The sequence below is a fragment of the Vidua chalybeata genome, chromosome Z (genome assembly GCF_026979565.1).
Source record: "Vidua chalybeata isolate OUT-0048 chromosome Z, bVidCha1 merged haplotype, whole genome shotgun sequence".
Taxonomy (NCBI): Eukaryota; Metazoa; Chordata; class Aves; order Passeriformes; family Viduidae; genus Vidua; species Vidua chalybeata.
Genome location: NC_071570.1, coordinates 41305527 through 41549319, shown reverse-complemented (window position 1 = coordinate 41549319; position 243793 = coordinate 41305527). Strand labels below are relative to the sequence as shown.

Genomic DNA, 243793 nt, shown 5'->3' with positions numbered 1-243793 from the left:
GGAATGCACTGAGACATTCTGTAACTCCTGGATCAAGCTCAGCGTGCCCCTGCATGGGTTTGCATCCCAGGAAGTGTGGTGTTCCCTTGCCAGCCTCACCTCCCAGCTGGGGAGAAGCCTGCATCCAGGGAGCTTAAAACAAACTGTGGCTCTTCGCAAGGTGCTGAAAACAATCCCTTCTGTTTGTTGTGACCAACAGCTCCAAGTTGAACACAAGACACAGAACAGCCAGGTAGGACAAATTCTTTATTTCTTCTCCTAAGAGAAAAATGTAAAAACTTGCACAGAAGCCTAGACTTCAGCTTTTGTTTTTTTTTTTTGTTTTGTTTTGTTTTGTTTTTTTTTGTTTTGTTGTCTTTTCTTTTCTTTTCTTTTCTTTTCTTTTCTTTTCTTTTCTTTTCTTTTCTTTTCTTTTCTTTTCTTTTCTTTTCTTTTCTTTTCTTTTCTTTTCTTTTCTTTTCTTTTCTTTTCTTTTCTTTTCTTTTCTTTTCTTTCTTTTCTTTTCTTTTCTTTTCTTTTCTTTTCTTTTCTTTTCTTTTCTTTTCTTTTCTTTTCTTTTCTTTTCTTTTCTTTTCTTTTCTTTTCCATACTGAATTATTACTCCATCTGTGAATGCTGCTTCTCAATAATGAGACTGGTGTAAAAGTTTTCTGTTTGTAGTGCTAGGCCCAGTGTGTCAGCAACACTCAAAGCTAGAGCAAGCTGGGACCACTGCAGTGTGGCTTTGGTAAAGCTCTCCAAAGTCGGTAGGAAAGCACATGTTCATTTACTGGCTTTGGATCCAGGCCCCTCTTCTCTCTTTTCGTAAATTTCTGAAGGGAGAGGTGGGCTTCACCTTCTCTGTGAAGGGTGCTCTGAGTTGTCCCTATCATCATTATTGGCAATTGCATTTTAATTTAACAATAAAGACATGAAACACAGGCCTCCATCATGAAGTGGTTTGCATTGGAACTGACTGTCTCTGGAGGGGATGTTCTCTCTCTCTCAAACTGGTAGATGGGCCAATTAGGAAGTTGTTTTCTGGCCTGTGTGTGCTAAGTGATAAATGGTGTCACTGCCTTTAAAACTGGAGGGTATGAGACTGGGATGAAGCATTCACACCACTTGTTTAAGATCCTTATATAGAAATCACAGCATTAGGTTTCTCCTGGACAGTCTTTTCTTAGCATAGTTATTTTTGTTTCATTAAGCCAGTATGTGACACATTGCAAAGTCAACTCGTGGATACCCGAAGACTTTGCAAAGTTTTTCCTAGAGGTAACACATCCAGCATATCTTCTGCACTACTGAGAAAAATCACCCCTTTCCCCCAAATCCTTGCTCATCTGATATACTAAGTCCTCCAATGTTTCCTCACATTTTGTGGGGAACTATTTCAAGGGCACTATTTTGACTATCATCCCAGGAGAAAGATACTTTAGCATGTATTGAAGAAGGATTTTCATCACAAAGCACTGCTCTTTTCTCTCTGCCCATAATTATTCAGGTATCCTGGCACTGTCAAGAAAAGTCCCATGTCAGCCAGAAGGAGAGTTTGCTAAATGAGGCCATAGGGGAAGGAATCTTTTTGTTTTAGGTAAAGCAAATTTGCAGTGATACCTAACTCTGCAAATATTAAATTACTTCAAAAACAGTATTGGAAGCAAAGGTGATTATCACAGGCACTCTCGTTATTTCTCAGCATTAACTTGGTTGTAAAGCATCAGAGGAAGGTAGCACTTCAATTCACAGTACTGAAGTAACTGTTTACTTCCTTTTTGGTGGATGGCTTATTTTTCTTAGTGATAAAAGCTCCCTGTGGATCTCTATTTAGTCAAATGTGTGACTTACTGCACTTTAGCTCTGGTTTTAGGTGTTGGTTTATTCATGATATACACACAATTTTGCATTACTGAAAGTTATTATTATAGGCTTAACCAAAACAAAAATCACTGGAAGGAAGGAAACAAAGACCTAGGCTAATTTGCTGGTATCGCAGTAAATCATGCTATAGTGTTTGGTAACACTATAGCTCTCTTCAAATCAGCCAGGAAACCACGCTCACAGCTTCACTGGGAATAGTTCGTCTCTATCAGAGAAGACAGATCCCTGGTTATGACCAGGCTGTCTGTGTCAGAGGGGCACCCTGGACTCCCTTCCACACAGTTAGATTGGCAGTGTTTAGTCTGGGTATCTGCTCTACAGTCTGTAGACCTATACCTAATCTATATGTATATTTAAATATTTAAAGGTGATTTTCAAAATTTAAAGGTGGAATGTTCTGATTTTGCTTCCAATGCCATACTCTAAGCAGGAGCAATGAAAGGGTTGCAGACAGGGCCGTGATCCATAGATAAATAAGACCCCTTTTCCCTTCCCCTGACTCACTCCAGGGGCCTGTGCAGCTCCCTGCCTGCCTCCATAGGTGATGCAGTGTTACTCTTGAATCCATTACTTCCTTCCTGCTCCGTTGTTCCACTGAGTCTGAGTTTATTGGAATGTGCAGCTACTGCAGGTTGCAGTTTCAATGGGAACCTGGTTTACCCATAAGTTTAATATTTTAGACCTCCACTTGCTTTCCCCTGCTCTTCAGTAAGAGCTGCAGTGTGCAATTTATACTCTTGTTGTCTTGTGAAATGCTGCTAATGCATTCCCTACCTGCAATTTCACTTCTTGGACAAACAAGACATTGTTTATTTTCCCATCTTAAAAGTACCGAGTTGCCTTTACAAGAGTACAAAAGGTACAGGTGTGAGGGGAGTCAGAACAATAGTTTTGCTTAATTTATGCATGTTTGCAAGAGAGTGATGTCTTGCATTCCAATTAGGATTGCTCTCCCTTTTCTTCTAGACCCCTCCACCCTTCCAGCCATGTCCTCTGAGTGTTTTTCCCCCGAGGGCTCTGTCTTTGCACTGGCTGGGATGGCTATATCCTAAAGGCTGTTCCCCCAGAGCAAGCTACCCAGATACACCCTGAAGTGCATCTCTTCCTGAGCTGCTGAATTTGTAGGAGCTGTTATGTGAACATAAACTGAGTCTAATGCTGATTTATATTTATTTATTTGTGAGACTGCAAACCATAACTACTCCAATTACCATCCCCTCCAGCTCTACCTGCTGCAAGATCAATTGATGCCTCAATGCCTGTGTCAGACTTCTCAGGTACCTTTCAGGAACCTCCAGGCTCCATTACTTGCAAACACACAGGCATCCCACATTAAATTCACTGGTTTCCAGTGCTTTTCCTTACTACTATATCCATCAAGCAATTGGGTTTGTCTTTAAAGTTATTTCTAATTCTAGGGCTATTTCTCTTCATTCTGGTTCACTCCTAAAGTGAATTCTTTTGCCTCTGCTGCCTGGCCTTCACAGCTCCATAAATGCATTCCTTTGTTCTTTCTTCCCCTTTATGTGATGTAAGAGCCTGCATGGAGCCCTCTTCTTGTTTCATTAACAAGCAAAAGACCTGAAACAAAAACCAAAAACCTGAACAAAGTTGTAGAACACTTGCAAGATCAGCTGCTGAAACAAGTTTCCAAGAAACCAATCATCCCAAAACTTTCTACTACATCAGATATTGATTAATGAATCAATATACACTTTGATCTATTTAAATTTCATGCCTCACTGGCATGATTGTCTCATGTCCCAGGCATTTTTGGGAGTCTCAAGGTATAGCTGTGTGAAGCACAACTTCACCACACGCTAGAGAGATTTTCCAGCTACAGCTGGACACCAGACATTACTTTTGACTTCGTGTGCTTGCCAGAGATTGTCATTCTCTGGATTGTCACCAGTTTCATTTCTGATCAACCTTTGCAGAAAAGTTGTACTGCAGGTCGACTGTCCAGGCAAATGTGCTTTTCTTTATTTGGTTTACAAACAGCATTTTTTCTCAGCATTTTTATTGCTGGACTAGCGTAAATACACTCTTCACAAATATGCTCTGCAAACTCACTTGGGACGCTGCCTTTGACTATTCCCTTTGTATTTAATGCTGGGGTTTTTTTTCTCCTATGGCCAAAACAGCAAATTCTGATTGTAGGAAAAAATTCAAGTCCTTGCCTGGGCAGATACCACCTGTTAAGCAGATGGCATCCAAAGAAACACTCAGACCTGTCTGACCTGTTTACATCTCTGTACCACTCTCATCCCCAGAGCTAATCCAATCGTGCTTTTCTAAGAGAAATTATGACTTTCATTTACTGACACAAAGCATTTATTCTATTCTGATTACACCATCATTACAAAGTCTTTAGGGATTACATGTGTTTTCTAGTACTTGCCTTCATCCAGGGAACTTGGCCAGATACTAAAAGTCCTTAGAAGACATTTCTGCTTAACTCAAGACCTGTGAATATTTGCTGTCAAACCAGCCTAAGCAGTTACATGGGCAGCTGGGCACAGGGTTTACCAGAAGCCTCGTGTGCAACTGGGCCACAGGCAGAGCATTGCAGAGCTCTGCTTTTGAGATGTGACACATCTGGAATGAGGAACATGTTGTCTTTGCCAAGATTCAAGGTTATAATCATAGAATAGTTTAGACTGGAAGGGACGGTAAAATAATTTCTTTGCAGGCCCCCTACCATGGGCAGGCACAACTTCCACCAGACCAGGTTGTTAAAAGCTCCATCCAGCCTGGCTTTGAACACTTCCAGGGATGGGACATCCACAGCTTCGCTGGGCAACCTGTGCTAGTGTCTTACCACTCTCACAGTAATAATTCTTCCTAATATCTAATCTAAACGTACTCTCTTTCAACATAAAGCCATTCCCACTTGTTCTATCACTGCATGATTTTGTCTAAAGTCCCTCTCCAGTGTTCTTGTAGGTTCCCTTTACATGTTAAGAGGCTGCTAAGAAAGTTAAAATGCAGATTTGGAAATAATGGAACACAGCACAAAATGAACCTAAAATAACAAAACACACCCCGGAGATTTTGCTTAAGAGCACAGTTTCTCATTGTCTGCACTAATTCTCATACAGTTTTCACCTCTCTTTCTATTATTTTAAACTGGGATATCCTGTGATTATCTAAAGATTATCTATCTCCTTGTGGGGAGGAGGCACCAAAAATGGTTGAGTTTTTATGCTTCAGTGCCACACCAAGATAAAAGGCCGTGGGTTTTGTGGATTTTTTTACTTCCTTATTAAGAAAACTACTTTCCTTATTTCTCCTGACTAGGCATTTGGTGCTGCACAGTACTGTTGAAACCATATTTCATTCCCTTTAGCCTCAGAGTCTTTTGATAATGTGGGGTTTTTTTTTGTTGTGTATCTTCATTAGCACATTAACAGTTTGAGGCGGTGTGTCATTGCCTTCTGGAGATAGACCACCAAAACCTTGATTACTCTATCAGAAACAGGAAATGTTGTCCCTCCTCATGAGACCCACAACTTATTCAACCCTTAAGCAGCACATGAAAATCAGAAGTGGTATGACAAACAGTAACACTCAGAATAGGGTGTTTAAATACCTACCTCACTCACTCCCTTTTCATGTATCTCCTTGTTTTTAAAGGGACCTTCTGTAATACTGCATCATATCCCAACACAAGAAATGGCAGTGATTAACCTCAAATGAGTTACACACCCAAAATCCTTGTGGCTGTGTGCACTGCACATTTCTCACTGGCTTAGCTGCTGATGTCTTTGGGTTCTCCTGAACTGCTGTGTGAAGAGCATGTCCTCCTTAATGCTGCCATCACATCCTGAAGGCCCCAGGCACCCATCAGGTTGTTCCTCTCCTTCATAAGGCTGCAGAGGGATTCACATGTACAACTTCTATCTCAGTTAACAGGAATTCACTGCCTAAGCACAAACTGCCTATGTGCACGGACATGGGAGTAATACATGTCTTTGCTCTCAGCCAAGCAAGCACAAAGGAACATGCACTTCTGTTAAATACCTGGAGAACAGATGCAGGAACAATATAACATAAATTAAACTTGCACTGAATAAAAGCAAAGGCTTGCAGTGCTGGGATCTGGCATGTGTTGTGGCCATGCTGGCACAGCTGTGGATATATATGGCTTATTTACTGCCAAGGTGGTGCTGCAATTGAAGTGCAAACTATTGATTAAAATGTCATGCAGTTTTGTTGGGGAAATATCCAGGGAAATAAATTGTTTTGTGCTTATTTATGTCATATTGTGTTAGCAGAGATATTTTAGATCTTTGCTTAATTACCAGCAGTTTCATGTTCCAGAGGGGAACCAAGTTCTCTCTTGTCAATATATTAGTTCCCTGGGCCTTTTATATGATGGCTACTTTTATATGATGGCTATTTTTTTTCCAGAGCATCCTCCTTTGCAACCAGGCAGGGGCTCCCTTGTTCTTCTCAAAGTTCACAGAACTTGAGTTCTGACAGGTCAAGAAGCTAACTCAGTCCCAGTCATTAGCACTACAAATTATTGTAGCACTTCAGTATTATACTCCTCTGTGCTCACATCTCCTTTTGGGATCATGGCTCAATGGAATGCTGGTCCTGCTGCACATCCCTAAAATGAACATCAGCTGGTCACCCTCAAGGCCCTCTGATCTCTCTGAAGTAGTCTAGCTTATCAAAATCTAGCCATCAAAAACTATAATAACATAATAAAGACCTAATTATAGAATTGTATAATTATTTGGTTTGAAGGGACCTTAAAGATCATCTTAGCTCCAACCCCCTGTCATGGACAGAGCATGTTCCACCACGTTAATCTAGCCAAGCCTTGAACACGTAACTCAGTAAATAATACTACAAAAAATAAAAAAGATAATTTGATACTAGGAGTAATTTTGTGGGAGGCAGCAAGTCACCTCCATGTTTTTCTTGGTAGGATAGATATAATTGTAACTTGGAAAAGACACAGTAGAAATATACATGCATACAATATGTTCAACTTGGAATAATGGTTAAAATGCTTATGGGCATAATGGATATGACATGCTATTTACAGGAATTCTCTCAGAATATCACTAAGTCTTTCATGGAACAGATAACTGATCTTTAGAGCAAAATGTAATGAAACCATGAAGAACTTAAAGAAATAAATCCAAGATCTCTTAGTTGATATTGTACAGAATGCAGAAGCCATCTATTCCATGCAGATCTAGGGACTTCCCATCCTTTCCACCTATACCTAGTGCAGAAAAGTGTGGAAGATTGTGGGAAGTCTCTGTAAAATGTGAAGGCTTGGCATGGCTTGGATTTCCTCTGTGTATTCAACCAGAGGGTCCCACTGAGGGTTATCCTAATTCCTCAGTGATTTGAGCTGGGTTTTTTGATGAGTATCTGAGGAGTAGGCAAGTGACAGCGTCTGAAGTGCCACCACACATGGCATATGTGTTTGTGGCAGCTGCTGCCTTGCCAATAGCAGCCATGGGCCTTGTGCAACACCCCTGTTACAAAGGGCACTCTCCTCAGGGGCTCTAACGAGCTGGGTTGCCACTTTGCCCTCAGCTATTGATTTTTTTTTCTATTCACATTCCTGTGATTAGATTTAACAAGCTCTCCAAGGCATCCCCCTGGGATTCCCCTAGTGATGATTAGGAAATACGTGTTAAATGCAGTGTGGACACCTCTGGGGTTTGTTACACTAGCTGATTAATCCTCTGCTTTGCCGGTGCAGCTGGGCACATGCAGTGTCATGGGCAAAGGCAGAGACACAGATTTTTATTGTGGGAATGTAATACTGAGAAAGGAGGATCTCCATCATCTCCCACCAATATCTATCTGTGTCCATCAAACCATTCAGCTTCTCACAGGATCACAGAGAATATTTCAGGTACCCAGGAGACATGTCTCCTTGCAGCAGCATCTTCCCTCCCAGAGCAGTGAAATTTTTGGCTGGGAGGGAGTTTGTAAACACAAGATCCCAAATCTGGTGGGGACTGGACTCAGAAATAAAGTAGCCTTGGGCCTTGTTCCCTGCAGAACTGATTTTCTTCTGCACTTTTTTCTGCTCTTCAGTGTAATCTGAGCATCTGAACCCCTGGTTTTTCAACCAAAAGGCTTTGCTTCATCTCCTAAGGGCTGCAAAGGTAACACCTGAGAGACATTATTTCAATTTCTGTTTTAAAACATCACATTTGCAGGGGTTGATGCCAAGAAGATGAGATCAACCGTTGCCAGAACAAGATGTTGCTTTATTTTTAAAGACAAGAGTCTGGGCTTTTTTTTTTTTTTTTTTTTTTTTTCTCATTATTTTCCTTAGCTGGCCATTGTTTGTTAAGGGCTTGGAATACTGGGCAAGGGGTGTTGGAGAAAAGGCATCTCTAGCCACACACTCATCCTTCCCTGCTGAAGGTAAGTGGCACACTACCATATCCTGATCAGTATGACTCAGTTTATTCCATATATACTCACAGAAGCTATTTTCTGACCATTTCCATGTGGTATGTACTGGGACAGCTCACAGCTTCTGGAGTAACTGGTGAAGTATTGGAATACTTCTGTATGAATCTGCAGTGCTAGAGCTGCACCTCAGATTATATCCAGAGAGATGGATGCAGAGGTAGGAATCCAGAGCATCCCTTCAAACTGGGTTAATCTGGAATTCCTTGGAGGAGTAGTAACATGACTTGAGCAGAGGAGCTCCCAAAAAGCAAGGACAGCCCTAGAACAACTGGTCACTTCATGACATTACCTTCCTCTCCTATTTAATTTTCCACTCACAGGCAGGTCATGACAACAAGAACATGTGGGATTTAGTTTTCCCTTCCTCTGCAGAGTTGCAGTGTGCATTCTACCAGTAGGATGCTCCACAGGCATCAAGGACACTGACACTTTACGTGTGATACAGTGTATTTTGGAACACTTGGTCTTTTGTTATTCACCTTATGATTGTGCTAGTGTTTCCTGGACTACAGCAATTTACGACTTGGATGTTCTCCTTACAGTCTATTTTTAAAACATTTCTCTCATAGCCAAGGAGTGGACAATAATGTCCTGGTTTTTTCCTTTCAGTCCTGTATTTCTCATGCATCCTACTCTGACTTTTGACAAGAAGAGGATACAGGAAGTCTTTCGTTGGAAAGCCATCTGACCCCTTGGACCCATTGCAGATGCTCATAATAACAGATGTTTCAGGTGTCCTCACAGTGAAGTGGGCTACTTATCCCTGCCCTACTCAAGGAGCTCCTTACTGGTCAGGACTAGTGGGGAAAGTTGGGACAGGGGAGGCATAGGTTGTGGGAGGTGATTCAGTCATCTAAAGCTAACCCTTGGGGGTTTGTGAGGAAGGCCTCCACAGCCACGTAGAAAGGTTTTTTCTGGAACAGTGACTGGCATGGTTAGGAACTGAGGAATGCACTTGTGCTGTTCTGGGAGATGAAGATGAGGTTGGGTGGGTGGAAGTGATCCCTGGAGATTACATCAGCTCTGGGCTTAGGGGATGAGCCCAGCATGGCTCATCAGAGAGTGGTACCATCACTCATCTGCAGAGTGGTACCAGCCATGGCAGAGCAGGTCAAGCTTCAAACCTTGCAGTTCAGGAGTGGCAGACTGCAGTTATAAGAGAGTAAGGGAAAGCAAAGACCATGAGTGCTCCTTTTGAAATACATTGGATCATTGGGAAAGCATCAAGATGAGCATCAGTAATTTTAAAAATTGCATATCATGGGGAGAGATTCTCTCAAGGACTGGCAATTGGTTTAAATCTACATTGTGGGATGCTACAGGGTGTGCTTCTCTTGTTTCTCTCTTATGCTCTAGTTCGCCCCAGTTACTCAAGGGCATATTAAGACATTCAAAAGGTTACTAGGTCACCAGACATGTTTGGGTTCTGGGTGCTCCTGACATGATCCTCTGCTCTGCTCTGCTCTGTCAGCTTTGCTGTTTGGAAGAAGACCAAATCTAATCTGGAGAGTGGGCTGAGAGCACCCTTTAAAACAGTGTCAGTGAGGTTTCAGATTCGCATCTTGATCACAGCTGAAATGCTGCAGAGGCTGGAGGACTGGAGGTCATTTTCCCAGATAAAGTTAGTGGATAAGGTCTTAATGGCATGAATTTAAATCCATCCCACCCTAGTCAGCCCTCTCTGGCTAGTGGGCATTGGGAAAGTAGAGGATTCAAAGGTGAAGGAGCACGGTATGGAGAAGGCTGCCTGGCCAGGAAGACAGCTTGTTTAGTGGAAAAACTACAGATTTAACTTCATCCCACCACTGTGGATCATGGCAAGTGACTGCTGCCCTGTTGCATCTGTCCAGCTGAATCTCTGCCCAAACCGTGGTGGCTTCAGGGGACAACTCAGACACACAGCATATGTGTACATCCTTTATAGAGGAACTGAAATTTTGACAAGTGCCACTGCAGGCAGCAGTTCTCATTGGCATGTTTGGAAATCTGCAAAGGAGGATGCAAATTGTGTGGCGATGGTGAAGATGCTATCCAGGGAACAAAGTGGACAAGAGAACCCAGAGCTGAGTTCATAACCCTGAGTCACTCCTGCTCTTCTGAGTGCTTCCATGTGTGTTAAGCTTCCCTGCGTGAGCAGGTCCACTGGAGTCCACAAGGAAAGCATAGCTGAGGGAAAAAGTCATATTCAGTGTATGTGAGATGGATTTTCAGTGCCAAGAAAAAACATAAAACGGCCTACTAAACTTTTAAAGTCTAAACAAGACCCAAGGCTGGGTGATTTTATGGTTGGTTCCACTTATGTGTCAAAGGAAGGAAAGAAGAAATTACTGTGGCTGAGGTCAAAGTGCTAACAAGCAAGTATAAAGACAGCAGCAAAGAAAGTAGGAGTAGTGTAGAATAACTCGTAATCGACCAAAATGTCATGAAGAAAAGGAGATGAAAGTTGTAAGAAGGAGGAAAACTCCAGAATGAGGCAAAACCAAGGGGTTCTCCAATATGTAGAAGGATCCAAATTAATCCAGATCCTTGTACTTCTGCTTGCAGGAAAAAAGTGATACTTGGGCTGTTGCTGTTGAAACGAGGTGTAGGTGGCAAGAAAATGAAAAATGGCTAGTGCAAGGGGAATTTCTTCTCCAGTTAGATGCTGTCAAGGTCATAATCATCTGAAAATGACCTGGATCTTCAGGAGATCAGTCCTATGTGCCACTTCCCATGTTAGCTCTTTGTATGTATGTTTGAACTAGGAAGCCAATTCAGTGAGCATTGTCTCAAATTGGTGTAGCTTGGAATATCTCTGAATCATAGCAAAGGGCACAGAGTCTTTTTCTTCTTTCAGAAATTGCTTATGGTGTTAGAGTGTCCTCTTCATTGTCACTCTGCTCCTCAACCTTCATGACCAGCACTGGAGCACTACCACTGCAGCTTCCAGAGTCCTCTGTACCTTTCCTCTAGACTACAGATTTCATTTAGTAGAAAATACTCTTTGGCAAAGCCTTGACTCTTGTGTTACTATAATTAATGAGCTGATTAATGCATTCAAGTGAGTAGGTATGAACTTAAATTTAACAGTGTTCGTGAATTTCCCTGTAGGAAAACTCAGAAGTTGATGGGAAAAAACAGACATGAGTACACATAGAAATGCTAAAGTTTCTTGTGTTGTCACAATACATGGAGATGCTCCTGGCAGGCATTACTGTGAACATGACTATGTAAAGAATATGGTGCTTTAAAAATAATTGCAATTCACAGGTAATAGGGAAGCTAGAAGTGGATTAAAGTTGTAGTTGCCCCAGTTTTGGTCTGGAGATTAGAGCAGCTGGTAGGTAAAATGCCAGCTGACTGACATGTAAAAGGGCACTGTGACGTGAAAAGTCACACAACTTGGGAAAAAAGTTAATATTTTGTTTGTTGAAGGTGGGAAAATGGGGTGGGAAGGTCAGAAGGCTCATGAGAGTGCTGGGGGGTTCTTGTGAGGAGGGTCTCCATGATCACAGTGTGGTCAGGCAGGTGTCCCAGAGGGCAAGGGAACGTCATGCTCTCGGGATGAGCAAGCAGTTCGGCACCGAAGCAATCCTCTGGCTGGCTGGAGGAAGCTCTGTGGTTGAGTTATGCAATTGTGCTCTATGAGGCTTTTCTCTGCAGAGTTTCTGCTACTCACAGCTTTGGAAAGTGGGTGAGGTGGAGCCTTGGGATCAGCTTGTAGGACTGTGTCTCTGGGTTTAAGGAGTCCTGACCAACTCCAGTGTTATGGACACAGAGAGAGGGGCTGCTGCTAAGAAATGGATCCCTTCCCAAGATTATCCTTTTTGAAAGCAATTTTATATGTTGGACTCTTTACTCACTTGCTTTCTTTCTGAAGGCTTCCACGTTGGCAGGAGGTAGGTAAAGCTAGCAGCTGTTGCCTCTGGAATTAATTGGGGTTCCCCAAGCCTAGGTGCTGTGCTTTTCTGCTTTACTCTTTCACAGTTTGTAGCACTGAAGCATTTTATTTTTAAGAGAGCAACTACACTCTCCCTCTCTACAGGAAACTGAATATAAAAAAAGAAAAGGGGAGGGAAAAAAAAAAAACAAAAAAAAAAAAACAACCAAAAAAACCAACACTTGGCAAGGAGCCAGACCCAGTGACTGAAGAAGTAGGGAACTTGGGGTAAATGTAGTTGCCGGGACATTGTATGTCAGAGCGAGTCAGCGGCGGATTTTAAGGGTGTCGGAGAGGACACGCGATGCCCATCTCACAGCGCAGATAAGGTTTGCGTCCTTAGGTGAATGTCCTGGCACTGCGACTGCGAGCGAAGCTGTCGGTCTTGGGAGGGGATAAAGCTGCGTGTAAATGAGAAGAGAGGAGTGTACCGGAGTGCTATGGAGGGCAGCAACTTTGTTGCTGTGACTTTTACAAGCCTTCAAGGGTAAGATTTAACGCTTTCCTTCCGCTCTCTTGTTTTTCCTGCCGGTTTTGTGGTGGTGGGGGGACAGAAACTTGTGGGGTTTGTTTCGGACCCAAGTATTTTGCAAAGTTTAATCATAGCGCACGGGGTTGAGCTTTGCCTACGGGCGAGCTGAGAGACGTCTGGGTGGAGTGAGCTGAGCTGTGCATGATTCCAAGCAGCAGCAGCGACAGCAGCAGACGCCCGGGGAAGCTGCTATTGTTTGTTTCAGAGGGATCAGACTGTGTTTCTCTTTGGGAACCCGCTCCGCCGCAGCTGATGATCCGTAACTTGAGCGTCGTCGCAACTAACTTACCCAGAGGAGCTGAATGCAGTTTTTTGACTGCCATCCTGGTGTCAATTTAAAGAGTGTTTTAATGAAGACAGATGGAGGATGTTGGATCATTACTTTAAGACGTGGCAGATAACAGACTGAGCCTGTTTTCCATCAATTACAGCTAATTGCATTGGCACATTGGAGTGTAGGAGTGGGAAAGCAGAGTTTCATGGGTTTCTGTATATATAGACTGGAACAGCACCAGAAAATAGCTTTAGGGCTGGCTCACCTCATCCACGATACCTCTTCAGGTGTGGAAAAAGCAGGGAGGTTTCAGGGATACTTTCAAACTCTTTGCACCAAGTCAGTAGATTTAAACTAGAGGCTACATTACTGTTGTAAACCCTGATGGCAGGAGTGATCACTTACAGTACTTTAAATTTATTCAGAGCTTTAATTCTGCCAAATCTGATTTCAGTCCTGAAAAAGAGTAGTTTTTTGATTCAAAACACACATTTTGGTTGTCCACTCTGCAGCTCACTTTCTGTGTTTGCAAAGCAGGGAGTGGTACAACACATGCTATTCCCTGTTTTGCTCTTGAGGTATTCAAACACAAGAGGATGTAAGGAGCGGTGGAGAACATGCAAATAGTAACGTAATTCAGTGCTGAAAGATGATTAGTACTAATTACCTCTAATGGCTGAAATTTTTGCGTCTGCTTTTGGTAAGGAAAAGCAAATGCACTGCTTGCTCTCTTTGGAACAAAAATTTGACAACTTCGACTGAAACAGTACAGCTTTAGTTCAAAGGGGCCCCTTGGCAAACACGCCTTTGTGTTTGCCATAGGAAGGTCAGTTTGTGCCAGGTGTGCCAGGCCTTAGTGCTGCTCTTACCAGAGCCTTGGCAAACACTGCACTGTGATGTCCTCCTTTTGCAACACCTGTGAGTGATTGTGGCTGTCCAGCTCCAGCATATGACATATGGCTAATCAGGCATGGATAAAACAGGGAGGTTGAGGACCCGATGTATTTTAAATCCTTAGTATTTTCTCAAATGTGCCTCCAAATCCAGTGTAAAGTGATACATGTTCAAAATTTAGGGACTGAGATCTCATATTTAAACATCATTACTCCACCAAGAGCAATGAGTGGTGAAAAGAAATTTTCAACCTTTTTTGTGATAATGCTTACTGCCTGGGATCTATTTTCTCATATGTTGAGTTATTGGTTGGACCATTTAGTAATTTAGCATGAAAAATAATAGAATTCTAAGATTGGTGGGTATTTGTAATCATTACATCATCTAAAAGAAATTTTAAAGAAACTAAACTTTTGTGCAAAAACTGACCTGACCTGAAAAGGTGAATGGAGGTATGATATGCTTTCTGAATTTGTACCTGCACAGGGTTGTTTGAAGTTTTTTGTTTGTATACATACCAAAGGCTATTTGGTGGAAAAACTGACTGGAGAATCTTGTTCTTCTGACTAATTCTCCTAATTTCTGGGGGCTTGCTTGTCATACTTCAGCACAATTCACTGCCCCCTCAGATCTGATATGACCACTGCTTGGGCAGGAATTTCAGTCTGTACTGAACTACACCCCATGATCTGGATTAAAATAACCCTTCCAAAAATGATTGTATTTAACATGGATCATTTCACAGAGTCTAGGAATGAAGTGATAGGAACAGAGGCACCAAGTATATTCTAATTCATATCTATCATTGAATCTGATGTATCATATAGCTTTGTCCAGAGAAACAGGGCCAAGAAACGAGACGTGTTTTCCATCCACAACATCTGCTCTGCATTCATCCAGCTTGTGCCATCTCTTTTGTCGTTTTGCCACTCAAGGCTGTGGTGGTGGAAAATATCTCCCTCCTTCTCCTCCAGTTTGCAGTACAGCCCTGAGTGAACCTTTGCAAGGCCTACATGTTGTAGCTCATTGCAACTTACCCCTCATGCAGAAGGAGCTTTGCAGTTGTGTTCTTAAGCCAAATCATTGAATTGTGGAATGGTTTGGGTTGGAAGGTCCTTAAATATCATCCTGTTTCAACTCCCCTGCCATGGGCAGGAACACCTTTCACTAGATCAAATTCCTCAGAGCCCCAGCCAGCTTGGCCTTGAGCATTTCCAGGGATGGAGCACCCACAGCTTCTCAGGGTGGCCTGTGCCAGTGTTTCATCACTCTCCCAGTAAAGAATTTCTTCCTAATATCTAATAGAAGCCTACTCTCTTTCACTTTGAAACCATTCACCCTTGCTGAAAATTCCTCTCAACCTCTCTTGTAGCCTAAGTACTGAAATTTGCTCTAAGATCCCACCAAAGCCTTCCCTTTTCCAGGCTGAACAACCCCCACTCTCTCAGCCTGTCTCCACAGCAGAGGTGCTTCAGCCCTCTGATCATCTTGGTGGCCTCCTCTGCACTGGCTCCAGCAGGTCCCTGTCCCTCCCATGCTGGGAGCCCAGAGCTGGATGCAGTGCTCCAGGTGGGTCTCAGCAGAGCAGAGCAGAGGGGCAGAATCCCCTCCCTCTCCTGGGTGCAGGGCTCTGGATGCAGCCCAGACACCTTTGGCTCTCTGACTGAGTGCACACAGCCAGATCATGTTGAGCTTCTTATCCACCAGCTCCCTAAAGCCCTTCTCCTCTGGTCTGCTTTCAAAACCATTCTCTGCTCAGCCTGTACTTGGCATTACCTTGACCCACCTTGCTTCTGTCTCTCTTAAATGAGGCAGAATTTGGTTTGTGAGAAAACATCACTTCCCTATTCAAGAGCTGTCAAAGCAGCTTCTCATTGTGGTTATTGAAATACCCAGAGGCCTTGATCAAACTGTCAGTAGCCATTAAGCAGGTGGATTGTCTTTGCAGATGTGCAAGCGATACAGGACAGCTCATAGAGCCTCATGGGTACAACAGTTTTCTATGTTGAGAAGTGATAATTTATTTGTAGCTTGAACTCCCAATTCCCTGTAAGAATTGGGAATTTGAACTTTAAATAATTTCTGCTATAGGTCCTGAAAACATGGGGTTGTGTTAAGCTGAGGGGTTGGACCTGCATGAGTGCTCAAATACTCTGAGCCCGAGTTGATTACTGACAATGCAGTGTACCTGGGGTAAAAAGAAATGAAGAAAATCCAAAAATAATCAAGTGGAAAATGGAACAACAACAATTAAGAGTCCAGAAGGGCTGACACAGACTGTGGAAAGCAACTAGAGGAGACTGAAGCATCACTTCACTTTGCCTGACCATAGCTGGTACCAGGGAAAATTAACTGGAAACAAACAGGAAATTGTCTTTTTTCTGACTGTAGAATGTTTTTTTTTTGTGTTTGTAGGTTTTTAATTAACTCAGGAAAAAGAGACTATGAAATTGTCCTACCAAAATTTGAGAAGTACTTAATGCCACACAACAAATGAAATATGAGATAACCTTTTTTCCCCGATAATTATTTTTTTTTCTTTGGAAAGCATAAAGAGAAATTAAAACTGTAATTAAAATAGATGTGAGTGATAGGAGGTTGATGACCCATCATTGCAAGTTTGGAACGGAAACAGAAGCTCAGATTTAAAAATAGGAAAATAAAGAAAAATGAACAGGGGCATGAATTTTGATTACACATGAAATCTGTGGGAAAATACCCTGAGGGACATTGTTGATAAATACAAGTGCAAAGATGTTGGACCATGCAGGTAGAATTGAGAGTCTAAAATAACCCAAGAAAAAGGACCTGGGGCTGAAAGGCAGGAAGAGTCAAGGTCAGCCAAGAAGCACATCTGTCTACACAAGCTGTGATAAGTGAGACAAATGGGAGCAGTACCTGTTGCTCCACCAAAGGGGACAACTTCACCATTACTTGCTTGTGTTTCTTTTCACAATGGCAGCCAGTGGTAAACAAACTCTCAGACTGAAAACAGACACTTAGAAATGTGACAGTGTACTGTCACAGAGGGGGTGTGAGCAGACAGCCTTGCACAGAAGCTACAGCCCTTGTAAGAGTCACTTTCCTCTGTAAAGAAGTATGGGGATTAGATGTGTGAGTCATTAACAAAGCAGGAAAGGAAGATATTTGCAATATTATGAAAATAAAGGGTACACCTCAATGCAATAGGGGTGTGTCCAGCCCTTAATGCCATCATCTGTGTGCCCATTGAATACTGACACATTTTCAAATGACATTGTGGTTTGGGCAAGTCAGGAACTGAGTTTTGCCTAGAGGATCAGGTCAGCTTGGGAAGGATTAATACATAACTCCTGGGATTTAACTAAGTGACCAGGTATGCCAAGTCTGCGTGGTGGCAATGACGTAGTGGAGAGGTAATTGCTACAAATGGATGTGGCCAAGTTATCTCCCACATCTGCCCTAAAAGGCAAAGTTTTGGGGGAATTGAAAGCCTATAAGGGTATTTGTGCTGCCATGATGGTTACTTAAATTTATTGCTGAGTGAAGATGGTCAATGCATGCAATGCACTGAGAAGCTGTGGAACCTACATGCTTTCCATATCAAAACACTGTATTGTTTCTTCTTCTTCAGTGATGCTGCAGTCCCACCAGAAACCAGGGTTCAAAGAATCAAAGTAATTAACAAAAGCCATGTGTCAGAGCTGAAGGAAGTTTCAGGTTTTTGTTTGGAAGATGTGAAAGTCTATGTTTGTTTCATGTTTTTACTCATAAAAGAAAGCTTATAACCACCTTTGCTTCTCTGCTCCCCCAAAAATAAAAACATCCTTTTTTCGCCCTCTGCTGAAATTATATGCCTTGTCAATTGAGTAGACAGCTTGGAGAGCTTTGATAGCTGGGGATTGTTTTTCTAAAAAGTTTGGAAAATACATGAAGATCTAGGGTTCATATGGGTCATGTAATCATCAATATGATGATTATAACCAGTTAACCTTTTGCATATTTGTGCTGACAGTAAGGAGTGAATTTTGTTTTTCTGAAATGTTTTGCAAATACAGCAACATCCAGAGTTCATATGGATCATGTAATCATCAATATTTTGATTACAGCCATCCTTTTGCTGCCAGGATTACCAGATCAGTGATTATCAGATCTGTGACTCCTGCTGCTTTAGGAAACCTGAGGTCTCTACCTCTATGTGTATGGGGATTGTCTCACTCTTCCAACCATCTTATGGGGAACTCTCTGTCCTTGTTAGTAGGGTTTTGTAAAACATAATAGTAATTCTAAAACGTGGAAGAAATATGTTGAAAGTGATAGACTGAGGTCAGGGATGGAAAGTAAGTTTGGTCAGCAGGGTCAAGAAAGCTTTAGGTTGTGACATTGCATATTTTAACTTTAAGTAGTTTGTTTTCATAGGCAGAGAAATTCTGGGGAGAGGTGGTACCAAAGCCTTTGTCATGAAGAGCAGAAACAGTTGGATGAGTGAATAGAGAAAGGACATCTTCCAAGTAGAGTGGGTACAGAGAGGTTCCCAAACCCCTCACTGAATTCAGATTCATGCAACTGCAGCTGCTAAATACAGCTTTGCTGGAGCATCTAGAGCATAAGTTTGACGTATGCAAAGATTGTAGAGTTTTCCTTAAAGTTTACCTTTATTTTCTACAAATGCATGATGCCCAAGCTCGCACTGGTGGTGTTGTATCAGGCTTGCATTTGGGCAGTGGCATAGGCTGTTTGCATGTGTGCATTTCCAAAATATGACATACTTGTTATTCCTGTCTCCTTAGGCACCCTTGCTCTGCATGGAAAGCATAGGATAAAGTGCAAAAACTGCCTTCTTCTGTCACCTAGGAAACTTGTTCTAGGTAGACTGTGACTCAAGTGTCTCAGTTTGCCTCACTGACCACTTAAGCAACTGGTACAGTGTTCTTGTTGATTCAGACTCCTGGTCACAGAGCAATGCCAGCTTTTCTCATGTTCACAGATCCTCTAGGTTGTCATCACCAACATTACCTTCAAATCGTTTAAATAAACTTGTCTGATGATTGGGACACTGAAAATTTCACTACCAGCCAGTTTTTATGTGATTTTTTTTTTTTTTAATGCTCAATTCCTCTGCCTATCAGGATATATTCAGGGCCTCAAATGCATTTCTGGTGCCTGTCCTTAGCTTCTGGGCCAGGTAGTTTGCAGCCAGTGGAGGAGAAATTTTATTCTAGTCTGCCCCAATCATGCAGGATGACCAACAATGGACAACAGTGTGAGCCAGCATGTGTTGAGCAGAGGCGGATTTACAGGAAACCAGTGCTTCCCGCTGCTTCTTCCTCTTCAAGGAGGCTGGCACTGGCCTTGCTCTGGGTAGACACGCAGTTCCTCTGTACCTTAAGTACAAGATCTGGGTGTGTATTTCTCATTTTGATATAGCACCAATGTAGTGGAAATGTCCTTTTCAGTCTCTCCTCCACTGACCCTTTCTTTGTGCCATGTCAGGAGATGAATTGCCCAGCATGTCCCAGGTAAGGTAGCCCACTGATGCAGTGCAACCTGAAAACCTAAGATTGTTTTGTATTTTAACGCATTCTAGATGATAAACTGTGGCTGTTGGCCACAGTGCTTAGGAATTTGTTTCCCCCATTTATTTGGCATAGAATGACATGTATGTGCTGCTCTATGTGTTGTGAATTGCCTTCTCTTTTCTCTTTCAGAAGTTCCATGGAGTTGGACTAAAATAAAGTTTTGGGATGTCTCTATTTGGATTAAAATTTGGAAAGAAGAAATTGAAAGGTGAGTGTGGTCTGGTAATGCCATTGTCATGGGAGCAAAGGAATGTAAATACAACAGATGTGCCAGTCCCTGAGCTCCTGTTTGGGAGCATGTATGGCCCAGAGCAGGTGGGGGAAGATACACTTTCTTTCCTTTTCCTGCATTTCATACTGTCTTGGAGGAGTACTGCAGACTGGGTGCCAGTGAATGGGGGCAGTTCTGCAACAGGACCAGCTACAGAGTTTGTGCACTGTCATGACACATGACTGCTTTGGGGAAGTTGGGTTTTGGTGGTTTTTTTTACAGGAATCCTTAGTGGGAGTAGGTGGATGAGCAATGCACAGTGCAAAGGTCCAATGCAGTCTTTGGATGATGAAATGTACTGGTGCATCTCAAATTCTGTGCTCAATTTTGAGCCCCTCACAAGAAAGACTTTGAGGTACTGGAGCGTGTCCAGAGAGTGGAAAAGAAGCTGGTGAAGGGTCTAGAGCACAAGTCTTATAAAGAGCAGCTGAGGGAGCGGGGGAGTGTTTAACCTGGAGAAGAAGAGGCTCAGGGGAAACCTTATTGTTTTCTAAAAGGACCTGAAAGGAAGCTGTAGTTAGGCAGGGGTCAGTGTCTTCTCCCAGGTAACAAGCAACAGGACAAGAAGAAATGGCCTTGATACTCCAGGGGAAGTTTAGATTGGATATTGGGAAAAAATTCTTCACAGAAAGGGCTGTCAAGCATAGGAACAGGCTGCCCATGGCAGTGGTGGAGTCAACATTTCTGGAGGTGTTTAACAGATGTGTAGATGTGGCATTTAGGGACATGATTTAGTGATGGAATTGGCAGTGCTGGGTAAACAGCTGGATTTGCTGATCTTGGAGGTCTTTTCCAATCCAAACAATTGCATGATTCTATTTTATGATGGCAATGGCCCAGATATTCCCTCCAATCAGAAACAGGAAGAAGAGTAAATTAGAGACATGCACCCTGAGAGCACAAACATATGTGCGCCCTGAGAGACCCAGTGTGCAGTCTCTGGTCGGAGATCCAGGTCTGCAGACATGGTGAAGAGGGAAAGTCTCTAACCTTTCCTTTCAGGGTGTTCCTCTCTGTATTTGATGAATGTGGAATTTCTGCCCTACTTGTATTTTGACAAGAAATTCTTTTCCAACCTCTCCGAGCTCAGAGGCCTGAACAGCTTTTTCCCAGGGGTTTATTTTTGCAATTGTGCAGCTATTTCCCCTTCCTGGACCAGGGCAGACTGTGAACCCTGGTGTTAAGACAGGGGCATCCGTTTGCTTCTCTGACAGTCCCAGGAGAGGAGGTTGTGATTGCTCCCAGGGAAGGATCTCTGCCAGCCCCAGATCTTTTTCACCCCATCTTGGCTTTGCAGATGAGGGAGCACAGGTTTGTCTCTCAGCCACTGTCACTCAGGGCACCCCCAGTTGTAAAGCAGTTGCTGTTCAGATTATCAAAAAGATTCTGTTGCTATATTAGGAAAGTGTTGTGTTTTGCCTGGGCCTGGGCCTGGGTTTTAGCAGGGAAGGGTTCAGCCCCCCCTGCCCTCAAACAAATATTTGAGAAACTCAGATCTTCCTAGATATAAACCCTATATTTTATTGGGAAGAATATTTCTTTTCACATCCAATCATCAGTTCAAAACCAATGAAGGCAAACTGGGAAAAGTTCAGAGGATAAAGGAAGCAGAGGTGATCAGAGAATGAGGAGCTTCCATAACAGGAAGCTGATAGTGTTTTCTCCTCCTCTTGTGTTTTTAATTATTTTGCCTTGCAGCCCCAAAGTAATGATTGCTCCTTGCAAACATTTAACTAGGTGTAAATGTCAGTATTGAAGTGCTATTTTAATCTAAGAGTTTATAAGTCTTTGTAGAAGTGTTTGTAGAAGTCCAAAGGACTGTCCTGCCTGAGAGCAGGCAAGGCCCTCCCACAGGGAACATCCCGTGTGCTCATTTTGGAGGGGCAGTACTGCTTATGGGAAGACCAAATTTCTGTTCCAAAAACAAAGTTGGATGACGTTTAACCTTGCCGAAGCACCATGCTCATGAGATGACTTTAATTGGAGGGAATGGATTACCTCAGGCATCAGCTGCTGGACCTGGGATAAGGATTGCTCCCATGAGATCCAGCATTTCTCCCCAGCAAGGCATGGTTTCCACATGAGTTGAGATGCAGGTGAAATATGATAGGTTTCGTTTAAGAGGACAGGTTACATGGTCTTAAGTTTCTTGGAGATAAGGGTAGGCTTTTAATGGTCTCAAGTTCTTTATAGAAGTTTATCAGGAGTGTAACTAAAACGCAGCTCATGTTGACACACAGAGATGCCTGGAGGAGACCAGCTGCTGGATAATGTTGGTGAAGCTGTTCCAGCTGAAGCAGGGAAGTACACCTCTTAGATAAGCAGCAGAGATGTTTCTATGGAAAAGGTGCCTGAGATCTTTTACACCGTGGTTTAAACTACAGTGAACATGGGTGGAAGAAAGAGGAAGGGGGGCACTTCTAGTTCATCGAGTGTGTGGAAGGATGGAATCTGAAATGCAAGGAATTCTTAGAACTTTGGCCCTGTAAGTTAAAGTTTAGAATTAAACACAGGATTTGATTTGAGACCTTGGAAGAGGCTTCTGAACTAGAAGCAAGAATGTGGATTTATAGTTTGAAGCAGAGACACCTTAAGTTAAGAAGAAGAAAGTTTAGAGTTTTAGATGTAGGGGGAAAAAAGTAGTTACAAAGGTTCCAACAAGAAGTTTGGAATGCAGTACTGTAGGCTTGTGTATCATAGCATGATTGACTAAGTACACTGTAGCATGAGTGCATAAGACAAAATATTTAAGGATTGGGTCAAAAACATAAATATCCTTGTTGGTAGTGTTTTATTGGTCAAGAAATCCTTAAAAGGTTTTGTAACTAGGGGTTTTGTGACCTTCTGAACCATGTAGTAAAGCTGTGAGCTGAACTCACCCTTCCTGTCTATGTAGAAGATAAAAAAAAAAATCACATAATCAAAAACAACTCAGAGGTCCCATCTCTAACTCATTCAAGATTCCTTCAAAGATCCTCATAACTGGTGCCCTGTGATAACTGTGGAATATTTCTGTTCACTAGCTTCCTCCCATTGTTCAGCATTGGAGCTTCATACCTCAAGGACAAGGATAGGAAGGTACTGTCCATCAAAAAAATGGGAATAGAGAGCAGGCAGAATTCATCTACACAGATGGAAGAGCAGTCATTACTGCAGTTTTGTCTACATAAGCCCAGCCTCAGGGCACTGTGAGAGGAGGAAGAAGGTTATAAATTGAGCTAGGGCTTTTGGAAAGCTCCCCTGGGTTTTCCTTCTTGCCGCTCACCAAGGCAGCTGGGCTTGGAGCAGTCACGCTCTGGGCAGAGCTTGGCAGCTCCCGAGAAAGGCAGCCCGTGACTGGCACTATGGGACATCTAGCTCAGCTGCTTTCTGGGATCCCCATTCTGATCCGATAGGAAATGTCTCACCACAATAGACATTGAGTAAGAAAAATGTATTTATTTTTACATAATTTCCCATGAGGGAAATAACTGTGAATTGAAAAACTTCTCAAAGTTTGTTTTGGAGATGTATTTATTTTTATGATTTTTTGCATCACTTCCTACCACTGTGCATTGCTGTTATTAACAACATGTGCAGTTATGTTAAGCTGTGGTATTTACCAGCATGTCTAAGAGATACTGTTTTCTAGTAAAGGAAATTATCTGTACCAGCCAGTCACTGTCAGACTAGTTTTCAAAATAAAAACAAAAGACTATTTCAGCTGCTTTTTTTGGTATGCTAATATTAATCAAAATATTGTGAACTATTATCAGAAATAAAACCAGGACACAGAGTGATATAAAATTCTAAACCATCTGTGGAGGGGGAAAAACCAGTTTTTCAAAATTAAGAAAAGACAATTTATACTGCTAATATATTTGAAAAATGTATATTTCATTCTGAAGTGGACTGAAACAAATATGAAAAGACATAGATGCTTCTTGAGAATTAATTTGCTGCCAGGCATTTTTGAGACATGATGAATCCCCATCTCTGCCCAGAGCCAGGGCAGGTGGCTGAGGCATTGCTAGGAGTAGGAAAGGAGGGAAAACCAGAACTGGTGTTTTTGCAGGAAATGGGAAAAGGGAGAGATGAGTCAGCCTATGTCCCTTCCTGGAAAAACCTAAATGAGAATATTTTCAGGTTTAAGGTTATCCAACACTTCTTCCACCTGTATCCCAAGAGTGCTAGAAAAACCTAAATGAGAATTTAGGTTTTCCTAAAAAAAACTAAATGAGAATATTTTCAGGTTTAAGGTTATCCAACAGTTCTTCCACCTGTTTCCCAAGAGTGCTATTTGACCACAAATGTTGTACATGCTGTGCAAATTTGGGGCATCCTTTTGGACCTGTCTTTTCTTCTTTTCTTTTTTCTTATGATGATAATAGAAAATGCTGCTTTTAGACAAGGGCAGGGTCTACTATTGAACTTTATGTTGATATTAAAAATTTACTAGACCTGAGGCAGAAATATTTCCAGTTCACCCTCAAGGTTTTTTATTTCAGACCTTTTATCTGCTGTGTCATAATGGAGGAGGTCAGTACATCTCCTAAGTGGGCCCTCTGTTAGTGATTCCAGTAGCAAAATATTTTGGCTTTCTATACCATGGATATATGGAATGTTTTACCTGTGTGAGAAATGCCACCATTTGTGGTGTTTGTTTGATGCTTAGCAGGAGGCTAACCTCAGTACCAATCAGTAACAACACTGTCCATGACCACAAAAGTGTATTTATTGCATTTTATTTCTTCAAAATGAAGGAGGATTCTTGGTTTTTTGAGGCAAAAAGACATAATAAATATATTTATTTAATAATGGAGGGACAGGAAGAATGAAAGAGGGCTAAACCCGTTGATGGTGGTGTCCCTGTAAGGTCATGATGTATGCTTTTTCTTAATTAAATGCCTCACACTCAGCACAGTCTGCTCCATTTCTGAGATGAAAATGTATGTGACTGCCAGCAGAGCAGCCAGAGAGTCTACACAGAAGAGGGGGCATCTGAACATTAAAAATGTATGGGTTTGTAGCATGGAGTCCAAGAGAGCCCCTCCTATGAGTCAATAAAAAAACACATTTGTTTGCCAGGCAGCTGAACGTGTTCCTGCTCTGAGCCAGGCTTGTCTCTGACCTCCCTCTCCCCATTTCCATCCCACTGGTCTCTTCACTGCTGTTGCTGGTGCTGCCCCAGCCATGCTCACTGAACCCTGCCAGGCTCTGGCTGCAGTTCTGGGCAGGGATGGGCTTTGGTTTCGTGCTGCAGAGCAGCAGGTGCACGGCACCACTCAGGTTACAGCATGAGGGTAGCACTCAGGTAATGAGGGTCCTACAAATGTCTGTGTCCCAGACTAGGTGTGAAATATAGATATTTAACTACTATGACCCTCAGACCTGTCATACGGCTCTTTGCTTCACCCATGCATCCTCTGATCCATATGAGATGATGAACCTTTGGCATAAAGATCCCTGGCTTTGGTTTTAGATGAAGTTCACTTGTTGCAGGTCTGATCCCAGAAAGGCACTGCTGTGTTATGAATGTGAAATTCTGTGGTATCAGTGCTGTAAGAAATAATCCCATTGTCTTTACCCCAGTGACAGAGACTCTATCCAGTTTTGCACCTGCAAATCAAGACATTGTTGCATAGTTATTTCACTTCCAATGATTGCAAAAAGGGGCAATTATTCCTTTAATGTGCAAGGAGATTTTACCTACTAGCCTGTATAATAACCTCCGAGGAGAAGAAGATTTTGGTTGCCTAACACAGTATGACTTGCTCTCTCCCATGGAGTTGCCTTTCAGTGGAGACTGTAATTCTCAGGTTTTTTGAGGGGAGGATAGAGGTACTGACTCACCATGGCAGTTTTCACTCTCTTGTACACATAGAGGAGCAGTCCAGCAAAGACCAGAAAACAGGGCTCAGATTTGTCTGTCTGTTAAGAGGTGGCTGTCTCCTGGGTGCTGGGTGTGAGGTGGCCACAGTTGAGAGGTGATACCAGAAGCTGGGCCACACAGTGATGGTGAGGTGCCCAAAAGTAGGGACAACAGAAGTTAGGAGGGAGATGAGACAAGCAGGAGGTAGCAGGAGACATGTCAAGAGGTGTGTGACTAGAGGGGGTCTTCTGAGACCTCTTACAGCCTATTGCTGTAGAGACCTGAATTACAGTCTCAGTAGAGTCAGTTCCCTTGGAACCAGAACAATATGTTACAGCTTTCACAACTTCATAATAGCTTTGCTAAGAACCACTCTATAAGGGAAGCTGGGGAGATGAGTCCAACTCCTGGATGCCATTCTTTATAGCTGGTCCAGGGCAGAGTTTTTGCTCTTGAGGTCACTTGTTTAAAAGGGTGGAGGAGAGATTATTATTTTTACAGAGTTGATGCTGTCTCTGTTCTGTTGTCAGGGTTAGTTACACAGTATCTAACTGGAGTATGTGGCACTCCCCTAATTGGGCTGTGTTCATTTCGTGCATGAAGAATCAGTGCCTAGTTTGTATAGGACTTGGCAAAACCAGGCAGATCTTAACCTCCCATTTCTTGGAGCCACAAGGCCCAATATCTACAAAACTTTTCCAATGCCCTGTTGAAAGCACTTTTCTTGGCATATGCTCCTTAGCATAAACCAGAAACAAATTTCCAGGCTGTCTGACCAGATATTGAATCTAACCTTTTGCAGGACTTTTCCATGCAGCAGTCCTAAAGTAAGAAGGCTGGTGGGCTGGTCAGTTACATTTATAGCTGATTTTTTGGCATGGGTTTAATTTTATTGAATACAGATGTTATTCTGAGGTTTAGCTTCTAAAACTGTCTGCCTGAGAAAACAGGCACTTTCCCAGTGACTTGGTCTCAGTGGTTAGACCAAGAACTGGGCACTAAGCCATATTTATGTATGCTGAGTTTCCACTGATGAATAATTTAAAATAGTTTTCAGTGGCAGTGAAATGATAACTTGGAGCACAAATACCATTCCTTCTTTCCAGTGAATGCAATTTGCAGAAGCAGAACATTTGATTTACTTAGAAATATATTTAAAAGTTTCATGAAATGAAAAATTTCTCATCTGATATCCGTACAGCTTCACCCTCCCTTTTTTCTCATTGCTTTCAGAATCAACAGGGCATGATAAGACACGCATGCTTGGATCTACAGCCAAAAAACCCTGAGTTATGGTTTCCAGGCAAAGTTGGTGTAATGCTTGGTTTTTCTTATTTTTTTATTTATTGTGGTCATCCAAGAGACTTTATTTCTATCCAGACTGTTCCAGAGACAAATGAGAGTCATGTGGTCTGCAGTGGTTGAGAACTGCTGGATTAGGAGGCCCAGCAGCAGGACCTCACAGTCCTCAGTTGGTAAAAGCCACTGAGGCAGTGTTGCCCTGTTGCATGTGGTCAGAATGGTTCTCCTTTGGTGTAGCCAGAGGACAGGAAGTTCTTGCTGATGCTGTTGGATGAGGCTCTCTGTGAAATTTATTGTGGTTTATCTTGATTTAGCCAAAGATATTGGCTGTTACCAAGTAGGAAAAATTAAATTCTCGCCACTAGAAATTAGCCTCATATTTTGGCCTTTAGGGACACTGCCTCTGAGAGAGAGGGATGCCTATGGCAGCCAAAGGCTCCATTCAGTATTGAACAGGTTCACAGTTACCTGGGGCCTTAAGACCTGGGGCCTTAAGAAAGGGTTATCACAGAAAACCTGCCCTTAGGTGCCACTTAGGACTGCAGTGCCTTGATTCTCATTTCTGTTCTGTTTCATGTCCCACTGCCTCACATTTCTGTGCCATCCCAGAACTGTTTTTCCTGCCATTAATGTTTCTCACATAAAAGCCATTTGGAGAGTGCATCTCTCACTGTTCTGAGAGGCTCCTTTCCTCACTGGGGCACATGCATGTGTCAGCTTTTTTTCTAAGTGATTTGAGACTCTTGAGTTCAAATCCATGTTTCAAGTGCCTCTTCCCTGGCTGCAAAGACCCTGGGGGCAATCTGAGAAAGGGGATGGCTTCTTGCTCCCTCAGTGTGCCCTGGGAAGAGCAAAGGAGCTCAGGGTTTGTTCAACTGTTGCCTGCAGCACTTGGATTTCCGTTTCTGCATACAGAACAGAAAGCCACTAAGGACTTCAGAAGCTGCTGTGTGACACCGAGGCTCTCCAAAGTTTTTGTCATCTATTCCTATTTACATTAACACCATTTATTTTTTCTGTGGCACCTCTTCCAGGACTAGACTTGGAGCCCCTGAGGAGGGGATAAGGGTAGCACTTACTGTATGGCAGGAAACAGGCAAGTGTTGGGAAGTTCTGTTTTTCACAAATAGCTTTGTCTTTCATCGGCTTTGAAAATACCAGTTGTTCTCTGGAAAATTCCTGAAGAAGCACACAACACAATAGCTGAAGCCCAGCAAGTCTGAACCTCTTGAGCTCTGCTTCTGTTTTCCTCTGGGACACCAGATAAGTGACTCTGATCTCTTGGTACATTGTTCTCCCCATTGTGAAGATAAGAAAAAATTGTCTTAGGAAAGCAGTGAAGGATTAAGCACTTTGAGGTTATTAAATGAAGCCACTGTGGTTGATCTGAATCATCCATTTGGGGCAGATGGCAGCTGATTTCAAAATGACTGATACTGTTAGATGTACCTGAAGAAGGAGAAAAGCACATTTGCCTGCTTTACGTTTGTCATTAGAGGACTTGATGAAAATAGCCTACAGACAGACACCAAAAAATGGTGATCTGAAAAAAAGGCTTAAAAATTAGAGATGCTATGTATTTACGAGGTCATTGAAGAAAAAGGAGGAAGGCTAGCATTCAATGCATTGAACAGCTTAGACACTTGCTTATGCAAGAGTGAGCAAACAGGAGGAACTAGATATCTTAACACAACATTTAATAGGTGTAATAGACACATGCTGTGATAAACTCATTAGGCTGGAATATTAATAGAAAAGAATAAAACTTACTCTGTATAGTTAACAGAAGTTTTCCTGTTATGACTACGTGGTCTGAAATGCAGCTTGAAGAAAGAGATGAGCAAATTGCAGATCTCTTAGTAATGCTACAAGGTAATGAACACAAGCATAGAAAATCAAGAAGGGCAGTCTTTTATGAAAAAAAAACAAAACAAAACAAAAGTAGTTTTCTGAGAGGCAGGATATGGTGGTAAATGAAGAATTCCTTCTATGCAGAGGCAGAGCTGGAGAGAAGTGTAGAGGAACACGACCTACTCAGTTGGCACAGTTTTGGTGCAGAGGTGGGTAACTTTTTGGAGAGGAGAGGAGGTTGTTTCAGAAGTTATTCCCTCCAAAAGGGAGGGAATGGGAGGAGCTGGCTGGTCCTCTGAAAGCTGGAGGGAGTATAAACAGGAATAGGTATGAAATGATGTGATGATACTTGGCAAAAAGTGACAATATCAAATTGTTTAACATTGACTTCAAAAAAGAAACCTTCAATAAATATGAAGAACTAATAGCTGAGAACTCATGGGAAGGAATCCTAGGGTGGGGGAAGAATTAGAGCTGTCATTTCCTTAAATAATTTATATTAAGGGGACATATATTATTAATTGATATTAAGGGCACAAGTTATCACCTTTCAGAGAAAGGCTCAGAAGGATGCGTGAAATGGCGAAATCAGAAGCTCTCCATTTGCTTCAGACAAAGGAAGGATGCCTCTAGAGGGTGCAAAACCGTTTGTTTTATCCAGCACAAACAGTGTGGCAAAGGCTCAAAGTGAGAAAAGGCTATCAAGGACATAGAGGGCAATAAAAGTTATTCTGTAAGAGCTGGGGCCTCTGGGGACGCTCAGTAGAAAAAGCCTAGCAAATAAAGCTAAGAAATCAGAGGGGTTTTGTTATGGTGTGTTTGTTCGTTTTTTGTTGGTTTTGTTTTTTTTTTTTTTCCTCTCTAGATATCTAACATAATTCTTGCCAAAAGCAGAGGAGAAATGGATAGGTTTTGGGCTGGAATAGAGGGAGAATGGGTTGACTGGATGAGTAAAGCATGCCCTGGAGCAGTTCTGCCTTTAAGAATCTGGCTCACAGGCAGGCAAAGTTCAGAAGACTGGGAAGAGAGCAAGCACAGGGAAAAAAGAAAAGCTGAGCAATTGTAGATGTATTGGCTTCACTTGAGTAAAGGTTAAAACAATACAGCGAACCACTTCAAAGTAACTAGGAGTGTGTGTGTGGGGAAGAGAGGATTAACAGTCAGCAGTCCTGAAAAACTGCATCAAACCAAAATTAATTCTGTTTTAGTGGTAGCTGGAGGGCTATTGAAAAAGCCTCAGATAGCTGCCATGTATCTTGACTGTCACTTGTGGCATTTTTACAAGTAAGCTGGAGATACATGCTTGAGATAAAATCACAAAACCATGAGTGCCAGATTTTTCAGAAAAAAAAGAAGACATTAATAATAGATATTGATGACTGGTAAGGAAACTTGAAAGATTCATCAGGGGTATATCCCATCCTGAGCCTGGTATTCAATATTTACTTCTACATCTTGGCTGACAGAATAAAGAGCACACTTAGTATATCTGTGAATGGCACCATGCTGGCAATAGCTACAAGCACACTGAAAGATAGGATTGGAATTGACTAGTTTGAGAAATAGTCTGAAATAATTTGTATGCAGTTCAGCAAGGACAAATGAAAGATTTGCATTGCCTGGCAAGGCATCTGGCTTTGCCAGAAAGGATCTGCCAAAATGGAACATAGTCTGGGAAGCCATCCTCTGTGTGCTGATGGTGCATAAGAATGTTACTTTAAATTACTCCTGGGTGAATTCTTATGCAACATGTGCATTGTCTGCAAGGAAAGTTGTATGTCCCTTGTGCCCTGGTCAGCTTTGGTAAGGCCTCAGCTGCAAACCATGACCCATTTTGGGCATCCATTCAGAATGGGCTGAACTAGCTGGGAAACCCACTGGAGAGCACCAAGGGTGATGTTCCTTCTGATGGATTAATGCATAAGAAGTGACTGAAGAAATGGGAGCTGCTTATTCTTAGGAAGGCTAGTGTAAGGCATAAATGCCTTCAGAATGTAGTAAACCTGGAATCACAGAATCACAGAATCCCTGCATAGAACAGCCCCAAGAACCACACCTTATGCCTGAGAACATTGTCCAGTGTTTCTCGTACTCTGTCAGGCTTGCTGCTGTGACCACTTCCTTGGGGAGTTGTTGCAGTGCCCTACCACCCTCTGGGTGAAGAACCTCCTCTGACACAGCTTCAGGCCATTCCCTCTGGTCCTCTCACTAGGCACCCAGAGGGAAGAGCAGTGCCTGCCCTTCCTCTTCCCCTCCCAAGGAAGTTATGGACAGCAATGGGGTCTCCCCTCAGTCTACTCCTCTCCAGGCTGGACAGACCAAGTAACCTCAGATGTTCCTCATATGGCTTCCCCTCAACTCCCTTCACCATCCACATGACCCTCCTTTAGTCTCTTTCAAATAGCTTTTGTACCTTTTGTACACTGTGGTGCCCAAAACTGCACACAGGACTCAAGGTGAGGCTGCACCAGTGCAGAGCAGAGTGGGACAATCCCCTCTCTCAACTGTCTGTACTTTGCATCCTTGGCAAGTAGCACAAGGAACTTAGGGGAAGCAGAAGACCACCTTTGACCCTCCCTCACCTTTGACCCTTCACCCTCCAGGAGAAGACAAAACCTCTTGAAATTGAAGTAATGAGTTTTATGTTAGATAATGCAGGGAAAAACTGCCCCAGGGGAAGGAGACTTCAGTCTTGGAATAGGCAGTTGAAGAACAGGTGTTACTGGAGCTTTCTATGTCATTTCTGGGGAAGAGAGGCAAGACCCTGCTTTGAGGTAAAGGACAAAATTGATGACCTTTTGATATCCTTCCAGTAATTTTTGATTTCATGACAGCTGTGGGGTCATCATCAGTGGGATGATGATCAGAAATGCACCTGTGCTGGAAGAAGGGCACCAACTACAGGCTGATGGCAAAAGCTGCAGAGACTTCAGGGGGAAGAGAGGCAGCAGGGCAGGACGAGTGAGCACCACTAGTTAAGTGGGAACTCCTACCCAGAAGGTGAACAACCTGACCAGGCACTGGCATTGCAGCAAGTGGTGGGTGGAGGAGACTTGCTCTGTGGTGTTAAGAGTGCCATGGTACCAGTCCACAGTGCAGTTCCATCAATGTCACCAGCCACCCCACGTCCCTGACATGGGGCTGTTGGCACAGAGCTCCGATTCACTGTGTCACTCCCTTCTAGCAGCTCTGCTTGCACTTTCTGATGCGCCATTCACATCTGTATTGACTCTGCTTACCCTCCAGAGTGATTGATGTGTTTCCTTTTTTTTTTGCAGAGGAAGAGAGACAACTTCAAGCAAACAACCGGGATTTTAATCTGCAGTTTGAATATGCTGTAAGTAACCAGTGTATGTTGTTTCATGCAGATGTAGTCACAGATGTAGCTGCATCTGTTTCGTGTCTCAAGTGTTTCAAAGGGGTGAACAGAATTGCATGCCAGCTATGGCTCTGCAAACCAGGCAGCACAAGCCAGATGAACCATCAGAGGTGGATTACTGCTAAAGAAGCCTGAAAAATGAACAGTAGAAGGAGATCCGGTTCTAGAAAAGCATGACACACTGACTTTGCAAGCTTACAGAAAATTATTTGTGAGTCAAAGCATTTGCAGGATCAGGCTCCAAGGCCTTTCAATAACAGAACCTGGGGGGAGTTTTCTGTGGAAATTTGTCTCCATTTAAAGTAAAACATGAAAGGAAATGTGTCAGTTCCTCAGCTTTTGCAGTGAAATCATCTCTGTCAGGAAGGTTTTGAATCTGGCCCTTGTGGCTTTCTGCCAGTTTTTCTACCAGATTCTTAACAGCCTACTTAGGTTCACTTTGTGCCATGAAATCTGTAATTCCAAAGTGCATTGTGACACAGGTTGGCTGTGTCCCAGGTCTGCCAGGCTAATTTGCCAGGGAGCCCCTTGGGCAACTTTATTTCCAAAGCTTGTGGACCATTTTCTGATGCTGTGTGCAGAGGAGGGCTAGCTCAGCCTCTAGATCTGTCCTGCCTGCCTGAAGGGACATCCCCTCTGTGAGGCCACCCTGAAGCTGCATTCTTTCAAAGTGTTTGCAGCTGCCAATTAATACCAAAGTGAATTTTGTGAATTTTTGTCCTTTGAATATCTGAATTCCAGTGGTGAAATTAATCATTCAATTACTCGGGAGCTCTTTGAATCGTGTTTTGGTTTAGGAATATCACAAGTATTTTCTTGGCAAGAGGTGAAAAAACTAAGCATTTTAGAACACAATAGTTTCTTGTGATGGGGACAGTATGACTTGCCAGCAGGTTTGACTGATGGCAGCATGGTGGTTTTCAGTGGGTGGTTTTCAGCCTTGAACATGGGTTAGAGAGTCCCAAGGTCCAGAGCTGCTGCATGTGTCCTAAATATTAAATGCATGACAGTTAATATCTGTGAAGTACTATGAAGTATGAATGTCTTATCAAGACTGGTGATTTGAGACTGGGGAAGTGAACTTGATTTGCACACAACCTATCAGTAGTGCGCTGCGATGGACATTGCCACTACATATGGTTTTGTCATCTTCCACTGCATGACTGCAATGTGCAGTACTGCGACAAGTAGGAGGGAGATGGGCAGTTATGTCAGGGTAGAGGGAACGAGCAACTCTTCTGGTTCCCCTGCCTAATTCTGTGAAAAGCCATTCAGAAAACTGACTTTGCATGACACTGCTTCCCAGCTGATTGCTTGATTGTGCCCAAGGATTTGCAAATAGCCATAATTAAGTAGACAACTTTAAGAACACTTCAGAATTTTGGTAAGTCTGTGATTAGGTGATAAAGTGAAGGCAGCCAAAAAGCCAGCTCAGTATAATATATTAAAACTTGGCAGTGAGTTTTTATAATCATGTCCCTCATTTTAGTCAGCTATGGCTCTTGATTTCTGGAGTCCTGTGTAGACTGAGGCTTAGGAAATCCAGGAAACTGCCCAAAAAGAGCCAAGACTTGAAGTGGTGACTGGATGGTGAGGTACTAACAGACTTTAGGTAGTGGTGCAAGAACCGCCCTAACTGTACAGGACTGCACATCATGTCCTGGGCTGCTTATTTCCAATAAGTCCTTACAAAAGTTCAATTTATTAACTCCATATTACTATGGTGTATGAAAAGAACTAACCTTGCTCATAACTTACTTCACATCCTATGCTGTAGATTGCTGATGAATATGGAAATGACAAAAAGAGAGATAGCCTCCTGGCATCCTCCCATAACATATCTATGATGCTCCTGAAAGTTAGCTCTTCCAGGCAAGGGTTAAATTTGAGTACCTTCCTCACATTCAGATTTGTGTCATCGTGGTGGGGTTGCTCTGCTAAGCACTAGGATGTGGTTCAGGGGGAAAGGACCACTAAGACCCAAAGGAAACCCACCAATATGACAAAGTTTTAAAAGTACTTTAGACAGTGAAAGTCACAGGACTGAGTTTCAGATTTCTTAATAACTTAAGGCTACATTAGCAATAAAACCTATGGAACAGGTTCTTACAGCAAAGCTAGTTGAGGTGGTAAATGTTTCTTTAGGGTGAGGCAGTTGCTGAGAAAGGCAAATAAGGAAAAAGAAAGGGAAATGCAAGCCTAGATGTTGTGTATTGACTTACTGCTGCGGCCAGGCTTTCTGTCCCACCTGCTGTGAAGATTTGAGCCTTTCACTAAATGGACAGTTTCTATTATGTAGGCACAGATCAAAGGTACAGAAGTGTTTTGTCCTTCTTTATCACAGCAAGAACAGGGAGGTGGGAAAGTACAACCAGAGGTGGGTGTGTTGTCCCTGAATATTACTATTCCTGGTGGGACTTTGTCCCTTGCCAGTGCAAAGTCTCCAGGATATCTGTGAAAGGAGAAGAGACGAACGGATAAAGACTTGAAAACTCTATTGTGTGTGGAGTCTGACATCAGCTCTGGCAGCTGCTGAAAGGTGGCCCTCCTGGTATGAAGCAAGACTCCCAAATTGCCCAAACCAGCTTCGCAGGAAGCTGGTGCTGCACCGTGGAAAGCCATGTCTGCCAGTGCATGCAAGGGCATGTCCACCTCCATCACTCTACAACTTGCAGGAGATTTCAGAAGGTAAATTCCCTCCCCAAGCTGTCAAAAAATACAGGAGATGCTAAACTGCAGTGTGTCCATGCCTGCCACACTTCTCCAGCCATGAAGCCTCAGTAGTTGAGCAGAAGGCTTAGAAAAATTAAACAAACTTTAAAACAAAGTGCTGTGCAGTTAACTGGAAGGGCTGACTGTGAAGGTGTGTACACTACCCACCAGCTCACAAAATTAGTTAGGAATGACTCAGAAACCAAGTTTGAATGAGTGGCATGAAAAGGCACTTAGAGCAGGAGAGAAAAGGGCTCAATATAGGTCAGTGAAAATGAAAAGTCAAATCCTAATCCTGTGTTTATTCACAATGCAGAGAGAAAGATCCTTCCTGAATTCAGGAAGAGGTTTGTTCTGTATAAAGACTGAAATAAAGTGGAAAGCAGGGTGGCAGATGTAGTATAGCAAGGTTTAAGGCCTTTAATCAACTTAATCTGTCTGCATTCACCCCAACACAGCTACAGAGGGGACAGCCTCTGTGTGTCCACCATGATGGGCTCTCCATCAACACTCTGGAGAGGAAAATCTCTTCTGAAGGCTTTTAGTATTTGCTCTGATCCTAGTTACTTTTTTAATTCTTTGCTTTCACGTTGGAATTTAACTCAGCTGCACTCGGACGTCATGAAGGGCTGCGAAAACAATTTTGAAATTGGCTTTCAGACAATAGGAAAGGAAATGCAAGGCCTGTGAGTCAATGACAAATTTCATCTTGGATCAGGACCCAGGGTCAAACCAGCATTCTTTCATCAGGACCAGCAGCAAGGGGGCTGCTTGGACTCGTGTCACCTGATGAAGTCTCTAGTGAAATAGGAGGGATGTGTATAACTTCCTATAGGCAATACACATTGCCTGGGCTGGATCAGCAGCTGGGTTCTTATCTGTTTGAAATTTAATTGGAGAGCAGGGAGCTCTGGTAGTGGCTCAGACTCTGCTCTACCTCCTGTGCTTGTATTCTTTGATCTCAGAAGGCTGCCTGGTGTGTGATCCTCAAGGACCTTATCGGCATGGTCATGGTTGTGGCACCAGCTGCCCTCTCTTCCTGTCTCAACCTGCAAATGTTTCCCAGTGTCCCTCATGCTCAAGGTGGGAGTGTGGTCTGATGAAGTGAAAAGTGGTCTCAATAGTCCCTGAAGGAATAGGTACAGCAGAAACCTGCACTGCTCTTTAGTAAGGTGTAAGTTGGATCCATCCAAAGAGCACTGAGGCACTGTCAGGGAGCAGCCTGAGTGGGACTGTACTTTGAGAGGAGGCAAGCTGGAAGTGGAGGTGATCCGAATTCAGGCAGAGCTCTCACTGACCAGGGTACAGTCCTGCAGCATCTGCCTGGCAGGGACAGGGCAGGATGCTGGTGATGGGGTCCATCCTGACCATTCCAGACAAGGTGAGGTGATGAACCAGGTCCAGGGCCCTCTTAGGGAGCCCAGGCAGAAGTGGGCTGAATACAAATCTATACCAGAGGTCCAAGGTCCATCAAGGAAGTAGAACTGGATAGATATATCTGGGAAACTAGGACAGATGACAGTCTGGAGATGGGGACTTCTACAACATAGCTCAGGTGAGGATAGAAGGCTCATGGTTGAGCTTAAGTGAACTCCTGAGTTTTGGACAGGGGTTGTGGCTGGACACACCAGGTGAAGTCGAGGTCCTCAAGGCATATCAGGCCCCAACATTGAGTTGTGCCAGATGTGGTCTTCAGTGAAGTCCAGTAGACTCCTTGGGATCAAGTCTTCCACTCTTCATCAGATTAAGTCAAATGGAGAGAATACTCCAACTGCACTGGTTGGGAGTCTTGTTGTGTGAGACCATAACGAAAACAGTGGTTTGGAGTTTGGCTCCTTTGCACCACTCAGTGGTGCTCTGCCCTCTCCTTCTTTCCTGCTTCCTGCCAGGCAGCAGCTTCAGGTACTGAGCCAAACCAGAGGAGAGCACACTGTTGTCGAAGGGGATGACTAAGAGACAAGACTTTTAGGTTATTGTGCTTGGCTTGTCTGTGAGCAATGACATGAGGATGTCAAGCCATGTGTCATCCTTTGCACCACCAGGTGCACCAGGTGAGTGTCCACAAGGACACTCACCACACTGATGATTAACTGCTCATTAATGGGGTGACACCAGACTGAAGGAACAACATAGGAAAACACAACCACTGATCATGCTTTCCTGCAGATTTTCATGGCATACCCAACATGTGATGAGATCCTGGAACTCACTTCATTAGTACTGTCAAGAGATGGTCAAGGGGTTGCATATGTAAGACATTCCTATCCCTTTTCTGTTTAAGGGAAGGAAAAAGGGAGGGGCGGGGGGGCAGGGGAGGGGGAGGAAGGAAAAGGGAAGAAAAGAGAACTGTACTTTGGAAAATTGGCATTTTTATTTCTAGTGTTTGGCCAGTCTGTTACTCCTGGGAGTTTACTTTTTTACAGGGACTTTTACAGGGACCAGATTAACACCACCACATCCTTTTGGCTTTTATCAGTCTTCTCTTGAGCTAGGGCTGCTGCCTACCATCAGGAATAAGTCAGTGGACTTGGGAGTCTTAAAACTGATCTGGTCTGACTGTTCTGTACTCCCTGTGAAAAAAAAAAGTCTTGGTGGTACCATATGTGCTGTTACATGAGTTTATTAAAAATTTTCATGAGAACATTCACAGCCCTATGGTCACATTTCTGCTTATGGCTTCTGTGTTCTTTGCAATGGCACTGCTACAGTTAAACGGAGTGCCATGGAATTGCACATCTGCTATCTCCTTGGTAAGGCTTTACCAAAACACCTGGAAAAGACATTTCTGCTGCTCAGCTGTTCCATTGGTCTGTGCTACATAAGTACCAGCAGAATTGCCAAGTGTTGTGGCATAACACCTCCCTGTGGGGTCACCAAAGTCTTGCTAAAATTTACTTATGGCTAGGTTGTCCAGCTGCTGGGAAGTATTATGTCACTGATCCAGGGGTTTAAATTCAGAGGGTCAACACCTTGCCATACCCTTTAGCGCTTGTAATCTAGCCACAAAAACATCAGTGTCGCTTATTTCTAGTGACTTTTATGGCAAGGAGATGATTTGTTTGCTCAGCGATCTAAGGTAGGAGCCATCTGCTGAGTTTTGCTTGCTGTTGGACGTCACAAGCGGGCTTCTGAAAACACCCCCAAAGTAACAGCTCATCTGCCAGATCTGGACTTGTGTAACTGTGGAGAGATGAGCACTATTCTTAGGGACAGCATCTCGGTGGAGTCACACCTCCAGGAGGTGTGAATCTAGCCCCTGAAAAGAGCAGATGAGAATAATCCCTCACCCACAGACAACATTGCTCTGATGTCAAGCTTCACATCTGGAGAGCTTCAGGCTGACTGTGAGTAACCATGTTCAGACCTGCTCATTTAGGACACAGGTGCATGCAGGGACTGCCCTTGGACAACCAGAGGTCTAGGGCAGATCAGAGAGTAAATGCAAAGCTCCCCATCCCCATCTTTGTGCTTAGCCCATAGAGCTGGTCTTCTTAGCTGTTGGTTTTCATGAATCTATAGGAAAACCAGAAGTTTCAGTAAGGCCTCTCAATACCTAATTGCTATTACAAAGATTATTCTTCTCCATTACTTTTTTTCTATGGGAGTCTCCCCTGCTGAAGGCAGAGTGTGGGGACCATGAGGCAGATGATATGTTAGAAGCATTGCTTGTGAAATGATGGCTGCATGTGGACTATTTAATGCACTGCAGTGATGCAGCCTCCCGTAGGACCCCTCCCACCCCAGAGTCAGGTTCTGGTCCAGCTCTAAAGAGTGACAGGGTTTGATGATGTTAAGCATCACAGAATAGGATAAGATCAAGAGCAGAGGCCAGCTGAGATTTCCTTGCAGCTGGCCAAGAGCCTGAGCTGTCAAAGCACACAGGCCTGTAGTATTGCCTGAAAACATAATCTATACCTGAGAGAATTGGGTTTGTTCAGCCTGGAGAAGAGAAGGCTTCAGGGTGAGCTAGCTGTGGCCTTCTGGTACCTGAAGGGAGCCCATAAGAATGATGGAGAGGGACTTTTTACAAGGGTATGTAGCAGACAGGGCAAAGGAATGGCTTCAAACTTAGGGTGGGTTTAGATTAGATACTGGGAAGAAATTCTTTACTATGAGGGTGTTGAGGCACTGGCACAGGTTGCCAAGAGAAGCTGTGGGTGCCTGATACCTGGAAGTGTTCAAAGCCAGACTGGAGCAACCTGGTCTGGTGGGAGGTGTCCCTGCCCATGGCAGGGATAGTTGGAATGAGATGATCTTTAAGATCCCTTCCAATCCAAACCATTCTATATTGCTATGACTATAAGATACCTTGCACAGTGTTTCATATATATCTGTGACGTGGAAATGCAGAGTTTTGATTTGGAAAGGCTGAAGTTTTCTCTAGTTTGTCATTATAATTTGCTATTGATATGTCTTTAGCCCCTGAGGTCCATGAACAAGTTATGTGTTGAATTAGAAATATTTATAGTAATTACAGGTTCTTTTTTTTTTTCCTGGTAATTAATCTTATTTATAGATTCTAGAATAATGAGAAGATCCATGATAATACTCCCTGTCCTTATCCTCAGGTCTAAAGTTCCCTAGTGTCCCAAAAGACACTGTGTGCCCAACAATATCATGATCCTGAACAACTATGGAGAAAACACTAGTTATCCAGATTCTTGCAGTTAAGCATCTGGAAGCTGTTATGTCTGGGGTTTTTACCATGCCTAATGGCAATAGGAAATAAAATGAATGGCTGTGCTTCATTCAGTGATTTTCCTGACGTAATTAATGGACAGAAATAGAAGGCAGGAATTGAAATAAACCACTCCCAGTCTTTTCTTATTCCCTTCTGAGATTTTTTCAGGCAAAGATCTATAAACTTTATCTGAGTGTTTACTGAGTAGTTTTTCCCATGTTATATGCAACCCTCTGAAATCTGTTGACGCACAAAGGTCAAGTCCCCTGCATTTACTTATTCCTGCAGCAATAATCTTCTGTTTTTTCTTTAAATAATTGGTAATAATGCTTGTCCTCAGAATAGTGGGCAGATTTCTTTATTTAGATCTAGATTTTATAAAAAATCTGCTAGACTGTATGCCTGATGGGCACAGTCTTGTCAAGCAATTTAGTTCCTAGCAGGCTGGGTATGCAGAGGATGCTGTTTTTCCGTTGCTTCTGTTTCAGCAGTGTCCATGGAGCCTGTCCATGACACATACCCCACGGTTAAGGATTTTGAAAAAAACCAAATTTAACTACACGTCATGGCATAGACAGAGTTAGCCACACTTGCAGGTAGCTGCATGATACCAGGAGACAGGCAATATTGTCTGTATGATGATCACTGATAAATATATTTTCTTTCTGGAGTGCAATCAACAGGAGGATTTGGCTAGCTCTTCTATGAAGGCTGTTTTAATTTCTGCCCTTTTAGAGTTTTACTCATTTGACTTATCCAAGGGATAAAACATTATTTTAATGCTGAAAAACATACACTGTACTCTATGTCTGAAGGTAGAGAAATCTAGTAACTGCCTAAAATTGAATAGCTTCCCCCACACATACCTTTCAGTGGTAACCTGAAATAATTGGTTTAGTGCTGGAAACATGCTGATGCATGTCAGTGTAGATGTCGAGATCCCGGATTAATGCATGGATAAGAAGTGGGCTGTGATTCATACTTAGTAGCTTCTGTCCTCCCACCAGCTTAGCAATATCTAAAGGCTATTACAAATACCGCAATCACCATTTTCTCTGCTGTTGAACCAGCATATTTATTATGGAATTCAGGTGTGCTTCATATCTGCCTCCTTGTGTTGTCACACCTTAGGTTCCCTGGAAGGGGGTTAATGGGCATTGTCTGGAGAGCAGAAGCTCTCCAGGGGGAAAAATTTAAGATGTTCTCACAACAAGGGGGATTCATTCTTCCAGAACTAAACCTGGACAAGGGCCTGTTAAACATCATATGAAAAGATGGTCTAGCACACCTGAAAACTAAAGGGACAGCAGCAGCTGGTGGGTCAGTAGGATGCATTGAACTTGTCTGGCTGGTGGCATATATTGGACCAGATTACTCTCATCTTTGGGGAAAGAAAATACCCCATTCTGCAATATCAAGCTTAGGTCTTTCTGTGGTTTGCAAAAGATAGACTGGGGAGCAACCACTTCTTGTGTGTGGAGGGGCCATCCGAAATTAGAAAAGGAAACTGGAAATAGGGAACAGAGCTGCAGCACACTGACTGAAATAGTGAGTTCTTGTATAACTGACTGTTTGCACAACGCCACATCCTAGAGATTTTTGTGGAATAGAAACAAGCCACCTGTTGAAGCTGCTGAGCTGAAAGTTTGCTGAATGAATTGAAAAGGATAATAATAATGTCATATTCTGCTCCTGGGAGGACATATGCCTCCAGTAGGGCTGTCCAGCCAGGGTTTTACAAAGCATCAGACAAGCTACAGATGGTTGACCTGTCATGTGTTTTCCAACCCTGCTTTGTAGATGCTAACAGCAAAATTGTTGTCTTCTGGTTACAAGTCTCAATTTTCTTTGTGCACTGTGTAAGTAAGAAGACTATTAATAAAGGGAAGATGTTGTGAGCAACTACATACAAGTTTATCTACCTGCAACAGCACTGGCATAAGCCGGGCATCATGTTTTCACCCATTCGAAGAAGAAGTCTCTGTTTATCCAGACTTGGCATGATTGTTTGGGGGAAAAGGAAATGCTTTTTGAGCTGCTGTTGAGAACAATGCTATTGCTAAATATAAGCAAGTAAGACACAGTAGAAATGTGTTGTGCTGTAATTTTGTTTCCTGTTTTACCAATCCTACTTATTTTCATTTTTCTCCCTACAGAACAATTCAATTAAAACATCGAAATACAATTTCTTCACTTTCCTGCCTCTCAACCTGTTTGAGCAGTTTCAGCGAATAGCCAATGCTTACTTCCTTTTCTTGCTGATTTTGCAGGTATGAAATCACTGTGCTGTTTCCAGCAGATTGTTCTCTGTTATCAAAGCCAGTCTATGTTTGACAGGTGTAATGAAGTGCAAGCTGGTTCCTGGTGTGAATTAGCATCTTAGTATAATCTTACAGCACATAGAAAGTAGGGCAGAAAAAAGCAATTTTCTCTTTTACCTTTGGATATGAGGGTTTGAACTAAATGAAGGAGAAAAGTTAATTCATTTTCAACAAATTGTGCAACTTTTTCATGCCCTGCCCTACTATCCCTTTGTGTCTACCTTTGAATGCTCCTGGCTGTCCTCAGATTTGCATTACTTATTCATCCTGTAGTATAAAGCTAAGTTGTCTCTTACCCATAGATTTTAAGGTGAATTTCACAAAGGAAAACAGTAAGGACACCATATTTGTAACCTGTGGTGTTTCCCTGGGAAGGAAGGAGTTAACATCAGGAAGGCTTAAGGTTGTGGCTAGTTTGCATAAAGCTGGAGATTGCTGTTCCCTTCTCCAGGGTGAGGAAGGTGTCCAGTATGGAGTGTGCCAGACACTGGCAGCACTGTTGAACCCTGTGGATTGCAATGGCATTGTGTTGCACTTTGCTCATCACTGTTGCTAATGATACCCTGAAAGCTGAACGCACCGGATAAATTGATATCAGGATTTCTGCCCTTTTCCACCTTGCCGAGTACTCTGCCATTGTTGAGTTATATCAGAATACACGTTATCAAAAGAAGGGTATAATTTTGATCATGTGTCAAGCTTAATGTTTTAAAGTTGATCATTTCACTGCACACAAATTTGCAAAATAACCCATTTCAAATGCTTTTTTTTAATAATTTCAGCTCAAAAAAGCATAGGTGAAATGTGAGTAAGCCTTCAGCAAACCACATATGATCTTTTTTGCTTATTTACAGTGCATCTATATTTTTGCTTATTTACAGTGCATCTTAAATTACAGTGCATCTATATTTTTCAAGAGAAGGTGCCTTTTCAGCTGAGTTGAGAGCATAGTTCCTGTGTTGTTGTACTGCACTCTAGCTGTTTGTCTGTCAAATTCATGTAATTTCAAAGTATTTGTCTCATATTATTCCACTGGGTGTTTTGCTAGGCCATCTAGGGTTGACTATACATAAAAGCACACAGCCTTTTCTTTACATCAAGGTAGCCTAAAGAGGGCAGGCATTAGTCTACATATTCCTCACTCCATCCCTGTGGGACTATTCCTGCATCAAGTGTGGATGTGATGGGCAGGCTGTGGGGACTGTGTCTCCCCCTCCTTTGGCACAGACCAGTGGGACATGTGTTTTCCAAGGTAGGTGAGAAGGCAGTAGTTGCAGCCTGTACAGCTGAGCAGGGCTATGGTGCCTGTAGGATCTGGGCTATGACAGTGCATAAATATCAACTTCAGAATGCACGTGGAGTTGACACTACCCAGATCCAAACTGAGGGACACACTAATTCTGGTTTCACATTGCTTCCATCCCTGGTGCTGCACTTCTAGAGGAAGGGGAGAATTGTGTGGGAGTGAGACATGTCCCTCTGCATGACTGACGGCCCAAGAGAATCACCCTCAACTCTTTGGTCCTCTCACTGTTAAAGATGTAGGAAACAAAAGTGGCTGTGCTGCTCTTGGGAGAGCAAGGTCAGCCCTGGCAACAGCTTGCATTGTCCATTGATGCAAAATTTACTTCAGCAAAATGCAAGAAGTTACTGAAACAAAGAACAGAAGCTTTTGAGGGCTCTGCACAGCTAGTTTTGCTCAGATAGCTCTTGAGTCCCTCACAGGGGGCTTGCCCATGTCCGTACTTCCAAAGAAATGCCCTGGGGATTTGGCAATCCTAATTATGCAAACAACAATAAAGAACAACCCACTACACTTTCTGACAGCTTCATTTTTCTAACTTAAATTACAGCTTGATTTGTAAAGAAAACATGGGTTCCCTGGCTCTCCCACCTTTTGAGGGGGTGGAGGGTCACATATCAGGGATGGAGCTACATTTCTGTCTTTATTCTATATTCAGATATCATAGAAAAATGTTGTCTGCAGCTTGATTAGGAAGCAGTGGTTTTCTGAACTGGCAGGAAATGTCAACTCAGGTATTTTCTTCCTACAGCTGATACCTCAGATTTCCTCACTGGCCTGGTTTACAACAGTGGTGCCCCTGGTGCTTGTGCTGGCTGTATCAGGAGTCAAGGATGCCATTGATGATTTTGTAAGTTCTGTATTTCTGACCTGTACTTCAGAATTGGCCTGTGATTCTTCAGCACAGTAACTGAAATAAACCGCTTAAACAAAGTAGTGGCAGGCACTCAGATGGGGTCTGAAATTAAGTCCCTAAAATCTATAGTTTGTTACTGAAACAGGAGCTAGAATTTCCAAGTTTCTGAACAGCTCAGCAGCTCCATCGGCTTTCTGTGAAACTGCTCAGCATGTCTGAAAATGTGATCACTCATAGATATGTCTGGATGCAGGTACAGAAATCTTTTCTTAGGTTTCCACTTTGGAGAACTTATCTTCTGTCATCTAGTACAATTTAGGGGGAAAACAAATTTGGTAGGGAGCAATTGCTTAACCCACTTGTGATTTTTCAAACTTGCTCTGACTTGGCCAAAGGCTGCTGCCATCAGAGCTAATGGTCAAAATCCTAATTGACTTCACAGAGTGATATTAGAGCTGAGTTTGGCATCTGATTTTCTCTCATTATTAAAATGATTTTGATGTTCAATGGAGCAATGCCAAAACATCAGTGGCTACTTTCCATATAAGAGCAGAGGAATGAATTTCTCTGGTGTTTACAGACTGAGGTGGGTGGGAACAATGCCAACTGAGTCAGGGCTAAAGTGACATGTAAGGCTCTACCCTCCTTCTTCTCTCCAAGAGCAAGCCCAGTGTTGCCTGTTGCCCTTTGCAGTCTGGTTATGCTCTGTGTCGCTGCCATAAACATGTGCTGAACACTGACTCAGTTGTGACCCTAATCTGCCTGACCCATTCAGCCAGCTGGGTGGAAACCTAAAATGTTAATGAACTGCCTGTGACTCCTGTGTGTTTGGTTTCCTGGAAATGCCTTTTAATCTTCTGATCTAATTTTCAGAATCGACACAAAAGCGACAAACACGTCAACAACCGCCCAGTCCAGGTCCTGATCAATGGCATGTAAGTCATTTTTGCTGTAGTTCTCAAAGAAAAAGCATTTTATTAGTAAATATTTTTGATTTTTTTTTGTGTGTGTGTGTGATTCTCAAGGATCACTAAACAATTTAAAATTGAATTGTGTTTCATACCACTACTTCATCATGCAGTTTTGGACTATGTGTCTGATTAACAAACCCTAGACACAGTACCAGAATCTGTGCAGACATTATGGCTGTGACCTTGTGCTGACAAAAACTAAACTATTTTTCTGTTCCTGGGTGTTTATGTTTAAGTAAGAATTTCAGAGTCTTGTATTACTTTACTCCTTACCCCACAAGTAACATGCAAAGCTATCTTCTGGATCCATTTATACTCCTAGCATTTATTTTGCATTAAGCAAAACTAGGCATTATCAACAAGATATTTCAAATTAAGAAGCTGGAATAGCTCCTTCATACACTTCATTATACTTTGAGTGTGTTTAGCACTTCTGGCTTAGATGTACCCAAAACATTTCAGCTGTGTGCTTTGGACATTGTATTGCTAGCACTGTTCTTTCCTGCAGAAAAAGTAGCAGAGGCTTTGGCTTTCATGGCAGACAGATGTGATTGCAGCTCTGTGGAGTCCAACTATGCATAGGACACAGCTGGGAAGTATTTTGTGACTTTTTTCCACACTATAGATAGCAGTACATTGCGTAAACTCCAACAGATGATCAAACAGTTAAAAATGTAAGTGGAAACTGAAGACCAGGGACATGTTTTTTTTGTGCTCTCTGCTAAATAAACCAGTTTCTTAGTTTACTGTGTATTAGTTACTGTGTCTAGGAAACAAATTTTGACACAGAAATTTTATAATGTTTTGCCTTTTTCAAAACCCGGAAACCACAGATCCTGTCCTGCTCTAACCAACACTGAATAAGCAAGATTGAACTGAGTTCAAGCTTGAGCTCCCAGTCCTGCTTTGAGACTGATCTTTTCTCACCTCTAGAATTTTCATGTACAACTATCTTGGCTGTGTTGGTGCTTGCAGTTTAGCTAGCTTCCTGTGTGCTCATCTGGCTTAATGCTGTGAAGACCGCTGAAGACATGGCTCAGACAGGCAAATGCACAGCCAAAGCACCTGCGCGGCCCTTCCTGAAAGCTGGTTACTCTTGCCCTTAGCACCACTCTGAAAACCTTACACAATCTGCAGTTTTCCCAGATGAAGTCTCTCACACAAAGCAGAGAGGGTTTTTTGAGGCAATGTGACCCTTTAAGAGAAGGAAGGAAGGGAGTAGTTACTACAGAGACAAAGACAAGGATAGTGCACATGGACTGTACTACTGTTGTGGGGCTTGGTCTCAACCCAGCATGGGTCAGCCCAACCACTGCTTTTATTGATTTTTACTTTTTTTTTTTTTTTTTTTTTTTTACTATGGTGGTCCTCCAGCTTAGTATGGATCAGGACACATCATGGCAGACCCTGCTCCCAAGTCCTGATGGCACCTACGGTCTGGCTCCAGGAGCAGAGCTAAGTTCCCTGCTTTCCCAAGCAGCATTTGCTATATGTGCTTACTTACTAGAGTTTTCCTTGCAGGTTAAAGGAACAAAAATGGATGAATGTCCAAGTGGGGGATATAATAAAACTAGAAAACAACAACTTTGTGACAGTGAGTACCATTTGTCTCTATCTTGATCACAGTTAATCTCTGCCACTCTTATCACAAGAGTGATAAGAGAAAATCAGTCATAGTGATGATGTGGCAGTAGCCACAAGCAGCACTGCTCCGCAATGCCTACTGCCTGTGTGAATTCATGCCAAGTCTGTTTGTCTCTCTGTGCTCAGGCTGATCTCCTGTTGCTGTCGAGCAGTGAGCCACACAGCCTGACATACATCGAGACAGCTGAGCTGGATGGGTGAGTGAGCCTGGCCTTGGCATGCAACCACTGCCACCACTGCAAAGCCACATTCCTGGTGACCCTGGGTGCTGCAGGCATACCTGCAATAGCTTTGGTAGCAAGAGTTTCATAGCATGTAGAATAAACTTTGGGTAGGTATCTTGAAAGTAACGTCTTCTGGTGGATACTTTTGCTTCTAGAGTGCAAATGTCATGTGAGGAGGGGACTTTACTTTTCAGTGACAGCACTTCTAACACTGAGAGTTACTTAGACACATGTCCCTGCAATATCCCCAGAAGAAGCTGCTGCTTTTCTCTCCTCTAGTATTTTCCTTGAGAAAGATTATCTGGGTGAAAAAATCATAATGAATAACTCTGGTAATCTCCTTTGGTCTGCAATAGAATAATATTAATGCAAGCACACAGCAAAGGCTTCCAAATGCTGCTCACTCCAGGGCGCAACTAGCTACAAAACCAGAGGGCTGCAACTTGTATTAATTGGAATAAACTGGAGCTGACTCATCTTTATCACCCAGTTTGCATTACCTTTTCTGCATTGCTCAGAGCTAGCAATAGCCTGAGCAACTAAGCAAGACCAGAGATTTGAAGAAATTGTGTCTCTCCCAAGACCCTGCAGAGAGCCCTCTGGACTTTCCCTATGTGATTTCTGCTGAAAATGGGTTTGTAGTTTTCATACACACAAGTGCCACTTTTAAGAGGCCCTGAACAAATGCAGTATGCTTTTGACATTGCATTTCCAGCTCCCCAGCTAGCTAGTCCCAGGACTGAAGTAATCTTCCAGATCAGAATGCCATGGGAGAAAATATTCAGAGGTCTCATATATGCTTGGGTTTTTTAAACCCATATACATTTAAACCCATATACCTTGGGTTTAAATGTGTCTTGAGTGACATGGTAGAGAGTGCACTGCTCTGTGGAGAAATTAAGAAGACAGAGCCACTTCACCTTTGGTACCATGCTCAGAATTCCTCTGAATGCCTGTCATTGCAACTCAAAGAGACAATCTACACCCTTTGGCCAGGTAAAATAGATGTACAGTATCACAGTCCATCAGATGTCTAAGGAAGAAGACTGTCCTCAAGAGCAGAAGTGATTTTCAAGAAAAGCTTTCAGTTCACATATGACTTTCAGTTCATGTTTTTTTCTTATATTGTTTGTCACAGTGAAACAAACCTGAAGGTGAAGCAGGCACTAACAGTCACTGCAGAGCTTGGAGAAGATCTTCAGAAGCTGACGGACTTCAATGGTGAGTATAAATGGAAAATTCACTTTACGGATGACTTGCCCAAATTAAATAGAGTGGCTGGGATTCTTCCTTCCAAACTGTCCACTGCCCCCTGTTAGGTCTTCTCTGGAAACAGTGATGGCAAAACAGAACAGGCACCCTGCAGTCTGTACAACAGATATCAACACCACATGTAAAGGAAAAGGTCCCTCTTTGCTTGCAGGCCTTGGTGCCATGCATGGCTATGACCTGACACTGCACGGGTGGTAATTCTTCTGGCTGGACACTTTTCTTTTGTGTCTGTCTGCACAAGTCGAGACTACCCACCTTGAAAGCCAGCACAAGAGTTCACATAACTGCACAATGGAAACTGTTTTCCCAAAACCTTATGCTTAGTTCAAAACATTTACACACTGATGTAGCAATGCTGATGCACTGATTACATTTATCTTCTGATCAGTGACACTTCCCAGACATCACACAGACCTGAGGAATAACTGTGCACACAGGACAGGTGAGCCTTCCCAGCCTGAACCCTCACCCTGAAGCTGTTCCTTTCCTCTCTCAGTGCAACAATAAAGACTGAGTTTTAAAATATCTAAAGGCAAGCAGTATAGATGGGCTTAGCACTATTTTCTGTATCAAATACAAGATAGGATAGGATAGGATGAATAGAATAGAATAGAATAGAATAGAATAGAATAGAATAGAATAGAATAGAATGTTTTAATTGGAAGGTATTTACAATGTTCGTCTAGTCCAACTGTCTGACCACTTTAGGGCTGACCAAAAATAAAAGTATGTGTTTAAAGGCACTGTCCAAATGCCTCTTAAACCAGACTTGCTGGGGGCCTGTCAATGACCTCTCTAGGAAGCCTGTTCCAGTGAGTGGTCACCCTCTCAGTAAAGAAATGTTTCCAAAGAGGTCCAGTCTGAACCTCTTCTGGTGCAACTTCAACCATTCCCATGTGTCCTGTCACTGGATGCCAGAGAATACTTAGCAGCATATACAGAGAAAGGAGCTAGACCTATCAAAACCAGAATACTCCATGCTCACACATCATTTGTCTGTGGAGAGAAGATGAGGGAACAGACCAAGTGGTGTTAGTCACGTTCTGCAGTGCCCTGCTGGCTTAGATATGAGGTCAAGATTACAGGAGGAGTTACAGGGTGGAATGAATGCTGCTGTCCTTGCAACGCCTCAAGGATTGCAGGCTCTCAGGAAATACTTTTAGATATAGAGGGAAAATAATTTTAGGAAAAAATGTTTTTAAAATAAGTAGATGATTCCAGGACAAGTGGTGGGGATGTGGCAAAGAGCATAGCTGAGACTGTCTCTGGTAGAGTTTCTTTTGCCTTCTTTGTTGAGGTTTTATGCAATAATATGTGTGGGTTTTACCAAGTGTAAGCTCAGTACATCAGGATTTCTTTTGAAGTGATGGCTGAGGTTCTGAGTGTTTTAGGTTTTGAGAAATATGTTTTTACATGTACAGTTAGATGCTTAATGTTAATAATTGGAGTAGAATGCCTTAATTATTTTCCTGAGCAGGCTGAAGTGTCTATCAATTTGTAAGCAAAGTCTTAATCTTAGATAATTTTTCAAGCATGCTTATCATGATGGTTATCTAAGAGCACTGTGTTCTTGGAAGTGCTCAATTAAAAAAACATTTTAAAATATTTTGGAAAATTGAGAATTTTCTTATTGGATATTTATTTATTTATTCTCTAAATCTCTATTTTACTTATGTTGTAAATAAAAGTGGCCTCTTCACAATACTTAAAATGAATAAAATGTTTCCCAGGATGATTTATATTTGACAGTGTACTGGGAAGAATGCCTGGAATCAGACCCAGCCTTTCATTTCCCTTAGCAAACCTCAGTAGAAATATTTAAATATTTATGTAACTCTTTATCTAATTACTTTTTAAGACAGGAAGAGAAGACAGGGTTGTGCAGCTAATACAGGCACTCAGTGGAATGCTTAATGTGAGTTATGATGTTTGTGTGATGGTTCAGATAAGGAAGATGCTTGCAAAACACTGAATTTCTTTGTTTGATTTAGGGAACTGGGAGATCAGAAAGGCAACAATACTTTTCAGTTACCCTCTACTTATCACAGTTGAGTTGGCAGTATTTAACCCTTTCAGCTGAAATGTATTCCAGATACCTTATTGCTGTTGCTGGGCGAGGGGGACAGGAGGCATGGTGCCTGGCTGTGGTGCCTTCAGTTGCAGAGCTACTGGGCTCAATGCAGCTGCCCTGGAGGGATCTTTAGAGCTTCTCACTCTTTTGTGGTCAGTCTCTTTTGGATGAATCCCTTCTGATCTCAAAATCAGCGTGTCAGAAGCCTAGACACATCCGCTTATGGGAAAGCAGATGTGGACACGTGAGGTGCTCACAGGAGCACTGTCCCACATCAGGCACAGTGTTCCTGGTGGGAGACGATACCCTGGGTTTGCTTTGCATTTTGCTGTTTGAGCTTCCAGTGCAAAGCCCCTGTTTCCTTTGTGCTTTTCAAGGTGTTTGTGAGGGTGGCAGTGAGATGGGCCTGGTTACTAGAGACTTTCAGGAATGATGAGGCACAGGTCTGGTCCTTGTTGGACTAACCAGATGATAAAATAGAAGAGCAACACAGTTGTTAGTATGAATTCTCATGCCACATGCATCACTGAATTTCCTAATTATTCAGTCTTTCATGTCTGATGGTTTGTCTGCCCTAGATTAGAGCTGCTTTTTTGATCATTTGCATAATGTTTGATTTTAAATCTGTAGTGGCGAAGACAATCATGACACTTTAAGCTGTACTTTTCTTTTGGACTTCTCTGGATTTTGTTTCTAGTCTCTTGAGCCTGGTGTGTAAATCTGAAAGCAGCTAGAAGAACTGTACTCTATGCAAATGCTAGTATTTTAGTAGGTATTTATAGTCTGTGGTGAAAATAACTGCTGATTAAGTGAACAGACTGAACTCTTAGATTGCCTCTCAGTAAGGCATATTTGTATTTTCCAGTTCTCAATACATCCACAGGGTTCTGCTTTGTATCTTTAAATGTCAGGTGCAGTGGTTGATTTCAATAGTCATTTTTATACTGAGGTATCTGAACACATTTTATTACAAGCAATAAATATAAAGCATGGCAATAGACACACAAATCACTTACAGTGTCAGCTCAGTGGCCAAAGAAGGTAGCGTTATCTTTTTATGTGCTCCTGGGATGTGAGTTATAAAACAGATGAAATTAAAAATCAGTGAACAAAGACACCTCAGTTAATTACTCTTCTGCAGCCTTTAGGCTATGATTCTACTTGCTTGGGCTCCTGCAGTTTGAAGGAAAATGAAATAGGAAAAAAGGTGATGTCAGCATTTTTAGCTAAAGTTATCCAGTGACACCCCACCACTATGAATTTGCTGTGAATGGATTAAAAGTATGCTGCTGGTTGAACATTTCTTCTCACCCACACAGAAGCTGTGGAAACTTTGTTTTGTACTCTACCAATAAAAAATTGCCATGTCCAAAGAATTGGATAAATCCAAATTCACTGTGGTCCCTTCAATTTTGAGATGAGTATGGGGAAGGAGCAACATCCCAGAACAACAGTAAATATAAGATATAGAATGGGAATGACAGGGTTAGGAATTGGCTGTAACTAATGTGAAATATTGTCTTCACTGAGGAACAGCTGGGAATGCAGTATTGATGACACCTTTCTGGACCAAGATTTCCATTTTTGCTTTTACATTCCCTTTACAGGAGAAGTCAGATGTGAGGCACCAAACAACAAACTGGATAAATTCACAGGAACTCTTACTCTTCGGGGAGAGAAATATGCCCTGGACAACGAGAAGATGTTGCTGAGGGGCTGTACTATCAGGAACACAGAGTGGTGCTTTGGGCTCGTTATTTATGCTGGTAGGTAAAAAGACTGACATGCCGATTGCAGAGCCCAGCAGCACTAGTGTGGGGATACATCACACCCAGCATGCACAAAGGAATCAAGTATTTATGTTTCTACCAGGCATGAGAAGAAAAAAAGTTTCAGAAATCCATGTAGCAAAGTACAGGAGGGGAGTTTTGATCGATGACTAAGAAAGAATGTAACAATTAAATTTGGCTAAGAATTCTCTCAAGTGTATTGAAATAAACACTCTGTATCATTCCTATGTGATTTTCATCTACATTGGAATATCAGGGTCATCAATAATATTATTGATTAGATCTATGCTTTTCATGAGCATAGTCCTTCTATTGTTTCTATACTCCTCTAGACATGTGAAATAATACATAATATGTCACCAATAACATAGCAATACCAAATATACTGTAAAAAATGATTAAACCTGAATGGAAGGGTTGAATGTTGAAAGAAGATAGTTGAGTCAAAATCCAGATTTAGTGGTTTTATGTGACTCTCTCCATATAATCTCAGACAAATGACTTAACCTGTTTCTGCCCAAGTTTCCCACTAGCACTCTTAACTGTGTGTACCTGACTTCATGAGAGCTGTGATGGTTATTTATGCTGAAAAGCACAGTGGGGCCTCAGAGGGAATCAGCTTTAGAACAGATAAGTTTTATTACTAAAATTAACAAGTGTGTTTCATCTCCAGGGCCAGACACAAAACTCATGCAGAACAGCGGAAAAACAACTTTTAAGCGAACAAGCATTGATCGGCTCATGAATGTCCTTGTGTTGGTGGTAAGTCTGATTAATGTGTCTTCCTTTCTTCAGACATGTTCATCATTTCCAGATGCTCCACCTCTCTGTCCACACAAATGGGGGGATATCAGAAGTGACTAATGATAAAAATAAAAAGTACATCATAATTTATCAGCAGCCTGAGTTCTGCAGCGCCTCTGCCAGCCCATCCTGCAAAGCAAGGCCATTCCATTGACAGAATTAAGGACTTTCCTTCTGAACTTGTCATTTACTCTGCTCTCCCTTTTCTCCTTTGCATTTTTTGTAAGAAATATTTTGAAGCCTGCAAAGCCCTTTTTTACTTATAGTAATTTTGTCATTTTCTATTTAAATAAACATTAGCAGTTCTCTCTCTTCTTCCCAATTTCTTTGCATCTCTGGTGATATCTTCATAGGACTTGGTAATTGAGTTTGCTAATTTACATTATGTCAGCTCCTGACTTAACACGTTAGGGTAAATTATTAGACATGCTCTCATTAATACTCAGAAGCTGATGTTTTAAGCAGCTGGGAAATTTGAGAACACTAATCTTACATAGCAGGCACTGTTCTCAGATTGAAAAACAGATTGAATTTGAGGGTTAAGCTCATCAGTGGCTTTAACAAATGGCAAATACTTCGAGGTAGAAATAGTGATTCTTTCACAGACTCTCTCAATATTTTACTGCTTGAGTTCAAAGACACTCAGGGAAGGAAGACATACACTCTGACACTACTTTAATCAATGCTACTTGAAGAAAAGGTCTTTTGTTTCAGATTTTAATTCCCTTTGAGTGCAAATTTGTCATGCTTTCCCATGCATGCTGCACCCCCTTCAGTTTATGACACTGGAAGGTCTGGTGGTCAGTGCTCACTGTTCCTGCTTCTTCCCTACTACTCTTGCTCTCCAGATCCCCCTAGTAGCTGGCTGGGGACAGGATCCATCCCCAGGCACTGGAACAAGCCCTGGGGGAGGCATCCACCAGAAGTCTGTGCATTACAGCAAGGCTGTCCTCAGCTCTCCCTGCCCTCTCTGACTTCATGCCTCCTCAGAAAAGGGGCTTAGAGCACAAACGTCTCCAGGGTGGTACCACCCTCCAACCTCCACATTTCTTCTCAGAAATTGTATTCCTGTTTTTTTTCTTGGGATCTCAAAAGTCCTTTAGGTGAGCCTGGGGATGCCCAGCAGTACCACAGCACAGAGAGCCACTCCAGGGTTAACTTCAATCCCTCTTGAGGTTCTGCTGTGTAAGGACATGCCCTTAATTTTAATAATCATGCACCAATCTCTACCACAGGAAAGTCTTGGTTTATCAAGCTTGGTCATGATCAGCTTGTTTCCCTCAGTGTTTTTCTTCCCTTTCTCCCCTAAAGTGGATAGCAAAACCAAACAAGGTCTGGGCATCTTACATTCAAAATTTTTCAAGCATTTGAAGAATTTCACATTTTCATAGGTGTTCTGCTATGTACTGACTGGAGAGAACAATGAGCTGTGAAGGGATTCACAGGACACAGAAACAGAGCAGAGGAAAACTGAACCGGGAATCTGGAATTTAATGTTCAATTAAGATTTGCTAAATCTCCTTTCACAAGCCAAGGGTCCCACCCAGGACTTTCAATCTGTTTGGCCTTTCTGTATAAAAACAAATGAGATTAATTTACCTCCTGGCTCTGTTTTAAAAAAACAGCAAGTTGCAGCTGACTGCATCAGCTTCTGCCTGGGCTCTTGGGCGCTGGAGGAGCCAAGGGTGTGTTTGTCTCCTTTACACATTTTTAAGGAACCTAAAATTTTGATGTCTAAGTAAAGCTCTGTCATACATTAAACACCAGACTCCTTGCACACCTAAGGGGATGTGGCACTGGGTTTTTCCAGCTCACTGTGTGGTCAAAGGTTACAGAGTGTTGTCATAAAAAACAGGCAGTATATTGTGCTCTTGAGTTGGAGAATACAAAGCAGCCACGACTTACTATAAATAGGTAATTTAAATGTAGTGAAACTTACTCTACGTTAACACTGGCAAAATTATTTTGTCTTTGTTTGCCCATAAAACTTCCAGGCACAAAGCAGTGTTTAAGCAGGTTCGCCAAGGGAGCGCCTGTTAAATGTTGCCTTGGTCTGGTCCAACAAGTGTTAATCAGACTCAAACCTTCCCAGATGGCAGTCATAGCTGTTTTGTCACATTTGGAGCTGCTTCTCATCTATCCGAGAGAGAAATTAATGTTCTTCCACTGGGGATGCACTTTCCAACTCCAGAAATGCTTTTTTCTCCAAAAGCTGCTGTGTAGCAGGCTAGGGGGAGCAAATTTTCAGAGAAAGAGAGCTCTCACATTCCTTCCTTTAACAACTGACTGCTTCAAATCCCAGAGCAGAATTAAGAAACCAATTAAGAACCAATTAAGAAACTGAAACTGTTTTAATTCACAGTCCAACAGTCAATGTTTGTCCTGAAGTCAAAAGTCACTTCCTCTTTACAAAACTCTTACCAAGAGGATCTTTAGCAGTCGATGCATGGGCACAACCCCAGGAGGGATGATGTTCATACTGGGAAGCTCCATGAACATGCACAAGCAATGATTTTTCATGTTGTTCTCTTCAAGGCTGCGGTTACAACTGCAGCACCCTGCACACAGTTGTTTCTGTGCACAGAAATTAATCTCGAGGGCTGCTTTTAACTGCTTGGTCCTTTCCATTTGTTTCAGATCAAACAGCATGTTAGTGAGCTTTCTGCAAGCATGAGGGTTGCACATGAGTGGGGCTGTGACAGCATTGAAATGCCCAGTACACTGAAAACAAAATGTACATAAATCAAGTGCAGCCCGTAGGCAAGAGCTGCTGTGGTATAGAATCAGAGTGGTTTGAATTGGAAGGGACCTTAAAGATCATCTTGTTCCAACAACCCAGCCATGGGCAGGGACACCTTGGGAAAGTTCAGCTCCTGTCTTGCTGCACATATATTTGTTGCTGAATCACACATTGAAATTCCTATAGGGATTGTGATATTCTGCAAATGGATAATTTTTAACCTCTGGGGCAGTGAGGTGGGTCATGCCTCTCAAATACCCTTAAGTCCTTATAATTACAATAGCACAGATTGAAGTATGTTTTAATTTCTGGTTCACAGAGGTTTAAAAACACTGCACCACATTCCTTTACCAGCAAGTAATATTGTCTCCATTTCACAAACTGAGCAATTTATTTGGCTTCACACAATTAAATAGAAAAGCTACTACTCATGTGTGAAATAAATGTGTCCCCTGAAACTCAGTCTGCCACCTTTTCTCACTGCAGTTCCCTTTTGTGGCTTTTTGATATTAAAACTTAAGTTGATCAGGCATGAGTTTTCACCAAGTGATTCATATTACTCCACAAAAGTATCTTTCTTCCTTCCACAGATTACCTCAGCAGTACAAATATTGGCCTTACTATCAACATTTCTATGTTTGTCCCTCAATTACTGTTTTTTAAAAAGGGTGATTACTGTTTTTGTTGCTGTGTGGCCTTTACATAATGGTCCAACTTACTGATATTTCCTCCCTAATGATTATCCTTGCAAAAGATGATTTTTAATTGCTCTTTTGTGCAGCCTATTGACTCCATATCTTCACTCTTTTACTATTATATTGGTTGTTTTATGTCAAATGTTTGGAAAAGACTGTGCCAAAAGAATTTTTTTCTCGTCATTTGTCCAGGAAGGATGACAAGTTAACTGCAGTTTATATTCCCTACCATCACCATTTCTACCTTACAAATATTGTAATTATATTAGCAGGATTCCAAGATGGTGGGTCTTCCCAGTTTTTAAAGGAATGTTAAAAATTAACCTTATTAAAGTTTAAAAACTATGCTCTAAGCTTCCATCTTTGAATTAGATGGACTTGCTGCATTGAAAATTCTTATTAGCAGATAGAGCCACACAGTGCTTTGTGTCAGTGAACATAACCTTCCTTTTTCATCTACCGTAGGGCAGATAAGTCCTTCTTCTTCCTTTCTACTTCCTCTTGGAAAGCTGTCTGTTAACACATTTGCTTTTCACACACCTGTTTATGACTTAATTTTTTTCTATTCTCGATTCTTTATTACTGTTGGAGATCCACAGTTCTGTAATTCCTTGCAGTTTGTATTAATTTCTGTTCAATTTATTTCTTCCTGTTCTTTTTTTCTTCTTTTCCAAATAAATGTATTGCTACAGTCTTGTCTTTTTTTAATCAAAAAATGCTTTATGACCTATATAATGGTTTTATGTCTGTTAAATAGTGTTCCCGAGCAAGCCCCAGTTTTCAGTAAGATTTCCCAATTTGAAATTTACTTCCCAGTTGCTGTTGCCCTGGTTACTTTAGGCTTCAGGAAACAGGCTTCTCTAAAGCCCAAAGATTTGCATCACTAGTTGGTGCTGCTTTTTGTTTGCTCAAAGGAAATGTAATCAATTTGTGAGGGCAAATACCAAGACAACTATTAGCTTTGAGAAAGTAATTAACTCTCCTCTAACAATCAGAATATCCAGTGCTAAATTCCTGGCTGTATGCTGCTGGATATCCTTAGTAGTCTTTCAGAAATTATGAAGAAGACTGTGATAGATCTGGCAAATGGCCAAGTAAAGTCCTTCAGGCAGTTTCTATTCCCAAGTGTGCAGCCAGATGTTTGAGGACCCTCAGCTCAACTCTCCTCTAATGAGATTTGCTGCACAACAGACTGCTGTAAGCACCCTAGTTGAGATATCTGCTTGGGATTTAAATCCCCAGCTGTTTGAGGACTTTTAATTCCGAGTTGTCAGACTCTGCATTGTGTAGCATTGTCCTCGAGGTAAAAGTATCATAATTTTGCTGTTTTTTCCTCTTCATCCCTAGGCACATTTTCCTGTGATTTAGGCTATCCAGCCCTGTCCCATTAGGGTCTTCTGATTAACCTGTGTATAATAAATTCCTTGTTTCTAAAAAGCAATACATTTTGTTTGGTTTTGATTTGTTTGGTTTGTCTTTCGATTTTTTTTTTTTTTTTTTCAGATCTTTGCATTTTTAGCACTGATGTGTCTCATCCTAGCCATTGGCAATGGTATCTGGGAGCATGATAAGGGCTACTACTTCCAGGTCTATCTGCCCTGGGCAGAGGGCGTCAACTCTGCCTCCTACTCCGGCTTCCTCATGTTCTGGTCATACGTGATCATTCTAAACACAGTGGTACCTATTTCACTCTATGTCAGGTATGTGCTGGAAGCTCCTTTCACTTTTGATTTTAGGAGAGATTTAGCTTTTGCCTTAACTGGGAGCAGCATTTTCCTTAAAACCTAACACAGCCCCATCATGGATGCTCCTACACAACCACAGTGATGCTTTTCTTGTTTCTGATGCCTTCAGAAGGCTTTGTCAGGGTTGGAGTGGGGACAGTAGTGAGCCCTGGAAGAGGAGAGGATGATTTTGCAATTAAAGGGGAGGTGTAGGTGTGTAGGATGCTATAGGAGCAGGGCTGGAAGCCTGCCACCATTAGCATCTTTCTAACAGTGAATGAATGGCCTGTTCTTCAAGGTGGCTTCAGGACTGTGTGAGGATTGACAGGTAAGTAGGTGCAACAAGGTTGAAGTACTTGGTGCTATATGAGCAGTTGAAAGTGTTCTCTCTTCCCAGACAATGCAGAGCTGTGTTGGTTATTGGTGATAGATAGGAGTGACAGGTAGGCAGCATGTCTGTGATGCTCTCAGAACTTGGGGCTGGGGTAGACACTGCACAGCCCTGTTCAATTTATCATTATAGCTACCTTCAGTCAGCTTTGCTACTGAGACTCTCTTTTGTGTTGGTAAACATGAGGAATGAATTCCATTCCTTTCCAGTATGTCACCCAGCAAGGTGAAAAATCATGTAATCTGTGAGCTGATGCCACTCTTTGGTGGTACTGAGTGACACAATGGCTCTCTTGTTGTGGAGCTCTCTGTTGTTGGAGACATGGCTGTGCTCATCCCCTGGCAGTGAGCTCAGCTCAGCCCACAGCTCTAGTGGAAACCATCTCCTGAGATGGCACTAACAGAAATCCACTGCTCCTGCCTTGCTTCTCAGTCCGAACACTTCTGCAACTTTCCAAGTACTTTTATAAAGTACTACTTTATGAACAAAGGAAATGAGTTTGCTGTAAATTTAGCAGATCATTTCAGTGGGACTTGCTTCAGCATCCCTTACCACAGGCCACCTATGGGCAGATGAGTTCAACCTGTCATTACCTTCAAAGTTGTCTTCTAATTGCAATTGATAATGGTGGTGCTGAAGATAAAGAGTTTGTCCCTTAAACTAATGAATATTCCATCACCACCTGTTTCTGTTTCATCAGTGTGGAGATTATACGCTTGGGTAACAGTTTCTACATCAACTGGGACCGTAAAATGTATTACCCGCTGAATGACACGCCAGCTCAGGCTCGAACCACTACACTCAACGAAGAGCTGGGGCAGATCAAGTACATCTTCTCAGACAAAACAGGAACTCTCACCCAGAACATCATGTGTTTCATCAAGTGCTCTATCAATGGCAAATCCTATGGTATGCTTGTCTTATTCTCTGGCTTTTCTTCACTATGTGCCTCTTCATCCACAGAGACTAAATCTGATATCCAGAAGACATGTAAGGAGCTGCAGTGATCAAGTGTAAGGCTACCCATCAGGGATGTCTGGACAGCCTAATTGCATCACTTGCCATGTATTGATTGTTTCCCCTTTTTTCTCAGTCTTTTATCTCCCCTTTTCTGCCCCACTACTGTCCCAACACTATTAGTTTCGCCTCATTTGTCCCAGATTTACAACATCTGTACTCAAATTTATTTGTTGGTTTTTTTTTTTTTCTGATATCACTAGTTAGGTAATCACAGCTTTTTATGGTATTACTGGCATGGTTAGCCAGGTATTGCTAACCTTACAAAATATAACATGTAACTCACATAACTCACTCCCTCCTAATAACTTATGAAATCAGCCATCCCTCATGGGGCTCATCTGCAAATTTTGTCAGCTTCCCACACTGTCCTCTCTCAGCAATTTCTCATGTCATGAGCAGTGATTTTCCACATCCTTTTCAGGTAGTTGAGTAGTCAATGACCTGGTCTCTGTCTTTACACCTGACATTCTTCAACTACCAGAAGAGAGAAAAGTTTGTGGGGAGTTAGAAAAAATGGGAAACATAAGTTGTTAGCTCTGTTAGATCCTAGAAGTTATTTATTTAAAAGGCTTGTTCATGCTATGGCCTCAGGCAGTTTTCTTCATACTGCTCAAGAGGTGCTAGCACTTTGTAAGCTGCCTAATTGATTAACATCGTTAGGTGCCCCAGAGAAATTAGTCACTGCTTATTTGTATGTGGATGCTTGCTTTGCCTGTGTCAGACCTCCTGATGCAATAATGTGCCAGAAAGTTTGCATCTTTTCTCAGTGCTATTAGCTGACCTAAAAAAAGAAGATATTTCTTGCTATGAATCTGTGTATATTTGGAGACCACCTTATCTCAAACAGTGTTACTATGATATCTAACATCAGTACCGCTAATGAGGAGTTTGCAATCTCTCCTATCAAGTGTCCTTAGTTGACTTTTCTGAAGTGCATGTCACCACCAACAGGTGATATACAGGGTAAGAGTTCAAGAAATGAATGGGAAACACATGCAAAGAAGGCAAACAATCTATTGCCTATAGTTTTCTAAATGTTTAGCTTCTTCCTAGCACAGTACTTCTCTGCTGCTCAGGAGCATTCTGGAAAGCAATGCCAGAAAGAATGATTTAGTTATGTTGTCTTCTGGAGGCTTCAGGGAAGGAGATGTACAAAAGCCTCTTGGCTATGGTTCCCAGGGAATCAGCTGGTGCATAGGTCCTCAGGAGAGGTGGTTACTGTGTTTCTTTTACAATTCCGAGGCCTTTGTGAAGGCACACCAGCACTACAATTTGGTCACATTTGAGGTTGCTGGTGCAAACACGAGTCAATCATTCCTATAACTCATTGCATTTCGATCTTATTTCAATGAAGTGTTGGGGACTGGCTGGCCTTGGCACAGTCCAGACCTTCCTAAGTGATATTTTTCTCTAGGCAGAAGTTCTAATAATGTTTCTTTGAGATGACATGTCTTCAATTCCTGTGACCAGATCATCCATTCAGGGAGAATCAACAGAGCAGCCTGGCTATCTAGATGTGGGGAAAATGGGCTTTGAAAACTCCTTTTCTGTAGGAGTCCAGGGACTGCTGCAAATAGTAGGATCCGGGAGCTGGATTTTGAAAGAGAAGGCATGAGAGAAGTCAACCCCTGGAAGCACTTTCATTTCCTACCTAGCACTAGAAACACTTTTCTCCCTGTGTTCAGCTCAAGACAAGTATTTTTTATTCAAAAGCCAGTCATTTTTATGGTAACTACTTTGTGTTTCAAGCATCTATCAGTCTCCAGATTTTGTCATGGACAAACATAGAAACTGATTGTTATGTATCATCAGTCATCAGTGCCCATGTCAATGTACTTTTAAAATAGAAACTTAGAAACACTTTACTCAATTTTGTGGCTCAGAGACTGCACTTACCTGCAGTTTGTGGCTATAATTTCATCTTTCTTGCTTGCAGGTGATGTGTATGATATGTCTGGGCAAAGGATAGAAATAAATGAGGTAAGTGCTCAAGTGCTATCAGGATCTGTGCTTTTAGTTGACCTGGATAAGTACCAGTGGACACAACCTTGCACAGCTTATGTTTTTGACCCTGCAAGAGCTGATGCCCTTGATGCTCACAACAGAGATGTGTGTTCTTCTGGATGTCAGAGAATTCCCAGAGTTAAGTTCCTTCCCAGTAAACCTGGGTTAAACCTGCAGGTCAGGAACAGCCCACTGTCTCGTCTGCTTCACCTGACATCCTGGTGCATGCATAATTTCTCTTGGACATTTGGCCACTGGTGTTTGTTGGAGACTTGGACATTGGTGAATTTTATTAACCTTGTCAGTTAATTAAAGCTTTAGCAAGGAATTAGTGAGTGCAGTTCACACCAATAGCGAGGTCACTGTCAAATTCCTCTGGTGTCTGGACTTCAGAAAGTGTGAAAATGTGTCTTTTTTACATTTTTGTTTAGCCTCTGCTTGCAGGCACAAATGCACATCTTCAAAAACATCTGAAAACTGCATGCAGTAATCCAAATAACAAACAGCAAGATGATGATGAAAATCCCACTCCTCATTCCAATGATTCATTTCCAATCCATTTAGATCTTAAACTGCCCACTGTTTGTGCTGTTTGTGCTGAGTACTGTGCTTCCAGCCTGCCCTCTCCCCGTCAGCCTTGTTTGGTGACACACACTGGACTCCTGCCAACTGTCCACCCCACCCTGCTGTTGGTGATACTCTCTGGAGGAGAGTCCTGCTGCCCACAGACCCACAGTGTTGCTGTGCCTGGACCTTGCTGCACAGACGAGTGTGGGAGGAAGGGGTCGGTCTGTGCTCTTGGGCTGAGTGCTAAATGTCAATGTGCAGAGGTCAAAAAGGATGATTCCCATCCTGGAAACTCTGAGCTTATCAGGGATGGGGTGGGAGTCAGAATTGTCCGAGGCAGGCCTGGCAGTCCATTACTCCGTGACGCATCATGTGGTAAGCTCCTGGACATTTCTCCAGTGTATTCCACTCTGCTTGGAGCTCCTTGTTTTTTGACAAAATGGGTAGTGCCTGTGGAGCTTAACCTTTACTTCACCTGTCTGTCCTGTTTTTTCCGTATCAGGATTTTTTTCTGACTTTGGGAGAACATGGTGGATAAGACAGACTTTTGAATTGTTTTAAGCTGGGCTCCTGCATTCCACTATCACAGGCAGCCTTTGACATCATGAGCAAGATGCTTCCAAGCAGGTGTGTGTTGAAGGCAGGCACTTCTTTGCTGTAGGCATCCACTGGTAGGGCTCCTGTTGGAGCATTAGCTGCTGCTCAGAGAGGCAGTTTAGCTAATTGGTTCTTAGCCTGAATGCTGCTCTGAAAGGCACATCTAATGCCTGTCCTGTCCCATGATTAAACACCTTTCACGACCTCCCACTTCCTTAAATCCACCAATCTCTGTCACGAGCAGCCAGCCCAGCAGGATCCTTTGTAAATGTGAGAAGGAGACAGGGGCAGAGTTGGGCAGGAACTGGTGTACAGTCGTGTGAGAGCTCAACAAATAATACCAAGGCTTTTTTTTTTTTCAGAACACCAAGAACGTTGATTTCTCATACAACCCATTAGCCGACCCAAAGTTTGCCTTCTATGACCACAGCCTGGTTGAAGCTGTGAAGCTGAATGATGTCCCGACGCACAGGTTCTTCCGGCTGCTCTCACTTTGCCACACGGTGATGCCAGAGGAGAAGAAGGAAGGTGAGGACTGCTGAGAGCACTGGAATGAGTGATTATGTTCACTCGCACCACAGCACATCTTCTCTCCACAGAAGCTGTTATTGGTCCTTTTGGCTCACTGGTGATTTTCTGTAGTGTATGGCTACACATAAATCAGTGTCTTTGGAGATGCCACATGGGAAGAGAAAGGACCAGGGCCTCCACTCCCTGTGTGTTCCTGTGGTGGAGCTGACACTACTGCAAACACCACATCTCTGGAGTGCGGAAATTGCAGGTGCCACAGCTTCCCTGAGGTGGCAGAGGCTTGCCCTGCTCTCTCTCTACTCTGCTCCTAGCCCCAAAAAGCAAAGAACTTAGAGTACCTATCCACTGGAGACTCATTAACTCCTCTCACCCAGTGTTCCCACAGCTACTAGGTCAGCCTCTTCAAATCCCAGATGGGATGAAAGCTGTGCTTTAAAGGCTAGAATTAATTGACTGGTATAAAGTGAAAATACTGATCAGAAAAAATACATGCAGATCTAACTAGAAGAGGCTAAACCCAAGGAACCTGTCTTCTCAGTGAGATATTAGACTCCAAAGAGAGTGATTAAAATCCCCAAAAGAATCCAGGGGCCCTCTTGCACTGTCCTGGAGGATGGGTTCGTGGGACTTGATGGAGATATGTGGACATAAGGTGCTTTTTAGTGCTGGACCTCTGTGGATAGACAGAAAAGCAAAGGGATAACTGCTATATTATGTCTTAGGCTTTTTTGGGGTTTTTTTTTTGTATGTTTGTTTTGTTTTTTGTTTTTTGTTTTTTAGCTAAGAAATAAGTCAGAAGCCACATTACACTTTTTTCTTGCATGTCAGGTAACTTGGTGTATCAAGCACAATCTCCTGACGAGGGAGCCCTAGTCACTGCTGCCAGAAACTTTGGATTTGTTTTCCGGGCTCGCACACCAGAGACCATCACTGTTGTGGAAATGGGAGAAACAAAAATCTACAAACTACTGGCTATTCTTGATTTCAACAATGTTCGCAAACGAATGTCTGTGATTGGTATGTTCCCTTTGCTGCTTTCTTTCCTTCCTGACTTTAGTTCTCGAGCTGTCTCTCATTCTGCTATGATGCAGAATTTTTCTAGGAGACCTCCTTTGCAATGTGCTCTGAATAACATTTATTTCTGAGGTCTTGAGATGGGCTACCTTGACTTTATAATTACACAGCAACAGTGCCAGAAAAATACTTAAAGGAAGCAGGTGGGATAAATCTCAACATCTGGACCACAGTGATGCAAGCCGGCCTCCTAAAGACACTAAGCTTTTCATATATCTCGCTCCCCTCATTAGAATGCAGGAAAGGTCTTTCTTCTAATCAGCTTTTAAATTTTCAGTGAAATTTGAGGAAGTAGGACAGGAGAAAGCAAGAACAAACTGAGAAAACAGTTTTTTTCCAATAAGCAAATTTCAAATTTCTCCCAAACAGAAAATTGAGAAGTTATTCAAGGAAGTTTTTGCAGCCTTTATTAACACTCCAACTTACTCTAATATTTAGGAATATTGTAATTGTAGTTACAGTTTACTGGTAGGAAAATAGGAGAAGTAGGTCCAGTTCCCTAAAAACAAGTTGTTCTTCACTCATAGCCACTCATAGCCACAAGTTCTGCCTGTAGGGACAACGTAGTGTCTGCTCAGACCAATGCACTCTTTTCTTTTCTAAGCAGAGCTTGTCTTGATTCCTGGGAGTTTGCCAAAACTTGGGGAAATTCAGACACCTGTGGAAACTGTTCTTGGTTTTGATGGAAGAGCTTTGTACCCCAAAAGACTCAGTCTGGGATTTGTAGCATTTCTTTTCCCCTTCCTCACAGTGCGGAGTCCAGAAGGTGACTTGACTTTGTACTGCAAGGGAGCTGATACCATTCTTTATGAACTGCTTCATCCATCCTGCAATTCTCTCAAAGAGGAGACCACAGAACACCTGAATGTAAGAGCTTCCTTCTCAACAACATCTCTGCTTTTGATGTTTTCCTTTTCTCCAGCATACTTTGTCTTCAGGAAAAAAAAACCCCAGATTTTAGAAACAGCATTTAAGCACCAATTTTAAGTTATGGAATAGAGAAACAAATTAATTTCTCTGGCTTTAGATCTCAAATTAGTTGCCTAAGCATGAGAACCAGGTGCCATATGAACTACTTCAGGACAGTCAGCAGATCGAGGGAGGTGATTCTGGAACATGTCCAGCTCTAGGATCCTCAGCATAAGAAGGACATGGACCTGTTGGAGTGAGTCTATGGCTATGAGGACAATCAGAGGGCTGGAGCATCTCTCCTGTAGCTGGGAGATTAGGGGTTGTTCAGCCTGGAGAAGAGAAGGTTCTAGGGAGACCTTATAACACCTTCCAGTACCCGAAGGGGCTAAAAGACTGCTGCAGAGGGACTTTTTACAAGGGCATGTAGTGATAAAACAAGGGTTTGATGGCTTTATACTGAAAGACAGAAGATTTAGATTAATTATTAGGAAAAATTTCTTTACTGTGAGGGTGATGAGACAATCAAACAGGTTGTCCAGAGAAGTTGTGGATACTCTATCCCTGGAAGTGTTCAAGGCTGAGTTAGATGGGGCTCTGAACAACCTGGTCTATTGGAAAGTGTCCCTGTCCAAGGCAGGGGGGTTGGAATGAGATGGTCTTTAAGGTCCCTGCCAACCCAAGACATTCTATCATTCTATGATTCTGTAATGTGGACAAAGATGGCAAATCCAATGCAGGACATTTAGAAGACCCATGACCTGTTTCTGATGCACCTTTACTTCAAGCCTGGGGAAACACCTCCCAGAGATGCATTTCACAAATGCATCTTTGCTGTTCCATCAAACACTGAGGTCCATATTGTCCATCAGAAAGCACAGTTAGGCTTGCTGAGATGCTATGATTAGCTGTGCTCATGCTGTGCATTTCAGCCAAAAATCATACCCTAAAAAAGTTGAACCCACATCCAAAATTTGAGGCTGTGTTCAGTGTTTATTTAGGTCTCACTGTTTTGGACCTCTTGTTGAGAAATACAAGCCTGAGAAACAAATGCCTGATTAGTGAAAAGCTTTAGAGCCAGAAAGTAAAAAACCCTTTTGAGATTTTTCTTTTCCATAAGGATCACATATGGTAATGATAAAGTGGTCTTGAATTGCTATTTAAAAATACCCCAACATTTGTAGCCTAAGGTGTCATTTTTTCACCTTTCCTCTGCAAACTTTACCAAGGTGCTTTTACCAGTCTGATTTCTGAAGGTCCTTTGTAAGCCCAGGTGACCAGACTCTTCTTCTTGGACCTTGGATCATCTGTTTCACCACCGTCTTGCAGGAGTTTGCTGGAGAAGGCCTGAGGACACTCGTGGTGGCCTATAAGAGCCTAGAGGAAGACTACTTTCAGGATTGGATCAGGCGTCACCATGAAGCAAGCACTGCCTTGGAAGGACGGGAAGACAAACTGTCGGAGTTATATGAAGAGATTGAAAAAGACCTAATGGTTGGTAATTCAGGAAATCTGGGCCAGGCTCTGGGGGAGGCAGTGAGGGTGGTGGTTTGTCAATAAACAGCTCAGTGTGACTTTGGTAAACACTGCTCTGCAAACAGCTGAGTGGGCTGTGTGACAGGAGCAGGTCAGAACACGGCAGCCCTGGGTGTTCACTGGCACCTCCGTCAGGAGCCCACAACTGGGGTGTCAGCCACCAGTTCAGGGGAACGGTTTTATTTTAACTCATGTGGGTGTCAGAGTAGCTTTCTCGTGATGAAGTGACATACCAGAGCCTTCAGGAGATGACGTGGACACAAATATTTCATAGCTATCCTTTGTATGTGCAAATGGCTGATCTATTTATTTTCCAGCTTTTGAAATGGCAGGCAGTGAATAATTTCCAGTGCCCATGAGAGTGTCTCCTTTGTTCTTCCAGCCCTGGGCAGAAAGGGTAGATGATACCCATGAACATGTTTGTGTAAATTTGAAATAGAGCTAAACTGTGATCTTTGGGTCATTCTTCTCTCCCTAAGTATTGTTACAGTTTTGAAATGCCCTGGAGAATTTGCCCATGTTTTAGAACCATGAATAATGAATGAAAAGCATGTGTGTGATCTGAAAAGAAGCAATCCAGCTTTTGCGCTCATGGCAATGCTTTCTTGAAACCCCAGAAATCCTGGCAGACAACTTAGCTCCTTCCATTAGCTGCATGCTCAGAATGCCAGCAGTGAAGCAGATGTGAGTTGGGAAAATGCTGGCCTTTGGAAGTTGCATAGTCTCTCTAGCTGGATCAGGAACTACTGTAAAACAGAGATTGTACAGTTTTGAAGACCCTGTAGAGAAGTTCCCTCAGAGCTGTTACCTACATTGATAACACTCATAGCTGATGTATGATGGACATCTCAGGATGCCAAAAGGGATCCCAGGCTTAAAGCCAACCTCTGAATTTAGTCTCCAAGCAGCAGGAGATAGGTGGTAGCAGTGAAACCCAAGGTAGCAGTAAAACCTCCATGTCTCTTTGACTACAGGTTAAAGCCTGTACTTCCTTCTACAGCAGAAAAGGCAGTAACTTAAAAATAATGAAGGTTTGTGTCCTGAGCAGTCTGTGGTATAGCTGTGTGATAATGTGGACCAGGGGTGGAGACAGGTCTGTTAAGGGCTGGAGAAGATGTTTAGCAGCCATGTGACATCTGCAGTACAGCACAGCTGGGATCAAGTTGCACACCAGAGGAGGTTTGGGGACACACATCCAGAGTGTCTTTGTCCCTCTATTAAAGCTCTATCTGCTGTGAAGGGAACACATGGAACAATACAGACCTGTAGCTCTGCAAACATTCTTGCAAATAATTTCATGCATATTCATAATCCATCAGAGCCTGGGGAGATTAGAGCCTAGAACATCTGCAGGATCAGGGCTGTCCTCTACAGTAAATTTGCTGAGGAAGAATGTCAATCAGTACAACCTTATTCCTGGGGATTTCATTTGTGTTTGCTTAAATAATTAGGTTTAATGCTTTCTCCTTTGGTAGCAGTGGGAGGACTTAACCAGCTCCCTGCCGTTTCTGTTAAGCTGCTAGGTGCCACAGGCATAGAGGACAAGCTACAAGATGGTGTCCCACAGACAATTGAGACTCTTGCCAAAGCCAACATCAAGATATGGGTTCTCACTGGAGATAAGCAAGGTAAAAGCACCACAAGCTTTGGATGCTTTTCTTCTACTCCACTGGTGGGGTGGTTCTGCTAAGACCTGTGTTCTCATTCTTTGGAAACTGCACAGAGGACAAACTTATATGGCTTTGCTTCATTGCCAGCTATGCAAAATTTCAGTTAACTGGAATTAGACCAGAAGACTACCTTGTGCCTGTCTTTAATTTCTGTCATGAGAGTGGAACCAGGGTGAAGGCAGCATCCTCTGCCTTTGGAGAGGTGACATGAAGCATCCCATAGTCCCTGACATAAGCTGTGAAAAGGTGTCACCTTCATCCAGTTGATCATTCAGGTGAAGAAGGTGGAAAAAACCTTGTCCTGCTTTCCAGAAACTTTCATGTTAAAGTGGATGTTGAGTGCATTTCAGCTTGTTTCTGGCTCTTATCATCCCAAATAGAAATGGAGGAAACATAGGCTTTTGGAGATGGAAAGAACAGCAAATAGACTCCAGTGAATTCTTTTGGAGACACAGTATTTTCACTGAAACAATGGTGTTTCAGGGAGGTCAAAAGTGTTTGCAAATAATTTCATCCAAGACATGAGCAGAGAATTTTTGAGAAAAATGAAACATTTCATTTTTTCATGTTCCAAATACAATAGTTTTGCTATAAAATACCAAAATGTCTTTTCCAGAATTTTATGGACAAAATGTCATATTCTTTTTCAGAGTTGTGGTTTGGGGCTTTCCTGGAAGCAGGGAGAGGGCAAGATAAAAATCCTGAAAAAAAATTTTGAATCAATATGAAGTGTTTTTTTTTTTTTTTTTTTGTTGCTCCAAATATGTTGATCAAAGGGTATTTTAAGCTTTTTCATTTTGGTAGAGTTATTTTTTTCCTGTGGTCTTGTGAAGTCAAATTGGCTGGTACATCCATCAAAGTGACTCTCCTGGCTCTCTTAGTGTTGACTCTGAAAGGCTCCAATCTCTTTTGAGTTAGAAAGAGAGGTTTTGTCATGTGAACAAAAAGGCCACAGAAATGGGTGAATCTGGGGTTGCTGAGATGGATTATCTTCCTGGTTTATCTTTCCCAGAGACAGCAATGAATATTGGTTACTCATGCAACTTGCTGAATGATGACATGGAAGAAGTTTTCATTATTGAAGGCAGCACATCTGATGACGTACTGAACGAGCTGAGGTAAATGGCTGAAAAACAGTTTCAGTGCTGTGCGCTAGCATTATTTGTGTTTTGTATCATTCCACCTTCTTTTTCCCCATCAGCTTTCCTTGTTGCAGTTCATTTCGGGGACCTTAGATATGGGAGAGCTGCCTCCCTGGAAGATCCAGAAGCTAAACACAATGTAGAAATCTCCTCTCAGAGTAAACGCTAAAGCTTCATGATCCAGGAGCTCAAATTAAATAAAGGTATAAGAAAGCAGAGTCAGATAGGGAGTATCAGCTGAAATTGACCAAAAAGTGATCCTGAGCTACAAAGGCTTTGGCTCTAGGTTTGGGCTATGCTGTTGCTGTACTGCTCTTGCCATCTATTCACATTGCTGTCCTTTGTCTGGGTATGTCTTTTGTCTGGATATTTTTTAGCAGTATCTGAGAACTTACCTTCCTTCCTCACCTCCTCTGTAGATAGAGGTTCTTAGGTAAAGTTGAAAAATGAGAAAGATTTGCAGTCCTTTTTTCTTGGACTAGATGGCTGCCGGACAACATGCACAGAAAATTGGATGTCTTTTGGGATACCATCCTTCAGATGGTTTGTTTGACTTAAAATTAGCAGAAGTTTAGCAACACTTGTTAGAGTTTCAGAAATATGGATGATCTGTGCAGACAGCAGCTAAGCAATGCATATTGTTACAGGGATACAGGAAAAATTGGACTGAACTATTAAAGGGAAGCTTTTTTGTTTTGTTTTGTTTTCATAAAGTTGCTCTTACAAAATATACATGTATTTGCATGATATTCAGATTTCCATCATTATCCTTTTTTTTTTTTTTTTTTTTTTTAAGGAGTGCAAGAAAAAAGATGAAGCCAGACTCCTTTCTGGACAGTGATGAAATTAATATTCAGTTTGAAAAATCTTCGAAAAAACAAATAATTATACCTGATGAGCAAGCAAATGGGGTGTACGGTCTGGTTATCACTGGCCACAGCCTGGTAAGGAAGGTTCAGAGCCTTGGTAGGGATGAATTCCCTGAGGAGCTTACTGTAAGACATACTGGAAGTCCGAAAAATGCTTTAAAAATTTAGCTCTAGAGGACAAGGGGTTTTTTTTCTCTTTATTGAAGATTAGGTTCAGTGGTTATCTGAGACGTCAAAGGTGACAGACAATGTTTCAGAAGATGTTTCAGGAACAGAGAACAGTTGGCATGGATCTTTGGTGAACAAGAGGGATAGAGCAACTGGATCATATTTAATTTCTGGAAATATACTAGAAAAATAACAAGGTTTGTGTTTGCAGCAAGAAGATAACATGAGACATGGGTTTCAATGCCAAAGACATTTTCTGCTAAATATAGCTGAAAACAGATATGCTTAATTTATAGAATATAGATATTATGACTTAACTAATATATTGATACTCTCTCCTACAATGTTCTTCCAAGCAAACTGAAGCAATACACTCTAGATGAAATTGTGACAGATTAAAGACTTCTTGGGAAGCGTGGCTCTGAAGGTCTCGCTGTGGATCTAAAACAACAGTTAGCTGTCATCTGCAGAGGGTTATCCCACATCTATTTGATGCTCAGTGTTTGCATTAACTGCTTAGAAAGAAAGCAGGTAACACCAGACTGGGAGAAAGTACAAAGAAATCTGAGTGAGGCATGATCTGGAAAGCATAGGGGGAAACTGAGTTAGATGGGATTTCTGAGCCTGGAGAATCTGATCAGTCTTGGTAATACTCTTCAAAATTATAACAGGTTAAAAAAGTAATGGAGTTAAACTGAGAGAAGAGAGTTCTGGGTGAAATAGCTTCCTGGTGAGAACAGTGAAACTCTGCAATAAATTATCTATATTTGGAAATTTTTTAGAACCAGTTAGAAGAAAGAAAAAACAACTTAGATCAATTCAACTTAGATAGTCTGTGAGGAACATTTAATTTATGTCAGGTTTATTTATCTTTTGTATTTTACTTTCCCAGATCTCAGTGAAAGCAAACAGACATAGCAAATAGACATATTTAGAAAGTTCCGGGAGGTGCTGCCTCCCAGAAACAGGGTGCTTCTGTTCCCTGTGGTCGCTACCTTTCTTAATGACAGCCCAGAAATTTTCACTTCCAGGTCTACACCAGCCCAGCAAATAAAGAAAATCTCATTTTTCTCTACTTTTGGCTCACGTGCCAAACACTCTCAGATGGTGCCTAGGTTGTTAAGTACCCTTTCTCCCTCTTTTATACTCACTTCCCCTTGAACTCCAGGGCCATAATCCCTGGATTCCTACTGCAAAGCAGAGAAGAGGTCTGTCAGGTTTGGTCCATGTGCATTGCATGGACATCAGCTGGAAGCCCCTTGCCTGTTCCCACTCCATCCCTGCAGCACAGACCGAGTGCTGTGTTAGCAGAACACCTGTGGCAGTGATGTCAAAGCTTTCTTAATATTCCTGGAAAAACACACATTCACCTACACCCTGGCAAGGGGATATGTCCCACACAATCTGGGCTGTGTGGGAGCAGCCAGTCCACACAGCAGACACAATGAGTTTCACCAAGATTATGGCTTTCTCCTTGGTGGGGACCACAAAGACAGTGCAGACAAATCTAGATGTCATTTATATATTTCTATGAGCTTGAACAGTGGTGTGATACTGTCCCCCACACAGCACCTGCTCAGTGCTCTATCCCTGCCTGTAGAGGAGTGGGAGGGCAGTACTGGGCTATGCACACATCTAGTGTTGCCTGAAGAAAGCAGTGAACAGAAAGTTGTCAGTATCCTTAATGGCATCATCATGCCACTTTATTTGTATGCAGTTGCACCAATTAATATACAAAGTGATAACATTTTGCTGGTGCTGTGCAGCGAGGATATTGAGGCAAAAGTCATCTCTGCACTGACCAGCAGTACTCAGGCTGAACCATGAAAATGTCTGTTGTTGAGCAAGCTTGCTGCCTTGACACTGGTGACTTTCAACTCTCTATTTCAAAAAGAAAGAATATGTGACCTAAGGACTGTCTGCCTCACACAGACAAGGCAGTGGGCCTGTTGTAATGGCTCTGAGCAAGACTGAGCCTTGTAGATTTCTTCCATACATGTCTGCTTAAAAGAGACAACAAAGAACAGAGCCATAAAGCATGATGTGAGAGAAATTTGAAAAGCTCACACTGCTCCCTCCTCCTCTTGCAGAGCTGGAGGGGTGACTAGACATCCAATTAACTCAGTGCTTCTCAAATAGCAATAACACAGCTGAATGATTTAAAAGGTCAGCACTCAGAGTAAAGCAGCCTTCTCCCTAGTTTTGTGTTTTGCTTTGCCATGCCCACCTGAGCTTAACTTTTTTCACGTTTTTTTTTAAATTAGGCACTTAATAAATTGAAATATTTCCTATTTATCTCCCAGAGCTTAAATAGTAATCCAAGAAGGATGAGCAAAGACTCTCTCACATGGAGATACACAAGGTTGTCTCAGGCCCTGCAGCAGCTTCCTGCTCTTGGTGTTTGACACTTCTGCCCTCTGTCAGGTGACATCAGTCAGAGTAGGTGCTGTGCATGCCCAGCTGTTTTTCATACCCAGCTGTGGTGCATATCCAGCTGTGGTGCACCCAAAGTACAAGCTTGTTGGTGTAGGGTGCACGGTGTGATGGGCAGTGTGGATGCTCCAGCAACTGGGTGGATGGATTCACCCACATGGGTGTAAGAGCCTGGCTCAGCTGTCGTGGCCTCCTTGTCAGGCCAGGAGTTGCTGCGAGCCTGCCCTGAGCGCTCCCTTTCCTCCTTTCCAGGCTTATGCACTGGAAGGTAACCTGGAGCTGGAGCTGGTGAGAACTGCCTGCATGTGCAAAGTGGTGATCTGCTGCCGGGTGACTCCCCTGCAGAAGGCCCAGGTGGTGGAGCTGGTGAAGAAGTACAAGAAGGCTGTGACCCTGGCGATCGGAGATGGTGCCAACGATGTCAGCATGATCAAAAGTGAGTGATGGCCAACAGCTAGCATGCTGTAGCAGACTGACTCAAAGAGGTATTTGCTCTCTGAGGTAGGCTAACAGCAGGAACACATATCTAAGTGCTTCCTGTACCACCCTCTTTGTAGAAACAAGTGTCTATGTCCTAGATTTTGGCAGATCTCTACAGAGCACTCTCATTACAGGTTAATTGTGTCTCCTGCCTTCTGGGTCACACTGGGCTCCTTCAGGGGCCAGGTTGCACTAAGTGCCTAGTTTTTTGTTTCTGCCTTAGAGCAGACAAAATGGTTGGTCTTGATGATCTTACAGGTCTATTCCAACCTAAATGACTCAGTGATTCTATGAAAAGCCGGCATAGGCTGTGATGTGTCAATCAGTGTGTCTACACAGCCACCATCACAAGGGCAATGTATATAACAAACAATTTAGATCATAGAGGGCCTGACTCAAAGCAGAAATAAAATCTTTGTGCCTGTAAATATTCTGTATAATATTATGTGGGGTGTTTTTTTTCAGCATTTCTTTGTGTCAGGACTGTTTGTTAATTATCTCCTTTGAGTTACAGATGGTGGGCTTCCAGGCCTATCCATCCTTGAGCATCATTTGATGCTGCATTACCTCAGTGAATTTATGAAAAAAGTCCTAACTAGGCATAATTAAATTAAGATTATTCAGACAGACCTATTGCTAATCTTCCTCATGTTAATTGGCAAGAATTGACAACTGGAGTCTCTTAATTAAGAAAGAAAAGGCTAAGTAGAGAGCTTCAAGGGAGATAAGTCAGGCAGTCAGAAAAGAAAGGAGAAGAAAGTTAAAGTGTGCATAATAATTAGAAACTAATCCACTCCCCCCACAAGAGGATTGAGACTTTGGGATTTTATCAATTCAGTTCAGCGGAAACCTCTGAATCTAACCAACCTTCCGCCATTAAGATTTTATTCATTAGTTAAAGCTGTATAATTAGCTGTCACATTAAACTTATGTCCATGTTTAACAAATGCAAGTTACTATTAAAAAAAAAATGTGACTCTTCTATCTAATTATTTGATTGAACTAATAAAGCCCAGGAAATGTAAAAAGGCTACAGTCTGCCTTTTAGCACAGTGTCTGAGAAAGTTTAAAATGGTTTGAAGATTTTGCCTGTCTGGGATGATGTTTTAAGGCTGCTGGAAGGACATGCATGCATGTTAAATAAAAGTCACATGTCAATACATATTGTTTCATAATAGCAGCCATTATAAACAACAGTATTTGTGCTGCTGGAAAGCATTCAGAAAAAAACCTTAAATTGTCACTGAACCTATAACTTCATTCAAATAATAAAATCCCACTTATGGGAAATGTGTCACAGAGCCAAAATCATAATGCTAAAAGAAGTAGTACACAATCTTTTTTTTTTTTTTTAGTAACTTTTCATTCTGACTTTCTATGAAGGCTGTGAGGGAATTAACATATTGTTCAGCGCAGGGTAACTAGTCTTAAAAATGGGGGAGTGAAAACTCTCGGTATAATTATGTGATCAATGACCTTCTTGTTGCAGCTGCCCACATCGGGGTCGGCATCAGTGGCCAGGAGGGGATGCAGGCAGTCCTGTCCAGCGACTTCTCTTTCGCACAGTTCCGCTACCTGCAGCGCCTGCTCCTGGTCCACGGACGGTGGTCCTACATCCGCATGTGCAAGTTCCTCAAGTACTTCTTCTATAAGAATTTTGCCTTCACCTTGGTGCATTTCTGGTATGGCTTCTTCTCTGGCTTCTCAGCGCAGGTAGGTTCGGCTTCGGTTTTGTCAGGGACATGGAGATGCTCAGAGGACAGCACCTCTCCTGTGAAGATAGGCTGAAGGTGGGGGGCTGGTTCAGCTGGCAGATGAAAAAGCTTCAGGGACATCTTAGACCACCTTTCAGTACCTAAAAGTGCTACAAGAAAGCTGTACAGGAACTTCTTAGCAGGGCCTATTGCAATATGACAAAGGGTAATGATTTTAAACTAAGCTGAGATTGATACAACTAAGAAGTTTTGTGCAATGAAGTTTGTAAATCACTGACAGAAGCTGCCCAGAGAAGTGGTTGATGCCCCCTTCCTGGAAACATTCCAGGTCAGGTTGGATGGAGCTCTGACCTGACCTAGTCGAAGATGTCTGTGCTGATTGCAGGGAGGTTGGTTTAGATGAATTGTACAGCACTCCTCCAACCAAAACCATTCTATAAGTCTAGATCTAGCATTTCCAAGCAAGGGAAATCTAGTGTTTTCATTTTACAAGGAAATAAACTAAGCCATTCCTCCCAACTCACTGAACAAATTCCAGTCTGTCTTCTTTAGCCACATGTGTATAAAGCAGATATTGCTGCCTCCATTGCTGCTGCTGGAGGACTGATGCCTGGAGACAGAATATATATATTATATAAGCATATAATTCTATAATCATTAAGGTCAGAAAAGACCTCCAAGATCATCAAGTTCAACCATGAACCCAACACTGCCCTGTTCACTGCTAAACCATGTGACCCAGTGCCACATCCACATGTTTTTTAAACACTGATCACCCTTACAATGAAGATTTTTTTCCTAATATCCAGTATAAACCTTCTCTGGCATTTAGGTGCATTATGAAGCACATACATCACTTGCAGGATTTTCAAAAGTATTCAAAGTGATTGCAACCATCAGCTGATGACACAGATTAGAGTTTGGTGAAGATCTTGTAAGATCTATGCTTGTGCTGCTAGCTTATTTGGAGCAAGCAGTTTAACCTGAGATGCTTGTGGGCATCAGGAGCTTGCCAGAGGAGCACATCCAGAGTGAATAAACTAGTGTTGGTTCATGGCAAACCAGCCTCCAACCAAACACAGACGTGGGGAGTGCAGATATCCAGGGGCTGGGGGTGCAGGGTGGTGCAGAGGGATCTTGTTCTGGCTACAGCCAGCAATGGGTGCTCAGCAGACTGGGCTGGCGTAATGTGATCCTTCCCCTCTTTAGGGATGCGGAGTTTGAGTCATCTCATCCCTTTTGTCTCAGTAACAACTCAAACCAAGGTGTTGCAGCAAGTAATTGCATGTACTTTCAAAGAAATGGAAAGCACGCTTTTTTTGCTAACTTCACTTGCTTTGTTTTTGTTTTTTTTCCCCAGACTGTCTATGATGAGTGGTTCATTACACTTTACAACTTGGTATACACCTCTCTCCCAGTGCTAGGAATGAGTCTCTTTGATCAGGTACTGTTTCTGTCATCACTTTGGGGATTTTATTCATAGGGGTTTTGTCTTCAGGTGTGTTGACCTAGTTCCATGAAGCAAAAGCAGCTGACCTTTTGGCTACATACTGTGGTAACCCCTGAAATAATAGCCTGACAGAGAGAACTTAAACCACAAAAAAAAAAAAAGATGCACCAGAGAGAAGGTGTATTCCCTCCTAGTCATATGATTAGGCTTTAAGTAGTGCTGTGAGGAACAGGGAGTTGAGATAAATATGATTACCCTGATTTGGCCTGTAGGTTTCAGTGTGTGATGAGATTTTCCAGTTAGGCTGCTGCCTACAGCACCAGGTGCCATTGCAACCCTCTCTTGGAGCAGTCATACCCTACTTCCTGTGTTCCTGAAACCTGGCAAGTGACTTACTAATGACCAGACAAAACAATTAATTAACTGGGTCTTTGAAACCAGATTTTGCAAGTTCAGCCTTTCTAGTGAGTTCTTTCTATGGTAATCTCACACAAATTTCAACCTCACTGTTACTGTTTGACAAGAAAAAGGAGAAATAAAGCTGCTCCTATATGTATTTTGCAACTTAAATAAATAGGAATTGGCTACTTTCTAGTGGTTCAGTGCTCCACTCTGGACACTTAAGGGATCCAAGTCAGACAGCCTTGCCTGTGTGGGGAGGTATTTTCTAACCCTTAGCTTCCAGTCAATTCTCTGGAGAACATACCATGCAGTCTATTTTAGATGAAGTGTATATTCTTTCTTTTTTTATCAGCTGTCTTTTTTTTTTTTTTTTAGAACAAGAAAGGTAAAATTCATTATGGAAAATATGCCCAGGCAACCTAGGGATGTGCCAGTAAGCATGGCAACAGAGTGAAAGCCTTTTCTCATGCTTGTCACAGGACATGGCAGCCCAAACTGAGTCTGTGTCTTTGGATGGGTAGCTGCCAGCAAATCTGACTGTCTCATCTCTGCTTTCAGGATGTGGATGATCACTGGAGCATGCTGTTCCCTCAGCTATATGTGCCTGGCCAGCAAAACCTCTACTTTAACAAGGTGGTGTTTGTCAAATGCATGTTGCAAGGGATCTACAGTTCCCTCATCCTCTTCTTCATCCCCTATGGGGCCATGTACAATACAATGCGGAGTGATGGGAAGGCTGTTGCTGACTACCAGTCCTTTGCTCTGATGGCCCAGACCTGCTTACTGATCGTGGTGTCTGTACAGGTAAGGCATCCCAGGTAATATTTTTAGGATTTAGTTGTTGTTTCATGATAGCATCATGTGGAGGGCCATTGACAGCATTGTATTTGCTACTGCATTGTGCATTCCTGCAAAAAAAGTCTCTTGACACCAAATTAGTCTCCTCAGTTCAACGGAACAGGAGATCTGTATGTTATAAAAGATCAGGGTGACAGGAAAGAAGAGTCTTTGCCTCGGGAAGATTGCAGTCATAACAGACAAATTAGTTAAGGCAGGGAATAGAGAAGGACATGCTCTAGTTTTATGGGAAGGGTTTGAAGCACAGGACTGTCTGTCTGCCATCAAGCAGTTATTTATAGGTTCTCCATTATGGAGATGTCTCTGCAGCCTGTCCCAGTGCATGATGTATGTGTGACACAGCCTGAACTTGCTGGAAGGAATAGCTAAGACTTGGTGGTAGAAAATTCAGATGGTACTATCAGGATGAGAGAGAGTTCTTAAAAGAAAACCGATCTATCACACTTCCCTGGATAATAGTTTTTGCTGTCTGAAGTCTTTGCAGGCTTGTTCTCCTAACTTCCAATGCTACATTACAGCTAAGGAGTGGGAAATAAAGCCTCACTAATTTGAACTTACTGTGTTCAGCTCCAGGGCCCTCAGCATAAGAAGGATGAGGGCCTGTTGGAGCAAGTCCAGAGGAGGGCCATGAAGTTGATCAGATGGCTGGAGCACTCTGCTAAGGAGGCTGAGGGCACTGGGGTTGTTTAGTCTGGAGAAGAGGAGGCTCCAAGGAGACCTCATTGCAGCTTTACAGTACTTATCAGGGGCCACAAGAAAGCTGGGGAGGGACTTTTGACAAGGGCATGTAGTAATAGAAGAAGAGTTACTGGCTTTGAAATGAGAGTGGGTTGGGTTAGATACTAGGAACAAATTCTTCTCTGTGAGGGCGTTGAGGCACAGGCACAAGTTGCCCTGAGAAGCTGTGGGTGCCCCATCCCCGGAAGTGAAGTGTTCACGGTCAGGATAGATGGGGCTCTGAGCAACCTGGTCTAGTGGAAGGTGACACTTGTTTATGGCAGTGGGGTTGGAACAGGACGATCTTTAAGGTCCCTTAATATCCTGTCTCCAGGACTGGCCACTAGTGAATGCTTGAGAAGAGGACAACAACAGGATAAATGTAGTAATCTTGCCTTGAATGGTTTCCCAGAATCTTACGATTTGTGATTTGTTATTTCTTGAGACTTGAATGGATACCATTCTCAGGGGGAGATGTACAAAGCACAGGACAAATTGTGTTCAGCACAGATGTGCTGAATCAGGAAGGCACTGACAATAGCTGCATTGCTCTGTTCTTTCAGATTGGCTTGGACACCTCTTACTGGACAGTTGTCAATCAGTTCTTCATCTGGGGAAGCCTTTCTGTTTATTTTGCTATCACCTTCACCATGTACAGTGACGGCATGTACCTGATTTTCACAGCCTCCTTTCCCTTCATTGGTAAGCCTTGGGACAAATCTGGATTGCACTCAGAATGGACATACTGCAGGGCTTAAAGTTTCCAAGTATTTCTATGTATATTTCAGGATATATTGGTTGCGTTTTCTGCAAGAAATGCCAGGATATTTCTGAGGGTAGCTGGGATTTATTTTGAATCCCATCCATCCAGGTGAATGTGTGTCATGTTCCCTTCCTTGTGTAAGAGTGGACATTCCCATGCAGTCATGAGAATGGTCCTTTAAATAAGCCTAATGAGATGGATGGAATGTTTTCTGCTGCTCTTCTATATTTGGGTTCCAGTTATCCAATATTTACAGCTGTCTAAGAGCATCTTATTTGTAGATGTGTGATCTTTGTACATAAGTTAACATTTTGTCATAGGAAGGCGTAGAAGTACAACATCCAGTAAGACATGAGAAAAATGCCATGTGATATGGTGATCCCTCTGCCGGGTTAAATGGCAAATTACCCAACAACAAAACATACCGGTGGTGACCAGGTCTTTGTAGTTATTTTACATAACAGATTTCTGAACACATGCAAAAAATGAAGGATAAAAAAATTAGTCCATCTCCTGAGACTTTGACCAGGAAGAACATGTACTTACATGTAAGCAAAGTAATTCAAAGTAATTTTGATGTTTTTGATAGCTCTGTGCATCCATTGCCAATATAGATACAACATTGTTATGAGTCTCTACTTCTGAAGTCCTAACACTTTTTATTTCAAGTCTCAGATTTTTGTATTAATCAATGCCTTCATTTTTTATGATATTTTCCAGTAAAAACTTCTTTTGCCTATCTTTACTGCAACAGCAAAAGGCTTAGTGAACTTAGAAATATCTGAGATGCAGGTTAGCTGTTGCAACATATTTTTCAAGCAGATGATCACATCCACTTTGAGATGGCTTTTAGAATCAAAAATACTGAGTGAGAGAAGTCAGAATGTCTGTTCAGTTTCCCAGGGCAGGTGGACAGTTGGACTGGATGATCTTGAAGGTCTCTCCCCACCTTGAGGAATCTATGATGATTCTAATTCACTTGACAGTGGTATCTCATCTGCTGCTCTGTTATTACTATACTGGTCAAAGAAGCCATAATGCTGAGGGCTACTTAATAAGGTCCCAGTTTGAAACCATTTTAAAGAAGTGTTTCTAGTCTGGACTAAGACGGCTTGTTTACTTAAATTTCAGTGAAGTTGTATTACAGCAGAATTTGGCCAACTGGAAAGAAAATATTCAGCAAATATACTGCCAACACCAGCATCATTAGGCCCTGTAATGAGGGTTTGCAGACTGTTTGTTCTATCTTACACCCCCTCAGTTTTGTAAAAGCCAGAAGTGAGCACTTTGGTTTCAAAGGAGGTGTCAGTGACATGCCACCACGTGCCAGTGGTGCTGCCAATACTCCCATTAGGTTATGCTGTCTGTGCAGATCCCCAGAGCAACACATGCTCCTCTCACAAAGGGCTGTGATTTCCATCTCCTGCTGGGCAGAGCCAGTACTCCATATGCTTTAGGAAATGGTGCTGGGAAGGAAGAAAGGAGTATTCCTTCTTTTGCACTGGAGTCCGGGGCTGCTGCTTAAGCTCTCCTGAGTGTTTATATCAATCCTTTGCTGTGATTTGACTCTTCACAGGGAGAAAAGACTCATCCTGACACCCTTGTCCACCTGGGTTGTTGCTGCAATCATGTCTGGACATTGCATTTTTCTTTGCTCATCTCAGACAGTGACACTGGCTTTGCAGTTCTCTCTACAGCCAGTTGATTTCACTGCTGGAGACAATGTCTGCCATGTATTTTGATCTGTTTGCCAGGTGCTCTGAAATCACAGAGAGCAATGGGGAATAATGGTGGGAGGTGCTGCTTTTACAGTTTTAATCATGTGTTTGTTTTCCAGGTACGGCTCGTAATACCCTCAGCCAACCAAACGTGTGGCTGGCCATCTTCCTCAGCATCACCCTCTGTGTGCTGCCAGTGGTTGGCTTTCGATTCCTGAAGGCTCAGTTAAAGCCAACTCCCAGCGACAAGGTACGGAGATACCTTATTAAACCAGAAATCCTACTTACCATGACCTAGGCTCACCCTAGAGCCACATTGCACAGGCTTGGCATCACCTGGGGTGTGTGTCCATGTCAGCGCAACTGCTGCCATACATCTGTCCCTTACTCCCCAGAGAAGGAGAATTGAATTTGGGGTTTGGCACGGTTCAAACCATCTGCAGCTGGGACCAAGGCTGAGATTATTTAGATGTGGATTAGGCTGCTCTGAGGCAGGAAAGCTGCACTATTTTTAGGTGCTGGGTTTAAGCACTGTGGCTCAGTGGCAAAGGAGTGGCATGTTCCTCCTGCCCTGATTCTGTGCAGTTTTTAGCCTGGCAGACCACAGACTTTTATTCTCCACCAGGGAATATATGTTTGCTGGGGATTTTTTTATTTATTTGAGAATTTACTTTTTGTAGCCAATGGCTGTATACCCCCTCTGGAACCAGCTTCCCTCCCATCCTCGGGAATATGAAGCTGAGGGCACCAGGGCAGGGAGAGGCAGGGAGAGGCAGGGAGTGATGAAGTGGGCAGGGAGCGCACTGCTCACTGCAGCCAAGGGACCCCTCAAGAACATCAGCGCACACAGAGCTCCTCGGGCTCCCTTCCAAACAGGAGCATTTGCTGAATGCTACTGCCACCTCGTGCTTCTTTCCTCTCCCTGCTCCGAGCTGCTGCGAATCGGGGTCAGAGCACAGCCCCAGGGGAAGGCACCGCAGTTGACGCCCTCCCTGGTCATCCCTGGGATGTCTGTGGAGCTCTACCGGTTCTCTATGACTGTAGAACATGTTAGGGGAAATCTCAGCCCTTACAAAGAGGGTAGGCGGGTGCTAGACAAGACTGCTGGGTCGGGAGGTCCTTGGGAGACAGTTCAAGGCAGTTGGGGGGTGTAAAAATGGGCTGAGTTTACCCCAGCTGAGCAGAAGTCAGAGACAGCTGTCACCCAGAATCCCAGCCTCACTGCCAAGGTTGAGTGCCCCTCTCTCTCTAGCACAAAATTACTTCTCTGGTTCCTCTTGGAAGTGAATGGTCACAGGAGAGGAGACGGTTTCCAGCTCTACGGAGTCCCCCAGCTGGCAGCAGACAGGCCTGATGTTTAGAGAGGCCAAGCACCTGTCATTGTGCCAAGCAAGAAGCACAGGAGTCTGGCGGCTGGGGGTTCTGTTGAGCCACAGGCTGTCAATAGCAGTCTCCTGCATTAGACAGCCCCATTCTGAAAAGGTTCTTGATAGCAGATTAACTCAGTGGCCACCTGGGAGCAGAAAGCCCACTATCTCCAAATAAAGTGCAATATTTATTTCTCATATGCCAAGGAATACAGGAATCTATTATCCCTGTAAGCATTCAAGGCCAGGTTGCATTTAATGTTGATATACCTGATATAGTGGTAGCAGGGCTGGAATGAAATGATCATCAAGCTCCCTTCCAAACCAAGCCACTCTATGAGTCTATAATTCTATAACAATCAACATTATAATCATAAAAAGATGTTATGTATAAGAAACTCCCTTTAGTAGTCTGTTTTCTATATTAAATATGCCAATTCTTAAATGTTTCCTTATTTTCTGGAATTTTGACTTGTTCAGATGACTTTCACATTTTGGCTGATTTGACTGAAAGTCCTACAGCCATACCCCAACTATGGCATTGCAGAGATGTGGGGAATACATGGAAACCATTCCCTCCCATGATTTACAGATGACGCTCCCATTAACACCATAGAATAGAATAGAATAGAATAGAATAGAATAGAATAGAATAGAATAGAATATCCCCTTTCCTCATTTTTGTCTTTGAGTCCCTGCTTTTGTTTCCCTTTCTCTGCTCCTCTTCCACTGTGCTTGTGAATAATGATGCACCTTCCACTTTTTCCACCTTATTTTCTGATTTCCAGGTCCTGCTGAAGATCAAGGAAGCCAAAAAGCAGCCCCCTCCACCCTCACCCAAGCGACGCCTGCGCCGGACCAGCACCCGCCGCTCTGGTTACGCCTTCTCTCACCAGCACGGCTTTGGAGCACTCATCATGTCTGGGAGAAACATGCGGCCAAAATCACCTTTTGCCACAATGGGAACATTTTCACCAAACAGTGACAAAAATAAACACAAAGGATTGTAACAAAAGAAGAAAAAACAAAGGAGATAAAAAAAAAGGAAAATACTTCCCCCCCCTGCCCCGTCCCCCTTAAAAATTAACAAAACAAACCAAAGGGCTGTCAGGAGAGGAGGCTGTGCTGCCTGCAAGGCACCGAGCCAGTGGCTGCCCAGAGCTCTGCCCTCCAGGCTGCCAAATCAAGGACTTGGGGCTTTCCTTTCACCCACACGCACTCTCTGATTCTAGTTTATTTTCCAAAGATGTGTGCTGCTGCTGGGGAAGGTGGGCTGGGTGAGTTGGAGCGTGGAGTTGCACGGTATCCCAGAGGGCCTCCCTGGCACCAGAGAGAACGTATTGGGAGGTATCTCTGCTCCCTGAGATTGTTCATAACGCTAATTTTTTTTTTTTCTCCCTCTAACTACATACCTCAGAGCAAAGAGAATTTCAGTCTGAGGAAAAGGTTGAATTGGCGATGTCTTTCTCAGTTACGTGCCTTCATTTTTCTTCATGAATCCACTCTGGGCCGTATTACTGGGGTGACAATATTGACCCCAGGTGTGCCTTAGGTCCAGCCACACAACCCACAAATCCACAACCTTTGTAAAGTGTGATTTTGTAGCCTTTTGACTGTGATCCACTTTCTCAAGAGATGGCCAGTACCCAAACACCACCCTCTTCCCACATCTGCCATCAGAAGTGCTGCAAGCTCAGGAAACCCTTAGTAGGTCAAGGGACCAGGAGCTGACAGTCATCAACCTGCTCTGATTTCTCTGGGTTGCAAATCTGCTCTTGTAAAGGATTATTGTTCTCAGAACCCTCTCAAGTTTTGTAACTGGGCACCAGCCATTTCATTTAGACTTAAAATAAAAGATCAGAAGGTGCTCAGGCTTCCTTATGGCTCACATCATGAAATCTGGCCCCTGAGAAGCCCATGCCATGGTTAGGGCCCACTTGAACTGCCAGCACAAGGCATCTGCCCCCCTTAACAGAATGAGGTGTATGCACATGTGGCTTGATGGTGATCACACCAGAATTACTGAAGCCAGAAAAGCAATTTCATGGCCAGCAGCTGAAATAACCTTTACTCTACTGCTGCTGGGGTTCAGTGTAAGGGATGAAGCGTGACCTGGTGGCTTCCTCACCCTCCCCAATGAGCAGAGTGGCCACGATTCAGAGGAACTTAATGAGGCCTCAGGAGTCTCTGCAGCGTTTCATGGCTGCAGTGTTTCTCTGTGCTGGCTCAAATTTTACTTGGGAACAGGTTATCTATCAAACACGGGTGGTAGAGAGATGAAAATCCTACCAGTCTGACTGCCAGCAGAGGGACCTAAAATGAACAGATGCAGCTGAAGACATGGTGATCTTGAGGGACTGGGATTTGCTCACTGTTTTCTCACACCAAATCCATAATCAGCAGGGTTGGAAGGCCAGCATGGCAGCATGAAAGTCTGTCCTGCCAGTACTGCTGAGCTGTCTAAATGCAGCTTTTTTTTTGTGCAGAGGACTAAGCCTCTGACTGTTGTTAGGGGTGATTTTTTGTTTGTTTTTGTTTTTTGTTGAGGTTGGGGTTTTTTTCAGTTCCGTCATACAAATTTAGACTCCTTCCTTCATTTGACTTGGATTTTTTTGTGCAGTAACCAGTTGATATTTTTGAGACTCTGCTGTGAGTCTCTGACCTGTTAGAAGGCAGTGTATGATGGCAAGAGGCCAGCCATGTCCCCATTTCATGGAACACCCTGCTGTCTGTGGTCCCAGTTTCAGCAGTTACTGCGTGAGATTGTTTAAGCTTTAATAGAAGGTTTCATCTCCTGTGTTTTAACTCCGCGCAGTAAAGAAAAAAAAAACAACAAAAACCAAACTAGTCTGTTGCACCTGCTGCTTGGGAGGCTTGTTGTAAACTGTGGTATTAAATTTCAGCATGGCCAGTGCAAAACTGGAGCTGGGACTGGATCCAGACTTCAGTGTCTAGGAGCTGCTTGCTAGGGAAAGAGTAAATCACCAGATAATGGTGAGGTCCCCTGGAAGGAGACACCTAAGTGAGAGCCTGCATTCTGGCTGAGGAAACCACTGTGGTAGTTACTGCTTGTCACCTCCCCCTGATTTACCATTCACTTTGCAGAGACAATCATGGCTTTCAGACAAGTCAAACTCCCTGGAGTTAGGGGAAAAAGGAGAATTTCTGCAGATAAGCAGACAACCCCATGATACCTAGAGTGGTCTGCGGACTGAAAGTCCTATCAAAGCTGTTCCTGGCATCTCATGCAGCAGAATATATTGCAGAGCAGCAGAGGCAGACCTTGTGCTGACAGAGCAAGGAAAATCTGACACTGTGCCTCTCTTCTCATATGGTTTACATGCAAAGTACTCACCTCCTGGCTAAAAGGGGATTTGAAAATGTTGGCTACAACATGTAGGGGATAATAAAGCTGTTGGTGAGCTTGCACCAGATACAATTCTTTCAGTGGTTTGACACAATCAGCATTTGAAACACATCAGCTGGCAGTGATGTCTGTCCTACATCACTCCTGAATTTGTAAAATATTTTTTTTAAATAAAAAGAGAATATTGGGATGATAGATTCCTTGGCACTCTGTTAATTGAGGTAACAAGTTTATACGCAGAAGTGCACAGGGGGTGGTTTGTGAGACAATGGATCTGAGACGGCAACCCTTTTCATCCGGTATCCTGACGCGGGAAGCACACAAATTCCCAAAATTTTCCATCCTGGCTAGGATGTTTTAAGAGGAAACTTAGAGGAAACGTCAGACATCCTAAGGCGGAGGACGCGGTGGGGGCGGGCAGCGTTGAGAGCCCGCCCCATGGAGCGGCTGTAAACAGCGGAGCGCTGCGGGCAGTCGGTAAGGGACGGTGGCAGGGCGGGTGGGACAGTGCGGGAATTGTGCGGGGAGGAGCGGGGTTGCTGCTTCTCGTGTGCGCAGTGCTCAGATTGGCTCCCCGGGGGGAGGTCAAACCGTGTGTCATCGTCTGTGTGGTGTCTTAAAATAATAATTTAGTCTTTTATGAAGCTCTGGTGTTTCATAGATATGTCAAAAATTAATCCTTGAAATAGATTTTGGATTTTGTTTTCACCCTCTCCCTTTTTTCCTCTGCATTGTTCCATAGTATAAATATTCACAGTTTGGACATTGTTTTGCTGTTTTGCCTATACTTGCCGCCCAGTTGGGCTGCAGTTTGGGGGTCGAGAATGATAATGCTCTGATGATGATGAGGCACTAGAACAGGAGGCTCAGGGAAGCTGTGGGTGCCCCATCCCTGGGAGTGCACAAGGCCAGGTTGGATGGGGCTCTGAACAAACTGGTCTGGTGCAGGGTGTCCCTGCCCATGGCAGAGGGATGGAACAAGGTGGTCTTTAAGATCCCTTCCAATACAAACCATTCTGTGATTCTTTGATAACCAGTGATGATGTGTTTCCTTGCCTTATACTGCAGCAGGGTGACAGTGAGCAATCTCTGTCCCTAATACCATGGGGCAGCAGGTGCATTTGGGCAGAGGCACCTGAAGGGTGTTCTTCATTGCAAACTGCAACACCTGCATTCCAGGCTGCCTGGTAGCTCTCACTCTGCCCGTGTGTATCCGCACAACTCTCTCACACTGACCCGTAGCCAGGAAGTCCTTTCTCGTGAGCAGCTCTTAGAAAATGGGAGGGCAGAGGAGCACCACATGCTTGCCCTGGGCTCTCCAGTTGGATAGTCAGCAAAGTGTGTTGTATGAATGGAGACATCTCAGTAATGACCTGTGGCAAGCACATTTCTCGCTCTTTCAGGATTTTTCATAAAGGTACACAGAGAGAAATGAAAGAGAAAATAATTTATATTTCTGCTTTTTGTTCTTCTCTTGTGGAATGTGTTTGGAGAATTGTTTACCCAGGGTGATTGCTTGGTTGGATCATGGTGGATTGTTTGGGCCTGATGGCCAATCAGATCCACCTGTGTCTGGACACTCATGAGAGGGTCACAAGTTGTTAGTAGTTAGATATGATAGAGAAAGTAGCATGTAGTTTTTAGTATCTTCTTTTATATAGTATATTAATGTATTATAGCATAATTATAACAAAGAAATCATTCAACCTTCTGAACTAAAGTTAGACATCATCATTCTTCCCATTGGGTTTGCCAGCATTTACAACAATGACCCATGCTAATTACCAGCTGGAACAAAAACAGGAGTATAAAGGCCCTCTTGGATATCTGTGGGCACATGCACTGTATCCTCTAACCCCATCAGACCTCTGATAGAATTCATCTTAAATCCAGCTATTCTAGTTGGAAAGCTTCCTGACCTAAGGATTGATTTTTATCTCTCTCTAATTTTCAACCTAAATGTGTTCACTGCATTTATTCTCTTGCTGTCATGCCAGCTTTATACTTTTGCTTCAGCAGTTTTGTTTGTCTCCTGTGATATATTTAGACAGCAATCCTATCCACCCTCTGCCTACATTTGGCTAGGCTAAACAAGCCAGGCTCTTAAGTTTCTTCTTGTTTGATAGGTTTTTTGTTTCCCTCGGGCCCTTTCTGCACCTGTTCATTTGCGTTTATGATTTTTAAATGTGAGTGACCAGAATTGTTTTTGCACGATGCTTCTTTTATGAGTGCCTATACAATAGCTCTGGTATTTCACTGCCTCGCCTAGGAGTGTGTTTGCTTTTCTTACAGCTTCATCATCTCTGTGTTCTTTAAAACACAGTTTTAGTGGTTGTTTTTCCTAATTTTATTATGGCTATGCACAATTGTTAGCTAAATTAGATTAGCTACATAAATACCTCTCCTCTTACGCCTGACAACATGGGGAGGAGTTGAAGTCATCACAGAATAAGTCTGTGCATGCTGATGCTTTAAACTGGTGCCTTGTCCTCAGGGCCAAGCTTTTTCCATGAGGGCTGGCAAGGACATTCTGCTACATTTGCTGATGTGTTGGCTGATGTAAATGTGCTGGACTGAGGGAGCTGCCATTTCTCCCAGCAATAAGCGTGGGGCTGAGTTCCCAGCCACAGCTTCCAGACAGCCCTGTCCCTGTCCCTGTGATAAAGGTCTGTATTGCTGCGGGGCTGGACGTGATGAAAGGCTCAGAAGAAGGGCGCAGAGCCCTGCAGCCTGGGCTTGACCTCTGAGTGCTTTTGGCCATATCTGCGGCACAACTACTCTTCAGTTTTTCCAAAGCTACTCTTCTGTGCCCTGCTTCTTATAATGCATTTTGAAGTAGAGAGTGTTTTTTCTCTTCCTGGCACTGTAGGGAAGGCACCTCTCTCCCATCACTCCCAGCTTAAAGGAAAGAGGTTTCCATACCCCTGTCTCTTTCCTCAGCCTGCCTCTCCTTTCCAGCTGGGTGGAGCTGACTGTACAGAGCTGTCAGCTCCGGCTTTTCCACACAACGCTGAGCCCTCTGCTAGACTTTTCAGCTATAAATGGATCTCGACTTTTCCAACCCCCGCTCTCAACACCAGGAGATGTGGGATATCGGAGCTGGGCCAGGCTTCCTCTGAATTAGGAAAACATATGACCCAACTGCTCGCTTTTTGTAGGTTCCCTGTATGCATCATGCCTGGCTGTGGGGGAGCTGGGTGTCCTGGTGAGGGCTGTGCTGCTGAATTCCTTGTGTGCACTGCGAGAGCAGCTGTTCTCAGACCTGAGTGCCAGGCCTGCAGGTAGCCATCACAAGCCCCACAGGTTACCCCACAAACACAGCAGCGTCCGATCTGAGCAGTGTGTCTCCAGGGAAGTACAGTATTTTTGTTGTTGACTGCATCCTGCCTCCACATCTGAATCAGGCACTTCATAGAAGAAGCCTGGCTTTTGTACATAATAAGCAATGTTTGCCTCCCTTAACTTTGGAATTTATGGCAGGGATCCTGAGGTCTTTTAAGCTTTACTGCATTCTGGCTTCTCGGAGAGGCAGGGAGCATCAATATCTCCTCGTTCACCAGGGAGCTGGGGCCTGAAGTATGCACACCAAGGTGACTCAGGGAGTCAGTAGCTGCCCTGGATTTTAAACTGAAGGCTTTTGTGTCATCAAGTGCTAACCTCCATCAGCCCTGCGGGCATCCAGGCCATTCATTCCATGAAGAGTACAGGTCTGTATTTAGAAAACTAATTTGTACTCTCATGTTGAAAAATTGCAGTCTGAAAATCCCCTAGTTAGTGTGCTCTGTAGAAGCTGCTGGGCAGGGTTCCAGTCTGGTGACCTTTTGCTGGCAGCAGTGGATTTGCATCGTTTTGTCTTAGACAGCAACACCTAGAGCAGCTGCTTCAGAGGCTTCCTTACCTCCTGGCAGCTGTCCCTCAAAAACCTTTAGGCTGTGGATAAGGGATCATAGAATATTCAGAAGGTGCAAGCCTGGTTTATGGCTGTGCAGTAGTCTCTCCGCAGTTCTGCTTCTGTTTCAGTTTTTGCTATGGCAGCAGTTGCTGTCTAACACATTTTCCTGTGCAGGATGCCTGGTATCCTGCATTTTCCTCACTCAGTGGCTTCATTGTGTTGCCTTTTGGGTGGATCAATGCATTTGTTGACAGGGCAGTGTTCAATGGACAATGTCCAGGAATTTTTTTTTTTTTTTTTTTTTTTTTTAATGTGAGCTGGAGAATGTAATGTCCCAAACCATGATATTGCATAGGCTTATGGTTTATTAAAACCTCATTTATGTCTCCCTTCTGGGAACTGTGAGCAGATTTTTGTACAAAACAGATGAGGGATTGATGAAGTGCTCCTTCACCCTTTTCCACTCTATCCCTGGGCTTTGAGCTCTGGGAATATATGAAATGAAGTTACTGTACATAATTGTAGCTGCCTGATGCTCTTTCCTGTGGTAACCTTTGATGCAGCTGGGCATCAAAGGCATCATCAGAACCTGCTGGTTTGCCAGCTCAACTTGGAGTGCTTCAGGTTAAACTTGGTTGTGAGGAGTTTTTTTTGCTTGTAGTGTCCCTCCCAGATGTACAGGGAGGCTGGCTACCCCCAGTTCTTTTTTTCCTTATGTATTCTGCCTTCCACTGAATACTTAATTCCCAGTTCTTCACCAAAGCCCTGGACTAATAGCAGGGTGTTAAATGAGGTTTGCTGGCTCTAGGTCTCTGTTCTTCTGATTCTGGAACTTGAAGCCTGATTGAGGTTTTGCTACTGATACCTGCTGCTCACCTGAAGCCCCACAATTTCTCCGTCTCCTCATTCTTGTGTGTGTTTGCCTGAACTGGAAATTATGGTTTCCACAGTTCTCATCTCTTGTCCCTGGGGTGAGTGTCTGGTGAACATATTTGTAGTCCTTAAGCATTGATATGGACTCTGCACTTCCACCTGAGTCCTAAGTGGAGCCATGGATATGAGCATGTGTCTCAGCCACCCAACACTGCATGCTCTTTCAGGGATCCTTGAGAGAATGATGATGGCGCTGAATCATATTTTCAGTTTAAGTTTTATTTTCTTAACAGGTTCCTGGTAGCCAGGAAATGTAGAATGGTTTGGGTTGGAAGGGACCTAAAATGTTATGTAGCATTCCTGGTCTCTGTGCTTGGAGCACTCCTTGTCAAATGTGACCTGTGCTTTGCAGGGCATCAAAACTCTGGTACCTGCAGTGTCTGGTCCCACAGGGGTGCCTGTGCAACACATTTAGCTGTGGTTTGAAAAACATAATGAAGACTATAATTTTCTAGTGATTCTAAGTTGGTCAGAGTGGTTGGTTTGAAAACTTCTTGAGGCATTACAGGAGCATCTTGCAGAACTATTAGCATGGTAAAACAGCAAATGGGAGAGCGTGCTGTTAAATGCCACATGTAATGGTGATCTGTATACAGTCTCTCACTGCCCACAACAAGCTGTTTGGAGTCACTGTGGATTGTTGTCTGAGCACATCAGCTAAATGTTCAGCTGTAGCCAAAAAACACTGGAAACAAAATTTGCTGGTATATATTTTTGTATACTAGATAGACATGTTGTGCCTGCATCTGGGCATCACATACCAGCTGGTCACCCTCTTTGGGAAAGAGTAATGTAGACCTGGAAATGATAAGAGAAAAGTGGAATGGGGATGATTAAGGGACTGGGATAGCTTCTTTAGGGAGAGAGATTAAACAAGCAAAAGTAGATGATATTGGGAAAGAGCAAATGTCTGTAATATAGTATTCAGCAGGGAGAAGTTGAGTAAAGACTGACCTTAATAAACTTTGCTATTTCTCACAGCACAGAGGAAGTGCATCCAGCAAAATAATTTATTAGACAGGAGGCTGAGGAAGTCCTTTTTCAACACAGTTGATTTGTAGAACATGTTGCTATGAGATGGCATGAAGACTGAAAATACACACAGACTCCAAAAGGAACCAGACACCTCAATGGCAGAGATGTGTTTCAGTATCTGTGAAATGTGATGGTCAGTGTGTGACCTCCAGCTCTAGGAGTTCCTGATTGTTGCAGGCTGGAAGAATATGTCCATAGGGGAGATCACTCTGATTGCACTCAGTGAAATCACTCTGTGATTTTTATGTGCCAGTGCCACATTGTCAGGGATAGGGCACTAGACCAGAAGAATTTGTGGTGTAACCCACTGAGGTGGTTCTGGTTACCAGAGCATGCTGGGACAGTAGGGTGAAAATGAATTGATTTAGTTTTGAGCACTTCTGCTCTCACGAGTCTCCTGTGGGAGTCATGCACAAGTCACCACAGGTTTTCTTACCACTTTTATTATCAAATCTGGACAGACTTTCAGGAGAAGGGGACCGATGCAGGCATGGTCCATCAGCTGGCTCAAAATGCCAGGCACTGCTGTGGTTGTTGCAGAGTGTGCCAGCCCAGTGAGCACTGCTCTGCCAGACGGGTGACATGCTTAGCATTAGCTGTCCAGTCCTATCTTTTTTCCCTCTTGGCTTATGATTAAGATATGGTTTGTGCCCTGATGGAGCAAATTCTGGATTCTTAAAGCCTCTTATTCACATAACTGTGGGTGGTGTTGTTATCCATCCAAATGTCTTGTCCTATGGAAGGTGAAAGAACAGGCTATTGTGAATTCATTTACCCTTTCCAAGTCTTATGTTGGAATTTCCTTCACAGTCTAAATACCAAAATGTCTCCAGTCTCTCTCCACAGAGAACTGTGAAAGTTTGGAACTGTAAAGCCTTGAAAAGTCTGTTTGCTGATAATGAAGTACTCATTTTTGAAGCATTAACAGCATTACTTGCTGCTCATCCTGTTGAAAACTTACCAAATCAATATTTCTGGCATATTGTGGTTTTTTTTTTGTTGTTGTTTTGTTGTTTGTTTTTTTTGTTTGTTTGTTTTGTTTTGGTTTTGGGGATTTTTTTGGTTTTTTGGGATGAAAGCTGGCTGAGGCTGGAGCAAAAGCAAAAAGCAGTAATGGACATACTATATTTTTGTCTGCCATTCAGTTTGCTGTGAGTGCATTCTTCACTGGTTAATCCTGATCATCATATCACAGTGAGATTTTGGGAACACTGGACTCAGAATCCAGTCATAATTTTACTTCTGTCTTGTTCCTTGAACTCATATACATTAGAATGTTTGTGCCTCTTTCAGTGGGACAGATAGAGTTTTAAAGCCAATTCCCTGCTCCCTACAGAGAAGAAAAAAAGTCTCCTGGCAGCCTCAAGCTGTTTTTAAATGAGACAAATGCCCATGGTGCCTGTCTGCCAGAGCCCCCAGCCCCTACACCAAGTCCCCTTTTAGCACACTGCTCCATGCAGCTATATCTGGCTCCAGTTCTTTGTTCGGGGAACGTGACCTCATCATTGTTTTGGTATTTCCAGTGATTCAGCCTGGTCCAGGGCAGGGAGGAGTCATTCCTGGTGCAGGCTGACAGAGTGTTTGTGCATTTCTGGAATTCCAGAGCAGTGCAGCCTCAGCCCTTCCGCTGCTTTGACAGCTTGGCTGAGGCTGGGCTGGTGCACTGCATTCCTGCCTGCCAAATGGCCTGGGCGCAGCTGGTAGAGGGATTGATGCTTCTGCTTTTGGGGGTAATGGGGATCCCTGTCTTTCAGGGTACCTGCTGTGGTGAGGGTGACGAAAGCTGCAAGCAGTAGCTTGTGTGTTGAGGGAAGCCACAAGGAATCTCTGCTGTATGGGTGGGAAGAGAGTCCCACAGAATGCTCATTCCTGTTTACGGGCTCCAGCATCCCATGACAAAGTTAACTTTGCAACATTCACAGCAGCTTGGTAAGTATTACAGTCCTTGTTTTTCAAGGGGGGAAACTGAGGCATCCAGCAGAAAAGTGGTCATCTTGAGGTTTTACACTGCTGAGCTGGAGATCCCCCACATCCTTACAGACCATGGTTGCTTGAGAGCTACAGGGACTCCTTGTTTTACATTGCCAGTTTCACCCAGAGGTCACTGGTGTGAGCTATATGGGCTCAGGGCTTATAGGCAGTGCCTGCTCGGCTATGAAATGTCCTGAAACAGCTCCTTCCCAGCCTCTCCCTAAGATCTTCCAAGGCTTCTTTAATGGGCAGTGCTTGAAACCTGCAAATCTCTCCTCTGCTGCTGTTTCTAGTTCAAGGCACAGTGGAGAAAAAGACCCTGAGCCCTTTGACACCTTGCTTCTTAGCCATGAGATGAGGTCAGTTGGTTAGAGCATGGTGCTTATAATGCCAAGATTGTGGGTTTGACCCCTGAATGGGACATCCACTTATGGGTTGACTTGATGGTCCTTGTGGGTCCCTTCCAGTTCAGAATAGTCTGTGATGCCAGTCTAGTCCCTATCCCCCATGCTCCATATTTGCTGTAAATCCAGCTGTAGCACAGCTTGTAAATTACTCTGAGATGGCAGGTAATCCTGGCAGGAGTTACCAAAGACATTGAACTGGGGAGAAGGGGGTCAGTCTCAAAGATGTGGAGACCTGGAGCCTGGGGAGAGGGCCTGGGCAACAGGAGTGCGTCTGAGCAGGTGAAGAGAGCAGTGATCCAATCGCCTTTCTCCCTGGCGTGGTGGGCTGCTGTGGCACTCTGCACCAGGGGAAGGCATGAGGCTGGGGATGTCCTAGCTGAGGTGCAGGATGGAAAGTTGGATCCATTTGCATTACTGCTAGCACCTACTGCATATGGAACTTACAATCTGATGGAGAATGTGGAACTGGGGAGGTCTCCTCTCATTAGTGGTCACTTCACCCCATGGCTTCCCCTGGCACGCAGTTGCCCTCCCACCCCCTGTCCGAGCAGGCAGCAGTGGATCCATCCCGCACAGCCCTGCCACGCTCTCCCAGCTTTCTGCACTTGCTGTAAATGGCTCTCTGTAACACGAGCTGCATTTCTGCCATAGCCCTCTGCTGTGCGCATCTGTATTTACACTGGGGCTTTCATTAGCAATCTGGCCCTCGCACTCGCTCCTTTCTCCTGCCCACATGCTCCCAGAGTGAGACCCTGGCACCGCTGTGCCTCATGGGGGGCAGGTGGCTGGCAGCAGCAGGAATTCCTCAGCCAGCTCCTGTCTGGAAGAAGTGCTCTGTCATCTTGTCTGTTGCCCGCCATCCTCCGTCAACAGGGGAGCAGCCGGCAGAGACTCCTCGCAGCATGGCTTGCTGATCCCTGAGCCGGCACTGGGACAAGCTGGTTTTGCTTTGGATTATCGTTGGCTCTGCATGCTGTGCTCCTCCTGTGGCTCTCATGCCGCTGCTGCTGCACTCAGCTTCCAGCTGAGCCCACATCCTGGGGTGGTTGTATCTGGCAAGGTAGGAGCTGATCCCTTCTCTTTGTTCTGCTAAAAGTAATATGACCATTAATGACCAAATAATGTGACCAGTCCTGCCCCTGACTTTACAGCATATGTCAATTTGTGTTCTGTAGCTCTGATAGACAGCCAGTATGCTGCTCAAACTATAGCCTCTCTTGCAGGGAAAGGAGATGTGTATGTACATTTTTTTTTTTTTATCTGCATACTGGAAAAATCAAACTTTTCTGCTTCAAGATGGAGTCTTCTCTGACTTGTCTGTTCTCATGCAGCATCCTATGCATGTTCTTCAGGTCATGTCACCTGCTTCTCCAGGAGATGTGAGAGTAGAGAGCAGTCTGATGTGTCTTGGGAGAAAGGGGGCGGGAGGAATAACTCACCAAAGGCAAAAGTCAAGGAAGTTCAATACGCTCGAGAAGTTACAGAAGTTATTTTTAACCCAGAAAATCAGACATGGGAAGAGTCTCTTTTCCTTGCATAGTCTCAAAAGGGTGATTTGCTTCTGATTTTTTTTTTTTCCCTTTAGTGCTTCAGGGCACACTGTTTTGATATGGAAAGGCCTGAAGCTGCTGCTGTCCCTAGGGATAAAGGGCAATCAGTCTTGTTAGTCTGGTGCCTCCTTTCCAGTGAACCTTGCTGACATGTAGGTCACCTGCTCCCACCACAGCACACCTTTCCTGCTCCCACATTGGGAAAAGAGGTGACAACCAAGAAACCAAATCCCTGCTGGATTTCCCTGCAGCAGCCAAGGAGAGATAAAATAGCAAGGCATCAGCATTTTCTATGTTTAGGCACAACTGTTCCCTTTTTAGTCTACAGCAGCTGGGATGTGCACTCAGCCATCCATCTTCCCCAAGCCTAATGTACCTGGGCTTCCCTCCCATATGGACAAGAGTTTGTCTCCTCAGCAGGATAGACAGGAATACCAGGCCTCCTGCAGGTGATGGCTTACTTCTGAGGACTACCTAAACAGCAAACCATGTTTTAGGGCCCTGCTATATCCCTGTGAGGAGGATAAAGGGGTGCTCTAGCTTATCCTGTGATGCTGACTGTGGGTGTATAAATAGTGCCCACAGCGTACTATTTTGGTAACAAGCTCTTCTCAGGATTCATCCAAAGAGTTATGTGAGCAAGCGTTAAAAATAACACCAAGCCCTGCCCAAGTGCTGGCGTCATTTCAGCCAAAGTGTTGGGAATCTTCCATAGAGAGCAGCATTGGACCCTTGGTGGGGGGCAGCAGGAGGGGGTCCAGAACAACTTTCCGTATTTTGATCCTCTTGTTGTCGTGCTGACTACAAAGGACTGTGACCTCAGCTTCAGCAGATGTACTGGTCACCAAGAAGGTGTGAGACTGTCACTTCTAATTAAGTTATTTGCCACTGGGCTTTCCCTGTGTGTTCTGAGTATTATCGCTGGGTCTAATGAGAGGTACAGAAAATTTAATCTAGCTTTAATCTAGCCTGCTGCCAAGTCCCTGCTGGTGGCCAGAGCTTGCTGCCCCATTAGAAAATCTTGGGCTGTAGAAGGCACTCTGGTTCTGGGTTAGGTTTATCCTGAGGACTGGTAGCTGGAGATTAGTATAACTGTGGAAAGGATATTAAATCTGTGTGTTGCATTATGGCTGTAGCTTTGGATGTTCTTGGCACCCATATAAACACGAATGTTATCCAAAAATTCTGCCCTTTTCCTGGTGTAGTTGGTGTCTATAACTGAGAGCTGGACCACATAACAGAGATATATGGGGAGCCATGTTTCTTGAGCTGTGCAGCCAATGCAGGATGTACCATCCCACTGTGAAGCTGGAGCTGTGGTTTGTTCCCCTCAGGCTGAGTTTTGCTTGTTGTTGGTCAGGTTCTATGCTGGTTATGCAATTCAGATTGCATACTGTCATGCTGCAGCAGCATCATGCTGTGTGCTAGAAAGCAGGAGACCTCACTGGAGAGTAGCAGACCTCCCTGAGTCCTTGTGCTCGGTGTGTGAAGCCCAGAGCTCACAGAAAGACTTCTTGAGGGGTTCACGCTCAAAGAAGCCCTGAAGAAAGAGCTAATGCCTCATGCAGATGGATGATGTGGCTCCACTCTGGCCTGGTCTCATATGGGATGTAGAACCCCCTGTGGGAGTAGAGCAGCCTTTGCTTGATTAGGCAGCTTAATACACAGAGCCTCACACACAGAAGAAGAGAAAGAGGTGAGATGTCTTCTGGGTGCAAACACAGGGGCAAAGCTGAGGCTCACCTGTTTGCTCTGACTTGACAGCAGCAGTATCATGGACAGAGATGCATCTCTTTCAGATGCAGGAATTCAGGATGACAGCATTTATCCCCCTTTATAGCTCCTTGCCCTCCATGTTTGCATCCCCAGATACATCAGTTCCAGTTTCTGGCTTTGTAGAGGAAGGGCTGGGTGGTTACAGCTGGACTTGATGATCTTAGAGATCTTTTCCAACCTAAATGATTCTGTGTTTCTGTAGTCTTTGAGCACTTTCAGAAGGGCTGTATTTATTTTAAGCTGAAAGGGAAGGTAGCTGTGAAAGCACCAGCCATGCAAAAAATTGCTAAAAAGGTTACAAGTGCTGCTGGACAATCTATGCTTCATGTCCTCTGATACGGGATTACTAATTCTGGCAGATGTTCCCAGGGATGGAGAGCAGGTTCTGTTCGAACATCATGACCAAGCATTTTCCCTGGCTGTTGCATTGAGAACAAGTGAGAGAGTAGAGCAGAGGCTTGGCTTCTGGCTTGTACTGTTGTATCTCCAGTGTTCCATAATTCTTGCCCTCTCACCTTTTAGTTTGTCTTCTCTTTTCCATGTTGTGTGTCAAGAGCCACAGTCTGGGTGTGTGCACAGGATGTAGTGCTTTCTTAAGCATGTATTGAAAGCACAGACTTCAGAATTGTCCGGACATGGAAGTACGTCATGGGGATGAAAAGCATGTTTCTGTTTCTCCAGGAACGTGCTCTGAGCAATCAGTCCTTCATCAGGGGCTTCCTGCTCCTCAGTTATTCTGTTCCTTCCTGCTGCTCTCCTGTGTCCAGCCAGCAAAGAGCTCTCTGAGTCACCATGGTGGCTGCTTATTACTAGGCCTCAGCCCAGGCTGTGTGTATCATCATATATTACAGAGTTCCTGAGGGCTCTTTTAGGGCTCTTTCCACCCTGGCATGCTCTTGTTCCTGTGACTGGAATGTGTCTGGAGTGTGTGGGGATGTCTTGTTTGCTGTCCTTAAGCACCTCTTTGCTGGATGTTTCTTGTTTTCTAATGGCTCTTCTATCTAGAATAGACTTCTAGACTATTCTCTGGTAGTCTCTGCGGTGCCAGAGCCACACGCCAGGGATACCAGGAGTTCCTGAGGTGCCATGTCTCCCTGGGGAATGTGTAGAGTGGTCTGGCCCAGCTCTTTCATCTGCCTCACAGGAGGTTGAGCCCTGTTTCAGTCTGCCTGACACAATCCAAGCTTGTCATGTTTGTCAGCCATCTCCTGTGACCTGCTTTGCCTTTGTGGCCTGCCTCACCACCACTGTTGCCTGGCCTTTGCCTCTGCCAGCTTTTATCTTCTATTTTAAAGAACAGGACAGGATTTCCTCCTACACACAGATCCCCTTTATCCCTATAGCATTTCCTTCACTGGGGGTCTTTCTCCAACCTGAGCGAAATCATTGCCCAGAGCCAACAAATTTCCCATTTCTGGCTCTGTGTGCCTGTCTGCATATGGTGTGACTGCCTGTTGTTTGACCATGACTTTTGGGGGAGGTAGACCTTGCACAACTTGCACAGCAGCTGGGAGCTGTGATTTAAGACTCTTTGTGTTAATTAAATGCACACCGATAAGCACATACAGCCACAAGGTTGCTTAATCATGGAGACCGTGAATACAGCTAACTGATGATCCATGACAGCTTGCCCTGGTAGATGGGAAGATGTTAATAATAACCAGAGAGAAATTTAGAAGGGTTCTCAGCTGTGACCTAGGATAGTCTCCAAGAAGACTGAATTCTTGAGGAGAAGGTCTCTTCACTGTGGTGGATGAAAAGGGGTGAATCTACTGGCTGAAAGCTCACACGGAGCATATTCTACTTAGGGAAAAGATACATCTGGAGTATGTTTTCACAGCCAGTGGATTAACAGCCAGATCAGCTGGCACAGGATGCTGTTCTACTCTCAGCTGCACCTGTGCGTTTGCTGTGTCTTTCCAGGAGCGTGTTTGTGTTTCTCCAAGTATTCTGCCTCACAGAATAAATTGCTCTCAGCTTTTAATCCTGCATCAGAGGCTTCCTGTTTTCTGAGTCAAACAAAAGTTACAGGACAGTAAGACCTCCAAAAGCCATGTAATGATCACGTCTCCCTGAGCAGGCACAGTGGACTTGGGCTATGCCATTCCTTGGGTTTCTTTATTTAATCTCTGGAAGCTCCCATTAATTAGGACATTACCTGCTACCTCTTTCATTTTAGCAATTCAATCTCTTCCTTTTATCGATATTTCCTGATGCCGTGAATTGACCAAGATTGTAACATGGGCATTTGTTTTGCAGTAAAGTTGCAAAAATATATTGTTTCCAGTTTTTAACAGGAAGGGCCTGTGAAGATGAACAGGGGTGCATACCTCTAAGTAAGTAAAGCAAAGAGCTTCTGAGATACACAAGACCATGGAAAACTTTAAGAAAACCAATTTACTTCCTGACTGTTATAATTTTTGTTGGAATAGTGAATGGTTAGTTTTATCTCTTATACCTGATGTCTAACCTCAACTCCCCTGTATAGCTCTCAGGAATCCTCTTCTTGTTATTGGGGATGTGAAGAGCAGCTTGTCCACTTGCTCTTGGCAGCAGCCTTTTATACATTTTGGAACTGCTTTAATGTACTCCCTGGTTTCCCCCTGAGAATTAACCCACTTGCTTTGCAGTTTACTCCTTTCTGTCCTTTTTTCCATGTTGTCTTCAAGCTCTCAGCAGTTTGTCCATTTAGGATATGTCCATGAGCTGTGTGCCAGTGTGGGCAGAGGGGAAGGATGACTCCCAAGTCTTGCACGTCCAAGACATGCCTATTCATACAGCCCTGCATACTGTTTGCCTGCTCAAACCAAAATGCCACTCTTGCTCAAGCTCTGCCTGTAATCTGCAGTTACCACAGACCCCTTCTGAATGAGCAAGTCATGCACAGTGATTAAGGGTGAGGATGTGCAGTCTGTGCTGTGTGAAGTGTTATGGTAATGGCTGTAATTTATGTCAATTTGCTGTTTGTGTATAGACCTTATTCTTTCAGCTAGCAGTACTGTAGACAGCACAGGTGAAGAGTAAGAGACAACTGCTCCATCTGAGAGGCAGCAGGTTAACATATAAGTGGCAGACAGAGTCTCAAGAAGTTTTCAGTGGTCCTGTTCCCTCTCCCCTTCACAGCTTTTTTAGGTGCCTGCTGGGATGTGGGTGCTCAAGAGCCCAGGCAGTCAATTGTATAGCATGGGAGCCCTCTGCCTACCAATATTGTGCTGTTCTGTTGCTGCTGATAGGTGGGAATGGAGTGAATCTTCAAGTGTCTTTTAATCACAGAGTGCTTTGCAGCTGCCAAGACACTGCTCTATTTGCCACTAAAACAACTGGGGCAGGTAACAGTGCAGAGCAGCACTGCGTGTCCAGTTTGAGTGGTAACTGGAGAAACTTAGAAGGAAAATCAGTATAAACAACCATAACCGATACCATTTGTCTCTAATAAGTTAGCCAGTGGTTATGTATCCCTGGGCTTCGTTGCAAAGTGGAGCGGGAATGTTTGAGAGCTGGTAAGTTTGTTGGGAACTTTCTGTTCTTTGTGGTGAGTTCACAATGTGTCTGTTTGATTTTTGCTGTTGCTCAGAACGAGGATGGCAGGGAAGGACTTTGGCACGTGCGGAGTGATGTTAATGAGGGTTTTCTGTGTGAATCATATGATCATAGAATGGTTTGGGTTGGAAGGGACCTTACAAAGATCACTTAGTTACAACCTCCCTGGCCTGGGCAGGGAAATCCAGAACAGTTTTCATACTTACTGTTGCCTTGGAAAACTGAAATGTTTATGATTCAGTCTTTGAGCAAGAGGGAAGGATGGTTTTTTTGTGGCCTCTTGTGCGTCCAACAGTGATGTTTTTCTTCTCCTCTGCTTGCCCTTTCTCTGCTTCATCCCTTCCATTGCAGTTGCTGTGAGCTGAGCCTCATGTGCAGTGCAGTCACCCTTGAGTCAGCCCCACCATGCCCCTGGAGTGGGAAGGGAATGTCACTTTGCTGCACATCATGGGAACCATAAGCAGCCACTGTCCTTGAGCAATGTATGCTGTGTACACAGTGAACCATTTCAGGGCTCTAGATTCAGCTCAGCCCTGTAGCTTTTCATCTGCTTAGTTGGAAGTACATAATTTTTATTTGAGGTCAGAATGCAGTAGTGCTGTGGGTGCCAAGTTCACCAGCCCCAGTGTATTATGTTATGTGACAACTTAAGGCTTCCCTCATGGCAGTGGGGAACTATTAAGTTACTGTGAAACTAGTTATTTAGGTAAATGGTGCTTTGGGGGCAGCATTGATCCTGCTTTGAAGAAGAATTTTAACAGGAGTGAAGCCACTAACACCTTAATATCCACTGTTACCATGGCTGCTCAGAGTGATTCGGAGTGACTGTTTGCCAGATTAAAAGGCTTCTTTTTTTCTTTTTTTTTTTTTTTTATAATGCCCTTTCTGCTTCTTTTGCCAAGGTTTTGAGTGCCAAGAGTTTATATTCCCAGTAAGTGTAGCATCAATATCTGAGTGACTGCTTGAAGAAACAGCTTTTCTCTTAGAGCTGAGCTCCTACTTAAAACATCCTGAAACCTCAGTCTGGATGAGTTATGTCCAGGCTTTGCTTTAATTCAAGATTTTCTGTGCAGCTTTATGAGTCTAGTTTATCAGATTGAAGCTGAGCCTTCAGACATTATCCAAGAGCTGCTCTGCTGTTTGTGTTCTGATTTCCCATGTCTAGAAACATTCAGCTACTTTTTTGTGCTCTTGCTTGGGCAGTACTAAGTATTAGGAGTAGAAGATGTGTGTCAAGAGTTGGGTTGTAGGGTCATTTCTCCCTTTCACACAGAATTCCAAGGGGTTCACATCTCCCTGTTACCCCAGCCTCCTTTGGGGTGCAAACATACTGGAATCCTGAGCTGGAAAGGACTGGAGACAGGCAGCTGATTGTGGGTAGGATTTGGTTTTCCCATAGATGCCTCAGTAGTGTGGAGGTACGTGGAACTGAGCCCAGCCCTGTGCGGAGCCATGCCAGCACTAGTCCCATCTAGGAATTGTGACTTTTTATGGAGCTTGTGAGGGCCTCTGTTCCTGGGCAGTGAAGCATCAATTGCCAGCACAAGGAAGGATTTGACCTCAGTACTGGAAGTTGGGAATTCAGATGGTGATTGGGATGGAGGAACACCTTGCCCAGTATAATTTTTCTAGAAGTGGTTGCAGAGGGTCAGCAAAGAGTGGGAGCAGGACACAGAGTACCATATTCTGTCTATTTGTTCCAGGACATTTGCTAGTATTTTGTTTGTTTAATAACCTGAAATGGATCTCTCAAGTGCTTTTCCTGCCTCCCTTTAATCCATGTGTAATTCTTCCATTCATAATACCCTTTGAGAGCTTAGAGGCAGTAAACAGACTAGAGGAAGATAACAGGAATGTTGAAAGAGGAACTACTGCTCTGAAGGGAAGTTGTTAGTGGAGATCACCTTCAAAATGGAAGCTGTTCAATACATGAAATAATGCTCTGTACACCAAAAAGTAAGGCTTCAGTAGTGATATTTCCTAAAGACACAAAGCTAAGGAAGCATCATCAGAGGCTGTTCAGTGTTCAGCAGGAAGAGCTGGGATTATTCCTTGAAGAGCAGTACAAATGGGAACTGGATAGTTCAAAATTGCATGGCTGTGTGCCTGAGAAATGAGCAAAAAGTTAATCTCTGTCTGGAAGCTCAATGGGGAAAGTGACAGTGGGAGAAAACTCAGGGTCTCGGAGTGATGTACAAGGTGACTGTGAGCATCTAACATGATGTAGCCATGGAAAAAATACATGTCATATCACAGCCTGAAGTCCCGGGGGTCCGTCTGGCCCCCAGGCCAGCAGCCACCGTAGGTGTCCCGGATAGCACTGTGCTGATGAGGCACAGCCTGTCTGGGCCCCCCAGCTAGCTCCGAGCCACTGGCTACTTCAGTGAGCACTTGTGGAGTGATTTCAGCTCTAGTGAGTTCAGCTCTCAGTGATTTTAGCCCTGTGCTCACAAAGTGCCTCGGCAGACGCAGGGAAGGAGAGAGGTGAAGGCTGAGTGGAGTTCTGCGGAGATGTCTTTATTGGCAGCTTCTGCAAAGGGTTCCACTGACAGCTCTTCCACTGAGCTGGGCAGAGGTGAGGGTTTAAGTATGGTACTAAGGGAGTGGAAATTGTCCAATAGCTGGGGTCGATGAGAATACGACCTATAGCCTTACAGAGAGATAACAGGGGTCTGAGTGCGGAAGAGGGGCAGCTCTGTTCACTCATCATGACTCTGCATTTCTTATCTTAGGCTAGTGACCGCCATGGAGGCCTTGCAGGGCCTCTGACTGCTACAACGTCATCCAATGTGACACATTGGAGAAAGCATTTCTAGCAGAGATGGAGAAATTTTAGTGTATTAAGGCATGGGGACCTTGCTTGGAAGACTGTGAACATTTCCAGTCACTCTCTGAAGGCTGCGTGTAAACTGGGTCAGGTCCAGAGAAGGAAAATGGGTATGATCAAAGAAATGGAAAGCCTACCTAATGTGAAGTGATTAGAGAACTCAAATTATATGACTTTAAACACAGGCTGGATAAATGCTGATGTTAAAGCTCATTTTTGGAACATGAGTGAATGGGGGTGAGCTGTGCATGGATGAAGATAAGCTGGAAATTCAGAGAATATTCTTAAACATCAGAGGACTGAACTTGGGGAATTAATTATGTTAGAAGACAGCAAGCAACAAGAAACTTTTTTTAAAAAACAGCAACAACTTTCTCCTTTGAAGCCATTTCCTCATTTGGAGCTGTGGCTCCTGCCTTGGGTTGCTAGCCCTGAAGAAATCAGTCCTGCTGTTGTGGGCAGTGGGCAGGGCTCGCTGGGACACAGGGTCATCATGATGGGCTGGTGAATTTGGATGTTGAGAATGTGTCTCTGACCGGCAAAACCTCACAGACTCCTGTGCCTCTGTCCTCAGTTCCCCTTGGAAAGCAGTCTCAGTGTGGATCAGTTGGTGATCCCCCAGGGAAATGTGAGCGCTAAGGGCAGGCATTTCCACTGTGCTAACATATGTTTTTATCAGTCTGCTCGGATTTTTACCCCTCGTTCAAAAGCACCTGTATCTGTTCCCAACAAACAGAAGAGATGCCAAGTGTATGTCGGTAACAATCAGCCTGCACTGATCTCTGTGTGTCAGAAAGATGTTGTTTGGCCATGAAGCACAGGGCTTGAAGGAATAGGGAATTATTTTGGTTTTCCTTTATGAGAATTTTTGTGAAGTTTCATCATCTGCTTTCTGTTGGCTCCTGTTTTCTGGTTCCCCCTTGCTCTAGTTGAGCAGACCCATGCTTTTATAAAAGTTCAACCCTCTCTCTGGCATTTTCCAAACAGCCTGGATGGTTTTGGTGCTGGGTGGAGTTGCCATGGGATTTAGATTTCTGCCACAAACAATGGGTAAACAGCGTGGAAAGACACTGAGGTGCATTCGCCTTGCTCCTGAGTGGTCCAGCACATGGGAAAGAGTGAAGATGTCTCTGTGGGCATGCTACAAATGTGGCCAGAATGTATATCCTAGGCATGGTCCTGCTGTTGGACCTGCAGATAGCCAGGCACAGGTTTTCTGCTGTGATGAAGAGCTTGCTGTTGCTTGTACCACCTTCTGTTTGCTTGAGAGGCATGGACACACTGAAGGTAATGAGGGATTAGTCAAAATGCCCGCCCTTTAAGAGGAGGTGGCAGACAGCACCCTTTGCTGGGGTACAGCTGTAAGCTGGAGGCAGCAGCTGGAGCTGCCTGTCAGTTTCAAGAGTGGGCAAATTGTGCCCCACACCTGATGGTGAGAGATGATTAAAGACCTGTCCTAGCATAGTGCTTGATGTCAGAGCTACAGCCCAGACAGCTGACTGGAATCTGGGGCTGAGCTGCTTCCAGTTCATGCATCACTAGAGCAGCTTTGCACAAATAGATGGGAGGCTGGGTCAGCTGGTGGGTGATTTTACTGCACAATTGTGGCAAAAATGGAATGGGTTCTTCTTGTACATGGGCGTGTGCTGACCTTAGCAGGCAATTCCTCCACAGTATATGAAGGAAGAAGCCCAAGTCCAAGACCGAAATGTATTGGGCTTTCTAACACCCAACTGATCTATTTGTGACCTAGCTGTTGTCACCAAGATCTCCAGGTACATGTACTGCTCATGTCCAGTGTGAGTGCAACACCTGTGGCTCCCCTAAAGTGGTACGCTTTGCTGCAGCCCAGGCCTGGGAGGAGGATGTGCCTCCTTACTGGAATTCACAGATGGGAGATTGTGTTGTGCGTTCAGGGTAAGGAGGTGAGATTGCTAAAATCCTGCCCGACACCTGGGGTGCTTGTGGATAGTGAGACTGATATTGCTTAATAAGGAATTTTCTCCTGCCAAGCTACCTACACCACAGAGTGCTGGAGTCTGTGGGAAGAACCTGACCAGGTGAAGCAAGATGGGAACCCCTTTTACTATAGGGGTACGCATGTCTTGACACCTCCATCTCTTTCGCCTTCCTTCTCCAAGGAATACAGTCACCAGCCTGCAGAATCCCTGCTCCCTCCTTGCATGACACTGTGGAGTCAGCCATGCTCCCCTTCTTACACTGACTCATCTCTGTGATCAAATAGAAGTCATCTCTGAGAAGACAGTCTGCAGGAAAGAGCTTTGTTCTTCTTTATTAATTAGCACCTGAGATCTCCTGCTGCCTGCAAAGCTTTGGGACAGCCCATCAGTTCCTAGCGCTGTTGCTGAGTGAAGCAGATTGGGAAGGGAGATGCTGCAGAGGGTTGTGTGCTGCAGAGAGTCGAGGCCGTGTGAGTTTGAGATCTGGGGAACATGCAGAATGTATTTTGGGGAGGAGGGTACAGACGTTTATGTTGGGAACAGAGATGTAAATAGGAGTGTTTCTTTGGGAACCCCTTGTCTGCTTCACTGCTCTGTCTGATTTTAAAGAAAATACCCCCTGACTCCATCTGCTCTGGTATGTGTGTCTGCTACACCAGAGGGGAATTGCTGTCAGTGAATTGGTTAATGCCAGTGTCCTGTGGCAGGGGCAGGGATGAAGGCAAGCACTCAGCCTGCCAGCATTTATACCTCCTGGCGTCAGCATTGGCAATGCTTGTGGAGGACTAGGGAGGGCACCGAAATAGTTTCCATTCTCCTCTCTGCTGTGGGAACGAGTCTCCTGGGTAACAAATGCTCCTTGTTCTGCACAGAGCTCCACAGCTGAAACTCTTCATCTCTTTCCTCACTGTTGCTCCCTGACTGTCCCAGCTGAAGGGGCTGGAGACATCTGCTTGAGCCTGCCTTAATTAACACTGACAGTACAATGGGACTGGCCCATACAGGGGTCCTGGGGCTGCACATTAATGGGAGCGCAGTAAATGGTCTCATTTACAGCAGCTTGGTTGGAGCAGAGCCTGCCAGGACTGGCTTTCTGCTTGCTGTAATGGCCAGGCATCGAGGTAGGTCCCTCACTCCTGCATCCTCCTGGGGGCTTGTCCCTGCCTCTTGAACAGGACCAGCTAGTGGAGTGGGTCCCCAGCATCCCATGAAAGGCAGGCAGTGGGCTGGGGAGTACAAAGTGCTGCTGAAAGGACCGATACACTGACTTCTTGGGAAGAACCTGGCCTGTAGAGCCTGACCTCTGGGACTGGTGGAGGGATCATTCACTGTGGTTTGGAGGTGAGTAGCAGAGCTGCATCTGTGATGCTGGCTCCAGTGCATTGCAAACAGTCTGCACAGCCTACAGCCCAAGGCCCTTTCTCTTTTCCCAGTGGGATAGTCTCTTTGCACTGGGGGGAGTCCTGGACTCCTGCATCTGAAGCCCTTGGGAATCACCCCCAGTCCCATGGTTTTCTGACAGAAATCTGATTTAAAAGTTACTTGAAGAGACATTTTAAAAGTTTGTAGTGTTCTTGGATCTGAGATAATTGGCAGCCACTTCCAGTAATAAGCCTAACACTTTTCTGTCATAGCTTTTTATGTCATAGCTTTTTTTATTTGACCTCTCCAGAGGCAGAAGCTTCTGTAAAGTTTTGTATTGTCTGTGTTGTTGTATTTGTGTTACTTGTTCGCCGCTTTGGGGACATCACGGTATAAAAAAGTACTCAGCCATGTGGCAGTTCTTAATTTCTTAGCATTTTGTGTCCATGTGACAGTTTTACCCCTTCTTTGCCGTGCTCTGATCGGCTCACTTCCCACAGAACCTCAGTTTAGGAGGTTGTGGCTCAGAGGTTTTGCTTTTTCCAGTGTGGGTACTCCAATTTCTGGGCTGTGCTTGGCTCTTCACAGGGCTGTAGGCACGGGACTGGATGAGAAAGGGCAGTAATGTGAGTGGTCTCCATGATGGATGCTGCTCCAGTGCTAGAAACATCTGCCCTGGCACAGCACAGGCCAGAGCACAGCTGAGTTTCTGGGGTATGTGGTTATGCCCTAGCAGGTAGAAAAGCAAAAGTAGCCACATTTGTCCTGTCAGGAACTGCACTGCTCTGCCTGTGGAGGAAGTTCCATCACCCCTTTTCACCAGCTGCCTCTGGAAAGGCAGATACGGAAAAATCCTTCCTGATAGCAAGAGAGCCTGGGCTCTGCAGGTAATGACCCCCTTTTTCAGGTAGGAAGATCTGCTCTGGGGTTGTGAGAGGCTGGGATCTAGCCCAGGCCATGGGCAGTACTTTAATCACAAATTGCAGCTAAGAGTTGGTGGGATCTTGATTTGAGGTCCCCTGTGAGAGCAGGGACTACAGACATCCTGCCCCTGCCAGGTGGGTTCAGCACTGTGGGAAGTGGTGGTGATTGCATCTTGCTCTGGAGGTGGCTGCATTTCAGAGGTGCTGTATAGATACTGTTGATTAAGCTGTTTAGGGCAAGGAACTACTGAAATTTAAAGAAGTTTCAGGAAGCTTCTTGCAGTCTTCCCATCCTCCTCCTCCTCCTCCTATGCATTGCTTTGCAGACTGCCATTTTATCTCCAAGGGTTCTAGCTGCCATTATCAACCGTAGGAACACTCCAGTCCCTTTTGCTTTCCATTGCAAAGACAGGGTGAAGAGATCAGGCAGCCTGCAGGCACAAAACATCCAAAATCCAGTCTCATCACAAAATAGGATGGTGCAGCTCTATTTTATGGCACAGGCTTCAATCTTTTTATTTCTCCTAATGCTGCGTACCTGATTTCCTTGTTCCTGTAAGAATCAATCCTTCATCATCCCCTCCTTTTCTGCTCCCTCCCATCCCCTGCCTTGCCTGAGGTTCCACAGGGACTGATTGCGTGCTGAAGTGGCAGTGCTGTGGGCATGCTTGCTTCTTCACACGCAGCAACGTCACAGCAGCAGCAGGAGCATCGGATATGTGATTGCGCAGACCCTCTGCATTGCCAGGGATGCAGCTGTGAGAACAAAAAAAAATCAGAAAAAAAAAAAAATTGACTCTGTGTTTCCCACAGCATCCTGGTGAGAGAAAACGGAGTCTTCTGGAATCCGAGCGCTCAGGAGTGCCTTGGAGCTGAGTGTGTTCACTGACAGGGGACGTGGGACGAAGGATCTGTGGAAAGGTGAGATGGACGAATTACCGGGGTGGTGTCAGCTGTGCTGTTGGTTTTCAGGCCGCTTGGTGGCCGGTTTGTTTTTGCGGAGGATGCCAGCTAGACGATGAAGCTTAAGGATTTTAGGGCTGCTTTGTCTCTTCAGAGGCTGCATTGCTTTGGAGCTGGCTGTGGCTGTCATGGATGTGAGCGAGCGAGGAGGCTGTGGTTGCTGCGCAGAATGTGTGTTTGTCCATTGTAGCTGTTTGTCCGGGGCTGGCTGTGCAGAGGCGAGTCGTGCTTCGCCCTGGCAGTGCCTCCGCACAGCTCTCCATTGTGCCTGCCATGACAGCCGAGCCCGCACGGATTGTTGTGGTCCTGCCAGCTGCCATGCTCTCCGTGCATCCCTGGCAGTGATGCTGCTGTGCAGCTCAAAAGCTGTTTCGATGGACAGCGCTTCCATGAAAAGACAGAGACAAAGGGCTCAGACATAAGAAAGGTTGCTGTCGCTGTGGCTTTTGCCTTCTTTTTTCGGCTTTTTTTTTTTTCCCCTTCTTTTTTTCCATCCCCTAAATGCTGGTAAATTATTTGTTCAAAAGGCATTAGGGTAAAAATCACGACGTGTAAAACGCTGTCTTTTTGCTAAGTGATACACAGGCTCTGTGCAGGCTGGAGTCCTTTGTGTTGCCAGGGTGTGTCTCTGTTGGCTGTGTAAATGGATGCATTCTCCCTGCTTCTTTTCACAGGTCAGATGAGAAAGGTTATCTAGGAATGGAGGAATTACTGCTTTTAATTACTGAAATGAGGGGTCCGGGCTGGGTACCAGTTACTGGAGCTTAATTACACGGTCTTGTTATAGCCAAATCCCTCTTTTCCCTCCCTGCCTTCTTTCTTCTTCCTCCCTCCCCCACCCTCTGCACAAATCCTTCCATTAAATTGCCTCTGCAAATAGGAGAAGGGTTTGAACAAAGAGAAGGATGTATGTGGGATAGGGATATAGATGCTGGAGGGGCAATGTTCAGCATGACAGTGAGAACAATAAAGCAAAAGTATAAAAGAATGAGATTTTGGTATATGTGTTAAAGTGATGTGGCTGTAGGGGAATGTGCAAATGGGAATGTCATAACAAAAGGAGATAATAGAATAGCAGATTCAGTCTTTTGGAGTTATAGAAAATGCTGAGCGTGTGGGGTTGCAACTGCAGGATTTTGGGTGAATCTGAAGTAAATGGGAGTCACAGAGTAACATACCATACAAGGTGAGAATTGATGGGCATCATAAAGGTGTACTAGAGTAAAAGGGAAGTAGAGATCTGTATTTTTATCTCCACACACCTGCAGCCTTTTATATCAATGTTGCTAAAGAGTGAGCTTGGCAGATCTTACCTATTTACAGAATTTTTTTCCCATTTGCCAGTGACCTAAGAATAATTCAGACAAAGCTTTTTAGGCCTATAAAGAGCAACAGGATGACAGGAAAAATGTAGATAAAATGGTAGATGTTTAGCAGAGCTGCAGAGAAACTGTGGAAAGAGGAGGCAGATGAGAGGCATTGCAGAGCTGGGGGAGCAGGAGGTTTGGGTCAGAGACCAATGGGAGAACACACAGAGGGGAAATTCAGGGTTGTCATTATCAGGGAATGCAAATGTGTTGTTTCTGTTGTCATTCTCCAGCCTCTCACTGTGTTCCCTGAGACACTCAGTGCTGTGTGCAGCCCTGCAGGGTTTGTGGGGGTGGGGGTGATCCTCAGCACAGCCTTTTCTGCAGTAGTTCTCCGGAGGAACCATTTTGATGCTGCAGGTTCTCATTTGGCTGCTTCCTCTCTGTCCCTATGGAGTGACAAGGCTCCACGGCCTTTATACCCAGTGATGAAGGCAAACCCAGGGTTTCAGTGCAGGGTGCCAGGTGAGGAGGAGAGGGCTTCCAGCAAAATCTCAAAGTGGCATGTTGCCTTCTTGCAGATTGATGACAATGTCCCGGAAGCAACATAAGGCTTCCTGAACTGCAGCTCCTTCTCACCCCTGTCTTGCTCTTGGACCTGGGAAAACCTCTCTGTGTCTCCCAGAATCCATCCCTTTCAGGCTGATGGGAGCAGGGAGTGGGATGTCTTCTGCAGGTGTGCAGGAGACAGCAACCAGCAAACCAGACTGGGTTTGTGGTGCTGCTGCAGAGCAGGTTCCTATGGGAGATTGGTGGTGGGTAACAACAGCATCACTGTGTGCAGCACATCATGGGCTGGAGGACAGGATGTGCAACAGAATGTACAGGACACACATACCTGTATCAGCATGTGGAAGAAAACATATATGTATATATGGTTTGTGTGTACAATGCTTGCCTAAAGGAATAAAAAGAAGGTGATGCAGCCTCCTTCTCTGTGTGGGGTGGGAATGTCCCCAGGGCATACAGGCTGTGCCTGGCTAGTAGGTACCACTCTTACAAGAACATCTGTTAAGCAGTGAGAGTGCACAGATAATCTCTGCCTTGAGATGCTTGAAAGATGGGCAAGAGGTTCTGGTGACTGGACCTGACTGAAATCATCCCCAGGACTGTATCTTCCTCTCTGCACTGATGCAGATGATGGAGATAAAGTGCAGCTGGATCTCTAGATAAGAGGGACGTGGACCTGCATTGCAGAAAGTGCAGGTGGCCCAGGAGAATATGCTGTGAACTCAGGAATGGTCTGCCCACAGCTCCATTACTGCCTGTCAGGTGTCTGAGGCTGTGTGAGCAAACAAAAAACAAATTTTTAGCCCCAGACATCTAAATTTTCTTCCAGTCTGATGTTCTGGTGAGTCAAGATCTCACTCTGGTGTGGTTCCTGCTTACCCAGACAATACTCTTGACTTTTGCAACCCCTTCTTGTGCTTTGCCCTGTTTTTATTTCCCTGTCTTATATTTCTTTTCTAGTGTTTTCTGAAAGACTTATGTAATAGTAAGGGCAGGTTTATAAATCTGACATGGGTCACTTTCCCTGCCTTTGCAGAACAGCTAAAGACACTTACCTTTAATATTTGTCAGCCACATGGTTTCACCTTCTTCCTTTCTTTTCTAATGGGTATTTTTATTAATAGTGTAGTTGCCAGCTGTGATCAACCAGCTATTCCTTCATTGTTCTGGGATCAAGAATATCCTGTCCTTCTGACTTGAGTGCTTTCATCTTTTTGAATTTGATTCCAGTCAAAAGCTCATTTCCTTTTCTGCACCTTCTTCCCCCTGTCACTATCCAACCTGTCATTGCTGCAGTTTCAATATTTGTTTTGCCAAAACAGCACTGAAGGTGTTGGTTTTCTCACCACTAATATTCTTCTTGGTGTGGTTACTCATTCAGGTTGATCAGGAGCCTTTCTCTTCTAATCTTCTCATCTTTTTTAGTCAGTCTAGATTTTTTTTTTTTTTTTCTACTTAAATTCAAAGTATTTTCTGCAGTACTTCTCCAAGCTGCTTGGTCTTGTTGGCATTATAACGGTTTGCTCTGACACGCCAGAGATCTGCTCTTTAAAAATTAAAAAGGTTTCATTACAGCTCTGTTTGCTTTTTACCATTCTGTTTAATATAAACTGGGTCAGCTTGAGATGTTCAATCCAAAGCAACTTCTGTATCATGGGTGCTGGGTGAAAACTCATCTCAGTAGGCACGGTTAGTTCTGATAGTTGGACCCAAAAAAAGAAAATCCAGAGTAAGAGATGTGAAGATCTCTGCTGGTACTTGAGAGGTGGAGGATTGGAGGTGGAGGTACCTTCCTGTCAGCTGTGGGATGAAGGCCCATACTGGACAAGATTTTGTCCTCATGCTTGTGGAAACCATTGGAATCTGACTGGTAGTGGAAAAACCTCACTTGTCTTCTACCTCTGCTGTTTCATGGGTAGTGTTCTGATGTGGATAAAGTGCTTCTGGCTGGTCAGTCCATAAGACCAAAAGAGCCAGAAGCCCACCAACACATTCCAGCTCTGTGAGAGGCTGTAGGATAAGGCTTGAAGAAGCTGAGAGAGCTTGGCTGGCAGAGGGTGAAATCAGTAGCAATGATCAATGACAGCTGTATTGCTAAGGAGCCTTAGCAGGGATTTGTCGTTATTGTCTGCCAAGTAGGTTCCCTGCATGTCCTCACATCTCAAAGTTGGTTACTCTCCAATAAGAAAGAAATGGGCTGTCAAAATACCCCTGGTCTCTGATTCTGCTTCAGTTTTCTCTCTTGATGAAAATGATTTTAATATTCATTTTCTGAAAAAAGTGGATCAAAGCCAGGACATATGTTTTAAGATGAGCACAAAAGCAGGCTGGCCCACAAGTTCTTTGTCTCCTCACCACGGCTGTGTTGTAGCCTCAGGGTGCTGTAGACAGTATTTTTTTCTACCTCTCAGACACATGCGAGTACTTCTTACTGGGCAAGGCTGATGGTTGCTAAACTTACGGGTAGTGGGATAAAACACCCTATCAAAACCCGCTGTGTTTGTTAACTGCTGTAAATGGGATGGAGGGGGAAGGCAGAGCTGTAATGTTGGTGTGTGGCCATAATGTGGGTGATGGCAACTTGTTGCTCAGGCTCAAGTTCTGAGTTTGCACACCAACACGTGTGTTGGTTTTTGGGCAGTGATGAGGCTGTGGGGCTGGCAGTACCTTTGAGTGATAAATAATCAATATTTGAGTCATATTAGCAATGCTTTGTACTGACCCTTGGCAAGTGATAGGAAACTGGCCTTGCCACCAAACTGCCACTCTGTGCTCCAACACAAAATGCTCTCTGGAAGCAGAAAACAATTGTCACTGCCCTGTTATGCTTTTGGAGACAGTATCAGAGATATATCATAGGGTATGAATGCTAGCAGTTCCTCTTGGGAAGAAGGGAGTTTCTGCTCTGGGAGGGAAAAAATATTCAGTTAGAGCCCGTATGGAAAACCCTGGCAAATAGACAGCAGGTTTTCACCTGATATTTTCCTCAGACCCTCTGTTACCTCAGACTAGAGTCTTTGCTCCCTACCCAATTTTACTAATTTCATCAGTCTTACTCCAGAACCTTACCTTATTTTTTACAAACTCACAGTAGCTGCCATTGCTTCTGGAAGAACATGCCCTAAACACTTTCAGTGTGCTCGTTCATCTCTGTTATGGCCTGCCTGCACTGGTGTAGGACCAGCCACAAGCTACTTTGCCTCCTTTTGCCTATAGGCCCAATTCACCTGGGTTGTTGAGCAAGATAACTTCTTTTGGTCCCTCTCTGGGGTTCCCATGGCTAAGACCAGGGATGTGTGCCTCAGGCTTCACTGTCACATGTAAGCCCCTGTGTAAGCTCACATAGCATAGCTGTACTCCGAGATGCCTTTCTTAGCAGGGAGAATGACCTGTCTTGATTATTGTGCTAGTGCAATTTTCTGCTCTTGGCAGGCAGGTTCATTACAGTGTTTGCTTACATGGTGTTTTTCCCTGCAGTCCCACCCTCAAACCTTTTCCAGTAACTCAGGTGGCAAAATGATAATCCCACACAAGGAGAAGATCCAGTGGGAGGAGTAAATATTTCATATCTCTGGTCCCAAGATGCTGTTGGCCCACACAGTGTATCTTCCTTGGCTTCCTAATTAATTCTGATGATTGATACCTGGAGTGACACATCTGCCTGGGGTTAGGCTTATTCTGATCAACTTCTCCTTCACCACTTGGTCTCCTGTGAGTTACGTAGTGGCCTCTAAGGGGTTTCTTGCCCAAGTACGCCTTAGCCTGAGCAGTGATTGTAGCTCCCTTCAGAAAACCAGCAAAAGGATTTCAGCATGAATCTACACTTAGCCTACACCTTTCCTACTGGCAACAAGCTGTTCTCACTTGCCCACAGTCAGTGGCATCTAACTTACCCTACTGCTGGGATTTGTCCTCCAACTGCAGGTTGTAGTGCTTGGAATGTTGTTGAAGAGAGCATTGTCCTTACTCAGATGTCTCCTCCTCCTTCAGCCCCATGTCATATGCCTCATTTTCATTTCTATAGGCCCTTGCTATTTATAATTACTGTCTTTGTAAAGCACTCTGGAGGTGGTGGCTGCTTGTTACAGTGAGCCTGACAGCCTGTTTTTTCCCATGTGCTCCTCAGAGTGGCTGGTTTTGGTGGAGCACTGGGTCAAAGGAGAGGTGAGGCAGTGTGGAGCACAGGGTAACCTCAGGCATCCCTGACCCTGGTCAGGAGGGCTAGCCAGTTCATAGGACAGTGGGAGAGGAGGAGAGGGGGAACTGCAAGAAAACAGGTGTGTCCTGGCACTGACAGGCAGTGGCATGGGGGTGGTTACTGCACAAAGGTGCAGTGCTCCAGCCACAGCCATTCAATTTATGCTTGGCCGTATCCGAGACACCACAAGTCATTTTTGATCCACTGGGCTTTCTGTAATCTCCAGATTTCTTGGTGACTTTGCAAAAGTGTCAGAGACTCCATAGAATAGTTCCATCTCCATAACCCTGACCTCTCTCAGGCTTTGTGCTGGCAACATGATTTGGTTCCCCAAGGTGGAGAAAAAACCCAAACTGAAATGATGCATTTAATTGTCCCAGGAGCACTGAGGAGTGATTCTGTTCTGTACCAGAGCACATTCAATAATCAGGATTTTGGTCCAGTGCTTTGTTTCTGCTTTCCCCTTGGCATGAGTTGAGGTTGAAAAGAAAAACCACAACAACCTCTCGGCCTGCCCATCAAAATGAAAGGGGAACCTTCTTTCAAGGGTGCAGGCCACTAGACCTCACTGCTTTAGTGAGGCAAATTCACTGTGGAGAAATATCCCTCAGCCCAGACCCTAGTAAGACTTTGAGGACCCTTTTATCTCTTGGCGGACCTCAAAGAAAAATTGCATGTTGACCTGCTGAGAATTTATGCAGCCTGAGAGAGCAAGCTCGAAAACCCACATTCCAGAGACAAGGGGAAAGAAACTCCTTTCCTCAGAGAACAGATATGTTAAAAAAAAATCCCCTGATTTCTCCTAGGCTAGTCTTGTTGTAATCTTTGAAATTTTTTAGCTTGATGCTAAGTTACATAAGTGTGTGTAAGAGAAGATAGTCATGAAAGGACACTTTGTCAGATTCCAAATTATTAAACTGATTAAATGCATTCCAACTCATTAAACTGATGTCATTAAACTGCAAAAAGTAACTTGTCACCCTGGTCATAAGGGATGTTACCTGGCAGGCATGTACATATGGATGTTAAGGTACATAAGAAATGGAATGGACAATTATTTTACTGCTTCTAATCCCACTGCCAGTTGGAAAACTGTGTGAAATTAGTCACCGCAGCTCAGAAGCATGAGTGCATAGCTGGAAGGAATTGAGAAACTGCCTAGGAAACTGAACAAGTCCCTGGAAAATGTTCCTTATAGGAGAGATTGAAAAAGTGGAAGTTACTTGTGGTAAATGGGAAACTGTGGGGTTTGTGATATGAAATACTGAACAATCTAGAGAAAGAAAATAATGATTTATGAGGTGCCCTGATTGCAATGTGAAAGTACTCCAGGAAATTAAGGAGGATTATTTGAAACTGATAATATGAATACTTTTCACATACTGTGATTAATTAGTCCGTGAACCTTGCTTTCAAACTTCAAAGCCCAGCAGTATTCCCAAATGGCTTGGCATTCTTGTGAATAAGTGTATTTATAGTATGTGTTCAGAAGTTGCAGAGCTTTAAAACCTTGTGGTTTTGTTAAGGCCCATCTCAGTTCAAGGTCTTAACACAGGCAAACATTTGTTTCAGCTACATGTCTTCTCTGAGACTAATGGTCCAGAAAGGATGCAACAGTTTCAAGAACGAAGATAATGAAATGTGAACATGTCCTATCTGCAAAGATCTGTGAGTCTGCAGTCTTAAAGTGTCTCCTCAGTTCTCTCAAATACCCTTGAAGTGATGAAAAGCAGACTGCTCACAGAATCATAGGATAGTTTGGGTGGGAAAGGACCCTGAAGTTCCCGTCTCATTCCAAGCCCCTTCATGGGCAGGGATGCTTCCCACTAGACCAGGTTGCTCAAAGCCCCATCCAATCTGGCCATCTTTTCAGTAGACTTGGTGGGTCTCCTGGAACTCTGACTGCTCTCCCAGTACAGAGTCAAGGATCATCCCTGTTTGCCCTCTTCTTTTTTTTTTTTTTTTTTCCCCTAGTCAATAGGTCTATGTGGCCCAACATGATCACTAGAAGACCTTGGTTAATCCAGGGCTATCAGATTTAGTTTACCCTTAATGCTCTGTTGAGCCCAGTCATTCCAAGCCTAATTAGCACATGAGCTGTCTTGTGGAGTGATATCCTAAAATAAACTGTGCTGAATAGAGCTTTACAAACTGAGCTTGGTTTGGGTTGTCAGCCCCTACAAGGGATACTTTCCCCTCTCAGAAGGAAAGTATGTGTAATCATTACAAGTGTCTGGTCTGCTTCATAAGTATTTTATTAAGATTCTGGCTTGCCTTTTGTTAGTTCTGCTGCATGGAAAATATTCTGTTATATAAACTGACATTGTGGTTTCATCCAGAACCTCCTGAGATCTCCCTTGCTGCCAGCCATGTGAACATACAAATGCACTCACACATCAGGAGGACACTTGTCGGAGTCCAGGACATCCCTCTGGCTGCCCTGGCTGTCCTGAGACCCTGGCAGGGGTCTCAGAGACCTTGGCAAGAAGTCAAAAACAGCTGTGGCTTTGATTTTAGCCCATGGAAAAAGCTGCCAATTTTGTATGAGGAATTACAAGCCACAAAGGTTTGAGTAGTGTAGTAGTTGAATTAACACAGGGTGAAAAAGTGGAACTTTGGGGCTTTTTTAGAATGGAGTTCAGGGGACATAAAGGAGGGATTTAGGCGTGTCCTGACCTTCTTCTCCTTGCCCTCCATGTCTTGCTGTGATGGTGACACTTTTTTATTGGTTTAAGGTAGAGACACACTGTCAACATAGGTGTTAGATATTGGCACATTGTTGTAAACATAGTACACGTGGCTTTTAGTATAAAATGGTAACACCGCCCTAGAGGACAGACAGAATGCCATGGCTGACCTGTCAGAGAAAGAATGTTATAGGTAAGGAAAAATAAACAACCTTGAAAAGCTGATCTTACGCATCCAGACTCCTTTGGCTGCACGGGCTGGGAGAACAAGGACTTTTACAATCTTGGGGTCATCCTGACACCCAGACCCCGAGAGACACTTGGAGAGAGGTTGGTAATCGGACCAAGGATCTGGGAATACTCTTGTGCTTGAGCAGAAAAGAAATCTTGGCACTGAAGGTTGGCAAATTGAGTATAAAATATGATCCTCTCCCTGCCCTAGCCCAAGGACAAGTAATGACATTAAATATCCCTATGTTCAAAAGTACTGACAGATAACTACTAGTGAGGCATGTCATTTGGAGTGGAAGGCACTGGTTCAGGAAGTTACAAGCTTTAAAAATTTGCAAGAATTCCAAAAAACAAAAGGGACACTGAGGGATGATTGTATACTCTTGTAAATTTCAATGGGCAGGTTATGAAACATGCTCTGCAATGTAAACTACTCCCAAATGAAGGAGGCTGCTAGTGACGGGGTAATCTCACGATGGTCCAAGGATTTGTTACTTCATCAGATACTTCTTGTCTCAACATCCCAGGAATAATTCTGCCTTTTTTATTTTTACCCACACTGAACTGTGCTGAAATGAGATTCAGACATGATTGCAGAGGATCTGTTTGTTCAGCTACCTGGCCAAAAATAGGGTCAATAAATGCATGATCTTAAAAGTAATCAGGCAATTTCCATTTTGAAATATGAGTGCTAAACAATCTTTTCCTCTAGCTGCCTTCAAGGGATTGTAAAATCCAGCCTGTGGTCTAAAAGCATTTGGATATCAGTATTACTATCATATATATCCATGTATTAATAAATTATCTGTATAATGTATTTCTATTATATATATTTCTATTATATAGAATATAATATTATATATATTTCTATTATATATATTCATGTAAATATAATATAACATAATACTGACATCTATATTATATGTGGTCTTAGTGTCCTTCAGAAGGTAGGATGAATTTTATGTATTAACTCCTCAGCTGCTGCTTTTATTGGGCTACTGAGCTTTTTTGCTTTGTACAATGCTATCATCCCCAAATCAGGGAGTTGCCAGCCTCCCGACCATTGTGTATTCCTGCAGAAGAGACACAGGAAATTGTCATCCTGTGTATCCAGGCATTTCTTCTGGTCTTGGTAGAACAGCCTAGGGCTAGGAAGGGTTAGAGTCTCCTGCAGCCTTAGCAGGAGTCAGCTGCTGGTCACAGCTGCTGTTTGAAAAACCATTTAGATTGTGCAGTGTGGAAGAGGAACATTGAGTAAAAGCAGTCTGCTGCTGGGATGTGTTCTGTTTGTGCCTGATTTTGGCATTCCTGATTTGTTTGCACGCAGTGTGCATTAAATTCCATGTAGGATTGCATCATTTAATACAGCTTTGCAGATGCAGACATTCAGGCTGCCTGGAAGATCAAATGTCCATCATTCCTAGGTAATGCCATACCTGCGCTGCTTCTCCTGTTCACTGGGATGTGGCAGCAAACCATTGCAGCACTACAATTATTTTCCAGTCTGAAAATAATCCTACTGGCACTTTTTGACATTTCTAGCTGCTTTATTTACCGTGGCTTGTGGGGTGATACTTTGTTATTTTAAGAGCTTGGCCTGGCTGTGGTTTTACTTGACTTCCCTGTAGCCACTTTGCTGACTGTTCTGTTTCTGCTGTTGTGATTCATGAGGTTGTACATCTGTAACCCACCATCCCAGAAATGTTTGTTTTTCACTTGAGAGTGATTCCTGCATACGTGGCACTCTGGGCTGAAGAGACAGTAAACATAATTTTACAGCCTCTTTTTACTGAGTTGTCTTAAGGCTGAGTTCTTTATTTGTCAGGCTTTTTCAAGTGGTCACTAATGTTTTTGTCTTGCAGGGAGAGTTTTTGTTCTTGCAGGGATTGTTTTGCAGCTGTGATTCCTGCAATGCATAGTCTGGACCGAAGTGTAATGCCGGTTTTAATTGCACAGAAAGAAGGCAATAGGGAAGATATCCAGACACAGAGTGGCTGAAGTCTGTATGGATTGCAGCAAGATCTTGTTCACAGTGAAGACAGACTTTCTTTGTCCATTTTAGGACTTAGCTTGCCTTTTTTTCTCCCAAGTCACTAAGGTGGTAGAAGACACAGGACTACTTGAGGTAGAGCCGGCCTCATGTGCTTTTTTTGTGCAGATGAAGATTACTCCTGAAATTATCCTCCCATAAGCTTTGGATAAGTAGGCCATCTGCTTTGCCATGGTCTGGCTAACACTGTGTTGTTGCCTGAAGCCAGATTCCAGTAAGGGTTAGGGAAGAAAATCCAATGCAAGTGATTTATCACTTCTCTTTGAGAGGTCTTTCCAGAGTGTGGTGCAGGGTTGTGTGAACTGATAGATGCAAGTAACCAAGGTGACCACAATCCACAGCTGAAGTGCAAAGAGTAGATTTATCCCATCATCTTACTGGCTGGAAGGTTTCAAAAACAGTTGGGGACACATACACTGCTAAGCTTATTCCATCTTAGCAGGGACCAAAAGCACATGGGCCTGTTCCCCAGCCTCCACATCTCAAAGGGTCTAGCCCATGTGCAGCACTTCACAATTCTGTGTTTTCTATAACCTCCAAGCTTCTTATCGCTTTTTCTCCCAGCGGTGAGGCCTAAGCCTGTGAAAAACGAGATTTAAATCATTGACAGCATTCTTTTGTCTTCTACAGAAATTCCATTTCTCAAGACAGATAGAAAACAACACAAAGCAAACACAGTACATGCAATTTCCTACACTGAATAGTCTTAGCACCCCCAGCTGCCAGGTCATCTTGAGTGAAAACAACTCTGTTTTTCTTCCTCACTGAATTTTCCACTTTCAGGCCTTTTCTTCCTGCAGTGATGTGATTCTTGGGGTGCTCTATGGAGGGCACCATGGGAGTTGGACTTGATAATCCTGATGGGTCCCTTCTAACTCAGCATATTCTATGATTCAGGGATTCTAATTATAGGGATGCTACAGATCCTCAGCAAGCCCAGAAATCTCCAGTGCTGTTGGGACTGTTGTGTCCTCTCCACTTCTTGATGTCATCTCAGGAGCCTTCACCCCTGCAGTGGACGCCTGAATAAGAATAGCTGCCGATTCACTATTGCATGTAGCTCTAGGGAACACAAAGACTTAGGGAACAGTTTTGCCACCCTGTGCAGGCACAGGTCAGGGTGTTGGCCTTGATTCCTGAATTCAGTGCCTGACTCCTGAATCCTCAGCCAAACACTCCATTCCCTGCCTCCTGTGGCTGTTGGGGTGGGGAGTTTTGAGCTCACAGCTCCCAGGCATAGAAGGTGGTGGGAAAACCGTCAGTCCAGATTTCTGCTGGCTTTGACTTAGATTCACCCACAGTTTATGGCTGTGGTTTTGTCACCACTCAGCTGCAGCTGCTGGTTCGTGGGGTCCTCAGTTGGGCAGGTCAGTAGAAGGAGCATGTTGATGAAGCAACCAGCTGGCAGCCCTGCTTTGCACAAATCATAGAAAAATACCATGGCTTGGGTTGGAAGGGACCCTAAAGGTCATCTAGTTCCAACCCCCTTGCCATGAACAGGGAAGTCATCCATTAGGTCAGGATCACTAAGGCCTGACCAAAGCTGTGCAGTTAGGGAGGTGTAGTCTTGGCATCTCTGAATACTGATTGTGCCCAGAAATTTCATACGCTTATAGGATTTTCTTTCTTTGTGGGTTCTTGAGTGCTCTGGTGACCCTGCAAAACCAGGCTACAGCACCCAGTCAGATCTGTGCTTCAAAATGGATTTGTTTGATTTCTGCTGTTGTAAGATGTTCAGGAAGCTTTCAGAGTGCTCAGGCTAAAAGATGTTATGCAAGCATAGTCCCTCCTGCTGCTACTGCTGCTGCTAGTAGAGAGTCTGTGATAAGAAAGGATTTACTGTGTCTGCGGTTTAACTCATTAGCAATTTCTGTGTGATATGAACAGCTAGAAACATCAGTCTTTTTCTTCTCTGCAGATTTGCATAAAGTAATTAGGAGCATATGTGCTGGGGGCTGGGGCAGGGAGGAGGAGGAAGAGCAGGTTCCATCCCAGAGCACCTCAGTGGATGCTGAGTCACGGCCTGTAAATGGCTCTTGCCGAGTGCCACATGCCAGATGATGAGTCACAGAGCAAGGGAGCACAGAAATGGGAGAAACTGGTTCGGTCACTGTCCTGGCTCCTGTGTTAGCTGGTATAGATCTGCTGCTCAAGCTATTTCTGATGTCTTGTGTAACTCTAAATGCACAGAGCAGTTGGGGCTTCTTGTCTTCTGGCTGGGAGGCAGTACCTGCCTCATGCTGCTTGTGTCATCATCAGCAATACAGACACTACACCCATTGCTTAATTTTGTGTGTGCTGGTAACCCCTGGCCCATGCAGCTCCTTTCTACCAGTAGCACAAGGGCTGTGACTGACCATCATGTGCTGTTGTTTCCATTTGGAACACATCATAATCCTATGTAGTTCTAGGATGTAATGATACATTAATCATGGGCTTAGTCAGGCTGCCCTGGAAATCACTGGAAAAAGCCCTGGCCAAGACAGGGCTTTGTGGAAAGAAAAGGGAAGTGGTCTTTTCAGGAATCACTGCACAGCACCACAAGAGGAATCAGCCTGAGCACAGGCAGAAGTTTAGGAAGTATTTAGTATTTCTATTTTTCTGCAGCTCCCTTTAAACGTAATGTACTGGAATATTCACCCTGGGAGCATGCAGACCACCCTGACAATGCTAGTGGTCCCCTGAGGCAGAGAAGGAGAGCTGGAGGTTTAGGATGAGTCAAACAATTAGCATTTCCTTTTACGCCTTTTTTTTCCATTAAATTCCCTGGATGATTTAATAAAGCATTTAATGAAGGTGTGAATTCAATAGAGATGTATTAGATGGCAAGAAAGAAACAGGTGTCCAAACAAATACTACTAACTAGACTCATCCTGCAACAACTTACAGGCTTCCTCACCTCCTCCCTCTCATTCCCATGGTTCAGACCTATCCCCAGGCCACTCACCCTCAACCACTTACCCTCTTCTCTGATGCTGCTCCCTGAATGCCTTCCAGTTTTCTGGAATTTTGCTAATAAATTTTTGTTTAAAAGCTGCCAGTACTTTCTGGCAGCATTTGGAGTGGCAGAGCTGGGGCAAGGATGAACTGCAGTATTGGTGCTGGATACAGTGAGCCCTGAGATCCCATACTCTCTCTGAAGGGTGGTTTTCAGTTTGGATCAATCTCCCAGCCCTTTTGACTGGAGGTAGACATACAGGGAGTAAACTGAAAATATATCTCCCCGTGGAGCAAAGAGGAGATGTGTGTATTGTGCCTTTGTCTGCAAAATCACACAAACCGTTGCTTTTTGCAGCATTTCTGCTGGTGCTTGTTTTGTAGGGCTGTGAGGTTTCTTCAGGCATATTAATGCAAATGCACTGTAGGAGTCAGGGGTTCACATGGAACGACCCTCAAAGAACAAGCAGCTCTAATACAAAACAGTTTTTTCTGCTTCTTCTGTGAAACTGAACACCTAGCTTTTAACCCTGTTTTTGTATATTTCACCCTTGAATGACATGATGAATTTTGGTCTGTCTGAGGAAGGTAATGATGGCAATGAAACCATAGCCATACAGAAGGAGTCAGCAATAACCCTCACAGTTAAAGGTTTCCTTTGGACACTCAATTTCATGGATGAAGTGATGGAGGTTTGTAGAAACAATAATCTGTTCAGAAAAGCCATCCTCCAAAAACCCAGCATTGCCTCCAGCTGACAGTTCTGATGATGTTGCGCCTGCTTCCTCATCCTCTGTGCTCTATGTGCAGTCTTTTTACATTAAAATCACATATATCTCTCATATCTCTGCCTGCCTCCTCCAATGCATTACATTTTATGAGGAAGCCTGTGTTACTGCGAGCTGAGCCCTGTCGCCCCATGTGTGTGCAGGGGACAGCACTGAGGAAAGCAGGCTATTAAGGATTCAGCTCTAGAACTCCAAAATCGTGTCTGGAGCCATAACAAATATCAGAGTATGCCTGGAGGTGTGCAGCCACCACACATAACTCATCAGCCCTTGGAGGCAATTGCAGCCAGGTCTGGTGGCTTCTGCATCTTCTCAGCAGTGTTGCAGAGGCAGGAGTTGGTACCCGAGGCCAAGGAGCCATGAAGCTCCACCAACCACCTTTGAATTAGCACAGTGTCCTTAGTCTTAGGGGCGTGACAGGAGAGGGATTTGAGGGCCTCTGTGTGGTGGTCAGCAAGGACTTAAAAGGCATGGAGTGCAGAGCCCAAAGGATTCTGCATGCTCCTGTTACCTGCAGCATGCTGCCTCCTCTCTAAAGCTCAGACATGACCTCATGGGTGGCTCTCAGATCAGTGCTGAACCATCCTTTGTTGCTCAGCATTTACCTGCTTTTTACCTAGAGCTTTACTGCAGCTAAGGGGTTTTTGTTGTGTGTATTTATTTCCATGGGGGTACAATCATTCATGAGCAAATGCAGGTGTTTCACAAAAAGCTGTTTTTCCTGCTCTGTATTATCCTGTTTGGAATGAAGCATCCACAATGTGGCTCTCACCTTCTCCGGGGAAACCTTAGCACCTCAAGGAAGAGCTCCCTGAATAAACAATCCATATCTGCCATGCTGCAGCAGATGGTGTCAGTATGGAGAAGGCAAGAATTCTGACATTTGAAAATAAAATGGCTGATGTTCAGATGTGTCTAGAGTCGTCGTGCTCCCTGCACACCTGCCTGCCTTGCAATGCTATTATCCCCTGTTCTAGGCAGGAATCAGTGCTGGATGCTGGATGCTCTTATGTGTGTAGCATTGAGCAGGATACAGGACAACAATAAGAAGAATAAACTGATTTGCCAAAAAATGTTCGGGTATGAACTGCCTATCTACATCTCTAAATTTCCTGTTACAAAAGGGAAGTGAGGGCTTTACGAAGAAGTGATCAAAACCAGCAAAATCTGAAACTGGTCTGCTTGCTGCATTTTATTCCCCAATGTCAATCCCAGCATAGCAGACCCCGAGGAGGAAGAGGAAGGACACTTCTACAGTCTTCCAGAATAAGGATCAGCTAATGGTGCAGCCAGGGAGGATGCTCTGGTGTTAGGAACTGAACAGTCCTTGTGCTGGCAGTGCTGTTGCCAACCTCCCTGCACCCCTAAGTCCAGAGGAAGCCAGGAGAGGTTGCAAGGGAGAGAAAAGGAGTAACTACAGCACAAAATGTCATGCCCATCCTTAGAGAGGCCATCAGAATGTCTGCATGTCACCTGTGATCCTGCACTTCAGAGCCTGATGCTGGGAGTAGGTTGTGGGTGCAGGCATGATGGGCATCTGTCTGCTGCAGGGTCTCTAGTGGCCGGTGAATCACAGCCTACCCGGGAGCCTGTGCTGCTGCTGGAGCCAGAGCCTGGTGTTGCAGACAGAGACTGGAGAGACAGATGGGAAATGGCTGCATGTCAGCTCTGACATTTTGCCGTCAAATGTCAAAGTGTGTCTGTGCAAGCCTGTCCTCCCACAGCAGCTTCTATGCTGACGTGAATTGTGTGCTGCTCAGCAGGGCTTGACAGCAGATGGGTGTTGGTGCTGGGAGCCTGCTCCGAGCAGCCATTCCCCAGAGGCAGCAGAGACCTGGTGCTTCAGCAGTGAAGTGCGCTGCCATCACTGTAGTGAAGTCTGTATCTTCAAAATTATGCTTTTCAAGTGGTTGCATTGTGGAAGCACTAAGCACTTGAAATATAGCAAAGCCTGGTGGAGAGATGTTATCTGAACATTACTATCAGATACAAGAGCAGTAACAAAGGTGGGGTGGGCTACATGAGTAGATAGGCACTGGAAGACCGTTTTTTTACCCAAAATGTTTGTGAGGTGAGAGTGGGAAGAGAGGATAAGCTTCTGCTAAGCTAAATAGAAATAAACTCAGATAAACTCAGAGCTTCTGCTATGCCATCAGTGGTGCACAGGGCTCAAATTGGGCAGGAACACCCCTCCAGCAAGTTTTGTGTGTGTGTGCATGCGCGCGCACATGCTCTCAGGTTTAGGAGCTGCTGTTATCCACAGTGTCTTTTGAGCAATGAAGTTCCTGATGTTTCTGTGTAGCTGTCTCCTTGCTTATACTCTTGTTCTAACTTCATTTAACCCACATTTCTCACTTTGCCTCCTGTGCTCCCATGTGCCTTTGCAGGTCTGCTCCAAATCCATTATCACTCCACAGTAACAAATGCTGAGGTAAGGTAGGCAAAAACCACTGTCAGTACCACTTTCTGGAGTGTGAAGATCAGAGGTGGGGGCCCTGGAGTCCAGAGCAGGATCCCAGGATGTAATTTTCAGGGTGCAGTGATGACTGGGGATGCCTGGATGAGTTATGGGATGTGTAATGCTGACCAAGGGTGCTTGGGGCAAGGTTTTCAGAGCAACTGGTTGATCTGTGAGAGCATTAGATCTTTTTTTAATCTCTCAGACTAATCCTGGATCACTGCTGTCTTTTGTGGTTTTTCCCTTTCCTTGCTGCCTTAGCTGCCTGCCCAAGCACTTGTCTGTGTTGGATTATCTGATCTGTAGAAGGGAAGGCAAAAGGAAAACCCCCTCCAGACCTGTGCTGGAGGTGCTTGTAGGCTGGACCTTGTGGTTAGGTGAGGAGGGAGAACTGAGTTTGTCCTTTGGTCTCCCATATCAAACAAACACTGGTGAACATCTACAAGAAAGATCAAGATCGAGTCTCTCTACAAGAGAGACTTTTGACACAAGCAGAGAGTGGTGGGACAAGAGGGAAAAGCTTTAAACTGAAAGATGGCATGTTTAGATTAGATATTAGGAAGAAATTCTTTACTGTGAGGGTGGAGAGGCACTGGAATGGATTACTCAGAGAAATTGCCCCATCCCTGGGAGCGCTCAAGTCCAGATTGGATGGGGCTTTGAGCAACCTGGTCCTACAGAAAGTGTCCTTGCCTTTGGCAGGAGGGTTGGAACAAGATATTCATTATGGCCCCTTCAGCCCAAACCATTTTGTTATTTCTCTGTCTCTGTAAGAACCTACTGTTTACTGAATACAGGGAGAGTGGGGCTCGCAGTGCCCTGCCTGTGCAGTGCCCTGCCTGTATGGCTCCTGGCACTGTGGCAGTCACACTGTTGTGAAGTGCAGTAGGTAATAAGCAGGTAAATGACACAGATAATGTGGCAGAGAGATATGATCCCCTCCCAGACCACAGTAGGGACCAGTTTGAGCTGAGGTTTCACCATCAGCCAAAGGTCAGCAAAATTCAGTGTGCTGTATGGAACCTATTTGACCAATGCCAGTGGCTCTCCATGGTCCCACTGAAGCCATCCACTCCTTTTCACTGGAGAGACCTTTGTGTACATAAGTATTTGCATACTTTGGCATGGTGCCCTGGCACCATTAAAAGGTCTCAGGACCTCATGGGGTCTCCTGGATTTTGGAGAGGAATGACTGTTGCTGCTTTTATGTTCCAGTCTGCTCTTGCTTTCCAGTCTCTTCCTGGACATGTTTGTGTGTCTGTTGCAGACGTTGCCATGTTTGGTTCTTGAAGGAAAGTTCAATGTATATAAAAGGAGGCAAATACGTTTAATCCAGTGTGTGAAGACAGACTGCTCTCACCAGAGTGCAGTGCTTCACTTCAGACCCAGTGCTGTTTTCCTGTGAGCACACAGTGCCATCTGCAGTGAGGTCTTTGTTTGGCCCAAATCCTGTACAGCCCTTTGGCCTCTTGACTGAAATCAGTTACTCTCTTCAGATAACTTTTAGAGGGGTCAGGTGAAATCACAAGTGTTGTCCCAGGAGCCTGCATGGAGGGTGACATGTTTGTTTTACTTTGTGATGGTTTGTTTCCCAGAAGAAGGACCTCATGCTTAGGGATTTATGCTGACAAGGAACCAGTCTATTTGATCCTTGTCAACACATGAAATCTTCAGTCAAACCAAGGATGCTTTAAATAGTCACTGCCTTTCCTGAGAGGTGACTTCCTTTGTGATTTTGTCTCTCTGTAGGTATCTGAATTTCCTCATGAGAAGTGCCCCTCCTGCCTCTCATGCACAGCCCTACCTGTTTATGGGTGGTACCAGCTTCACTGATGCCCTGAAGAGTATTCCTCACCATGGATAGTCCACCCAAACTGACTGGTGAGACACTGATTGTCCATCACATTCCCCTGGTGCATTGCCAGATCCCTGATAGACAGTGCTGCTCCATGAGCAAAAGGACCAACCCCTTCTGCCAGCCAGATCTCAGCATTTCACGGACCTCTGCCCTTCCAGACAGAGACCTCTCACAGACTGACTCCTTGGTGTACAGCAGCTTTCTCCAGACCTCTGAAACCTCAGCAGAGACCTCGGATCACAAAGAAAGAAAAGCAAGGGATCTGATTGTCCCTAGTGTCAGTAAGCGACACAACCCTTTCCTGCTGAGTGAGGGTGAAGACCTCAATATTTTTGGGGATGACTTGGGTCAAAAATCTTTCCACCTTCACAACTCACTCGTTGATGGCAAGCCTCCCTTCAATCTGCAGGATCTGGCCTTGCCCCCTTTCCACCTCCACGACTCCAAACACATTGTGAAATCCTGGAACATGGCCAGCCGGTCTGGTGTGGTGGACGGGCAAGAGGACAAACTCAGCAGTGACGACATCCAGAAGAGGAACAATGCGAACAGGTGCCATCAGGCCTCGGAACGCATGGAGCTGGATGAATGCAGCTGCCATCGTGGCAGCTCCTCCAACTTCTCCTTTGACAGTGGTGACCAGGAATGGAACCAGAACATGGGTGAATCACTGAGGAATCAGGATGCCCTGCACAGGACATGCAGTTGTTCCAGCTCAGAGATCCAGCACTGTCACTGCTACAGTTCATCAAGTCAGTCTGAAGTGATTGACCAACAGATGGGCTACATCAGTGACTCTTCTTGCAACAGTTCTGATGGGGTCCTGGTGAACTTCAGTGCTCTCTACAACAAAATGAATGGTCAGCCTCAATCCAATCTGAATTCAGCTAACCTGTCCTGTGACTCTTCCTTCTGCAGCCACTCAGACACAGGAGCTTTTTACCTGGATTTACACTCATCACCCACTGAATCCAAGATGTCTTGTGAGTCGCATAACCCAGAAAGTTCAGGGAAGGTGTGTGGGTGTCAACACTCCTCCTCACCTGTCCTTGATGCTAACTGCAACTCCTATCACCTCCACTGTGAGCCTTGCACTTCGGAGAGCTCAGACCTCACTGCCTGCTTCCAGAGCCAAGCACGGCTTGTTGTGGCTACTCAGAATTACTATAAGTTAGTCACGTGTGACTTGTCTTCCCAGTCATCCCCGAGCCCTGTGGGATCTTCCATAACTAGTTGCTCAGAAGACCAGACCAAGGGTAGCCCAGCCCAGCCCACAGAATACTATCTGTTCAGAAGGCCTGACCTGAGACAAGAAGGCAATGTAGAGTGTAGTGAAGAGGAGCCAAAGGGAGAATCCAGTCAGAACATGATTGAGGGTCAGGTCTATGTCAATGTGTCGCCACCGAACCTCAACACAAGCCGGCAGCGCTCCAGGAGCTATGATCAGAACCTGGACAGGAGTCCTGGCAGTAGGCTGGGTTCCTTGGAGCGCATGGTGAGCTGTCCAGTCAAGCTGAGTGAAAGTCCAGCAATACCCATTCAGAGCTCTCCCCCCAAGAGGGTGACATCGTTCGCTGAACTGGCTAAAGGACGGAAAAAGAACAGCACCTCCCCACCACACCGCTCTAGTGGTGATTCTTCCCTGGAGTTCTCTCCTATCCCTGAGACTCAGCAGGATTGCCCAACCTTCCTTGAAGAAAGAGCTCGGCGCAGCCAGAGTCTTCCACCCATGCCCTTCATCCATGGCCTGAACCGGAGCTGCGAGGGCTTTTGTTTGAATCATGCTTTTGGGGACAGCCAGGCTTTGTGTTCCACCAAAGACTCCATCTCCAGTGAGAAGGTCCCCAGTGGGCATGGGGCAGGTGAGCAAGCCTCTCTCTCCCTGCTGATGGAGGCAGATGCCAGCTTCTCGGGTGGCTCTGCCAATGGCCGTGGACAAAAAGATGTTAGAGCCCGAGCAGATGGTAAGGAGCCAAACTAGGCAGAAGGGAGATGTAAAAAGGAAGGCAGCTCGCTGGGATATGAGGGGAGCAGCAGAGAAACCTGCATGGTGATAAGAGACCAGTGTCGGGGCAGTTTGGTTCCTGGTCTGCCAGTCCCTGGGACAAAGCCTTGCTGTGCTCTGTCACAAAAGCCTTTCAGTCTCTTATCAGGGCGAGTGTCTTGTCCTTGTATTTCTAAAGCCTCCTGAGGTTTTTTTCATACCTCTCATGTTGTGTTAGCAAGGACATGGCATTAATACTGAGAGAGTCTGCAGCTTGAAGGGTTGTATCCCTTCCACGGTATTTACTGTGCTTGTCCATGAGAATCACCTGCCCTTAGCTCCTAAGACAGAGATGTTAAAATGCTCAGCAGGGTCATAATCACAGCCTTTCTTTTTTGGAGTTATGTGGGGCAGAGGTGGAAGGGGAAGAAGCATAGCCAGCAGTCTCCTTTCCATGCAGGTACAGGAAGCTCACACAGTTTCTGCTAGGACTTAACAGTGTGAGTCACGCAGAGTCTAATCTCTATGTCTCTGCTGGAATATCCTGGTCATGTCCCCCACAGTGCTGTGCATTGCACCAAAGGTTCCCAGTGGGACCTGTCACATTTACCTCTGTGGGGAAGCCTGTAATATGTCAGTTGTATTCCACCTTGATATTGTTGTCATTTGTTCTCACGAGGAAGCTGTGTAATGTTCCCTTTGGAAGTATGGCCATTTCTCCAGCACTGCAGGAGACCTCTGTCTCTGCACTAGGCAGGTATTATACCTGCTTCACAGGTAAAAGCCCTTCTAAAATGCCTCTAACCAGACCACTGCAGTAAATAGCCCCTACTATGTAAAAAAATTGTTGTACCTTAACAGACTGTTTCCACTTAATGTTCTGAAAATTTCTGGCAGGAGGTAAGAACATGGTTTATTGCCATGGCAGGGGTGGGAGATATTTTGGCCTTTTAGTTCAGGTTTTTAGTTATTGTGCTTGGTGTGGGATGGCAGTGAAGGCAAGTCTCTGCTGGGAGAGGGCAGCATGGCAACAGCCCTCTTAGCTTCAGAGGGAGGGCTTGGAAGGAGCAGGCCCTGCTCAGGGAGGAGGGGGCAGACAGGAGCTTTCAGGGTAATACATCCCAGCAGTTGCTGCCCACCACCCCAGTGGGTTCCTTCCTTCTGCACTGTGACAGCAAGGCAGGCATAAGGGCTGTGCAGGAAGCTCTTGCCTGCAGCTGGAGATGGAGGCATATCTGCTGCTCCAGCCCAGAGCAGCATGCAAGCCTAGAGGCTCTGAGAGGGGCTAGAGGGAAAGCAAGCCCTAATAAAAGCTGGCTACCGGGAGAAAGGTCTGGAATGCCCCACAGGCAGCGGGTACACCAGGGCTGATCAGTCAGCCCCACATATGCACCCAGTTCCTTTTGTGTTTTGCACTGAATGCACAGTGTGTCACACTTCAGATGCGTCCCTCAGGATATTTGTGGATCCATCAGGAGCTGGAGGCATGTAGATCAGCCCACTACACTCCCTCAGGACATTCTAGCACAACATTTGCTGGAGCAGACTGGCACTTTCTAGTGTTGGAGGCGGAATGTTGGGAATGTCCTGTTTAGGTCTGGTAGAGGTATGAAGAATGAAGGAAGCTCTGTGTTCCAAAGTGGGGGCAGTTACAGGGAAAAGAAGAGGGAGGAAGAAAGGGAAACAGGCAGCCTTTGCAACAGCACCAATATATTGTGATCCAGGATGCAGAGCTGTAGTGCTATTGCACGTAATGCTTGTGTTGGGTTATGCAAGTCCACAGGGCATGTGGGAGTGGACAGTCTTTTGGGATGAGAAATCTGACTCTACTACAAAGTATTGGGCCTTGACTTTGTGGTACTGCTTGGGCAGAGGCAGCTCAAAGGCAGGCACCTGACCTCATGGTTTTGTGCTGTCCAGGGGGCAAGAGATTGGGAAAGGATGTGAAGCTGGTGACCCTACCAGGACAGACAAGGTCCTGGTGCAGTGCTGTGCTCTTCCAAACAGCTGGAAACTGCACTTGGGCCACATATCTTTTATCTTGCCATCTCTTGATGTGTGTAACCAGTTCAGACTTGAACACTCTGTAACTGACCTCTAGCTCATCCTCTTCCTCCTGCAACAGAGAGCACATTCCATTTTGCCTGTATCTGCTTGTCTGAGGATGATTGTTGCTCTGCCCATTCCTCACACTTTCTTCCCCTTTCTCTCCCTGAAGGTGGTGGCACAGACAGCAATCCTGTGGTACGCTACAGCAAGGACCAGCGTCCCACAACTCTGCCCATCCAGCCCTTTGTTTTTCAGCACCATTTCAGCAAGCCATCCAAGGCACGTGCCCTGCACAGCCATTTTGCCTCCAGCCTTTCCCAGTTCTACAGCTTGTCCAGCAACCGCTCTGCCAGCCAGCAGATTTCCAGTTCCCAGTCCTCAGCCTTGGCCACCTCGGCAGAGCAGGTGGCGGTGGTGGGGAGCCAGGCCCATGGCATGCTCGTGACCCAGCGCTCAGCAGATGGAGCTGCCTCGCACGGTGATGGGGGCATCAAGAAGCCTGGCCCCGAAACAACCCGTCCATCCCCCCTGGGCAGTTACTCCCCTGTGCGATGCAATGTGCCTTTCTTCCAAAGCGTGGACTCCTCTGCCTCGCCTACTGCAGAGAGAGCTGAAGACAGCCAGCCCCCCAGAAGCAGGTCCTGCCCCATTTCTGCTAACCTCCTTCCCACAAGGTCATCTCCTGCTGTCAGTGCCATGCAGCCCTCCAAAGCCACCAAAGCTGACACCCTGAGGCAAAAGGAGAACCCCAAGATGATTCCCAAGAAGGAGGCCCCCCTGGAACCAAGCCCACCACTCTCTGAATACCAACTCCACAGTGGGTCCCTCCCGCCCCTCTCAGTGGGTGCCATGTCCATAAGCAGAGTAGGAGGCCATGCAGATTCACACTGGAGAAGTGGCAGTGAGACAAGCAGCTCTGGTCCCCTAAGCAACATGGGAATACGGCCTTTCAATGGTAGGTACCCATCCTCCAGGACCTGCTAGTCTGGAGCATCTACAGCTCCCTGTACCTATGTCTGCTCCCTATAGTGCCACCATTTCCTATAGCCACAGATCAGGATAAAATTGCATCTGGATGCTTCAGGAAGACCTGCAATAAGAGCATGTCCCTCCTGTCCCAACTCCTATACTGTGTCTCCAGAGAGGGCAAGGTGGGCTGCTGATCTTACAGCACTCCATGCCAGGTGCTTGCACCCCAAACCTGCTGCCTCTGTGCTTGCAGCCACAAGGGCACCCAAGCTCCTGCCCTGCTTTCCCAGGCAGTGGCATCCACCTGTCTCCATGTGCGTGTGCTAATGTCCTGAAATGCTGCTGGACCGCTGAGTAATGTGCTGTCTCTCTTTCTCTGTCCTCCATCTTTCTCTTACTCTCCCTTCCCGTTTCCCTTCCGCATCCTCCCGTGTGCTCTCATCATCCTGTCTGGTGCTCACTGCCTGCGGCATCCCAGCGAACCACCTCTCCCCCCAAGCGCTGAAGTGGCGGGAGTACAGGCGGAGGAACCCCCTGGGTCTGGACCGCGTTTCAGGGCTGCCCAGCTTAGCGGGCAGCCTGGACAGGAGGCAGCAAGAGCCTCAGCTGAACCGGGGCAACCCCATCTTTGAGCTCCCTGGCACTCTCAGCACCAGCCATTTCCACTGCAAGCTGAACGGTGCGCACCACCTTTCTGCTGGGGGGTCTTGGGAGGTGACCTTGGGACTCAGGCTCAGTTTCCTTGAGGCTCGAGTTAAGCTTGGATTCATCACTGCTTTGCCTGCTCAGAGCAGGAGGGATGATACAACTGTTCACAGTGGGGCTGAAGGGTTCAAAGGAAGGTGAAAATTGCTTCACTGGTTCAAATCTCTTTGTAGCCTTCCTTCTCCTGACTGGTGAGAGCAGTCAGGTCCAGCTCTGAGCTGGGTTGAAGGGCAAAGCGAATGGCCCAAGAGCCTGCTTAGACCTCAGTAAATGCTCCTGGACTGTGGTTAGCTTGTAGTTTGTCTCACACAGGAGTTGGGGCCCTTGGAGATCTCAGATCTGTGCCCCATAGTGCCTGACCATCCTGTGCCCCAGCACTGACAATGTGCTGGGTGCTGAGCTGTAGATTTCATGAGGCAGCTGAAAACACTAAAGACCCTCATAGGACTCCATCTTCTCCAGGCTTTGCCCTTAAGGTCTTCCCTCTCCTCCAAAACCTGTGCAGGAAGGGCTGAGAGGGGCAGGCTGCTTTTGACTGAACCTCTGACACTTCTGTGGGGAGAGCAGTGTGGTCTGTCTGTGGGAGGAAGAGCATTCTACAGGCTAGCCTTAAGCCATGGAGGGAATTCCTCAAAGCCTTATACCTCACTCTGCCAACCGAGACATTTTCTCTATCTTTCTTCAAGAGAAAATGCACAGCACAGAGTCAAACAGATGGAAGTCAAGCACACGGAAGAACTCCTATGTGTCACCCATTGAAAACAGAGGCCATCCCAGAGAACAGGCAGCAAACATGCAGGTTGTTGTCTGTGGATGCCTGTGTGTGACAAGTAATGATTTTCTCTCTGCTGACTTCTGACCCTGCTTGCAGCAGCATGAGGAATCTGGTGCAGCAAGGTTTCCCTTAGCCCTAGCCCATGAGAGTGAACCTCCCACAGCATCTTCCAGAACCTGTGGGCCCCCAGTCAAGCTGGAGGTGGTATTGGATAGGCCATGGGGATCAGTTATGCAGGCACACATTGCAAACCACTCTTAGGGTAGCAACAAGCCTGTAGCCTTGCTGTCCCAGCAGAGGACAGGTGGCATGAAAACTGCTTTGGTGTGTGGGATTGGGGCTGATCCTTGTCCTCTCTGTCTTATCCCTGCAGGACAGTCTATGCGGCAACTTCAGCTTACCTACAATGACTTTTTCCCTGACTACTTCTCCCTAGCGGAGAAACCTCCTGCTGAGTTCTGCCTTTCCCCAGATGGCAACACAGAGTCCATCTCCATCGACTTGCTGCAGAAGAAGGGTGAGTCCATACATCTCTGGTGGACCATGTAATGTGCCATGGAGTGTGCTTGAGCTTCTTCTCCCAGGAAATATGATTAGAAAGGATCTTAGGTGTACAGGAATGGGAAAAGAGAGCAGACAGGCACAGGAGTGTGACCCGAAGGCTCACCCATGCTGCCACCCCAGGCTCTGTGTACAACGGTAGACCTGTGTATATCTGTGTGATGTTGCAGATGTGCCAACATGAGATTTTGTAATTTAGGTTAAAAGTCTGTTCAGTCCTACCTAAGTAGTATAAAATTGTATTAATTGTATAAAAAGATGTGAGAAAAGAATCCAGAGCAAGACAAGATACGGCTGTAGTGGGATCCATGCTAGAGGCAGGGCTGGCAGGACTTGACAGTTGATTTGTTATCATTTTAGAGGCAAGGGATGTGCAGAAAGGTTCCCATGCCTTTACCAACTATGTGGTCATCATTACCAGGTGGCAGCCAGCCTTCCCTTCTGTTTCAGTTCTGTTCTCACATTATCCTGGTGCAGGTAACAGATTAAACACCACTGGCTTGTTACTGAAAGTCATGACAAAATGCAAGGCTTCTGCCCTGCCACCCTGTGGCATCAAGGCAGCAAAAGACACATTGCCTCAGATCCCACCTCTGCTGCCTCAGGGCTTGGAGTGTGGAGGTGATGGTTCCTGTCCCTTGGGAATATTGACAGGTTGTCCTACTGGCAGGCTGATAGGTGAGTACTGAAACCAGCAGGGAGACTTTTGGTGAGGATTTAGGAGAGTCTCTGCATGTTTTTTGGCAGAGAGGGCTTGTGTGTAGTCATGGGCTTGCAGTGCCCCTGGCTGATTACTTCCAGGAGTGTTTTGTCAGAGTCCGTCCCAGCAGCCCCTCAGGCAGCTCTTTGACCTGTTGTTTTCCTCTAGGTCTGGTGAAGGCCATCAACACGGCTGTTGACCTGATTGTGGCTCACTTTGGAACCAGCAGGGATCCAGGGGTGAAGGTATGTCTTGCATCCAACTCCATTCTGAGTGGCACGGAGACTACAGAGCAAGACTGCCTCTCTATTCTCCTCCAGTCAAAAACTACAGGTTATCTAATGAAGGCAGGAGTAGCAAGAACAAATCAAACAAAGGTGAAGGCACACCGTGCAGCAGATAGTAAATCTGTGACAATTCCTTCTGCATGATGCAGTAAGTGCATCATGTATTTAAAGGAAGATCAGAAAAACACAAGGAAATGATGTTTATTAAACATACAGGAATAATGTCTACCTTAGGCTCTGAGTTGGAAGTAGTTGTAGGCTGTGAAAGTATAAAGGGCAAGTATTATGTATGTTTGTTATGGTTTAACTCCTTCTTTATGTACTTATTATAGTTCTTTATAAGAAGAAACACCAGGCCAGCTGCCCTTCTGGTTTGATGCAGCATACCAGCTCTTTTTTCTCACACAGTGGAGAGATGTGTCTCCTTCCTCCACATGTCCCATGACTCTGGTCTGGCACTGGTGCCAGGGTACAGTGCAGTGTTCCCCATCCCTCAACATCTTACATTTTAAAGTGAGATATCATATAATTTTAATGATGATAAAAAAGCGCATCAGACTTCACTCATCTGGGGCAGTTGGTCAGTCACATGGTAGCTCTTACCATGAATACATTAGAGTGTTTAGAGTACATCTAAGGGGCTGGTGGTCTTAGGCCTGTGCTCTCCTCATTTCCCATTTCTGGAATAACACAGAAGTGCATCTAGGTTGCCCTGGGGCTGGCTGTCTTTGGCCTGTGCTCCCTCATCCCCCATTTCTGGAATAACACAGAAGCAGACCAATTTTGCTTGTGTTTGTAGCAGCCATTCTTTGCAATCCTGTGACACCCAGCACGTTTGTGGTGCCTCCTCTCAGTGCTGAATGTTTGGCTTCAGTCAGGTGACTCTGGGCAGCAATGTGACACTATTTGGACATGACAATTCCCCTGGCATGCCATCCCCAAGGAAAAACCTGACTGGGACAGATTCCAAAACCATTCAATCTTATCTCAGAGCCCAGTGTAATTTTGTCCTAATTATGGCTGTTGCTGATGCAGAGATTGCTGTGCAACATAACTGGAGCTGTTGAGATTCCCATGGCTTTTTAGGGCTTCACAGTGAATTTCCAATACTTGCAGTGTAGGTTTAGGGAATTACTGCAACGTTCTCCCATTTCTTTGCTTATCAGACAATGCTGTGGTTTTAACCTCGGGTTTCCTTATACATCAGTGTATAACCAGGGGCTGAGCATTCACCTGTCAAAAGGCAGCATCCATCCCTGCTGCTGCTGTGCTCAGTGCATCTGACAGGATTATTCCTGAGCCAAGTTCAGTTTCAGTTCAGGGCTTTTGTGAACCTGTGCCAACTGGTCAGTATAATTCCAGCTCAGCTGGTAAAATCTGTGCCCTGAACACCATTGCCTGACCTATTTGGATGGACCCCTTGGCAGCTCAAAGACTGTTACCAGCAGAATGTGTCCCTGCTCTGCTGGTGCTGGGCTCTTACATGCTTCCTCTTCACCTCAGTCTGAGCTCTGGCCATCCATTTTGCCCTCATCTGTTTATTTATAGTAATCCCTAGGAGTTAGAGCTTGACATGTCACTGAGTTAAGTATTCCAAAACCCCTCAGTGCTGGTAGTTCTATATGGCATGGTGCTTCCTGCTCCAAAATCAGCTTCAAGAAAATCTACACCAGCAGGAATATCCCCAGCTCTTCTCTTCCTCCAGCAGGAGTGCCTTGTTATCCCTATTGGAAGAACCAGGCATGCTTTCTAACTGGGATATCCTCTTCCCAATCTAGGATATTCTTTTTTCAAGTTATTACATCTTCCCAGCCTGGGGAAGAGCTTGCAGAGAGCAATCCAGAACAGGTGTATGAAGCATGGGGAGAGAAAGCAAAGACCTTGCATCTTCAAGGAGCTGCTGAGCCTGATGTTGCTTGCTAGGTGTCTGTAGTGGGGCTAAACTGTTTCCATCCAGTGTACCTTGAAAATGGTTAGCAGCACTCTCACTGTTGCCTGTTGTCCACTAGGCCAAACTTGGGAACAGCTCTGTGAGCCCCAATGTGGGGCATCTCATCCTGAAATACCTGTGCCCAGCTGTCCGGGACATTCTGAGTGATGGGCTCAAGGCTTACGTCCTGGACATGATCATTGGCCAGAGGAGGAACATCCCCTGGAGCGTGGTGGAGGCATCCACCCAGCTAGGTATGGATGTTGGGCAGTAGTGCCTGTGGTAGTTGAGGCTGGCAGGTGCTGGGGAAGGGTGGCTCTAAGGATGGGAGTGCAAAACATCCATTTTTCTGCATGAAACAGGGTGCACATGTGCCATCTCTTGCAAGAAGGGTGACACACTGCACTAATCTTCCCAAGTACTTATTGTCATTTCCCCTGAAATTTGCAAATTCTCCCATAACAAGCCAAACCAATAAAAAAAGGGAGAAAAAAAACCCCACAAAATTAATTCCACATTGGTTTCTGCATCATACTGGGAAGTCTCAAAGCCTGATTATGGCAAATCTTCAGCTCTGCAGTTATCTCTATGATTGCAGACACCCCAAATTATAAGCACACACCACAATATTCTCTTTACATGCTGATTTTGAGCCAGTGGCTGTGATTGTCACTGAAGTGCAGGAGGCAGGTCCTTGTGGTAATGAAACTCTTCCAGAGTTTTGGAGTGGTGGTCTGGGATGGATCATAGCCCATCTCCCATGTGTAGTCTTAAGTGTTGTTATGGCCTGAGCTTGCACTGCGATGGTGGAGAGACAGTGCACACACAGACATGGACACTCAGACATCTGTCTTGCCTTGATGCTCCATCCTGTGGTACAGTTTTGGCTTTGCTCACCACAGCTAATCTCAGCAATTTGCTTCTCTCCACAGGGCCCTCTACAAAGTTGCTGCACAGCCTCTACAGCAAGATCAGCCAGTACACAGAGCTCACCAACCACACCATGCGGTTCAACGCGTTCATCTTCGGCCTCCTCAAGTAAGCAGGACCCGTGGGGTGGCTGCACATCCCTGTCCAGGGCTCACAGCACCTGTTGGTCCTTGACTTCAGGCAGGCACAGTTGACCATGAAAAGAACTTAAAAAATCTGGGAAGCCGCTTCCCAGAAGCAGGCAAGGGAAGGAAGAAGCTATAAGCCTCAGAGAATTCCTTCCAGGTCAGGAGTGAGGATGAGTGGCTGTAGCCAACTGAAGAACAGGGTCAGTCTGTTTTAACCCCAAAACATTAGGTGAGAAAACTCTGCCCAACTTTATATAAGATTAGACATAATATATGCATGAATTACTCTTGGAAATTCTTCTTTAAAGCACTGTTTCCTGGACCTGCAGTGGATCCAAAAGCATGAGGCTCTGAAGGAGAAATTGATGTAGTCCTGGACTCTAGACTGGCCCTTCTAGTTTGGATAAGGAGTGTGTTTAACAGAGGAAGGCAGTGATAGGTTTTTGTGGGTGAAGGGATAAGCACTGCTGGGATGGTGTTTCCCTGGTTCCTCTCTGGTGGTCAGCAATAGCTCTGGCAGTGGCAACAGAGTTCCCAAGATCTCCAGATGCTGTATAACTCCTTCAGGTAGGAACAAGCTCTGCCCTGCTCTCCCCACACAGGGTGGTGACCCAGCTCTCCCCCACTGGCACAGGATACTGGCATATTTTGGGCTGAGCCACCAGCACTGCTCTTAGTTTTGTAGATCATTTGCCTCTTCCACAGCAGCCTCTTCTCAGCAGAACAAAGCTCTATCAAGGACATAGGAGCAAAATAGTGAAGAATCTTGCTGCAAACATGGTTGTTTGTGGTTACAATTGCACATGTAAAGCTGTGTAGATGTTCAGTGACAGGCTGGGTGTTCGTGATCAGGGCATGCTGATAAGCCACTGTCCTTTCCCTGAGGTTCACAAGTTCATGCATTGATAATGCCCCTTTCCAGCCACACTTCTTGTGGCAGAACAGTGAGGATGAATGGGGTTAATAGATTTTCACTGTTTCTTTTTCACCCTGCTAATTTTCCATTCCTGCAGTATCCAGTCCTTGGAGTTCTGGTTCAACCACCTTTACAACCATGAAGGTAAGAGCCTGAAGGCTGTGGGCTGCAGTGGGAACCAAACTCTGCACACAAATAGAGCATGGGATGGAAATGTGTTTCTCTTGTTGCTCTCTCAGCTTGGGCTGCTCTTCTCTGTCCTGAGGTGAAGGACTAAGCTACATAGAGTCTCAATGTAGCAGGGAAATCCCAGGTGGAAGTCCAAGCATCATGCAGCTCCTTCCACCTGAACCTGGACTTCCATGCTCCTCCCTGCCTGCAGCTAGTATCCAAGGCTTTCAGTGTAGATCCCTCAATCTATCTCCAGGAGATCAGATCTATGCCTCCCCAAATTTCTGTGTTTCAATGTTCCCTGCCCAGAGAGTTTTGTATGACTGGAGAAGTGCACACTTACCTGGAGAGGGCATGGAAAATAGGAAGAAATGGAAAGGAAAACATGACATTAAAAATGCAAGTTTTACTGGATGTATCTGTTTTAGAATAGAATAGAATAGAATAGAATAGAATAGAATAGAATAGAATAGAATAGAATAGAATAGAATAGAATAGAATAGAATAGAATAGAATAGGGTCTGTGCTTATCCTAGCTTTCTGAAGAAGAAGAGAGCCATCTATTAGACCATCATTAATACCTGGAAGCGAAAGCTGGGGCTGTCAGGGCATTCCCATCTTTCTTCCATGGCATTTGGTGGCAGAGGTCATCTGGGCTGATAGTCTGCTAGGCAAGTCCTGGCTGCAGGTACAACTGGAAAGCTCTGTCTGGGCCAGTTTGCTGAGAGGTCACAGAGCATCTGGTGCTCCCTGACCCAGGCCTGAGCCTCACACTGTGACCAAAAACAGGTGTCCATCTCCTTTCGTCATAGCTTCAGCGGCTTCATGGTGGCTTGGCAATGGTGGCAAGAGCATCTCCTCTAATTAATGTCTTTTTTCCCACAGACATCATTCTGGCACACTACCAACCAGTGGGCTTCTTGTGCCTGTCTCACAGTGTGTGCCAACCTCTTTTTGAGGAGCTCCTGCTCCTACTCCAACCTCTCTCCCTGCTGCCCTTCAACCTAGACCTCCTCTTTGAGCACCACCTGATGCAGATGGGCAAAGAGCAGCAGCAGCAAAAGGAGCTGCTGCGTGTGAAGCAGGACCTGCTGCTTTCTGTGCACTCCACCCTGCAGCTGATGCAGACCCGGGGCAGCAGTGAGGATCCTGATGGCTGCAGCACCGCACCTGAAACATGCCAAGGGGGTGCCAGAGATGGTGATATCTCACCAGGGCTCAGCCCACAGCAAGCTGTGAGTGAGAAGAGGGTCAAGGGAGTGGGGGCTTCCTGTGGAGAAGGTGACAGGGAGGAAGAGCAAAGCAAGATGCGAGAGAGCACGTGGGAGGGGAAGAAGGACAAGCAGGCAGGCTGGTGGTACCAGCTCATGCAGACATCTCAGATTTACATCGAGAGCTCAGCCGAAGGCTCAAAGTTCATCCGCTCTGAAAAGAAGAAAGCGGCTTTGAATCCTGCACCCAGGTCAGTGGAGACACGTAAGGCACCACCTCCCCGAGAAGGTGTGGTGGAGGGTGCAGAGGCTTGTCCCATTGCTGAGGGAACCTTGGATGAGAGGCCTAAGGCGGCCAGCAAGCCAAGTCCTGAAGCCATGAAAGAGCCCTTGGAAAAGCCCCAGCAGGTAGTGGTTGGCGAAGAAGTGAAGGAACGGAGCTGGCCCTTCTGGATGGGCAGCCCCCCAGACTCTGTGCTTACAGAGCTAAAGCACAGCAAGGAGAAGGAGGCTCAGCAAAGAGTGGGAGCAGCAGCAGCCCCCCAAGAGGACAGCAGCACCAATGCATCAGAGGGCAGCCAATCCATCAAGTGGGGACACTTGTTTGGGTCCAGGAAGGTACAAAAAGAGCCCAGACAACCAAACAGGTAAGGGCAGGGGTGGTTTGGGGCTTAGAAGGGCTGGTTGACCTGGAGTATGGCAGTACAGGTGGAAATCAGGCCATGAGCTGACCACTGGGCTACACCATGGTGGTACATCAAGGGTCTGTAACCCTGCTCAGTCCTACCATCCTGCCTTAATTCCTCCCAGACCTTTGCTCAATCCATCTCATAGGCTTTCTTCTTCTGCCTGAGCTCTGTCACTGCCTTGGCATCTAAACCCTGCTACATGGCCCCATTATCTCCATCCCTCCCAAAACCACATGTTGAGAACATAGAGCCATCCCTGTTGCTTACAACAGGTGTGGGGGAAAGGTGAAGTTGCCTCCAGTAGCTGAGACCCCTGTGCACTGCCTCTCCCTCTAGACACCCTTACTGCTCCTGAAAATGACCACTGGAAATGTCCTTCCCAGTCCAGGCTGTGGTGTTACATCTGAGCCCTCCCCACCTCGAGACCTGGGGCGCTGCCTAGCAGTGCATTTCATGAGTGAGGCCAAACCTGTAAGGCATGACCTTGCCATGAGCGCACCTGCTCTGTTTCCCCAGGTGCACTTTCCTGCCACTGGCTGCTTCTGTCTCCTCCTTCCAGGTTGCCCTCTGGCTGGCTGAGCTTGGACAAATCCGTGTTCCAGCTGGTGGCCCAGACAGTTGGGGCTAGCATGTGCCGTGAAGCAGCCCCGGAGCCAGACCCTCCCCATCCAGAACCATCTGAGGCATCTGCTGTGGCACGACCAGCCCGGGGAATGTCTCCTCACCCTACCTGGTGAGTGACACCAAGTGGCCAATCCTGCAGGTGCTGGAATGTGTTAGGTTGAGGGTGGCATGGGTCTACCTGTTTCAGTTTGCCTGGCCCCCTTTATAATCATGGACCAGAGAATTATTTGGGGCAGTGATGCAGCTTGTGCATCCATACACCACATCTCTGCAATCTGCAGGTGATGGGGAGCTGGAGGGACAGCTGGGAGTCTGGCTGGGGAGGGAAGCAGGGCGTGTTTTCCTCTCTCCCCTGGGCCTATAGTGGTCCCTGGGTGGGGTGAGTGTCCTGAGGTGAGCTAACCCTCCTTTCTTTCTGCCTGCAGTGAGGTCAAGGCTCTTTGCCATCACATTGCCACTGAGTCAGGACAACTGAGCTTCAACAAAGGGGATATTCTGCATGTCATCTCCAAGGTGGATGGTGACTGGCTGCAGTGCAGCCTTGGCTCCAAGAAGGGTCTGGTGCCCATCATGTACGTCACCCACCCTCAGGACGAGGACTATTGACACATTTAAGAGGCCAAGCACAGTTCCCTGGGCTGCTGAGGCTCCTCTGAGGTAGCCTACCCTGCCAGGGGAACAAACACAGCTTCTTGCTAGTTTCTTACCTTTCCTGCCATTACAGAATACAGTAACCGTAGGTCGTTCCTTCTTGCTCCTCCTTGTGCAGCTGCCAAAGGCCAGCTTAGCCCCCCGGGGTCTTCTGCGAGCTGCACCTTTATTGCCAGGGATCACCTTGCATGCAGCCACACCAGGGACCGCCTGACCCCCCCCTCCATCCCACACTGTCTGCAGCACCCACAGGCCATGCACTTGTACACTACAGGAACCCAGGCAGTCCCTGCCAGGGCAGTGCTGCCCTGCTGCCCAGCTGTTGGATGCTGGAGGGTTCAGGATGCTGGCCGTCCCCTCCCTGGGGGTCGCAGTGCAGTCTGCAGCCTCCAGCATCCCTGGCATCCTCAGCTGAAGGGGTGGGAGCACCCTGCATTGGCAGGGTCTCTGCAAGGCTGGGCTAGTGGGTTGTGTTTATTGGGGCACTGCAAGGTAGGCTCCCTCACACTAGAGCATCCCTGTCCTAGTGTGCTGTAGTGGTTCCTGGTGGGTTGTACCAGGACAAGTGGCCTGGCAGTGCCTCACCACAGGGCTGGGGCTGTGTGTGGTCACAGCCAGGGGAGGGGGACGGGGTATGTGTCTGAGTGTGGAGCAAAGGGGTCTGTGGGGTTGTGAGGAAGGTACGGGGTTGTTCAGTATTATGTAGGTCCAGGATGGGTAGTGCCACCCTGTGAAGAGATGGGTGCTTTGGGGGGAGGCCCTGTGCCCTCCACACTGAGCAGGGAACCAGTGCCTAGGAAGCCCTGGGATGCTCAGTGGAGGGTGCTGGAGGGGAGGGAATGAGGGCAGGGTCCCTGTCTGGGCTAGGGATCTGGGGGCAGTGCTCTCAGCAAGTAGATTGGGGGTGCTCCTAGAGGGAGCTGGGGAGCCTGAAGAGGGAGGGGTGGTGTTCCCTTTGGCACAGGGTTTCTGGTCTTGCTGAGCAGTGCCGTGGGGTGGGGGGGATGAGTGTTGTGCACAAACACAAGGGGATACTGGAGGTCCTGGGGTCCTTGGTAGAGGCAATGCCAGTCAACCCCTTCCTTGCCATGTTCATGCCGCCTGCTGTAGTGGGGATCTTCACCTGCCTGTCAGGTGGGGAACAGTGTTAATGAAAGGCCATGCCAGTATTTGGTGCCATGGCCGGCTTGACGCTGTTCACAGCATCGTGCCTGGGCTGGCTTCACCATGGCAAGGGGCCCTGGTCTTGTTAGGTTACCTCCTGCTTGTACATCGCTTAGCGGATGTTGCACCATATTTAATTTGTATTTCCCTGTTAGAATGAGGTGTCTCGCCTTTATTTATTTCTTTATTTATGATGCATATTAATAAAAAAGGTGCTGATTGAGCTCCCTGCTACCCAGACTTATCATTTCAGCACATCGCTGTGAAGGGTCTGTGGGTTACCAGTGCTGGGACACTGCACCGCAGGCTTCCTCCTGCATTCACCACAGCCTACACCAGACCTTCAGGAGGACATAGGTTGCCCCCAGCAGTCAGACCTGTCAGTTCAGGCCGGAGGGGTGGGAGGGTGGGCACTACAGATGATGATATGTCTTGGGGAGGCAGCACTGTTTGGGGTTCCTTGTGCATTGCTTGCAGCCACCCAAGAAGGTTTCAGACAGGAGGTCACACCATCTCAACCTGGAATCTGCTTCTCCTGGGTCATGGGAAGGTGAAGGTGAAGGAGGGGTTGTGGGCTGGGACCCATAGTCTGGGACAACCTAGCCATGAGTTTCAGTGGCTGTGGGTCACTCACAAGGAAGGACTCCAGAGAGTCTACACTTAGACTCAAGATAAACATTGGGCCTCCAAGTCCACTATGAATTCCAAGAGCCACTTCTTCTCTTTACCACTCAGCAGCTCAAAAGGAGAAGGGAAGAGCTCTGCTTGTGCCTTCAGCCTTCACTGCAAGAACACCACTCTGGAGTTTGTTGCATCCATGTGGACAAATGATGTGCACATGTGCAGTGCATCAAAACTGCTGAAAAAAATCCACATAAAAAAATCCACAGCATAAACCCCTGCTCTGGCTGGGAGCAGCACAGAGCAGGCAGGGCCGGTACATGACCTTCTTTGATTAAGCTCTCAGTGGGGGCAATGGTCAGGGCTGTTTACAAGTTCCATGGAGCGAGGGTGCTGTCCCTGCATGCACTGGCTGGCCCAAAGGAGGAAGGGGACCATCTGCTCGCAAACAGCCCTCCCAGGGTGCTGAGTCAGCGCTGGGGCAGGAAAGGAGATTTCCAGCTGCCTGCATTGTGGGCACCGACACTGAGCAGCTCCCTGGGTACTTGGGGTACGTGGGGTAGCCTTGGATGCAGGGGAGGCACAGAGGGGTGGTTATGGTGTCAGAGGCTGGATTTGGGATTTCTGCTATGGAACTTGCAGCTGCTGAGGTCTTCTTTGGGGTCATTTGGCTAAAGTCAAGCAGATCCAGGTTGGTAGCTCTCAGATAGCCTATGGCAACAAGGAACTGGCCACAGGGCACAAAGCCCATGAATCCTGCAAGGCTGAAAGTACACAGCAATGTGTATGTGACATTGGGACAGTATGGGACAGTACTGGAGCTGTGACCGAGTGGCCCTGCTGGTGGCCTGGTCCTGGAGGGTCAGCTGTAGGATCCTGATGGGAACATGAGCCTATGAGCTCCGTCAGGGTCATGCTAAACAGGAAGAAGAGACACTGAGTGACCATAGATACTCATCATGGGGGCTCCTGCTCTCTGGGGACACTGCTGGTCCAGGCCCCTCCTATGTCTTGAGGTGCAGAGCCAGGCCAGTGGCAGCTCTGGAGCAGCACCAAGATGCAGTCAGTCCCACCTGTCTCAGCGGGCAGCAGCAGCAGTGTTCTCCTCTCCTTCTCCTTGCAGGTATCACTGAGCTGCTGCTCAGCAAAGTTGTTCCTGTCTTCCTTTCAGATCTCAAAAGCAGGTCTTAGCAAAGAACTGCTGGGCTCTGTGGGTGAACCCTGGGAGCAGAGATTCATCATGTAGAGCCCAGAGATTCATCAAAAAGGAGCCCAGTTTCATGGTACAGGAATTTGCTCTGCATGCTACAGAAGCTGGGGGGGATGACCCACATGACTGTGGGACCCAGTGCTGGCAGGGGTAAAGTCATGGGGTAAAGACGCAAGGCTGGGGCAGATTTAGGGTGCAATAGGAGTACAGATGTGCATGACAATCTGAGGGACATGTGCCAGCTGAGAGGGGGGGACACCACCTGCACTGGTGTCAAGTGGTAGGGGGTCCTGGCAGGTCCCTTTGGACCTTCTATACCTAGGTCATCAGGACCTGGCTCATCCTCAGGTCAAAGCCTCTGACCATGGACCCTGGGTGTCAGTGCTGAAGGAACTCTGGAATGCATATATCCAATGGAAAGGCCTGATACATACTGGAAAAGAGAGGGGAATGCCTTTCCTTCTATGCCCCTCCTGGTGGCCAGATCCCATGCTCAGACTGTCAGTGTGCAGTGGGCAGTGACACACACAGTTCATAAAATCAAAGAATGGTTTGGGTTGGAAGGGACATTAAAGATCATCTAGTTCCATCCCTACTACTGTGGGCAGGGATGCCACTCATCAGACCAAGTTGCTCTAAGGCCCATCCAATCCAGCCCCATCCTTGAACAGTTGAAATCCCAAAAATTTCCGTTCAGCAGCTGCACCATGATGGGCAGGGGCTGCCAGGCTGGGGATGAGGATGCAGGTGACTCTGGCATATTTGTGGCCACTAGTTTGGGGTCATAAAACTAAGTACAAGCTTATATTAACCCTCATATTAAAACAGCTGAACATCCAGCTTTTGGGCCAGCCCATCTGCAGCCTAGCCTGGGGAGAGGCCAGCTCCCTGCACTGTCTCTGTCCCAGCCCAAAGTCACCAGAGCCATTTCCAAGGTCCCTGGCCAGTGCAACTGTACTTGCGGCAGCAGGCCAGGAGTGCTGAGGCCTCCTCCAGCTGGAGGAAGGACAGTGCTGCTTTTGCAGCACCATCCTGGGGCTCGGCACTGAAATTGGCTCCTGCCGTATTGACTTTCTCCCCTGGGCCCTTCTCTGACTCCCTCTCTGCCTCAGTGCCTCCAGCTGTACCCATTGAAACCCACAAGGCCTCCTCGGAATGAACTGCAGTGGCGGCATTGCCCATGAGTGACATTCACAGCCCAGGGCCCTTTTCCCCTGGCTGGGACGTTCATGGGGCAAGGGCCAGTCTAGTGCCAGCAGCTGCATGTGTTCATTGTCAGGGGAGGGCTGGCAAGCTAGATGCCACTCCTGGAGAGTGTCATGCAGGGGAGGATCATGTATGGGTGCAAGCACTGACTTCCAGCTGCAGGCCAAGACCTTTCAGAAAGTGGTTTCTTCTCTTTAGTGACCAGTGACAGGACCTGAGGGAATGGGCTGCAGTTGTGTCAGAGGAGGTTTAGGTTGGGTATTAGGAAAAGGTCTTCACCCAGAGAGTAGTTGGGCACTGGAACAGGCTCCCCAGAGAAGTGTACACACCACCTGACAGAGCTCAAGAAGTTTGGACAGTGCCCTCAGGCACATGGTGTGACTCTTGCAGGAGTCCTGTGTGCAGCAAAAATTTGGACCTGATAATCCATGTGGGTCCTTCCCAGCTCAGCTATTCTATGATTCTGTGATTCTCCAAGGTATGGCCTCAGTGATGGGGGCCCTGCTTCAGAGGAGAGATGCAGACCTCTTTGCACCATGAATACACCTTTGGGAACAGAAATCCCAAATGAAAGAAAGGAGCAGGGTGTAGTGCTACTGCTGTTGGCCTTCAAGCATTTTTGTGACTGGTTTGCAATACCAGGCAGGGGCAAGCGTGTGGCTTTCCACATGTACCACAAGCCTGGGAGGAAGATAGAGAACTGCTCTGGGCAGGAAATATGGGTCGAGCATGTTCCCAGGAAAGGGCTGCCTGCTGGTGACAGCCACAACATGCTTTGTTTCTATGACATTGCATAATTACCAAAGACTGAAAAATCCAGGCATATCTTAATCAGCATCAAAAAGGGGAAATATGTGGAAATGAGGGAACAGATAAAGCAGCACGGTCACAGTGTCCAGGAAAGAGTTAAGGCAGCCTTTCAAAGTTCCTGGAATCAAAAGGTAGAGACAAAGTAGCAGGAATAACTACCAGGGCCATAGGTTATTCAAAACAGAGAGGTTCCTTCAAAGAGAAGAAGTCATGTCTAGAGGACAAAAAAAGTATCAGAGAGATAAGATGTAAATTCTTGATAAGGCAAACAAAAAAGTGAGCAAAGAACAGCCTGTAGAAGCAGCCAGCAGCCCTTTTTGCAAACACTTCAACTGCAGATCTGCCACAGTGTCTGTCGGGTAGACAAGAGAACATGTCTTCACAGCAGAGTGACATCCCTGGGGTGATATGATTGCTGCAAAAATGGCTCCAGTGCCAAAGCCCTGGAAGGTTTGTGGTGAAATGGAACACACTGCTGACAGCTTGCCTGGACCCTGGCATTGCAGCAGGATGCAGCTCCTTACCTACATCTGCTGAGATCCAGCCTGCTCATCCTTTCAGCTGAGCCAGCCCTGCTGTGGATGCAGCTGTCTGTGTGGCTTTCAGTTTGCCTGGTGTGACCAGAAGGCATTGGACCCTCCAGAGAAAGCAGAACTGATTTGCAACACCCCTCCATCCTCCCTGCCAGAACCTGGGTTACACCCAAGGCTGAATTTTTGTGATGTGGAGCAAGGGGAAGTGTGAAGAATTAGAAAGTTTCCTGACAACTTGCTTTGCCCATGGCTTTTGAGGTTTCATGTGGGGCTATGAAGGATTTCCAGAGATGCCAGATACTGGTGACATAGGAGCTGAGAGCCATTGTTCTGTTGGGATTAGTGCAGAGTGGGACCAGAGATGTGATTTTTTAGACTTTTTTAATGTATGGAATTCTCCTACTCCTTTTGCAATGAACTTCCAAACTGAAAAACCTATTCCTACTGACACCATTTGCTTTGGCAGCTCTTTAATTTTTTTCTTGAAAGGCCCAGACACACAAAGGGGCAGGGTGAGGTGACCTCTGAGTTGCTGCTGTTGCTGGAGGCAGAGCAGAAGTTGCTTCCCTCCACTCCCCAAACCTCCCAGACACCTGAGACAGAACACACCAACCTCCCAAGGGCCTCCCAAGCTGTGCTCTGCTGCCATGCCAGGGTCCTGTCTGTGTACTTGCAGCCCCAGGACACCTTTTCCAGGGCAAATATGTTTGAGGACAGTGAACTCTCTGTGGGTGAGCTTCATATTTGAGCAAAGGAAATAAAAAAGCAGGTTCATGGAGGTGGGAACTCCTGGCCCTGCCAGCTCTGTTGCAGGAAGAGGTGAAACATAGACAAAGGAGACTGAGTCTAGAAGGGAATGTGGCTGGGCAGTCTCATGTTCTGTCCCTAAGAGGTAAAAGACTGCAGGAGTATCTGCCCTCAGGCAGCTCCTATACTGGCAGAAAAAGAAGAAAACAAGAATTCTACCAGGATTTGCTCATGGTTAGTTTTTGAGCTGGGAGGCATATATTTGGAGACAGCCACACTGCACTGGCCTGCTCAGTGCTGCTGAATAAAGGTGTGCAAATCAGCAGAAAGCAGAGCCTGACCCCAGGAGTGCAAGCACCAGTCCTTGCTGAGGAGCACAACAGAGGAGAACATCACAAGGGAATGCAGCCTGGCTGTGAAGCCTCAGAGAAGACTTGAGGGCTTGTTTTTCTCCTAATTCTGTGTTTCAGTTGGGATGCAGGCCAGGTACATCCAGCAAGATGGCTGGTGTGATAGACTTTATGCTGTTTGTTACTCAAATCATAAGATATTGAGAAACCTATGCTGTCTATTAATCAGATGACAAGACATTAAGCAATTTTGTGAAACTTGCAAATGCTATTTTCAACAATTTTATGCCATTGGGTAACCAAATCACAAGTGCTACTTTTAACCACAAACATTTGCAATATCAGCAAGCCTAATACAGACATACCCAAAAAAGATTGTATAAAATAAGTTGTAATGCACACGAGCCAGAAGAAGGTCACCCACCGGGCATGTTGAGGAAGACCTCTGCCTTCATCCCCTCGACCACCAGGAGGCAGAAAACGACCCCCTAGCAATAGGAGAACACATGTGCAGAGTACAAGAAGAAATGACATGTAACCAGGACAAAGAACTGTATAAAAGACCTGAGTCGAAAAGGGGAAGTTGCGTGCTGTTGGTAGAGCAGGAGACTCCCCGGCCGCCCAGCACTGTTTTATTTACTTGCCGCTTGCTTAATAAATTACTTGATTGATTTATACCTAAATTGGGCTGTTGGTCATTTCAATCTATGGTCATTGAAATGGTCTATGGCTATTGGTCATTTCAAACAGCTGTGAAAACACAATTTCATCAGCTCCTGCCCTGGACCTCCTCTAATGGTTGGGTCTGCTGCTGTGGCCAGTGCCATCAGCCTCCAGATGCACAGACAGCCTCACCAGGCTGCCTGTCCCTTTACTGCCCCACTGCCTGTGCTGGCCTCCCACCCCTTCATGTCCTTCCGGCTCCCATCAAGGCTTGACAACACAATGTGCCACAGAAGCTGAGCTTGAGGCCTCCAGGGTTCTTGTCCCCTTCTGCTGAAACATCTGCTCTCAGGCCAATCCTGAGCACCCAACCACTCCTGCCAAAACCTTGGCTTTCCCATCCATGGCACACACTGCCAGGTAATTAAGATCATCTGTGCCCTTCAGAAGTCCCTTTTATCACAATACTTATCACTGCAGTAAAAAGGTGAGGATTGTCCTGATATAGTCACTGCTTGAATATCTGGGTGGGTATGGAAGGCACATCTTCCTGCTAAAGCCCAGCATGAACCAGAACACCTCACAAGTCCCCTTGAGATCTGTGCCGGGAGAGGAGGCATCCCAGCTGTGGTTAATAGCTGGTCCTGACAGAAGACTTAAAAACTGTGACAAGAAATTAGAGACAGCAAAATTGCAAAAGGGTCATGGAGCTGAAAGAGAAAGAAGGTCCTGACACCGGCGGAGTTTCCTCTCCAGTGAGGAAGTTTCTTGCACCATATGTGATTTCTCTGTTTGCCTGTTTCCTTTCCATGCTCACAACACTCACAATCAGATGGGTGTGCAGTGAGACAGCCAGGGTAGCTGAGACCTCAGTCCTGCCCTGGGAGCATAGGCAAACATGGCCCTGCAATGGATGGTTCTCCTGCTCCTCACACCTCTGCTGGCAGCACAAAATCGTGGTAAGCCCTATCCCAACAATTATGGAAAACCCCAGGGAAGAGGTAAGTAGTGCTCCCTCCTCTGCCCCCAAGACAAGGTTTTACTGTGCTCCTTTTGCAGAGCTGCTGTGCAACTTTATGGCATGCAGGATACAGCAGCTGCATCAGAGAAGTCTGATGTCCAGACTGAGGCCCAAGTCTACCAGCTGGGTTGTGGTTAAGCAGAGCTCTGTTTGGGGATGGAGGGCAAAGCTTGGGGCACTGGGAAAGCCTCTGAAGAGTCTGTAATGTTCCTCCATGGAGCTGCAAATACAAGGTGTCCGTCTGTCTTTGCACAGTGTCAGGGTGCCATGTCCTCACCACAGAGGAGATGGGTGCCAGTGCGTGACAAACACCTGGGGAGCCATGAGCTGAGCCCCTGGTTTTCCAGGCGAGCCTGGGGACAGGTCTTATAATATTCCAGGATTGCTCTTCAGTGCACTTCCTTGGTGCTGGAAGGATCAGGGCACCCCCAGGGTTCTGCTGGGCTCTTCCTTCACTGGCTGCACACTTTGATGTCAGCAGAGTCAGTGGGAATTTGCAGGCTCACGTGTTCTCTGTCCTCCCAGGAGGCTGCACTGTCTGGCAATTGAACAGTGGGTCCAGGAATTGTGACCTTGCATTGTTCTCTAACTGTCTTGGAGCATTTCTCTAAACTAATTTTCTTGGAGCTAGGTGATAAGAATCATTAAACTTGGAGCTAGGTGATAAAAACCATTAAACTACCATCTAATCCTGTCATCTTGGTCCGATCTGGTGTTGTATCTGGGTGGATGCAGGCTAGAGAAAACAGCTGATCTAGTGGCTGTGACAGAGTACAGGGAATGGGATCAGAAACTTTAATTGCTGATGTGAAGTGACATCAGGGTCTGTACCATGTGAGAGGTGTCACGGGAGCCCGTTTCTAGGGAAAATGTGTGTGGTTGCAGAGAGTGTAAGCACAGCACACTGTCACGCAAAAAAAATAAGGGCTAAAACTGCAACAGAGGATATTCTTCTGCCCAGAGTGTCTTCCCATTCCCAGATCCCCGCTGAAGCTGTTCTCCCAGGCCAGCATGTGCAACCATGGCTTTCCTGTTTGTTTTCAAGGTGCACACTAAGACCAGGATCTGTCTGTGTCATGTACAATGGGATGCAACAGGGACCTGCAGGCCTGCAGATTCTTGTCACACTCTGCAGATCTCAGTCACCCAGTCATCCCCAGAGGAGTCTGGCGCTGCCTGTGACACAGATGATAGTGCTGACTTTGCACCTTGGTGCTTGTGAAAAGAGGAACCAAGACAAAAACATGTGGTGGCCACACCCAATAGTGTGAGCAGCCCCGCCTGCATCCTCAGCATGTGGGCTCATCCCATCCTGGCACTTCTGCTGAGCTCCAACCTGAGGGATCAGGGTCCTTCTCTTGCAGAGGGACAGGGCAAGGAAGATGGCCCGAGTGAGGCAGGAGGGTCTCTCCTATCCCTGCTAGGGTGGAATGGGCTGACAGTGGCAGTGGGGCCAGGTAAAGCTGTTGGGCAGAGGGAGGGAACAATAGGCTGGGATCCCTGAGCATATCTCCTGGCAGATACAAAATAGAACCCGTTATGCATAGTGAAACAGAGAACAGTGCAGGGAACAGCAGTGCAGTCACAGGTACACAATGTGGTTTGCACGTGTGGTTGGCTTTGCTGCTCAGCTCACCCCATCATGGGGACCCTGTGCACTGAGCAGGGTGCATTGTGTCGTTGTCCCATTGCCACCTTATTGTCTTGCTGTGCTGCTCTCACAGGGCGTTTTTCCTCCCTGAAATGCCATACCTGTACAAAACTCTCCTCCCCTTAAAGTCCCAGTGCACCTGGAAGGCAGATGGGGAAGCTTCTAGGGCACATATCCTGTGCAAAGGAAGGGTCTGGCATCCAAGCTGGCCCTGACCCCTTTTTCATCAGCCTTGCTGGATACTGTGTAGTGATCTAGTGGCAGCTGACAAGATGTTCTAACAAAGAGCACAGTTGCAATGACCAGGGGTGGGAGAGTGGTGGCTAAAACTAAGCCATAGCCAATCTGAAAGGTTTTGTGTCAGCTGAATTCCAAACAGTGCCTAGAGTAGATCTTATGGGGAACATGAGTGCTAAGAGGTACTGCAGAGGAGTGCCTCGGGCTTGGCACCCAAGGCTGGTGAACTGTGTGTTCCACAATGCTCCCACTTCCCATCACCAGAGCACAGATTCAGGAAACACAAATTTTGCCTTCTGTTCTTAGACATGTCCTTTAGCATCTGATGGACCAGTACAGGTTAAAGTGCCACCATTTCCCAGCTCTTCTCACAATGCCTTGTTCAGTGACTTGCTTTGCCACCCCTTCCCCTGCCATGACTCCCAAGCAGAGCATCCCCAGGGTCTCTCTGCTCCATCACTCTTAAACACCTGCTCAGCAGCTCTGGTGGTTAGTGAGGAGTACAGAGATGGTCTGAGACCCGTGTTTGTGTTCTCAGTGCCTTGCAATACATCTCCCCACTGGTGGAAAGTGTGATTGCTTTTCTTAGCTCCTCTCAGCAAGCACATGGCATCAAACACAGCAAGACTGCAGTGCACTTTGCTGTCACCTCTCTCAGCTGCTGAGCTGCCCTGCCAAAAGGGTTGAACTTTGCCTACTGCTTCTTAGATTCCACCTTGTCCTTTATTCTTTGAGTGTGAGATAATATAGTGTAAAAAAGAACACCCTTTGCTGTTAAGCAAAGGGCTGAACCCAGAAGCCTGACCTGAATTATCAGCATAACTGTTTCTCCTTTCTCCTGACCCTCCCCTTCTGGCCCATGCTAGGGCTTTGTTTACCCTGCCAGGCTCATAACTCCTTGAAGCAGGGACAGGCAGTCCAGACATTTCTGAAAAAGGCTTTCTAAATTCATGAGTAATAAAAAATATCTGAAAGTATTCATTTAATAGCATCAACTAGGAAAAAACTCAAAACAGTAAATATCTGCCTTTGGAGGCAAATAGACCAACCTTTTGTTACCACTCCTGTCTCAGGCATTCAGTATTTCTCATTTCACAGTGAGCACACATTGCACATTACAAAAGGTGCCTATTTGGTCACATCTACTCTATATTTTCATTGCTGAAATTTCACTTGACTCAGCCTCCTTTCTCTAGCTGGGGCAGAGAGCCTGTGGGCGGCTCTCTACATATTACTGTGCAGGTAAAAAACAGTGCCTGAGAACTGTTCCATTACTCTTAGTTGCTGTTAATCCCTACAAGGTTGGAAGCCGAGTGTTTCTTTCCCCTTTCTGTCTGAGTACTCTCCTTTCTCCATCAGTGTGCTAGCCCCACAAATACATCCAACTGCTTTGCACTAGTGGGGGGTTCCATCTCTCCAGTGGAGGTCCCTTGACAGATTCCCATGGACACCTCCAAAGCACACAAGAAGCCACCCTCGGTTAGAGCACAGGCTCCTTTGCTCCAAGGTGCCCTTTTCTCACAGCAATTTTTATTTAATTACTTGGAAAGGAGTGTAAGGAGCATGAAGTCAGAGGTGTCCCTCCCAGACTGTGCATCCTGACTGCACCTAGCAGCCATGGATTAGTTTCTCCCAATGAGCCTCAAGTGATAATCACATGCCTGACAGGCTTGGACTAATTGGAGATGTAAGGCCAAGCTGGATTGTAATCAACAATGTTCTTGAGATGAAAGTAGGCATGGACTGAAAGTGTCTTCTCTTCCCCATTTTGCAGAGAAGCAGAGCTTTCTATGCTTTATCCTCAAACAATCATCAGAAATGCCACAAGGAGGGATTCTGAGCAGCTGTAGATGCCAGGATGCAGATGGTGTCAGTGCTGTGACAGGGGGTTCAGCTCCTCTGCAGCAGTAGGAATGTGGGCAGGAGGCAAGCCCTGGAGGGGCTGTGATGTTTGGACACTGCTGGCAGGGTGCTCTGTGTGCAGGAGGTAAATAGGATTTGGCAGTCCCTCAGGCTGCCCTGCTGGTGTACACTGCCCCTCTGCAAGGCAAGCAAGCTTTTTTTGCTATACCCATCCCTCTGTCAGACACTTAACTCCCAGGATAATTTCTGAGGCTGGTGCATTCCCATGTAGTGGTATTCTCCAGTCACTGGATTCCTTGAGCATGGGAATGATCTGTGGGCTCTGCCTGCCTTTTCTCATCTCTCCCACCCAGCCCCTGGGCTCTACTCAGCATGGTCCATGTCCAGCTTGGATGTGGGTGCTGTATCAGCCTCTGTCTGCCCCTGAGCACAACAGGGGCACATCTGGCAGGTCAAAGGGCACAGGGGAGCCTGTGAGGAATTTAAAAAGTGGGGCCAAATTATCTCCTCCATTCCCAAATTCAGAGAGATGCTGTAAGACCCATGTTTTGTTCTCAGTGGCTTACAGTGCAACTTTCCAATGCAACTAGAAAAACAGTGTTTTTCTCTGTGGAAACAGTGGTTGCTTTTCTCAGCTACTCTCAGCAAGCACATGGCATCAAGCACAGCTCAGATAGCTTGGGAAGGAAAGGATGAGTCGCAGAGGACAAGAATCCCCCTGGTGCTTGCAAGGGACCCTGTGGGCAGAAAAGCAGCAAGGAGGGAGCAAGAGGGTTTGCCTGCAGGACTGCTGTCCTGTGTAGTCTTTGTGTCCGAAGGGCAGACACATTGCTGGCACACGTGTAGTCTTTGCAGAAGCACATTTCACCTGCTTACCCTTGCCTGAGGCTGCACTGGAATCCATGCTGCATCCCAGCAGCATCCCAACATTCCAGCTCAGCACACAATGACAGGAACACTGAGGAAAACCTGGATCAGGTCTGCACATCTCTGGAGGCCTTTTCACCTGAAACAAAGACAACAGAGAAGAGGCCGATGTTCCTGCAAAGGATTAAGTCTGATAAGTGCCTAGGTCTAAGAGAAATTATTGGCTGGAGTCCTGGTGAAGGTGGACACCTCGTCAGAAATGTGTGGCTGTTATGCCCACTCAGTTCATGCAATCCCTTCACACCCGCTTCCAGCCCAGGAGTCGTATGCAGCACCTATTTCCTTGTGCCCATAACCAAGGAAAGGTAACCTGAGTTGCAGGGGACAAAAGAAGGGACTGGCAGAATGAAGACCATCCTGCTGTAGGAAAAGACCAGGTTTCAGACCATCTGAGTCACCTGAAGGTGCACAAATCCATGGGACCTGATCAGATGTATGTGTGGGGCAAGAGGCTGGAGGAAGTGGCAGAGACACTATCCATCATAGCTAAGAAGTTGTAGCTGGCAACTTCCAGTAAAGCTCCCACTGACTGTAAAAGGAGAAGCACAACCCCCCTTTTAAAAAGGGGAAATGAGGGAGACCCAGGGAACTACAGGCCAGTCAGTCTCCCTTTGGTGCCGGGCAAGATAATGGAGCACTTCCTGCTAGAAATTATTCTGAGCCACATGGAAATTATTTGTGATGGCTTCACAAAGAACAAATCATACCTGAGTAACTTGTTGGCCTTCTATGGTGGAGTGACGTTTGTGGATAAGGGAGGAGTGACTGACATCATCCACCTGGACTTGTGCAAGGCATTTGACACTGTCCTGCATGACATCCTTGTCTCCAAACTATGAAGGTGTGGATTTGATGGATGGACCGCTCTGTGGGGGAGGAGTTAGCTGCAACACTCAAAGTGTGGCAGTCAGTACTTTGATATCCACTGGCACGGAATGCCCAGTGAAGCTGTGCATGTCCCATCCCTGAAAGTGTTCAAGGCCAGACTGTGGATGGCTTTGGACAACCTGGTGTAATGGAAGGTGTCCCTGTGCATGACAGGAGGGCTGGAACTAAGTGATCTTCCTTGGGAACCTTCCAGCCCAAGCCCTTCTATGCTTTTATGAAAAACTGAATGAGTCCAAAGTGCCTGTAAAAATAATTAGCATAATGCTGCAGATGCCTGATTTCAGTTGTGCAGAAGTAGCACCTTTTAGTAAAAGGAAAAATGACAAACTTTAAACAAGGACTAGCTCTCATTTTTGCTACAGTAAGTCTGCTTTGTATTGCATCTCTAAAGCAGCAACCATGAGGTGCAGCTTTTTCACACACAGAGTTACCCCTGCCCCTGCAGGGAAGCCTGGCAAGTCTAGAGAGCTTCATTCACAGTTATTTCAGCAGTAAGAGCTTTGCTCTATGAAAAGACTCAGGGAGAGCTGCAAGCAAGGCAGACCTCTGTTGTGCAGCTGCAATCACCCTTGCCAGCACAGCATCCATGTTTGTGGAAAGACGCTGTCCCAGATACCTCTTGAAATCTGCACCTGTGTCAGCAGAGCGCCTGCAAAGGAGAATTTATCTTTTCCTCCTGCTTTCCTGCCCAGCAGCTTGCCATGTGTGGTGCTGCCAGTGGGTTTTGAGTGCTGTGGGAGCTCTCACAGCTACCAGGAGGTGTGGAACAGTTACAAAAGGAAAAATGGTGAGGCCTCCTCACACTGAACTCAAGAATGGGGCCTTGTGGGAGAGGCCAGACATGCTTGTGAGCATTCATAACCCCCTCAGCTCCTAAGGCTGCCTCCACTGCAGAGTTTCCATCCCCTCAAACTGCTTCTTGCTTTAGGCCAGGCCCCACATGACTCTTTTCAAGCAACTGTTGTTCACATTTCTGTGGTACCTCTAGCATCAAAGAATACCCATCAGTGAATAGTCTTCCTATAGGCAAAATTCAGTGGCCTGAAATGCAAATTAAAATATGGGACATGCTTTCATGAGTAACTCTCACCTGCCTGAAATACTTGATGCTCAATTTGCCAGTCTGGGGGTATTTTTTTCCACTAGTTTGTCAGGGGTTCCATCCTATCTGGGCAGGTGCAGCTGTTGTGGTCCACTACTGCATGAGGTATGCAGACCACTCCTGGTTTCCTAGGGAGTCCTGATGCCACTTGGATGGAAGCAGTGCAAACTCTCAGTGTTTGTTCCTGACTGCACCCTGGTAACTTTGGACAAAGTTTGGGCAGCTACAGCTAAATCTGAATGGTGGAGGAACACTCACAGAGAGTTACAATTCTTATGTGAAAAGTGGGATCTGATCAGAGGGTAGAGACCCAAATTAGGGCCATGCAGAAAGCCAGCAGCACTGCTGTCTAGAATTTAATGAAAACAAATATAAATATTTACTTCATGTAGGTTTGGCAATCAATTGCCCAATCTATGTGTTGCAAAAGACAACAAAATGTGCAGCTGGTGTAATACCTATGTGCTGTTAAGCTCCTTCTGCCAACTCAGACGAGGAGATGTCACTCCTCTTGGGTGAGGAGGTAGCTGCTCCTAGGAGCCAGCAGATATTTTGTAAGAGCGTTAGAGCAGAGGAAATTGCCACAATGTCCACCAAGAGTCTTCTTGGTGCTTCCCTGCTAGCTTCGACACAGCAGCTGCAGGGGATGCCCTTCTGTGCTCAGGAATGCAGAAGAGCAGCTAAGGGTTATGAGCCCTTTCCTAGGAAGGCACTGTTGGCGACAGTGAGGGAACTGGGAGAAGACAATCCAGGTTGTATAAAGCCAAGGTTTATTGCTAGCTCCGGGGAGCTCCTGGCCTCAGGGGATACAATGCTGGAAAGCCCCTGAGGAGGCCAGAGCAGCCCCTTTTCTTAGGGGTTGGAAACAAGGGAAGGGTTTGGCTATCCACCAACGGGGGGATAGAGGGGAGTGGGACACGAAGTAATTGACAAGCAGGACAACATATCGGGGAGCTGAGGAGGGGAGACCCCTGACCCTTGGCCAATCACTCGATGCCCTTCATGGAAGCTTCTAGAGAGATGGGCTGGAGAGTCAAGTGACAGACAAGGTGCCAGAGAGGGGATATGGGGATTGAGAAGGAAATTTCTAGGGATTTGGGAGGAGTGGGAATGGGATTGACATTTAGGGAAGGGGAGACAACTTGGGATGAAACCATAAACGAGGGAAAAACAGGGACAAACCAAATAATACAATACAACACAACAGGAGATAACAAGTGTAACATCCTAACCAAAAGCAAAGTGGCAACTTGAGTGGGATTTTGCTGCAAACAAGTGTGCCTGTGGGTGTCAGCAGATCATGTCCAGCAGAATGACAGGAATGCCAATGAGTGGTGCCAGCAGAGAGTCTGGTGCACTGCCCCTTCATTTGTGGGAGAGAGCAACATACCCCAGGCTTCTGGGTCCCTCTGGCTGGGCTGTCTCTGCAGCAGCGGGTGGGCAGGATAACCCTGTGGATAACCCTCCTTCACTGCCCTTGAGGGTGTGAGGAGGGATAAAGCATCTGGGGGATGAGGCTCATCCTGGATGGTGCCACCCCACCGGGTGGAACTCCCTCATCCTCATGGATGCTGCTGGAGCCCAGTGACTCTCAGGCTCTGTCTTCTGGTCATTGCACACAGGAAAATGTAAAGCTCCCTCAGACTGGGACCCCAGACTGCGGTTTTACCCAAGGAAGATCAACTATGCCTTGAACAAAGTGGTGCAGCTCAGCTGTGCTGGGAAGATTCCTGAGAAGTTTGAACCATCTGTCCCACATATCCAATGCATTTCCAGAGGGGACCAGATCCTGTGGAATGAGACTGCCACCTGCAAGGGTAAGCACAGCCCTGCACCACCCTAACCCAAGGTCCTGAGTTGGTGACAGACCCTCTGTGACTTGGTCATGCACATGACATTGCAGGAATGGCAGACCTGATGCCTTGGCTTTCCCCCATGTCCTGGCAGTGACAATGCTCTTTTTGTCTCAGCACCTTGCTGTAGGCACCTGCTGGGCTCTGTGCTCCTGGGAGGGGTTCAAAGGCAGGAACAAGGATCCCTGCACTGGGGGCTACTGCAAGCCCTGTGCCTTCAAACAATGACTGGGTGTATGGCCAAGGTGGTGGGAGGGGATAAAAGTCTGTGTGAAGACTTGGAAGGAATTCAGTCCTTGCCCAGCCTTTTCCAAATGGAGCCTGACTTGGGAAGCCTGCAAGACTGTAGTGGGCATGGATGGAACTGCTCCATGGGTGGTCTGCTGCCACCAATAACTCTGTTCTAGGCTGCAAGAGAGGGATCAGCAGTTGAATGTGGTAACCAAAGGACACGGGCCCTGTCAAAATTAGAGCAAGGGATATCTCAGCAGACCACTTCCCTTCCTGCTTACATGAGCTCCTTCTCCTCTCCTGTGTGCAGAGAGGTGTCAGCAGCCCCAGTGGGACTCACAGCTCCAGTTTAGGCCAAACCAGAGATTTTACTGGGTCAGTGAAGTGGTAACACTGAGCTGCTGGATGAATGACGCTCCTCCCCTTGCAATGATCAGATGTGCAAACTGGAAGGACGCCTGGGAGGTGTTGGACATTTGGGGAACATGGCATAGGTTAGCAGAGAAACTGATCTGCACCACGGGTAAGTTGGGAACCAGTAGGTCTCCCCTGCTACATGCACTTCTCACTCTGCATGGGACCTGGACATCCTGCCATATCTGTGAGACACCTTGGGCACAGCTCAGAGTCAGGTCCCAGTTGGGAGCAGTCTCCAAGGTGGGAGGGTTAGAAGCCTTCAATGTGGGACAGGTTTTCTCTATCCCTGTTGCATCCCTGCATCTCCCAATCTATTTCTGAGTTGTATGTCACTGGGAAGTCGGAGGCGGACAGATCCTGCCCCTCAGTTTTCACCTCTCTCCCAGTGTCCTGTATCACCTCCTTGCCCAGGCACATGCTTTTTTTCTGCTCTTGGGGCTCCATGGGTTTCCTCATTGTGTTGAGGAACATTAACCACAGTTCATCATGGAAAAGCCTTGGTCCCTTCTCCTGCCTGAGCATTCCCTCACTGAGAAGGACTCTCACACTTTCTCCCTGACAGCAAAATGCCCAAAACCTCTATGGGATGCAAGACTTCAGTTTTTGGAGAATGAAACCGAATTCCCACAGAATAGAGAACTGACACTGACCTGTGCCAAAGGTCTTGAGCCCTCCTTCCCTGAGGTCAAATGTACAAAGGAAATTCAGGGAGTGAGTTCTGGAAAACCCGTCTATGTGGATGCCTGGTGGGGCAGGAACAGCACAGGTGCCTGGACACGCATTGAGAGGGATGTCCTGTGTATGGGTAAGTGAGGCTGCAGCAGCTCTCCCGTGTCTCCCCTCTACCCTCACCCTCCTTGGGGCTCTGTTGTCTGTGCAAACTGCTGAAGAGGACAACCCAGCCAGGAGACAACAGACCAGGCAAAACCAGCTGGGCTAGCTGAAATCTCCTGCAGTGATTCCTGAGCAGGCCAAGTCTAGGGCTCCCAGCTGGGTGTCCAGGCCATGGGCAGGATCCAAGGCTACTACCCAGGTGCCAATGGAAGTTCCATTATCTTTGCTGTGGAATCACAGATCTGCTTGTCTCCTGCTGGCTCATGGATAAGGGACCTGGGGAACATCTCCTGCACCTGCAGGAACTGCAGCAGAAGGGAATGAAGGGAGCCCTGATGATGCAGGGCTGGCTTAGCCCTTGGCACTGGGACAGGAGGCTGTATGGGATGGACCTGGGGAAGGAGCAATGCCATCCATCAGGGGATGGAGATGCAAAGCTGTCCCTGGCAGAGACAGACCTGTGCTCAGTGGGGGCATGGCAGTACATGGCAGTGCTCTGGAGAGATGCACAGGGAGACATAAGATGGGAATCTCCCTGCTTTGGGCTGTGGGAGGTGGATAGAAGTGTCCACAGCAAGAAGTGGATAGTTAGAGACAGGTTCATCGATGAGTGATCCTTCACACTTTACAAGTACAAGGAAAGCCCCTTTCCAACAAGGCTTGACCTCAGATCACGTCCCAGCAGATGGATGTGTCATTTTCCCTATCCCTTCATTGCTTGGATGGGTTGCTGGGGATTTCTCTCCCACCACTCAGCCATACCCAAATCATCTCATCTCATCACCTCCAGCCCAAATAACACCCACTTTCACCTCTGACAGCAATGTGCCAAAGGCCCATGTGGGACTCCACACTCCAACTAGTACCCCACAAGGACAGCTATGAGAAGGATGAGAAAGTGAAGCTGAGATGCACTGAAGGTTTCCACCCACCCTTCACTGAAATCCAATGTCAGACTCAACTCCAGTATGATTATGGTACATGTCTGTCCAAAGAATTTTGGCATAGAAGAGACTCCAGAGGTGCCTGGGTCCCCATTCAGTCCAGTCTGGAGTGCATTGGTAAGGGATGGATCAGGAGCAGGATAATCCTTTGAAGGGGGATATCCTGAGAACATCTCTGAGGGAGCATGGCATGGGAAGGTCAGGGTTTTTCCTTGGGCCCAGCGCTGGGAGGGTGGTGGCTGTGAAAGCAGCTCCTGCTTTCAGGCCAGGAGGAAATGTGTCCTGTTGTGCTCTCCCATGGCACCAGAGGATGACTGCACCACACAGCTCAGAGGGTTTGAGGGAGGCAGGATCCCCTTGCTGCTCCCTGTGAGCTGTGATGTAGCCCAGCTGGGGACACACCTTCCTGGCTTCCCTCTGTTCTCCCCAAAATGCCCTGATGTTTGACTGAACAGTAGCAGTTGTGTCACTGGAGAAATTCACCCAAGGCTTCACATTCAGTTTCCTAGTGCTCCATGACCCCAGGCTCCTCCTGCTCCCCTTTCAGAGAGCTGAAGTTTCAGTCTCTCCCTTTCCATCCAATCAACCTGGGTTGGCAGGGGGACAAAGCTGCTGGTTGTGGTGCTCCGCTGAGCATCTCTGGTCTTCTGCCATCAGGGCTGTTTGAGAGCAAAGCCTGAGCACAAGGGGCTTGTCACAGCATTTCCCTTTGTGGCAAAGTTGGTCTGCACCTTGTGAGATCGCTTGTGTGCCCCTTTGGCAGAAGGCAGATTGTATTTTAAACCCCTTCAGGCCTCACAAAGCTTCTTGCAGAGGCTTGAACAGACAAGGGCTCCTTCCCGGAGCCAGCGTCCTTCTCTGTAGGAATCATTGCCACAAAGACTACCCCTGCAGCACTGGACAAACAGCTGGGACCAGCTGCTCAGCTACTGCCTACTGAGCCTGGAGGATGGTGAATTTGGTGGGGAGGTGATGAAAAGAAGGAAGGGTCGTGTCAGGAGAAGGGGCAAGGGCATTGGTAAAGCAGGAGATGTGAATGCAGAAGGCACTGCTCAGCCCCTGTCCCTCTGCCCAGCGGTGTGGGGCAGGAGGAGAGCAGCCAAAGCACTGAGTGAGCGAGAACAGGGAGGACAGGAGTGTAAGAGGGGCGTGGCTGATCCCTGTGGGAGGGATGAGCCATGGCTGAAGGGCCCTGCATGCCAGCAGGAGTGGTGGTGCCATGGCCCAGCAGGTGCCACCCGAGCTGGGCTGGGTGACAGGCCTGGATGAGAGGCTGGAGGGAGTCCCCTGGTGCAGGGCTGATTGTCCTGGGAATGTCCCTGCTCTGGGCTTTGGAGGAGAGAATATGATGCCCATGGACACAATTGTGAATGGGGCAGGATCCTGGATGAGTGACTCTTCAGAATTTCCATGCATCAGGAAAGCCCCTTCCCAACAAGGCTTGACCTCAGGTCCCATCCCAGCAGATGGATGTGTCACCTTCCCTCTCCCTTCATTGCTTGGATGGGTTGCTGGGGATTTCTCTCCCACCACTCCCTCCTATCTCATCTCATCACCTCCAGCCCAAATAACACCCACTTTCACCTCTGACAGCAATGTGCCAAAGGCCCCTGTGGGACTCCACACTCCAACTGGCACCAGACCAGGTGAATTATAAGAAGAATGAAGAAGTGAAGCTGAACTGCCCTGAAGGTTTCCAGCCATCCTTCACCCATGTCAAATGTTCGAGCGAAGTCCAGTCCTTCACTGGTGGGAAACCTGTATACAGAGAAGTCTGGACTGGGAAAAACTCCCGAGGTGCCTGGGTCCACATTCGGTCCAGCGTGGAGTGCAGCGGTAAGGAAGGGATCCGGGGCCCTCTTGGCTGCCTTGCTTTGCCCTTCCTGAGCAGGGAAACCAGGGTGTGGGGCACAGGAGGTTTTGGGGTCCGTGCTGCCCAGGGAAATGGCAGGTGTCAAGTCCAGCCTGCAGGTCACCCCTGAGAGTGTTGATGATAAGGGTCTCCCTGAGGGCTTCTGGCGAGAGCATGTGCACAAAGGGGAAAAGCATGGGAGAGGGATTTGTGGTGAGGCTTGTGGCCAGCACATGGCACCACTGTTGGAGCAGGATGAGAGGGCTTTGCTGCCTGTGTCCTCTCAGATGGTGTGGCAGTGAGTACTACGGCTTGCTCCATGTGAGCTGGGCCCCTCCAGGTTCTGCAGCATGGTGGGTTCAGGCTTAGCACTCTCTTCTCACAGCTTAGGGCATTCAAGTTCCCTCCACGGTGGAACAGAGCTGTACCTGAGGGATTGTAGTGATTCTGGGAGACACATACACCTCAGTTTTGAATCAATGGGGAAAATTTCTTGAGCAGTAATAGTCCACTCATTTGCCCACATTCATTCCTGTTCAACTCCTCCTGCTCCCCTTTGAGAGAGCTGCAGTGACCACCTTCAGATTCTTCCTTTCCCTCCCAGTGGGCTGGGTGATGAGCAAAGTTGTCTGACTGCAGCATCCTTGCATGGCTGGGAGTGGAAAGGGAATAACGTGACCTTCTGGCAATCTTTCCTTCACAGAAGTGCTCCAGGTTGACCCTGAGACCTTTGAGATTTCCAGCACCAGCATCAAACTGAAATGGACCTGCAGGTTCCCTGATGCCTGCCAGGGCATGAGGGCCATGTGCCGGCTGGCAGCGCCTTCCTCCCCTCCCTGTGAGGCTGAGGAGGTGAATGGAGAGCAGATGTTACACGGCCAGGAGGGAACATTCACCTGCTCCCCTTTGCAGCCCTTCACTGAGTACAGTGTCACCATCGATTTGCCCCCCAACACAACCCTGTTCTCATGGTTGTTCACGACAGAGGAAACAGGTTCGTGCACAGAAGTATCAGAGACAAGGAACAGTCCAGGGTTGTGTCACAGGGTGGATAGATGTTCCCCTCACCTGTCAGCTCAGCCTGATCGTTTGCTCCATGCAGGGATGTGCCTGGGATCAGAGCTGCTTGGGTCCTGTGGAGCTCTGGGGAAGGGGCTGGGAGAGCCCTGAGCAGGGCACACCCCGTTCTCGTTGTCCCACTCCACACCACGCTGTTGTGCTTCCCACTGCTGCAGCACACGCAGCCTTTGCAGGGGACAAACCCTTTGTAGGGAGTCCCTTTGCAGCCTGTCCCTTGGCCAGCAGCTGCTGCACCCTCCTCTGGCCTCAGCCCCTGCTCATGGCCCTGTGTGTGACCCCACTGTCTGTGCTTGCAGTGCCGGACAAACCGGAGCAGCTGTGGCTGGATCCCGACAGGGGCTCTCTCAGGTGGAGCTCGCTGCCCTCCTGCAAAGGGGAGATCATCGGATACCAGGTACCAAGGGACCAGGGCAGACCCTCACCTCCCGGCCTGGAGCTCTGTGCAGGCACAGTGGGAAGTGTGGGAAAGGGACAGCTGAGATGAGCCACAGTTCCCAGCCAGTAAATATCTGGCTGTGATGAGCACAAGGATTTTCTGTGTCATTCTCAACATTCTTTATGCTGTGGAGATGCCCAGAGAGGTGTGAGTGCTCCATGTTCTCTGGGCTTACTTCCTAGGTCTTCTTTGCTTTGAGTCTGGCAGGCTTTTGGAGGTTGGTGTGCAACACATGGTGACGTGTCTTCTGGGGTGTCATCCCAGGGTTTCCTGTGCCTCTTGAATACTTATTTCTGGTTCCTGCCACAGAAAAACTTGTGGCTTGAGTAATCTTCTGAAAGTTCCTCCTGAAAGCCCCTTCTCCAGAAAGCTACACCATTCTGTTGAGTTTTCCTCAATGCACGGCTAGAAGCATCTCCTCTGTCTCTGGATTTGGGACATGTTCCACAACAAAACCCTGCTCTCCAGCAGTGGGAGGGGGTGTGACATTGTTCTCAGAATGCTCTAGGTACTCTCTGAGGACAGAGGTCTCCACAGTATGACAAGGACCTTGCAAGCTGTTTCTTAGCTCTGTCCTGGAGAAACTGTCACACAAACTCTTGACAGCACTGTGAGTCTGTTCAGCTGGTTTCCTGCTCCCAGACACCAGTGCTCATTAAAAGAATCCTTTTGTTCCACTTTCAGTTGCCTTCACTTTTGCGTAAGTCCAGAATACATTTCTGTAAAGACAGCAAGGGAGAATGGCCAGGAATCTCATGACAAATTCAGATGATGCATGGGCAAATGAGGACCCTTCATCTCTATTACTCATGGAAACCTTAGCCATTCTCTTTTTCTCTTAGAGAAAGCCTTCAGAGTCCAGCTTTACACAAGAGAAAAGAGAAGCTTTTCTCTGGTGGAGAATGTCACCACAGTGCCTCTGGTGTTGCAATACACCTGGGGTGACCTGTCCTCAGGCTCAGTACATGTATCTACAGCCCTTCAAACGAGCAGCCTCCCTCTTCCCTTCTCAGAGGCTCAGCCCTTTGCTCACAGAGGTTGCTGCTCCCACATCCTGAGTGTTGGCTCCAAATTCCTCCTCTCCTCTGTTTTGAGCTCCCCGCATTGGGCCGAGGCTCCTGCCCGTTCCTGTCCGGAGCCTTCCCCAGGCACAGCAGGCAGGCACAGGGAAGGGCAGGCTGGCAGGGACGTTGCCAGCTGCGGGCACCTTCCCAGCAGGCAGCCGCGAGCTGCTGCGTTCCAGCTGTGTCTCCTGTCCGCAGCTGAGCATCACAGCCAGGAATGTCGGGGACAGCAGCGTGCTGGAGACGGAGCGGCTGCGGCTCAATGGCTCCGTCACCGAGCACCGGCTGCCGGAGCACAGCCCTGGCAGCAGCTACGCCGTGATGATCCAGGGACTGACGGCTGCTGGAGCCGGGGCTGCGCTGATGAGGGAGTTTCACGGCAACAGCAGCTCCGGTGAGCTTTGCTGTGTGGCCGGGCCAGGAGCCTGGGCACGGGCGAGCCGTGCTCGGCAGCCTGCGCTGCCCGGGGCTGCCCCTGCTGCTCGCCCAACCCTGCCGATGCTCATTCCCCGGCTGTTCCCCTGCAGACACCCCGCGCCCCGAGGGCATCAGCTGCCGCAGCGTCCGCGACATCGCCCCATCGCAAGGGACGGCCGTGCTTCCCCTGAGACCCATCGCCCGTGGCTCTGAGGCCGCCAGGTGAGGGCAGCTCCCCACCCCCCGCCCCCTCCCCGCCGCTCTGCAGCCCCGCCATGGCTCTCCCCACGCCAGCGCTGGCCTGCACACGCCTCCCTTCCACTGGCCCCTGGGCCCGCGTCCCACTGCCTTTGGGCCCTGCAGGGAGCACCAGCTGATCGTGGCCGCGACGCACAACGGCTCGCTGATCGAGAGCATCTGCTCGGGGCAGCCACCGCTCTCCAATGCCAGCGTGTACCTGGCCGCTGTTCTCAACCTCACCAACCCCACGGACTTCGTGCTGGGCGACGGCAGCCGCGGCCAGGGCCAGCACAACGCTGCCCTCCGCCTGGGCCGGGACTACACGGTCCTTCTGCGCCTCGTCCGCCCCGGCCCGCAGGTACCGTCGCGGGGCTCCTGCTCTCTGGGGATGCTGCCGGCCGGGGCTGCGCCCCTCGCTGCCTCTGCGCTGGCTGGGAGGCCACGCTCCTGTCCCGTGCCTCGGCACGATGGTGTCCCTGGTCTCCTGGGCCACAGCCGGGTCACTGGGTGGGTGTGGCTAGGCTAGTGCTGCAGGAGTGGGCTGAGCTCTCCCTCCTGTGTCCTCCAACAGGCAGAGAAGTTCACCTGTGTCTGCTACAGCTTCTCTGTTGGTAAGTGTCTCCTTGGGCTCCTGGTGCCCAAGCCTCTCTCCTGCCTCTTCCCTTTTGCCAGCCTGGCAGATTCTCTGGAAATGAGCTGACCCAGGGCAGATGTAGTGGGGTATTGCCGTACTTTTGTCCTCACAGAAGTTGTCTATGTCCTGAGGCTATCTGTGGTTGATGGGCTTTGGACATTCTCAGCACTCTTGGATATGTGGGTCCCAGTGACCACTGGACATTGTACATCACCCCTGCCATCACCACATGTTTAGTCCTAGTGCCAGTAGTCCCCTGCTGTATGTACAACCACTAAATGCAGATACCTCACCTGGCAGACCGCTGGGACCTTCAGGGACACCTGGCCCACAACAGAGGGTATCACACCATGGAAGCACCTGCTGCTTTTGCCCCAGCTTAGCTTTTCTCTAATGCAAAGCCTGGGGTGGAAGACAAGGGAAGTTGCTTTTCTCTCCATGTCCCTGTGGGATGTCCCAATGCTTGGTTCAGGCTGTGCAGGAGCCTGAACCTGGGCTGTGCTTCTTGCAGGGCAGGAGCCACCATCTCTGCTGGACAGCAAGCTGGTGGTTATGGCAATAGCACTGACTGTTGCATTCCTGGCAGCATTCCTGGGGATTTTGCTGCTTTTTGTGATCTTCAGGTCAGTATGTGCCTCACCTCTCCTGCCCTCTGTGACGCATTCAGCAGCTTGCAGTGGCCCGGAGTGTCCAAGTGGAGCCTGAGATGAGGCAGGGTGGTTAGATGGGCAACATCTACTCCTCTGTCTCTCTCTTCTGCTGGTCTGTGCACCTGACTTGCTGTTTTGCAGGCTAAAGCGCAACTGTTCAAAAGGCTCGGAGAACAACAGCACTATACCCCTGAGAAGATGTCAGAAAGGTGAAGTATGAGCAAGGGCCCTGTGTGCCTTGTCTAGACAGGCTGTCTGTTAAAAGCACAGGCAGGATGATTGCAGGTTCCACAAGTCCTTTGCAGGAATAAGGTGATCAGAGCTGGCTGGCACAGGGAAAGGGACTCCTCCCAGGAGAAGGGACCTCTGTGGGAAGGGACAGTCTAAGGTTTGGAGAAGTTCTGGCTGCTGCAATGCCATCTCAGCCCCAGCTGCAGAGTTCCAGGACTGGCCAGTTTAGCACCAGTTGGATGCTGAAGTCCTGTCCTTGTGGTCTCTGCAGATGTAGGCAAGCCAAACACACAGATCCCAGTGGAGGAACTTCTGGAGGCTCTGAAGATGTTTAAGAGAGAAGAAATAGAGGCAGAACAGACAGATGATGAATCAGTCAACAGGCATGGTGCTGGGCTTCTTAGAGAATATCAGGTCTGGTTTAGCTTTACTTTCCCACCTGGCTGCACTGCCCACTCCTCAGCCCTTCCCTGGTATGTGATGCAGCTGGCCTTGGCCAGCCCCAGAATACATCCCAGTGCTAAGTGGGTTTGTTTTCTTCCTCTGCAGCAATTGTCCTCTGCTTTGTTGCACCCCTGCAATGCTGGCAAGGAGCTCTGTAATCAAAACAAGAACCGCTACAAGAGCATCATCCCATGTAAGCAGAGCTCTCCAGGGATTGGCTCAGGCTCTTGGAGCTGGCTGGGGTAGCACAGAATGCTGGGCTGGTGTAGGTGCCCCTCCAGTACTTCAGAAATACTGACTGCTCATCTCATCCTCCATGGCCACTGAAACCCAGAGGCATTTCTGGCCCCACTCTTTTATATCCTGTTGGAGCATCCTTGTTCTGCTCTTCAAATCCTCCTGCAAATTTAACCAAACATCATATTCTAATGTTCCTGATACTAGTCATTGCTGAACATTGCCATGTCCTAACCAGAGGCAGGTATTTTGGAAAAGTGGAAGGAGTGACCAATTTCTTTCAAACTTTAAAGCTCCTCTGGGCCCCACATGGCATGTACATTTGGCCATTTCAAAATCTTCCTTAAAACTCCATTGTACTTCCTGCTGTGCCATGTCACCCTTTGTCTCATCAGCTGTTCTTTAACCCTGAACATGTCCTGAGGCCTGGGGTGCTGCTGAGGAGACAACAGACAATTACAGACTTTAATAAATTATGCCTTCCCCCTTAATTAGTCTCTTTGTTCCTGCCCTAAAGCGTCAGTCCACCTCCCTTCTCTTTCAGATGATCACAGCCGTGTGGTGCTGCAGCCCTCTGACACCGGGAATGGCTACATCAATGCCAGCTATGTGGATGTAGGTAGTGAGGAATTGTTACCCTGGGAAGGGTAGGAAAGGTGCCTGGCTGTGCTGGGTGAGGACAGCCCTGCTCACACCGGGGGGAGGGGAGCTGAGGTCTGGTACTTTTTGCCCTTAAGCTGGCAGATTTTGAGATGTCACTTCCCCTGAATCCTCTCTGAGCTGCCTGGAGTAGTCTGGGTTTGTGTGCAGTTCTCATCTCTAACAAAAAGGGACCCATGTGAGGGGGCAGGGACTGAGATGCAGCCCCTGGGTACCCACTGTCTGTGCTGGCCAGGAGAGGTGCTGTGGGACACACTGTGCTGAGAGTTCCGGGCTTTGGTACCTGGGGGATGGATCCTTTATTTCATTCCCTGTTAAACATCTAACTCATGTGATCAGAGCAGTTTGAATCTCTCTCCTGCAGACCTACCGAAGTCCACACTTCTTCATTGCAGCTCAAGGTAGGTGCTCCCAAACCTCATCCTCAGGAGATGCCATTCACTGCCCTGAGCAATCTGGGAAATGGGGAACTGGGATAGCAGCCAGGGAGCTGTGAATGGCTCACTCCAAGTCCCTGTATCTCCAGGATCTCTATCCTGAACAGTTGTTACAGGTGCTACAGGGTATGGAAGGTCTCAATGGTAGCTTGGCAGCAGCTGGAGCTGGTGTCTGTACTGCCCAGTATGAAGACATGGTCCTTCCACTCTCAAGCCTAGTTTGTTCCCTTTGGCAGCTGGCATGACAGGGACAATCCTACAAATGCCTGGCATGCCTGCACGCAGTGTACTCAGATACAGTCTCCCTGCAGAGCTGCAGAAATGCTCTTTGGAAAATAGGGCCCCAAATGTGGGAGCAGCTGACAGTCATTTCAAGGGTCTGCATGCTAAAGCCCCTAAAACAGCAGTGAATCCCTGACGTGGGCTCATTTTCTCTCCCTTTCTAACATGATGATGAAGCTGATGTGGCCAGCACCCCCATCAGGTGCTATGTCCCCTGGCTGTGCCTTTGTGTCTAGGCAGAGGAAAGCCTGGGAATTTCCAAACTGTGCCTGGGAACACATCTCTATGACTTGGACACTGGCATAGGACTCTCCTCTTCTTTCCCAAGGCCCCTTGGCTGGGACAGTGGTGGATTTCTGGCACATGGTCTGGCAGGAGAAGACCTCAGTCATTGTGATGCTGACGGGCATAGTGGAACAGAACAAGGTAGAGAAAACCTCTCAGCCCATGCTCAGCTTGGGCATTACCAGAGCCCAAGCTTCTTCACCTGCTGTGCTCCCAGTGCAGCTGTCAGTGGGGGCAGGGAGCAGCTCTGCACCCCTGCAATGCTCTCCTTGTGAGTTTTCCTGTGCACAGAGGTTTCACTGCTGTTGACAGACCAAGTGTGAGCAGTATTGGCCGGAGCACGAGCAGGTCTATGGTGACTTCACCGTGACACTCAACAACACCTGGACCACCACAGGCCTTGTAAAACGCATCTTCTGCCTGCAGAAGGTAAGCCTGGCATGGAGCTGAGGTGGGAATGCAGAATGTGTTTGGGTTCCAGCAGCTGGTGGGAGCCTTCAGACATGGACCCAGTGAGGAGCCCAGCCTCCAGCACAAAAAGGAAGGGTGTTAGCATGTTGCTATAAATGGCATCCATGCTAGGGCATCAGTCCCAGGTTTCTGTGGCAGGCAAAGGCAGTCAGTCAGCTCCAGTGGTCACCCCAGACGAATCTGGACTGACGTTGCACATGGGAATATTGTAGATTCTTGAGGGCTTGGGTGAGGTGATTACAAAGGGTATAAAAGCAGATAAAGGGTATGGAATGGAATCTCTGCACATCCAGGATGATGGGACAGGTCAATCACCTGAATCAATCTGCAGAAGGTCCACACTGAAGAGCCTTGGTCACTTACAGCCCAAAACCAGGGCAGGTAGTTGATGGGTTAAGATAACCTACATAAGGTCATTTCCCAGGATGTGTGCTCCTGCTGAAGTTACACCTCACATAAAGGGCAAAAAGTGAAGGAGTTACAAGGAGGGAAAACAGGTACAATATAAAGAAATTGCAGTTATGCATATTCCTGTCCTTTCTTGTCTTGCCCAGAGCAATATGTAGCTGAAATCTAAAGTTCCAAGAGCACCTGATAGCAAGATGTAGCATTAGTTCATGCCAAGTGAATGTGATGTTTAGAGAAAATCAGAATGGGCTTGTAACAAGTGACTACATTCGCATTAGTGTAGTAACAGCCTTAGGATATATCTTTTCTAGGCAAGGCAGGGCTTTTTGATGACTCTGGAAATCAAATCACTCTAAGCTGTGATTTTTATCATTTTCCTCTGGGGTACAAGCTGCTTTCCCTGCTTTGCGTTCACTGTTCATGGTGAAGCAGAGAACAAAATTAATTGTGTGGCTGTGTGATGGATGAATCTGCCCTTTACTGTCTGAGGAGCTGTAGTGGAGCAGTCTTTATGGTGTGGTGCTAGAGGGAGCACTCTGTGCTGGTGCCCCTCTCAAGTGATTTTTTCCACTGCTGCCTCCTTGTTGGCATGCAATCACTTCACACAGGTTTCCTGGTTGCTTCCAGCTCCCTGTTGCCAGCCATGTCTCCCTTTTTGCAGACAGGCTGTGCTCTCCCAAGAGCAGTGGAACAGTTTCACTACCTGCTGTGGCCGGACCACGGGGTGCCCAGAAACCCATCGCAGCTCCTGTGCTTGGTGGAGGTGGTGAACAAGAGGGTGTTGGAAGCACCTGCTGGACCCGTGTTGGTGCACTGCAGGTGCCGGGCTGGGGGTGTTTGGGTGCTGGGGCACAGCCAGCAGGGCAGCACTGACGTGCAGTTTTCTGTGTCCTCAGTGCAGGCATCGGGCGCACAGGTACCTTCATCGCTCTGGACTTCCTCTTGAAGATGGGGAAGGCTGAGGGGAAGGTGGATGTGTTTCACTGTGTGCAGCAGCTGCGGGAGCAGCGGGTCAGCATGGTGCAGACCAAGGTGAGGAGAGGTATTTGCTCCCTCCGCACCTCGGGCTGCAGATCCAATTTCCACCTGTGGGAGTCGATACAGGCGGGTGGCCAGAACAACCACAAAACCATGGCTGAAATGCCAAGAGTAAATTTGTTGCAATACCTTGCTAGCTGGAGGATGCCAGCAGGTAACACATAAGTGGGAACATCAGCACCATCAGGCTCAGTCCCTCCTGGGGGACAGTGGGGCTGCTCTTTTCACCCATTTAACAAAGGCCCGTGCACGTGTAGTTTACCAGCTGGGCTGTGATCCCCTCTGTGTTTTTGTGATCTCTGGTCTTTTATCTGTCCCAAAACAGGGAGCTCAACCATGTTCATGACAATGGGCTCCAGGTCTCTATAAACACCTGTGTTCCCTCTACACACATTCTACTCCCCAAAGCAGACAGAGGATAAACAGCAGTAGGCTGTTTATACACAAAACATAGGATTTCTCACACTGTCATTTTCCAGACCTTGGTATTCCCAGCTGTAAGGCCACTTGAGAGAATACGCCCTGCTCCTTCTGAATGAAAAGCCATTCTTCTGCTTTTAACCCTTTGCTGTCAACACCACCCTTCCCAGGGATGTGGCATGCAAAGCCACATTAGCCATGCTGTTCCTGATCTAGCCACAGGGACTTGGGCTACCAGGTGATGGAGACTGAAGGATCTTTTTCAATGCTGTGTCCAAACCTAGCTGGAATCTGCATTTCCCTGAGACTCTCTGAGGTATCAGCAGCATTTGTTTGTATGGGTCACCCTGACACAGAAGGGCTGTCTTGTAGGCATGGATAATGACTGGGAGTCCACCTGTCCCTCTGGCTTTCAGGATGTCTGCCCTCCTGGCAGCTCCTGGGCAGCAGTGTCCTGGCCTAGGGACCGTGTCCCCATGATCTGCCTAGTGCTGGGCTCCTTCAGAGAAAACTCACTTGGGCTGGACCAACCAGCCTCTTGTACGAGGTCTAGTTAGTCTGCAGGTTTTCCAGGCTGCCTTCCCCAGAGCAGGGGTCTGCTCTGAGAGGGAGCATTCAGCCTCAGGAAGATGATCTTGTCTGGGTTGCTGGAGTTGCTGTCTGTGTCCCGAAGCAGGACTGCCTGCAATGAGAAGTTCCTGGCAGCGGGAAGGTGAAGGATGAACCTGGCTCACTTCTGGCACAGTTTGAGGACAGCTGGTGATCTGGAGTTCTAGGGTTCCTCCTGGACTGGCTCCAGACTGTGCAGCTGACCCGTGTCCTCACACAGGAGCAGTACAGCTTCCTGTACGAGGCGCTCCTCGAAGGCTTGCTCTGCGGCAACACCGGGGTCCCAGTGGAGAGCATCACCACCCTCGTCCACTGCCTTCGAGAAGATGAGACCTCAGGCCACAACAGTGTCCTAGAGAAGGAGTTCAAGGTACCACCAAGAGACAGTACACTGGTGCTGTGAGGGCTCATCTGTGATGCCAGCCCCCTCCCTGCTCCCCTCCCCAGCAGTGGGATGGAGATGGGGGATCATTTCTCTGCAGTGGCCCAAGAAGGTGAGTTGCTGACAGGCAGGACTGACTTGGGTGAATCATCTCTACAGGCCCTGCAGAGATTTTCTGAGTTGTTCCAGCTCCTGCCATGCAGAGAAGCAGAGAAACCCAGAAACCAGCCCAAGAACCGCAAGCCAGGGATCTTGCCAGGTAACACTGGCAGGGCTGGGCAGCCTCTTGCTCTAAAACCAGTGCCTGAAAGCAGCACGAGGGCAACGATGCTTTCCTGCTGCTTCCCTCCCTAGCACATGACACTGACAGGTTGGGCTCAGGGTCCAGCCGTTGTTTTCTGCTTAGTAGCTAATAAATACAGATTAGGCTGATTCCCTCTGAGCCTGTTGGAGGTACATGAGGTACACCTGGGATAAATATGTCCCTGGTCTAAACTTTCCCAGTGGAGAAGCTCGGATGAGGCACATCAAGGAGCAATGAGGAGGGTGGATCAGCCTTAGGGTTTTGGGCATCCCTTAATCAGGGTGCCCTGAGTGGTCACAGCCGTGGGTGTAGTGGTGCCTGTCCGTTCAATCTTCTCCAGCCCATTGACTGCAGTTGTTGCAGGAGAAGGGCAGGGGACTTCTGTAGGGAAGAAGTTCTGTAGGACTCTCTGTAGGGAGAGAATGACCCATCATTTCCCTCTCTCTGTGCCTTGCCTCTGCAGCAGATTCCTGCCGGCCCATCCTGATGTCCTCGGTGAACGCAGATGGCTCACCAGCTTACATCAACGCCGTGTTTGCCAGCGTAAGGCTCCGGCCGCGGCGAGAGCGGGAGCTGCTCGGGGCAGCAGGGACCCTCCTGCGCAGCTCTGCTCAAGGGCAGGCTAGAGCACCCCGCCCGGGCTGAGGTGTGACAACCCTCGGACTCCTTCACGGTGACTGCTGGCCCTGCTGCCAGGAGATGGCCCCCGCGATCGCGATCGGCGGAGCCCTACCTGCCCAGGCAGCGTAGCAGCGTGTGCCAGCCGCAGCCTGCTGGGAGCTGAGCCCGGCTGTGATGAGCTGAGAGGGCAGCGGGGCGCAAACATGAGCTGCTCTGAGCAGGGCTGGGGTGGCCTCTGTCTTCTCCATCTCAGCAGGGCGGGAGGGAGCCGTTCCCGCTGTGGGAAGGGCTCTCGGGGATTGTGGGACTCTCCCCCACACACATCGTCGTGTCTTTTGCAGACATACACCGAGAAGGAGAGAATCATCATCACCCAGCTGCCTTTCCCCACCACGCTGGTGGATTTCTGGGCTCTGGTCTGGGATTACACTTGCACATCGGTAGTTGTGCTGAATCAACTCCACGAGCTGGACAAGGTCAGCAGCCCAAGCACAGCTCTCCCCTCTCCTGATTCCCTATGGGGCCAAGTAGTGTGATTTCTGCCTTTGCCTCTGCATGGATCTTACCATGAGAGCCCTGTTTGCACCAGAACTTACTGCAAGCTTGTGGGGCTCCACCTGGGAGAGCCCTGAGGACAGTGCCAGCACCACAGCTCCACAGCAGTGGGCTGTCCTTGGTTTCACTGCAAATGAGCATCCCTCAGGTTTTGTTGACCCCTACCCAGGTGTCCTCTCTGATGCAGTGTTATTTTCTGGCTGCAGCACTGGGTTGGTGCCCAGCAAGTGTCTGGCAGAGCCATGTGCATGCGGCTTATGGGCGAGGGGATGGTGTGAGCCCATCCACGTGAGGGGCCGAGTTCTGCCCTGCGTGCAGGTGGGGGCCATGTGTGATCATGCACCTCTCGCCCTCCCCCAGACCTATGTGCACTTCTGGCCCACCCAGGGCGAAGATGACTATGGCCGTTTCCATGTCCAGATCATCTCAGAGGAGCCTGGGGCTGGCTTCACAACCTGGACACTTGACCTCAGCAACAGGCAGCAGGTGGGCCCTTTGCTCAGAGCTGGCAAACTCCTTTGAGAAGAATCTTTGCAAGAGATGGGAAGAGCAGCTGTCAATAGGCTTTAATTTGGGGTCAAAGTCACAGCTAGAGATGGCAGAGGGATCTGGTGGGGTCCTGGCAAGGCATGGTCAGAGCAGAGTCTTTTGCCTTGGCAGAGAGGTTAATCCCAAGAAAGTGAGGCTGCAGGCAGAGGTACAACTCAGAGGTGGTTTTGTGTGCCTTTCCAACTGGAGGACAGCAGCTGTGGATGGAGTTTGTGCATCTCAGTGGTTCATGGAGGGGGAACTACTGCAGGCAGCTGGACACAGGACTTGTGTCAGTCTGAGCTGCAGCTGGTGCTCACCTCTTCACTTATGCTCTGTCTATCTGTTGCTCTCAGAGCACTTGGTGGAGAAGAGCAAAATCTGGAGTGGCACGTCCCACTGTGGAGCTGCTCTCTTGATCCAGTGTGCATGGCTGAGCCAGGACTGGCATGCACTGTCCCTCCCCTTCCCTCCATGAAGCCAATAGGTCTCTGCCGTGTCTTTCTTCCCCACTAGCCCAAGAAATCTGCAATGGAAATCCAGTTACATCAATTGACAGACTGGCCCATGCAGCAGCACCTTCCTCCACACCCTGGCACCATCATCAGCCTGCTAGGGAAGGTGGAGACACACCATCGGCAGAGCCAAGACGGACGTATCCTTGTCACCTGCTGGTGAGTGATGTCTCCTAGAGGAGCAGCCATGGCACAGAGCTGGACACAGCTCAGGCTGTGTCAGTGACATTGGTGATAGTTCCATCTCGGGTGGATGTATGGATATGAATTCAGCTATGTTAAGAGAGGAAGGCTTCTCTGTGGAGGCTGGTTGGGTGTGGCATCTGTGGCCAAGATCATCCTGAGAGTGTGGGGGTCTAGGGGGACACCTCTGAGGCTCAGCCCTGCCACCTGCCATCGCAGAGCAAATGAAGCTCCCCTTGCCCTCCTCCACAGGGATGGAGCCAGCCGGAGTGGGATCTTCTGTGCTGCTGGTTTCCTGTGTGAGCAGATCCAAAGCGAGGGCATGGTGGATGTATCCCAGGCTGTGAGGATGCTGAAGAGGAGGCGAAGACAGTTCATTAAAAATGTGGTAGGTGCTGACTTCAAACCCAGCTGATATGGCAACACCAAAACAAGAGCCATATCTTGCATTGCCCCAGTAGCTGCCCAAGCCCTTCTGTGCTCAGATCATCCTGAGGCCAGGTGCTGATGAGATCTTTGAAAACTCCATTTTCTGCTGCTGGGACATACCCACTCCCTCAGTGGCAGGTTCTGCAGAACTGAACGGGCACCAAAGTATCCTGCATGATGAGTGGCCCCTTTCTGGTCCACCTGCCTACTTAACACTTTGTGTCGTGGAGCTTGGCTCTCCTGCCAAAACCAGCTGGTTCCAATGCTGGTGTAGTCCATCCTTCCAGCTCCTGGAGCACATGCCTGGATTCCTCAGCAGGGGAAGGTGGACTCCAGCTGGGAGGAGGAGGGTGGACTGCACCTGTGTCTGGCATGCTGTGTGTCAGGAAGCTGTTGGAGACCAATGCTGACATGCCACTGCAGATGTTGGTCCACCAGAGTCTCATGTGCATCCTTTTATCCACAGGAACAGTATGGGCTCTGCTATGAACTAGCCCTCAGTTATTTGAATTCATTTGAAACCTATGGGAATTTCAAGTAGGGGCATGACCACGGCCTGTCTCTGGATGGGACTTTGACTCCCTGGACAGCCCTTCATTAGTAACAGAGGAAGCAAGAGGGGGAAAAAAGGGATGTGCATGACTCCAAGATTCTTCACTCCCCTGAGAAACCACCCCAAGGGTCCTCTGTGGTTGGAGAACACAGACTAGACTGTCTCCAAATTTTGGCCAGGTGTTGAAATGGGAACCTGACCCTGTGCCCAGCATTTTATGAAGGAACTTATCTGAATCACAGCCTGAGTATGTAGACCAGAGCAGAGGCACCAAGACTTCACCTATTCTCCCTTGCCAAGGATGAAGAGAAGAGCTGTCCCATCCAGGTTCCCTTGTCCCCTCAGGAAGCCCAAGGAAAGTGAGGTAGCACCAACACCCACATTGTGTTTGGTCAGAGAAGTCTCAAACTGCTGTAAAATCCATGGTGCTCAGGAGCACAGGATACCTGTCCTACTTTGGGAGAAGCATGAAGCCCAAAGTCAACAAGAGCCAAGAGTGGGAAAACCCATGGTCCTGCAGGGCTAAACTGGTCCTTCAAACCCCACACAATCTCTTCCTGGTGCTGCTCCAAGTGCCACAATCCTACCAGCTCCACAGAGGCTCTCTCATCAGCCTGTGGCTGCACAATGGCAATCCCAGGTTACAGTGGCTTGACCTGAATATCCTGGATGTGGTTCAAGCAGCACCACAGAAACAGGTGCTGTCTTTGCTGCACAAAGGCAGGAGAATTCAGAACCAGGAGTGACCCCGTGGCTTTCTGTCCTGTGTCTCACCAATAAAGGCCATGGTGGTGGTGACTGTTGATCTTTGCTTTTCTTCCAGGTTTGACTGTGCACAGGGGCAACAAGGGAGCTGAAAGCCCAGAGATGCCACAGCATGGGCACAGAATACACTCTTGGCCAAAATATGTGTGGAGGGCCATCGCCCTTGATGGATTCCCACCACACATCTGCTCCAAACTCACATTAGAACTGTCCAGCGCAGCTCAGTAGGTCAGAAAAGCTGTTAGGTACCTCTAGGGGAATACAGGGTCACAGCAGCCCTGCTCGTGGCTCCCCTCAACAAGGCACTGTCAGCTCCCTGCAGGGGAATATGACCTGACAGGGGCAATGAGGGGACCAGGCAGAAGCTGTGTAGGACGGCAGCCCCTCCAATCCATAAGCCTTTATTCCTTATTGACAGAACAGGCAGAGTCACAAAGCAGTTGAGCCAGGCCAAGCAAAGCCCTGGGTTTGGCTGAATATCAACAGAGGGGGCAGAAGAGTTGGGAACCCAGAGGACAGCAGGAGAATGCCATCAACCTGAGCCTGTGTGAGTCTGGGACTGGGAAATCCAGCATACAAGCCCTGCCTCCAGGAAAGCAAAGCCTGAAAAAAAGGATTACAGAAAGCCCGATTCAAAGGCCTTACAAAAGCAGTAAGCAAAACCTGGGAGGTGAAGGGGCTGAGGAATGAAAAGCTCAGCTCTCCTCGGCCTTCTGTTTTCCTCTTGCCCTGCTGAATTTGATGAGTTTCATGGGACTCCCGTGCTGGTCAGAGTCACAGGAGAGCCAGGGGACATGGCAGTCATCAGCACTGGGCTGGGGTCATCCTTCCCATTTTCTCCATGTCCCCTTTGCTCAGGATGTCTCCATGGTCCTGGCTGGGGCTGAAGTGACTGATCTCCAGCCTAGCCAGCTTTACCTGTGGAGAAAAAGGGCACCCAGTGTCAGAGACAGGCTGGAGCACACGGCAGTGCCTGACACAGCCCAACCCTTTCATCCCAGCTGTGCCCAACCACAGGGCCCTGGAGGTGCCTGTCAGTGCTGAGGTGAGAGCAGCAGCCCCCCAGCCTGACCCTCCTGAGACCCCTCCCTGCAGATTCCCGGGAGGGATGGCACAGACATGGGTCACTCAAAGACCTGAGCCCTTGGGATGCTCGTCTTTGCTCACCTTGTCCCTGCTCCAGGCAGGGAGCACTACGTGGGACCAGGCTCTGCCTCCATGTGGGGCTCAGTGGGCAGAGCCATCCTGACCATCCCCAGCTAAGGCAAATCAGGAGATGTGTCAGTGCAGTGTACAAACTGCTGCTTCTCCTGAAACTCAGGTTCTCCTGGGAGATTGCTGCTCTCATCCCACCTGCCCCATAGCCCGATAGTCCCCTCTGTGATGGTTGTCTGCAGAATTGCATTTTCCTACCTTTTTAATTATCCTCCTTAGTTTTGTTGGGCAAGTACTTCCTTTTCCTGTAAAGGCAAAGGGGAGTCCTGGGTAAGAAACTGGCATTGTGCATGTACCTGCTGAACCTGTCCCCTTCCTACTCACCTGGAGACCACAAGCCACAGGATGACTGCAGCCACAAGGAGGACAGCCAACAGCACAACCAGTCCAATCACAATCCCATGCCACTGGCCCGCAGTCTGCTCTGCAACTAACATAGTGTGTATGCCTGTGTCCTGGATGAGGTTTCTTCTGGGAGGGAGGATCACCCCGTGTGTGGGGAGTTTGCTCTGTTCCACGTAAGACCCAAAAGCTCTTGCGTTGGGTCAGCTCATTTCCAGAGAATCTGCCAGGCTGGCAAAAGGGAAGAGGCAGGAGAGAGGCTTGGGCACCAGGAGCCCAAGGAGACACTTACCAACAGAGAAGCTGTAGCAGACACAGGTGAACTTCTCTGCCTGTTGGAGGACACAGGAGGGAGAGCTCAGCCCACTCCTGCAGCACTAGCCTAGCCACACCCACCCAGTGACCCGGCTGTGGCCCAGGAGACCAGGGACACCATCGTGCCGAGGCACGGGACAGGAGCGTGGCCTCCCAGCCAGCGCAGAGGCAGCGAGGGGCGCAGCCCCGGCCGGCAGCATCCCCAGAGAGCAGGAGCCCCGCGACGGTACCTGCGGGCCGGGGCGGACGAGGCGCAGAAGGACCGTGTAGTCCCGGCCCAGGCGGAGGGCAGCGTTGTGCTGGCCCTGGCCGCGGCTGCCGTCGCCCAGCACGAAGTCCGTGGGGTTGGTGAGGTTGAGAACAGCGGCCAGGTACACGCTGGCATTGGAGAGCGGTGGCTGCCCCGAGCAGATGCTCTCGATCAGCGAGCCGTTGTGCGTCGCGGCCACGATCAGCTGGTGCTCCCTGCAGGGCCCAAAGGCAGTGGGACGCGGGCCCAGGGGCCAGTGGAAGGGAGGCGTGTGCAGGCCAGCGCTGGCGTGGGGAGAGCCATGGCGGGGCTGCAGAGCGGCGGGGAGGGGGCGGGGGGTGGGGAGCTGCCCTCACCTGGCGGCCTCAGAGCCACGGGCGATGGGTCTCAGGGGAAGCACGGCCGTCCCTTGCGATGGGGCGATGTCGCGGACGCTGCGGCAGCTGATGCCCTCGGGGCGCGGGGTGTCTGCAGGGGAACAGCCGGGGAATGAGCATCGGCAGGGTTGGGCGAGCAGCAGGGGCAGCCCCGGGCAGCGCAGGCTGCCGAGCACGGCTCGCCCGTGCCCAGGCTCCTGGCCCGGCCACACAGCAAAGCTCACCGGAGCTGCTGTTGCCGTGAAACTCCCTCATCAGCGCAGCCCCGGCTCCAGCAGCCGTCAGTCCCTGGATCATCACGGCGTAGCTGCTGCCAGGGCTGTGCTCCGGCAGCCGGTGCTCGGTGACGGAGCCATTGAGCCGCAGCCGCTCCGTCTCCAGCACGCTGCTGTCCCCGACATTCCTGGCTGTGATGCTCAGCTGCGGACAGGAGACACAGCTGGAACGCAGCAGCTCGCGGCTGCCTGCTGGGAAGGTGCCCGCAGCTGGCAACGTCCCTGCCAGCCTGCCCTTCCCTGTGCCTGCCTGCTGTGCCTGGGGAAGGCTCCGGACAGGAACGGGCAGGAGCCTCGGCCCAATGCGGGGAGCTCAAAACAGAGGAGAGGAGGAATTTGGAGCCAACACTCAGGATGTGGGAGCAGCAACCTCTGTGAGCAAAGGGCTGAGCCTCTGAGAAGGGAAGAGGGAGGCTGCTCGTTTGAAGGGCTGTAGATACATGTACTGAGCCTGAGGACAGGTCACCCCAGGTGTATTGCAACACCAGAGGCACTGTGGTGACATTCTCCACCAGAGAAAAGCTTCTCTTTTCTCTTGTGTAAAGCTGGACTCTGAAGGCTTTCTCTAAGAGAAAAAGAGAATGGCTAAGGTTTCCATGAGTAATAGAGATGAAGGGTCCTCATTTGCCCATGCATCATCTGAATTTGTCATGAGATTCCTGGCCATTCTCCCTTGCTGTCTTTACAGAAATGTATTCTGGACTTACGCAAAAGTGAAGGCAACTGAAAGTGGAACAAAAGGATTCTTTTAATGAGCACTGGTGTCTGGGAGCAGGAAACCAGCTGAACAGACTCACAGTGCTGTCAAGAGTTTGTGTGACAGTTTCTCCAGGACAGAGCTAAGAAACAGCTTGCAAGGTCCTTGTCATACTGTGGAGACCTCTGTCCTCAGAGAGTACCTAGAGCATTCTGAGAACAATGTCACACCCCCTCCCACTGCTGGAGAGCAGGGTTTTGTTGTGGAACATGTCCCAAATCCAGAGACAGAGGAGATGCTTCTAGCCGTGCATTGAGGAAAACTCAACAGAATGGTGTAGCTTTCTGGAGAAGGGGCTTTCAGGAGGAACTTTCAGAAGATTACTCAAGCCACAAGTTTTTCTGTGGCAGGAACCAGAAATAAGTATTCAAGAGGCACAGGAAACCCTGGGATGACACCCCAGAAGACACGTCACCATGTGTTGCACACCAACCTCCAAAAGCCTGCCAGACTCAAAGCAAAGAAGACCTAGGAAGTAAGCCCAGAGAACATGGAGCACTCACACCTCTCTGGGCATCTCCACAGCATAAAGAATGTTGAGAATGACACAGAAAATCCTTGTGCTCATCACAGCCAGATATTTACTGGCTGGGAACTGTGGCTCATCTCAGCTGTCCCTTTCCCACACTTCCCACTGTGCCTGCACAGAGCTCCAGGCCGGGAGGTGAGGGTCTGCCCTGGTCCCTTGGTACCTGGTATCCGATGATCTCCCCTTTGCAGGAGGGCAGCGAGCTCCACCTGAGAGAGCCCCTGTCGGGATCCAGCCACAGCTGCTCCGGTTTGTCCGGCACTGCAAGCACAGACAGTGGGGTCACACACAGGGCCATGAGCAGGGGCTGAGGCCAGAGGAGGGTGCAGCAGCTGCTGGCCAAGGGACAGGCTGCAAAGGGACTCCCTACAAAGGGTTTGTCCCCTGCAAAGGCTGCGTGTGCTGCAGCAGTGGGAAGCACAACAGCGTGGTGTGGAGTGGGACAACGAGAACGGGGTGTGCCCTGCTCAGGGCTCTCCCAGCCCCTTCCCCAGAGCTCCACAGGACCCAAGCAGCTCTGATCCCAGGCACATCCCTGCATGGAGCAAACGATCAGGCTGAGCTGACAGGTGAGGGGAACATCTATCCACCCTGTGACACAACCCTGGACTGTTCCTTGTCTCTGATACTTCTGTGCACGAACCTGTTTCCTCTGTCGTGAACAACCATGAGAACAGGGTTGTGTTGGGGGGCAAATCGATGGTGACACTGTACTCAGTGAAGGGCTGCAAAGGGGAGCAGGTGAATGTTCCCTCCTGGCCGTGTAACATCTGCTCTCCATTCACCTCCTCAGCCTCACAGGGAGGGGAGGAAGGCGCTGCCAGCCGGCACATGGCCCTCATGCCCTGGCAGGCATCAGGGAACCTGCAGGTCCATTTCAGTTTGATGCTGGTGCTGGAAATCTCAAAGGTCTCAGGGTCAACCTGGAGCACTTCTGTGAAGGAAAGATTGCCAGAAGGTCACGTTATTCCCTTTCCACTCCCAGCCATGCAAGGATGCTGCAGTCAGACAACTTTGCTCATCACCCAGCCCACTGGGAGGGAAAGGAAGAATCTGAAGGTGGTCACTGCAGCTCTCTCAAAGGGGAGCAGGAGGAGTTGAACAGGAATGAATGTGGGCAAATGAGTGGACTATTACTGCTCAAGAAATTTTCCCCATTGATTCAAAACTGAGGTGTATGTGTCTCCCAGAATCACTACAATCCCTCAGGTACAGCTCTGTTCCACCGTGGAGGGAACTTGAATGCCCTAAGCTGTGAGAAGAGAGTGCTAAGCCTGAACCCACCATGCTGCAGAACCTGGAGGGGCCCAGCTCACATGGAGCAAGCCGTAGTACTCACTGCCACACCATCTGAGAGGACACAGGCAGCAAAGCCCTCTCATCCTGCTCCAACAGTGGTGCCATGTGCTGGCCACAAGCCTCACCACAAATCCCTCTCCCATGCTTTTCCCCTTTGTGCACATGCTCTCGCCAGAAGCCCTCAGGGAGACCCTTATCATCAACACTCTCAGGGGTGACCTGCAGGCTGGACTTGACACCTGCCATTTCCCTGGGCAGCACGGACCCCAAAACCTCCTGTGCCCCACACCCTGGTTTCCCTGCTCAGGAAGGGCAAAGCAAGGCAGCCAAGAGGGCTCCGGATCCCTTCCTTACCGCTGCACTCCACGCTGGACCGAATGTGGACCCAGGCACCTCGGGAGTTTTTCCCAGTCCAGACTTCTCTGTATACAGGTTTCCCACCAGTGAAGGACTGGACTTCGCTCGAACATTTGACATGGGTGAAGGATGGCTGGAAACCTTCAGGGCAGTTCAGCTTCACTTCTTCATTCTTCTTATAATTCACCTGGTCTGGTGCCAGTTGGAGTGTGGAGTCCCACAGGGGCCTTTGGCACATTGCTGTCAGAGGTGAAAGTGGGTGTTATTTGGGCTGGAGGTGATGAGATGAGATAGGAGGGAGTGGTGGGAGAGAAATCCCCAGCAACCCATCCAAGCAATGAAGGGAGAGGGAAGGTGACACATCCATCTGCTGGGATGGGACCTGAGGTCAAGCCTTGTTGGGAAGGGGCTTTCCTGATGCATGGAAATTCTGAAGAGTCACTCATCCAGGATCCTGCCCCATTCACAATTGTGTCCATGGGCATCATATTCTCTCCTCCAAAGCCCAGAGCAGGGACATTCCCAGGACAATCAGCCCTGCACCAGGGGACTCCCTCCAGCCTCTCATCCAGGCCTGTCACCCAGCCCAGCTCGGGTGGCACCTGCTGGGCCATGGCACCACCACTCCTGCTGGCATGCAGGGCCCTTCAGCCATGGCTCATCCCTCCCACAGGGATCAGCCACGCCCCTCTTACACTCCTGTCCTCCCTGTTCTCGCTCACTCAGTGCTTTGGCTGCTCTCCTCCTGCCCCACACCGCTGGGCAGAGGGACAGGGGCTGAGCAGTGCCTTCTGCATTCACATCTCCTGCTTTACCAATGCCCTTGCCCCTTCTCCTGACACGACCCTTCCTTCTTTTCATCACCTCCCCACCAAATTCACCATCCTCCAGGCTCAGTAGGCAGTAGCTGAGCAGCTGGTCCCAGCTGTTTGTCCAGTGCTGCAGGGGTAGTCTTTGTGGCAATGATTCCTACAGAGAAGGACGCTGGCTCCGGGAAGGAGCCCTTGTCTGTTCAAGCCTCTGCAAGAAGCTTTGTGAGGCCTGAAGGGGTTTAAAATACAATCTGCCTTCTGCCAAAGGGGCACACAAGCGATCTCACAAGGTGCAGACCAACTTTGCCACAAAGGGAAATGCTGTGACAAGCCCCTTGTGCTCAGGCTTTGCTCTCAAACAGCCCTGATGGCAGAAGACCAGAGATGCTCAGCGGAGCACCACAACCAGCAGCTTTGTCCCCTGGCACACGGCCATGACCTCCTCATGTTCACGCACCCAGCCACTGATCCTGCCCCTATCCATCTGTTTAGCAAAGCAGCAGCAAGCTCTCTCTTGCACTGCCCTCAGCAGGCGCAGTGTCCCTTAGGCACACCTGGGGATAGGATGTGTACAGAAAGTGACGCATCTCTGAAGACCCTTCCCCTGAACTGATGCCCATTTCATGCCCACTGTCTCCAGGGAATGACTGGCAACCTGCTTTTCTGGAGGGCTTGACCCATCACCGCACATCCAGTTCTGTCTATCCCACAGAACCCCAGTGTACACTGCGTTGTATCTCCTGTCCCTGGGACAGACAGAAGCTGCCCCGGCTATCACAGCCCTCAGGGGTCCACTGGGCTCCAGCCCAGGGCTGCAGGCAGTGAAAATGAATAGCCAACATAGAGGAGGAAAGGCAGCAGAAGCTTCCAGGAGGAAGAACCACTTCTTACCTGTTCCCTGGGGCACTATCTGGATGTTGAAAAGTTCTTCCTGGCCATGTGTTGACAGTAGAGATGCAAGGAGATGCAGGAGAAACCTCAGAGCCAGTGACTGCAGGGCCATCCTAGCATGAAGTCCCCAGGCAGGACTGAAATCTCAGCCACACTCGCTGCCTCTGAGCCCAGGCAACTGTATCTGATTGCAAGGCTTGCAACCACAGGAAGGAAACAGATGCATCTCCTCATGAGATGCAGAAGGCTTCCTCTTTGGGCAGGGAACCTCCCATCATTGTCAGGACTTCTGTCTTTTGATATCTTTTTGGCCCAGGAGCACCCAGGCTCTGGGACTCAACAGAAGGAACCTTGTCACAAGATCCCAGAGTTTCCTCCCAAAACCCTCCTAGTTACTAGGGCATTCAAGTGTTACTCCTGTTACTGAGGTAATATCCAAGTTCTTCCTGACACTTTGTGCATTTTAGAGTGGTGATGAGTCACTTCCCCTCAATGATCATAGGAGTTGGAGGACCTTTGAGAATCTACATAAAGTCCTGGTCAGGAGCACAGATAGGAATGGGGACACAAACTGCAAGGAGTACTTCAATGCCTGAAACAGTCTGTAGCCCTTCTAAAAGAAACATTCAACCCACACCCTCTCTCATTCTTCACCACTTCTCTATCCTCAGCTGCCTCCTCCTCCTGCTCCCTCTCAGCCTGCAGCACTCTCCTCTGTCCCCAAGTGTGCAGACCACACTGCCCTACAGTGCCAGCTGTGTGCTTGAGAAAACACTCGCAGTACTAAACCATGCCTCTTTCTCATCAGCAGCCACCACTTTTCCTCCAGAACCTCCCATCCACTTTGGATGTCTCAGATTTCAGAAGGCTGGGTGATCAGACATGGGGGGCTGCAGAGGCACAGAGACCATTCTTTTCCCTCAGCTTTCCTGTGGCACATGCACAGGACACACTCCTGCCTGAGGTAAAGGGTGCCCTGCTCATGGCTCCTCTCAATAAAGTGCAGATAGCTCAGCACCCACAGGGAACTGCTCCTCACAAGGGCAATGAGGTGACTAGACAGGAGCTGGGGGCAGCAGGTAGCCATGTCCAAACCACAAGCCTTTACTGACTGTCTGGACAGAGCAGGTGGAGTCATGAGGCTGACAGCCCAGGCTGTGACTGGGGATGGGGGGATGGAGTGGGAAGCAGGGTAGCCAAGGAAGTGGCAACCATTCTCCCCTATCCCAAGCCTGCTCATTCGCCTTTCTCAACCAGCAGCAGTCACACAGCATTGAATTTCTTTTCTCCTCTTTGCCCAATACCCACAAAGAGTTGCTCCATCAGGCACACATGTCACACCAACAACAATTCACAGGAAGGAGATATTTTGGTCCCAGGGGCCAGTTGCAGGTACTGAGCTGATGGGCAAGACAGCTCATATGAAGAACTGTCAAAACATGCCTTTACCAGCACATGCAAGCCATGCCAGGCTAAAAAAAAAGCTGGAGAAGAGAGAGGTCAATTGCTCTATGTTCTGACAGTGTACTCCTCAACAAGGAGAGCCTTCAGGCTGCCCCTCAGCCTCCAGGCTGCACTGGGTATTGGCAGGTTTGACAGGGGAGAGAGATAACAAAAAACCATGAGAGATAAGCAAAAAACCATGACAGCTCTGTGTTCAGGGCTGTAAAAAGCACAGTCAGAACCAGCTTGTCACACCAGAGTCCAGGGAGCTCAGGAGAGCCTCTGTGCCCAAGGGCAGAAGGAGGAGATGGAATCATTACAGGCAACACACAGAGCTGGAGGAAGGAGAGGTTGATTGCCCCACTTGCCAGCAGTGCACCCCTCACCAAGGAGAGCTTTTGGACTCTCAGCATCCATGCTGCACTGGGCATTGGCACCCCACAGGATGAGAGACAGTGGCTGTTGGAGGGGATGGGACAGCAGCAGCAGCCGCCAAGAGCCAGCAGATCCCAAAGGCTGCAGGACACAGATGTCCCAAGAGAGCCAGTGGCAGCTGCACCTCACAAAATGGGAGATAAGCACCAACACCCACAGAGGAGGACACAGACAAACACAGAGGCCCAGCTATGCAAGTGGAGATGGTGTTAGCTGTAGGATGGGGAGGAGGGAATGCAGCCACCCAAAGCATTGCACTGGGAGCATGCAGCACCTCAGGTGTGCTTCCTTGGAGCTGCCAGGGGCTGGAAAAGCCTACTCCAAGCTCCTCCATGAAGATTCATGGGGTCAAGGCTTTCACACACAAAACAAGGAGGACCCATGACAAGGTGGGAGCTTTTGTGGGCCAGGCACCCCCTGCAAACCAGAAAAATTTATTGGTTGTTTCAGACACAGCAGCACAGTGGCCAGGGCTGCGCAGCTAGACCATACTCAAACAGAGGACAGGGTATAGATGGGTACAAGGACACAGGTTGGAAAGAGGAGTTGTGAGCTCATCCGTTTTCAGGGAACATTTGCAGGCACCAAGGTGCTGGTGAGATAGCTATGCTGGAATACTAAAGAACTACCAGGACATGTCCTTGCTGGCACAAGCAGGTCATCCCATGCCTTAAGCTGTTCATGTGCTGTGGCAGAGGATTCTGGAGCTTGATAAAGAAGAAAATTTTGGGGGCAAGCAATAACCCATGAGATAATTCATTGTCATGCTTCCGGTGGTGGAGGACCAAGCCTTGAGAAGGGAAGTGCCATCATCATTGAGCCTCAGATGTCCACTCCACTTCTTTTCTTCCTCACTGCTGACTCTCCTGAACAGGCAGGGGCTTGGGAAAGGGCTCTCCAGCCCGGCCAGACTTACCTGAGGAGAACAGGAGAACCCAGGGCAAAGGCTGCTGCATGCTCTTGGCAACATGAGGAGCTCAGACACACCATCAGAGCTGGCAGTCCCCTCTGTGTGCCTTGTGGGGTCACAGGCGGGACAACACATTTCCTACCTGCATCCTTCTCAAGAAGAGTCTCGTAATTATCCCCATGTACATTCTCATAGGGCTGGAGCTCTGTGAGGGGACAAGAGGACAGAAACAGCCTAAGGAACCCAGGAGCTGTGGGAGGAGCAGGGCAGCCTCAGGCAGGCAGCATCACTGGGGGCTACAGATCATCCTGGGATGCACACCATCAGGACAGCAGGGTTGGGAAGAGCTGCTGCCTACCCCAGAGAGAGTGAGAAAGACAAGCAGTTCCCAGCCCTCACTGGCACCTCAGGGGCACCACAGCCAGGAGCCGCTGGAAGAGGCTACTGAGCAGAGTGTCAGCTGGGAATAGATGTGGGACACGTTGGTCTGACAGGTCAGCCAAAGCCAGGTGGGCTGCCTGGAGCTACCTCAGAATGCCACCCGGCCCTCCTGAAATACACCTACTCCTCTCCCAGCTCCAGCCCTACAGTCCCCTCTGTGCTGGGGATCCTACCTGTGTAGTGATCCTCCTCGGCTTTGCTGGGCAATGCTGCCTTCTTTTTTCTGGGAAGGAAAACGGCAGTCCTGAGTCAGGGAGAGGCTGACCTGGGCCAGACCCTGCTGAACCCAGCAGCAGTAGCATGGAGGGTTCTGCACACCCTCCCTCTGCCCTGGCAGGCATCGCCCACCTACACCCCAGGGGACAGCAGTCCCCTTTGGTGCAGTGGGGGCTGCACCAAAAACAAGGGGAGAGGGCCTCTCAGCACACACAGCCCCATCTCAGCCCTGAAGAAGAGCCCCAGCTAAGAGCCCTAGAGCAAATTTGTGTTAGGACCAGCCAGCTGCATCCTCTACACCCAGAGAAGGGTGGGAGCAGCTGGGGAACCCTCTCTATCCCCACCCACCCCACAGCACCACATGGCCTGAGATGGAACTGAGACTCCAAATCTCCTGCAACTCACCTGAACAGCACGAACCAGATGATCCCGGCAGACAAGGGGATCAACAGCACCATCACCACCACTACAGTGACTGCTGACCCAGGCCAAGGGCCCACAGGCTGTCCTGAAACTAACACACAGAGAAGAGTGGGTGCCACAGCCTGGGCCGTGCAACAGCAGTGGTGCACCAGCCTTGCTGCTGGGTGACTGCACATGTGTGGAAATGCTGCCCTGGCTGCTGCAGGGACAGGCAGCAAGCTTTCCCCTGCCTGCACGTCTGCTTGGGCAGGGCAGAGGAAGTCTCTGGAGCATAGGGCCTTGTCCCATGGCCCCAGCTGGAGGGTCTGGCAGCCTGGCTCAGCCATCCTGCACACAGCAGGAGGACACAGACCCAGGCTCAGCATCCCTAGTGCTCTCTGACCTTGAGACACCTGTGCACCCAAATGCAGGGATGGGTGTCACCTTCTTCAGTGGAAGAGTAGAGGGGATAGGTCTGGTATAAAAGGCACAAACAGTGGCCGAAGTGGTGCAGTCCCTCTGCAGACCTGCCAATGAAATCCCTCAAGGAAGGATTCCCCCAGCTTCACGCCCACTGCTGGGCCAGGTGCCCACACTCCCTCCCCCTGTCTGAGCTGGGACAGAGTGGTTGCACACACAGGTCTGGAAGTTGCTCCACACTCAGCACTCACCCCTGAGAGGCCACCCCAACCAGACACAGGGCAGAACAACCATTACCCAGGACGTAGGTTTGGAATTCCAGTTGTGATGCAGCCCCAGCCCCAGCTGCCGTCAGGCCCTGCACTGTCACCAGGTATTTGCTGCCAGCTGTCTGATGAGGTGGCATATACTCTGAGACAGACTGGTTCACAAACACCTGACTGAATTCAAGGAAGCTGCCGTCCTCTGCTCTCATGGTGGTGATGTTCAGCTGGAGGAAGGACAGGGAGCTGCTAGACAGTAGCACCAACATCCTGCTTCTGCATTGGGCAGCTCTGTGGAGAGGGCCTGCTACTGCTGGCTGGGCACAAGAGGGGACCTGGCCCTACCAGGAACACCAGCAGGGTACAGCCTGTGGGTCCTGACCAAGGAGGGTTCCCACCTCTCCTCAGGCTGTCTGCACAGAGCTCCAGGCTAGGTAGGGGGACCACGGGCACTCCATGGACTCCCGGTACCTGGTATCCGATGATCTCCCCTTTGCAGGAGGGCAGTGAGCTCCACCTGAGAGAGCCCCTGTCAGGATCCAGCCACAGCTGCTCCGGTTTGTCTGGCACTGGAAGCACAGGAGAACAGGATCATGCCTGGATAGCAATTATTTGTCCCCAACAAAGGCTGCTTGTGCCTCTGCAGAAATGATGTGGTGAGGAGGGGGAACGCTGTGCTGTAGGGCCCTGCACAGCCCCTTCCCCAGATTCTCACAGGCTGCAAGCAGCTGTGATCCCAGGACCATCACAGCAGGGAGCAGATACTCTGGCTGAGCTTCAGGGTGAAGGGCATCCTGACATTTCATGTAAACATACCCATTTCCTTTGTCCTGATGAGCCGTGTATATAGGATTGTGCTAGGCAGCAGGGAGATGGTGACACTGTAGACAGTGAAGGGCTGCAGAGGGGAGCAGGTGAACATTCCCTCCTGGCCTTGTAGTATGTCCTCTACCTTCACCTCCTCAGCCTCACAGTTTGAGGAAGAATGCTGCTCCAGCTGGCACCTGGCCCGAATATGCTGGCACATATGAGGGAGCATGCAGGTCCAGTTCAGTTTGATGCTGGTGCTGAAAACCTTCAGGGTCTCAGGGACAACCTGGAGGACACCTGTGAAGGGAACATTCCAAGAGGATCACTCCCTCCCTCCCCCTCCAAGCTTTGACATCAAACTCCATCAACCCCACCATTCCCTCACTTGCCTGTTCCCAGCACAGAGTAGACAAAGACATTCTGCCTTCTCCCAGACTACACATGCCAGAGTCACCAACAGGAACTCTGGGTTGTATCCAGATTTTTTTCTGGATTTCTCTGCCATGCCCTGGCCACCCAAAGCACAGGGCACTGATGCTGTGCCACACATGCAGAATTGATCTCCATGCCCGGGGAAGACAGACTGAGAGCACTGGGAGAGTGTCTGGCTTGCTCACTTACCCACACAGGTCAAGTTCGCTTCCATAAGGTGCCAGGTGTCTGTGCCATTCCTCACTATCCAGCCACTACGAGGAATCATGGAACCTTCCCTTGGCTTCAATGTCACACATTTGATCTCCATGGGGGGAGGCCAGTACCCCTCAGGGCACCACATCTTCACTACTTCATTTGGGTTGAAGGTCCCCTGTTCTTGGTCAAAGATAAACCTGGAGTCCCACTGGGGCTTCTGGCATTTTTCTGCACCAACAAGATGGGAAGGTGTTAGCTGGGCAGTGTGGCTGGGCAGGGTGGCTCATGCCAGGGGATGGAGCAGGGCATCCCCTTCCCTGGCCCGTCAGGGCAAGAGGTAAGCTCCAGGACACTGCAGAGCAGCCCTTCCACATCAATTCTTGGAGAGAGGATGAGGACAAGAAGGACTCCAAACACCTTCCTCCAGGTGTCCTGGGAAGGGCTAGGAGGAGCTGGAATCAGGGACTGAGGGGAAACCATGCGGGGTGTGTACACAAAGCCTGCCCAGAGACTCTGGTGCCCTGTTTGTCCCTCAGGCAGGATGACAACACCCTGATTCCTCCTAAGGAGGCATAAAGTCTGAGCCCCAAAGCTGACACTGCAGTGACAGCATGTAGCAGGGACAGGGAGGAGGAACCAGCACAAGAGGAGAGGGACACACTTTACCCTTGTCTCCTGTGCTACAAATGCCTGTCAGACCTACAATACTGTAGCCCTGACTTTTCAGCACATGCTCTTGCCAGAAGCCCTTAGGGAGAACTGTGTCTCCCACACACCACCCAGCCCCCTGTGAACACAGCCTGAAGCCCTGCATGGCCCCTGACCTCCTGTGCCATGGGCAGTGCTGGTTAGTGCCAGAATGGCTACTTTGGTATCAAGGTAGGGACCTTTGTACCAAAACTCCCTCCTGTCAGGACCTTCAGGGACTAAAGCTGGCATCAGTCATCTCCTCACCAGGGCACCCCTGGAACCCCAGGGCAGGCACAGAGCAGACTCAGGAGCTGCCTCGACAGTGTCTTCAGCAGCACCTGCCATTTCTCCAGGCAGCACAGACCCAGAAGCTTCCTGTGTCCCCACAGGCTGCCTTTCCTGCTCAGGAAGGGCAGAGCAGGGCAGTCAGGAATGCTCCTGATGCCTCCTTACCAAGGCACTGTGCCCTGAACTTGGGCTGAATGTTGATCACACTGCCTCTGCTGTCCTTTCCAGTCCAAGCTTCTCTGTGTATAGGTTTTCCATTGATAACAGACAGAACTTTTCCTGTACATTTGATATGGGTGAAAGGTGGCTGGAAACCCTTGGGACAGCTCAGAATCACTTCTTCGTTCTTCCTGTAACTCTCCTGCTCTGGTGCCAGCTGGAGTCTGAAGTCCCACTGGGGTTTTTGGCATGTTTCTGGCAGAGGTGAAAGTGCATGTTAGTTGGGCTGGGAGGTTCCAAGGAGGAGCAGGGTATGTGGTGGGGCCTCAACAATCCCAGCAGTCCTTCTAGCCAATGAAAGGAGAGGGAAGGTGTGTGATGTGAGGGAAGGTGCTATGATGGGACACCTTGGCAAGGCCGGTTGGGATGGGGTTTTCCTTGTGAGTGTCAGCTGGGGCTGGGGCCTGTCCAGGCAGGTGGTAGACAAAGATGTGCCAGAATTCAGTAGGGAAATGGTCTCAGGTATCAAATGCCTGAGATCCAAGCGGCCCTGACATGGCATCAGAATTGCATGCCTGGCCACAGTGATGATGGAAGCTTGGAGATGGATGAACGGGGCAGAGATTGACCACAGAGTTCTGTAGGAAGCACTTCCTGACACCCTGCTTACCAATGCACACTATGTTCCCCTGAACTTGAATCCACACACCACTGCTGTTTCTCCCCAGCCACACATCTCCCTTTAGAGATACGGAATAATTCGATGGCTGAACCCTATTTGCACATTTGACATGGGTGAAGGATGGCTGGAAACCATTGTTGCAGCTCAGAGTCACTTCTTCATTCTCTGTGTAACTGTCACGGGCTGGTGCCAGCTGGAGTCTGGGGTCCCACCAAGCAGGCCTTTGGCATGTTTCTGTCAGAGGTAAAATTGGGTGAGGAGTACTTTTGGGAGGTTATGAGAGGAGACGTGGGACAGATCTCTCATGACTCTAACTATTCACCCCAACACATACGAGTGTCATGTGCCCAGACATTCTCCAAGCACACAGGGCTCCTCATCACCCCATCTCCTGGAGTCACAAGGCTCCTTTGGATTCTGCTCCCTCCATGGGGTGTTTGAGCCCCCATTTTCTTGTCTCCTTCATGCGCAGGTGAGCCATGCTGCAGTAACAGCCTCCCACCCTTAGAGAAGCTTTCCAGGCAAAAAGCAGAACCCCTGCAGCTATTCCTACTCCATGCTGAGGCAGGAGATGCTGGCTGGGAAGGATTCCTCTCCCCAAGAGCACAGAGCCCAGCAGGTGCCTACAGCAAGGTGCTGAGACAAAAAGAGCATTGTCACTGCCAGGACATGGGGGAAAGCCAAGGCATCCAGGTCTGCCATTCCTGCAATGTCATGTGCATGACCAAGTCACAGAGGGTCTGTCACCAACTCAGGACCTTGGGTCAGGGTGGTGCAGGGCTGTGCTTACCCTTGCAGGTGGCAGTCTCATTCCACAGGATCTGGGCCCCTTCACCTCTGGAAATGCATTGGATATGTGGGACAGATGGTTCAAACTCCCCAGCACAGCTGAGCTGCACCACTTCGTTCAAGGCATAGTTGCTCTTCCTTGGGTAAAACCGCAGTCTGGGGTCCCAGTCTGAGGGAGCTTTACATTTTCCTGTGTGCAAAAGCCAGAAGACAGAGCCTGAGAGTCACTGGGCTCCAGCAGCATCCATGAGGATGAGGGAGTTCCACCCGGTGGGGTGGCACCATCCAGGATGAGCCTCATCCCCCAGATGCTTTATCCCTCCTCACACCCTCAAGGGCAGTGAAGGAGGGTTATCCACAGGGTTATCCTGCCCACCCGCTGCTGCAGAGACAGCCCAGCCAGAGGGATCCAGCAGCCTGGGAGATGCTGCTCTCTTCCACAAATACAGGGGCTGGGGGAGTGCACCAGACCCAGGGCATCTCTGCTGCCATTCCAGATTCCACATCTTGGTCCCCAAGAAGGGACTGCCAGCAGTAATGGTAAATAGTAGGAGTAAAGTTGCAGGTAACAAGAGAAAGAACCAAGCAATTCTGCAGTGGAAGCAGCAATGGTAAATAATAGGAATAAAGTTGCAGGTAACAAGAGAAAGAACCAAGCAATTCTGCAGTGGAAGCAGTAACTACAGGAATGAGGCAGACAGAAAATGAATCGTCTAAGTCCTTGAAAGGGGAAAAACAAAAAAATAACACCCTTTTCATCCAGGATGTTTACCTGTGAGGTAGAAGACACCCAGTTTTGATGAGTTTTGTTATGTTATTCATCACCCTAGTGATGAATCCTTGCTCTTAATTGTAGTAAAAAACCCACGTTCTCAGTTCATTTGCCTCCCTCTCTCAAAAAGACCACCACTCTCTTAGCATGTACCATGATTTCTTGGAACACTGTGCTTTTACAGTGAAGAAGGGAAAGGATGAGTCATAGTAATGCAGGCAATCAGTGACTTCAGTAAGATATACTAATAGCCAAAGATTCTGTCTCTGTCAGTATATCTGCTTTTGTCTGCCTCAGTGTGCGGGATGTGTGGATTTGCCACCTAGCACACTTTTCTGTGCAGAACTGTAAATAAATCAAATACCTTGACTCTGTGTGTTAATCAGCTTTTTCCACACTGGGTGAAAGAAGCTTTCAGTTAGAGTCTGCCCCTCAGACCACCTAAGTTCACACCAGTGGCCACAAAGCTCACACCCTGCTCAATGCACTCAGCCTAGTCTCTGCACTTCACCCAAAGTGAGCCTGCCCTGTCCTGCTGTGGTGGACATGTCACCTAGACTTGCTCACTCAGTGCAAAACAAGTCCATGAGGAGGCAGTGGGCATGGAGCTGGCCTTCCCGGAATGAGGATAAAACACTTCTCTTCAACTACAACTGCTCATTTCCCACCAGCCAGCACTCACCACTTCCCTTTTCTGGCAGTAGGTTTCCACGCCATCATGGCAACCCTCGTCTCAGCTCTCCACCCCAAAGGACAGTGGTCACCAGCCCCATCCTTTTAGACCACGTGGTGCAGACATGAAACTTCTTCCCCTTCAACAGTGTTTCTCCCAGTGCCCTCAGATCACACACCTCACTGACAGAAAACTACCTGGCAGACATAAAACCCTTAACTTGGTCCCAGCCTCATCAGGCACCCCCCTCACACACCTTCCCCCCTCCTGCCATTAAACACCCTGAAGTAACACACACCCTGCCCAAGGGTAACATCCAAGATCCTTTTGGGTCAGTAGACATGAGTACAGACTAGGAGAGAAGAGGTTCCATCCTGCCCTGGATAGCTGAGAGCTGCCCACTGATGGAAGTGCAGCATCCCTTGAGCCTCCACTGATAGGCAGCATGACTCACAACCCATCTGATGATTTGGCTAGCCACTTCTGCTCCCATTTCCCTACAGAGAGAATACTCACAGCTCATCCCCTAGCCATGCCATGCCCCATGGGGACCTCAACAGGTACCATCAAGCCCAGGGCACAGCACATAATCACCACAGGAAAACCCACATTCTTTGTAGGAAGAGCCTAGCAGAGACCCAGGAGCTGCCCTTAACTCTGCTGGCATGGAGAAAGAACAGAATAAGCCTCTTGATGTGAACAATCCCACCAAACTATAGTTCCCTTAGCCCCAGGGACTATGGGAGAGAGCAGACATCACAGCTAACAGAGCTCACAGATCACATCTTTGATGAACACCATCATCACCTGTGACAGGGGTGCTGCTTGAACTGCCCAGAAAGGCCATCACTGCTCTGATTGCTCTGGATTCATCTGTCTGCTGCATAACAAGACCCAGCCGCCTCCTGCTCCCAGCAACACTACCCACCTCCTAGAGGGACACTGCAAGTCCCATGGAAGTTTCCCAGCACACCAAGGCTTGCTGCCCTCCATCCCAAATGGAGCTCTGTCCCACCACAACATGAAGGAAGGATGCCTGAGTGTCTCAGGCATATGCAGATATCAGCTCCAGCCCTCTCGTAGCCTCAGATATGGGCCAAGCAGGGTAAAGCCATGTAGCAAATGTGCAGGAAGAGGAGCAGCAAAATCATTTTTGTAAGAGAGAGGCACAATCTGCTCTTACCTGCTTCCTGATGGACCCATGGATTCACAGGACTGTGGTTCTTCTGTCCCTGTGCCAGCAGCAGAGGAGCAAGGGCCAGGAAGAATGTCAGAGCCAGTGCTGGCAAGGCCATGCTGGCATGAAGTCCCCGGGCAGGACTCAGCATGAGCCGCTCAGGAAAGGTGTCTGCGCAGCCCTGCACAGTAGAGGCGCTCACACAGAAGTGAGACAGCCCCACAGGGGAATCACATGTGGTGCAAGAAGCTTCCTCTTTGGAAAGAGAGCATCCCACCAGCTTCAGTGTTGATTCTCACACATCTTCCCACAGACAGTGGGTATAGGCTCCATGCAGTTTCCCAGGTGTCTTAGTCCAGCCTTTTCCCTGGCTACCTCAGGCTCCCATAGCCCTGGTCCAAAACAAGCACCTCCAAAACCTTCTCAGGTCTGTCTCTCTCCTCTCTCCTTCCAGATCCAGTGGAGGATGTTGAGGAACACACCCCTGATTTATGTGCCCAAGGCCACCCTAGGCTGCATGCATCACTTTCTCCTTCAAATCATGGAATGATTTATGTTGGAAAACACTTCTATGACAATCAAGTCTAACCACTAAGCCAGCACAATAAGCCCACCACTAAAACATGTTCCTAAGTACGATATCTACTATCTTTTAAATACATCCAAAAATCTCTCTTCTTATTACCTTGAACTGATCTAGCTGCAACATTCTTGCTCTTGAATCCTATCAGTAGAGTTTCCACATCCGACAAGCTCCTGAACCTGCAAGTGTTCTCTTTTCCTTTCTTCTCCAAACCTTTCCTGCTCTGAGCTGCTCTTTGTCAGTGCCTTTTAGGACAGGAAGCACTCAACAAGGACAGCGTGGACAGTATGGGCATAAAAGGGTCTCCTTGGAGATGGATGGAGGTGTCTTGTTCCTGTTACTGTTGAGCTCAGGTAGGGTCTTTGGGTATTGGAGAGAATTCCCTAAGTGCTCTTCATATGGGGCATACTCACACTCCCCCAGTCTTCTGTCCCTGCAGATGTCACCACTAAGCTCTTCTCTGAGCCTCTTTTCAGCTCACAAACTCTTGCACAATGTCAAGCTTCCTTGAGTCCTGGACTCCCTGTGCTGTTGCAGCTCTCCTGGGCCATTCCTCTTTCAACTCTGTGCTTTACATGTAGAGTCTCTCTCTCTGTGTTTTCCTAGATAGACAAGCACAATTGCCTTGTGGTGCAACACTCTCAGTGTTCTGGGAATGGGTGCTGTCACCCAGTCTTGGGGTTCTACAACCCAGGGTGTTTTTCACCACTCAGCTGGAATTCGTTGGCCCTCAGTTCCCTGGGAGATTCCTTCCCAGGAACCACCATCCTCAGGACACTGCTTGGTATATCTGTATTATCCCAGTAAACCAGCAACACTGAGGGCTTTCTGTAAACTAGATGTCTCCAAAGATCCATTTGGGAACATCATTACATCAAGTCCAGCTGTGTCACATGCAGCTGTTGTGAGGTTAATGAGTGAAGTCTTCTAGAAAGCTTTCAGCAAGAGGAACAGCAGCAGTAAGTCATGCCCTTCTTGTTTCTTTGGTGGATCCCTGTCCTTTGGGAACCAGGTTTTTTTTGTTCCTGTGCAGTAGGATGGCCACACCCAGCACTCACTGGGTCATGTTCTGATAAAATCCCAGAGTTAGACACCAATACTCTCACTGACTCTCACTGGTATATGAAAGAAGCAAAACCAATGGAATAAAACAGTCAAGCTTCAAAAATTCACAAGTGGTACAAAAGGCTTCCTGTTGCCCCTGATGAGGTTATTTCTTTTCCCTCGTCCTAAGGCCTGGAAATCTGTGTTTGGCCTCTCCCTCCTTAGAAATTTATAATTGTTTTGAGATTTGTTCTTTTCTTGGTGTATAGCACCCATTAGAAAAATGCTGAAGAAATACTGAAAGCCAGCACACTCAGCTATATGCATTGAATTCAATTTCATTGCAAATGTGATTGATGGGCTGTTTCCTGGAGGTCCATTCAGTCGTCGAAGAACTACCAGGACTCAAACTTGCAGACTGAAGAGAGAAAAACACAAATCACCTGAAGTTTACAATCAGATTTACTTCTGATAGAGAAGAGCACTGGGGGCTCAAAACCATCCACAAAACCACAAGGAAAAGGAGAAGTAGCTGTGGCTTTTGAGAATCAGGCTTCGTGGAAAGCACTGCTAACACAGCCACCATGTTCCCCTATAGTAAAGTCTATTACTGTGTCAGAACTCACAAACAACACCCATATATTAGGGTCTTATTCTCCTCCCTAGCTCACACCTGTCCCAAGGGAGCCCATTGCGGGTTGTACCTATAGACGGTGGTGTCAGATGATGGTCAGGTGATGGGGTGGGCTGCAGCCAGGCTGGGATGTCAACCCAAAGCTGCTGGGTCAGGCTCAGGCCTGAGGAGGGTAGCCTAGTCAGATCCAAGCACATGACCCTGTGTGACCTGGTGGTCTGGGTCCCCACATCGTGCTGGTCCCTCTCCAGGATGCAGAATCTATCTCTATCAGGGCTGCAGCCTGTGCTGCCAGAACCTAGAGCATATTCTGGCAGGGAGAACTGGAAAATGCCTACAGGATCCAGCCAGAACCTAATCCTGAACCCCACTGTGGGCTCTTCCTCACTGCTCCAGCAACTTTCCCAACCCCACCAGACCCAAATTTCCTTCCACACAGGGATCTTGCAGTGCCATCAACATGACAGCGGCCCACACTCCATGCTACCCTGAAATTAGGAACCGTCCAGCCCCTTTCCCAAAATGAGGACAGAACACTGACATCTTAAACCCCTATAGCTCATCTACAGAGCTCGGGGTAGAACCCCAGACCTATGGGCAGAAGGAGGGTAAGGGGAGCCCCAGTAGTGCAAGGGTGCAGAGGGATCAGCCCCGATCCTGGCAGGTGACAGCCTGGTCATGATCAATTATCATGGTCTGCCTTGAATCCAGTAAAATATCTGGGAGGTCTGCAGGGAGCTTTGTTGGCCTGAGAGAGGGATGGCACTGGGGCACTTTTGTTGTCACCTAGTTGGTGACAGTGGCAGAGACTCCCTCTTGTGCAACTGGTCACTCAAGGCTACAAAAGTCAGCACAAGGCTACCATCTCTGCTCCTATGGCGGCTTGAGGAGCTGCCAGGTCTGATCCAAGATAGGTGTGCTGAGAGCAGAGCTATGACAGGGGAGAGCCCAGCATGTTGCAGGGCTCCCAGGAGGGCATTCCTGGGTGCTGGGCAGAGCAGGGTTAGGCCCTGAGGGCTGGATAATCCTTTTGCTATCACTGCTACATTGCCTCTTCCCAAAGTCAGGACCTGCTGACTGCTTTCCACAGGGAGCATCTCCCCACCTTTCTGAGTCCACTTGGACATGCCTTCTCCCCAGAAGCACACAGTCAAGCTAGACAAGACTCTGCCCTGGAAGTGCCACCATGATTAAAATCCCTCTGGAAATCTGCAAGCCCACTGCCCCCTGCCCAGGCCATCCAGGCCCTCCTGGCCTGGTGCTGCTGCCCACACCAACCCCAAATACATCCCAAATCCCCTTCATGCTCAGACTGCCACTGTCTCCCATTTGGCTACGCATTTGTTGACTGCCTAGAAAGGTGTTTTTAGCACATAAAATTGGACATAAGCAGTTCACAGCTGGGAGCAGGATGGAGTAAGGCTGGGAGGGGTGTGGGGGGGGATGGGGGAAGTGGATGCTGCATTTTGGTTTGAGCGAGATGCACTCAGAAATGGGGTTTACAGCTCTGGCATCCAAGCAGCTCCACATCTGGTCCGGCCATTCCTGTTTCCATCCCCAGAACCATCTTCAGCACATCCCACCCTAGTTTTTGGACAGGGAACATGGCTAAGCCGAGAAGGTGAGAATTTTAAGATCTGGGGCAGTATCTCAGGTCAGACTAGCTTCCCCCCAAACCCTACTGCCTAAAGACTCTCTGCACCAAGACCAGAGCTCCTGATCTGCTCTTTCTGCCCTCGTGCTTTATACCCCCTTCCCACAATCTGCTCTTCATCATGGGTGGCATACTGTGCCCGTGGTCATTGTCTCCAGCTGCCCGAGCAGCTCTCTATCTCCTTGACAAACCCTTCACCCTGCACCTCCTTCGTTATTCAAGCCTCTCTGCATTGCTCTCATTCAAATGTTACACCCCACACCATGTGCTGACCCCACTCATCACAGTTCTCTTTCCTAGAGAACTGATGGAGTGTTTGGTGGAGCCTGGAGCCTCTCCTTCTATCCCATTAAACAAAGGGCTTGGACTTCCCTTTTTACAGTTCTCAGCCTGTACAGCTTCCAAAGAAAAACAAATCCTGAGAATCCACATATGCCAATCAGGTATCTGGGAAGAGAGAAGTGACTTCAAAAGGAACCATATGAAAAGGGAAGAAAAAGTCAAACTGTGGTTTCTCCAGTGAAATTAAGCCACTGGCGTGGTGGAGGGGATAAGGTGTCCCATCTGGTGGTGGTATTTGGAATTCTGTGGTCTTCACAGTCCCATCATCCTGCCTGGTGCTGCACCAATGGTGCAATTGAGGAGGCCTCGCTGCTGCCAGTGGGACCCCAAGCTGGCACAGCTCCTACCTGACCTATCCTGGGATGCCTGTCCATGTCCTGGCTTTGCAGGTACCATCAGTAGAGTGCTATACCTCCCCGAAGCAGCTTCCTTTACACATGGGATACTGGAAAGGTCTTGCCTGGGCCCATGCTCACTCCTTTCCTCAGTGCGTGGCCTTGCAAAAGCCCTGGGAGCCTGCTGTCTTCCCCAGCACTCAGCCCCTGACCAAAGTTTGGCATGGAATGATCCTCCACAGAGGCTGGGCAGGTGGGGACAAGAGGAGAGAAGAGGGCACTGTGTCCTGGTAAGTCAGTGTGTGTTGTAGATGTCGGCGAACCCAATGGGAAGAATGATGATGTCTAACTCCATTTCAGAAGGCTGAATGATTGCTTTATTATAATTATGTTACAATACATTAATATGCTATATAAAAGAGGATACTAAATACTACATGCTACTTTCTCTAACTATCATATCTAACTAACTCACAACTTGTGACCCTGTTCTCCAGAGCCCAGACACAGGTGGATCCGACTGGCTCTCAGGCCCAAACAATCCACCATGATCCAACCAAGAGCTCACTCCAGGTAAACAATTCTCCAAACACATTCCACAAGAGAAAAACATGGAGCAGAAATAGAAATTGTTTTCTCTTTCATTTCTCTCTGTGCACCTCAATAAAAAATCCTGAGAGAGAGAGAAATGTGCTTGCCACAAGTGTGAGTGGTGTGAGTGGCACAGTGCCCAGAGCTTAGAGAGCAGCTGCCCTTTGTTATATAAATATAAAGCCACGTGTGCTCCAGCCCAAGATTAGTCCAAGGTCAAGATACTGAGAAGACCTACAGCAGCATCACAGCAGACCTGGGGGAAAAGGGAAGGTTCTGTCTCATGCCACAACCTCCTGTGGGGAGCCCTGTGCCCCTTCAGCCAGCAAAAACATGCATAATGCCTTTTATGATCCCTTTTTTGTGAGAGTCCAGGCTACAGGGCATCCACAGAGACGCTCCTGAATGACCCATAAGGAAGGGCCTGCCATGCATCGTGCTGTGACTTACATGTCAGGTGCTGGGCTGATGGTGACACACTTGGCTCACCCACAGCCTGCAGCACTGGGTGTCTCTTGTAATTACCCCCCAGAGACCAGTCAGTCCAGGGCTGGTGCAATCAGCCACTGTAGAACAAGAGCTCCGCAGGGTGGGGTGACCAGCCACGCATGACACAGGTGGACAGAAATTAGGTCAGGGTAATCAGAGGTATTAATGGAACCAGGTTCCAGCATGCAGGACACAGCAGGATCAAAGCCCTGCGCCATTTGTCTCAGCTCTGCCTTGTGCTGGAGCCAGCACATATCCCACCTGGCGCCATTTGTCCTGGCTCAAGTATCCTCTGCTTGTTGTGCTACTGACCTGGGACCATCAGCCTCACATTTGACAGTAAGAGAGCCAAGCAGGACCCACCCTCTTTCCCCATTTTTGACCCACTGTGAAGTACGAGGCTGCTGTCTGTGGATAGCCCTGTGCTCTTGCTGTCATGCTGTTGAGATGTCCCCACTTAGAACACACACCCCCTTCCCTTGCCTTTGTCTTCATGGAAAATCCCAATACATCTTGTCCATGCCAGACCCATCTATATATACTGGGGTGCAGGTTTTTCATCCTAGGCCACATGGAATGTGCTGATGCACTTCCTCCGCAGCCAGCATGCCTGGACTCATGGAAGAAGACAGGACACAAGGAAGGTTGGCAGGGCTGCTCACAGAGCTCGCTAAACATAATGAGATTCTCAACAGCTAGGGGAAGCAATAAAGAGCTGTGATTGAATTGGCTCCACGTGCAGCTTCCACAACAAACACAGCACAGCTGCCTTCCCTCCCCACACTAGGAGGCCGTGCTCCAGCCTGTGCTGCCTCAGCCTGCCCTGCCTGGAAAGGGCACAAGGACACGGGAAAGGGCTAGGAAGTGCCTGCAGTCACAGGGAGCTCCCAGTTTTCTACTGCACATGGAACTGATCCTTTGCTTTCCAGTCCTCCAACACCTGGAGACAGCATCACTGCCCACACGTGGCTGTGGCAATGGTGACCTCCATTTGAAGGGCTCCCATGGTCATCTGGAGTACAGTACAGTCACACTGCTCCTCTGTGCCCTGGCACAGAGAGAGGAAGCCAAAGGGAAAGGCAACAGACACAGGAGGACAGGCACACAGAAGAATTCTCTGCCTGGAGGTGTCTGTGTCCATGTTTTCTCTTGTGAATAATGTGAGCAATGACCGCCCTTTAACCTTCCCTATTTAGCCCAAGCTGTAGTTGTGTCAGGAAACAAAAATCCATGGTGTGGATGATTACAGGACCATGAGCAGACCAAGGAGTTACTCAGAGAGGTATAGGCTGAGTGACCACTGGCTCAGGGGTAGGGAGCTCCTTGCAGCATCCACCTCTTGCTCAGGCATCTGGGAGAATAGGCAGGGCTTCACCATCTCTACCTAGGGTCAGGAGAGCACTAGGGACTGGGAGCATCTCTCTCACTCACGCTGATGGGGTTGGGGAAGGATGCGGGATCCTTCTCAAGCAGAAGCTCAGTGCTCAAAGGGGAATGGTTCTCCAGTATTGCATTCCCTCAGAAGGTTTTCTTTTTGTGAGTTTTGAGATGGGTAAGGAAGCCAGGGGAAGCAGGAGGATGCTGGTTTGTTAGTGTCAGGATCTCTGGGGTGAATTGTGCTTGTGGGTGTGTTCTGTAGGGTCTCTGGCAGGGACTGTGCTGAGCTATGCATGCCCTTACCAGACTTTCCCTACACATTGCTGTGCTGCTTCTGAGTTCCTCCCTGCAGCAACATTAAGCCATACAGATCAAAGAGCAGTGATGAACCACAGGTGAAGGCTCTGGCTGCCCTGATGTCACAGTTTAACCACAGCTGGCAACTCAGTACCACACAGATGCTCACTCACTCTCCCTCTGCCATGGTGGGGAGGAAATCCAGGGGAAGGAAAAAATTGTGGGTAGAGATAAGAGCAGTTTAATAATTTAAAAATACTGTTGTTGCTGTTGCTGTTGTTATTAATAATAATAAAATTTTAAAACTATAATTGTAATTAAAAGGAGAAAGATAAAACCAGAGTGAATTAAATGAGGGACAACACACTTGCTCACCACCCACTTATTGGTACCCAGCAGTTATCAGCAACTCGTGGGCATGGTGTTCTGTGGCATGGAATATCCCTTTGGCCGATTTGGGTCAGCTCTCCTGGCCGTGCTCCCTCCTGGTTTGTTGTGCACCTGCTCCCTGGCAGAGCATGGGAAACTGACCAGTGCTTGAGTTAGGGTAAGCACTGCTGAGCAACAGCTGAAACATCAGTGTGTTATTGTCGTGGTTTGACATGGAAGTGAATTTTTTTCCAGGAAGTTGGGTCAAACCAATTAGTGGTCAGGTTTGGATATTGGCACCTGGAGTGACCACTGAAAGTATGGACACGCCTCTGAGAACACAGGGGGTTAAAAGCAAGAACTCCCAGGAGAACTGTCTCTTTTGGTTCCGGTCGTCAGAGAGTGCAGACTCCCCCCCTGCCCAGCCTTAGGCTGGGTGGGGGAGGGGAAGCCACGCGGCCTTGTCCAGGTAGGCCGAGGGGGCTGAGGGTCTGGAACCCAGCCAGCTCCTGTGGACGGAAGGGTGGAGAGGAGCAGAGATGCCTTTGCCCCCCCCATGTGGGAAAAAGAGACAGAGAGCCTGGCGGCACCTGGAAATCTGCCGGCAGAGGAGAAGGAGAAGGGGGGGGAAAATGCCCAGCGTGGGAGGCGGAATGCCGGACTAAGATATCGGCCGTCCAGGGAGTCTGAACTTTTAACCCTTTCGAGGGAATGAGGGCTTTTTGAAAGTATTACTCCTCCTTAATTTGTAGTGGAAGAGAGATAGTCCGGGACCTGAGATGTTAGAAGAAGAAATATTTAGGTGGGAGGAGATGATGAAGTAGCTTTTTAGCTGGACTTTTCTTGTTAGCCATGGACTGAACCAAAATCTCCTGCAATAGAGACTGCATTTTAGGGGGATGCAGTGGTGACCCAGGGAGACCTGTTTCAGCTTCGAACAGCACAAGAATGGCGAGAAACGAAGAGAGCTGAAGAGGGAATGGTGATACCCTCTGTCTTCGGGAAGAAGATGAGTCCTGTTTTTGGACCCCTCGGCCCCAGGGGAAAATGGGGGGGACTGTAGTCCCAGGATGAGAAACTGAACTGTTATATCTTTGGGTCCGTAGCAAAGCATCCTTAAAGGAGCCCTATGAGCAGTCTGTCCATGCACAGTGGTGAGAGCACTGTGACATAGAAAGGAGAGTGTCACACTGGCAGATTTTTCTTCCGGGCAGTTGCCATGTGTGACAAGGAAACACAGAGGGGCAGCTGTGTTTCCTGGGGGGCCTGTGGTGCAAGAAAGACTTCTCTCTCCCTTGATAGTTTAAGCATAGATTACCTAAAGGGTGGTAATTTGATCAAGAATCCCGGGTAATGTTTCATGGCTAGGTGTGTTTAGAATTGAGAGGAAGAAGGGTGGTTTTAAAAGGTCTTCATCCTGGATTTAGTTTATGTGTTTTCTGTATTAGTAGTAGTTTAATAAAGTTTTTTTCCTCTGTTATTAAGCTTGTGCCTGCTCTGCTCTGTCCCTGATAACATCTCACAGCATTTATTTAGGAAAAGTGCATTTTCATAGGAGTGCTGGCATTGCGCCAGTGTCAAACCATGACAGTTATCAACATCATTCTCAACTGAATCCAAATCACAGCACTGAACCAGCTACTAGGGAGAAAATGAATTCTATCCCAGATGAAGCTAGGATACTTGCTTTCCTGCAACAGGTGCTGTGGGTCACCACCTAGTCCACTCTAGTGTGGCCTCACTTCTCCCAGCACTGCAGCCAGACCAGCTTCTTGGTATCTGTGCTCCTGCCTCACATCTGGCAGAACCATAAGCCCTTCAGGTGTGCTGCAAAGTCCCTGGGGAGTGTTACTAATTGCTTGGCAAGATGCAGGAGGTGAAGAAACACTGACACAACCTCATGGGATGAGTCTGGAGCTGTTGAGAGCCAGATTTGAGGTCCAGGTCAAGAGGACAAGGAAAAGCCCTATTATCTGCTGGGCAGTGTTGAAGGATGGGAGCATGGCCAGGTATTGTGAGATAAGGTGTTCAGGCTGGTTCAGGAGGAGGGTGGGTAATGCTGGAGATGGTAGCATTGTCCCTACCTGGCGTGAAGTGACCAGCTCCTGGTGATCTGTGAAGGTCTCTGTAGTGCTTAATCACTGCAAGAATGTGGACTTGGAACTGTTGGAGCAAGTCAAGAAAAGGGTTTTGGAGGTAATAAGGGGACTAGAGTATCTTCCTTATGAAGACAGGCTGAGAAAGCTAGGGATGTTCAAGGTTCAAGAGAAGGTTGTGTGGACACCTCATAGCAACCTTCCAGTATCTTAAAGGGGGGCTAAGGGAAACTAGAGAGGCACTTCATCAGGAACTGCGAAGTGATAGGACAAGGGGGAATGACTTCAAACTCAAAAAGAGTAAGTTTATATTAGATATTAGGAAAACATTTTTTCTTTGTGAGGGTGGTGAGGCAAAATGGAACAGGTTGCCCAGAGTTGTGGATGTTCCAACCCTGGCAGTGTTCAAGGCCAGGTTGGATGTGGCTTTGAGCAGCCCAGTTTAGTGCAAGGTATTCCTGCCCATGGCAGAAGGATTGGAACAATATGATCTTTAAGGTCTTTTCCAACACAAACCATGCTATGATTCTGTGCAGTTGTGCTCACATGGCTGCATGTCACATCACCCCAGGTTACACGTGGTGCAGGCACAGCCAGAGCTGCCTGTCCCTCCTTTTCAGAGGTGATGGCTGGCTTTCTTTTATCAGTGTTCTCAATGTTTTCAATTTCACTGCCCCCACGGGGCTTCCAGCAGGCACACACTCAGCTGGGTTCAGGCATCAGTGCCCCCCAGGCACAGGCACTGGTGTTTGCTTGAGGAGAAGCAGAACAGGGAGCTGAAATCATTGTCCAGCACTAAGAGACAGGGATGGATGTGGATTCTGTCTCCATGGATGTCACAGCACTGGCACCCAGGCATGAGAAGCATCAACGAGATAACAGGAGGCAGCAAGCAAATGCTGCCAGGTGCTGTGCTGACTATACTGGAAGAATATTAATGACACAACAAATGTTTGCAGCCATCATGTTGCACACAACCCCTCAATGGCTTTGCAGCTGGAGTGACAGGGAGGCAAAGGGGGGCACAGCAATGTGCCTGCACAGCAGGGACCTTGCCAGTCCCTGCTGGCATCTGGACAAAGGATGCTGCAACCTGCAGCCATGGTGCTGGGTGTGGAACATGCACAGCCCTCCCGGGCTCAGCAGCACACAGCACACTGGGAAATGTAGTCCGGCTGCATCACCTGGACTGGGTGTCACTGGACATCACCAGGCTGGGGCTGAGACTTACTACCATGGGCTCCTCAAACTGACCAGGCCTCCTATCACCGTGTAATGGCCCTTGCTGGGCCGTCATCTCTTATTTCCTACAGAGCAGAAGCATTAGATGTTTTTCAGGGAACAGTTGTCTCATAAACAGGGAGCTGGGGAACATACAGGACTTGGGGGTGGAGATCTGCAGGGTGATGTGTGGTAGTATGGGAAAAGAGCAGAGATCTTCTGGCACAGAAGGAAAGAGGATACTTGGAACCAAGAGACTGCACACACATTCTGCATACAAGCACCAAAGGGAGTAATTTGAGTCAGCCAGTGCTCTTTGTCCTGCTCACCCCTGTGTCTGCACAGCCCCTACAGGCTGGAAAACCCTCACACACTTTAGCCTTGTGCCTGCTCTGGCAACACACCCCTGGCAGCAGCAGCCATTGATTTTCCAGAGCATTTGCAGAGAAAGAATCTCAGGTATGGATGGGCTCTTGCACATGGGTGCAAAGGAGGGGACTGCTCAAGTTCTGGCTCTGGGGCTCTGAGTAGGGCAAGGCTTTGGTCAGGGTGGATTACTGTTGGCTCACCCAATCAGAGCTGTCCTGCAAGGACCCCAGTGCCACAGTGCTGTTGTGGAATAGAGGTGGGAGTGCAGCAAGGACCAGGTTTCCTGTGTGGAGAGATCCTGCATCTCTCACTGCCCTGCACAAAGCCTGGCCACCCCACACCTGTAGTGTGCCCTGTTCCTTACAAGATAACTCTGCACTTCCACAGCTCCAGCCTCCATAGGCCAGCTGAAAGCTCCCACCCCTGCTTTGCCTGGGTGATGAACCATTCCCAGCAGACAGAGTGAAGATGTTTACTAATCCCTGAGCCCTTTGCCTGCAGGAGAGAAAGGATGTAGAGCCCAGAAAGAGAAGGGCAAGGAGGACAAAGCCCCCCTCCTCTCTCCCTTGCAGATTCACGTGAGCAAAGTACAGCCAGGGAGACCTCCTTCCTGCTTTTCCTCACCAGGGATTGAGGAGCTTAATTCAGGGTTTGCTGCAGGCTCAGCCCAGCCTGACTTTGCACTCAGCTGCTTAGTGTACTTGCCTGCACCATGGGAGGGATTTGGGGCACTGGAGACTTTTAGCCATGTCTCAGCTCAGCCCTGCTGTGCCAGGCAGGAGCAGAGCGTGATGGAAATAGCACAGTAGAGTTACCAGTGCTGATGAGAGAAGGGACTGCAAATCCTGCAGCAGCAATTTCCACAGTCAGAGCCATCTCCAGGGCTTTAATTTATCCGTTACAACTTAATTGGATGTAAACCCAGTCACTTGTGAGCAGCAGAAGCTCTGATCAGGCAGTGGTCCTGAGTTTCTCTCTTCAAGATGCCTCCCCAGGCCTCCCCATCCCTGTTGCAGTGCCTTGACCATCAGGAATCTGCTGCAAGTGGAAGGGAGAGGCTCTCCTTGTTGCCCCAGGTAAGCTGGCTGTGCTCCTCTGAGCAGTGTCCCACACCACTGAGGAGCTGGTCATTGGGCTGTGGGTGTATCAGTATGCTCACATTTCAGGTGCCAGGGCTAAGCCCAGGTAGGCACCCACTGCCACCCATCTGAGCAGCTCCAGCTGGACACCAGGGTAGGAGGGCACAGACTGCAGCCTCCTGTTCCCATGTGCAGATGCTGTTCTCTCCTCTCCTCATGGAGCTGCTCCTGTCATTTTGTCAGGCTGTTGTCAGCAGGACTGACACTTGAGGCTGAGGAAACCTAAGAACGTGACCTGTTGCACAGCACTCTACCCCATCGCTGCAAAAGCCTCCCTGACACATGCTATCTAACACCCTGACAGGCTGGAGTGGTACTGGTGAGGAAAAGGATGGCTCAGACCCCATGAGACAGGGACTGGCGGAGCCCTGTCCCTAGGCTCTGCCTCCCTACATGTAAGGAAACTTGCCCTGCACAAACCCACTCCCTCTGCAGGCCTGGAAGAGCAGGAATACCATGAATTCCTAGGGGGAGGGCAGGGCACTGTTCCCATTACAAATAAATGGGAGGCTCAGTTTCCTGCTCTAGCCCACAGGGTTATTCTCCCTCCTGAGACAAGGAAGAAAACCGAGCTCATGGTCCAAGGTGTTTATGTTGTGCTTGGTGGCACCTGTAGCCAAGCACTGGCAAAAAAAAAAATGCCACACCAAGAGATATTCTATGTGGCTGCTTTTCCTAGCAGGAAAATCAGCCAGAGTGGTGCAGGGCATGTGCAGCCAGTCCTACCACACAGGGAAACAGCTGGAGCAAAGCTGTTTGAGTGGATCTGGAGAGTCAAGTTTGTGTCAGTGCCCAGAGAGGTGGCTGGGGCAGGGCTGGGCCAGCACAAGCAGGTGGATGCCAAGGAGAGCATCAGCAAAATGTGTGGGACTGAGCAAGGGCAGATCCAGCTGCAGAAAGTCCCTGGGCAGGAAGGACGGGATGGATCAGCCTCAGAGCAGGCAAAAGGCCTGAGGCAGGAAAGCAGCAAGCAGAAGAAAACCAGGGGGAAGTGGAAGAGCTCAGGAAAACAAGGAAGGCAAGAGGGTGCAACAGGCACCAGGCATGCTGTCACAGAGAGGCTGCACTTCCCTGCTCCTCTGGAAGACAGCTCTACTGCCCTTGGGACACCACCCAGGTTGGGTGCACGGAGAGAATCAGAGCCCCTGATCCAAGGGGCAGGGATCCAAGCCTATACCAACGGGGCTCAAACTGCCAACAGCTACTTGTATGGGGAACTGGTCCCACGACACTGTATAGGGTGGGGCTGGCTATATGGAGAGATCAGATCTCCATGCCTTTTGTCCATCCATCAGGGACTGGGTGCTATGAAGACAAAGAGAGTCCCATAGCTAAAAGGGGAATCCCGGCAGGGCCCAGGGAAGAAAGAAAGTTCCGCACCTACAGTGTGCATCCAGGTGGGACACAGGGGAGGAAGACTTCCACGCCTGTAAGGCGCATCCAGGGGTTGGGGACAGTCAAAGCCCTCTGTCCGTGGGGTGTGCCCAAGCCCTGCCCCGGGATCTCAGGGCCTCACAGCACACCCTGGCGCGTAGGGAGACGCCCTCTCGGCACTCACCGGAGGCCGGCGCCGGTGGATGCGGACATCGGGGCGTGCGGGACCCCGCGCTGCCCGCCGGGGCGGAGCGGGGCAGGGCGGTGAGGGGGGATCTCCTGCCGGGCTCGGCGGCGACGCCGGCGGGTCCCAAGGAGTTAAGGGCTGTCTCCGCCCCAGCCCCGCCCCGCCGGTGCCAGCGCTCGGGGCGGCGGAGGCGCAGCGCCGGGCCGCGGCAGGGGTCGGGGGGGCGCCGGCGCCGGGCCATGAGCGCGGAGTGCCCCGGAGCGCCGCCCGCCCCGCGCCGCCGCCGCCGCCGCCGCCGCCGCCGCTAGCATCGCCCCGGGGGCCGGGAGAGCGGCGGCGCCCCGTCGCGCGGCTGCCCCGGGGAGGATGTGAATGGCGCTGGGGGTGCTCGGCGGGACCGACATGGAGTGGGAGAAGCTGCCGCGGCGGCCCGGGGATGGCGAGGGGGAGGCGGCGGGGCCGTGGCCGGGCTGCGGGCGGCTGCGGCCCTCCTCGTACCGGGCGCTGCGCAGCGCCGTCTCCACCCTGGCGCGCATCGACGACTTCTACTGCGAGAAGATTGGGGCCGGCTTCTTCTCCGAGGTCTTCAAGGTGTGTGGGGCGGGAGCGGGGATGGCGGGCCGCGGGGCATCCCGCCGGGATCGGGCGTCCCCCGGGACCGCGGCAACAGCGCGGCCCCGGCCGCGCCCTCGGCTGAGGACTGTGATCCCCCCCTCCAGCCCCAGCAGCCGGGCGAGGCTGGGGGCTGTTCGAGGCGATGCCGTGCGGAGGGGACGTGGGGACTCCGCCGTTCGCCCCGTCCCGGCCGGGGCGTTGTGCCTCCATCCCGCCGAGCAGGGGGAGGGGAGCGCCGGCGCTGTTTACAGCCGGGGAGTCTGAGCGCTCCGAGCTCTGCCCCGTGGGTTGCGCGGGGGGTCGGGTGGCGGGCAGCCGAGCCCCGGGGACCCCTGTCAAAAGGCTGGACAACCGAGCCCGCCCGGGGTGTGCCGGTGGCAGGGAATCCAGGTAGTGTTCCTAGCCACTCCAAGGTGATGTCCGGCGTTGCCGGGCCTGCTGAGCAGGTGATGTGCAGGATTCCCCACGAAGGTGTTTGGATGTGGGACAGGGGTGTGATGCCGTAGAAGAGCACGGGGCTGACTCCTGGCTGAGCCTCCAGAGCTGCCTTTGTCCTCCATCCTCTCTGGTACTGTCAGGTTGGGGATGCTGTGTGCGGCCCATGCCCAGGATAGGGGTGTGTGAGTGCTGGTGGGGAGCTCAGTGTCTCCAACAGTGAGACAGAGGTGCATGGTGGCAATATCCTACCAGGCCAGTGCACTGCTGCTGGGGACGAAGGGCTGTGCCTCACTGTCACCACTGCCTCTCCCGGCAGAGGGGAGGTGTGTGCATGTGTTGTTTTGAGCCTCAACATCAGTTAAGGTACCAGAAGCCACTGGGCTAGGACTGCCCTTAAGTGGTGATCTAGTGGCTTTATGTCCCTCAAAGAGTGGCTTAGGGCTGGGCACAACCCCCGCTACCTGCCACCACAGTCACTGAGGTCACAGGCAGCACAACCATTAGGGCATTCACATCCTGGCAGTACCCTGGGGTCCTTCTCCAGCCCTGACACCATTCCCCACTCAGCAGAGAGACCCCAAGACCCGTTTCCTCTTCAGCCACAAAAGAGGTGTCCAGTGAGGGGCCATAGAGAATGTGCATAAAGGTCCCTCTCCTCCATGCTCCCTCCTGGAGCTCCCAGTGGAGCCATGACCTCCCTGCTGGCTGGGTTCTTGCTATTGATCTCTGGCTTAGAGTGCACAGCAGCACCTTGGAGCAGAGGGAGGCATTTAATAATGTCAAGCATGGATATGGCTCTTTAATAATGGATATTCCTGTGTCTCAGCAAGGCCATGGCCTCTTCTTGCCTCTTTGTTTTTCCAGTCTCTATGGGAGCCACAAAATGCTCCTTCTCCCATATGTTGTTTAGGTTCTTGTGGGGCCACTGGCATGTAGGATTTGGGGGACTGGCAAAGGTTGAGGGGTGGGAAGGGGATCAGGATCAGTAGTCGACATGTGGTGGCAAGGAAGCAGGAATGGGAGGGGGCCAGATGGGGCTTTGTGCTCATGTGTTGGGTTGAGTCCAAGAGCTCAGAAGGATGGTGGGGTAAGCCTGAGATCTGAGCTGGGGTTTGGCCACCAGAGCTTGCAAGGAGAACAGAGCTTGGCAGGGCAGCCCAGGACCCATTTTCCTCCCACCTCTCTTGTTCCTTCTGTAGCTTTCCAAGGCTGTGGGCACTTGAATCTGCTCTATGTGGCTGCTGAGCCGTACGTCATTCCAGCCTTGGTGGGTGAGGGGGACAGGGAGGGGACCTTGACATCTCTGCCCCTGTACAGGTAGCTCAGTCCTGGTGTGGAGCTGAGCCAGGGTCAGGCAGGGTGCTGACAAGCATCTGACTGGCTTCTCAGCATGAAAGCCAAAGGGCTCAGTGTATCCAAGCCCTGGTGTCCCAAGCTAGCCCCTCCAGTCAAGCACCTCTCTCAGAAAGGCTGTCCAGAGCAAACAGGAGACACCAGTGACAAGAAGCTGCTATTTTTCATGGCGCTTGTTCATAGCTGATCCCCCACTCTGCTGCAGAGCAGGGCTGTTTTCCCTCTGGAGCAGCTGGTTCTCATTGCCTTTCCCTGTGCAATTTCAGAGGCAATAGCCCCCCCATTTTCTCAGATACACAGACATTGCAGGAAGCCACCTCTCTATTTCCAGTTGACTGAGCAGAGTGAGCCAGGTCTGTTTGTGCCAGGCATTTTCTTCAGCCCTTAAACCACTGTTGCATCTCTTCCCCAGATCCCTCTCTTACTTTCCCATGTGTTGTCTGCAGCAGACACAGGGGCTGTGGGCAGCATCCTTGGAGCTGTATTCAGAGGCCTTCACTCATCTGAATCTCAGCCTCATGCCCTGATGTTGCGCATCCTCTTGGAAATGCCATCTCCCAGGGTGCAGCTCTGTGATGTGCTCTGTCCATCGCCCCATTTCCATGGCATTGTGTGTGTGTGTGTGTGTGTGTTTGTGTGGTTCAGCAGCTCCCAGCATGAGCAGAGCTCAGGATAGGGTTTTGACATCACTGTCACTTGCCCATCTCTGCTCGCTTCCCCGCCAACCTTTGGGGTTTTCTATTTACTTCCAATTTTCCAGTGCAACTAATGGAGCAAGTCCCTTCCTCTTATCTGCTGCCCTTCATCAGGGACCTTGCCTTGTTTTACACAGCAGAATGAAGCAGTGTGACACTGATGGGGAAACTAAGGCAAGCAGGGAGGAAGTGAATTAGCCAAGGTCAGCCAGCCATGGCAAGGCTGGGAGCAGCCCTGGCCCTGCAGTTGCCACTTGGGAGTCCTGGGCACAGGAAACGTGGTGTGCTGACCACCTGGAGAGCTGCCAGCCCCTCTCCTGCTCTGTCACAGGACATGCTCCAGGCTTGCCAGTCAGGCCAGCCCGTGATCTGCCACCACTGTGTAACACTGGCACTGACCCGGCTTCTGCTGTGCCCACAGTGCCACTCCTGGGAGAACAGGAGGTGGGGGTTGCTGATGCTCAAACACCCTCCAGGAGCAGATGCTTTGTCTCTTCCTCAGAGAAAGTCTGTCTTGACTGATTCTGCCTTTTCCATTTGATGAATACGTTTTCCAGTCCTACCCAGTTGTGTTATTGGGATTCCTGAGAGCTCAGATGCAGTTGTTGTGGGTGGCTGTGGGGTTACCAATAGCACTGCTAGTTCCCTTGCTCCCCTCCTGTCTTCCCCACAGAACTCTCTGGGCTGACAGGTGCAGGATGGTGTCCCTGTGTGATTGTGCCTTGCCTGTGTGCGGCAGGGGTCAAGGGAATATGCAGACAGTGGGGCTGTGTGCCAGGCCATCCCCAGTGTGGGCTGCAGGGGGGATGGCTGCTGAGACCTCCGGATGGGGGGATGTCAAGGAGCTTTGCCCCATGTCTAGATGGGAGTGCAGGCTGTGGGGAGGGAGCAGGCCATCTGCTTGCTCTGATTAGCATGCTTTTTAAATAAGACTCTAATTTCCGCTGTTAAAAGAGCTCAGATCCCTTGTGCCCAGCTGGGGCTGCTGCCAGCCCGGCCCATCCCCCAGCCCTGTGTGTTGGCGGTAGATGGGATGGGGACCAACGGCACCCTGGCTCAGCCGCAGTACCCCATGAAGTGCCCCGTGGACCAGCCATGTGGGATGACAGGGAGCATCCGTGAGGAGGGAGGACTTGCCTGTTTCCTGCCCTCCCCCTGCAGCCCCACAGGCTGCCCAGCTGAGCTAAGCTCCAGGGAATTTGCTGGGATTCCTGGGCACCATGCCAGAGTGCATGAGAGAGGCGAGAGGGGACACCTTCCTGCCCGAGGAGGTTGTGCTGCCTGCTGCCTTCTCTGGATGTCGGTGAGGGAGGAAACCTCCTCAGTAGCTTCAAGCCCCCTGCAGTCATGGCTCATGCCCTTTGCTGCTGTGTCTGTGTCAGAGGGTGGCCAGGGTGCTAGGCTGGTGCTAGCACCTGGACAGACTGGGTAAACTGGCCAGTGCTTGTGGGAGTCATAGAAAGGGAGTATAACTCCTTCCCTGCTGTCCCAGGTATGGGCTGGCCCTGCAGGGGAGATGGCAGAACGGGGTCTTGCAGGTGAGCTCATTGGGCAGCCTCAAGGACATCATGCCCCATGGGGATGGAGTCACGGAAAAAGACATTGGAGCAGGGCTGTACTGGACAAGAGCTCCTGGGATCCCCAGGATAATTCCTGAAGAAGCAGCTTTCACCAGACCTTCCCTCCCCCAGGCTGCCTCTCCTCCAGTCTTAAGGTGTCCAACCCCATGTGACTGCACTCAGCGTATTCCAATGGCAGTTGGCTTTTTAATGAGGAATTAAGCCACGGGCACCTCCCAGCCATGTGGGGCTGAGCTGATGTCCACCAGATGCTGCTCCCTGATGCAGGGCCGCCACTGCTGGCAGGGAGCTGGCCAGCCTTACGGCACATGGCCACCAAGTGCCAACATTGTGCATGCTGTGCAGCATTCCTGACATGGGCACGTGGCACCGGAGCCTTGCCGCCTCCAGTCATCCCAGCGGGAATGAGCCTGCCTGTGCCACTGAGCCAGGTCCTGCTGTCTGGCAGCTGCTGGTGCCAGCCAAACTGACTGAGCCAGTCCTGTCAGCCCCTCATGGCATGGGAAGGGAAGGAAGCACTGCCACCAGGAGAGCTAGGGCAGGAATGATGGGTTTTGCTGGGCAGCACCCAGTGCCAGAGGATTGGCAAGGCTGCGGATCCTGCTGGCCTTGTCCAAGCTCTGCCTTCCTCAACCCCTGGCTCCATGGGGAGCTGGAGGGACCAAGGGAGACTGTGCCCACCCTACTTTGGTCACACAGGCCACCTCCTTAAGCCCTGCACTGAAGTCTGGCTGAGAGCCCAGTTTCTGTTTCTGGTGCTGCCCTCAGCTGCCCCACCTACAGGGATGGGGTGGAGGAAAGATGGGTGAGATGGGGTGGGATTGCCCCTTGCCCTTGGTCCAGGTGTGACCAAGGAGTCCTAGGGTGTCAGGATGGCATTGGCAGCAGTTCCAGGTGCTGCTGTGCAATGGTGAGCAGGGTAGTGAGCACAGGAATGATTTGGAGCACCATTAGCACCTGCTGGGTGCTCCCCACAGCAGGCACTGCAGTTTAACCCTGGGACAGGCTCTCCCTGAGCCCAGGAGCTCAGTATGTCCGGTGCTCAGCAAGGAGGAGGCATGGGGAAATCCACCCTCCCTTCTTCCTGCAGCATGGTGGGGTGCCAGGATAGGGGCCTGTGGTGGCAGGTGTCCGGGGTGTCCCCTTCCCACTCGTCCAGGGTCCCATTCTGAGCTCTGCTGTCACGTGGCCCCTGTTGGTGTGTCAGGAGTGCCAGCTGGCTGTCTGGGGCTGGCTGGAGGTGACACAGGTGTAACTGGAGCGGGGTGCCCACAGGCAGGTGTCTGCTGAATTATTCAAAGCCTCTCCATGAGCTCAGTGAGCTGGTGGTGGCACAGCTTAGTTATTGCCTCTCACTTCCACTCTGACTGGGACTGGTTTGGCATCAGTGCACACAGACATGTAGAAGGACCTTCATAGAGCATTCATTTTCCCCAGAGCCTTTTGAAGGGATGTGCTGCTGCCCCATCCCCTGGGTATTTTCTGCTGGATAGATCCCTATCATGGCATGCACCCCAGGAGCAGTGCCAGCCATGGGGTGAGAGGAGAGCCCTGGAGGGGTCAGCATGCCAGCCTCCCTCTGTTGTGGTGGGGACAAGGGCCAAGCTGTGAGCAGGATAGGGATGCTGGGGATCCTGCCTCCAGCCAACACCTTGTGTTTTGCCTGGGAAGGCAATCCCTGATGTGAGGGGTGTTGTGGGGGTGTTGTGAGGCTGGCCAGGGGCTGGCACTGGCTCAGCAGCCTCAGCCAGCATTGACTAAAAAGGAGAAGAGCAGGGAGTTGACGGCAGCGCTGAGGAATGCCTGCGCCTCCGTGCACAGCTCTGTGTGTGCTGGGGGGCAGCTGGGATCCACTGGGTTGACCCCCAGGCAGCTGCTGCTCTGAGGCAGGATTGGCATCCCACCCCCAGCACCTGCTCAGGAGGGGACCCTCATCACTGGTTTGGCCCCCCCATAACAGTGCTAGGTCAGGGCATCCCATTTTCTTCCCTTGCCCTGCACATGCCAGGGAGCTGCAGATGGATGGGGTGTCCGTGCTTGGCCATGCTTCAGCTGCTGTTCTTGGTGGGGGACCAGGCACCCAGATCACATGACAGTGTTGGGCTGGGGCTGGCTAAATATACAGCTCATCTAGGCTCCATGCCCTGCCAGACTAGGGTCAAGCACTACAGCTGGCCACACCTAGAGTTGGTTCAGAGGGGCAGTGTACCCCTTCTTTTCTCCACCCTATGCTGGTAGGGTCTGGCTTGGTGTTGCTGACCCAAAACAAATCCTTCCTGATGCTCCCCAATACTGTACCTGCCTGTTATTACAATAGAGCTGGGCTCACAGCTTATGGGAGCTGTTGTTGCCTCTCAAGAGTTCAGGGCAGTGTAGCAGGGTGGAGGGAGCATGACAAGCCCCAGGAAGGATGGGGCTGTGTGTCATCAGTACTGGGAGTGCTTGGAGATGTGGGGAAAGTGCCCCCCTAGCACTAGTGGTCCCTGGGGTGTCATGGGATGCTTAGCTCTCCTCTCTGGGCTGGGGTGGGAGCTGGGTGAAGCCTGGTGTCCATGGGGGCTGCAGAGGTACGTGGGGCTCAGCTTTCCCTGCATCCCTCTCCAGGTGCGGCACCGCCAGTCGGGGCAGATCATGGTGCTGAAGATGAACAAGCTGACCAGCAACCGGGGCAACATGCTGCGGGAGGTGCAGCTGATGAACCGCCTCTCACACCCCAACATCCTCAGGTAGGACCTGCTTCCTCACTACTGGCCCCCCCTTTTCCCTAGCCTGGGGGTTTGGAGCTACTGCTGACACTAGATAAGCTCTTGGGGCTAGTCCCTGCCACAGCTACCCTCTATCTCGCAGGTTCATGGGGGTGTGTGTGCACCAGGGACAGCTGCATGCACTGACAGAGGTAAGAGTGTGGCAACAGCCATGAGTCTCGGGGTTCCTCCAAGCCTGGGGAAGGGACAGTGATACCTATGGGGACACATTCTTGGCCTGTGACATGTGCAGGCAAGGCCTACTGGGAGGCTATGGTGTGGGGTGGTTGGAGTATGCATTAGGATGAGAGATGGGTATCCAGTGTTATGGGGGGGAGGGATGCTGTGATGCAATGGCCGGGCTCTTCCCATCAGTACATCAACGGTGGGAACCTGGAGCAGCTGCTGGACAGCCCTGTGCCCCTCTCCTGGTCCATGCGTGTCAAGCTGGCCCTCGACATCGCCCATGGCCTACACTACCTGCACTCCAAGGGCATTTTCCACCGTGACCTCACCTCCAAGGTACAGGATGTTCCAAGGCACCGCATTGCCCTTGTTGTCCCATACCCGTGTTGCAGCCTTGCTGCCCCAGACATGGAAGGCTGGGGAGCAGGAGGTTGTGATATGTTGGGGCATCCTGAAACTGGTGGCCAGGGAAGTAGGGCTGGTGCACTTGGTGTGACAGGTCCTCCTGTGCCCACAGAACTGCCTGGTGCGCTGCGAGGCCAGTGGCTACACAGCTGTAGTGGGTGACTTCGGCTTGGCAGAAAAGATCCCCACCTACAGGTACGTGGGCAGCGTCCACCTGTCCATCCCCATCCCTGGAGCCCACTCAGAGCAGAAGCTGGAGAGGGATGGACATTGGGGATGCAGCTAAAAGGGTAGAAATGGGGGTGGTGAGATACTTCCTGGCAGGGGGGACTCCAGAAGCAGTTTGGGAATGGCTAGGAGGGGATGGAGAAGGGGGTGGTGTGACCTGGGGAGAGATGAGTTTGTAGAGTGCATGGAAAAGGCTTAGCTCAGGAAGGGAGATGGAGATGGTGATCTGGGCTGCTGCAGCAGGAGGATGGGAAGTTGGACATTTGGGGAACTGGGCAGCCTCTGATATTCCACCATGTCTCCCAGTGAGGGCAGCGAGAAGGAGCCGCTGGCCGTGGTGGGCTCCCCTTACTGGATGGCACCTGAGGTGCTGCGTGGGGAGATCTACAACGAGAAGGTGAGGCTCTTCTTCACCTGAGGTACTGTGTGGGGCTTTACTCAGGCTTGTTCTGCCAGTGGTTTGCAGAGCTTGCAGTCCTGGGGTGCACCTAGAGGGAAGGAATTGGGCATCCCTCTGGTGAGAAGGTGCCAGACCCCCCGTGTGGCTCTAGAGGGAGGAGAAGAGCTGTGGCCTTGCAGAGTGGTGAGCACATCACCTCGAGGTTGCAGGGCACCCCCATGACTCCCCACTCTCTGCAGGCTGATGTGTTTGCATATGGCATCATCCTGTGCGAGACCATTGCTCGTGTGCCAGCTGACCCTGACTACCTGCCCCGCACTGAGGTGACTCTCTGGGATGGGAATAGGGGAGTTGTGGGTAGTAGCACTGAGGCTAGGACCACTTCATCAAACAAGGGGGGGTCATTCTGTGTTGGGCAGAAACCCATGTGCAGGATTGGTCCCACATCTTAGGGCCGGGGTGCTGTGTTCCACTTGCTGCCCAGGGAGGGATGGTCTCTGCCAGTAACCGCAGAACCCATAGTGAGCCTGAAAAGGAGAACAGGGCAGTTGGATTCAGGCAGAGACCAGAAGCGGTATCTGTGTCCTAGTATCCCCCAACCTTAGCCCAGTTTGGGGTGACATCAGTGTGCTCCCCTCCTGTGTCCCCACTGGGGTGCTTCCAGGTCCACCGTCCTGCATGACAGTGCAGGGGGGAGGGGGCCAGCCAGTGCTGGGTCCCCTGGGCCTTGTGGTGCCACAGGAGACCCAACCTTACTCTTCTTCCTTTCCCTGGTGCAGGATTTTGGTCTGGATGTCACCACTTTCCGCACCATGGTGGGAATTGACTGCCCAGCGGCCTTCCTCCAGCTGGCTTTTCACTGCTGCAGTGTGAGACTCCCACCTCCACCAACTGCCCTTCCCGGCCAGGGCAGGCAGGCAGGACAGGCTGCCTTGCCTGCTCACAGGGCGAGCAGGGAGCTGCCTCTGCTGTGCAGGGCTCCCTGGGGTGCTTGAGGAGGCACAGACCTGATGAGGAATTCCTCCTGCCCACAGATGGAGCCCACCTCCCGCCCCTCATTCCTGGAAATCACGCAGTGCCTGGAGAGCATCCTGCAGCACCAGCTGGGCGCCGAGGGTGCCAGGGCCACCCTGTTCGGCACTGGGGAGAGTCTGCCTGCATCTGGAACCGCAGCCACACTCAGTGGTACGTGGGCGCCTCGGGGACAGGCCATAGCAGGGTGTAAAGATGGGGGAGTGTGGGGTTTCCCATCCCACCCCATCAGCTGTAGGGGAAGGAGACAGGGGTGTGTGAGGTCTGCAGGATAGAGCTGGTCCCTGTTCCTCCCTTGGGGTGCGCCCCCACGTTGTTGGGTGCCCAACACCCGGTAGCACCCCACATGGGCAGCTGCTGTCTGCTGGTGAGACTCTCCTGTGCCCACGCCCAGGAGTGGCCAGGAGGTCAGCCAGCCACACCGAGCAGTCGCCCCTGCATGAGCTGGGGACGCAGCACCTGCAGCCAGACCAGCGCCTGTCCCGCAGCCAGTCTGACATGTTCCCTTCCAAGTCGCCCGCCCTGCTGTGGCCGCTGGAGCCTTATAGTGGGGCCAGGTCCAAGGAGACATCCCCCCGTGTCAACCCCTTCTCCCAGCGTGAGGACCTCAAGGGGGGGAAGATCAAGCTCTTTGATACACCGAGCAAGTCGGTCATCTCGCTCACCTTCGACCTGCCGCCCCCCGCCCCGCTGCAGCTCAGCAACCCTGTGACACCTGAGCCCGCCGTGGAGGTGCAGTGTGACTTCTCAGCACCCACCACCAGCCCCCGCAAGTGCCACTCTCTGCCCTCCTCTCCTGAGCTGCCCCACCGGGGGGGCCTGGAGCTGGGTATGGGGTCCTCTCATCCCACTGACGACCCCCAGCCCCACACCCTCCTTCCTCCCCCAGCGTGGGGAGGAGCCTCTACCCCCAGCTCCAAGGCGGAGGAGTGGATAGACTGTGGCCCAGACAGCTCTGAGCCGGTGCAGCCCACCCCACTGCCCCTCAACAGCAACTTCATCTGCACCGCATCCTCGGGCACACGGGCCTGGCAGCCAGACGTGCGGGCCCCCAACAGGCTCCTCATCAACAACAACCACATGATGGTCAGCAAACCTCTGGCCTGGGGCAGTGGGCTGGAGCACGGCTTCTCTGAGCTCAGCATCTCCTGTGCAGCAGCGCTGGAGCGGACGGAGCACTCAGCCATGCTGCCTGGGCACAGCTCTGGTGCCATGCTGGAGCAGGACGAAGTGCTGCCCTGCCCTGGCTGCTGCCTGAGTCCCTTCAGCTTCAGCTTTGCCTCCATCTGCCACCGGCCAGCGCCCAGCCCGCCCCGCTACCAGAACCTCAACTGCGAGGCCAAAAGCCTCATCTGCCACGATCGGGGCCAACACCAGAAAGCCCCGGGGCCCGTGCTGGCTGAGCCCAGCCTGAAGCTGCCGGAGGCACAGTCCTAGTGATGGGGACCCTGGGGAGTGGGGCTGAATCCAGCTGCCCCTTGCACCCCTCTGCAGCCACAGCACTGGGCAGTGCAGGAGCCTGGCACATCCCCACAGTCTGCCATCACTCAGCACATGGTGGCCACCAGTGGCCATGGTGCCAAGTGCTGTGGCTGCCATGGTGCCGCCCAGGCACTCAGGCACCCACCCCACCAGGATCAGCCTTGGGGATCTGCAGGGAACCCTGGAGGTGGGCTGGGTCTCTGCTGGGGACCAAAGTGCAATAACACTGATGCCCCGAGCACTGCCCAAGCGGCAGGGCTGGTCCCCTGCGGGGGCCACAGGGCTCAAGCCCTGGATCCAGGACCCCCTTTCCCCAAGGGCTCACCCTTCTGCAGGATCTTGCAGAGGGGTATACAATGAGCCTGCTATCTTGGGAGAGCTGGGAGTTCCCTGCACCCAAGTGGGTGAGAGGGACTGGGTTGGGGTAGAGAGGTCAGTGTGTGTATGTGTGTTTTTGGGGATCCTGGGGGGCTGGTGGGTGAACCCATGTGGGTCCACAAGCATGGGGAACACAGCCAGTCCCTGACATAGGGAGAAGAGGGCAGGGGACCATAGAGGGGCAATGCCTGTGGGCAGTGCACGGGGAGGATTGCCAGCAGTGGGGTTGTCCCTGCCTGACCGATGCTGAGGATTGGGTGCTGAGTCAGCACAGTGCCTCACATCTCCCTGGCATGCAGGTTGGGGAGAAAGATGCTGGCAGAGGGGCCAGGATGCCATCCTGGCATCATGGGGATGGGGCCAGTGGGCAGCAAAGTTAGGCTGCCTGGCCCCCAGCAAGGGTGGGAGCCAGCTTTCCTCCCTCCTGCACAATGCACTGGCGAATGCAGAACTCTTTGTGGTTTTTATTAATAATAATTGCTAGTAATATATACCCAGCTTATTTAAAGTGATCATTAAAACCTGAATGTCCTAGCAACTCAGACTGCTGGTTCTGTCTCTTGGATGCACATCAGATGTGGGCCCAGAAGGTTGCATGGTCTTGCCTGAGCATTCTGGGGAACTCCTCCAGAACTGTAAACCAGCCTGGCTCAGCCCATTACCTCAACTCCTCTAAAGCACCCACCTTGATTGAGATGGCTTCAGACAAATTCCTTTCCATTATTTAGGTTCTTTGAGTTCATGCCTTTGAGTCTGTGTTTGCTGTGGTGTACAAGAAAACAAAGAGCAGACAAACTGGGTCTCTTTATTGCTATCAAGTGAGTTTAGCCAGCAGACAAGACAGATGAGTGACACATGCCCCCTCCAAAAAGCCTGCCTTTAACACCTTTTTGCTCTTCATGCAAGCTTACTCACACAGCAGTTCATCAACTATATATGGCACACACAATCTTATCATAAACCGAGAGCATTTTCGCCTGGTTGAACATAACTTCCTGTGCTCTCACCTGGCCACAGTGTTACATCAGGGCTGCTTTGTCTAATCTTCACATGCGCATGTGCGTAGCAGCTATTTAAAGTCCTGATGAGTTGTCTTGCAAAGCATCAGCCTGCTACAAGTGCCTGAGTTAACTTTTGCTTTTGAAAGGCCCAATCACACCACGGGACCCTAAAGGTCATTGCTCTACTTTCTAATTAGCGCAAAAAAAAAAAAAAATCCCTAAACGTCAGCACAGGCACCAGCCAGTTCAGGCTCGGCTTCCCTCCTTGGGTGCTGAGGCTTTGCCGAGGCCATTGAGTGCTGGGTTAAAAAGCCGTGACCAAGCTGCTCCTGCAATGGGGTCAGGTGGAAAATTCCTGCTGTGGGGAGGGGATTGTGGGGGGGTGGGGCTCTGCTATCCCCAGCTCCCACTCCTGACATGCCAGCACTGCATCTCTCTCCATGCTGGGGATGTGGCATGGCTCCAGCGCTGAGTATCAGTGCTTGATCCACTCTGCAGCAGGTTCCGAGCTCCCCACTGCCCACCAGCCATGGTGCTCAGGAAGATCCAAAGTGTCCCATGCAGGTGTGGGGTTGGCTGTGGAGCCTCTACCACTCAGCCAAAGCATATCAGCTGGAGGCAAAGGGCCGCAGAGCATCAGTGGGAAGGACCTGGGTGGCCCAGGGGCAGTGAGCTGTGGGAGGGAAGTGGTTGGCTGGAATGGATGGGACATCCTGGGTACAGCAAGGGTGGAGCAGAGGCAGTGCAGGGTGCAGGTGCTGCAAAGGAAAGCAGAGGAGGGTGAGGTAAGGTAAGGGGGAGATGCTGCCTAGCCTCCACCACATGCAACAGGGCTGGGAAAGCACCTCGCCAAGGGTTTTCCCCCATCTTGCCCCTTTGCTGAGCCACGGCTTCAGCTCTTGAGCTACCTTGGACCCAGAATGCCCATGACAGCAAAGGGATGGAGGCGGGCTCCATCCAGCACAGGGAGGTGACTGCATTCCTCTCGCTTTCCAAGGGAGAGGGGCTCACCATGCCCCAGGCAGAGCTGCAAGCCCCCTGCTTTCCTCCAGGCACACCCCACAGGGCCTGTGTGTCCCTGACTCAGCAGGACTCACCACAGCAGTGCTGGGGCCAGCAGCCACCATCACTTGAAAGGGAGGCTTGGCCCTGCTGCCTTCTCACAGATCCAGAGGTGCAGGTCACTGGGACCAGTGCACTGGGCAGGTTTGATGCTCCCACGGCTTATTATGGCACAGGTTCCATTTGATTTTGACTGCCATGGCCTGAATGGGGAAACAACACATCAGGCACTAACATGTTCTTTCTACAAACTCTGCTGAGGCAGCTGTGGCTGCTGACAATTGCCTTTTGTACACTGGCAGAGGAGGGGTTGGATGCTGCAAGCAAAAGGGGATCCGCCAGTCCTCCCCTACTGATTTCACAGGCTGAAGCCTCAGCTGAGGCATCCCTGCACTTCCTCGGGCAGGCTGAGAAACACTGTAAAAGGTTTGCAGTGCTTGCGACACTCCTTTAGCCTCCCCCCTCTCAGCTCCCCACTGCCCACCAGCCGTGGTGCTCAGGAAGATCCACAGTGTGCCATGCAGGTGTGGGGTTGGCTGTGGAGCAGCTTCGCTGCTTGGGGTTGTTCCATGCCTGCAGTGGGGAGCGCCAGGTCCTCCCTGAAGGCACGTGGATGACCAGAGGAGCTGGCCTGGGCCATGGGCACAGCTCCCATGGTAGGGCTGAGGATGGAGGGCCAGGTACCCAGAACCTGGCCAGACAGGTTTGTTCTTCCCCAGTGCTCTCAGACACTGCAAGAGGGAGTGGCAGTGAGCTGAGGAGGTGGTGCACGTGGCAGGGAGGAGCCCAGGATTCTCCACAGACAGGAAGGCTTGATCTCCCTTTGGAAAGGAATCAAGAAGGCATGTGGGGGATAGAGGTGGTGCTCAAACACCTTGCCTAGGACCCAAATAAAATTTGAGGTTTCTTCTGTCTGCTCTTGCTGCCTCCTGCTTCACATGCCCTGCATTTTACCCACCCTCTAGTCTTGGTTTTCCATTTGTGTGTCCTCTAAGCACCACAGCTCACCACTGCACCCACCTTCCCACAGTCCCCGCTGCTCTGATGCTCTTTGTCTCCCAGGGCCTGTGCCTGGAACTGGGTACTGGTGGGATTTAAAACGCTTCCTAGAGCCATGACAGAGGAGGGGAGTTTTGGGAAAAGGCAACGCTGTCACGTACCTTTCGTAAAGGGAGCCATCCACCCAGAACCAGGCCTCTGAGGCCCCCTCACCATCTGGGTCCTCTTCCTCCAGCCAGCCATAGTCGTACCAAGGAAAACTGCCCTTCTGCAATCCAATCCAGTATGGGACATCTGCATTCTTCAGGAAGGTCTGGAGAAGAAGAAAAAGTGCTTTTCCATGTTTTATTCCATGGCACCCATGTACAGCAGTACTATATACTTCACAGCAGGGTGATCATCTCCCAAAGGAGCCCCTGGGGCTGGAGCTTCTTGAAGCAGGACAGCTGAGCAGCCCTCCAGCCCTGCTCCAGCTTGGGAAACATCCAGGGATGCCAGAGCCTTTCTATCCCGTGTCAACCACCAGCCATGTGCTCCAGAGAACAGCCTTGCACCCTCCAATGTTTTGGCAGGACAGGGAGCCCCCAGAACCATGCTAGCCATCTGGGCACCTAATGGCTGGATACATCATCTCCTGCCCTCAGCTCCCCCAGCACCCTACCGGCACAGTCCAACGACTCCAGGATTTGGTGACCAGGAGCTGAGAATATGTCTTCTCACACTCATCTCTGCTGTCTTCCCATGTCTTCTTCTCTGAAGAGATGAAGAGGCACTTGCCCCTGTACAGCAGCCAGCCCGAAGGGCAGCAATCTGTGGATAGGGGCACAGCTGAGGGGCTTGCTCAGCCACAGGTACCCTGGGGGGGTAACACGGAACAGCTCCACACCTTCCCAGCAGACATCACAGGCTCAGTGTCTACTCCAGGCATTGCTTCAGCTCTTGAACCACCCTGTCCCACCATGTGGTCAAAAAAGCCAGTACTCGCCCCTTGGCACCTGCTGAGTGGTGCCAGTCACCTGGAGCACCCCCTCCCTGTTCCATCACCACCCTACCTATAGCTGTGCAGGAGCGCAGGAGGGCCACGGTACTCTCGCTGTTGTTGAGCCTCCCCTGCACCTCCTGCATCTCCCTCTCTGTCCTGCCCAGGACTGCCATGACGCGACGCAGCTCCGTGTTCAGTCTGTCCAGCTCCAGCTGGCTGATGTTGCCCTCGTGCCACGCTCGCTGCAGCTCTTCTCTGGCCCATGCCAGCTCCAGTTGTGTCTGCTCCAGGCTCTGCTCCCGTGCCCTCAGCTCCTGCGACAGGTGGTCCTGCTCGGATGCATGCTTGCGGGAGGAGTCCTGCAGACTGCGGGTGACCTGCCAGTCTGGGGACAGGGTGGGTGAGCTAAGATATGTGCATGGGACAGTTCGGATGTGGGACTGACCCTGCTTAAGGGAGGTGGGATGGGCAGGCCAAGGCAGGGAATTATCCATGATGAATTGGAAAGGATGGGAGGGAAGGACACAGCAGGGAAGTGCACAGTTAAGGGTTGGGCAGGATCTGGCAGGGGAGAGCAGGACAAGGCAGAATGGGGTGTAGGAACCGACACAGCAGGTTAAGGGCAGGGAGGGTGCAGCAATATGGGAAATGCCAGGATGGGAAAGAAAAGGAGCAGAAACAGAAGTAAGGTGAGGAAGAGGGATAATGGGAGGCAAAGGAGGTGCGAGGGATGTGCGAGGGATATAGGCCAGCTTGTGGCAGGCAGGGCACAGGGACTCAGCAGTGAGTGTGCATGAGCATGCCTCTGTTCACCCACAGTGCCCACCCCAGCCAGATGCCTCCCTGACCCAACCACTCTCTGCCCTAGATGTTCACAATCCCCCAACTCACAGCAAGCCCCCAGGGCCACAGTGGCCACCAGCAGCAGGCAAGTTGCCAGCAGACCCACAGGGATGCACCATCGACGGGACCAGCACCCTGCATGACACAACAGACAACAGACATCACCTTAAGAGCTGGAAAACCTGTGACAGTCCCCAGACCTCCTTCCTGGATACAGGTAGGAGAGTGGTGGCATGACAGCACAGATGGCATGGTGTGGGTGATGGGAGTGGGAGGACCCCCAAAACACCACCTACAACCCACACTAGAACCATCCTGGGTCTGCTGAAATCCAGGTGGATACTCACCTGAGTTGGGCTCTGCTCCATCCCCATCCTGCCCTGCCAGTGCCGGCTGCGTGTTCTCAAAGGGGCTCTCTGCCTCATTCATGCTGAAAGCTGTTGGAGGAAGGCAGGGGAGATCAGCTGAGGCTGTGGGGTTGGGCATGGCAGGGACAGCATGGCGGGGCCAGTGGGCTCTCACCTGCCTCCAGCGCCTGGCTGGCCATGCTCCGGCCTCCCATCACTTTGGCAAACCTCAGGTCAGCATAAAGCTGGGCCATGTGGGCAAACGCTGGGCAAGCCCTGAGCGTCGCTGGCTCCGGCTCCACCCTTGGGATGCCTTTCTGAGATGTCCCTGTTCCCGGTGATTGCGCCGTCTCTCGGAGGTGCAAATGAGAAGTGCAGCCAGCATCTGCAGAAGCAGAAGTTTGCTCTGCACTGTAGTAGATGGGACTAGTGAGGCACGGCTGCGGGGCCCTCTCATTGGTCCCAGAAACACCAGCCCGTCCCCTCCCACGCCCTAAAAGTGCTCATGGTCCCCCTAAGCACAGGGCAGGGTGAGGGCATCACAGCCAGGTGTCACTGCAAGAGCAAAGGATAGACCCAAATCTGTGAACTACGGGGCAGAGCATGCATCCTAAATACAGGAGCAAATTGCTGTGTGAATACCTCCACTTCGTGGAGGGCTGGAGGTATTCACAGATAGAGATTTCCTCTCCCAGCCTCTGAGAATGGGACTTTCCCCATCATGTATTTTGTTCCACTACCCCTCATCCCCTCCCTGGACCCCTCCAATGAAGACCCCAGCTTTGGCATTGCTCCAAAAGAGCCCCAAAGAGTTACAAAAATCAGTGACGTCCCCTTTGCCTTCCCTTCCCAAGACCACAATCCCAGCATTCACACCTTCTTGGTCCCTCCAGGCTCTCAGTGTGTCAGAGGTCTCTACTGAACTGCATCCAGAGAAGGGCAGGTTTCAGAAGGGATGCCCCCAAACCCTCCCACTGCTTTCCATTGCCTGCTACTGCGTCCCACTCCATTCCACTGCCTTGCCATTGCCTCCCACTGTCTTCCAGAAGGCCAGATGGGCACATCTGAACACAGCCAGTCCCTGGGACAGCACTGGAGGTGCACAGTAGTGTTGGTGGAGGACAGTGTTACACAGCCACTGTCCATCATTTCTGCAAGAGCAAAGGAAGGTCTTCCTCAGTGGAGAAAGGCAAAAATCAAAGCCAGCTTCAAAGGGGACAGGAAGGAGGTTTAGAAAGCTAAAAGTTGGGCAGTCTCTACTCAACCTCCTGGAAGAAAATGGAGCATATCCGCCTGGGCATACAGGGGCCCAGACCCAGGGAGGACATGCAGGGGAAAGGCCAGTGGCATTTATTGGGTGACTGCCCAATGTTCCTCCTACTGCTTGGAAGCACTAGCCTGGGGTCAAGGGGAAAGCAACAGGGCCATTTATCATGACCCTTCAGTGTCGGGGATGTGGTTTTCCACAGTGTACTTGGTGGCAGAATGGAGAGATGTGGCCATGATGAGAGGAGAAGTGAAAGCTTATACTGCAATGTGGAAGTCTCTTTAGGGCAGCGATGCTCAGATCCTGGAGCAGAGCACCAAGAAGAGGCAACCTCTATCCTGGATGGAGTCAGCAGGAGAGCTACCTGTTCCCAGCTGGAAGCCAGACCTGCTTTCCCCTGCCCTAGGAAATTTGATGAATTCTCTCTAGGCTGAACCCTACAGCTCTGCCCCATGCTCCAGCCCCGAGCTGCACTGCCCCAACGCCATCCCAGGGGACACTGAGCAGTTTTGGGGGGTGGAAGGAAGTGAGATGGTGGTGCCTGGCCAATGGCAGGGCGCCGGTGCCGTGGCCGTACTTTCCCCTCCGTCAGAACTCAGCACACTTCTGCTTCTGCAGAAACCAGCTGCAGTTTTCCATTGAAGCGGAGCAGAGCCCGCAGGGCCAACGCGGCCGCCCGGGGCATGGCCCAGAGTGTGGTCTATGCCGACCTGAAGTTTGCCGCGGGGCCCTCATCCACCGTCCCCGACGACGATGACAGTCCGTACGAGAACGTGCCGCTGGGGCCGGTGACAGCAGCGCCCAGCCCAGGTGGGAAGGGGCAGCAGCCGCTGTCGCGGGGAGGTCCCGGCGCAGGGCGGTGGCAGGGGACCACGGGGTGATGCCTGCGGTGCTCCTCTCTTGCAGGGCGCTGGACCCGGCGATGGCGCGTCCCCACAGCGCTGCTGGCAACCAGCCTGCTCCTGCTGCTGCTGCTGCTGGTGGCCGTCGTGGCCCTGGGGGCTTGCCGTGAGTCGGTGCCTGCCGCGGGCTGGGGGCAGCCGGAAGGGCGGCAGCAGGAGCGGGCGTCGGGCTGGGCGAGGGACTGGCTGCGGGGGGCTGTCAGGGCGGAGGCGTGCCTGGAGCTGGGGTCCGAGGCTCTTGCATGGCTACCACGAGCTGCCTCCCACTGCCTTTCCCACTACCTACCACTGCCTACCACTGCCTACCACTATCTCCCCTTGTCTCCCCTAGTCTTTTCCACTGCCTGCCATTGACTTCCCACTGCCTCCCACCCCTTCCCATGGTCTTGCCCCTTCGTCCTATACCTGCCAATCCCTCCCACTGCCTCCCACTCCGTGTCACTGCCTCCCGCTGCCTCTCACAGTCTTCTCACTGCCTAGTCACTGCCGTCTCACTGCCTTCCACTGCTTCTCAATCCCTCCCACTGCCTCCCACTCTCTATGAATGCCTCCCATTTCCTCCCACTGTCTTCCCACTGCCTCCCATTGCCAACCATTGCCTCCCATTTCCTCCCACTGCCTTCTACTCCTTCCCTAATTATTGCCTCCTAATCCCTCTGACTGCCTTCTCATCACTGCCTCCCATTCCCTCCCACTGACTTCCCACTGTCTTACTTTGCCTCCCACTTCCTTCCACTTCCTCCTACTGCCTCGCATTGCCTCCCCATTTTATTCCCACTGCCTCCTGCTGCCTTCCCATTGCTTCCCACTGCCTTCCACAGCCTTCTCATTGATTCTCATTTTCTTCCCACCGTCTCTCACTGTCTTGCAATGTCTCCCCTCCACTTGCCATCATTGGGGCTTCCGTTCCCTTCCCACTGGCACCCACAGGACAATCTCCACCCACAGCCAGATACTCTTATCCCTACTCTCACCTGCAAGAGGCATGCCCCAAGCAGGGCCCAATGCCCATGTCCAGCTCACCCACCCTGTCCCCAGACTGGCAGGTCACCCGCAGTCTGCAGGACTCCTCCCGCAAGCACATGGCCGAGCAGGGCCGCCTGTCACAAGAGCTGAGGGCACGGGAGCAGAGCCTGGAGCAGACACAACTGGAGCTGGCATGGGCCAGAGAAGAGCTGCAGCGAGCGTGGCACGAGGGCAACATCAGCCAGCTGGAGCTGCAAAGCAGGAATGCTGAGCTGGGGCATACCCAGCAGGAGCTGGCTATGTTGCAAGAGGAGATGCAGGTGGTGCAGGGGAAGCTCAGCAACAGCGAGAGGAATGTGAGGAGCCTGCTTGCCTGCGTGAACACAGGTAGAGCATGACATGGTTGGGGCACAGGAGATGCTGCTGCGAAGATGCAGAGGCTGAACTCAGCCAGGCTGAGCTCCCCATCCATAGAAGGATGAGCACCTGAGCTGTGCCCCTGCCCCCAGATTGCTGCCCCAGGGGCTGGGTACTCTTCAGGAGCAAGTGTCTCTTCATCTCGGTGACAAAAAAGACCTGGGAGCAGAGCCAGGAAGACTGTGCAGGGAGATTTGCTCAGCTGATGGTCCAAGATGACTGGACACCACTGACAGTGCCGGTACAGAGCAGGGGGGTTGTGATACCCCAGGAGGGTGGCGCTGGGCAGAGCCCCACAGGGCCAGCTGCAGCAGTATCTGTGGAGGTGCCAGGGTGGCACCATGAGCCCCAGATTCCCATCCTGGCAGTCTGATGGGAGAAGCACAGCCAGCCCTGGGGTTCCTGGGCACCTGGCAAGTGCTGGTCATGAAGTAGGTGGTTGACAGCTTCTCTCCCCCCTAGTATTTTGTGCATGCATCTAAGGCATACTACTGGATTGGAGGAAAACCTTTTTATACGGCAAGGAGATCTATGCGGATGGACAGCAAACCCTTGTAAGTGCAAGAGTCCTTGGCATAAGCACCTGCCCTTTTGCCAAACTAAAGAGATGCTGTTTTGCCCCTGTAACACCCTTCAATAAAAGGGTTGATGCACACCTATGACCAGTGTCCCAAGGGAGGGGGGATGAGGGTAGAGCCAAGCTGTGGGGTGCAGTGCCAAATTTCCAAGTGGCAGAGAAGAAGAGCAGGAGGAGGAATGTGACACTTCCTAAGGCTGATCTCTGTGCCAGGTACCTTGCCTGCCCCAGCAGCACCGGGATCTATGGGAAGTGGTGTCCATGGTGAGGAGGTTGTCACTGCTGCCCTGAGATGTGCTCTCTTTCCTAGGAAACGCCCTACTTCGAACTGCTGGTCAGTAGTTAATGGGGAAATGTGGGGTATGCGGTGTGACAATCTCTACCAGTGGATCTGCGAGAAATCCCCAGAGCTGAGCAGTGCCTCTGAGACTCTACCTCCTTTTCTGACCAAGGACTGACTGCTGCCACCCCCCTTCATCATTGGACTCAGGAACCGGACCTGGGTATGCACCCTGAGATCCTGTCCCCGGTGCATGCTTTGCCTCAATTGCGTTGCAAAACTGCTGGGGAAAAATGTCTCTATTTCGAAGCAAGGATTATGGAAAATAGACCTTATTCCCCTCTCCCACACTCATGCAAACATATATTATACTGCTTTGTACTGTGCCACTGCATGTCCCTGTGTGCCCTGGCCAATGCAGCTCTGGCCCAGGTCTCCAGTGCTGAGCCCAGCTCTCACCTTCTTTGTTACCCCAAGGCTGCCAGGCGTGCAGGATCTGCCATTTGCATATTTTTGGAGCTGGGGAATGACACACTGATGTCCTCAAACTATCCATTTTGGGGAGACCTGTGGATTTACAGCCTGTCCCTTCTCTCAGCATTCACAGCTCTCATCCTGCCCTTTCTTCTGCCTTCATCACCTGCCCAGGGCTTTGTGTTGGGTCCTGCCTGGAAAGGGTGCTGACAGTGAGGCCATCAGCATGAGAAAATGCTGGGAAGCCCAGAGACCATATAGGAAGTGGGGGAGTGCTGGGGAGCTTTGAGAACATTGTGGATGAATGAGGAAACTCTGAAATCATGGGAGGAAAATGAGAGCAATGAAGAGCCCTAAGACCGTGGGAGTTGAATGTGGGAATCCTGAGACCGTGGGAAAAAAAGGGAGTGCAGTGGAAATGCAAATGAGGGTGGTCCTGGAAAAATTGAGGTGTACTGATAAGACAGTGGGAGAGAGGAAGGAGTACTAGGGAGACTTGGGAACATGGGGAAAAGCAGAGACCCCTCCCACCAAGGGGAAAGATCCCTAAGAATGTGGTGGGACCTTATCTGCCAGATGGTGATGAGACACCCAGTACAGGACCCATTTGGGGTGTGGGGGGAGTCCAGAAGCAGCACTGACTCTCCATGTCTCAGTCAGTGTTTCTGCAGAGAGAGGAATGTGTTTACAACCATTTTGCTAAGCTGGACCTGAGACAGCCAGTATGGCTTCACCACAAGTCCTGCCCAACCAACCCAGTGGCCTTCTACAATGGAGTGATTGCATCCGTGAACAAGGAAAGGGCTACACGTGTCTTCTATCTGGACTTCTGTAAAGCCTTCAACACAGTCCTCCTCTGAATTTGAGATAAATGGAGTCAATGATTGAACTGTTCAGTGGGTAATGTTGGACAGCTGCATCCAGAAGATAGTGGTCAATGGCTCAGTGTCCTCATGTGGACACTGCTGATAATGTTGGCCCTCAGGCATCCACCTTGGGACCAATGTTATTTAGTACTTCTGTCAACAACATGAACAGTGGGATCAACTGCACCCTCACCAAGTTTGCAGATTACGTCATGCTGAGGTGGTTTGACACACCTGAAGGACAGGATGCCATCCAGCGGAACCTGGACAAGCTTGAGGAGTGGCCCTTGGGAGCATCATAAGGTTAACAAGGCCAAGTGCTGCTGCTGCACCTGGGCTGGGACAGGCCCTGGTACCAGCACAGGCTGTGGAATGAACAGACCCAGAGCAGCCCTGCCCAGAAGGGCTTGGGGGTGCTGTGGGTGAGAGGCTGCACATGGCCCGGCCATGGCACTCACAGCCCAGAGAGCCAAACGTGTCCTGAGCTGCATCCAGAGCCCTGTGGGCAGCAGGGCAGGGAGGGGATTCTGCCCCTCTGCTCTGCTGAGACCCACCTGGAGCACTGCATCCAGCTCTAGGCTCCCAGCACAGGAGGGACAGGGACCTGCTGGAGTGAGCCCAGAGGAGGCCACCGAGATGATCAAAGGGATGGAGCTTCTCTGCTGTGAGGAGAATTGAGATTGTTCAGCCTGGAGAAGAGAAGGCTTCAGGGAAAACTTACTGTGGCCTTCCAGTACCAAGAGGGGCTACAGAAAATCTGGAGAGAGACTTTACACAAGGGCTTGTAGCAAAAGCACAAGGGGAAATGGCTTCACACTGAGAGTACAGCACCTAGGAGAGCTTCCCATAGAAGGAGGCTGGTGGAGCCAGCCCAAAGGTGTAGCAAGGCTGGGACAGGATTGCAGGTCCCTTACAGTCTCAGCTATCATGCAAAACAAAGACTTGCTGTGTCTGGCTTGTCCTGGAGAGTCCAGACATCCTCTCTGCTCCTAAAGCCCTGAACTCCAGCCCCCATTGCCCACAGTGTCACGGTTGCCACCACAAGGACACAGTGCAGACCCCATCTCGCCTCTGGTCCGTGGTTTCCCTAGGCTGGTTCAGCATGGCTGCTTATTTGCCCATCTTGATGTGTGGCTTCTCCTTTCTTCCCAGCTGCAGGATTTGCACTTTTACCCACTCCAGTATCAGCAGGCTCCGATCAAGCCATTTCTCTAGGCCTCTCTGTACTCCAGTCCAGTAATGTGTATACTGGCTTGGTATTGCCCCCCAGCTGCCTGAGGCCACCCCCTACCCCTCATCCAGTGCACTGATGAAGGCTCCAAGGAGCACAAACCCCAGGATCAACCCTTCAGCGATTGCCAGGGGAACAAGGGTGTTACTGACACCCACTGCAGGCCTCACACCATTCAGGTTTTCCAACCACACTCTTCTCCTCTTCTCCTGACCTCATATATCCCCGCTTTGCCAGTGAGGAGACCATGGAAAATCATGTCTCAGACCTCAAAGGTTCATGATAAATGTCCCCCATTGCTCTTCCCTTATCCACAGCCCATTGTTCCCACAGCAGCAGGCAGGTCAGTCATGCATTGCCTGCCCTTGGTAAATCCTGCCTCGCTTTCCCCCATCCGTACTGGATGGTCGTAAACCAAGGAGGTGTGCTACATCTTCTTCCTGGTATCAAGGCAGGACAACAAAGCTCAGCTCCAGATAGGTGATGGAGGGATAAGAAAGGGCAAGACAGGAGCCAGCAGCAAATAGTGGCAGAGGCAAGGGCAGCCAGGAAAACCATCTTACCTACCTTCACAAAACCACCCCCAGTGGAAGGCAGCAGAGGTGAGCTGAAAGGTTGGTGCAGACATCCCCTTGTTGAGGTATACCTCTGTTCCAGGCAAGTGGGCTTGCACAGTGCAGCTAGAGATGCAGATGGAAAAGCAGATTGAGCTTGGGGTGGGAGCTCAAGGCAAGAGGCTGTGAACTGCCAACCTTTGGGATAGCAAAGGGCAGAAAGATGAGTGGTGCCAGACAGATACATGGGCACTGAGAGACACAGCAGGAGCTAGGAATTGCTGACCTTTTGGATAATGAAGGAGAGAGGTGATGAAAGCAAGGTGGATGGACACAGTGAGGGGGCAGGAGAAGAGAGGAGGAGGAGGAGCAAGGCTTGAGCACAAGCAGACACTCAGGGAATAAAAGCCCAGGTGTTCCTTTGTTGGGCATCCCTCCTCACAGGAACCATCTCAAACTGCTTCTGTAATACTGTGCTGTGAATAAATGGCTTTGTGGAATGAGACATCTGAGACTCTTCCATGGGAAACCTGTGACAAGATGAGTGCCCATGGTCAACCCCCATGGTCCCATTGCCATCACCAGTGCTCACCCTATGCTGGGGCATCTCTGTGGCAGTGAATGCAGCTGGGTTCTCACCCAGGCTGGACACTGTCAGCACCAGCCCCAGCAGCAGGTTCTTGTAGTGAGTGTCGTCCTCACTGGGGTCTGCAGATAGTGTGGGGGCAGCAAGCAGGAGCCTCAGCAAACTGCAGGTCAGTGTAGGCCCCACTCTGGGCCATGCAGGCAGCACAGCAGCAGCAGTGCAGGAACCCAGTCCTGTCCTTCTCTATTGTGGTCAGGTGGCATAGTGTGGCTAAGACCATACTGCATGGAGACACATCTTCATATACAGAAAAGCAGAAGTAGTTGCTTTATTTGCAAAAAGTGTTTTATTTCCCTGCATATGTTCTCATTTTTAAGGGGTGGGGGGTGAATGAGCTCCCTCCTGCTCAGCATCCTCTGTGTTCAGGTCCCCAGGTTGTGAAGAGCCCAAGCCCCTGAGTACAGGCCACAGCAGGGCTACCTTTCCCCATGCATCACCTTCCACCTCCCAGTCCTGCTCAGGCTGACAGGGTGCACTGGCTGTGTGGGCTTGGTCTTTTGCATGTGCTGGGAGGGAGTCCCAGAGAGGTCTGTGCCAGAGCAGCAGGCTGCTGGAACAACCCAGTGGTCTATACTGAAACCAGAACAGCCTCTGAGACCAAACAACTCCAAATCAAGCCCTAGCAGGACTTTTAGGCTCTCACACATCACCCAGCCTCAAAACAAAGTGAGGGTGTTTGCTGGAACCTCCTCAGACTGGGCAGGCACCAGCAAATAAGCTGCTGCCCAGCAAGTCCTCCATGGGACTGCAGAGGCAAAGGGTCACCTCTCTGCAGCATGCCCCAAGAAGCAAAAGCCCCAGGCAACCACCACGATCAGAAAGTCCACAGCTTTCATGGGATCTGTGCCAGCCTGCACAGGAGCTGCTGCTGAATGCTGCTGTGGCACCATGGGCATGCTTGGATTCCTGCTGGCTCAATGCTGGCTCCTGGCCACAGGATGCGATTTCCCACTTGTGAGTGATACAAACAAGCCTGAGAGCTGGAGGATGCACCTCCATCTTATCACCCCCACACCCCAAAGCCAGTTATTGGCAGATTTTATTGGCAAAATGCAGAGTTCTGGAGGGTAAAGAGGTCTGGGCCAGGAGGCAGCAGAGCCTGGGAATGCCCATGCACTGCGGTCAGGCAGGCAACAGGGTGGTGGCACAGGCTGGGGGTCACCATGGCCATCAGGGCCTCACACAGCTGTAGGTGGTGTTTCCCCAGAGAAAGGCAGGAGGCAAGGACTGGAGCCACTGCATGGTGGCTGCACTCTGCTCACAGACCCATCTGAGGGCTTCTGTGCATGCACCACCTGGAAGTCCCAAGCTTGACACCCTGCCACAAGCCTGGAAAGACCTGGTGTAGCGCTGGACTAGGAAGATCCTGCAAGGGAGAGAGGGGGCTGAGATGGGATGGGCAGGAAGAACTGAGGCTGTCCCATCAGCAGCTCCAGCAGCCGGGGATCAGACACTGCACAGGGATGCTATGGAGGCAAAGTTCACCCTCCCCATGGAGAACAGTCTCCTGCCAGCCTCCTCCCAATTAGGGCCACACGCCCTGATGCCCCCAGCTCCATCACTCATGACGTACCCCCAGGTCAATCCTAGCAGGGCTCAGCACTGACCAAACTGGAACCCTGCTTTTGCAGAATCTCCTGCAGCCCCTCACCCAGGCAGAGTGTGGGCACTAGGGTCAGGTGCACCCTGCTAAAAATGCCCCTTCCCTAAAATGCCCCAATGCAGTCCTGGGAAGAAAAGAAGCAGCCAAAATATGGATCACATCCCTGCATGCCTGCCCCCGTCACCACCCCGAGCCCTGATGATGGACCTTCAGCACACCTAGCTGGGAACAAGCTGATAGCCTCACCCTTCCAGTGTGATGCTATCCAGCCACTTCCACGCAGACCTGAAGCCAAACTGCTTCAGCCCCACATGAAAGGCATCCATGTTAGCTGTGTGCACCAGGAAAGCCTAGCATAGGAGAGGACCTACATGAGCCCCCTGGGGGGACATCCAGCCCAGCCACACGATTAGTGATGGGAGCTGTGCTGTATGGGCACAGCATTGCCAGCTCTCTGCCTGGAGGCTTTGCGAGGCTTTGGGCACATGGGCCGGGAAGCTGAGACAATGCTGTGCATGGGTGACTGCTGAGGGACCGTGAGGTGGCCACCAGGACAGGCCACCAGGGAGTGGCTCGCAGGGAGTTGGACAGGCCAGGCTGGGTGCACTCACCAGGGTGGTGTTGGCTTGGATGGTGACCAGCTGTGCCCCTCTGGAGCAGCAGTCCTCTCTGCTCTGCTCCCAGTTCTTTTTGGCAGAGGAGAAGTAGTAGCACTGCCCTGCATCCCAGAGCCAGCCAACCAGGCAAAACTGGCATTGCCCTGCACACGAGAAACACAGCGGGTGGGATGGGGCATCCAGCAGGGGCTGCCACTAGACCCCAGCCCAAGGGACAAGAGAGTGACAGTGGGCAGTGAGGGCACCAACCAACCCATCATGTTCGTATGTCTGCCCCACAGAGACCACTCTGCATTTGCCCTCGTTTGCAAGCCCAGCTACAACTTTCCAGTCCCAGAGCCCTGGGAAGAGGAGCTAGTTACAGGAACATGCTGGCATTCAGCAGGGTGGGGAGCTGCAGGTTTGGGGAGGTCATACAAAGACAATTTCCAAAGTGCTGGGAACTCAGATAAGGTTTTAGCTGCACCAGAAACTGATGTCATCTGGCACAGAAATGCTGGTGGCATCCAGGAGCCTAGTGCTGGTGGTGTGCCCAGGTAACACTGAGCTATCTGGGGTCATCTCTTCTAAAGGGATCCCAGCAGTTCAGCCTATTCAGCAGTGCTAGGGCAGCTCCCCACACCACAAGCCGGGGGACAGGCAGTAAAGGTGAAGGAATGTGTAAGGATAGAGCTCAGGGAAACATCCTCAAGTACTGACAGATCCTGCTGCTTGAAAGAAGCAGCCAGGAGCCCACCAGGCTCTCTTACCTTCCAGTGTCTGTTTCCCATAGCTGGGACTCTCCTCTGTTCTCCAGAGACTGTCTATGCAGCTTGTTTGTTGTTGCACTAAATCTACAGCAGAGGAGCACAGGTGTGTCCCAGCAACTCTGGGCTCCTGCTGCCAGCAGCACCCAGTGTCCTCTCCCACAGGATAGCCTCATGGCTGTAGGTGAGGTGTCCCTGCTTTAGGTACACCAAGCCTGCCAAGATCCTTGCAGATTTTGCTGTGCTTGGGAGCTCTCCATGCAAGCCTTCCATGCAACAGGCTTTTGAGGAAAGTGCTGCTGTCTTTCAGTATCAGTATCAATGCCCTCCCTCCTGCCTTTCTTTCACTGCCATCTGATGGAGTGGCTTTCCCCAAGCCCACGCTGTCGCCCCAGCTTCCTTTTCCAGCCATGTAGATGGTGTCTTGCCTCATCAATTTTCCTGCTTGCCCCAGAACCCATGATGCCCACAGCCCCAAGGAGAAGCACCCAGCTCCATGAGAAAGCTGCAGCTCAGGCTGTCAGTACACAAGTGCAGTGATGCCAACCCTGACCCCAGGACCCCCTCTGCAGAGATCTGGGCACTGGATAGCTGGTACTTACAGTGGAAACTCAGGCTGACAAGGATGATCTGTGCCAGTAGGAGCATCAGGGAGAGGAGACCCAGGCTGAGGGCTGCCCAGCACCAGGGTAGGCACGCTCACTGCTGAGGCGCTGAGAAAAGGAGTTAACATAGACAGGGGTTGGAAGGGGGAGGAGGGGGTAGTTTAGAGGGAGCAGTGGGGAACCTTGAGCCAGGAAATGTCTATGAATCCCAGGTGGGATGTCAGGAGGCAGTGGGGAAGCCTGGGAAAGTAAGGAAGAGCCCGTTTGCAGCAGATTGATTGTCCTAGAAGTTATCTCCCTGCACGAAATGCTTGGTGGGGAGAGGAGAGTGGAAGTGTCTGTGCTGTGGCATGGGTGTGCAGTGGGCATTCCCTGCCCTTGAACCCCTCCTGCCCCCACCTGAGAGCAGGCAGTCTGCAACAGGGCTGGAGAGGAGCTGTTTGAGAGAGGATAAAAAGAGGGAGTGGAGGGAGCAGGACTGGGAGGACATTTCTGGGGAAGGCAAGGGGCTGCAGGAGGGTAGGGAACCCACTGAGAGAGTTGAGGGGGGCATTATCTGGTGTGGGGGGAAAGCACAGCTCAGCATACATGACACCCTCTTCCATCCCTTCCTTGGTCTCCTGCTCTGCAGCCCTCAGGGACAGTGACAACTCTTTCCCAGCCCTGCTTCTCAGACAGCTGTGATGCAAAATGGAAAGTGTCACTTCCTGGTGGGGTCCCCAGAGGCACCACCTGGCAGAAAACCCGGGGGGGCTTGTGGGACTGCCAGACACTTGGGGCAAGGGGCAGCCCTTGTGAGGGCAGCATCCCAGCAGGAGGGAACCACACACTCCTGGCTCTGGGTCAGCAAGCAGTGGGAATGGCTGCTGGCTCAAACATGCAGCCAGGGCTGGGCTAGGCAGCCACGTCATGGAGTTGTAAAGGACTTTAAAGGTCATCTCATTCCAAGTCCCCTGCCAAGGACAGGGACACCCTCCACTAGACCATGCTGTTCAGAGCCCCATCCAACCTGCCTTTGAACACTTCCAGGGATGGGGCATCATCAGCTTCCCTGGACAACCTGTGCCAGTGCCTCACCACCTTCACAATAATTTCTTCCTAAAACAGGAAAAGTCATATGGGAAGCAGCTGAGGTCACTTTGTTTGCTCAAGCCTGGTAAAAACGAGACTGTTGGAAGACCTCATCACAGTCTACAAGTGGATGCAGAGGGGCAGACACTCTTCTCAAGACATCTCTTCTCTCTTGTGACAAGTGACAGGACCTGAGGGAATCCTGTCAGGAAAGGTTTATGTGAAATATTAGGGAAAGGTTTCTCACCCAAAGGGTGGTTGGGCACTGGAACAGGCTCCCCAGAGAAGTGATCACAGCACCAAGCCTGACAGAGTTCAGGAAGTATTTGGACAATGTTCTCAGGCACACGGGGGGATTGTTGGGAGTGTCCTGTGCAAGGAGCTGGACTTTGATGATCCCAGTGGGTCCCTTCCAACCTGCCCTCTGACTGAAGCCATTCCTCCATCTCCTATCTCTACACACCCTTGCAAAAAGTCCCCCTCCATCTCTCTTTAGTCCTTCTGGTACTGTAAAGCTGCTTAATGTCTCCCCAGAACCTTCTCTTCTCCAGGCTGAACTGAAACAGAGATTTTTGGAGTTAAGTTAACAAAATGAATTAAGCATTTACAATTTAGCTTGTAGAGGTATGTATTGAATTTTAACCTTTTACTTAAGAAACCTCTGCCTGGTACAAAGGGCATAGGAAAATGCAAATTTCTGAAGCTTCTTGCATAAAGAACAATACCAGAAGAGGCAAAGAACCCAGATAAAGAAGCTCCTCTGTCTCCAAGCCTATCAAGACTGACAGACCTACTCAGATAAGCACCGAAAGTGCACGCGCAGAGAGGAAAAGTTCAAAAAGTTCAGTCATGAGGAAGACCACAATCTTCAGCCTCAAGACCACCGAGAGACCCCCGTGCGACCACCACAGCAAACCACCCGTGCCCAGAAGGGCGTGGACTTATTTAGCATGAGAGGAGAGGACGGGCGGAGCCAGGGGTTGAATATGCATGAAAAAGTTGTGCAATGTATTGCATATGGAACATCTTTGGGAATAAAGGTGTGGGTCAGACCGAGGCTCGGGGCACAAGTTTTGGAGAGCTATCTCACTTGTGCCGGGTGCTGACATACATACCCACTTCATAACTACCCCAGGTTATGGAGTCTATTTATTTATTCCGCGTATCGCTTCAGAACAAGCGTGGCTGTCTCAGTGTGATTTGCCCTAGGGACTGCAAGGGAAGACTGGGTATCCTTGTGGCACAGAACACATTCCCTTGCCCCTCTCTCCAAGGAGCATGGCCACGGCGTGTTGGCTTACAAGCCCCTTTTTTTTTGCATGGGGCTACAGCTGCACCTCAGCCCTGGAAAATGGGGGGTTGGGGTGCTCCTTCCCAGCCTCCAGGGCTGCCGTGATGGCCATCCCTGCCGTGCCCTCGCATGGCACCCCTGCCGTGCCCTCGGAGCGGCAGAGTCCCCCGAACCCCCGGGAGCCTGCGGGCAGACAACGACCCCGCTCCGAGCTGGCGGCTTTCGCTGCAGGAGGCTATCTCGTCCAGGACTACGTTTCCCAGCGGCTCCTCCCGGGGCTGCACATGCTCGATGCTGCTCCCGGCAGCTCCTGGCGCGGCGCCCAGTGCGGCGGAAGGGCTGCCGGTGCGGCTCCCGGTGCGACCGGCGGCGCGGCGCTGCCCGGCGCGGATCCCGGGGCAGACACCGGGCCGGTTCCCGGCGGTTCCCTGTGCAGCTCCCGGCGCAGTTCCCTGAGCGCCTCCCGGTGCCGCCCCCGGCGGGGCATCCTCCCGGTGCGCCCTCGGGAGCGCACGGCCGAGCCCCGCCGCCGGCCCGGGCCCGAGCGATCCCGAGCAGCCCCGCCTCGGGCCGGCAGCATGCCCCGCGGGCGAGCCTGGACGCAGGCGGAGGTCAGCAGCCTCCTGTCGCTGGTGGGGGGCTCGGGGGAGGCCGCGCTGCTCATGGCCTCCACGTCACGACCCAACGAGGCGCTCTGGCGGGAGATCTCCCGGGGTCTGGCGGCGGCCGGCTACGGGCGCAGCGTGGCCCAATGCCGCTCCAAGTGGAAGGCACTCAAGCAGGCTTTCCACTCGGAGCGGGAGACGCGCCGGAGGGCAGGACACCACTCGCCCCGGCTGCCGCCGCACTACCGAGCCATGAAGAGCATCTGGAAGGCAGCCGGGCGGCCCGTGTTTGGCGAACGGAGGATGCCAGGTGGGTACCGGGGACGGGCTTGTGGGCTGAGCAGGGTGGCTGGACGTGGGGTGCTGGTGG

The 243793-nt window shown here is 48.7% G+C and overlaps 10 protein-coding genes across 19 annotated transcripts in view; 6 read left to right on the top strand and 4 right to left on the bottom strand.

The window, feature by feature from the left end:
- Positions 1 to 205: 205 nt before the first annotated feature.
- Positions 206 to 84207, top strand: LOC128782167 (phospholipid-transporting ATPase ID-like). 5 transcript variants are annotated; one of them, XM_053932366.1, is made up of 30 exons: positions 12104 to 12200; positions 12571 to 12728; positions 19629 to 19707; positions 32053 to 32111; positions 41703 to 41816; positions 43922 to 44020; positions 44900 to 44961; positions 46519 to 46591; positions 46768 to 46838; positions 48004 to 48086; positions 48526 to 48579; positions 51816 to 51974; positions 52672 to 52760; positions 57741 to 57937; positions 59053 to 59261; positions 61309 to 61352; positions 62903 to 63068; positions 63900 to 64088; positions 64897 to 65012; positions 66384 to 66548; positions 68107 to 68218; positions 69273 to 69378; positions 70199 to 70346; positions 73125 to 73308; positions 74842 to 75065; positions 76428 to 76511; positions 77478 to 77723; positions 79058 to 79196; positions 81095 to 81225; positions 83131 to 84207. In XM_053932366.1, exons 3-30 carry the CDS (start codon positions 19665 to 19667, stop codon positions 83350 to 83352), a joined length of 3588 nt encoding a protein of 1195 aa, XP_053788341.1. In that variant the 5' UTR covers positions 12104 to 12200; positions 12571 to 12728; positions 19629 to 19664; the 3' UTR covers positions 83353 to 84207. The 5 variants fall into 5 exon arrangements, with proteins under 5 accessions (XP_053788344.1, XP_053788341.1, XP_053788343.1 ...); XM_053932369.1 differs by lacking the exons at positions 12104 to 12200; positions 12571 to 12728 and adding an exon at positions 206 to 232; XM_053932368.1 differs by lacking the exon at positions 12571 to 12728.
- A 9195-nt stretch (positions 84208 to 93402) lies between these two features.
- On the top strand, positions 93403 to 144600 carry RUSC2 (RUN and SH3 domain containing 2). Of its 3 annotated transcripts, XM_053932289.1 has the most exons (13): positions 93403 to 93498; positions 108700 to 108807; positions 127825 to 129795; positions 132136 to 132921; positions 133414 to 133614; positions 134789 to 134932; positions 135845 to 135921; positions 137973 to 138147; positions 138826 to 138931; positions 139965 to 140011; positions 140924 to 141896; positions 142498 to 142671; positions 142988 to 144600. In XM_053932289.1, exons 3-13 carry the CDS (start codon positions 127932 to 127934, stop codon positions 143166 to 143168), a joined length of 4728 nt encoding a protein of 1575 aa, XP_053788264.1. In that variant the 5' UTR covers positions 93403 to 93498; positions 108700 to 108807; positions 127825 to 127931; the 3' UTR covers positions 143169 to 144600. The 3 variants fall into 3 exon arrangements, with proteins under 3 accessions (XP_053788264.1, XP_053788265.1, XP_053788266.1); XM_053932290.1 differs by lacking the exons at positions 93403 to 93498; positions 133414 to 133614 and having other exon boundaries at positions 108603 to 108807; XM_053932291.1 differs by lacking the exons at positions 93403 to 93498; positions 132136 to 132921; positions 133414 to 133614 and having other exon boundaries at positions 108603 to 108807.
- A 6744-nt stretch (positions 144601 to 151344) lies between these two features.
- On the top strand, positions 151345 to 179240 carry LOC128782402 (receptor-type tyrosine-protein phosphatase kappa-like). 2 transcript variants are annotated; one of them, XM_053932735.1, is made up of 30 exons: positions 151345 to 151518; positions 159829 to 160023; positions 160601 to 160813; positions 161270 to 161512; positions 162363 to 162602; positions 164079 to 164321; positions 165041 to 165331; positions 165714 to 165811; positions 167116 to 167311; positions 167445 to 167556; positions 167698 to 167932; positions 168146 to 168185; positions 168720 to 168831; positions 169000 to 169067; positions 169361 to 169503; positions 169639 to 169726; positions 170315 to 170385; positions 170795 to 170831; positions 171478 to 171575; positions 171747 to 171863; positions 172975 to 173132; positions 173210 to 173345; positions 174601 to 174750; positions 174922 to 175021; positions 175530 to 175609; positions 176029 to 176163; positions 176603 to 176728; positions 177287 to 177444; positions 177721 to 177856; positions 178364 to 179240. In XM_053932735.1, the coding sequence occupies exons 1-30, from the start codon at positions 151416 to 151418 to the stop codon at positions 178436 to 178438; spliced, it is 4197 nt and encodes a 1398-aa protein (XP_053788710.1). In that variant the 5' UTR covers positions 151345 to 151415; the 3' UTR covers positions 178439 to 179240. The 2 variants fall into 2 exon arrangements, with proteins under 2 accessions (XP_053788710.1, XP_053788711.1); XM_053932736.1 differs by lacking the exon at positions 162363 to 162602 and having other exon boundaries at positions 151345 to 151476.
- Positions 179241 to 179596: 356 nt separating this feature from the next.
- Positions 179597 to 186787, bottom strand: LOC128781846 (uncharacterized). Of its 3 annotated transcripts, none has more exons than XM_053931833.1 (11): positions 186635 to 186787; positions 184929 to 185171; positions 183919 to 184209; positions 183439 to 183536; positions 181939 to 182134; positions 181694 to 181805; positions 181318 to 181552; positions 181065 to 181104; positions 180755 to 180860; positions 180629 to 180675; positions 179597 to 180133 (listed from the first exon to the last, which is right to left on the bottom strand). In XM_053931833.1, exons 1-10 carry the CDS (start codon positions 186744 to 186746, stop codon positions 180633 to 180635), a joined length of 1476 nt encoding a protein of 491 aa, XP_053787808.1. In that variant the 5' UTR covers positions 186747 to 186787; the 3' UTR covers positions 179597 to 180133; positions 180629 to 180632. The 3 variants fall into 3 exon arrangements, with proteins under 3 accessions (XP_053787808.1, XP_053787809.1, XP_053787810.1); XM_053931834.1 differs by having other exon boundaries at positions 180755 to 180849; XM_053931835.1 differs by lacking the exons at positions 179597 to 180133; positions 180629 to 180675 and having other exon boundaries at positions 180819 to 180901.
- Positions 186788 to 188926: 2139 nt separating this feature from the next.
- On the bottom strand, positions 188927 to 197952 carry LOC128782262 (uncharacterized). The gene is made up of 9 exons (XM_053932520.1): positions 197841 to 197952; positions 193748 to 193996; positions 191981 to 192271; positions 191636 to 191733; positions 191199 to 191391; positions 190485 to 190593; positions 190037 to 190086; positions 189565 to 189627; positions 188927 to 189428 (listed from the first exon to the last, which is right to left on the bottom strand). The coding sequence occupies exons 1-9, from the start codon at positions 197950 to 197952 to the stop codon at positions 189364 to 189366; spliced, it is 1230 nt and encodes a 409-aa protein (XP_053788495.1). The 3' UTR covers positions 188927 to 189363.
- A 14268-nt stretch (positions 197953 to 212220) lies between these two features.
- Positions 212221 to 224013, top strand: TESK1 (testis associated actin remodelling kinase 1). Its single transcript, XM_053932795.1, has 10 exons — positions 212221 to 212526; positions 219221 to 219342; positions 219464 to 219512; positions 219736 to 219882; positions 220064 to 220146; positions 220486 to 220576; positions 220819 to 220902; positions 221359 to 221448; positions 221614 to 221764; positions 222006 to 224013. Exons 1-10 carry the CDS (start codon positions 212308 to 212310, stop codon positions 223046 to 223048), a joined length of 2079 nt encoding a protein of 692 aa, XP_053788770.1. The 5' UTR covers positions 212221 to 212307; the 3' UTR covers positions 223049 to 224013.
- A 1153-nt stretch (positions 224014 to 225166) lies between these two features.
- LOC128781889 (B-cell differentiation antigen CD72-like) lies at positions 225167 to 228959 on the bottom strand. Its single transcript, XM_053931902.1, has 8 exons — positions 228881 to 228959; positions 228706 to 228795; positions 228407 to 228493; positions 227586 to 227900; positions 227195 to 227343; positions 226695 to 226846; positions 225570 to 225737; positions 225167 to 225230 (listed from the first exon to the last, which is right to left on the bottom strand). Exons 1-7 carry the CDS (start codon positions 228957 to 228959, stop codon positions 225599 to 225601), a joined length of 1011 nt encoding a protein of 336 aa, XP_053787877.1. The 3' UTR covers positions 225167 to 225230; positions 225570 to 225598.
- Positions 228960 to 230520: 1561 nt separating this feature from the next.
- Positions 230521 to 233292, top strand: LOC128781888 (B-cell differentiation antigen CD72-like). The gene is made up of 6 exons (XM_053931901.1): positions 230521 to 230782; positions 230879 to 230980; positions 231913 to 232227; positions 232350 to 232498; positions 232720 to 232811; positions 233145 to 233292. Exons 1-6 carry the CDS (start codon positions 230521 to 230523, stop codon positions 233290 to 233292), a joined length of 1068 nt encoding a protein of 355 aa, XP_053787876.1.
- A 4763-nt stretch (positions 233293 to 238055) lies between these two features.
- Positions 238056 to 241061, bottom strand: LOC128802389 (natural killer cells antigen CD94-like). Its single transcript, XM_053968705.1, has 6 exons — positions 240989 to 241061; positions 240454 to 240549; positions 239855 to 239938; positions 239100 to 239248; positions 238735 to 238838; positions 238056 to 238251 (listed from the first exon to the last, which is right to left on the bottom strand). The coding sequence occupies exons 1-6, from the start codon at positions 241059 to 241061 to the stop codon at positions 238056 to 238058; spliced, it is 702 nt and encodes a 233-aa protein (XP_053824680.1).
- Positions 241062 to 242922: 1861 nt separating this feature from the next.
- LOC128782261 (uncharacterized) overlaps positions 242923 to 243793 on the top strand; it is a 3247-nt gene continuing 2376 nt past the window's right edge. The window contains exon 1 of the mRNA XM_053932519.1: positions 242923 to 243733. Within this exon, the coding sequence (XP_053788494.1) occupies positions 242923 to 243733 (811 nt within the window). The remainder of the gene's footprint in view (positions 243734 to 243793) is intronic.

What these genes read in the sequence shown, in the direction of transcription:
- LOC128782167 (XM_053932369.1), top strand. Translation starts at nt 19,665, where the DNA reads ATGTCTCTATTTGGATTAAAATTTGGAAAGAAGAAATTGAAAG. An exon ending in AGATTGAAAAAGACCTAATG is followed by an intron (nt 66,549 to 68,106) that starts GTTGGTAATTCA and finishes GTTTCTGTTAAG; the next exon opens with CTGCTAGGTGCCACAGGCAT. An exon ending in TCTCACTGGAGATAAGCAAG is followed by an intron (nt 68,219 to 69,272) that starts GTAAAAGCACCA and finishes TATCTTTCCCAG; the next exon opens with AGACAGCAATGAATATTGGT.
- RUSC2 (XM_053932289.1), top strand. Translation starts at nt 127,932, where the DNA reads ATGGATAGTCCACCCAAACTGACTGGTGAGACACTGATTGTCCATCAC. An exon ending in CCACCTTTACAACCATGAAG is followed by an intron (nt 140,012 to 140,923) that starts GTAAGAGCCTGA and finishes TTTTTCCCACAG; the next exon opens with ACATCATTCTGGCACACTAC. An exon ending in GAGCCCAGACAACCAAACAG is followed by an intron (nt 141,897 to 142,497) that starts GTAAGGGCAGGG and finishes TCCTCCTTCCAG; the next exon opens with GTTGCCCTCTGGCTGGCTGA.
- LOC128782402 (XM_053932735.1), top strand. Translation starts at nt 151,416, where the DNA reads ATGGCCCTGCAATGGATGGTTCTCCTGCTCCTCACACCTCTGCTGGCA. An exon ending in GAGGGATGTCCTGTGTATGG is followed by an intron (nt 161,513 to 162,362) that starts GTAAGTGAGGCT and finishes CACCTCTGACAG; the next exon opens with CAATGTGCCAAAGGCCCATG. An exon ending in ACCTCAGCAACAGGCAGCAG is followed by an intron (nt 176,729 to 177,286) that starts GTGGGCCCTTTG and finishes CTTCCCCACTAG; the next exon opens with CCCAAGAAATCTGCAATGGA.
- LOC128781846 (XM_053931833.1), bottom strand. Translation starts at nt 186,746, where the DNA reads ATGGCCCTGCAGTCACTGGCTCTGAGGTTTCTCCTGCATCTCCTTGCA. An exon ending in GTTCACGACAGAGGAAACAG is followed by an intron (nt 183,537 to 183,918) that starts GTTCGTGCACAG and finishes CTGTGCTTGCAG; the next exon opens with TGCCGGACAAACCGGAGCAG. An exon ending in CTGTGGCTTGTGGTCTCCAG is followed by an intron (nt 180,676 to 180,754) that starts GTGAGTAGGAAG and finishes TTGCCTTTACAG; the next exon opens with GAAAAGGAAGTACTTGCCCA.
- LOC128782262 (XM_053932520.1), bottom strand. Translation starts at nt 197,952, where the DNA reads ATGGCCTTGCCAGCACTGGCTCTGACATTCTTCCTGGCCCTTGCTCCT. An exon ending in CATCAGGACAAAGGAAATGG is followed by an intron (nt 191,734 to 191,980) that starts GTATGTTTACAT and finishes CTGTGCTTCCAG; the next exon opens with TGCCAGACAAACCGGAGCAG. An exon ending in ATCTGGTTCGTGCTGTTCAG is followed by an intron (nt 190,087 to 190,484) that starts GTGAGTTGCAGG and finishes TTTCCTTCCCAG; the next exon opens with AAAAAAGAAGGCAGCATTGC.
- TESK1 (XM_053932795.1), top strand. Translation starts at nt 212,308, where the DNA reads ATGGCGCTGGGGGTGCTCGGCGGGACCGACATGGAGTGGGAGAAGCTG. An exon ending in TCTTCTCCGAGGTCTTCAAG is followed by an intron (nt 212,527 to 219,220) that starts GTGTGTGGGGCG and finishes ATCCCTCTCCAG; the next exon opens with GTGCGGCACCGCCAGTCGGG. An exon ending in ACCGTGACCTCACCTCCAAG is followed by an intron (nt 219,883 to 220,063) that starts GTACAGGATGTT and finishes CTGTGCCCACAG; the next exon opens with AACTGCCTGGTGCGCTGCGA.
- LOC128781889 (XM_053931902.1), bottom strand. Translation starts at nt 228,959, where the DNA reads ATGGCCCAGCTTTATGCTGACCTGAGGTTTGCCAAAGTGATGGGAGGC. An exon ending in TGTGGCCCTGGGGGCTTGCT is followed by an intron (nt 227,901 to 228,406) that starts GTGAGTTGGGGG and finishes CCCTGTCCCCAG; the next exon opens with ACTGGCAGGTCACCCGCAGT. An exon ending in GCGCTCCTGCACAGCTATAG is followed by an intron (nt 227,344 to 227,585) that starts GTAGGGTGGTGA and finishes CCCTATCCACAG; the next exon opens with ATTGCTGCCCTTCGGGCTGG.
- LOC128781888 (XM_053931901.1), top strand. Translation starts at nt 230,521, where the DNA reads ATGGCAGGGCGCCGGTGCCGTGGCCGTACTTTCCCCTCCGTCAGAACT. An exon ending in GCTTGCCTGCGTGAACACAG is followed by an intron (nt 232,228 to 232,349) that starts GTAGAGCATGAC and finishes CCCTGCCCCCAG; the next exon opens with ATTGCTGCCCCAGGGGCTGG. An exon ending in GGACACCACTGACAGTGCCG is followed by an intron (nt 232,499 to 232,719) that starts GTACAGAGCAGG and finishes TCTCCCCCCTAG; the next exon opens with TATTTTGTGCATGCATCTAA.
- LOC128802389 (XM_053968705.1), bottom strand. Translation starts at nt 241,061, where the DNA reads ATGGAAGAGGGTGTCATGTATGCTGAGCTGTGCTTTCCCCCCACACCA. An exon ending in TGCCCCCCTCAACTCTCTCA is followed by an intron (nt 240,550 to 240,988) that starts GTGGGTTCCCTA and finishes CTCAGCAGTGAG; the next exon opens with CGTGCCTACCCTGGTGCTGG. An exon ending in TGGGAAACAGACACTGGAAG is followed by an intron (nt 239,249 to 239,854) that starts GTAAGAGAGCCT and finishes TCTCGTGTGCAG; the next exon opens with GGCAATGCCAGTTTTGCCTG.